The sequence below is a fragment of the Aquila chrysaetos genome, chromosome W (assembly GCF_900496995.4).
Source record: "Aquila chrysaetos chrysaetos chromosome W, bAquChr1.4, whole genome shotgun sequence".
Classification (NCBI taxonomy): domain Eukaryota; kingdom Metazoa; phylum Chordata; class Aves; order Accipitriformes; family Accipitridae; genus Aquila; species Aquila chrysaetos.
This window is the reverse complement of record NC_054457.1, coordinates 11,406,459-11,694,816: the sequence shown is the minus strand read 5'-3', so window position 1 is coordinate 11,694,816 and position 288,358 is coordinate 11,406,459. Positions and strand designations below refer to the sequence as shown.

At 45.3% G+C, this 288,358-nt stretch overlaps 1 protein-coding gene across 8 annotated transcripts; it reads right to left on the bottom strand.

The window, feature by feature from the left end:
* Positions 1 to 105,413: 105,413 nt before the first annotated feature.
* Positions 105,414 to 232,662, bottom strand: LOC121232836 (zinc finger protein 462-like). Of its 8 annotated transcripts, none has more exons than XM_041121281.1 (15): positions 232,087 to 232,235; positions 220,951 to 221,067; positions 205,837 to 206,038; positions 175,154 to 175,405; positions 169,192 to 174,656; positions 167,497 to 167,661; positions 165,979 to 166,250; positions 157,619 to 157,737; positions 146,375 to 146,566; positions 135,180 to 135,441; positions 131,827 to 131,963; positions 122,679 to 122,902; positions 118,841 to 118,967; positions 108,719 to 108,833; positions 105,414 to 107,568 (listed from the first exon to the last, which is right to left on the bottom strand). In XM_041121281.1, exons 4-15 carry the CDS (start codon positions 175,371 to 175,373, stop codon positions 107,364 to 107,366), a joined length of 7,503 nt encoding a protein of 2,500 aa, XP_040977215.1. In that variant the 5' UTR covers positions 175,374 to 175,405; positions 205,837 to 206,038; positions 220,951 to 221,067; positions 232,087 to 232,235; the 3' UTR covers positions 105,414 to 107,363. The 8 variants fall into 8 exon arrangements, with proteins under 8 accessions (XP_040977215.1, XP_040977216.1, XP_040977217.1 ...); XM_041121282.1 differs by having other exon boundaries at positions 205,837 to 205,898; XM_041121283.1 differs by lacking the exon at positions 205,837 to 206,038.
* Positions 232,663 to 288,358: the final 55,696 nt, after the last annotated feature.

Below are 288,358 nucleotides of genomic sequence, written 5' to 3'. Positions count from 1 at the left end.
GGGTGTGGTTACAGGGGTGGCTTCTGTGAGAAGCTGCTAGAAGCTTCCCCTATGTCTGACAGAGCTAATGCCAGCCAGCCCCAAGACGGACCCGCCGCTGGCCAAGGCCGAGCCAATCAGCGACAGTGGTAGCGCCTCTGTGATAACATATTTAAGAAGGGAAAAAAAGTTGCTGCGACACAGAAAATGCAGCCGGAGAGAGGAGTGAGAATATGTGAGAGAAACAACCCTGCAGACACCAAGGTCAGTGAAGAAGGAGGGGGAGGAGGTGCTCCAGGCGCCGGGGCAGAGATTCCCCTGCAGCCTGTGCTGAAGACCATGGCAAGGCAGGCTGTGCCCCTGCAGCCCATGGAGGTCCACGGTGGAGCAGATATCCACCTGCAGCCCATGGAGGACCCCACGCCGGAGCAGGTGGATGCCTGAAGGAGGCTGTGACCCCGTGGGAAGCCCGCGCTGGAGCAGGTTTGCTGGCAGGACTTCTGACCCCGCGGGGGACCCATGCTGGAGCAGTGTGCTCCTGAAGGACTGCACGCTGTGGAAGGGACCCATGATGGAGCAGTTCGTGATGAACTGCAGCCCATGGGAAGGACCCACGTTGGAGAAGTTCGTGGAGGACTGTCTCCCATGGGAGGGACCCCACGCTGGAGCAGGGGAAGAGTGTGAGGAGTCCTGCCCCTGAAGAGGAAGGAGCGGCAGAGATAACGTGTGATGAACTGACCGTAAACCCCATTCCCCATCCCCCTGCGCCGCTGGAAGGGGTAGGTAGAGAATCCGGGAGTGAAGCTGTGCCTGGGAAGAAGGGAGGGGTGGAGGGAAGGTGTTTTAAGATTTGGTTTTATTTCTCATTACCCTACTCTGGTTTGATTGGCAATAAATTAAGTTAATTTTCCCCAAGTCGAGTGTGTTTTGCCCGTGATGGTAATTAGTTGAGTGATCTCTCCCTGTCCTTATCTCGACCCATGAGCCTTTCATTATATTTTCTCTCCCCTGTCCAGCTGAGGAGGGGGAGTGATAGAGCGGCTTCGGTGGGCACCTGGCATCCAGCCAGGGTCAACCCACCACAAGGTGCTAAAGAACTGAACAGAATTATGCCACATATATGTGGGAGGAAGAATGCTGATTTCAGGAGTGATGGAGAAAGCAAGCTGTTATCAAAATGGAAATACAGGTGCCAGAGAAGCAGGGAAAAAGTAGAAGCAGAGCAAGCCCCTAGCAGAGTGTGTAGTAGAGGCGATTTCCATAATTTTCATGGTGGAAATTACGTTCTGCAGAGAAGTGAAAGGGGGCACAGTGTGAAGTCCCTCATCCCTTCACTTTGGATCACTCAAGTTCCTGACCTCCTCTGAGGAGTGTCTTCTAATTCTAAAACAGTGAAGGTAACTGGAAAGGCAGGATTTGTTTCAGCAAGAGGATTTCAGTTGAGATGAAATTTTATTTACTGAAAATGTCTAAGTGCCCTAGGTCCCATAAAGACAAATAAAATACAGTGTGGTCCTTGCCCCAGAAATCTTATCACCCCCCTCAGCAAGACAGTTCATATGGAGGATGAAAGAAGGCAGTAGGGCAGCCTGTCATAGACAGTTATATCAATTTAAAGGCATACATTTCTTGGACTTTAATAGTTAGAACACCTCTAGTGGGGAGGACAATACCCATTACACTGCATTTCCTGTTTCTTTTGCCAGGTACTGTATAAAGTTAGATGCAAATTCTCAATCCACTGAAATTACTGGGTGTCTGTCTCAGGTGGCCTGAGATGGATAAAAAGGCTGCTCCAAAGCAACCCAAACTGTTTCAAGGGATGCTTATTGTTTTGTTGCTTTTTCTTCCTTTTGTGTTCCAATTTTACCTTGGATACAGAGAGATGTTTTCCTCTGTATTCAGTGTACTTTAGATATACTGCAGGGAATACCTAGAATGCTGAAATTATGAAGGTTTATTATTTGTAGCCAATCTAGCTTGTGCTGAGTGGTTGGCAGACACCAAGTTCAACGTGACTGTGGTTAAAGGTTCTACATAAGAGTGGCAAAAACAGCCCTTTGGTTATCTAATTGGCAGTAATTTCACAAATATATCCATGTCAATACATTAGTCTTTCCCACTTATGTCAAAATAGCAGCTCAGTTCACTGGAATCCTTTTTTTTTGTGGCATGTGTCTCTCATCCACATAATTCCAGGTTCCAAGAAATGAAACTTGAAGCGGGGAGGGGAGCAGTAAAATACTTGGGGACCACCAGACATCCAGCTGTTCCACTGAGTCCACTACAAAGAAGAACAACAAAGTAATCTGACATACAGATAGGTCATTTCCTGTGAAGTCAATTACTCTATCTTCTCAAAAAGGTTTAGATTTTAAGATTAGGTTTAGATTTTTAAGATAAAAACCAGATTCTTCATATATATACATAGCCCCCAATTCCTTTCTGTCAAGGGTAGCCTGATGTTAATAGAAGAACACCAGTTCTTTCTTACAGAAAGACAATTTGGTGACAGACATGCCTCTGTTCCTTCAATTATTTCTTTTTTGTCTATGAATCTAGATATTCAGACTACAACACATGAAATATTTTTACATGATGTTCTTTATCGTAACAATCACAAGTAGATTTTCTCTTCTGCTCTATAAATCACCTCTGTAACTTTCAGACAACAAAACCTGGTTTATAGTTAGATTTTATTACCCCTGCTGAATAACCATTTGGCTCTGCTTTTGTAAATATTTTTTAAAAGTTACTGCAGTCTTCAAAGATCACACTGTATCCCTTCTTCCCTTCTTTTATGATGCCTGCAAACTTGAAGGGCAGCACTTTTAATTGGTGGTTAATGAGACAGCAAGGACTAGGTGAGCTGAGAGTATTCATCCTGGAACTCCACCTACACTAGTGCCAGGCTGATTTAAACCAGCTGAAAACTCTGCTTAGCACATTCACTACTTAAAAGAGGACTAAAAGTAGCATATTTTAGAGAGATTTTGGCAGAGCTCACTTTGTTTCTTTGATCGATGATATGTTTTCACATTTTCAGGGATTCATTTCCCCTTAGAAATTAATTCTTTGCATTATCACCAGGTGGAAATTGCGAAGTAGCTTGAGTCACTGGTAAATACATCTGAATTTTCTTTCTGGAACGTACGGTACTTGGACACAGAGAAAACTGTCTAGACTGATTCATTGTAAATATAAGTTTAGTATTGTCGTGGTTTAACCCCAGCCAGCAACTAAGCACCACACAGCCGCTCACTCACTCCCCCCACCCACCCAGTGGGATGGGGGAGAAAATCGGGAAAAGAAGTAAAACTCGTGGGTTGAGATAAGAACGGTTTAATAGAACAGAAAGGAAGAAACGAATAATGATAATGATAACACTAATAAAATGACAACAGCAATAATGAAAGGATTGGAATGTACAAATGATGCGCAGCGCAATTGCTCACCACCCGCCGATCGACACCCAGCAAGTCCCCGAGCGGCGATCCCCCCGCCCCCACTCCCCCCAGTTCCTATACTAGATGGGACGTCACATGGTATGGAATACCCCGTTGGCCACTTTGGGTCAGCTGCCCTGGCTGTGTCCTGTGCCAACTTCTTGTGCCCCTCCAGCTTTCTCGCTGGCTGGGCATGAGAAGCTGAAAGATCCTTGACTTTAGACTAAACACTACTTAGCGACAACTGAAAACATCAGTGTTATCAACATTCTTCGCATACTGAACTCAAAACATAGCACCGTACCAGGTACTAGGAAGACAATTAACTCTATCCCAGCTGAAACCAGGACAAGTATACTCATTAAAATGTAATTTATAATGAGCATTTTAACACCAATTTAACACCAAAAATGTTTTGTTGTGTAGAAAAATGAGAACTAAGAGAAGTATTTGCTTTTCTTAGCTGCTCCGTTAAAATAAGCATTACTCTCAGCAGTCCTTCCAAAATAATTTCTAAATAAAATACAACCAATCCCAGCCTCATTTCAAGCACTTGGAACCATGGATGAAGCTGTTTTGGAAGACAGGGAACAGCATAACTTATCGCAATGAGGAACTACACTAGCTGAGGACCCATGTTTCATCTTGTAAGATAACATCACTCAAAACATCCCATTTATTACAGTTTATGGTGATTCCCTTCCAAACATTTTTGTCCTATAGGAATAATAATAATGATAGCACTTCAAAGAAGCTATCAATATCTGCTATATTTCTTGGCAAGAAACACAGACCAAAATTGCTCTCTTTCTAGAGAAGAAACAAAACCAAGTGTTAGCTATTTACATGGTGCATAACATTCCAAGGTCAAACTTGCTCTAAACCCAGCCCCCAAAGAGCTTGCCATTGATTTCAAGGGAAACAGGATCTGCCCCCATATTTCTTTTCAAGCATCACTGGTCCAGATTTACACCAATGGAAATAAAGTTGGAATTGACATAATCCCTGTAATTTTAAGGAAATATTTCTTCCCTAGGATCCCTGTCAATAAAAACTTTTAAATATTTCTGAAGTGTTGTCACGTTAGGGGCATGAGTCTGATGCGTGGCTGGGGGGGGGACCCTCCCATTGAGTCATGAGGTTCAGAAAGGACCCCCTTGCTTTCTAAACTTCTTCTCAGAGAGAAGTCTAGGTGCGGCTAGGTCCAGTCTTAGTCTCAGACTTGGTCAACGGTTTATGTCTAAAGGATTGTGTGTATAGCCACTTATCAGAGTCAATGTTTGCCTGTCAGAGCCTTCTCAAAGACTTTCACTGAAACAGCTTCGCAAAGTTGAAAAGATAGATAATTTATTAAGGCAACAGATATAACAAGTTTGGAATTGCCGTTGATAAATACACTTACTGCAAAAAATCAAGCTCGAGTTAATAGTTCAGCGCTTTTGTTAGAGATACTTTCCCGGGTAACATCCGACATAGTTGGAGGCGCAAATCTTGCCAAAGAGGCGTCCCTGCTTGGGGGGGAGAGAGGTCCAGGCCCGTCGACCTGTCTGATAGTTGGAGTTCTCGTCCTCAAAATGAACGATTCTAAAGGCCAAATTTATGCTCTTACGAGGTGGGACTAAGTCAATTATGGTGTGCCGATTGGCCCTTAGCAAGGCTTGCAGCTTGCAAGGTTGGTGGGGCCCGGTGAGTCACTATGGGGGCCAGGGAATTCGGTGCAGATTTACGAGAGTCTTCCTAGCTTTACTAAAGCAACATCGGGCTGTGAGACCTTCGATTCACCCCAGGTGTCACTCAGCAGCTTTAGACCGTGCCATCTTATCTTGCAGGATAAGCAAACCCCGCTACTCCCTGCTGACTCACAGTGATTTCTGCATTCGGCAGCAACAAGTCCGGGGTCCCACAAGTGTGCATAGGTCTGTATTCATAATAATGATCTACAAAGAAATAAACTGTCTGTGTGTCCTTTTTTGTTTCTTTCTTTCTTTTATAATGCCTGAAGAAGGCCCGAGAGCTTGTTTTTGTTTTTTGAAATGGACAAGGGAGGAAGATTTACTGATGACGAGGAGACGAGGAGGGGATGTCGCCCTCTGTGTCAGTGACCAGCTGGAGTGCATGGAGCTCCGCCTGGGGATGGGTGAGGAGCTGACCGAGAGCCTATGGGTCAGGATTAAAGGGAGGGCAGGGACAGGTGACATTATAGTGGGGGTCTGTTACAGGCCACCTGACCAGGAAGACCGAGCAGATGAGGCCCTCTATAGACAGATAGGAGCAGCCTCACATTCACAAGCCCTGGTCCTCATGGGGGACTTCAACCACCCCGATATCTGCTGGAAGGACAACACAGCAGGGCATAAGCAATCCAGGAGGTTCCTGGAATGCGTTGACGATAGCTTCCTTCTCCAAGTGACAGAGGAGCCAACGAGGAGAAGTGCTGTGCTGGACCTTGTTCTCACCACCAAGGAGGGGCTGGTGGGGAACGTGAAGCTCAAGGGCAGCCTTGGCTGCAGTGACCATGAAATGGTGGAGTTCAAGATCCTTAGGGCAGCGAGGAGGGCACACACAGCAAGCTCGCTACCCTGGACTTCAGGAGAGCAGACTTTGGCCTCTTCAGGGATCTGCTTGGTAGAGTACCATGGGATAAAGCCCTGGAGGGAAGAGGGGCCCAAGAAAGCTGGTTAATATTCAAGGATCACCTCCTCCAAGCTCAGGAGTGATGCATCCCAACAAAGAGGAAGTCAGGCAAAAATGCCAGGAGGCCTGCGTGGATGAACAAGCAGCTCCTGGACAAACTCAAACACAAAAAGGAAGCCTACAGAGGGTGGAAGCAAATACAGGCAGCCTGGGAGGAATACAGAGAAATTGTCCGAGCAGCCAGGGATCAGGTTAGGAAAGCTAAAGCCCTGATAGAATTAAATCTGGCCAGGGACATCAAGGGCAACAAGAAAAGCTTCTATAGGTATGTCGGTGATAAAAGGAAGACTAGGGAAAATGTGGGCCCTCTCCGGAAGGAAATGGGAGACCTGGTTACCCGGGACATGGAGAAGGCTGAGGTACTCAATGACTTTTTTGCCTCGGTCTTCACCGGCAAGTGCTCGAGCCACACTGCCCAAGTCGCAGAAGGCAAAGGCAGGGACTGGGAGAATGAAGAACCGCCCACGGTAGGAGAAGATGAGGTTCGAGACCATCTAAGGAACCTGAAGGTGCACGAGTCCGTGGGACCTGATGAGATGCATCCGTGGATCCTGAGGGAACTGGCGGATGAAGTGGCTAAGCCACTATGCATCATATTTGAGAAGTCGTGGCAGTCCAGGGAAGTTCCCACTGACTGGAAAAGGGGAAACATAACCCCCATTTTTAAAAAGGGAAAAAAGGAAGACCCGGGGAACTACAGGCCAGTCAGTCTCACCTCTGTGCCTGGCAAGATCTTGGAGCGGCTCCTCCTGGAAATTATGCTAGGGTACAGGGAAAATAAGGAGGTGATTGGTGACAGCCAGCATGACTTCACTAAGGGCAAATCGTGCCTGACAAATTTGGTGGCCTTCTATGATGGGGTTACAGCATTGGTGGACAAGGGAAGAGCAACGGACGTAATCTACCTGGGCTCATGCAAAGCATTTGACGCTGTCCCGCACGGCATCCTTGTCTCTAAATTGGAGAGACATGGATTTGACAGGTGGACCACTCAATGGATAAGGAATTGGCTGGATGGTCGCACTCAAAGAGTTGCTCGATGTCCAAGTGGAGACCAGTGCCGAGTGGCGTTCCTCAGGGGTCGGTATTGGGGCTGGCGCTGTTTAACATCTTTGTCGGCGACATGGACAGTGGGATTGAGTGCACCCTCAGCAAATTTGCTGACGACACCAAGCTGTGTGGTGCGGTCGACACACTGGAGGGAAGGGATGCCATCCAGAGGGACCTTGACAGGCTTGAGAGGTGGGCCCGTGCGAACCTCATGAAGTTCAACAAGGCCAAGAGCAAGGTCCTGCACCTGGGTCGGGGCAATTCCAAGCACAAATACAGGCTGGGCGATGAGTGGATTGAGAGCAGCCCTGCGGCAAAGGACTTGGGGGTATTAGTGGATGAAAAACTCAATATGAGCCAGCAATGTGCGCTCGCAGCCCACAAAGCCAATAGCATTCTGGGCTGCATAAAAAGAAGCATGACCAACAGGTCTAGGAATGTGATTCTCCCCCTCTAGTCCACTCTCGTGAGACCCCACCTGGAATACTGCATTCAGCTCTGGGGCCCTCAACATAAGAAGGACATAGACCTGTTGCAGTAAATCCAGAGGAGGGCCATGAAGATGATCAGGGGGCTGGAGCACCTCCCCTATGAGGACAGGCTGAGAGAGTTGGGGTTGTTTAGCCAAGAGAAGAGAAGGCTCTGGGGAGGCCTTATAGTGGCCTTCCAGTACTTAAAGGGGGCCTACGGGAAAGATGAGGAGGGACTCTTTATCAGGGAGTGTAGTGATAGGATGAGGGGTAATGGTTTTAAACTGAAAGAGGATAGATTTAGATTAGATATTAGGAAGAAATTCTTTACTGTGAGGGTGGTGAGGCACTGGAACAGGTTGCCCAGAGAGGTTGTGGACGCCCCCTCCCTGGCAGTGTTCAAGGCCAGGTTGGATGGGGCTTTGAGCAACCTGGTCTAGTGGAAGGTGTCCCTGCCCATGGCAGGGGGGGGGGGTTGGAACTTGATGATCTTTAAGGTCCCTTCCAACCCAAACCATTCTATGATTCTATGATTTTTATACATTGTCCTAGTTTCAGCTGGGATAGAGTTAACTGTCTTCCTAGTAGCTGGTACAGTGCTATGTTTTGAGTTCAGTATGTGAAGAATGTTGATAACACTGATGTTTTCAGTTGTTGCTAAGTAGTGTTTAGACTAATGTCAAGGATTTCTCAGCTTCTCATGCCTAGCCAGCGAGAAAGCTGGAGGGGCACAAGAAGTTGGCACAGGACACAGCCAGGGCACCCGACCCAAACTGGCCAACGGGGTATTCCATACCATGTGACGTCCCACCTAGTATAGGAACTGGGAAGGGGGGGGGGCAGGGAATCGCCGCTCGGGGACTAGCTGGGTGCCGGTCGGCGGGTGGTGAGCAATTGCACTGCGCATCATTTGTACATTCCAATCCTTTCATTATTGCTGTTGTCATTTTATTAGTGTTATCATTATCATTATTCGTTTCTTCTTTTCTGTTCTATTAAACCGTTCTTATCTCAACCCGTGGGTTTTGCTTCTTTTTCCCGATTTTCTCCCCCGTCCCACTGGGTGGGGGAGGAGCGAGTGAGCGGCTGCGTGGTGCTTAGTTGCTGGCTGGGGTTAAACCACGACATGCATTAACTCTTGGAAACTGAAATGTAAGAAATCAAAAACTGAAGTCACAAGAAAAGTCTCTGCTTTGCGACTATCAGGTATTTTTCAGTTGTCTACTTATCGACAACTGAAAACATCAGCGTTATCATCATTCTTTGCATACTGAACTCAAAACATAGCACTGTACCAGCTACTAGGAAGACAATTAACTCTATCCCAGCTGAAACCAGGACATTGGTATATAGTGTCCTCGTCTTCATTTAAAGGTGTAGCATCTTTTAATTTTACTGCGCAAGCTCAGTGGGTGAGGGTCTTCAGGTGGAGGCGGGTATCCTAACTTCTAGAGGTGTGGTTTTCATATTATAATTAGTTAAGTTCACCTAAAGGGCGTGGTTTTAACTGATTCATGCGGTATAGACAAGCTTCTTGGGCAACCAGCCCACTAAAGTTTCTGGTTCCTAGTTTTAGGTCAATTTGTTCCTTCTATTCCATTGTCTTGTCAAGAGTTACTTAAGTGACTTACATCAATTACTTATCTTTTGATCCCTAAGTTTGTAAATAATTACAACCATAAAGATTTCGATATCACCATCAGCAAACCTTCATTGAAATATCTCCCATCTGTCACGACCCAGACTGGACAGACCAGGGAGTCGTGCTGAATTCGGAATTCCCTCGGGCTAAATTAAGGTGAAACGACACCAAACGATCAGTTAAAAATTTTATTCACGGCAGAAGCAAACTGAACTTGGGAGGCATAACAGTAGGTGGCGGGGTTTCTCACAACAGGAATTGGGGAACTACCTCAGTGACCCGTGTAACCCATGGTAACTATATACATCAATCCAGAGAAGAAGGAGAGCCCTCCCGTTGAGTCACGAGGTTCAGAGTGGACCCCCTTGCTTTCTAGACTCCTTCTCAGAGAGGAGCCTAGGGGCAGCTGTATCCACTCCTAGTCCCAGACTTGGTCAATGGGTTTATGCCTTAAAGGGATGAGGTGTAGGGATTATGGAAAAGGAAAGAGAGAACAAGACAGAGAGAGAAAAAGGAAGAGAAAAGAGAAAGATTACAGTGATCGTGGGTCCAGTCAGCCGAGGGGTCCAGTCAGCCGAGGGGTCCAGTTCCGGTGGGCTTGCGCCCCTGGGGCTTCAGTTTGTGCCCTTTTATTATCCTTGCCCCTCCTTTGGGCTGGCACTCGAACTTATTAGGCGTCATGGTCAGTTTGTGAGCCTTTGGGACTTGGGGGGGGGTCGTTTGGGGAGTAACTTCCCCTTCCCTGCAGATGTGATCTTTTGTCATGCATGGTGAGTTGTCCTGCTCAGCATATCAAAACAACATATCAGAACAGCATGGTGAGCTGTCCTGCTTAGCATATCAGAACAGGGAGCTGCACACCCTCCAGCACATCCGCCTGGGCCTGTTGCTGATGTCTGTGCTGATGGGTGCTCAGCAACTTGCTTTTCACCTTGGTTCCTTGCTGGGCAGGGTTTGTTGTTATGCAGAGTTCATCTTTAAGCAGAACTTGCCCCACCACAATGTTTGAGACATTAACTCTTTCAGTCTCTCACACCATCTCGAAATCATCCACCCTTTGTCATTATTTTATGCTTGTGACCTAGTTTGTTACTAAAAATTTAGCTTTGGATTTTCAAGTTATTAAAGATGTTGATGCCTTGAATAAAGGCATGAGAAGGAAAACTTCACTGTAGTGCTGTAGTGATTAACTTTTGCTTGCTTGAGCAACTTCGAAACTTTGGTATGTACAAATAAGATAAGAAAACCTTGAGCTTTTTCAATGGTATGCGCCAAGGGCCAACAGACAAGAGGCCTTGGGCCCTGATGATAAGCCTTGGGTCCTGCTGAGTTTTTGTAATTAAAACCTGCCAAGGCCAGCTGACTAGGAAAAAGAGATGAACCACCTGGGATGACCCACACTGCGCATGCCCAAAGGGCAGACACTATGTAAATGATTTCTGAGAAATAGCATGAATATGTATGACAGTTTCGAGAACTGTAATGAATATGTATATGATTAGAACAATATAATCTTTGTTCGCTGTAGGTAACAGTATGCACGCTAGGAGGAATTATCCCCCGTGCATCCAGCGCTGCAATAAAGAACGCCTGCTTTCTAAAACTCCAAAATCGAGTCTTAGAGAGTTTCTTCGACTGGCTGTTTTGGTAACAATGTGATGATTTGGGTTTTCCAAAGCATTCTTTTATAATACAATAATATTACCACTACTACCTTTGCACATACAGTACATGACACCTATCATCCTAGCATTTTATAAATACTTTCTAAACCTTAAGTAAATGTCATAATGCTTCCACAGGTGGGGAAGCATACACTCTGACATAGTGACTTTGCCCTCAAGAAAGGTATTGTAACATATATAATTTCTGTTCTGCTACTAGACAGATTTTACCTGTCAAGCTGAACTTTCTGTGAGTGAAATTTGAAGGAATTTAGGTTTAAACTTGTATCAAAGCAAGGGGTTAGTCAGCAATGTTTAATTATTGAAAGGCAACCAAAAAATCCCCCCCCAAAGGGCACTTTTTTTTTCCTTTTTGTTTTTTGAGGAGAATTTGATAACTCCTCGTCAGAACACAGTACAATGAGAAAACAAGCGAAAGTGGCATTCCTATGCATTTTGTCTAACATTTTAAAATCAGAAACTTGATCTATTTTTTCCCCTGAGAATTCTGACTCCTTTTTCCACGTGTTTTCATGTAGTATGATGGCTGAGGCACTGGTTTGGGAAGGAATCCAGGTCAGGCGAAACTGTAGAACAAAGTGGAGATCCTACAATAGTCACCATTGTCTGCTAGTCACACACTCCCTTGCTGTCATTTATCGTGTACTCTATTAATAAACAGTACAGTAGAAAATGGCCAGCTAAAAACAGAAGGGCATTTACCAAAGCCCTGAACATTCACAGCTCCTTCTGGTTTGTATGCGCAAAAAAAGGCATTTGACACACCTTGAAGACTTATAGCCTGATAGAAGAACTTCTTTTTTAAGGCATTTTAAAAGAGTTTTCCTCCTAATTGGAAGTCACACATATATGCAGTTATATACACTTAAAGACAATGCTAGCTTTAGCTTTTAGATATTTTTTTTCTATTTAATTGTGTTTAAACACCAGGAAGGACCTTTAAAAACTAACAAATGAACAATCTGGTTTTTGTTTGCTTATTTATTTTTCCTGACCCACTATCTACTTTTACATTCAGTATGTCATATTTCACTTTCTGTTGAACCTAACTTAGAGCTTTTAAACTGAAGTTTAATTAATTAATTGTTTTTTTCACCATTAAAACATTTAAACTTGGCTCCTTTTTTTTTTTTTTTTTTTCTTTCCAGTGAATCCTATTTGGGAGTGTCGTGGTTTAACCCCAGCCAGCAACTAAGCACCACGCAGCCGCTCACTCACTCCCCCCCCACCCAGTGGGATGGGGGAGAAAATCGGGAAAAAGAAGCAAAACCCACGGGTTGAGATAAGAACAGTTTAATAGAACAGAAAAGAAGAAACGGATAATGATAATGATAACACTAATAAAATGACAACAGCAATAATGAAAGGATTGGAATGTACAAATGATGCGCAGTGCAATTGCTCACCACCCGCCGACCGGCACCCAGCTAGTCCCCGAGCGGCGATTCCCTGCCCCCCCCCCTTCCCAGTTCCTATACTAGATGGGACGTCACATGGTATGGAATACCCTGTTGGCCAGTTTGGGTCAGGTGCCCTGGCTGTGTCCTGTGCCAACTTCTTGTGCCCCTCCAGCTTTCTCACTGGCTGGGCATGAGAAGCTGAAAAATCCTTGACATTAGTCTAAACACTACTAGCAGCAACTGAAAACATCAGTGTTATCAACATTCTTCTCATACTGAACTCAAAACATAGCACCGTACCAGCTACTAGGAAGACAGTTAACTCTATCCCAGCTGAAACTAGGACAGGGAGTTATACAAGAAATCAGTTTTTCCCCAAATTGGCAAATTAGCTTTCTCTTAAATATGCATAGTAACCAGAAAGACCAAGGATTGCTCTTGATATGCCTGCAGAACTCTGGGTGACATCAAGCAATAGGGATGCAGGGTAACAGGACTGAGCTTGCAATTCCATTCTTTTATTAGTATATAATCCTGCTCTGGCTGACACATTGATGCAAAACCAGGGATATTGTTACCTGATGTACTCTGTGCAAAGGACTCTATAAGGATCAATGCAGGATTGCTGGTTGTCTCCTTTAGCATGAATGAGCCCGTTATGTGTCTGTTAACATTTGTTTCTAATAAGACTGATCAAACCCATTAACGACCTTTACAATTAGACATGCTTCGCAACCAAGACAACAAGTCTTCAATGGATAAAAAATGGTGTAATGAAATTATTCATCCCAGACAACAGACTCAGCCACTAAAGCACATCTCCCTGCAGAGGTGAACCTGCAGTGGAGCTATTGCATAAGGGCCAGCTGACACCACTTCATAGTACCTCTGCAAACTGGAGCTAGGAATTTATCATGCACCTGTTTCAGAGACCTCAGCCATTACAGCAGGTCTATTTTCATCACTGCCGCTGCATTAATGTATGAATCGCTTCAGATCACTCGTGTCTGCATGTTATTTTTAGGGCATGGAATGAAAGGTGAAAAAGTATTTTTTCAACCAATTTCTTAATGAGTAAATCTCCATTCTCAAAACATACCTGCAATTCATGGCTCATAATTAAGGCATATATGTGTAAATATTCTTAGAAAGTGATGGATACATACCATGAGGCTTGGAACGGGCACTGACATGGTGATACCAGGATGTTCCAGCCAGGTGTTCTGTTAACCAGGGGAGGCACCCTGCCACCACCATTGCCCCCCTCCCCTTCCCCCTCCACGGGTCCTCCTGACCTTAGAAGCAGGTTTGACTTGTGTGGCATGGTCAGAACAAAAGGTTTAGTTTACTGTCCTCATTTAAGCTGCAGAGATCAAGTGCAGGGCTGCCCAGCAGGTACCCCCTCCACAGCCCCAATCCCATCATTTGCATACCTTATTATTCCTTTTCCTGTTTCTTGTCCTTCCTTTTCATTACCTTTGTACCTCCTTTTCTGTGCTCCAGTCCCCTCCCAAAAAAATAACCTGCCCCTAATTGCTTCTTCCCCATTGGTCCCAGGTTTGCTACATCCGTACCCAAATTTGGTATATCTGATAATGGTCCATAGGCATTCACAGCCTTATATGCTATTACTGATATGGCTACCCAGGCACTGATGGCCTTGCAAGGTTCCACTCCCCAAAAGGCCCCCAATGCTCCCCGTCAGTTGTCTGTGAAGTTTGGTCGTCCCTCATATAGCTTCCTGTCCTGGTTTCAGCTGGAATAGAGTTAATTGTCTTCCTAGTACCTGGTACGGTGCTATGTTTTGAGTTCAGTATGCGAAGAATGTTGATAACACAGTGATGTTTTCAGTTGTCGCTAAGTAGCGTTTAGTCTACAGTCAAGGATTTTTCAGCTTCTCATGCCCAGCCAGCGAGAAAGCTGGAGGGGCACAAGAAGTTGGCACAGGACACAGCCAGGGCAGCTGACCCAAAGTGGCCAACGGGGTATTCCATACCATGTGACGTCCCATCTAGTATAGGAACTGGGGGGAGTGGGGGCGGGGGGATCGCCGCTCGGGGACTTGCTGGGTGTCGATCGGCGGGTGGTGAGCAATTGCGCTGCGCATCATTTGTACATTCCAATCCTTTCATTATTGCTGTTGTCATTTTATTAGTGTTATCATTATCATTATTCGTTTCTTCCTTTCTGTTCTATTAAACCGTTCTTATCTCAACCCACGAGTTTTACTTTTCCCGATTTTCTCCCCCATCCCACTGGGTGGGTGGGGGGAGTGAGTGAGCGGCTGCGTGGTGCTTAGTTGCTGTCTGGGGTTAAACCAGGACACTTCCCCTTAACTACCTGTGAAATACAGCCATCCCTCACAGTGCTGCCTTTAACAGCTGGCAGTTTTTTCACTCTGTTATGTCACGTCCAATGATTTCTCATGTTACAAACAGTAGTTTCTCATGTCCTGTTAAGATAGCTGAACTTCAGGCCAGGGCCTAGTCTACCACCTAGTCATTTGCCTGCTATCCTAACAACTATCTAATCAAGGCACACAATTATGGCATTATACAGTTCCATAAACATATGTTTCTGTGTAGTTGAAGCAGCACATGTAATTATGTAGTAAGACAAATATCTGTTTACACAGTAAAATGTATAAAGAAATATTATTTGTGGGAAGAGGTCTGTCTTTGCCAGGGACTAGGAACTGGGACAATAGAAGAGGGTTTTTTTCAGCAAGGGAAAGAAGTCAGTGAAGATGAAGGAAGAAGAAAAAATTGTTGGTTATGTGATAAAAACCTCCTCTGTACACACACAAAGGAGCACATAGGAACAACGTCAGGTGGGGGAATCTGAAAAATACCCTGCCCTGTCTTGTCTCAGGCCAATCCCAAGAAAGTCATCAGCCCATCAAAGGCTCATCTCCACAAGCCCAGAGGAGCACAGAGGAGCACAGTGGCAGGCAGGGGAACCCCAATAACCCAGTGAGAGGAACAAGCCGCTGCCCCAACCCCTCCCAGGGCAGGCCTAGGAAAGCCTCAGCCCCATGGTCCAGGTGTGAAACCCATCAAGCTGAGTCAACTGGAGAGTCTCTCCAGAGCACCTTTTGGGCTGAAGGTAGTCACTACCTAAGGGTATGGGACACTTTATGGGATGCAAGGGAAGAGTATTTTGGAATTGCACAAGACTTATTATGTGGAGGACCTCGGCTGGACCGAGGGGCCTGGGGAGGATATTGACCTTGACAAGATTACAGTGTTCCCGTGAGAGAACAAGAAAGGATGAGAAGCATGCCTGGGAAACTAAGTTTAAGGAATGTGTTGACCGTTTGCAGTTGTGATAAGGAACCTGAAAAAGTCACCCAATGAGGGGTGAGAAAAACAACTTCTGACAACTTTTTGACCAATAAGGGACAGACATATGTACAAGGTAACAAGTATAATGGGTATAAATTTGCTGGCTTGTAGTAATAAAAAAACCTTCTTTGCTTGTACTATAAGAATGCGTACTTGTCGTTTGTCCGTCTCGACCACGACATTATTATAGGATGTTCAGGGGAGGAACCAAAGGCGGGGAAAGGGATGGACCTAGGTGATTTGGGGAGGAACAAGCATGGGAAAATAGAGGGATAAGGGGATAAACGGGGCCTGTCGTGTAAAAGGGTGGCTGGTCAGTATGCTTGTCTGGCCATGCCCTGCATGTGATCAGCACAGTCTGTCCTATCTTCTTATTAAGCTCCATTTCTAACTAATTTCCTGGGTGAGGGACTTTATTTGAAGTGCATGTATGTGTATGCAGGTCTTAGCGCTAGCAACTGGAGTCAGACCATAGGACACGTGTCTGTGGCACCAGCACCTGGAGAGACCAGAGTGAGTTAACTTAAGTGCCAGCAACTGGAGTGGGACCTCAGGTCATAGGGGCCCGTGCATCCATTGTGCCAGCAACTGGAGCAAGTTTGCACTAGCGAATATCAAGCCAGACTATCTGGCAAGCAGGCTCAGTGGCCTGGGAGCCAGGTGTGTGTGTGTCTGTGCATGTGTCTCTAACGGCAAGACCACAGCAGAGCTGGCTATTGGAGGGGCCAGGGAACTCCTGGCCGGATTTGTGTGTGTGTGTGTGCATGCGCGTGCACAGGTGCATGTGTGTGTGAGTGAGATAGTCTGTACCAGAAGCTGGAGTGAGTCTGCAGGCCTCAGGGGCTCATATGTCCAGGTGCCAGCAACTGGGGAGACTGGGGTGCAGGGGCCAGCTGCTGGGCAGAGTGTCTGAGCCCAGCTGCTGGAGGGATCCACCTTGTACATATGTATATATGTATTCCCACTAGCTGACCTCCAACCTGAACAGCTAGAGAGGGGAGCAGGATGAGGCAGTAGGTGCTGTTTGTGTTTGTGTGAGTGCTGAGTGTGCCTGCTGGTGTTCATCGCTGTGGCCAACAGCTGTGTATATGTGAATGTATGTGTTGTATATGTGTGTTTGTGTGCACGTGCCTACTGGGAATACATTCTTAGCCTTGCTACTGGTTGGACCTGGTGGCATGGAACTGCAGCAGCCTTACCTCTGTTGGGCTACCAGTTTTGGCGCCCCCAACAAGCATGGGTTCTGACTAGCTGTAAAAGTGTCTTTGTCTCTGCCAGAAGGCCACATGTAAGCAAAAGTGTATTGGGTTTGTGTGGCAAGGTTTTGGTAGCGGGGGGGGTTACAGGGGTGGCTTCTGTGAGAAGCTGCTAGAAGCTTCCCCTATGTCCGACAGAGCCAATACCAGCCGGCTCTAAGATGGACCCGCCGCCGGCCAAGGCTGAGCCAATCAGCGATAGTGGTAGCGCCCCTGTGATAACATTTTTAAGAAGGAAAAAAAAGGTGCTGGGACAGACAGAAACGGCAGCCGGAGAGAGGAGTGAGAACATGTAAGAGAAACAACCCTGCAGACACCAAGGTCAGTGAAGAAGGAGGGGGAGGAGATGCTCCAGGCGCCGGGGCAGAGATTCCCCTGCAGCCCGTGCTGAAGACCATGGCAAGGCAGGCTGTGCCCCTGCAGCCCATGGAGGTCCACGGTGGAGCAGATATCCACCTGCAGCCCATGGAGCAGGTGGGTGCCCGAAGGAGGCTGTTACCCCGTGGGAAGCCCGCGCTGGAGCAGGCTCCTGGCAGGACCTGCGGACCTGTGGAGAGAGGACCCTGCGCTGGAGCAGGTTTTCTGGCAGGACTTCTGACCCCGCGGGGGACCCACGCTGGAGCAGCGTGCTCCTGAAGGACTGCACGCCGTGGAAGGGACCCACGCTGGAGCAGTTCGTGAAGAACTGCAGCCCATGGGGAATGACCCACGTTGGAGAAGTTCGTGGAGGACTGTCTCCCGTGGGAGGGACCCCATGCTGGAGCAGGGGAAGAGTGTGAGGAGTCCTGCCCCTGAAGAGGAAGGAGCGGCAGAGATAACGTGTGATGAACTGACCGTAAACCCCATTCCCCATCCCCCTGCGCCGCTGGAAGGGGTAGGTAGAGAATCCGGGAGTGAAGCTGTGCCTGGGAAGAAGGGAGGGGTGGAGGGAAGGTGTTTTGAGATTTGGGTTTATTTCTCATTACCCTACTCTGGTTTGATTGGCCATAAATTAAGTTAATTTTCCCCAAGTCGAGTGTGTTTTGCCCGTGATGGTAATTAGTTGAGTGATCTCTCCCTGTCCTTATCTCGACCCACAAGCCCTTTGTTATATTTTCTCTCCCCTGTCCAGCTGAGGAGGGGGGAGTGATAGAGCGGCTTTGGTGGGCACCTGGCGTCCAGCCAGGGTTAACCCACCACAAGAGGAAACATATAAGCAAGAGCACAACTTATCTAGGAAAAAGATTTGGCAGTGTTTAAAATTTTTAAGCGTTTTTGCCCATGTGAAGTATTTTTTGAGTAATGGCATTTTTCCTGTATTCCACGTTTTTGGGACCCTACTGATGTTTTGGAATTTTTTTGGTGTGTTTGGTTTTGTTTTATCTTATGGCATTTTTGCACATTACTGGCATCTTTTGGTGTTCTGGGGCATTTCCTGAATTTTTTGGCATTCTATGCGTTTATTTCAGTTTTATACTTATGAAAGCATTGTTGGGGTTTTGTCAGTTGAACATGCTTTTATGTGTTTTGGAGGCTTTCAAGAGATTTTTGATGGGGTTTTGAGCATTTTTCATTCTTGCTGGACGCTTCTAAGGTTAGTGGGCGTTTATTGTCATGTTTTGACATTTACTAGATTTTAAGCGCATTTCGAAGGTTCCAAGCATGTTTTGACTTTTGAGGTTTTTTGGAGGTGGTTAATTTTGGCATTTTTGTTGTTTGAAACCATTTGGGGGCATTTGGGGGTAGGCATTTTTGGCATGTATTCTGTTTTTAAGAGATTTTTCCATTTTAAAACATTTTGGAGTATGGCATTTTGTGTGTATCCCTTCTTTTCCTGACATTTCTTAGGTTTTAAAGTATTTTGTTGGCTTTTTTTTCCATTGTGTGGCTGTTTCTGGAAGTTATTGGTGTGTTTGGGTGTTTTAGGGCATTTCACCTGTTTTTGACATTTTCTGCATTTGTTTGCATTTTAACCGCTTTAAAGCATTGCTGTAGTTTTGGTGATTTCAGGTGCTTTTATGTGTTTTGGAGGTTTTCAAGGGGATTTTTTTACACCTTTTGGCATTTTCAATCCATTTTTGGCACTTCTAAGATTGGCAGGAGTTTATTGATGTAGTTGGGCATTTATTGGCTTTTAGAGGCATTTCAGAGTTTTAAAGGTGGGGTTTGGCTTTGGGTTTTTTGGGGGGAGTTGTTTTTGTTGTTTCTTGCAGTTTGAAAGTGTTTGGGGGTGGTTTTGTCACGGGTAATGTTTTTAGGCATTTTTACCATTGTAAAACAGTTTTGCAGTAATGTTTTTTTTTTTGTGTATTCCATCGTTTTGAGGCGGTTCAGATGTTTTAAGGTTTTTTTTTTCTTTTCTGGTGTCTTATGGCATTTTTGGAAATTATTGGAATGTTTTTGCATTTTGGGACATTTCCTGATTTTTTACATTAGCTGCATTTGTTTGCGTTCTAGCGATTGTAAAACATTGATGGAGCTTTGGCGATTTGTGGCACTTTTGTGTGTTTTGGAGCTTTTGAAAAGTTATTTTAGCTTTGGGTTTTAATTTTCTTTGAGAATTGTGTTTCAACATTTTTGACATTTGAAACCATTTTTGTAGGCATTTTGGGCACATTTTATGGTTTTAAGCATTTGTGCCAGTTTAAAGCATTTTTGGAGTGATAGTGTTGTCAATTAATATGTGTAACATGATTGAAATAACCAGGGAGCTGCTAAAGTCCTGTGTACAGCCCCCGGCCCCCCCCCCCCCCCATCAGTTAATACTTAAAATAGGGAAACAATAACTAGACATGATTTTGTTACCGAAAAAGCCGGTCAAAGAAACTCTCTAAGACTCGATTTTGGAGTTTTAGAAAGCAGGCATTCTTTATTGCAGCGCTGGGTGCACGGGGGATCGCTCCACCTATCGTGCACCCCGTTACCTACAACAAGCAGAAATTTATATTATTCCAGTCATACACATTCATATTATCATTTACATAGTGTCCACCCTTTGGTCACGCGCAGTGTGGGTCATCTCTTTCTCCTAGTTAACTGGCCTTGGCAATTTTTAATTGCAAAAACTCAGCAGAACTCAAAGCTTATCATCCAGGCCCAAGGCTTCTTGTCTGTTGACGCACATCAGGCCCGAGGCCTCCTGTCTGTTGGCGCCTCCAACACATACCATTGACAAAGCTCAAGGTTTTTCTTATCTAATTAGTACATACCAAAATTTTGAAGTTTTCAAGCAAGCAAAAGTTCGTTAGTACAGCGATACAGTAAAAATTTCTTTCTCCTGCCTTTGTTCAAGGCATCAACTCCCCCCTTTTATTGAGACTTTGGACTTACAAATCCAAAGCCTCGATACCCAAACTTAATTTTCATGCACATTCGACTACAACAGCTACAGCATTGAATCATTACACAGGCTATGATGCACACACAGATTACAATTATTACAATAATGAATAGATTTTTCAACCAAGTCCAATTAGGTAGCCATGAGGTAAGTTTGTGCCATAACTCCTCAAATCCCCAGGACGTATTGTCCTTAAGAATTTTGTTTGTTTCCAAATCTCTGCTAGATCAGTAGAAATTCTGCCACTTTGATCTACGTATGTACAGCAGCTCGTATTAACAATTGTACAAACACCTTGTGAAGCCAGTAGTAAGTCAAGAGCCATTCGATTTTGCATCACTAGATGAGACAAACTAGATATTTAAATTATTTGTAACGCCTGTATGGCATCAGTGGTTCTGTTTTCAGTGTATGTCCTCTATTACAGCTGATATATTCACTATTGCCTTTTCCAATTCACTAACTCCAAGCCAAGGGATAAACCATCTGGCAAAACTATGGAATCCTGTGGGACGATCTATAAGGGGGTTATGAACTCTCCTGGTTCATTTGAGAAGAGTTTTCACCCATCCCCTCTGTTCATGCAATTTGTCAATTATTGTTATACTGGGGACTACAGCTCCTAATGTGCATGCTCCTTGCCAATTGGGAGGTAGTACTTTTTGAGCATGTGTTCCGCATAACCAATACCAACCGCTTCCTTCTGGGACTTGGAGGCCAAAGTGATTTGATGTGTCTATATGACTTAGTGTGGGCCTCCAATATGATCCGGTCCTGTTACATCCTGGGAAACATCCTACAAAAGTTTTGTCATTTCGTCTAGCAGTGTAACTATCACACCCATCATCCCCAGACTTAAGGGTGTGGGTGCTCAGAGAGTCATTACCTGGCCCATAAAAACATACAGTGGAATTCAGAATATCTTTTATCATGGTAACTTGTAACTTTCCTTCTTGTCTTTTTCTGGAGAGGCTTGGCCACCATGCATTGTCTGGATGTCCCTTACCGTATTGTGGATTGTTAAATAATGATACATTTATTGGCAGTGGCACTCCTATTAAGGGTAGTAACGTGCGGAAACAGACTCCACAATCAGTGAGATTGTAAAGTAGGCATGTTTATCCAGCGCTGGGCAGAACAGGGGGTAGTCCCACCAAAGTCGTGCGCGCCTGACTCGGCAGTTTGCTTCAAATTTATACAGTCAAGTGTTACATATACATGGAGTTTCACAATACGCCTATACATAGGCATGACCTATCCCCGCTTCATATTAAAATTAGTTCCAAAAAGTCACAAGGCCGGTCTTGGCTGGTTTTTGGGGTCGACTGCTGCTTCTTATCAGGGACTATCTCCTGCCCCAGTGTCGCGTCCCAGAGTTGGAGCGACTCAGGTTCGTGGATTTCCTTTGTCAGAATTAAGGTGAAACGACACCAGGGGAGTTCAAACAACAATCAACATTTATTCAACCTAGATAACCTTGCCCAAGTACAAGTGAACTTATCAATATGAACCTTGCAACATGTCGTTAAGCCGCTGTTTGAGAAGAGAAGGGAAGTATAGAAAAATGAAATGGAAAAGGGAACATGAAACTGTGTCAGAAGGAGAGCCCTCCCGTTGAGTCACGAGGTTCAGAGCAGACCCCCTTGCTTTCTGGACTCCTTCTCAGAGAGGAGCCCAGGGGCGGCTAGATCCACTCCTAGTCTCAGACTTGGTCAACGGTTTATGTTTAAAAGGATGAGGTGTAGGGACTGTGGAAAAGAGAGAAGAAAAAGAGGGAGGGAGAGAAAGAGAGAAAGAAAGAAAGAAAGAGAGAAGGAAAGGGTTTCACCAGTCCTGGGTCCAGCGTTGGTCCAGCCAGCGTAGAGATCCAGTTCCGGAGGGCGCGCGCTGAGAACTCGTTCTCCCTTCTTTTATAGCGTGTTAGTCGATGGTCTCGACATGCGCAGTCCCATTCCCGGGGTTCTCTGGAATCGGTCGGAGAGCTTTGGGGGGGGGGGTTCATCGCAGAGTTGCCTCTCTTTTTCTGCTGGCATGACCGCTTAAGATAGAAGCACAGTCCCATCCTCCGTGGGGCCTCCTCCTCCAGGCGCATATGCTGTGCTCCTTCTCCTGGTCACTTAAGATAAGGAATTGCGGCTTTGGAGAAGCGCGGTCCCACCCTCCGGGGGGCCCTCTCCTCCGGCCACATTGTCCTGTTCACAAAACTCCAGCATTTTTACAGAGGCCGTTTTCTCCACCAAAGTTCTTTAACGAATGTTTGAGACATTGACTATAATTTGTCCGACCGTCACACCCAGCCAGCCTCAACAATGCAAACATTAAGCATCACTTCTCATCCTCTTGGGCCATGTCTACCTCTATTGAAATTTCTTTAACTTCATTATAAGCTAGATAATTATTAAACAGTTCTTATCTACATCCATATATCTACTATATCTACTAAGGTTCCTTTGGCTCCCCGTTTCGGTAGGTCTTGGCTTTGTCCAGAGGTTGGCATTTGGGTACAAATCCAACAATCGCTTTTGCAGAGTATTTGAGTTATATTCTGTGTTAAGATTAAATGGAAGTTCTGATGCTAAGATGATATCTGGCACACTTGACTCATTGCTACCATAATTGTTACAAACAAAACATAAAAATCAGTCATCACTTTTTTCAATTTCAGTTTAAGGGGAGACTCTTGTTCAACTGTCCATGAGGTTGGAGCCCTCTTAATCCTGGAATAATGAATCCACAGACCTTTCCCTTGGACCTTGACAGCTGTATAAGTAGTCAGGAGTACCTGGAATGGTCCCTTCCACTTCTCAGTCAGCGGCTCCGAATTCCACGACTTGATGTAGACCCAGTCTCCAGGTTGAAATGGATGGGCTGGTGTATCCAGTTCCAAGGGCCTGCTTGTGTTCGCATACTTTTGCAATTCCTGTAAAGTCTTTCCCAAGGACATTAAGTAATTATTCAAGTCCATTTCCCCTTTTATATGGATTGTTCCTGGTATATGTGGGGCCTGGTAAGGCCTTCCATAAAGTAACTCGTAAGGGCTCAAACTGTTTTTAACCACGAGGTTGTATTCTGATTCTTAACAGGGCTAAAGGTAGCACTTGTATCCAAGTCATTGATGTTTCCTGATATATTTTTCCAATCTGAAATTTAAGTGTATAGTTCATTCTTTCTACCTTTCCACTTGACTGTGGCCTATAAAGAGTATGGAGATCCCACGTTATGGCTAAGTTTTTACTCAATTGTTTTATAACTTCAGCAACAAAATGTGGTCCTCTGTCTGAGGACATTCCTAAAGGAACACCGAACCTCGGGATAATTTCTTTTAACAAGATCTTAGTTACTCCTCTGGCTTTATTGGTGCGACAGGGAAAAGCTTCTGGCCATCCAGTAAAAGTATCAACTAGAACAAGGATGTATCTATATCCCCCTTTTCTAGGTAATTCAGTAAAATCAATTTGCCAGTAGTGTCCTGGGGAATTTCCTCCTTTTGTAACCCCAAAAATCAATTTATTGCTGGTATTTGGGTTATTTTTTTACAACAAATTTCACATTTTTCTGTGATGGATCGGATAATTTCTGTCATTGCTTGGCTTATAACTATCTTTTGAAGATGTTTTACTAGATTTTCAGTTCCCCAATGTACTTTATTATGTTCTTGTTTAGCAATTTCTCTCATTAATGAGGGTGGGATCACTATTTGTCCTGTGGGTGTAACAGCCCACCCATCTGTTTGTTCCTGTGCCTGTAAGGTTTTTATTAATTTAACATCTTTACTATCATTTTTAGGTGGTGTTTCTGGTAAAGTTATTTCTTTTTCTGGTAATAATGCCATGATACCTGTTTCTGCAGCCTCTTTGGCAGCTTCATCTGCCAATTGATTACCTATTTCTGGTGGGGTTTTTCCTGTTTGGTGGGCTTTGCAATGCATTATTGCTACCACTGTCGGTTTTTGAATACTTTCTAATAGTTCTTGTATCTGTGCAACATGCTTGATTTCAGTTCCTTGTGCTGATAGTAGTCCTCTCTCTTTCCAGATGGCTCCATGGGCGTGTACAACTCCAAAAGCATACTTAGAATCTGTCCAAATATTAACCTTTTTTCTTTCACTCAGTTCCAATGCTTGGGTTAAGGCTATTAGTTCTGCCTGTTGGGCTAATGTTTTGGGAGATAAGGCTTGTGCCTCTATTATGCCATCTAAGGTTATCACAGCATATCCTGACAGTCTCTTCCCATCACAAACAAAACTGCTGCCATCAGTGTATAACTCCCAGTCTGAATTTTCTAACGGAATGTCTTTAAGATCTGGACGGCTAGCATATATTTCCTCTACTGTTTGTAAGCAATCATGTTCTGGTGAACTCTCCACTCGATCAGTGGAAAAGAATACTGCTGGATTTACAACTGAAGTGGTCTTGAGATCAATGTAATCTTGTTCTAATAGTACCATTTGGTATTTCAGCATACGGCTGGGGAACAACCAATGCCCCCCTTTTTGTTCCAAAACCGTGGCTACCATATGCGGTATATACACAGTAATTTCCTGAGTTTCTGTTGCAATTAAGATGTCATCTACATATTGTAATACAGTTCCTTGTCCATTTTCTTTTCTCCAAATCTCTAATTCCTTTGCCAGCTGATTTCCAAAAATAGTTGGGCTGTTCTTGAAGCCTTGTGGTACAACTGTCCAAGTATATTGTGTCTTTCGCCCTGTTTCAGGATTTTCCCACTCAAAAGCAAAAAGCTCCTGACTTTTAGAGTCCAAAGGGATGCAGAAAAAGGCATCTTTCAGATCTAAAACTGTAAACCAGCTTTGTTCACTGGTGAAGGTAGTTAGTAATGTATATGGGTTTGCAACTACTGGATGTATATCTTGTACTATCTGATTTATTGTTCTAAGATCCTGGACTAAACAGTAATCTTTTCCATTAGCTTTCTTTACTGGTAAGATAGGTGTATTGTATTTTGACTCACATGCTATTAGCAATTTATATTTCAAGAATTTTTGAACTGTTGGTACCAAGCCAGTTTTCGCTTCTAATTTTAAAGGGTATTGTTTAATTCTTACCGGTGACGATCCTGGTTTTAGATCAATTCTTACTGGTTCTGCTCTCTTAGACCTTCCTGGAACTTCTCCTGCCCAAGCGATGGGAATCACTGCATCTTCTATTTCTCGAGGTATCTTGTCCCTTTTGGGATTTGTATCCTGTAACAACAAGGCTATAGCTTTGACATATTTAGATTCTGGGATTAAAATTTCAACTTCCCCATTCTTGAATCTGATTTCAGCTTCTACCTTTTCAAGTAAATCTCTACCCAGTAAAGTTTTCAGAGAATTTGGCAAAACTAAAAACTGGTGAGTAACCCATTGTTTTCCAAGTTTAAATTTCAGGGACTTGAAAAATGGCCAGGTCTCATGAGTCCCTGTCGCACCAATGACATTTATGCTTTTGTTATTTAAATTTCCTTCTAGTGTATTTAAGACCGAATATGTAGCCCCAGTGTCGACTGAAAATTCTATTTCCTCATCTCCCAGCTTTGCTTTAACCAGAGGTTCCGCTGGGGGAGAGGTTCCTCTGGTCCCCATCAGTCCTTGCTCACTGCTTACTTCAAACGCTTCTCTCAGCACAGCCACAAACACACTTGATTCCTTTTTCTTTTAACATTCCTAATCCTTATCTCACTTGTAAATTCCTTGCAAAAGCGGCTGCCGGTAGGTAAATCAGCATCTTGTTGCTTTGCTCCTTTTTTTTTTTTTTTTTTTTTTTTCTCAGTTTTCTGCTTCGTGCTCATCGTATACAAACACAGCAACACTCAAACTATTTCTCTAAATCAGGGGCCATTTGACCCACAAGGACACTAATTGCGAGTGCATCATTAAAATTTTGTTAGCAGAGCTTGTCTGAGTCCCCCAAAATCACTGAGATGCTCGTCAGGTCTCTGCCTGCATTCTTGCAACTTTTAGTCCAATTTACCAATTTACCCCTAGTTCTCCACATGCCCTAATGGCTTCTATTAAATTTCAGAGCCCTGTCTGACAAACGGCTCAGTCTCCTACATTGTTTTAGTCTCAGTTTCGATCTTTTCTTTTTTTTTTTTCCTTCTTTTTTTCCTAGCCTGTTGTGCTAGTTCTGCACAGGGAAATTTAACACTCACCCTTCTCCTTTTCCAAAGCTAAAACGAGGGGATCACTAGGTGCAAGATTTATACTGCATTCCTTTTGCCACTCCGGATGTCTCCTCAAAGTAAAGAACATAGCTGCATACAACACTTCATCCCACTTTCCTTCTCTCCTCAAGAATAAGGCCACTTTCCCCATCATCCAGTTTATACAGTGGCCACCACTGATTACAATACTTAATCAAATTTTCCCTTGTCTGGACGCCACCCGGGGGTCTGGCAATCTGTTTCCAATGTCCCGAAATACATCCCAAAGGTGACTTTTTCAAAATATCTGCCTTAGACGATTCCCCACCCATATTAAATATGAATAACAGAACAATTAAATGATCCAAGCAAACAAAACAAATTCATATTTCCAATAACCAAATTCCGATAACCAGGCACAATTATATCATTCACAACCAAAGCTTATTACCGGTCCAACCGGCCGGGGACTCTAACCCAGTAGTCAGGGGACTCTAACCCCCGCAGGCACCTAGTCCAACCTCTGCGGTCTTTATGCGCCCTCTGATGGCTGACGAGGCAGACAGTCCAGGGACTCTAACCCCAGACAGTCAGGAGACTCTAACCCCTGACACTTGGGGACTCTAACCCCAAGGGAAAAGAAAGAATGCCTTCTCACCTTTTCCAGGGGACTTGCCTTGAAATCTTCGGGTCCAGGGATCAGAGGTTCTCCCCGAGAAATCCTCGGTGCTGGCTGGAGGTCCAGAGATCCCACGGAGCCGTCGATGTTCAAAGGCAGTGTCCCTTCGTGGTCGCCAAATTGTTACCGAAAAAGCCGGTCAAAGAAACTCTCTAAGACTCGATTTTGGAGTTTTAGAAAGCAGGCATTCTTTATTGCAGCGCTGGGTGCACGGGGGATCGCTCCACCTATCGTGCACCCCGTTACCTACAACAAGCAGAAATTTATATTATTCCAGTCATACACATTCATATTATCATTTACATAGTGTCCACCCTTTGGTCACGCGCAGTGTGGGTCATCTCTTTCTCCTAGTTAACTGGCCTTGGCAATTTTTAATTGCAAAAACTCAGCAGAACTCAAAGCTTATCATCCAGGCCCAAGGCTTCTTGTCTGTTGACGCACATCAGGCCCGAGGCCTCCTGTCTGTTGGCGCCTCCAACACATACCATTGACAAAGCTCAAGGTTTTTCTTATCTAATTAGTACATACCAAAATTTTGAAGTTTTCAAGCAAGCAAAAGTTCGTTAGTACAGCGATACAGTAAAATTTTCCTTCTCCTGCCTTTGTTCAAGGCATCAATTTAGGGTTTAGGAATAAACTATTAGACAATGGGGCTTTGTAGAATGCTTATGTCAGAAAAGATAATGGATTGTGGTCTGATCAACAAACCTTGAAGAACCGCTTGGAACTGCCAAGACAGAGTAAGAAGTAGGTAAAAGGTAATTCCTACAGGGGGAGATCACGACCACCGACTCATTGACCACCTACTCAAATGATACCACCTACTCAAAAGAAGGCAATGAAGGAAGAAGACAGAGTCTGCGCAATAATTTACATGGGAGAAAAGAAGAAAGAACTAATCATTAAAGGAAATAATAATGAATATGTATTACTTCGGTATATAAATGCGGGAATTTTTGAGACAAAGGTGTGCTGTCTTGAGACAGGCACCCATTCATGTGCATCAATGAAATTAATTTGAAAATACCTTGACTCTGTGTGTTATTGGCTTGCACACCGGGTAAATGAATCTACTTTTAGGACAACAATAGCATTTAAGGTGCGTTTCATCTTTTAGGGGTGTTTTTTGAAAGCGTTTTTTTTGCCTTTTTATTTTATGGATTTTTTTAGATGTTATTGGGATGTTTTGGCATTTTGGGGAAATCCCGGTATTTCTGGCGTTTTCTGTGCTGGTTTGCATTTTAGGAGTTTTAAAGTATTATTGAGTTTTTGTGATTTGGGGTGCTTTTATGTTTTTCAAAGCTTTTCTAGCAATTTTTTTCTGTTTATTGGAGTTTACCATCCTTTTTGGGCACTTCACAGTGTCAGAGAATATCAGGACTCCAAGTGAATAATAACACAAGTACAATTTTAGACAGGTCGGAGAGAAGCTTTGTTAACTATGATCATAGGGAGAGAACATTCAGGCAGCATTTCCCCCTCTGCTTCCCCCCCCCACCCCGTGAGATACTGAAAGAGTTAATGTCTCAAACATTGTGGTGGGGCAAGTTCTGCTTAACAAGGAACCCTGCCTAGCAAGGAACCACAGGTGAAAAGAAGCCGATCAGCACCCATCATCAACAGGACAGGGAGGGCATGCCGGAGGGTGCACAGCTCCGTGTTCTGTTCTGACATGCCGAGCAGGGCAGCTCACCATGTATGGCCAAAGATCAAACAATGGTCACGTCTGCAGGGAAGGGGAAGTTACTCCCCAAACGACCCCAAAGCCCACTGACCCATTTCCCAAAGGCTCACAAACCAATCATGACACTTAATTAGCCTAATGAGTTCGAGTGCCCGCCCAAAGGAGGGGCAAGGATGATAAAAGGGCACAAATTGAAGCCCCACGTGCGCAAGCCCACCAGAACTGGACCCCTAGGCTGACTGGACCCCTCGGCTGACTGGACCAACGCTGGACCCAGGATCGCTGAAATCTTTCTCTTTTCCTTTTTCTCTCTCTGTCTTGTTCTCTCTTTCTCTTTCCTTTTCCATAATCCCTACACCTTATCCCTTTAGACATAAAACCATTGACCAAAACTGGGACTAAGAGTGGATCCAGCTGCCCCTAGGCCCTTCTCTGAGAAGGAGTCTAGAAAGCAAGGGGGTCTGCTCTGAACCTCGTGACTCAACGGGAGGGCTCTCCTTCTTCCCTGAATTGATGTATATGGTTACCACAGGTTACACTGTTCCCTGAGGTAGTTCCATGCCAATTTCTGTTGAGAGAAACCACGCCACCTATTGTTAACGCCTGCCAAGTTCAGTTTGCTTCTGCCATGAATAAAATGTTTAACTGATTGTTTGGTGTCGTTTCACCTTATTTTAGCCCGAGGGAATTCGGAATTCACCACCACTCCTCCCTGGTCTGTCCAGCTTGGGTCGTGACACCCCCCCCCCCCCCCTTCTTTGCCAAGTGTTTGCAGAGACCCCCCTTTATATACTGTTTCAAAGAAAGGAAAGAGATAAGGAAAATCATTCTAATGTTAACAAAGCCATTTGTGCATTCTTGGGAAGAATGCACTCCAGACAATCATACATATGTTAATTAAGGCCAAGTACACATGCCTAGGAGGGATGGACTCCTTAAGTAGCTTGCTAACTGCCACAATTGACACTCTGGAGAGATGGGTCTTGGTGGAGCCTGTAGGAGTGGCAGATCCAGTATTATCTTAGCTCAGAAGTGGGGTTTGGAAACAATCACACACTGCTAGCTTTCAGACAAAAGGACTTTTCCTTTTGTTAGCATAAACTTCTTAGCCAGACTTCTGAAATCTTAAATATTAATAATTTTCCACCACACTAGCATAGCAAGCCTTTTATGGCCTGTTTACGGCATTTTTTTTTGGCATTTTAAGGCATTTTGGAGGTTTCCTGGTGCTTTTTGGCTGTGGGGGTTTGGGAGGGGAGGTGTTTTTGGCATTTCTTGCTGTCTGAAACCATTGGGGGGGGCGTTTTGTGGTGTTTATAGGTGGTTTTGGCATGTTTTACTTATTTAAGCATTTTTGCCATTTTTAAGCATTTTGTAGCAAGAGCGTTTGCTGTCTTCCATCTTTTTGGGGCATTTCAGAGATTTGAAGCACTGTCTTCCTTTTTGAGATCTTTGGCTTGTTTTGTTTTGGGGCATTTTTGGACAATATTTGATGTTTTCTGTATTGGTTTACACTGAAGCCGTTGTGGGAGCAGCTCGGAACACCTGGCATTTGTTTTCATGAGTGAACGTTAGAATTTGTTGTGCTGCATTGACGTGCGGAAACAGACTCCACAATCAGTGAGATTGTAAAGTAGGTATGTTTATTCAGCGCTGGGCAGCACGGGGGGGGGGTAGTCCCACCAAAGTCGTGCGCGCCTGACTCAGCAGTTCGCTTCAAATTTATACAGTCAAGTGTTACATATACATGGAGTTTCGCAATACGCCTATACATAGGCATGACCTATCCCCGCTTCATATTAAAATTAGATCCAAAAGTCACAAGGCCGGTCTTGGCTGGTTTTTGGGGTCCACTGCTGCTTCTTATCAGGGACGATCTCCTGCCCCAGCCAGCCTCAACAATGCAAACATTAAGCATCACTTCTCATCCTCTTGGGCCAACAATGCAAACATTAAGCATCACTTCTCATCCCCTTGTGCGGAGACTCAATTAAGCGCTCAAACTCTCTGTGCAAGATTCCCTTTATTTCACAAAAGAATCCAACTTATATATGTTTTAACAAAGATCCAGAAAGTACTAATGGCACACAGCCAATACTACTAGCACAGGAGGGCATATCTGGCCCAGCTGGGATGTTTGCCAGTCCTCAGAACAGTTAAAGATAAAAACATTCCATAGACATACTTGTGACTGTCTTCAGCCACATCTTCCCAGGCCTACACAAGGCCATCCTCCAACCTGACCTTGTGAAACTAGTTCTTCAAAGGCTTGGCAAACATGCAGCACAGCAAATTCTAATGGTCACTCTTGGAAACAAATGCCAGGTGTTCCGAGCTGCTCCCACATCTCCCCCTTTTTTGTTTACGAACATCAGATTCACGAGGAAGGCAGCGAGGACTCTAGCTTCGAACTGACGCAATCCTCGTACTGCTCCTCAGGTGATTCTGATTGCTGCAAACACACAAATGATTAATAACCCTCCAATAGCAATATAAATTCAGATACACAAATTTGAGCCTTCAAACCATGTTTTTGGATTTAAGCATTTAACACTATTACACAATTCTTTGAAAAAACACCTTATTCTGCTAATTTCGTATATTTGCCATTTGATCTTGTAATATCTGTGCAAGGTCTTAGGTCTCTCCTGCAATATTAGTAGCAAATGCACCTTGCAAATGTGCCTTCACCTAATTCCAATCACATACACTTTCATTCCCTTGTAAAGGAGTTACACAGAGCCCTTGTTTTTGAAATTCCCAATTGCAATGTAATTTCATTCTATTTTATAATGCATTTTGTCTATGTGATGAGTTGATCCTGGCTGGACACCATTCACCTACCATAGCTATCCTATCACTCTCTCCTCCACAGCTGGACAGGGGAACGGGAAATGAGGTTTTGTGGTTAGTTCATCACACATTATCTCTGTCACTTCATCCTCCTCAGTGGCAGCACTCATCACACTCTTCCCCTGTTCCAGCGTGGGATCTCTCCCACGGGAGACAGTCCTCCACGAAGATCTTCAGCATGGGTCCTTTCCACGGCGTGCAATCCTTCAGGAGCACACTGCTCCAGTGTGGTTCCCCCACAGGGTCATAGGTCCTGCCAGAAAACCTGCTCCGTGGGCTTCTCTCTCCACAGATCTGCAGGTCCTGCCAGGAGCCTGCTCCAGCACGGGCTTCCCACGGGGTCACAGCCTCCTTGAGGCACCCACCTGCTCCGGCGTGGGGTCCTCCCCGGGCTGCAGGTGGATATCTGCTCCACCGTGGAGCTCCATAGACCTCAGGGGAACGACCTGTCTCACCATGGTCTTCACCACGGGCTGCAGCGGAATCTCTGCTCTGGCGCCTGGAGCATTTCCTCCCCCTCCTTCTTCACTGACCTTGGTGTCTGCAGGGTTATTTCTCTTACATGTTCTCACTCTTCAGCTGCCATTTCTGTGTGTTCCGCAACTGCATCTCTCTCTTCCCCCTCTCCAGCCATTTGTTTTCATTAATTTTTTTTTTCTTCTGTCTCTTCCTCTCTCTCTCTCCCTTTTTTTTTTTTTTTTTTTTTTCTGTGCAGAGGTGCTACCACTATCACTGACTGGCTCGGCTTTGGCCAGCAGCAGGTCCGTCTTAGAGCCAGCCAGCGCTGGCTCTATCAGACACAGGGGAAAACCTCCAGCAGCCCCCACAGAAGCCACCCCTGTAACCCCCCACTACCAAAACCTTGCCACACAAACCCAATACAGCCCAAGCCAAATTACCACTGCTTCCAAAGCATCCAATCATTCTAGTATTGTTGATCAATTTGTACCTGGGTATTTATTTCAGCCGTAACATTTTTTAATACATTAGCTACTGTGTGAGCAGTCTGAACGGATTTCACAAGCGCCGTGGTAGCAATGGCGGCAGTAGCTGCAATAATGATAGCTGATATTATAAAGGCAATGAGCCATCCTATAAATTGTTTTGGGTGACTAATTGTCTGCTTTAAAAGCCTTGATAATTGACTTAATCCTTATTCCCTTTCCCACGATTTGGTCATATTCACGGGGATCCACAATTCAGCACGACATCATATTGGCATGATTACTTAGTTCAGATATATTCTTATGAGTAAAACAGCTAAAATACCAAGGTTAATTCAGATTAGTTTCAAAAGCATGGTTACATAAAGCGACATCTAGAAATTGAGTTCCTACAAAAACATAAGGATGTGAAGTACATATCATCACCAAATCTTTGTGATTCTATACATTCTTGTGCCGTCTTACGCCGCGAGCTCAGCCCGGCAATCGGTAGGTGCCAGCTTTACGTGGGCGTCTCCACGGAGGCAACGGTGGCCTCGCCGTACACCAGCCCGATGCTCTTCGGAAAAATACCCGGTATTTATACATTTGCAAAGGAACGGGTTTCAGCACACGTGGCCAGCGGGTGCCAAAGACGCCTCGATTGTAACATAGGGAGCCTATGACGCATGCACTCGCTGGCCCAGGCGCGCTGCATGAGCCATAGCCACCCTGTCTGTTGGTTCATGGGCTTTGTACGTGCGGCATATTGTCATCATCCAGCAGTCTGCGTTTTCCTTGGCTATCTACCTCTCCCCCAGTGTTCATCCACGGACCCAAAAATCCCATTTTTTAACCCATCCGCAAAGAAAAAAGATCAGAATTCTTACAATACTGTTGCTGGCCACTATTGCCAGGTATGCTAAAAAAGGTATTCTTTGGAGTAGGATACACGTTGCATCATCTTGCTAGCTTGTTGTTGCATTCTCTTCAAATGTCCCTATGGTGATAGCTTTTTCATTCTCGATGTGCTGCTTCCTCCTCATTTGTCTCTTCTCCTTCAAATTCAGAGTCTTCATCTGCAGGATAGGGTTGTCCGGGTAGTTTCGCCAGCTCATGATATGGCTTCACGTGTTTAGCTGGAATCCACTTGGTTCCTGTGGGAAGAAGAACACAAGCATACCCTCGCCCCCAAGTGATTAGTTCCACAGGTCCGTTCCAACCAGGTCCACTAAAAGGATCTTTATACAGTACTTTATGTCTGTGTGAAATAGAATCAGGAGTTTTAAAATGTCGATCTATCGCTGTGCTGGCCATTAAGTCTGGTGAGCGATTTAAAAAATTCAAAGTAAACATAGCATTATCTAGCTGTTCTTGTGGTGGCATATTCCCCCTTTTTTGTTTATGCAACATGGACTTTAAAGCATGATGCGCACGCTCAATTATTGCTTGTCCAGTAGGTGAATGTGGAATTCCTGTCACATGGGATACCTGCCACTGCTGCAAAAATGATTGAGTAGATTTAGCTACATATCCCGGACCGTTGTCAGTTTTAATGGTTTGAGGAACCCCCATAATTGCAAAGCATCGTGACCAATGTCATTGTACATCACGTGCCCTTTCTCCAGAATGAGCAGTAGCACAAATATAAGAGGAAAAGGTATCAATAGAAACATGCACAAATTTCAAGGAGCCAAAGGCAGATACATGTGTAACATCACTTTGCCAAATGGCATTAGAGTGTAAACCATGTGGGTTAACTCCAATGCTCACTGCATCAGAAGAAACTCTTGACAATCTGGACAAGAACGAATATATCTTTAGCCTGTGCTTTTGTCAATTAAAAATCTTTTGCAATGCTGCAGCATTTTGGTGAAAAAAAGGAATGAGAGGCCACAGCAGAGTGGAATTGCACTGTGCCAACAGTTAAAAGAGTCAGCCACGGCATTGCCTTAGTCAAAGGTCCTGGCAGCACAGTGTGCGACCTAATGTGACAAATAAACAAAGGATAAGCTCTTTTATTTAAAAGAGTTTGCAATTCCCAAAAATTTGTTGAATAAGTCTTCATCATTTATCTCCTTTAAGTAAGATCTGGGTAATGCGCTGTACAATACGTACGACATATTCTGAATCAGAAATAAATTGAGTGGTTGCAATGGAAATAAAGTTAAAGCGTGTAAAACAGCCTGTAATTCCCACACGCTGTGTGGAACCTTGTAACAGAACAACAGATGTGTGCCATACTCCATCATCTAGCCAAGCAACTACCACCTCGTCCAGTTTTTCCAGAGCCATCCACAAAAACTGTATGAGCATTAACAATAGGAGTATCTGATACTATCGTCTGTGGTTTGATGTTTAATGTGTGAAGGTTTTGCAGTAACTTACATTTAGGCAGTGAGAAAGAAATTTTGTTCGTGAAGTCGGCCAATGTGATTTGCAGTGATTGTGATTGGACAAAAAGGTAATCAAAATCTTGTTTTGAAAAAGGAAGATACAAGGTATCGGGATCAAAACCAATGAGACACTGAGTACGTGACCGTGCTTTTTGTACCACAGTCACAATCATTTCTAAAGGCTGTGTAACAGTTTTCTTCAAAGTGTGAGAGAGAAACACCCATTCCAAATATAAAATTTTCTGAATGACTTTATCATGTTGCCCTATAATAGCAAAAGGTTGTTTTGGACCTTGTATAACATATACATCAACAGGTAAAGTTAGTCCCTTCTATAGGGCCTGTAATGTAGATATCTTTGTGAACTAAAATTAACTCTTCCTTGGCAGCTGGAGTTAAGATCCGTGGTGATGTTAATCAGGATCACCTCTCAGAATGTTAAGAGATTACTTAATTCCTCTGTGGTTATACCATACATGGGTCGTACCCAGTTTATTGTTCCTAATAATTTCTGAGCATCGTTCAGAGTTCGTATATCTGTGTGCAACTTTAATGATTGAGGCTGTACTGTTCTTCTGTAAGAATCCACCCTAATATTTCCAGGGCGGCATCGTTTGAATTTTTTCTGTAGCAATTTGAAGTCCAAAGGTTGTGCAAAGAATTTACAAGATGTTGCACAACAACTTTCCAAATACTGTGTTGTTTCTGTTGCAATTAAAATATCATCCATATAATGATATATTATAGCATTTGGAAATGCGTCATGGCTCGGTTGAATAGCTGCAGCAACTACTATCTGACAGATAGTAGGACTGCCCTGAGGTAGCACTGTCCACTGGTAACGCTGCATAGGCTTGGCGTTATTTACACTAGGCACTGAAAAGGCAAAATGTGCACAATCATCAGGATGTAAAGGAATCGTGAAGAAGCAGTCTTTTAAATCAATGACTTGTAATTCCCACTCTTTAGGGATCATTGCAGGATTTGGCGTTCCCAGCTGGGTAATCCCCATTGGTTGTAACACTGCATTTATCGCTCGTAAATCCTGCAATAATCGCCATTTTCCCGACTTTTTGGGAATAACAAAAATCGGTGTATTCCATGGACTAGTTGAAGTGACAATGTGTCCTTGCTGCAACTGCTCTTGAATTAATTTATGTGCTTGTATCAATTTGTCCCCTTTTAACGGCCACTGATACGACCCAAACAGGCGCAGAAGTTAGCCACGTAAGTTTGAGCAGGGGGTTTTAATCAGTGACCCTTAGGATAAATTTGAATTGACTGTGGTTAGGGTAATGTGCCATTGTTTCAATAATCTCTGCCCCACAAATTTACAGATGAGTCAAGTACATAAGGCTGAATCCATGCGTCATGGTTCTCAGGCCCTTTTACTGACAAAAGTTTGGCACTTCGCATGGGCTGTCGAGTGCCCTCCTATACCAACAATTGTAGAAAGAGCTATTTGCCAATGGCCACGAAGTTGGCCAGTCCCTTTTTTTGATATTATAGAAACGTCTGCTCCGGTATCTAGCAATCCGAAAACCATCTACCCTCAATTTGCAATTTTAAAATTGGCTGTTGCTGTGTAATTTCCTGTGACCACAATACAAAAGGACTCCTGGTGCTATCAAAGCTACCGTCGCCTCGATTATTTTGCATGTTTTGAGGTACCCAACAAGGAAGCAATATTAATTGAGCTATTTTTGTGTTTACCGGAATTGTACATGGAATTTGCGTTGAAGCTAGCATGATTTTAATTTCCCCTTGATAATCTCAATCAATAACTCCAGGGTATACAATTATTCCCTGTGTCGTAGCACTAGATCGTCCAATTATTAATCCTAACATGCCATCAGGCAAAGGTCCAAATATTGCAGTCCCCACAATATAAATTCTCTGTTCTTTTATTAAGAGGTCGGCTGCTGTTGCCAAATCCCAGCCCGGCACTCCCTGTAGTTGGGGCTGGAGGTCATAGATGGTTTTTGTGTGATGCCTGTTTGTGTAGCAGTCCCATCGGTTAGTGGTGCCTCCACTGAATTCCAGACCCTGTTGGTTTGCGGGGCACCGGGTCTCGCGCCCCTCCTGTAGCTTCCCTGGAAGAGATTACCTTCTTTATCAAATTTCGATTTGTGTTGATTCACCCAATGATAGCCTTTACTACAATGAGGGCAGAAGTGACTTACAGGTTTATCACTTTTGGATTTTTGTCGTTTAGGACAGTGCTTAGCCATATGTCCCAATTTTCCACACTCAAAACATTTCACAGTAACTTGATGAACATTTAGTTGCTGTGACAGTGCAGCAGCTAACGTGTTAGCTCTATGATTTTCTATCCCTATATTTTGACATATCTTAATATACTGCCCAATGTCAGTAGCTCTTCCTTTAACTGACTTCAGTGCAGCCTGACAGTCCGTATTTGCATTCTCATAAGCCAATTGAAATAATATGCTTTGCAGCTTCCTGATTTTCTACCTGGCCGTGTTATTCGCAGCTTGAAGGCGATCAATAAAAGACTACATACGGTTCCTGAGAGGCCCTAGTCGTATAGAGGCAAATGAAGTGGATACCTTGCCCAGTTTCAGGCACTCATCGTATAGCCATGAGTGCAATATGAGTGGCTTGATCGAAAACTTGCTTTGGCAAAGCTGCTTGTGCCTGAGGTGTAATGTAAGGGCCTGTTCCTTGTAACATGTTTTGATCTATAGCTATCCCTGATGACAAGTTGTCCATAATTTGTTCCACTGACAAATCATTATATTCTAACTGCCATACAGAATACTGAGCAGCAGTCAACACCGTTTTCATAAGCAATTTCCAGTCCCCAAGGAGTCATAGTATAAGTTTCCTCCGAATTCTTCCACTAGTCCCATTGTAAATGAATTGTGTAACCCATTTTCACGAATCGATTTCCGTAATTCTTTTATCATTTCATAAGGTAAACTGTCATGCTGTGGTGGAGTATGGGGTTTGTATATAACAGGAAAAGTGAACATGGTATCACCTTGCTGTAGAGCTTTTTCTCGACAGCGTTGCATCAAGCTATGTGTATTTTTTCCCAAATCATTAAGTGAATTGTCACATTTAGTATCAAAGTCTGGTAAGGGCGGAGCTGAAGGCACTATAATGTTTTCTCCGCACTGCTGTAAAGCAGGAGCCACAGGATTAGACAGAGGCACAGAGTTAGAGGGATTAGTAGGAGAAGGAGATACAGGCAGCGCAGCAAAGCCAGGTTCTGTTTTAACTTCTGCAAACCCTGGAGAGGGAGTACCAGGCAATTGGGGTGGGTGGGGGACGGTGGTGGCATGGCGGCGGCTGTGGCGGACGCAGAGGCTGCGGGAGGCAGCAGCGGCAAAGGGGGTGTGAAAGCGGCAGGGAGGCAGCGCCGGGGCAGCGGGGACCTATATGCGGTGGTGAGGGTCAGTGAGCCCGCGGAGCCTGTACTGCCCGCCCGCTGCCTGCCTGCCTGCCTGCCGGCGGGGTGGGTGCATTAACGGTGTTAGTGCAGGCGGTGGTGGAGATAATGACGGATATAAATCCGGCTCTTTTTCAGAGTCCACCTTGCCTGATACAAAAGAATTATTATCAGAATCAGAATCCTGCTCATTAGCAGTCTGCTTACAGACTGTCTCCTCAAAAGCAGTATCAGGCTGTATTGGTATGATTTTCACTGCCGGCTGTAAATGCACCAGCGCAGCATAAATAAATCTCCATGTCATAATTAAATTTTCTGATACACCAAAGGCCAAAGTTTTTCGTGTTTGTAAATGTTCCCCGACTCTTTCCCAAACCTCGCTATCAAAAGTTCCCTCTGTGGGAAACCAGTTACAATTATCCTTTACCCATATTAAAAGCAAAGCAATTTGTCCCTCTGTTATTTTACACCCAGAGGCCCGTAAAATCTGCTGCAAAACGTTTAAGTAGAGCATATGCTCCTGGGAACCTGATTGCCCCATGCTACCGCAATCTTGCAACTCACCCGTTCCGCAGGGGTTGCTGTTACCTATTTTCTCGGAGTCGTGGCCACTTCTTCAAAACTCTCCCCATTAGATTACATGGTCTCTGCAGTGAAGGGGAATCACCTCTTCTTTTCTCAATCATGTCGTCTTCTTCTCTTGATCACGTCGGGGTCACCATCTGCGGAGACTCAATTAAATGCTCAAACTCTCTGTGCAAGATTCCCTTTATTTCACAAAAGAATCCAACTTACATATGATTCAACAAAGATCCAGAAAGTATTAACGGCACACAGCCAATACTACTAGCACAGGAGGGCATATCTAGCCCAGCTGGGATGTTTGCCAGTCCTCAGAACAGTTAAAGATAAAAACATTCCATAGACATACTTGTGACTGTCTTCAGCCACATCTTCCCAGGCCTACACAAGGCCATCCTCCAACCCAACCTTGTGAAACTAGCTCTTCGAAGGCTTGGCAAACATGCAGCACAACAAATTCTAATGGTCACTCTTGAAAACAAATGCCAGGTGTTCTGAGCTGCTCCCACACCTTGGGCCAACAATGCAAACGTTAAGCATCACTTCTCATCCTCTTGGGCCATGTCTACCTCTATTGAAATTTCTTTAACTTCATTATAAGCTAGATAATTATTAAACAGTTCTTATCTACATCCATTTATCTACTATATCTACTAAGGCTCCTTTGGCTCCCCGTTTCAGCATGTTTGCCAAGCCTTTGAAGAACTAGTTCATCACCTTGTGTAGGCCGGGGAAGATGTGGCTGAAGACAGTCACGAGTATGTCTATGGAATGTTTTTATCTTTAAGTGTTCTGAGGACTGGCAAACATCCCAGCCAAGCCAGATATGCGCTCCTGTTTTAGTAATATATAAGTATGCTGTAAGAGACAATAAAGAGCTCTTTTTTGCCATTGCTTCGGAACTATCTCATTGTCATCCCGAGTGCCTCTTTCATTGCCGCAAGCCGTTTTAAAGCACTGTTGGAGTTCTAGTGATTTGGGATGTTTTTACATGTTTTGAAATTAGTTTCTTTTCAGGTTTTTTCGGCATTTTTTTTAGTGCTTCAAGAGCGAGCAAGTATTTACTGACATTTTGGCATTTAGTGATGTTTTGGGCTATTTTGGAGATTTTTGGGGTTTTGGTTTTTTTTTTGCAGGGGTTGGTTTTGTGGCATTTCCCATTCGAAACTGTTTCGGAGCGTTTGGGGGCATTTGTAGGCCTTTTGGCCATGTTTTACATATTTAAGTGGTTTTGCCATTGCAAAGCAGTTTTGGAGTGTTATAGACGCTCGTGACAAATTGGAGGAGCCAATTTGTATTAAATAAAAGATCAAATTTATTAGCAAGCGATAAAAGAGCAAAACAGCGCTGGGCGGCCGGGGAGACAGTGCTCTGCCACAAGCTCGCACCCAAACAGGGGAAGAGCCTCTTTATTTATACAGTCTTTTTAGTCCCTGATACCTGACAGCTGGCTGGTATCTTCGGTATCTTGTGCCATCAGGTGTTAAGTGGTCGTAATTTGCCTTTAGGTGGTTGTTGGGATGAAGGCCGAAAAGTCTTCCTCAGCTGTTCTTTAGGTGACTCAAGTCCCATTCATGCTCTGTAAACGTCTCTCTACATATGCTAATCATCAGTACTCATGGTCTTAGATAAGTGAAGAATATTCCTTCCTCCACATGCGATTTCATGAACAAAGTTAACCCGTTCATTACAATCCCCCCTTTTCTATTTTATCCTGATTTTGTTCATTAAATTGATCTAATACTTCTTTTGCCCGCCCGAGGATAGGATTAATTCCTTCATCCTCTATTTGTTCATATTGTTTTCGTAACAGCATTAAGTGTGCAGCTTCTAAGCGCCCTTTAACAATAGCGATCAACTTATTAAAAATGCATGGCCCGAAAGTCAAAAATAAGATCAACAAGATAAGGGGTCCTGTAATAGTTGACAATAGGGTGGTTAACCAGGGTGAATAATTAAACATAGACTCATACCAGCTCTGTTGTGCTTCCCTGTCTTTCTTCGTTTTTCTAACCCCTCCCGTAGCTTGGCCATTGTATCTCTAACTACTCCAGTATGGTCAACATATACACAACACTCCTCCCGTAGGGCTGCACATAACCCCCCCTGCTGCATGAACATTAGGTCTAAGCCCTGTCTGTTTTGTAATACTACTTCTGATAAAGACCTAACAGACTGTTCTAGGGCTGTCATGGCTTTTTCTATCCTAGCCAAATCCTCGTCGACTGCTATTCTTAAGGATTGAAATTTTTTTTTGTTGTACGAGGGAGGTTATTCCTGTACCAGCTCCAGCAGCTCCGACTGCTATGAGGGTTGCTACCGTGAGGGCTGTCAAGGGCTCACGTTTTTGTATGTGATGGGCCTGAGTAGTTTGATAGTCATAAACAAAATCTTCGGGATGGTAAATAAGCCTAGGTATTACAGCTACTTGTATACAATATTCAGTTATCCAATTAAAAACCTTTAGGGATATACAAGGTGTAACCCCAGTTTGGGAACAATCCACTTAGTATTATCTGCAGGAATTAACCACTCAGCTGTTATTTCTCTTGATTTGTGAATTGTGTTACACAGGTGTCGTTTGTCTTTTGGGACATTCCCTATACATCTTCCTTTTCCTGATACTTGGGACATTGTTATCCCTTGCTTACGTCCAGATTCTTATTCCATAAGCACTGAGCTGGGTTTGTTCCGTTGGCCTTTTAAATCTAATGTCCACCCCAATAGCTTCATAAAAGGGTGGACGAATGCTGTAACATAACCAACAATGCTCAGTTATATTAGGGTAGGTGGCATTCAGTACCTGATAACTGGCTTGGAGCATATCCCACAATGGGCTGACTTCGGGTGTAAGAGTCGAGGGTTTGATTTTTGTTGATACGCCTGGGGTGTTTTTCAGTGATGTTTATATTAGGAGAGATTGTAACATTATGTACAATACTGTTACTATCATCTTCCTTTGCTATGACTGGATTTGGTCCTACACCAGAGGGTTCATTGGGCACCGGCTCCTTTTTTATTAAAATTATTCCCCCTGTATCAGTGCCTGGTTCCCAAAACCTGATTCCCCAAGTTCTCCCTATAGTCCATCCTAGATCTTCAGGTTTCGAAACGTTAAGATAAATATGCCAACATGTGCCTCTCGAACCGTACCCTGAGGTCCATAGGTGGGTTTTTGACATCCTGGCGGTCCCCATCCTACAGTTAAAAATTGGTCTTTCCCTCCCCTGGTGTCCATTCTGATGCTATTGTTTCACAGCCCCAATATGCACAGTAATATTCAGTTGGGTGATTGCAATATCCTTTTCCTGGATTGTTAGCTGGACACATATAAAAGGCTTTACGCTGAACTGTATACTTGCGAGTATTCTCATCAATGGGGGCCCATCCATGGTATGACCTTACTAGGGAACTTAAGTGGGCCGTGAAAGAGGGAGCGCCTGGGGTAATTCTGTTTTGTATGATAACTGAGTGTTCTAGTTGTATTAGTGACCACTTGAAGGGTTGATGGCTGACATTACCAGATACCATAGGCCCAACAAGTAAATACCCCAGTAACATCATCCAAACACGGATTGCTGGTGGGGTTTCCCAAGGAACACCAATGGGTGTGATGTCAATTCCCGATTATCTCTTTGCCAGGGCATACCTGGTCGGGCTCCCAGAGTCCATTCCTCCTCTCGAAGTGTCTGTTTTTCGCCATTACCCGCCGATGATCTCATGGTGTACTCACACTCCCTTTTCCGTACGCCTCTGCCTACTTCGCCTACTCCGGTGCCTGGAGCAGCGAGGTTTCTCATCTTCTCGGCAGCAGTCGTACTTCTTAAGGGCGTGTTTTCCACTTGCAAAGCCCTTACGGGACTTAGCTCCTCCCCGGGAACTGTGTAGAATATTTTATATTACCTGGGAAATGACAAGACACTCGCAGGATTCAGGGTTATAGGAGCTTCGGGTTGGTTAGGGATTTCCTGTAGCTACCCCCCCCCCGTAAGGTGGATGCGTTTAGTCCCCTTCTCCTTTGGGTACACTGTGTACAGCCGTCCCTAAATGGGTGGCTGTTCCTGCAGTGTGTCCACCAGCATTCCTTATACAAATTTTATTTAAGAGTAGACGCTATTCTAGTGATAACGTCTAGCTCGCTTCCACGTGAATCTGATAGTACACCGCCTTATAGTTTCAGGTACTAATAATTCCTACCCACAAATTAGTCTATTAATTTCCACTCTATTCAATTGGTCTCCACGGGAATTGGTACTCTCGACACTTCATACAATAATAATGTCCCCTTCTAGAACTACAATACCATTTCTGACCGTACAGTTACAAAACACCAACTCCAATGGTTATGGTTACGATGCTTTAAACACGGAATCCCACTAAATATTCCGGTGGTCTAGGGACCTTAGTCCCCACTTCACAATAAAAAAGTAAGTACATAAAAAGGTGAGAGGAGTTCCTGCTAATTTATGTATATATACCAGCTCCGCTGGTTTGATGAGGTATCTGTTCTGTAAGCCAAGGAGTAAAGTTTACCACTGTAAATTCTCTCCAGGTGACACCTGGAACCACTGGTATAACTAGGTTTTACCGTTCTTCCAAAAGGATTTATTCATTCATGCAGTTCCTTTTTCTTCCTTATCACTAGTTTTAAGTCCTCTGAAGTCTTTGTTACTTCCCACTGATCTCTGGGTAAAGGTCCTTTAATTCGCGAGGCGTGCGTCCATCCTCGTTCTGTAGTCCGGACAGCAGTTTCTGTGGTAAGTAAAACAAGAAAGGGCCCCTCCCACCTAGGAGTGAGAGAGGATTCTTTCCAGGCTCTGATTAATACCATATCACCTGGCTTTACTGAATGTATGGATATATCCAGGGGCGGCCTCTGTACTACCATTCCTTTCTTTCGCAATTTCTCTCCTTTTCATCAGCTGAACAATATAAGGGTTAATACTATCTTCATCTAAAGTAGGGTAATTGGCTGGGCATTCCATATCATAGGGCATGCCATATAACATTTCAAATGGGGAAATTCCAGTATCCGTTCGGGGCTGAGTCCGAATATTTAATAAAGCAATTGGCAAACATTTTACCCATGACATTTTGGTTTCTATCATTAACTTAGTTAATTGTTTCTTTATTTCTCCATTCATCCGTTCTACTTTCCCGGAGCTTTGGGGGTGCCAAGGTGTATGGAACTCCCATTTAGTTCCAAAGGGGGCTAGAGCTTCTTTTATTACTTTGGAAACGAAATGTGGGCCTCTATCTGAATCAATAGTTTCAATATTTCCATATCGCGGTATGATATGTTCCAAAAGTACTTTTACCACTGTATTGGCAGTTGTCCTAGCAGTAGGGAACGCTTCGTATAGTGAGTGAGGTGGTCCACCAATACAAGTAAGTGTTTATATCGCCCTACTTTAGGGAGATCAGTAAAATCAATCTGTATTTTGGCGAATGGTCGGTGTGCCAATTCCCGTCCCCCTTGTACTTTTTCTCTAAGATGCTGCTTATTGATCCTCTGACACGTTAGGCACCCCTGTACGATTCCCTTGGCTACATTATAAACCCCAATACACATGTATTTTATTGCGAATTGATCAACCAGCGCTTGGACACCCCAATGAGTCTTTGAGTGCATACCTCTCATTATTTTCCATGTTAGTGCTTTTGGTAATACTTGTCTCCCATCGGGTAGTTCCCAATTACCCTCTTTTTCCACTACTCCCATTTCCTTCAATTTATCCATTTCTGGTTTACTAAACTGTGGGCTAAGGATTTTTGCTGGCGTTTCACCTGCCAGCGGGATGGTCACAGCAAGTAGTGCTGCCGCCTTGGCTTCCTGGTCAGCAAGATTATTCCCTCGAATTTCGGGGGTTGTTCCTCTTTGGTGTCCCTTAACATGTATTACAGCTATTCGCTTGGGCCCTCTTATTGCTTGTAGAATTTTGACAATTTTCTCATGAACCAAACCCCTTCCTTGAGAATTAATAAGTCCCCGTTCCTCCCAAATTTTTCCAAAAGTGTGTACCACTCCATACGCATATTTTGAATCAGTGTACACGGTTCCCTCTTTGTCCTTCAAAAGTTCCAATGCCCTAAGTACTGCATATAACTCACATGCCTGCGCCGACCAACTAGGACTGAGGGGTCCAGATTCCTTTACTTTTAGGCTCCCCCCGTCCACAATTGCATATCCTGACTTCCTTTTCCCTGCTATTACTCGAGATGACCATCAGCAAATAGCTTTTCTCCCTCCCCCAATTCTACCTCTCTAGATCTGGCCTAATTTTTGTTTGTTGTTCTATGGTTTGGAGGCAATTATGTGTTAACTCTTCTTCAGGACCTCCATACAAAAATTGCGCCGGGTTCTGTAAGCTCGTTGTTCCGATCTCTAATTTAGGGGAATGGATCAGGATCCCCTCATATTTTAAAAGCCTAGCATCGGTGATCCATTTTTCAGCCTTTTGTTGGAGAACCCCTCGAATATTATGGGGGGAGAACACTTTTAATTCACTTCCAAATGTTACTTATTTGCTTCTTCCACTATCAGGGCTACAGCAACACTGCCTGTAAACAGGTGGGCCACCCTCTGCTGACGGGGTCTAATAATTTGGAAATATACCCTACAGGTTTCTTTTTCCCTGCCCACTCCTGGGTTAAAACTCCATGCTGTCCCCTCTCAGTGGCCACAAATAAATAAAAGGGTCTCCTCACATCAGGCAGACTCAAGACAGGGCGTTAACTAGATCAGCCTTGAGACTCTCTAATCTCTCTTCATCCTCCGGGGTCCATTTAAGCAACCCATCCATAGTTAACTTTTGATACAAAAATCGTGCTTTCGCACTAAAGTTTTCAATCCACTGCCTACAATACCCAAATAGCCCAACAATTGTCTAATCTGTCGTTTACTCCTCGGGGCTTTCAGTGATAAAATTCCATTTACTCGTTCGGGGTCCAACTTTTAGTCCCCTTGCTTATCCAGTGTCCTAAATATTTCACCTCCTTTTCCACAAACTGTAGTTTTGGCCGTGATACCTTGAGGCCTTGAAGGCCCAAGAAATTTAACAACCGTATGCTTTCTTTTCTGACTGTTTCTTGATTTTCTCCTGCTAACAATAAGTCATCCACATACTGTATTAGTACGACCCCATCCTGCAGTTGGTATTCCCGTAGAACCCGTTCTAGGGCTTGTCCAAATAAGTTTGGGGATTCTGTAAACCCCTGGGGGAGTACAGTCCACCTTAACTGCTGTCTCCTATGAGTGTCTGGGTCTTCCCACTCGAAGGCAAAATAATCTCTACATTCCTCCTTTAGAGGGCATGACCAGAATGCATCCTTAAGATCTATTACGCTATACCATTGGTTCTCGGGTCCCAATTGACTCAGCAGGGTGTGTGGGTTTGCCACTACCGGGAACCGGCTGACAGTCCGTTTATTGATTTCCCTTAGGTCATGCACCAACCGATAGCTACCATCGGATTTTTTTACTGGTAAAATCGGGGTATTAAAAGGGGACATGCAGGGTTCGAGTACCCCCTTTTCTATTAGTCTCTCGATCTCAGGTTTTAGTCCCCCTTTCCCTTCATTAGATATGGGATATTGTTTAATTCTCACTGGAATCTCGGGGTTCTTAATAACCACCTCAAATGGTTCAATATCCAGTTTTCCAACCGTTTCGGGAGTATACCACACTTTGGGGTTAATTTGTTTCTCGTCTACCTCTGTAAGGGACAAAGCCTAATTTTTAACTCTTCCTCTTCCACGTCTACTCGAATCCCCATTCCTATGATTAAATCCCTACCTAATAGGTTATATTCCGCTTCAGGTACTAACAAGAGCATTCCGATTCCGCATCTGCAACTTGATTCCACCGCCACATCTTTTATCACGGGGACCCTGAAAGGTTCCCCTTTTGCTCCAATTACATTAACTTTATCCCCGGATATTTTACATCCCGGAGGTAATGATTGTACGTAGACCTTTCGGCTCCGGTATCTACAAGAAAGGTCACCTCCTGGCGCTGAGGACCCACTTTTAAAGTTATCAAGGGCTCCTTCTTACCGGGGGTCCTCAGCACATAGAGCCCCTGACCCCGCTAATCCTCCTGGAACATTTTTTCATCCTGAATCCTTTTTCTACATTCTCTCTTCATGTGCCCTTTTTTCCCACAATAGAAACATTCCACGGCTTTATCTCCTCTCCTCTCCATTCTTCCCTTATCTCCCCCATCGGGCCTACAGGTCTCCTTATCACACCCTTTTGTCCTTCCCTTACTGCTGCAACCAGCAGTCTAGTCTGCCGCTTTTCAGTTTCTTCTTCTCGCCTCACATACACTTCTGAGCTTCTCTAAGTAATTCATCCAACCCCCGCTCCTGCCAGTCCTCAATTTTCTCCAACTTCTTCCTAATATCTTCCCATGATTTGGCCACGAACTGAGTTTTCAGCAACGCTTGTCCCACAGGAGTGGCAGGATCTACCCCAGAGTATAACTGGAAGCTTTTCCTTAACCTTTCAAGCCATTCTGTCGGGGTCTCATCTTTTTTCTGCCTTTCACTAAAGGCTTTATTAATATTCTGTCCTCGGGGAACAGATTCCCGTATCCCCTGTATTATAATTGTTCTCAAGTCTGACATATTATTCCTATGAGCCGGATCCTGATTATTCCAGTTTGGCCGATTTAAGGGCCATTTTTGATCCGCCGCCGGGCCAGCCTGATGTTGCTGGTCCCACAGCCTTATCCCAGCCCCTCTAATCATGTCCCTTTCTTCTACGGTAAATAATATGCCCAGGATAGACTGTAATTCATCCCACGTGTACAAATTCGGTCCCAAGAATTGATCTAACCTCTCGGCTACCCCCAGGGGATCATCTAACAAACTCCCCATTTCTTTCTTAAATTCCCTTACATCCCCTGTATTAAGGGGGACTGCCACATACCCCGTTCCCGGTCCCCCCTGTCCATCCCCGCCAGGTACTAACATTTCTCGAAGAGGAAACAATCTTTCCTCTCCTCTCCTTATTTTATTGCGTGCAGACCTTCTGGGAGGGGGTGTCGGGGTCGAGGAATTAGTTCCGAATCTGACCCTTCCTGGGCCTGGACTATTTCCTGGCCTTGGAGTGGGTCCTGAGGAGGAGGGGCATAGGGAGGGGGCCAAAGGGGGTCCTCAGCATCTTTTCGAGGTTTATCTGGTCTGTTTTCCCTTAAGGCAAAGAGGAATGACAGTTCCCGGGATTGGGAAATCCATAAGGCAGCATATTCACTTTCCTCTGGGCTGGCTGGTGGTCTCTTATTGTTTACCCATATATTTAATTGTTGACACACCCAATCCTCAGAGGACCCAAACACAGGCCAGAGTACATGAGGATTGCTGAGAGGTTTTCCACCCCAAACCTCAATACAATAACTAATCATCTTTTCCTTAGACCTATCCTTTCTCCTTGGTGAACTGTCCCAATATCTTAACATCAGGCCTAGGGGACTATCTGGGGGTATGTCTGGTAACTTACTTCCCTTCCCTTCCCATCCCCATGGGTCCAGAGGGCTTGCTTTTCCTCTGTCCCATCTTCCGAGGTGCCTTTATCCACACACACACTCACTTCCCCTCGGTCGTGACTCGCTCCCTCGCGGGCTACGAGAACTGCACTACTGGAGGGTCCGCACTCGCGTGATCTCAGAGAGACCTCACACACAATCACACCTCGGGATAACCACCCCAACCAAACGGCTCACGCTTTATATACTCACCCGCTCCCGGGGTCTTCGTTTGGTCTTCGTGCACAAAATTTAAGGGGTCCTGCAGGTTCTTTTGCTCAGTTATCGTAATTTAGAGGGGTTCGTGGATCCAGGGTATGGCGGCACCTCTCAAGACGGGGCTATCCGGGGATAGGGCGCCTCCCCGCTTGAAAGGGTCCGCACCAAAGAACCTGGATCCGAGTCACGGCACCAAGTTTGTTATAGACGCTCGTGACAAATTGGAGGAGCCAATTTGTATTAAATAAAAGATCAATTTATTAGCAAGATAAAAGAGCAAAACAGCGCTGGGCGGCCGGGGAGACAGTGCTCCGCCACAAGCTCACGCCCAAACAGGGGAAGAGCCTCTTTATTTATACAGTCTTTTTAGTCCCTGATACCTGACAGCTGGCTGGTATCTTCGGTATCTTGTGCCATCAGGTGTTAAGTGGTCGTAATTTGCCTTTAGGTGGTTGTTGGGATGAAGGCCGAAGTCTTCCTCAGCTGTTCTTTAGGTGACTCAAGTCCCATTCATGCTCTGTAAACGTCTCTCTACATATGCTAATCATCGGTACTCATGGTCTTAGATAAGTGAAGAATATTCCTTCCTCCATATGCGATTTCATGAACAAAGTTAACCCGTTCATTACATGGAGTAATGGTGTTTTGTGTGTATTCCATCTTCTCGGGATATTTAGGAGGTTTAAATCTTGCTTTTATTAGTCTCTCATACACTTTTTGCACATTAATGAAATGTTTTTCCCTTTTCAGGCATTTCCTAACTTGTTTAGCCTTCTCTGTTTTCATTTTATCTGTTTAAAAGCATTGTTGGAGCTTTTGTGATTTGGAGCACTTCTACGTGTTTCAAAGCATTTTAAGTTTTGGGTTTTTGAGTTGGTTTTTTTTTTCATTTTTTTGGACCTTTTCCCTCCTTTTGAAGTACTTCTAAGTTTACCAAGCGCTTATTGGCATTTTGGCATTTACTGGCATTTTGAGGAGTTTACAAGGTTTCCCTGCATTTTTGAGCTTTGGGATTTCTTGGGGGATTGCATTGTCATTTCTTGACATTTGAAACCATTCGGGGTGGGTTTTTTCATTGGCATTTCTGCCTTTGTAAACCTCTTTTGAGGTAATGGTATTTTTTGGTGTATTCCATCTTTTTAGGGTGTTTCTGAGGTTGAAAGGTTGTTTTACTTTTATTGGTGTCTTATGGTGTTTTTTAGACATCATTGGCATGCATTTGCATTTCTTTGGCATTTTCTGCGTCTGTATGCATGCTTCTTGTTCTAATGCATTGTTAGTGTTTTGGTGTTTTCAGGGGCGTTTTTATGTGTTTCATAGTTTTCCAAGTATTTTTTGTATTGTGGGGTAGTTTGGGGGTGGCATTTCTTGCTGTTTGAAACCATTTGTGGGCGCTTGGGGGTGATTGTAGGCTTTTTTGTAATGTTTTACCTTTTTAAGCATTTTTGCCATTGTAAAGCATTTTCAGACTAATAGTGGTTTTGATTTATTCCATCTTTTGGGAGTGTTTTGGGGGTTTTAAATTGTTTTTGGCTTTTTGGCATCTTTGGTGGTTTTGCATTATTGGTGTGCTTCGGCAATTTGGGGCACTTTCATGTATTCTGAGTTTTTTTCGATTGATTTTTTCCACTTTTTTTTGGTGAATGGGCATGTGTGTGTGTGATTTTTCTGTCCTTTTTGTGTCTTTCTAAGAATGGCAAGCATTTATTGGCATGTATTTGTGTTTTGGGGCATTTCCTATTTTTTTTGTTATTTGCTGTTTTGGTTTGCATTCTAGGCATTTGTGGTGGGTTGACCCTGGCTGGCAGCTAAGCCCCCACCTAGTTGGTTGCTCACTCCCCCCCAGCAGAATGGGGGAGAGAATCAGAAGGGCAAAAGTAAAAAAAAAAAACCTCATGGGTTGAGATAAAGATAGTTTAATAAGTGAAGAAAAAAAACTCAACTGGATGCAAATTGTCGTGGTTTAACCCCTGCCAGCAACTAAGCACCACGCAGCCGCTCACTCACTCCCCCCCCCCCCACCCAGTGGGATGGGGGAGAGAATCGGGAAAAGAGATAAAACTCGTGGGTTGAGATAAGAACGGTTTAATAGAACAGAAAGGAAGAAACTAATAATGGTAATGATAACACTAATAAAATGACAACAGCAATAATGAAAGGATTGGAATGTACGAATGATGCGCAGCGCAATTGCTCACCACCCGCCGATCGACACCCAGCAAGTCCCTGAGCGGCGATCCCCCCGCCCCCACCCCCCCCAGTTTATACACTAGATGTGGCGTCACATGGTGTGGAATACCCCGTTGGCCACTTTGGGTCAGGTGCCCTGGTTGTGTCCCGTGCCAACTTCTTGTGCCCCTCCAGCTTTCTCGCTGGCTGGGCATGAGAAGCTGAGAAATCCTTGACTTCAGACTAAACACTACTGAGCAACAACTGAAAACATCACTGTGTTATCAACATTCTTCTCATACTGAACTCAAAACATAGCACCGTACCAGCTACTAGGAGGACAATTAACTCTATCCCAGCTGAAACCGGGACACAAATGCAATCACTCACCACTTCCTACCAGCAGACTGATGCCAAGCCAGTCTCCAAGTAACGGCCACCTTGGAAACAAAAAACCCCCTGCTGCTTCCTCTATCTCCATTTTTATTGCTGAGCATGACATTATATGGTATGGAACATCCATATTCAGATCGGTCCATGGCAAATGGCTGGACTGTGCTTGCACCCCTGGGGCAGTCAATTCCAGGTGTATTGGACACCCCTCCACGTGAAAGCAAATTGTGGTCTGCATTCTTCTGCCAAAGGATTTCAGAAAAACGCATTGACAATATCAGCTGAGGCTTACCACTTGGCTGTCTGACTCCAGCTTGTACTGGAGTTCTAGCATGTCCTGTACTGTAGCACTCACTGTCAGCATGAATTTATTTAGGCCACGATAGTCTATTGGTAATCTCCACCCTCCATCAGGCTTTCACACTGGTCATATGGGACTATTAAAGGCTGAGCAAGCCTTGCTGATCACTCCTTGGCTTTCCAATTGATGAATCAACTGGCCGTTTGGCTATTCAGCAATAACAAAAACATGGGTATGCTATGAACATTGTTTTAGCCTGAAATCCAAAACACAGCACCACAGAGGCTGCTATGAAGAAAGTTAACTCCATCTCAGCTAGACTCAATGCAGCAACTTACCTCCAAGTATAGTTTCCAATTCATCGGCCATTCTTTGGGTTTTCATGGTCTTTTTTGGATATCCCTTTGGAGCTTTTCTTATTGTCCCAATGCACATATTCTTCTGAAGTTGATGATTTGTTCTGCCAGCCAGTCACAGGGCAGTATGAAAACACGTGGGTGTCCTGGTTTCAGCTGGGATAGAGTTAATTGTCTTCCTAGTAGCTGGTATAGTGCTATGGTTTTGAGTTAGGTATGAGAAGAATGTTGATAACACAGTGATGTTTTCAGTTGTTGCTAAGTAATGTTTAGATTAAGTCAAGGATTTTTCAGCTTCTCAGCTGCGTGGTGCTTAGTTGCTGGCTGGGGTTAAACCATGACAGTGGGTCACGATGTGGTAAAAAATGGTGAACCTTTCTTCTGAAGTTGACTTTTTTTTCTAGTTTTCAATTTTCATAGACAGTGTTGTCTGTGTCTTGCAGTACCATTCAAAGCTCAAAAGCTGCCCCAGTAATACTGCATGGTCATCCTGGCAGTTTGGGGCTGGATGCAGGGTCCTCTTGATGCAATTCACAGGGTTGGTCTTTTCTTTGCATGTGTCAGGGATTGCACAGGGGGGCCCCTGATGGGCCTCCTAGGACAGGTCCATAGCCCTCAGGCATGTTCTAACTTGTTTGTGCCCCCCTCTTTTTGGTGCCCCTGCCCTCTTGACCTTCCTCACGCTGCAAAAATGTTAGGATTTGTTCAACAGTCTTGTAAGGCAGGGGGAGGAATACTTTCCTTTTAATTTGTTTAATTACTTTCTATTCACATTTAAACTTTAATTATTCACCTAATTAGCTCTTATTAAAGAATGTTTTATTCATTTCACTTTTCTGTATAGATATATTTCACTTATAGATCTTTATATAAATATAAAATATATACACATAAATATATACATAAAGTTTTCCATGTAAAATACATAAAATATATGTTTATACAGATTTGTACACTCCTATACATTTTATTTATTTATGTATGTATTCATTTATATATTTATATATGAGCACTTCATGGTCCAAATGAAATGGGCAGCCAATCAGAGGGTACTTTGAGATGACATGGGTATGATGGTTTCTAAAAATGCAAACCAGATAATCCCAGAGTACTATGAAAGTTAGTGAGATATGATGTAAAAAATGGTGGCCTCCATGTATGTAGTAGGCAGGGGCTTCTTGTTCTGATGCCCTTCTGGAGTAGATAGGAAAGGGTCTTGCCAGCCAGTCACAGGGCTGCCTGATAACATGTGGAGTATGAAGGTGTCAAGAAATGGAGTCAGGCAATCACAGTGAAGTATGAAAACACATGGGCTATGACCATTTACAAAATGGGGGCACCCTGCTATAAAATGGCAGCTTTTGGTAGGTTGATCTTGGCTAGCTGCCAGCTGCCCACTCAGCCACTCTCTTACCCCCCCACCCCCCAAACAGGGCACAGGGGAAAAAAAAAAAGATGGATAAACTTGTGGGTCAAGATAAAGACAGGAAGATCACTTAGGAATTACCATTACAGGTAAACCAGACTCGACTTGGGGAAAATTAATTTATTTTATTGCCAATTAAAATAGGTTTGGATAGTGAGAAACAAAGAAAAATTAAAACAACACCTTCCCCCCACCTGCACCCCTTCTTCCGAGGCTAAACTTCACTCCTTCATTCTGGACTCTTCTATATCCCCCCGCCAAGCAGCGCAGGGGGGGAAGGGGAATGGGGGGGTTGTGGTCAGTTCATAACAGTTCCTCTCTGCTGCTCCTTCCTCCTCACATGTTTCCCCTGCTCCAGAGTGGTTCTTCTCCACGGGCCACAGTTCCTGTCAGGAAAACTTGCTCCAGCATGGTTCTCTCCACAGGTTGCAGGGAAATACCTGCTCCATCGCGGTCTCTTCCACAGGCTGCAGAGGAATCTCTGCTCCAGTGCCTGGAGTACCTCCTCCCCCTCCTTCTTTACTGACCTTGGTGTTCGTGGGCTTGTTTTTCACACTTTTTTCCTCAATCCTCACTGCCTATGCAGCATTTTGTAGTTGCCAAGCCTCCCTCCATCAAAGTGCCCAGTGACTGGAGAAAAGGGAAACATCACACCCATTTTTTAAAAGGGTAAAAAGGAGGACCTTGGGGACTACCAACAAGTCAGCCTCAACTTCATGACTGGTAAGCTCATGGAGGAGATCCTCCTGGAAGACATATTGAAACATATGGAAGACAGGGAGGTGATTAGAGACAGCCAACATGGCTTCATCAAGGGAAAATTGTGCCTGACCAACCTAGTGGCCTTCTATGATGGAGTGACTGCATGAGTGGACAAGGGAAGAGCTATCAATGTCATCCAGCTAGACTTCTGTAAGGCATTTGATACGGTCTCCCGTAAGAGGTAAGAGGTTCTTACCTCTAAATTGGAGAGAGGTGGGTTTGAGGAATGGACTGTTAGATGGATAAAGAACTGTCTGGATGGCCACATCCAAAGAGTTACAGTCAATGGCTCAATGTCTAAGTAGAAACCAGTAACAAGTGGTGTCCCTCAAGGGTCCATACTGGGACCAATATTATTTAATATCTTCTTCAGTGACATAGTGGGATTGAGCGCACCCCCAGCAAGTTTGCAGATGACACTGAGTGGTGCAGTTGATTCGCTGGAGGGAAGGGATGCCATCCAAAGGGACCTTGACAAGGTTGAGGAATTGTCACCTGACACTAAAGGGACTGACAGGTTCTTTTAGGGATCCTTGGCAGAATGATGACGGCACTAAATCGTAGTTACAATTAAAGCTTTATTTTCTTAACAGGATTTTATGATTAGTATAGCACAGAATTTAAGATTAGAATGGCACAGGATTTCTACAAGCAGAATCGATGTAGTACAGTTTATAAGTAGCGCAATACAGAATTTATAATACAACTTACGATTTCTAATCACCTGGACTCTCTGCAAATTGGGTTGGATCTTAATATATGGTTTGCTGTATCAATATAAAAATCATAATCTAGACTTGAAAATCATATAAAAGAATATGTGTCACTCACTCAATCCTTGGAGGAAGCAGACAATGGTGGAGGTGTCCCTGGCCACTGGGGGGTAACGGGTCTCACTGTCCAGCAGCAGTTCCAGTCCAAGTTCCCCACTTAGGACTTGTAACTGCTTGATTTTATAGACAGTGCTCTGTGTGCTGTTATGCTTCCCTGTTCTGTGATGGGGTCATCAGCAACACCTGGCTGGCTGGGTGCCTGGGACCTTTAAGGCTGGTAAGGAGGGGAGTAATTGGCCTGGTGCCCAGGTATCTTGAGGGCAGCAGGGAGGGGAAGAAGAAATCTGTTTGGTTTGTCTACTTGGTTCACAGGACCTTCAGGACCTGATAATGAGAAAGGGAACGAATATGTGACCTGCTCGGTTACAGAGAATGGCTGCTTGCCTCATAAAATGGCGTTAGTTACGTTAACCACATTACCAGGGGTCGGGAGCAGGGGGTACCAGTCACAGGAATGGGCCTGTGCGAACCTCATGAAGTTCAACAAGGCCAAGTGCAAGATCTTGCACCTGGGTTGGGGAAATCCCCAATATAAATACAGGCTGGGGATGAAGGGATTGAGAGCAGCCCTGCGGAGAAGGACTTGGGGATACTGGTAGATGAAAAATTGGACACGAGCCGGCAATGCGCACTCGCAGCCCAGAAGGCCAATCATCCTGGGCTGCATAAAAAGAAGCATGTCCAGTAGGTTGAGGGAGGTGATTCTCCTCCTCTAGTCCACTCTCGTGAGACCCCACCTGCAGTACTGCATCCACCTCTGGGGCCCACAGGGCAAGAAAGACATGGACCTGTTGGAGCAGGTCCAGAGGAGGGCCACAAAAATGATCAGAGGGCTGGAACACCTCTCCTATGAGGAAAGGCTGAGAGAGTTGGGGTTGTTCAGCCTGGAGAAGGGAAGGCTCCGGGGAGACCTTATTGCAGCCTTTCATTATATAAAGGGGACTAAGAAAGATGGAGAGAGACTTTTTACCAAGGCCTGCAGTGGCAGGACAAGGGGCAACAGTTTTAAACTGATAGAGGGTAGGTTTAGATTGGACATAAGGAAGAAATTTTTTATGATGAGGGTGGTGAAACACTGGAACAGATTGCCCAGAGAGTCTGTAGATGCCCCATCATTGGAAGTGTTCAAGGTCAGGTTGGACGGGGCTCTGAGCAACCTGATCTAGTCGAAGATGTCCCTGCTCACTGCAGGGGGGTTGAACTAGATGATCTTTAAAGGTCCCTTCAAACCCAAACCCTTCTATGATTCTATGATTTTGCCCTTTCTTAAATATGCTTTCACAGGGGCACCACCAGCTTCATTGATTGGCTTAGCTGTAGCTTGCAGTGGGTTGGTTGCTGAGTTGACTCAAAGCGGCTGTGTCCATCTTGGGGCGGCCCCTGGCCTCTTCTCACAGACACCCCCCTGCAGCTTGCCCACTACCAAAACCTTGCCATGTAAACCCAATACACAGCTGAAACAAAATGGCAGCCCTTGTGTATGTAATGGAAAAGGACTTCTAGTTCTGCCATTTTCTGGGTAATGTAGCTGTAAGGAACAGCTATTCAAGCTAGCCAATCACAGTGCAGTCTGTGAATACACGGGGTATGACGCTTTAGAAAGTGGTGACACCCCTCCCACCAGGGGAAAATGGTGAAGTAAAGAAATCACACGACTGGAAGAGGGGAGGGGCTTCCAAGGCAACTGGGACATGTGACCCCAGTAGGGTCAGGGCTTCTGCTACTGAGGTAGATGCATTGAGTACCTGAAATCTGCTTGCCTGAAATCCAGTCTGTACTCTGCTCCTTTCCTTCCTCACTCCCGTCAGCATCTTGAGTTCCACTTTTTCATGGTCACTACAGCCAAAGCTTCAATGAATTACCACATCCCCAGCCAGTTCTTTTTTTGTTAATAGCAGATCCAGCTGTATGCCACTCCTAGTTGGCGTATCCAGTCCTTCTGTTGAGAAGTTTTCCCCAACATCCTCCATATATCTTCTTGACTGCTTGTATCCTTGCCATGTTGCCCTTCCAACACATATCAGGGAGGTTAAAGTCCCCAGTGAGAACCAGGGTCTAAAACCTATACACTTCCTTGATTTTTTTCAAAGAATCACAGAATCATGGAGGTTGAGATTGCAAGGGGCCCCTTGAGATCACGTAGTCCAACCCCAACACTCAAGCAGGGTCAGCTAGAGCAGGTTTCCCAGGGCTGTGTCCAGACATGTTTTGAATATCTTCATCGATGGACACCCCACAACCTCCCTGGGCAACCTGTTCCAGTGTTCAACAACTCTCACAGTAAAAAAATGTTTTCTTATGTTCAGACAGAACCTCCTGTGTTTCAATTTGTGCCCATCGCCTCTTGTCCTGCCACTGAACACCACTGAAGAGAGTCTGGATCCCTCTTTTTCATTCCCTCCCATCATGTATTTATACAAATTGATAAGATTCCCCCTGAACTTTCTCTTCTCCAGGCTAAACAGTCCCATCTCGCTCAGCCTTTCCTCGTATGAGAGATGCTCCAGTACCTTAATCATCTTTGTGGCCCTTCATTGGACTTTCTCCAGTATGTCCCTCTCTCTCTCGTACTGGGGAGCCCAGAACTGGATATGGTACTCCAGGTGTGGCCTCACCAGTGCTGAGTAGAGGAGAAGGATCACCTCCCTTGACCCGCTGGCAACACTCTTCCTAATGCAGCCCAGGATACCATTTGCCTTATTTGCTACGAGTGTGCGTTGTTCAATTTGGTGTCCACCAGGACCCCCAGGTCCTTTGCTGCAAAGCTGCTTTCTAGACTGTCAGGCCCCAGCATGTACAGCTTCATGGGGTTATTCCTTCCCAGGTGCTGGACTTGGCATTTCCCTTTGTTGAACTGCATGAGGTTCCTCTGCCCGTTTCTCCAGCCTGTCGAGGTCCCTCTGAACGGCAGTGCAACCCTCTGACGTATCAGCCATTCCTCCCAGTTTTGTATCGTCAGCAAGCTTGCTGAGGGTGCATTCTGTCCCATCATCCAGATCATTAATGAAGATGTTAAAAATTTTCATAAACATAAAGAAGACTTCAACATAAAGAAGGCTTCGTCCACTTCCTTACCCTGCTTGACTGGTCTGTAACAAACTCCCACCACAATGTCACCTTTCCTGGCCTCTCCTCTGATCCTGACACATGAGGTTGTAAGGGTATGTGGAAGGAGAGTGTCTGCTCCTTTAAGGGTATCTGGTCAAGGACCTTTTTCAATGCAGCAAGGGAAAATAAGAAAAGGAGGAAGCCATAAACAAGAACATCCAGGGACACAAACCTGGCCAACAAATGACACAGTCACACTAATTGATGAGGACCTCTGAGTGTGAAAATGTTTATTTCAGCAAGGTTATCTGATCGAGGACCCTGTCAATTAGGAAACTAAGGGAAAAAAGGGGGAAACCAGAAACAAAATACACAGAGACACAGACCTGTCAAAACAAACACGGAGACAATGACAAGAAACAAACCTCTCCAGTCACACTAATTGATGGGCTACCAAGAATCCAGCTACTGGCTGGATGGACGAGCCCAAAGGGTTGTGGTGAATGGAGTTAAATCCAGTTGGCGGCGGGTCACAAGTGGTGTTCTCCAGGGCTCAGTTTTGGGGCCAGTTCTCTTTAATATCGTTATCAATGATCTGGATGAGGGGATCGAGTGCACCCTCAGCAAGTTTGCAGATGACACCAAGTTGGGAGGGAGGGTTGATCTGCTCGAGGGTAGGAAGGCCCTACAGAGGGATCTGGACAGGCTGGATCGATGGGCCGAGGCCAACTGTATGAGGTTCAACAAGGCCAAGTGCCAGGTCCTGCACTTTGGTCATAACAACCCCATGCAGCGCTACAGGCTTGGGGAAGAGTGGCTGGAATGCTGCCCAGCAGAGAAAGACCTGGGGGTGCTGGTTGACAGCCGGCTGAACATGAGCCAGCAGTGTGCCCAGGTGGCCAAGAAGGCCAACGGCATCCTGGCCTGCATCAGAAATAGTGTGGCCAGCAGGAGCAGGGAGGTGATTGTCCCCCTGTATTCGGCACTGGTGAGGCCGCACCTCGAGTACTGTGTTCAGTTTTGGGCCCCTCACTACAGGAAACACATTGAGGTGTTGGAGCGTGTCCAGAGAAGGGCAACCAAGTTGGTGAGGGGCCTGGGGCACAAGTCTTATGAGGAGCGGCTGAGGGAACTGGGGTTGTTGAGTCTGGAGAAAAGGAGGCTGAGGAGAGACATTATCGCTCTCTACAGCTACCTGAAAGGGGGTTGTAGCGAGGTGGGTGCTGGTCTCTTCTGTCAGGTGGCTGGAGATAGGACAAGAGGAAATGGCCTCAAGTTGCATCAGGGGAGGTTTAGGTTGGATATTAGGAAAAATTTCTTTACTGAAAGGGTTGTCAGGCATTGGAACAGGCTGCCCAGGGAAGTGGTTGAGTCACCATCCCTGGAGGTATTAAAAAAAGCGCATTAGACAAGATACTTCAGAACATGGTTTAGTGGGCATGGATGATGGTTGGACTCGATGATCTTAAAGGTCTTTTCCAACCTAAATGATTCTATGATTCTAAGAAACCACAGGCTCCTGTGGAATGATTGCTGGAGGTGACTTATCGATATGACAACCCTCCCCCCACAAGAGAAGGTGAACCTCCAGGGTGGAATACAGTGGACACGTAAAGAATCGGTTCCATGGTAGTTCCCTAAGCAACATAACCTGCAACTTTTAGATGCTGGCAACACCAGGGGAACTTGGTGTGCTAACTCTGAAAAGTAACACGGAGGGTGGAGCGGAGTGGAGACGCCACAGCCAGGCTCTGTGATTACAGGGTTAGGGAACTGGGATGATAGGAACAAGAACGGTTGGTCCCTGCATTGAATCCACTGAAGCAAGGAGGTAAAATAATGGGGGTTCTGTCGACGTACTGCCCTACTTTTGATTTACATCACACGTGCCCCGTTCTGGGGTACTGACATGTAACATCATGTCCTTTGGGTGAACTTTACTCATTATAATCTCATTATAATACCAAAACACACCTCCATCCCAAAAGTTACCCACCTGCGAGGTGCAACCACTCCCCCACGGAGCATGCGCTCTGAATTTTTTCTAGTATATACCTTTAAAAGCAAAGCGAGAGAACTAAAATCTAAGCAGGAGTCGAGTGAACAGTCACACTCTACCCCTTGGTATAGACCAAACATTTAGCAAACCTATTGCCTCAGTGAATGGAGGTACTGTTACTCCTCTTGCCTCGCTGGGGGTGAGGGTAGGGGAATTTTGAGCACTTTCACTGAAGTCTGGCTTCACAGTTTGTAATCAGGTAGCAATTGATGGTAGATGCTTTCAACACGGTGAGATAAGTGATAAATATGGATATACAAGCATACTAATAACAAAGCTAATAAAATAGAACATAATAATACAATAATCATAGGATGTAACGTAAGATGCAATATGTCAGTTGCATCTCGTGCATATCCCATTAAAATGTCATACCAGTGATGTCCAGCAGTTTGTTCAATTTCTGTTGCGATTCTGACAATTGGGCCGGTATCGAGTTTGATAGCAATAATCACTTGGTTTTGGTATGTAGTAGATTTTTCATAGCTGATGATTTAAGGATTCCAGTTCTTCAGTTTGAGAGTATACTGTGTCCCATATTGGTCCTAAGGATACAGACCAAGTTGTAGGCCAAAATTCCACCAGCATTGATGTGAGGTTTGCTTTATGGTTTCTGTAAAGTCGTCCACAGGTTTCTAGTGCTGTAACATTGCACGGACATTCTCAGGCAGGAGCAATCTTTTTTTTCCCATCATTCCATAGAACATCACAAAGTGACATCACACATATACAACCTGTTTTCCCCTTAAGTACAACTGTGCGATTGTCATACACTGAGTCTAAATAACAAGGACCTGAGGATATATTACTGGAACATGGGTCTTGTATTACTAAACACTCAGGGCAGTACCATTCATGCTTTCCCCATTGTTCACATCCACGGGTATAAATTAGATTGCCTTGGTTATCTATCCATTTTCTTCCTTGAACTGGTGCCCATATTCTATTAGCTACAATGATGGTGTCGTGGTTTAAACCCAGCCAGCAACTAAGCACCATGCAGCCGCTCACTCGCTGCCCCCTGTCACGACCTCGGCTGGACAGACCAGGGAGTTGTGTTGAATTCGGAATTCCCTCAGGCTAAATTGAGGTGTGTGGTGGGTTAACCCTGGCTGGACGCCAGGTGCCCACCAAAGCCACTCTATCACTCCCCCTCCTCAGCTGGACAGGGGAGAGAAAATATAACAAAGGGCTTGTGGGTCGAGATAAGGACAGGGAGAGATCACTCAACTAATTACCATCACGGGCAAAACACACTCGACTTGGGGAAAATTAACTTAATTTATTGCCAATCAAACCAGAGTAGGGTAATGAGAAATAAACCCAAATCTCAAAACACCTTCCCTCCACCCCTCCCTTCTTCCCGGGCACAGCTTCACTCCCGGATTCTCTACCTACCCCTTCCAGCGGCGCAGGGGGAGGGGGAACGGGGGTTACGGTCAGTTCATTACATGTTATCTCTGCCGCTTCATCCTCTTCAGGGGCAGGACTCCTCACACTCTTCCCTGCTCCAGCGTGGGGTCCCTCCCACGGGAGACAGTCCTCCACAAACTTCTCCAACATGGGTCCTTCCCATGGGCTGCAGTTCTTCACGAACTGCTCCAGCATGGGTCCCTTCCACGGCATGCAGTCCTTCAGGAGCACACTGCTCCAGCATGGGTCCCCCACAGGGTCAGAAGTCCTGCCAGAAAACCTGCTCCAATGGGGGATCCTCTCTCCACAGATCCACAGGTCCTGCCAGGAGCCTGCTCCAGCGCGGGCTTCCCACGGGGTCACAGCCTCCTTCGGGCACCCACCTGCTCTGGCGTGGGGTCCTCCATGGGCTGCAGGTGGATATCTGCTCCACCGTGGACCTCCATGGGCTGCAGGGGGACAGCCTGCCTCACCATGGTCTTCAGCACAGGCTGCAGGGGAATCTCTGCCCTGGTGCCTGGAGCACCTCCTCCCCCTCCTTCTTCACTGACCTTGGTGTCTGCAGGGTTGTTTCTCTTACATGTTCTCACTCCTCTCTCCAGCTGCATTTTCTGTGTCGCAGCAACTTTTTTCCCTTCTTAAATATGTTATCACAGAGGCGCTACCACTATCACTGATTGGCTCGGCCTTGGCCGGTGGCGGGTCCGTCTTAGAGCCGGCTGGTATTGGCTCTGTCGGACATAGGGGAAGCTTCCAGCAGCTTCTCACAGAAGCCACCCCTGTAGCCCCCCTGCTACCGAAAAAGCCGGTCAAAGCGGACATAGCCTTCTGCCAGGTGGATACCATTGCTCCCTGGTTGAGCTGGCAGAGCTATAGTGCCCTTCCCGAAGGCCCTTCTGCGAACTGCCATGCCACACCCTTGCTGACCCATCATGCCCTGTTTGCCCACCCTGGTCACTGCGCTTCTGGTTGCTAGCACTCCCTAGGGGCTTCTTTTATATGGAGGGGGGCGGGGCTTGGCTGCTGCTGCTCCTGGCCCCTCCCAGGTCTTGTCAGACACTGTTGTTCGAGCTGGGGGCTCCTGGCGGCTCTCTCGGCTTCCCCTGAGGTTTCCCCGGTTCAGGAAACGCACCTATGCACTGTGATAGAGCACTCTGCTGTGGATAGTGCCGGCACCGGAGCTGCTCGCCTTGGTGACTGAGAGCTGGGCTGCAGCTTCTGGTAGGAAAAATCTGCTCCAGCATAGGTCCTCCACAGTCTGCAGGGAGTATCTGCTCCACCTTGGAGCACCTCTTCCTCCTCCTCTTTTCTCTGACATAAGTCTTTCCTTTGCTGTTTCTCACTTTTTGTTCCCTCCTCCTCTCTCCATCCAGCATTGTCTCCCCTTTCTTCAATGTATTTTCACAGAGGCACCTCAGACTTCTCTACTTGGCTCAACTTTGGCCTGTAGTGGGTCTGTCACCACACCAGCTGGAACTGGCTGTGTCTGGCACAGAGCAGCCCCTTACATCTCCCCACAAAGGCCACCCCTGCAGCTCCCCCTCCCCCACTACCAAAGCCTTGCCACATACCCAAAACATAAGGTGAGAAGGCATGTGCTAAAGTCACTGGAGCAAAGAGGAGCTGATGTTATCATAGAATCATAGAATGGTTTGGGTTGGAAGGGACCATTAAAGGTCATCTAGTCCGATCCCCCCTGCAATAAGCAGGGACATCTTCAACTAGATCAGGTTACTCAGAGCCCCGTCCAACCTGACCTTGAATGTTTCCAGGGATGGGGCATCTACAGACTCTCTGGGCAATCTGTTCCAGTGTTTCACCACCCTCATCATAAAAAATTTCTTCCTTGTATCTAGTCTGAATCTACCTTCATTTAGTTTAAAACTCATCCTTCCCTATTTTCTAGTTTCTGTTTCATAGGAAATGCAGGGGCTCCTACACACATGAATACCTGAGGAGTTGGTTACTGTGATATCTGAAATGGATAAACAAAACTGAATGTGTCTTACTGTGCACCACCAAGGCTGTAAAGTAAAAATGACGGATTGCAAACAAATCAGACCTGAACTGATTGTCACTGAAACTACCTTTTAAGAACTAAATTGGGCTTTTTTTTTTTTGTTCATTTGAAAGTTTTCCTCACAAGTAACTGTCCTGAATTGAATGTTAAACAACTTAATTTCCTTTTATGACATTGTCACCCATCTAGTTGACCAAGGGAAGCCAGTAGATGTGTGGCTTTTTTTTTTTTTTTTTATTTTAGCAAAGCGTTTGATACTGTCTCTCACAGTATCCTTCTGGATAAAATGTCCAGCACACAGCTAGACAAATCCATAATACGTTGGGTGAGCAATTGGCTGATGGGTCAGGCTACAAGGGTTATAGTAAATGGGGTTACATCAGGCTGGCGGCCAGTCACCAGTGATTGTCCCACTCTACACTGCACTGGTGCGGCCCCACCTCGAGTACTGTGTGCAGTTTTGGGTGCATCAATATAAGAAGGACATAAAACTATTAGAGTGTGTCGAGAGGAGGGTGACCAAGATGGTGAAAGGTCTTGAGGGCAAGACTTATGAGGAGCGGCTGAGGTCACTTGGCTTGTTCATCTTAGAGAAGAGAAGGCTGAGGGGTGACATCATGTTACGGATGCACGACTAACCAAATCCAATAGGTGTTAAAACTCAGATTTATTCTTCAGCAAAAGTTAGAAGTCCGGTAACATTTTATAAAACCACAGGCTCAATGATGTAAAGAGAATTAATACTACACGGCTGTTTTAGGGTGGTTTCGAGGATTCCCGAGAAGGCAAACACGCACACACTGACTATAAGGGAAAAAAGAAGCATTTATTAACTACAGAGATGCGTTATGCTAAGGGTATCTTGTAAAGCAAATTAACATACCGACCCGAGGACCGTGAGGAAGATGGACCATCCGTACATTCTTGTGCCGTCTTGCGCCGCGAGCTCAGCCCAGCAATCGGTAGGTGCCAGCTTTACGTGGGCGTCCCCACAGAGGCAACGGTGGCCTTGCCGTACACCAGCCCAATGCTCTTCGGGAAATCCCGGTATTTATACATTTACAGAGGAACGGGTTTCGGCACACGTGGCCAGCGGGTGCCAAAACACGCCTCGGTTGAAACATGGGGAGCCTATGACGCATGCGCTCGCTGGCCAGGCGCGCTGCACGAGCCATAGCCATCCTGTCTATTGGTTCATGGGCTTTGTACACGCGGCATATTGTCATAATCCAGCAGTCACGCGCCAACCATGCTCACAGCTGTACCGTGCAACAGCCCGCTGCACCTCCTCCCCCAGTATTGCTCAGCTTTCTTATCTCCGTGGTCAGCATTCCAAGCAACGGGCAACAAACCATCCGTTTTCTGTGCCGACTGCGTTTTTCTCGGCTATCTACTTCTCCCCCAGTGTTCATCCACGGACCAAAATTCCATCTTTTAACCCCTCCGTATACAACGGCCGACTTACTTAAGAATCCCCAAGATTTAAAGTGATGGCTCCAAAATGTGCGTATCACTCACCTAAAAGCGGAGGGCTCTCTCCCTCGAGGAGTTACCTCGGGCGGTGCCCCGATCTGAGGGGGAGTCCCCGACTGCAGACCCGCTGCTCCGAGGAGGACTGCCAACATGTCCTCCGGCAGGACCTCGTTTATACCCCTGTCGAATCTGACCTCTGGTCATTTAATCCCTATTGGCCAGGAGGGTCACCTCAGTGTACCTGGCACATCTCGATTGACCAGTTCAAATTTCAACCTGCAGCCTCCAGGATTTCCTTCCCCTTCTCCCTTCCTGGAGAAGTTTCGTTTCCTGCTGGCAGGATGGGGGGTGGGGTGGTGTACTGCCACACATCATCGCAGTCTGCAACTTCCTTAAGGGGGGCAGTGGAGAGGGAGGTGTTGATCTCCTCTCCCTGGTATCCAGTGATAGGACATGTGGGAATGGTTCACAGCTGCGCCGGGGGAGGTTTAGAATGGACATTAGGAAGCATTTCTTTACCGAGAGAGTGGTCAAACACTGGAACAGGCTTCCTAGAGGGGTGGTCGATGCCCCAAGCCTGTCAGTGTTTGAGAGGCATTTGGACAATGCCCTTAACAACATGCTTTAACTTTTGGATCAGCAATAGGACATGAGGAAATGGAATGAAGCTGCATCAGGGGAAGATCAGATTGGACATTAGGAAAATGTTGGGGCTGTTTAGTCTGGAGAGAAGGAGGCTGAGGGGAGACCTTATTGCTCTCTACAGCTACCTGAAAGGAGGTTGTAGTGAGGTGGTAGTGGTCTCTTCTATCAAGTAACTAGTGATAGGACAAGAGGAAATGGCCTCAAGTTGCGCCAGGGGAGGTTTAGATTGGATATTAGAAAAAAAAAATTCTTTACTGAAAGGGTTGTCAGGCATTGGAACAGGCTGCCCAGGGAAGTGGTGGAGTCACCATCCCTGGAGGTGTTCAAAAACTGTGTAGGTGTGACACGTCAGGATATGGTTTAGTGGGCATGGTGGTGTTGGGTTGATGGTTGGACTTGATGATCTTAGAGGTCTTTTCCAAAATTAATGATTCTATTCTATTCTATTCTATTCTATTCTATTCTATTCTTAAAAGGTTCTTCACTGAGAGGGTGGTCGGTCACTGGAACAGGCTCCCCGGGGAAGTGGTCATGGCACCAAGCCTGTCAGAGTTCAAGGAGCGTCTGGATGATGCTCTTAGTCATATGGTTTAGTTTTAGGTATTCCTGCGAGGAGCAGGGAGTTGGACTCGATGATCCTTATGGGTCCCTTCCAACTTGAGATATTCTATGATTCTCTGATTCTATGAAATCAAACAAGTAAAATTCTCGGCACATTCACAGCTTCAAGGGAGATCTGATATTTGATTCTCTAAACCCAATCATCATTTAAAATTATTATTTTTACAATGATACTTCCTCCAGATTATAAAATATCAAGCTGTAAGAGATGGCTTGTAACTCCCCGAAACAAAGATTGAGAGAAGCAGCCTGAGGGAAGCATGAACAATGGCGAGAGACAAAACTCGGTAAAGATTGGGGGAGGGCGGAGGCCCTCCGAGCCTTTCTGAGGAATGTCTCAAACACTCACAAGTACCCTGAACTGAATAAGACAGGCCTGGTGCTCAATGAACTGATAAGGCTGACACTTGACCCATGTGGAAGGAATAGCAAAGGATGTGGCTAGGGGAAGAAGCCCTGTGGAGGCAGGACGGTTCTGCCCTGTTGCAACTTGTGAAGCTTGTTAACTCTCTGTTTTCAGGGCCGTCATGTCCGATGAATGACCTTTGCCTCATTATCTGTGAAATGCATATTAAAGTTGACACCCCTGCATATGCTAATGAAGATTACAGAGATCATGCTAAACATACGTGACTACAGCATCCCTCTCTCAACCCAAATCATGCTACACGTCACCTGGGGGAAGGGGGGAGAACCTGAAACAAAGCTGCCACTGTAGCAGGAGGGCAGGTCATACTGATACGGCAAACATAAAGGGGGAACATAAGTGCCACTGAAATAAGGAGAAGAAAAGAAGAAGAGAAGAAAAGAAGAGAAGAAAAAAGGAAAGTGTGTGGAATTCCAAAGAAGAGCACTCTTACGAACCAGAAACCCCCTGTTGGCTGGACCAACGCTGGAACCAGGACTGGTGATCTCTTTATCTCTCTCTCTCTCTCCCCCTCTCTCTCTCCCCCGCTCTGTTTCTCTTTTCTCTTAGAGTTGTTAAGTAACGCAAGGCGTACCTTACCACTTGCCATAATTTGTTATATACCTAACTAATTATCGGAAAACCTAGTTTAAGACATATATTAATCACTGTGGGAATGTAATAGATGTTTGTATACGGAACTTGAGAGTTGTCTCACCTTAGTCCACACTGCTGGGGATTTGCGAATCTGAGTCACTCACCCTCCTCTTCTGAGTGTGTCGTCACACAAGCATATGAGAATGTTAACATTTCCATGACCTCAATGAATAATTAAGAAATGGACAAATGATAAAGCTGCTTGTAAAAGCCGCTCTTATGAAAAGAGTGTTTCACAAAAATAATGAAGCATTAAATCCCTGTTTCTTTTCTTTGATTTTGGCTGCTTATTTTTTTATATATATATAAAAAAAGCAAACAAAGTCATATAGTACAGTCTTAGACAAATGCCAAAAGACAAGGAGAAACTGAGTCAAAAAAGGTCACTGGAAATTGTAAAGTAAAAAATGTGAAAAGCTTTTTTTCTTGCCTCTTGACAGTTTCTTTGGAGATGGAAGGTCCTAAACATTTCCTCATCACTGCTACTAATACCTATTTTAAATATTATTGTATTTAGGGCATTTCACTTTTAGAACTGTCACTCCTAATAAATATCCTTGTTTTGAGAAAATTGATGCAAAACTGTAAAGGCTCACTTTCTTTTTAAAGAAAAAAAGTTTCTTCTAATTTTAAGACAGTCAATTTTGGGACTATAGGCACTACTATTACAGAACAGACTTACAGATGATCCTGTCTTGGATGTAACAGAAGCCTTGACCAATGCTTCAGGGAAAGGGATCCAAAATTTCACAAAGGTAATACCTACTACTACCTATATTGTGTCCAGTTCTTTTCAGAAAGCAAGGTCCCAATGTTTTGGACCCTATGAAGTTGAACACTTCAAAATTGAAGACCACTTGAAGAAACAAGGCCTAATGGGTTCCAAACAGAACAATCAAATGAGCATCAGAACTGGGAGTAATTCAACATGTGACATTCTGTCTGAGAGACCTAAATTGCTCAGCATCACTCCAACAGTCCTAGGAGAGTTACCCACTTCCAGTCATTACCAACCTCAACTGCCTAGTGTTACATTTCTAAAAAAACACCTAAAACCAAAGAACCCACCCCCCTAACCAAAAAAAACCCCCTATCTTTCAAATGCTTGGTTTGACTTTTCGCAAGTTGGGTGACGATCCAAGCTTTAGGCAGTGTATTGGGTCTGGCTGAGATGGAGTTAATTCTCCCCATAGCAGCCCTCGTAGCGCTGTGCTCTGCATCGGTAGCTAGAAAGGTGTTGATAACACACCAGTGTTTTGGCTACTGCTGAGCAGCGCGGGCACAGCATCAAGGCTGTGTCTCCAACATTTCCCCCCGCCCCCAACAGCAGGCTGGGGCTGGGCAAGATCTTGGGAAGGAACATAGCCAGGACAGCTGACCTAAACTAACCAGATATTCCATACCATATGACGTCAGCTCAGATATAAAAGCTAAGTAAAGGGAGATGGAAGGGGGGGCATTCATCTTCTGGAGCAACCACTACACATACTGAAGCCCTGCTTCCCAGGAAGTGGCCAGACATCGCCTGCTGATGGGAAGTAGAGAATAACATCATTTGTTTTCCTTTGCTTTCGTGCATGACCTTTGCTTTCACTTTATTACACTGTCCTTATCTTGACCCACGAGCCTTTTGTTATATTTTCTCCCCCCTGTCCAGCTGAGGAGGGGGAGTGATAGAGTGGCTTTGGTGGGCACCTGGCACTCAGCCAGGGTCAACCTACCACAGGCAGTCAAGTATTAAAGTGTTGGGCCAGCAGTCTGTGCTAGCACTGAAGAGATCATGAGTGAGAAATTACTTCAGGTAAATCAAAAGTTTGAATTAGGGGTGTCACGACCCAGACTGGACAGACCAGGGAGTTGTGTTGAATTCAGAATTCCCTTGGGCTAAATTAAGGTGAAATGACACCAAACGATCAGTTAAACATTTTATTCATGACAGAAGCAAACTGAACTGGGGAGGCATTGTGGCAGTACATACCCCCCCTGTATTGGTTTTGTGTGGCAAGGTTTTGGTAGCGGGGGGGGGTTACAGGGGTGGCTTCTGTAAGAAGTTGCTGGAAGCTTCCCCTGTGTTCGAGAGAGAGCCAATACCAGCCGGCTCTAAGACGGACCCGCCGGCCAAGGCCGAGCCAATCAGTGATAGTGGTAACGCCTCTGTGATAACATTTTTAAGAAGGAAAAAAAAGGTGCTGGGACAGACAGAAACGGCAGCCGGAGAGAGGAGTGAGAACATGTAAGAGAAACAACCCTGCAGACACCAAGGTCAGTGAAGAAGGAGGGGGAGGAGGTGCTCCAGGCACCAGGGCAGAGATTCCCCTGCAGCCCGTGCTGAAGACCATGGCAAGGCAGGCTGTGCCCCTGCAGTCCATGGAGGTCCACGGTGGAGCAGATATCCACCTGCAGCCCGTGGAGGACCCCACGCCGGAGCAGGTGGGTTCCCGAAGGAGGCTGTGACCCCGTGGGAAGCCCGCGCTGGAGCAGGCTCCTGGCAGGACCTGCGGATCTGTGGAGAGAGGATCCCCCATTGGAGCAGGTTTTCTGGCAGGACTTGTGACCCCGTGGGGGACCCACGCTGGAGCAGTGTGCTCCTGAAGGACTGCACACCGTGGAAAGGACCCATGATGGAGCAGTTCGTGAAGAAACGCAGCCCGTGGGAAGGGCCCACGTTGGAGAAGTTCGTGGAGGACTGTCTCCCGTGGGTGGGACCCCACGCTGGAGCAGGGAAGAGTGTGATGAGTCCTCCCCCTGAGGAGGATGAAGCGGCAGAAAACAACGTGTGATGAACTGACCGTAAACCCCATTCCCCGTCCCCCTGTGCCGCTGGGGGGGTTGGTAGAGAAGCCGGGAGTGAAGTTGTGCCCGGGAAGAAGGGAGGGGTGGAGGGAAGGTGTTCTGAGATTTGGTTTTATTTCTCATTACCCTACTCTGGTTGATTTGTAATAAAGTGAGTTAATTGTTCCCCAAGTTGAGTCTGTTTTGCCCGTGACGGTAAGTGGTGAGTGATCTCTCCCTGTCCTTATCTCGACCCACAAGCCCTTTGTTATATTTTCTCTCCCCTGTCCAGCTGAGGAGGGGGAGTGATAGAACGGCTTTGGTGGGCACCTGGCAACCAGCCAGGGTCAACCCATCACACCCCCCCACCACCACCTCCCCCCCCATCCTGCCAGCAGGAAACGAAACTTCTCCAGGCAGGGAGAAGGGGAAGGAAACCCTGGAGGCTGCAGGTTGAAATTCGAACTGGCCAATCAAGATGTGCCAGGTACACCGAGGTGACCCTCCTAGCCAATAGAATTAAATGACCACAGGTCAGATTCGACAGGGGTATAAACGGGGTCCCGCCGGAGGACATGTTGGCAGTCCTCCTCAGAGCAGCGGGTCTGCAGTTGGGGACTCCACCTTGGGTCGGGGTACTGCCCGAGGTAACTCCTCGAGGGAGAGAGCCCTCAGCTTTTAGGTGAGTGATACGCATGTTTTGAGCCATCACTTTAAATCTTGGGGATTCTTAAGTCGGCCATGTAGTATTAATTCTCTTTACATCATTGAGCCTGTGGTTTTATAAAATGTTACCGGACTTCTAACTAACTTTTGCTGAAGAATAAAACTGAGTTTTAACACCTGTTGGTTTTGGTTAGTCGTGCATCCGTAACAGGCATAAAAGTAGGTGGCGGGGTTTCTCACAACAGGAATTGGCTTGGAACTACCTCAGGGAACCGTGTAACCCGTGGTAACCATATACATCAATTCAGGGAAGAAGGAGAGCCCTACCATCAAGTCACGAGGTTCAGAGCAGACCCCCTTGCTTTCTAGACTCCTTCTCAGAGAAGGCCCTAGGGGCGGCTGGATCCACTCTTAGTCCCAGACTTGGTCAATGGTTTTATGTCTTAAAGGGATGAGATGTAGCGATTGTGGAAAAGGAAAAGGAAAGAGAGAACAAGACAGAGAGCGAAAAAGGGAGAAAGATTTCACCGGCTCTGGATCCAGCATTGGTTCAGTCAGCCGAGGGGTCCAGTCAGCAGAGGAGTCCAGTTCTGGTGGGCTTGCGCACGTGTGGCTTCAGTTTGTGTCCTTTTATTATCCTTGCCGCTTGTGTGGCGGAAAAAGACTTAACTGCAAGGTTCAAGCAAACAACTTATTTGAACTTCACTTACAGACTTAACACACCACTATTGCAGGTTTTACAGATGAAAGGGGGATCCAAAGGAACCTTAGTAGATATAGTAGATATATGGATGTAGATAAGAACTGTTTAACAATTATCTAGCTTATAATGAAGTTAAAGAAATTTCAATAGAGATAGACATGGCCCAAGAGGATGAGAAGTGGTGCTTAATGTTTGCGTTGTTGAGGCTGGCTGGCTGGGGCAGGAGATAGTCCCTGATAAGAAGCAGCAGTCGACCCCAAAAACCAGCCAAGACCGGCCTTGTGACTTTTTGGAACTAATTTTAATATGAAGCGGGGATAGGTCATGCCTATGTATAAGCGTATTGCGAAACTCCATGTATATGTAACACTTGACTGTATAAATTTGAAGCGAACTGCCGAGTCAGGCACACACGACTTTGGTGGGACTACCCCCCCCCGTGCTGCCCAGCGCTGAATAAACATACCTACTTTACAATCTCACTGATTGCGGAGTCTGTTTCCGCACGTCAGTTTGGCGAGCCAGCCAGGAGACTCTCTGCTCGGCTGCGGGACCGACTGTGGAGCGGATGCCCCTCGGAGCGCCCCGAGCACTTTCCTTGGAGGAGCCTCCGCTGCCAGCCGCTCACCGCGGGAGCAGACAAAGACCTCCTGAAGCCGCGGACCAAACCGTATGTTTCACAAAGGGAGCCTGTAAAACTACAAGCCGGGGCAGCTGGTAAATCGCGCAGAGACGTCTGGCGTGCAGCGTAGTCCCCGTATGGGAGGAGGGTACCCTGTATGGTAACAAGGGGGGATTTGCTGACCGATAGAGCAGCCACCAGCGATCTTGGGGGTAGATCGAGCAAATCGGGGGTGACCGCTGCATCCCAGTATCGGGAGCCAGGACGGACCTGTCGATGACTGGTATATAAGAGGCAGGAGAAGGGTAAGCGCACCCCCTCGCAATTGCGCTTGGTACATTTTTGCAGCTGCTGAAAGGTTGTCAACTGGAGCGATGATTGTATGATGTGAATGTTTGGAAATTTAATGTTAAAGATTTTGTGTGAGTATGTGAAAATGTTATGTTGAAATTTATATGTGTATATATATTTGTTAATGTGCAAATGTCTAAAACTGTGAATTGAATGTTTGAGTAAAAGAGACGCAGCTCAGCTGCGGAGCGTGTGTGGAGTTCTGATCCACAGTTTCGTAACTCCACAAGGGGTACGGCCGGAGACGAAAAAAAGTGTGACTCCCTGATGATTTGGAACTTGAATTTATATGTTAGCATTATAGTTGTAAGTTTGAGTTTGATTATCTTAATCATTTTGTGGTGTTGGTATAAGAAAGTCCCTGTATGGTGCATTGCATAAATGTGGGTATTTGAATGGTGTCTTTTACATCCAGGAAATGAGTGTATGCCTTCATATGTCCTGGAATGTGTGTGGTGTAAACAGAGGTTGCAAATAGATTGTGGAGGGGATATTGAATTCCCTGAGTGTCGGGTTTGGACTCCCTGGGATAAGAGGGGAAGGGCTACGTACACAGTTGAGATTGTTTGTGGTTGGAAAGGTAGCCGAAATAGTGAAATTGGTGTATGGAAAGGAAAATTTAATCCTGGAAATTCGGGACGTGTGGGAGGAAAACTGGGAGAAGACTATAAAGAGGTGTAAGAAACGATTTGCATGGAAGCTTCTTAAAAGGAGAAGTTATAAAATGGGAAACAATCAAGGGGGAATATTGAGGAAGAGTCCTCTGGGTTGTGTAATTGCCCACTGGAAAGATATTGTTGGGACCGGAGGTACGGAAAGTAAAAAGAACCTTATTAAATACTGCAATCAATGGTGGACGTTGTATAAGTTAGAAGGTGACGCTAAGTGGCCACTTAATGGGTCAATAGATTATAATACTCTATTACAATTAATGCTGTTATTAAGGAGAGAAGGAAAATGGGATGAGGTTTCGTATGCAGACATGTTTTTCACCCTCCGAAACCATCCGGAGTGGCAAAGGGACTGTGGAATGGTACCCCCACAGGACCCCATGGTGCTTGCACTTGAGCGAGAGAACAACAAGGAGCTTAGAGGTAAACTGAGGCGGTGCTGTTCGGCATGTAGTATTGGACAAAGATGTACAAAGACAAATAAAATCCATCAGGCACCAGAACAAGATCTAATTGGTTTGTTTAAGCCTCCCCCTCGACCACAGGAACAGGATGCAGACTCGGATAGAACTCCGACCCCCCCCCCAGACAGCCCTGTATCTTCCCGTACTAGGAAGAAAACTACCTCAACAGCTTTACAAGCAGCTCTCCGAGAGGCGGTGAGGCCGGATGGTGGGACGATGTTAATCAAAGTACCCTTTTCTACTGCTGACCTAGGGGAATGGAAAAAGGTTGCAAAAGATTATAGGAGTGATCCGGTAAGTGTAACTAAGCATTTCCAATTTATTGTAAAACAGCATAACCCTGATTGGAAGGATATACAGCTATTATTGGAATATATGACTGAGACAGAGAAACAGATGATTGTAAAAACAGCAGGGAACCTAGCTGAAGATCATTATAAGATCACAGGAGGGGACATTAAGGAATATTTCCCTCTCCAAGACCCAAAGTGGGATGTTAATAGATCTGCACATATGGAAAGATTGCAGGCGTATCAGGATTGGATTACAAAAGGAATGGAGAGGGCAATCCCCAAAACTATAAATTGGTCAGCTTTATATGCAGTCAAACAGAGTCCTTCCGAGTCTCCATCTGAATTCCTGGATCGACTGAGGGATGTAATGTGCCGCAGCACACCGCTGGATCCTGGGTCAGAGGTAGGAGTACAACAATTGGTCTCCCTGTTTTTGGGTCAATCTACAGGGGATATAAGGCACAAACTTCAGAAATTACGCCCTACAGAGGGTAGGAATTTAGAAATATTATTGGATGAAGCATGGAGAGTATTTAGTAACTGTCCTAGTTTCAGCTGGGATAGAGTTAACTGTCTTCCTAGTAGCTGGTACGGTGCTATGTTTTGAGTTCAGTATGAGAAGAATGTTGATAACACTGATGTTTTCAGTTGCTGCTAGTAGTGTTTAGACTAATGTCAAGGATTTTTCAGCTTCTCATGCCCAGCCAGCGAGAAAGCTGGAGGGGCACAAGAAGTTGGCACAGGACACAGCCAGGGCACCTGACCCAAACTGGCCAACAGGGTATTCCATACCATATGACGTCCCATCTAGTATAGGAACTGGGAAGTGGGGGCGGGGAATCGCCGCTGGGGGGACTAGCTGGGTGCCGGTCAGCGGGTGGTGAGCAATTGCACTGCGCATCATTTGTACATTCCAATCCTTTCATTATTGCTGTTGTCATTTTATTAGTGTTATCATTATCATTATCCGTTTCTTCTTTTCTGTTCTATTAAACTGTTCTTATCTCAACCCGTGGGTTTTGCTTCTTTTTTCCCGATTTTCTCCCCCATCCCACTGGGTGGGGGGGGAGTGAGTGAGCGGCTGCGTGGTGCTTAGTTGCTGGCTGGGGTTAAACCACGACAGTAACAGAGAAGAAGGATATAGGCAAGGGCAAAGGAAATTAATGGCTGTTATCCAGGAAGAAAGAGGAAGAGGGCCTAGACGAGACTTGCCCCGACTGGGCAAGGATCAATGTGCTTTGTGTAAGAAATTTGGTCATTGGGAAAAGGAATGCCCAAAGAACAAGAAGGAGAATCAGAGAGCTCAAACAGGTAGAACGGTAGCCCATGTGAAAGGAGATTGACAGGAACCTGGGGAATCTACCCTAGCGGATTCACTGGTTATAATTAAGCTAGGGAAAACACAACAAGAGGTAGAATTTTTGGTAGATACGGGGGCAACATACTCGGTTCTGAATCAAGCTTTGATGCCCCTGGGAGATGATTATGTCATGGTGAAAGGAGCGACTGGTCAAAGTGAAAAGGCATATTTTTGTAAACCTTTAGAATATAAATTAGGAAAACAGTGGGGCATTCATAAATTTTTATATATGCCCAACTCCCCAAAGGCACTTTTGGGAAGGGACTTGTTGGAAAAATTGGGAGCAAAAATTGTATATGAAAAGGGAGAAATTACTCTGGAGGTAAAAGATCGGCAATATATTCAAATATTGAGCCTAACCTTAACCAGTCTCCCCCTAGAAGGAAGCATTAACGAGGACATCTTAAACCAAGTATACGCGGGGGTATGGGCTACCGATACACCTGGAAGAGCGAAAAGTGCTCCACCTGTTGAAGTTAGGATCAAGGAAGGCCGAAAGCTGGTAAGAATTAAACAATATCCCCTAAAGAAGGAATACAGAGAAGGAATCCGGCCGGTGATAGAAAAATTTTTACAGTTGGGATTATTAAAAGAGTGTGAGTCTGAATTCAATATAGACAAATCTCCCTAAAAGGTAAGCCAGAATATACCAGGGAAGATCAGAAGCTTATTACAGATTTAGAAGGGTCATATAATGAAGAGGGGTGGGCTCATACCCCACAGGGAAAACTAATCATTCCCTCTTGCTTACTGTGGCATTTGATACGGGAGGAGCATAGGAAAAGACATTGGGGGACAGAGGCTCTGTATAAACATTTGATAAGAGAAATTGTGGCTAGAAATCTATATACCACGGTGAGACAGGTGACTCAACAATGCGATCTTTGCCTTCAGACTAATCCTAAGAATACCCCCAAGCCAGAAATGGGCCAGATTGGAAAAGGCAATGGGCCTGGACAACAATGGCAAATTAATTTTACAGACCTTCCAAGAAAAGGGGGGTATCGATATTTACTAGTATTAACTGATACCTTCTCAGGTTGGCCAGAAGCATTCCCAACAAGAACAGCTAAAGCTCGGGAGGTAACTAAAATATTAGTGCAAGAGATAGTACCATGCTTTGGGGTTCCAGCAACCATGTCCTCTGACAGAGGACCACATTTTGTCTCAAAAATAGTACAACAAATTAGCTGCCATTTGGGTATCGATTGGCAGCTTCATACTCCATATCACCCCCCAGTCGAGTGGCCAAGTGGAAAAAATGAACCACTTAATCAAACAGTAAATTGTGAAATTGGGACAAGAAGCAAATCTGACATGGCCTCAGTCTCTCCCTCTAGCCCTCTTGCGTATACGAACAAGACCTAGGGCAAGGGCGAGGGAAGGACTGAGCCCCTTTGAAATGTTGTATGGATGACCCTATGAAATACAGAAAGGGGTGTCTGTGCAAGCTGGGGATGAAATTGTGACCTCTTACATGGTAGCATTGAGTAAGCAGCTCAATAAAATCAGGAAGCATGTGGCTGGGACTCGAGGGAGAGGTTTGGATGGACCTGTACATAATATACAACCTGGGGATTATGTATATGTAAAGTCTCTTACAGAAAAAACCCTGGAGCCACAGTGGGAAGGACCATTCCAAGTACTACTCACCTCCTTTACTGCAATCAGAATCAAGGAACAGAATGCTTGGATTCATCACACCAGAGTGAAAAAGACACCCAAAACTCCATGGAAAGTCACCACAAAACCCGATGGACATTTAGTTTTTACGCGGTAATATGGGGAGTTGTGGGGACTCTGTGTAAGGCGTGGGATGAAAACCTGTTTGTCAGATATAACCAGGAGCTAGCAAAGGATATTAATGTATCAAGCTGTTGGTTGTGTACCTTAATACCCAAACAAGGAGAAACCTTCCTGTTTATTGGTGTCCCCCTCAGAACAAACAGCACTAAAACACTATTGAATAGAACTGCCAACTATACTTGTTGATATGGAAATGGTTCCAGAACTATAGTGAAGTATAAACTTGATCTGGATAGCAGAGACCCACATGATAATGATCGATACAATTAGTCTTGGAGATTAAAAGACATGGAAAGAGGCAGAGGGGGAGACCCCGTAATGATACGCCCCCATTATGCCAACACTTCTAGTTTTCTTGGGACACTGAATGGAACTTGCTTTCGATGTAATGAATCACACTCTACAGGGATAGCTAATACAGGATGGGGAAATCTAACAGGGAGTTGTTATCTTCCTCCTCCTCGGGAGCCGTCCAATTGTAATCTCCCTGACGGGCGTTGGTACCTTTGTGCAAACGGGAAGGCACATAAGAGTTTACCTATCGATTGGCGGGGAGAATGCACAGAGGGAATAATAATCCCACAAACACTCCCTGTCTTAGGAAAATTACAGGGAATATTCCAATCCCCATGGCACCACACGAGGACTAAAAGAACCTCTAACCCTCTTATAGAACGAGGCACCACATCCCACAGTGTGGTACGATGGCTTTTCCCAATGCTTGGAGTATCTGAATTGGAAAAAGCCATAGTCAATGTATCAGCGGTGGTCGAGACTTTAGCCAATACTACTGCTGACGCTCTAGGAAAATTACAAGCCGAAATTGATTCCTTGGCAAAGATAACGATACAAAATCGCCTTGCATTAGATACGTTAACCGCAAAGGAAGGGGGGGTGTGCATACTTATAAATCAAAGCTGTTGTGCTTATTTAAATGAAAGACAGCAAGTAGAGACAGATATTGGAAAGATTTGGGAAATTTCTAAGGAGTTACATCTTATCACTATGGATGACACATCATGGGGATTTTCTGAGATATGGGAAAAACTAACCTCCTGGTTGCCAAATTTAACATGGCCAAAACAACTGTTTGTGACAGCAATAGTAATCATTTTTCTGCTCATAATCCTTTGTACAACAATTCGATGCAGCTTATGGTGTTTCCAAAGCACAGGAGATTCCTACAGCGAATGGAAAAAGAATCAGTTGCGACGAAAACTCGAGTCCAATAAATAATTTGAGAGAATGCTAGATAGGGAAACAATGCATTAGAAGTACTAGAGTTGGATACAGTAAAAGAGTTTACTATTTTCTAGAAAAGGGGGGACTGAAACGGGGAGCCAAAGGAACCTTAGTAGATATAGTAGATATACGGATGTAGATAAGAACTGTTTAATAATTATCTCACTTATAATGAAGTTAAAGAAATTTCAATAGAGGTAGACATGGCCCAAGAGGATGAGAAGTGATGCTTAACGTTTGCATTGTTGGCCCAAGGGGATGAGAAGTGATGCTTAACGTTTGCATTGTTGAGGCTGGCTGGGGCAGGAGATAGTCCCTGATAAGAAGCAGCAGTGGACCCCAAAAACCAGCCAAGACCGGCCTTGTGACTTTTTGGAACTAATTTTAATATGAAGCGGGGATAGGTCATGCCTATGTGTTGTGGAACATTTTTAGCTAATGGTCACAAGAGCATTCCAGACGCCTTTAGAAGGCCTTGAACAGAATAAACAGAAGACAAAAATAAGAAAGATACCAATTAGAAAAACACAGGTGCGCATTCCACGATAAAGAGAACTTGGCACAAACCACCTCACTTCGGCAGTTTATCTTGACCAGTTAGACTGAGACAAGTCTTGTATGTTTTAGTTAGTCTAGCCAATTATGTTTTATGTTTATGCGCGTGTACAGTGTTGATATAACCAATCATTAAGTGTAACTAGACGCGTGGACAGTGCGTGAATAATGTGTGCAACCAATAGTAAAATAGCTAAACGCATGTACAGATGTAACTAATGTATAAAATGATGTCTGATGCTCTAGTAAAGTGGACTTCACCTGATCACATTGGTCTGTGTGTGCTGTCCTGTGCCTCCGCACCTATGTATAGGCGTATTGCGAAACTCCATGTATATGTAACACTTGACTGTATAAATTTGAAGCGAACTGCCGAGTCAGGCGCGCACGACTTTGGCGGGACTACCCCCTGTTCTGCCCAGCGCTGGATAAACATGCCTACTTTACAATCTCACTGATTGTGGAGTCTGTTTCCGCACGTTACTACCCTTAATAGGAGTGCCACTGCCAATAAATGTATCATTATTTAACAATCCACAATACGGTAAGGGACATCCAGACAATGCATGGTGGCCAAGCCTCTCCAGAAAAAGACAAGAAGGAAAGTTACAAGTTACCATGATAAAAGATATTCTGAATTCCACTGTATGTTTTTATGGGCCAGGTAATGACTCTCTGAGCACCCACACCCTTAAGTCTGGGGTTGATGGGTGTGATAGTTACACTGCTAGACGAAATGACAAAACTTTTGTAGGATGTTTCCCAGGATGTAACAGGACCGGATCATATTGGAGGCCCACACTAAGTCATATAGACACATCAAATCACTTTGGCCTCCAAGTCCCAGAAGGAAGCGGTTGGTATTGGTTATGCGGAACACATGCTCAAAAAGTACTACCTCCCAATTGGCAAGGAGCATGCACATTAGGAGCTGTAGTCCCCAGTATAACAATAATTGACAAATTGCATGAACAGAGGGGATGGGTGAAAACTCTTCTCAAATGAACCAGGAGAGTTCATAACCCCCTTATAGATCGTCCCACAGGATTCCATAGTTTTGCCAGATGGTTTATCCCTTGGCTTGGAGTTAGTGAATTGGAAAAGGCAATAGTGAATATATCAGCTGTAATAGAGGACATACACTGAAAACAGAACCACTGATGCCATACAGGCGTTACAAATAATTTAAATATCTAGTTTGTCTCATCTAGTGATGCAAAATCGAATGGCTCTTGACTTACTACTGGCTTCACAAGGTGTTTGTACAATTGTTAATACGAGCTGCTGTACATACGTAGATCAAAGTGGCAGAATTTCTACTGATCTAGCAGAGATTTGGAAACAAACAAAATTCTTAAGGACAATACGTCCTGGGGATTTGAGGAGTTATGGCACAAACTTACCTCATGGCTACCTAATTGGACTTGGTTGAAAAATCTATTCATTATTGTAATAATTGTAATCTGTGTGTGCATCATAGCCTGTGTAATGATTCAATGCTGTAGCTGTTGTAGTCGAATGTGCATGAAAATTAAGTTTGGGTATCGAGGCTTTGGATTTGTAAGTCCAAAGTCTCAATAAAAGGGGGGAGTTGATGCCTTGAACAAAGGCAGGAGAAAGAAATTTTTACTGTATCGCTGTACTAACGAACTTTTGCTTGCTTGAAAACTTCAAAATTTTGGTATGTACTAATTAGATAAGAAAAACCTTGAGCTTTGTCAATGGTATGTGTTGGAGGCGCCAACAGACAGGAGGCCTCGGGCCTGATGTGCGTCAACAGACAAGAAGCCTTGGGCCTGGATGATAAGCTTTGAGTTCTGCTGAGTTTTTTGCAATTAAAAATTGCCAAGGCCAGTTAACTAGGAGAAAGAGATGACCCACACTGCGCGTGACCAAAGGGTGGACACTATGTAAATGATAATATGAATGTGTATGACTGGAATAATATAAATTTCTGCTTGTTGTAGGTAACGGGGTGCACGATAGGTGGAGCAATCCCCCGTGCACCCAGCGCTGCAATAAAGAATGCCTGCTTTCTAAAACTCCAAAATCGAGTCTTAGAGAGTTTCTTTGACCGGCTTTTTCGGTAACAAAATCATGTCTAGTTATTGTTTCCCTATTTTAAGTATTAACTGATGGGGGGGGGGGGGGCCGGGGGCTGTACACAGGACTTTAGCAGCTCCCTGGTTATTTCAATCATGTTACACATATTAATTGACAACACTATCACTCCAAAAATGCTTTAAACTGGCACAAATGCTTAAAACCATAAAATGTGCCCAAAATGCCTACAAAAATGGTTTCAAATGTCAAAAATGTTGAAACACAATTCTCAAAGAAAATTAAAACCCAAAGCTAAAATAACTTTTCAAAAGCTCCAAAACACACAAAAGTGCCACAAATCGCCAAAGCTCCATCAATGTTTTACAATCGCTAGAACGCAAACAAATGCAGCTAATGTAAAAAAATCAGGAAATGTCCCAAAATGCAAAAACATTCCAATAATTTCCAAAAATGCCATAAGACACCAGAAAAGAAAAAAAAAACCTTAAAACATCTGAACCGCCTCAAAACGATGGAATACACAAAAAAAAAACATTACTGCAAAACTGTTTTACAATGGTAAAAATGCCTAAAAACATTACCCGTGACAAAACCACCCCCAAACACTTTCAAACTGCAAGAAACAACAAAAACAACTCCCCCCAAAAAACCCAAAGCCAAACCCCACCTTTAAAACTCTGAAATGCCTCTAAAAGCCAATAAATGCCCAACTACATCAATAAACTCCTGCCAATCTTAGAAGTGCCAAAAATGGATTGAAAATGCCAAAAGGTGTAAAAAAATCCCCTTGAAAACCTCCAAAACACATAAAAGCACCTGAAATCACCAAAACTACAGCAATGCTTTAAAGCGGTTAAAATGCAAACAAATGCAGAAAATGTCAAAAACAGGTGAAATGCCCTAAAACACCCAAACACACCAATAACTTCCAGAAACAGCCACACAATGGAAAAAAAAAGCCAACAAAATACTTTAAAACCTAAGAAATGTCAGGAAAAGAAGGGATACACACAAAATGCCATACTCCAAAATGTTTTAAAATGGAAAAATCTCTTAAAAACAGAATACATGCCAAAAATGCCTACCCCCAAATGCCCCCAAATGGTTTCAAACAACAAAAATGCCAAAATTAACCACCTCCAAAAAAACCTCAAAAGTCAAAACATGCTTGGAACCTTCGAAATGCGCTTAAAATCTAGTAAATGTCAAAACATGACAATAAACGCCCACTAACCTTAGAAGCGTCCAGCAAGAATGAAAAATGCTCAAAACCCCATCAAAAATCTCTTGAAAGCCTCCAAAACACATAAAAGCATGTTCAACTGACAAAACCCCAACAATGCTTTCATAAGTATAAAACTGAAATAAACGCATAGAATGCCAAAAAATTCAGGAAATGCCCCAGAACACCAAAAGATGCCAGTAATGTGCAAAAATGCCATAAGATAAAACAAAACCAAACACACCAAAAAAATTCCAAAACATCAGTAGGGTCCCAAAAACGTGGAATACAGGAAAAATGCCATTACTCAAAAAATACTTCACATGGGCAAAAACGCTTAAAAATTTTAAACACTGCCAAATCTTTTTCCTAGATAAGTTGTGCTCTTGCTTATATGTTTCCTCTTGTGGTGGGTTAACCCTGGCTGGACGCCAGGTGCCCACCAAAGCCGCTCTATCACTCCCCCCTCCTCAGCTGGACAGGGGAGAGAAAATATAACAAAGGGCTTGTGGGTCGAGATAAGGACAGGGAGAGATCACTCAACTAATTACCATCACGGGCAAAACACACTCGACTTGGGGAAAATTAACTTAATTTATTGCCAATCAAACCAGAGTAGGGTAATGAGAAATAAACCCAAATCTCAAAACACCTTCCCTCCACCCCTCCCTTCTTCCCGGGCACAGCTTCACTCCCGGATTCTCTACCTACCCCTTCCAGCGGCGCAGGGGGATGGGGAATGGGGTTTACGGTCAGTTCATCACACGTTATCTCTGCCGCTCCTTCCTCTTCAGGGGCAGGACTCCTCACACTCTTCCCTGCTCCAGCGTGGGGTCCCTCCCATGGGAGACAGTCCTCCACAAACTTCTCCAACGTGGGTCATTCCCCATGGGCTGCAGTTCTTCACGAACTGCTCCATCATGGGTCCCTTCCACGGCGTGCAGTCCTTCAGGAGCACACTGCTCCAGCGTGGGTCCCCCGCGGGGTCAGAAGTCCTGCCAGAAAACCTGCTCCAGCGCAGGGTCCTCTCTCCACAGGTCCGCAGGTCCTGCCAGGAGCCTGCTCCAGCGCGGGCTTCCCACGGGGTAACAGCCTCCTTCGGGCACCCACCTGCTCCATGGGCTGCAGGTGGATATCTGCTCCACCGTGGACCTCCATGGGCTGCAGGGGCACAGCCTGCCTTGCCATGGTCTTCAGCACGGGCTGCAGGGGAATCTCTGCCCCGGCGCCTGGAGCACCTCCTCCCCCTCCTTCTTCACTGACCTTGGTGTCTGCAGGGTTGTTTCTCTTACATGTTCTCACTCCTCTCTCCGGCTGCCGTTTCTGTCTGTCCCAGCACCTTTTTTTTCCTTCTTAAAAATGTTATCACAGAGGCGCTGTAACCCCCCCCGCTACCAAAACCTTGCCACACAAACCCAATACACTTTTGCTTACATGTGGCCTTCTGGCAGAGACAAAGACACTTTTACAGCTAGTCAGAACCCATGCTTGTTGGGGGCGCCAAAACTGGTAGCCCAACAGAGGTAAGGCTGCTGCAGTTCCATGCCACCAGGTCCAACCAGTAGCAAGGCTAAGAATGTATTCCCAGTAGGCACGTGCACACAAACACACATATACAACACATACATTCACATATACACAGCTGTTGGCCACAGCGATGAACACCAGCAGGCACACTCAGCACTCACACAAACACAAACAGCACCTACTGCCTCATCCTGCTCCCCTCTCTAGCTGTTCAGGTTGGAGGTCAGCTAGTGGGAATACATATATACATATGTACAAGGTGGATCCCTCCAGCAGCTGGGCTCAGACACTCTGCCCAGCAGCTGGCCCCTGCACCCCAGTCTCCCCAGTTGCTGGCACCTGGACATATGAGCCCCTGAGGCCTGCAGACTCACTCCAGCTTCTGGTACAGACTATCTCACTCACACACACATGCACCTGTGCACGCGCATGCACACACACACACACAAATCCGGCCAGGAGTTCCCTGGCCCCTCCAATAGCCAGCTCTGCTGTGGTCTTGCCGTTAGAGACACATGCACAGACACACACACACCTGGCTCCCAGGCCACTGAGCCTGCTTGCCAGATAGTCTGGCTTGATATTCGCTAGTGCAAACTTGCTCCAGTTGCTGGCACAATGGATGCACGGGCCCCTATGACCTGAGGTCCCACTCCAGTTGCTGGCACTTAAGTTAACTCACTCTGGTCTCTCCAGGTGCTGGTGCCACAGACACGTGTCCTATGGTCTGACTCCAGTTGCTAGCGCTAAGACCTGCATACACATACATGCACTTCAAATAAAGTCCCTCACCCAGGAAATTAGTTAGAAATGGAGCTTAATAAGAAGATAGGACAGACTGTGCTGATCACATGCAGGGCATGGCCAGACAAGCATACTGACCAGCCACCCTTTTACACGACAGGCCCCGTTTATCCCCTTATCCCTCTATTTTCCCATGCTTGTTCCTCCCCAAATCACCTAGGTCCATCCCTTTCCCCGCCTTTGGTTCCTCCCCTGAACATCCTATAATAATGTCGTGGTCGAGACGGACAAACGACAAGTACGCATTCTTATAGTACAAGCAAAGAAGGTTTTTTTATTACTACAAGCCAGCAAATTTATACCCATTATACTTGTTACCTTGTACATATGTCTGTCCCTTATTGGTCAAAAAGTTGTCAGAAGTTGTTTTTCTCACCCCTCATTGGGTGACTTTTTCAGGTTCCTTATCACAACTGCAAACGGTCAACACATTCCTTAAACTTAGTTTCCCAGGCATGCTTCTCATCCTTTCTTGTTCTCTCACGGGAACACTGTAATCTTGTCAAGGTCAATATCCTCCCCAGGCCCCTCGGTCCAGCCGAGGTCCTCCACATAATAAGTCTTGTGCAATTCCAAAATACTCTTCCCTTGCATCCCATAAAGTGTCCCATACCCTTAGGTAGTGACTACCTTCAGCCCAAAAGGTGCTCTGGAGAGACTCTCCAGTTGACTCAGCTTGATGGGTTTCACACCTGGACCATGGGGCTGAGGCTTTCCTAGGCCTGCCCTGGGAGGGGTTGGGGCAGCGGCTTGTTCCTCTCACTGGGTTATTGGGGTTCCCCTGCCTGCCACTGTGCTCCTCTGTGCTCCTCTGGGCTTGTGGAGATGAGCCTTTGATGGGCTGATGACTTTCTTGGGATTGGCCTGAGACAAGACAGGGCAGGGTATTTTTCAGATTCCCCCACCTGACGTTGTTCCTATGTGCTCCTTTGTGTGTGTACAGAGGAGGGTTTTTATCACATAACCAACAATTTTTTCTTCTTCCTTCATCTTCACTGACTTCTTTCCCTTGCTGAAAAAAACCCTCTTCTATTGTCCCAGTTCCTAGTCCCTGGCAAAGACAGACCTCTTCCCACAAATAATATTTCTTTATACATTTTACTGTGTAAACAGATATTTGTCTTACTACATAATTACATGTGCTGCTTCAACTACACAGAAACATATGTTTATGGAACTGTATAATGCCATAATTGTGTGCCTTGATTAGATAGTTGTTAGGATAGCAGGCAAATGACTAGGTGGTAGACTAGGCCCTGGCCTGGAGTTCAGCTATCTTAACAGGACATGAGAAACTACTGTTTGTAACATGAGAAATCATTGGACGTGACATAACAGAGTGAAAAAACTGCCAGCTGTTAAAGGCAGCACTGTGAGGGATGGCTGTATTTCACAGGTAGTTAAGGGGAAGTGTCCTGGTTTAACCCCAGCCAGCAACTAAGCACCACGCAGCCGCTCACTCACTCCCCCCACCCACCCAGTGGGATGGGGGAGAAAATCGGGAAAAGTAAAACTCGTGGGTTGAGATAAGAACGGTTTAATAGAACAGAAAGGAAGAAACTAATAATGATAATGATAACACTAATAAAATGACAACAGCAATAATGTGGACCCCAAAAACCAGCCAAGACCGGCCTTGTGACTTTTGGAACTAATTTTAATATGAAGCGGGGATAGGTCATGCCTATGTATAGGCGTATTGCGAAACGCCATGTATATGTAACACTTGACTGTATAAATTTGAAGAGAACTGCCGAGTCAGGCGCGCACGACTTTGATGGGACTACCCCCTGTGCTGCCCAGCGCTGGATAAACATACCTACTTTACAATCTCACTGATTGTGGAGTCTGTTTTCCGCACGTCACCCCCATATGTGCTTGTTCCCTCCCTCCCCCTTTTACTCAGGATATGCATTGTTTTCTTTTTGCATTTCTTATGGAAGTTTTCTTGGAGGATCGGAATAGTGCTTTTCCTGGTGATCAGGTTAGCTTTCTTTGGGGGCCAAGGCCTTGCAGTGGGCTCAGTCTTTGCATGTTCGAGGAGATGGGGTTTTGGATGATTCTATCTCCTTGCTTTTGAGGTCGCTGGATTTCTTTGGGGGAACTCATGTTACAGTCCTGTTTTTTACCCCCCATGCACAGTCTGTGCCAGAGGGGACAGAGTGTGGCAGAGTACACTGTGGATTTCCTGCATGTGTAGACAGAGCTGAATTGGGTGGATGACCTTTTGTTACCCCTCTATATTCATGGCTTGGCCAGCAATGTCCATAGAGAGGTAGCCTGGGGATTGGTGCCAGCAGACTGGCAGACTGCCATTAAACATGCTTCTGAAGTGGAGCAGCTTCTGCAGTTGCCTGGTTCTGAAATGGCTTCGGGCCCCTGCTCCCCCCCAGCTTGGCGTGGGGGCAGCTGCCATGCTGGTGGTATCGGGGGTGGGGCACGTGTGGCCAGGACCAGATATCAGATGGCACAGCTCCTCCCCACGTTCACCTTGCCCACCCCCGCCCTGCTGCTCATGGCAGTGGGAAATGATGCAAATCGGGGTGGGGTTGGCCCAGTCCTCCTTTCCCCCTGTGGAGGACTCTGCAGAGGAGATGGTTGGTTTGGCTACCTTTGGGAGCAGTTGGGATTTTCCACTGTTTTCTGAATTGTCCCTTTCAGCACCTGCCATTGTGGAGTCAGGAAATGGCTTTGGCCAGCACGTGAAGAAAGTCTGCTGCTGGTGTTAGATGAGGTGAGCCCTGCGCCCCTTCTCCCTCCCTGCTCTTCGCTGTGTCAGTCTCACTGCTGCTCCTGGACAGCAGAACGGTCACTGCTGAGGCACCAGTGGACTCTGGCTCTTGTAAAAATTTGATTTCTACAGAGTCTGTAAAAAAGACTTGTGTGCCAATAAAGTGCCAATCTGTCCCTGGTCCTATTTTTGCCATTCATGGAAATCTGCCAGGTCCCCCCAAGTGGCAGATCCCACTTATGCAGCTCTTTGTCGCCCCGGGATGTTGGGAGTTTATTTCTTCCCCCCACCCCGCCCCTCTCCCTCTACAGCCAGGGTTACAGTGGGGGTATTTTTTGTAAAGAAGAAAGATGGAGGCTTGAGGACGTGTGGACTATTGGGGACTGAATAGTGTTGCCATCAAGAACCGGTACCCCTGCCTCTAGTTCCTGAGTTGTTGGAGCATTTGCAGGGGGTGCACTGGTTTACTAAACTGGATCTGAGAGGGGCTTATATTCTGCTTCATGTTTGTCGGGGTGATGAGTGGAAAACTGCCTTTGTTTGCAAGTATAGCCATTTTGAGTAGCATGATGCCCTTTGGCCTGTGTAATGCCCCTGCCACCTCCCAGCACTTTATAAACAATGTCTTCCATGACTTGTTGGATAATTATGTCATCGCATATCTGGATGATATTTTAGTTTACTTGACCACGCAGGAGGAACATGCTGTTCGTGTTTGGGAGATTCTTTCCTGTCCTCACCATCATTGCCTTTATGCAAAGCTGGAGAAGTGTGCTTTCCTCCAACAGCATATGCTCCCTCAACGGTGCATGGCATGCAGTGCTTTTTGGGCTTTGCTAATTTTTATCAGCGGTTTATTCGGAATTTTGCTCAAAAGATTGATCTACTTACAGCACTGACTTGTAAGGGTATCCCTTTTTGGTGGATTTCTGAGGTTCAAGGGGTCTTTGATGACTTGAAACAGGTGTTTATGACAGCCCCAGTTTTGGCCCACCAGATAGCAGTTGCCCTTTTGTGTTGGAGGCGGATGCTTCTGCCTGTGCCACTGGGGCGGTACTTTCTCAGCATGGTCCACTGGATGGACAGCTTCATCCTTGTGCCTATTTGACTGTTGCAGAGAGGAATTACATCTGGGATTGAGAGTTTTGGGCTATCTATCTGGGAGGTGTTTGCTGAGTGGAGGCACCTTCTTGTGGGTCCTGCTAAGCCCACTTTGGTTCTGACTGGCCATCGAAATCCAGAATATTTTAGGAAACTGAAGTGTCTATCTCCCCAGTTGGCTCGTTGGGGCAACTTTTCTCTCTCAGTTTCCATTTACTATCACCTACAGGCCAGGCAAACAGAATGGCAGGGTGGATGTCCTGTCACATCAGGAAGCCCCCGCAGGCACTGCTGAGGTGGATCCGCCCCCCTGTAATTTTTTCACTCCACAAAATTTTGTTGCAGCTGTGCTAGCCAATGCCTTTTTAAGTGCTGTGAGTCAGGCGATGGCCAGTGATCTGGCGATGGGGCGATGGCCGTGCAGTTTCAGGCAGGAGATACTTCTCAGAATCTGCAGCAGAAGGATGGTTGTCGGTATCATGATGAGCGGCTGCACATCCCTGCCAGCCTGCTGCGCACATAGGTTCTTCAGTGCCGTCATGACACGCTGACAGCTGAGCTGTCATTGGATGACTGCATCAAGTCACGTAGAGCTACTGATGGTCTACAGTGCATACTGATGTTGCGAGCTATCTTCAGGCTTGTGATGTCTGTGCCTGGGCCAAGAGATTGACACAGAGGCTGCAGAGTCTAGTACAACCCTTACCAACTCCTGAGTGGCCATGGCAAATTATTTCAATGCATTTCACCATGGACTTGCCTGCATTCCAAGGGCATAGAATGGTTCTTGTGGTGGTGGACTTGTTTATGAAGGTGGTTATTTTTAATCTACTCATGAAGCTGCCCACAGCCCTCAGACCGCATGTTTGTTTTTTTCAGCATGTGTTTCTCTACCAGGGTCTGCCAGATAGTGTGGTGATGGATAGAGTTCTGGAGGTGGCTTATGGGTTTGCTGGGGGTGCAACTATGTCTTTCCATAGTCTAATGGTCAGACAGAGCAGGTGAACCAGATTCTGGAGCAGTATCTCTGTCACTGGGATAACTGGGTCTCTCTGTTACCATTGGCAGAATTTGCATTTAACAGCAATATCCACTCTTCCATGCAGCAGACTCCCTTTTATGTGCAAAATGGTTTTCATCCCTGTGATGCTACTCTGGTGGCTGTCCAGTTTTTCCCTAAGGATTCCCTTGAGCAGTTGTAGCATATACATTTGCTTCTGTCCCGTCCCACTCAGTGGGCTCAGGGGAGGTGATCTTTTAGATAGTCCAGTGCCGCACACAGAAGTCACAACAATGACTCAGGAGGGACAGGGAAAATTTCAACACCCTGTTTCGCTCGGCGAATCCCAGGGCAGGAGTCACAACAATGGCTCCTAAATGCTCGAAATATGTTTTATTTAACGTTGACTTATAACACGAGCGTGGCTAAATTTGGCGTAGCAGATATTTCGAATAAAAAACTTGACACCTAACAGCCGTAGCATCTATTCCAGAATATCACACTCTTTTTTTTCTTCTATTCCAGCTGCTTTACCTGCGGTGATTTTTTTTTTTTTTTTTATTTGAGGGAATAGAGCGTGGGAGAAGAATTCCATTGAAACTTAACGGGAGGCCATGTAGCCTCGGACGACTTATGTTACTAACACCCGATATCAATATGATTCACAGTAAAAGGCTCACAATAATTGACACAGGGTTAAGTGGATAGCTAACAAGTTTTGGAATTATGGGATGGTTGAAAGATTTGCTTATGCATGGCTTAGTTATTTTAATTGTAATATTAGCAGTTGTAATGATTGTACCACATATCATAAAATAGTTGAACGTATGATTGCAAAAGCATTTCGTGTAACTTGGCTTGCACAAAAAACAAAAAAGGGGGGAACTGTAGGAGATTTCATGGAAAATGGGGAACATTTCTTTGAGCCTGATTATTTAGAGTTAGCATAAGTAGGCCGCAGTTAGCATGAGTGGACCGGAGTACGTGACAGCTGCAGTATGAATGGACTTTGAACCACCAGAGAAACAACGGACATGAGGAACTTGGACAGTGGAGCAATTAATAAACAAGATAACAGAACTGCAGAGGCAAGAAGGAGCTGCAAGAGTTTTATCGCAATTAAGAAAGCTGCCATTTCGGCTTAGAGCATTTAGCTGCGGGATGGGGACTTAGGAGTTGGTTTGTATCTTTGTTAAAAATCGGGGTTTCTTTTATTCTTGTGTATTTTATTAGGTATAATGTTGCTTTTACTGTGTTTAATTAATTGTGTTCATAGATCTTGTAGGTCACCTTGGCCAACATAACAGGTCAAGATTCTCTGTGCATTGCAACCTCATCACAAAGCCCATGAACCAACAGACAGGATGGCTATGGCTCGTGCAGCGCGCCTGGCCAGCGAGCGCATGCGTCATAGGCTCCCCATGTTGCAACCGAGGCGAATTTTGGCACCCACTGGCCACGTGTGCTGAAATCCATTCCTCTGCAAATGTACAAATACCCGGGATTTTCCGAAGAGCATCGGGCTGGTGTACGGCAAGGCCATCGTTGCCTCTGTGGGGACGCCCACGTAAAGCTGGCACCTACCGATTGCTGGGCTGAGTTTGCGGAACAAGACAACACAAGAATGTACGGATGGTCCATCTTCTTCACAGTCCTCGGAGGGACGTAGTCATGGATACCGCCGCAAGCCAAAGAAAACATCTGGATGACCCAGGCTGACATGACCGGACAAGATTGCTTATGCCTCCGTACAGCAACACTAAGCAATCCCTTTTTCACAGGTTTAATAGGGGGTTCCACTGGCATCAACAAAGTTTAAGAACTTATTGATGGAGACCCCTGTGCAGCAGGTCATGGACTCAATGGATGGGAATGCCTGGTTTCCACGGATCGGGCACTCACCCTCATTGCCACCCCAGGAATCACAAATTCTGGGATCCCTGAATACAGATTGGTGTAGTATTATCTGATTTACTGTTAGATGTAGATAGTATTAGACACACAACCTTGCAAAATAGAGCTGCTCTTAAATCATTGGTTAAGATAGTTTTAATTTATCTCGTAGTGGGTTTTTTTGTGTTTTAATTTGTGTGCCTTGTATGTTGCAATGTATTTAGGAATTAATTGATGGATCAAGTAAGGCTGTGTTGATTAACAAAAAACAAAAAAGGGGGAATTGTGGGAACATATTTAGCTAACGGTCGCAAGAGCATTCCAGATGCCTTTAGAAGGCCTTGAACAGAATAAACAAGAAGACAAAAATGAAAGATACCAATTAGAAGAACACAGGTGCGCATTCCACGATAAAGGGAACTTGGCACAAAGAACCTCAATTCGGCAGTTTATCTTGACCAATTAGACTGAGACAAGTTTCGCATGTTTTAATTGGTATAACCAATTATGTCCTATGTTTATGCGTGTGTACAGAGTTAGTATAACCAATTATATCTTATGTTTGTGCGCGTGTACAGTGTTGATATAACCAATCATATTTTATGCTTGTGTGCGTGTACAGTGACTTTGCAGAATATGTGACTATAAGTATGTGTGTGTTTTAGCAATAAAGGGTCGTCTGTTGTCTGCTCTCAAGATTACAGGCGTCCGTCTACTTCAATCTCCTCAAGGTAGCAGGAAGAGAAGGGATAAGAAAGAGAGAGAAGAAAGAGAAAAAGGAGAGGTAAGTATCACCACCCTTGGATCCAGCGAGGAAAGAGTCTCGGTAGTAACTGTCTGGATTCCTCAGGTGGCAGGTGCACGCCTGGGGCTTGGTCTCCCCCCCTTTTTATACCCTCATCCGAGAGCCCTTCGCGCATGCTGTCCCATTCTGAAGGTACGGAAGGGGGAGTGAGAGTCGAATGCACCCAAATCAAGATTAAGACACTGTCCCGATCCAATGTCGGGGAAGGTTTCTATATGATCCCAAGAGCGAGATTAAGACACAAACGAGGTCAAATGCCATATACCCAAAACAGCTTTTATTATCAAAAGTATCAAAAGTAGAAAATAGTAGCGATAGGATAGAATGGAAGAAAAAGGCAGAAATCAAGCAAGCAGTCGGGATAGAGTTGCAAGGATAATCACCACCATGGATCCAGCGGCGTCCCGTTGGTCCTCAGTCTTCAATTCTTGGGTGCACACCACGGCTTGTCTCCACAGTTTTTTTATAGGGCATAGTCCAATGATACATGCACATATGTACAGTTCACACACTGTTCACACGCTGCAGGTTTCGTCTATCACACGTGATCAACACCAGAAACCAGCACATTATCTCAAAGAGTACAGTTTCCATGACAATGGTAGTCTCCACATTCCTGCATGCTTCGCTGGCTCCAGCCTGTCTCCTCCCCTGGATGCCTCAGTGGCCTGGCAATCGTCCTTATTGGACAGGGGAGTGTCCTGCTTAAACAAGCCTTCCCGGAGACAAATGGCTTGAGATAAATAGTTCACAGTTCAGTCTCTCACAGCAAACGATCTTTGAGACAAGTGGCTCGAGATAACAATTCAGTCTCTCACACCACCCCGTGGCTCAAAGATTGCTTCAGGACCCATGGTGGTTTTGAGAAAAGATAGTTATGTAGAAAAGGCCAGAAAAGAGCATTTCATACAATCCCTACTACCGATGGCGTGGTTCAACACACAGCGTGAACTTGTTTAACACCATCAGGTGAAACAGTAGTTACAAATTGCATATTAGTTACAACATGTTGAATCAATTGTATAAAACGTGGAATGATATATGGTAAAAACAACAACATGGCAAAACCACACAACAAGTAAAATAGGATTCGCTTAACCCATGGACCACCAGGGAGCCAGGAAAACATATCAATGTCCCAGCCTTTCCATGTCTGGACAGGAACATGGGCCAGGTTTCGTATTCCCGCAGTAATTTGTTTAACAATTTTCCTGCTGTCATCAATTTTTAAGCAACAGTTAGAATCATTTAGTTTACCACAAACACCTCCTTCTTCAGCTAGCAGGTAATCAAGAACCATGTGATGTTGTAATATTGCTGTTCACATTTGTATGCCCTGGTCTGCCAATAGATCAAGGGCATGGGCTGTCTCATTAGTAATGATCTCTAGGACAGCTTGTAACCGGATGATGCGATTTAGATTATAGATAGGTTCTCGAGCACCGCTAACCCACTCGTTGGGGTTCCAGGTGGCAGGTCCATAATGTTGTATGATACCTTGAGGGGTCCACTTATCTTTGCCCCATGTCTGTGTGCTACCTGCAGCCAATGCAACATCGATGGATCGTTTGGTTCTTTGTAAGTCATCATATACTTTAATTCCCAAACCATCTCCACTTTGATTTGGTAACAGGAAGAAGAAGGGACGTATATAACCTACATAACATGTTCCACTCCAATTATTTGGTAATTTTCAATAAGCGTGATGTCCACAAATCCAATAATGACCTTTTAGAGCCCAAGTTCCATTTACAAAGGATCCGTTCCCTTTGCGTCTTAAATCGAAATTGCAAGGAGTTTCAAAATAAGTGGTATTTTTTAAGCCCAAAGGGTGCTTAATTCGATTATTTGACTTCTTTCCTTTAATCCAAAGATCACATTTCCATGTCCCTACCAGATTACTATAGTTACACTGAACGGTTACTATCTGGTTGGCTATACCACTTATGGCATAAGCCAAAGGGTTGGATTCCCTTAGTATCTCAGCTCCCGTGAGATCAGTACTAGACCAGAAGCTATCAAATCATTTTTTATCTCCGGTTTCATTGACCCATGCCCAACTTAGCCTGCGAGGGATGAGTTTTTCGTCAGTGGTGTTGCTCAACATACACCATAACATGTCGCCCTCGACGGGAAAAAGAGTGATTATAAGTTGAACAACTAATGGGTCGACACCATGGGACTATACAATGATTTCCATACATGAACGTCCAATTACACACACTAAGTCCCACAAAAACTCCATTGCTGTCGTTCTGATTAAGGCAATATTCCCCCTTTTCTGGAACTTGGATTTTCCATGGTCTTATCTCCTCATTCCAGTATAACGAATTGTTACCAATGGTTATGTCACTTAGGGTTACTCACGAGCCACTTCGGGGATATTGGTTTTGATGTCCGTAGCAAATCTTCGAATCCTAAAGGGCCCCCACATACCCAACAATTAGTCAGGTTAAAAGCGTTGGCCACTCGCTGGCCTAGAGCCATAAATTCATTTTGCCACCCCAAGCCAAAGAGGGGGGGCACAAGAGTTTCCCCAAATATTAAAGGCAGCAACAATGGTCATCCAAACAATGTCTGCGGTAGTATGCCAAACATCCTATAAATATTAACAAAGCAGTCACTGACAAAAGCACACAGACAATCAACAGTTTCATGTATTCCTTCAGGCAGGCTCCAGAGTCTTCACCTGGAAAAGAAAAGAAAAACAGACTCAGTTCATTCTAAGGAACCAGAAACAAATTGTTATTAGAAGGATGGAATAATCCACCTGGTGTTGATTTTACGTTCTTTTCCATGAGCATCGTTTGCTTTCCAAGCATATTTATTCATCGGGGTTTCCAGTACCAGAGGTACGGCTCCCACCGTGGGGAGTTCAACTAAGACTGGTTGGCCCGGAAAATGTGATGGATTTCTGGGATGATCCGGGCCATCTGGGGCTGGCATAATGGTTGGGCCTTCGGGCAAAATGCTTGTAATTTTCGGGCACCCATTTACTCCCCAACGACTGTTAACACTAGTCACCGCATCCCATAGCCATTCGGCCCATCCGGGCTTATGCGGTTTGAGGAAGCATTTCAGTAGGCCATTCGTTCTTTCCACAATTCCATTTGCCTGCAGATAATACGGAGTATGGCGTACCCACGAGATTCCTCCTGGGTCACCCAATCTTGGACTATTTTAGCAGTAAAGTGGGAACCATTATCCGACTGAATTGACTGTGGTTTGGGGAAGGTGCCAAACCACTCTTTCGAAGCTTTCACTGTGTTTTCCCCAGTAGCTCTGGCAAAGGCCTTCGGCCTGGACTAACCCTGACACTATCTCTACTCCAACTAACACTTAATGCTTTCCTTCTGATTTTCAGAAGAGGACAATGTAGTCCACTTGCCAAGCCTCCCACAACCCTTTCCCCTCCCTTAGGTGTAGGGGGTCACCTTCCATGGGGTGTCTTTCCAAGCAGGTACGACATTGTTCACAGGCAGACACACAAGTTTTACATTCTTCCCTAGTAACTGGCCAACCTCGAGCTTGGGCCTCACAATAGAGATCTTTGATCCCGAATGTTTCCTCTTTACATGCAGCCATTCTAACAATCGCTCCCAGTCTTCTGCTATTGGGGTGTTCTGGAGGGGAGCTAATCGGGCCAATTCATCAGCTTTGCCATTCCACTGGCTAACAGGGGTGCTATCCTGTTGATGGGAAGCCACCCAGGCTACTGCAAATTTTCCTTGTCTAGCAATGGTTAGAATATCTTGCCACTTTCTTTCTGCCATACAGGTATCCTATTGACCTCCCACTCATTCTGTTCCTAGAATGGAAGCCATTCAGTACAGCCTTTAAATACGGCATAGGAGTCAGTATAGATATAGACAGGAGAGGCAGTTTGGGCTTCATGCTGGAAAACACTCCATACTGCAACTAATTCCCCTCCTTGAGCACTACCCTCCCCTTCGGTGATTATTTGTTCCTCTGCGTCTATGCAGAGCGCTACAGCTCAATATTTCCAAGTTTTTCCTTCTCGCTTAGAGGAAGCATCGGTAAACCAAACATTCTGCAACTGTTCAGAAAACGGAGCGGCCACTTGTATTACAGGAGGGAGTTCAGGCGTTTCTCTGTCTGGGCTTGTTTCCTCTTGAATGGTTAACATCTTTGCTGCCCCCTCAGACACAGTAAAAATGTCACAATAATGCTCTATCTGGGCATACCATTTCCACACAGAGGCTCTCTGAGCCACCCTGTCATGGGGCAGAGTTCCTGCTAAAACTGTTTTGGTTACCTTAAATGGGCCTCTAAGCACTATTGGCTGTTGTTGAACAGTCTGTTCAGCCTCTCTCAAGGCTAAACTGACTACAAACAAACCTTTCTCCCAAGCAGTATATCTTTTTTTCTGCATCCTTAAAACTGCGAGAATAGAACCCAATAGGTCGAGTGGGTCCTTTGGGGCCCTTTTGAATAAGTGTATTGATAGCCCGCTCTTGGCAAATCCCCATTCAATATGGACAGGGTCTGTGGGGTGAATGGGACCAAGAGCTTGATGGGCAGTCACTTCAAACTCCAGCAACTGCAATGCCTCTTCATGGGGTTTAGTCCATTCCCACTGAGCTCCTTTTTCGCAACAAGTCATACAGGGGTCTTGCAATAATTGAAAAATCAGGGATATGTTTCCTCCAAAACACAAGTAATCTAGTACGTGCTGCAATCCTTTTTGACTCTGGCATTTTAATCTGATCCAATGAGGAAGGGTATCGGGGGGATACATGTCATTCCCTCCCTTCCACCAAATTCCTAAAAACTTTACTTCGCTTGAGGGTGTTTGTATCTTCTCTGGTGGAATTTTCAGCCCCAAGCTTTCCAAGTGAGAAATTATATTATCCTGAGTTTTCTGAACTTTTTCTGTTTCATCCCCTCCCACAAGAATGTCGTCAATATACTGGTGAATTGTCTGAATTACTTCTAGCTCCTGCGCTAACTCATGATGGGCTAGAGTGGGGGAATGCTTGTATCCTTGTGGGAGTTGGGTAAAAGTAAATTGCTGACCCTCCCAAGTAAATGCAAAGCGGTCTTGATCCTCTGTTTGCAGGGGGACCATAAAAAACATATCTTTAACATCCACTGTTGCCATAATCGGGTGGGCTCGTTCCTGGATTGTAGCTATAAACTCAGCAATATTCGGTACCGCAGCTGTCAATGGACCTGTATTTGCATTAAGTCTGCGATAATCTACAGTCAATCTCCACTTGCCATTAGGTTTTCATACTGGCCACACCAGGGAATTAAAAGGAGAGTGGGTTGGAATCACGATGCCTTGTCCCTTTAAGTCCTCTAATACAGGTGCTATTCCCTCTCTGGCCCCCAAGGGTATCGGGTAGGGCTTAACATTTGTAAGCTTTGAAGGGGGAAGCAGCGGTGTGGCTTGTAACAGCCGAATATCTATTGTGAGAGAGCCAAATGACCACTGTCTCCCTTTATTATCAATCCAGGTCTTTCCCTTTAAAACATCGAGTCCTAAAAGGTTAAGTGGAAACTCCCCCACAACCATTGTCACTGTAGTGGCACTATCTTCTCCTGGCAAACGCAGGCTGACCATTGCTAATGCCTGTGGGCTGAACAATGCTGAATGCATCTGCCACAAAAAGCTGCTGTTTGGAGGGTGTAATTCCACAGTTAGTGGCGTCTGGTTTCAATAGCTGAAATTTGAGCTCCGGTATCTACCAAAAATGTGACCGGGACTTGTCTTGGCCCCACAATGCCTGTAATTAGTAAATCACCGCGGCCGTTTTCAGTGTGCTGTCTGATACATATCCAACCTTCGCCCCGCCGCTCACCATCGAAGGGCGAAGGATCTGGTTTCCCGCCAGCTTTTGGGTGGCATTTGGTTCTGATAAATCAATCAGGGAGGGTGCGCTGGGAGTAGTATTCTCAAAATCCACTTTTCTATTTGCTGATTTATCAGGCCACCCTGTTACCAACTTTTCTAATTTGTCTGTTGGCAGCCTATCCATTAAGTCACACGGAATCCCCTTCTGGCATCCCTCTGCCCACAGTCTATTACATTTGTTCAGGATGTCTCTCCCCCCCCCCCCGGCAGTTTAGCAAGGCATGTTCTCTTATCACTCCCAGGGCGCAGAACTATATTTACTTCCACCCGCCTCAAGCCCCTGGAGTCCGTTTTGGTGGCTGGAAGGTTAACCGGACCATACTTGCACCCATAATTAATCAATTCCTGGGCCACTTCTCCCCAAGTCCACATTTTCCTATCCGGGGGTTGGCAGTGCTGATCAGGCATGAATCCTCCTAAAGCAGCCGCAACACTCTTGCCCTGGGACATCGCCTGTATCTTTCCTTGTAATTGTATACCAATCAGCTTCAGAGAATCAGGGAGTCCCCATATAAGGGGAGTCATTTGCTCAGGATCCACCAACATCATCATCGGGGACTCCTGCCTAGGCTCCAATTTTCGATCATACATCATCTGCAGACAAGCTGCCTTCTGCACACTCTCTACTAATTGATCAACAGTCCCCGTAATCACGAGGGGATCCCCCCTCTCCAAGGGGTTCAAACCCCCCGCCCAATAGGCTGCCCGTTGGGTTAAAGACCAGGGGGCACAGTAATCCCCAGTAGTTCAAAAAATTTCCGGTCCCCAATACCCTTCCGCCTCCTTTTCACTTAACAGAATCTGCTGTCCCCCCCCAACAACAATACTCTCCACACATACTCCGTTTCTGACTCCTTAGGGGTTCGGCCAAATTCCTTTTTTAGTCTTGCCAACTCGGTGGCAGTATAGGGGACCTCTTCAGTTGTAACTTGGTGGAACTGGTCCTGCTCATCATTGTAAATACGTTCAGTTTTGACTAAGGGTCGCAATGAAGGCAGCTCCAACTTCTCCACTCTCTCTTTCGCTGCCTGCAGGTTGTTAAAGGGGTAGCCAATTTCTGATCTTGGAGGAATTTCCTCGCAGACAGTATCCGCAAGGAGCTGCTCCTTAAGACCAATCTGCAAATGTTTCACTTGGTTCTTTTCTGCTTCAAGTTGTTCTTTTAATCCCGCCACTTGTCCCAGAAGGGACCAAACATGGTTTTGGAGGGATTCAATAATTTGAGATTCTGCAGTGAGGTGGCAATCCCTAGCCTCCACTGCTGCGGCCAGACTAGCACCGAGAATGGCACAGACAATTGCTTTTCCTTTTCCTGACCGCACTCTAGCATCTTCCTGTAAAGCGACCATCCAATCAACAATGCTCTGCAGATTATACCAATTTCCCTGAGCCCAGTCTACCCCGGGCACAGAGGGTCGCGCTTTATGTTTTTCTAAAAAATCAAACAAAACTTCTTTCCCCAAAGGGGCAATTTTACTGAGACGGGGAGCCAAAGGAACCTTAGTAGATATAGTAGATATATGGATGTAGATAGGAACTGTTTAATAATTATCTAGCTTGTAATGAAGTTAAAGGAATTTCAATAGAGGTAGACATGGCCCAAGGGGATGAGAGGTGATGTTTAATGTTTGCATTGTTGAGGCTGGCTGGGGCAGGAGATAGTCCCTGATAAGAAGCAGCAGTCCACCCCAAAAAACAGCCAAGACCGGCCTTGTGATTTGGATAAATGCCAAGGAGCAACTGAGTCTGCGCAGGGACAGAAGGTTAAGAGTTCACCACAAAGAAGACATACAGCCTTCATCTTCACGACCCTCAACGACCACCACAAGGAGGCACTGCGCAGGCGCAGTTGGGAAGAACTTAGGGAAATGACTTCTTGGAACTAATTTTAATATGAAGCAGGGATAGGTCATGCCTATGTATAGGCGTATTGCGAAACTCCATGTATATGTAACACTTGACTGTATAAATTTGAAGCGAACTGCCGAGTCAGGCACACACGACTTTGGTGGGACTACCCCCCGTGCTGCCCAGCGCTGAATAAACATACCTACTTTACAATCTCACTGATTGTGGAGTCTGTTTCTGCACGTCAGTTTGGCGAGCCAGCCAGGAGACTCTCTGCTCGGCTGCGGGACCGACTGCGGAGCGGACGCCCCTCGGCGCGCCCCGAGCACTTTCCTCGGAGGAGCCTCCGCTGCCAGCCGCTCACCGCGGGAGCAGACAAAGACCTCCTGAAGCCGCGGACCAAACGGTATGTTTCACAAAGGGAGCCTGTAAAAGTATGGGCCGGGGCAGCTGGTAAATCGCGCAGAGACGTCTGGCACGCAGCAGAGTCCCCGTACGGGAGGAGGGTACCCTGTATGGTAACAAGGGGGGATTTGCTGACCGATAGAGCAGCCACCAGCGATCTTGGGGGTAGATCGAGCAAATCCGGGGTGACCGCTGCATGCCAGTATCGGGAGCCAGGACGGACCTGTCGATGACTGGTATATAAGAGGCAGGAGAAGGGTAAGCGCACCCCCTCGCAATTGCGCTTGGTACATTTTTGCAGCTGCTGAAAGGTTGTATGATAAGAATATTTGGAAATTTTATGTTAAAGATTTTGTGTGAGTATGTGGAAATGTTATGTTGAGATTTATATGTGTATATATGCTTGTTAATGTGTAAATGTCTTTACGTATTAATGGGGGAACAGAGCGAAGGGAATCACTTCTTCGGTGGTTTGGGCTTGAACCTTGTGAATATTTAAATGACGGAGGGCATTGGATAAGAAGGGAAAACGGACAATTTTATTTAAAAGGAGCATATGTGACTCCCGCAGGCTGGCAAATAGCTTTGGATTGGGAACAACCTGCTTTAAACATATCTCAAAATCCCACAGTTGGTGGGCAAATAGGGGTGATTCTCTGCTTTGTATGTGGGCTTGCAACTAGATTGTATAATAATTGGCATCCGGCTTGGGTTTTGTTGAAGTGTAAATCTTGTGGGAGAAGGTGGTATTGTACATCTAGCAGACAGAAACCAGACTGCCCTAAGTGTTTTCCCCAAATTTCATCTGGATCTGTGGGTGACTGCGCATTTTCTGGATCATTATAAATCACCTCCAGCACGGCTAATTCCCTCAGGTACTGGATACCTCTCTCCATGGTGGTCCACTTGCCTTGGTGACATGTAACTTCATCCTTGAAGGGGTATCTTTCCTTTACACCTGACAGAAGTCACCTCCAGAGGCTGAGGACTTGTGGTTTTCTCCCAATCGCCTTGTCAATGCCCCCTTCCCTAGACCTTACCCTCTAATTCCACACTACTAGCCCCATTATCCCAGCATTGGAGCAGCCAGGTAACAATGTGCTCACCTGGGTGGCAGCTAAAATCTTTTTGCATGTCACGCAACTCACTCAGGGATAGAGATCGGGTAATTATTTCAGGTTCTGCCTCTTCCTCCTGTTCTCGCAATGACCCCGGTTCATCTTCATCTCTCACTAAGCGAACTGATTTCTTTGTGTGTTTCTTTTTCTGTACAGGGGCGACTGATACTGGCACAGGTTGGTTCTCTGGTTTAGCTGCAGTACCTGTCACTGGGGTAGGGGTAGCCATGGTACCTGTTGTCAGGGTTGGGGTAGCCACGGTGCCTGTTGCCCTGTTTTCCATCTTTTCCCCCTTTTCCCCCTGAGGGTGCTGCCTAATATCAAGCAAGTGGATACTGGCCAGGGCCCAGCACAGTGCAGTGAGTTGTGCGTCTCTGGAATAGCCACAGCATTTTCCTTTCAAATATTCTACCACTTCATGAGGGTTCTGTAGTTGTTCGGGAGTGAACTTCCAAGCCACTGGGGGTGAGAAGTTCTCTAGATACCTGCCCATATCCTCCCACATGCCGTGCCACCCATGAATATCCAGCTTTGGGGCAGATCTCTGGGTGGTACTCTTAAAGAGCCTTTTTGTAGCCCTAAACAAGACCTGAAACATATTCAGGAGGCATAGCACTAACAGCACACTGGCTTGCTTATCTCAAGGATATTCAAAATTCTCAAAAGCTGTTGTAATTAGTCGGAAGGAGAGAAGGGAGGTGAACGGACGGGGGGAAGTATCCCCCCGACTTCCCCATGGATTTGGTGTAATTACCAATAAAATCCGGTAGAAGGTGCCCAAAGTATGGAAATGATATCACTGCCTCATACAGATACCAGCTTAACCTCATGACCAGTGATGTAATCATTTCACAAGTCGACATTGCCCAGTACAGCACAATGATAATCCCAATCACTCTCCCAGAGGTGAGAAACGTAACTACAGGCAATACATAGAGCATATAAGGACTTACAAAACGCCACCATGTAAACAAATTAATCAACATTGTGACTAACATCTATTTATCTAATATAAGGAATGCGTATGACAAATTTGTTTCAACACGCTCTGGCCAGATCTGTCGTTATCTCAACCCTTCGTGCCCCACGTTGGGCGCCAAAAAGGACTGTCGTGGTTTCAGCCCAGCCGGTAACAAAGGACCACGCAGCCGCTCACTCCTCCCGCCCCCTCCGGTGGGATAGGGGGGAGACGGAGGAGAGAAAAGAAAAAAAACTGGAACCTCGAAGGTTGAGATAAGGGCAGTTTACTGGGACAACACACACACAAAAAAAGAGAAGTTACAACAACAACGACGGTACTAATGAAAGAGTATACAAAAAGAGTGATGCACAGTGCAACTGCTCACCACCCGGGACCCGACGCTCCGCCACTTCCCCCACCGAAAGTTGAAAGCCCCCTCCCCCTACCCCGCTCCCCATTTATATACTGGGCATGATGTCACATGGTATGGAATAGCTCCTTGGCTAGTTCAGGTCAGCTGCCCCGGCTGTGCCCCCCCCACCTCCCAGGTTCCTGTAAAAATTAACTCTATCCCAGCTGAACCCAGGACAACAGGTGAGGTGGAAGTGAGGACAAGCTACAAAGGAGGATTATAGAAACATTGCTTCAGGCATGAAGGGATGATGTTAGGAAATCCAAAGCCCAACTAGAGTTGAAGCTGGCAAGGGATATAAAGGGCAACAAGAAGAGCTTCTACCACTAGGTCAGCAATAAAAGAATAAACAAGGAAATGTGGGCCCACTTCTGATTGGGGCAGGTGATTTAGTGATGGGTACAGATAATGCTGAAGTACTCAATGCCTTCTTTGCCTTGGTCTTCAGCCACAAGTTCTCCCAGCCCCCTGTGCTTAGAGATAGGGTTCAAGGAGGAGAGGAACTACCAGTAGTGGTGAAAGATCAATTCAGGGATCTTTTGAGACAATGCAATCCATACAAGTCCATGGGATGAGATGAGCTGCATCTCAGGGTGCTAAGAAAATTGGCTGATATTATTACAAGGCCACTCCCTACCACCTTTGAAAGATTGTGGAGATTAGGGGAGGTCCCTGGTGACTGGAGAAAGGCAAATGTTGCACCTATCTCCATAAAGGGCAGGAAGGGGGATCTGGGGAACTATAGGCCAGATAGCCTCACTTTGGGCCCTGAGAAAATCACGGAGCAAGTCTTCTAGGAAGCTATTCCTGGCCACGTGAAGGAGAAGGTGAATCAGAATAGTCATCCATACTTGACCAACCCAATGTCATTTTGTTGTGGAAAGTATAGATCTGTGCATGAGGAGAGAGCAATGGATGCTGTATACCTTGACTTTAGGAAGGCTTTTGATATTGTCTCCCATAGCATCCTGTCGTGGTTTAACCCCAGCCAGCAACTAAGCACCGCGCAGCCGCTCACTCACTCCCCCCCCACCCAGTGGGATGGGGGAGAAAATCGGGAAAAGAAGCAAATCCACGGGTTGAGATAAGAACAGTTTAATAGAACAGAAAAGAAGAAACGAATAATGATAATGATAACACTAATAAAATGACAACAGCAATAATGAAAGGATTGGAATGTACAAATGATGCGCAGTGTAATTGCTCACCACCCACTGACCGGCACCCCGCTAGTCCCCGAGCGGCGATTCCCCGCCCCCACTTCCCAGTTCCTATACTGGATGGGACGTCACATGGTATGGAATACCCCGTTGGCCACTTTGGGTCAGCTGCCCTGGCTGTGTCCTGTGCCAACTTCTTGTGCCCCTCCAGCTTTCTCGCTGGCTGGGCATGAGAAGCTGAAAAATCCTTGACATTAGTCTAAACACTACTAGCAGCAACTGAAAACATCAGTGTTATCAACATTCTTCACATACTGAACTCAAAACATAGCACTGTACCAGCTACTAGGAAGACAGTTAACTCTATTCCAGCTGAAACTAGGACACATCCTTGTATCCATATTGGAATGTTATGGTCTAGATGGGTGGACTAGTAAATGGATGAAAAATTGAGTGGATGATCAGGCTCAAAGGGTATTGTTTAATGGGTCATACTCTACCTGGAGGCCAGTTATAGGTGGAGTACTGCAGGGGTCTATCCTAGGACCTGGCCTGTGTAATGCCTCTATCAGTGATCTGGTGGAGGTGACAGAATGCACCTCATCAAATTTGTGGATGACACCAAACTCAGGGGCTGCAGTCAATATGCTCAAGGGTAGGGCTGCCATTCAGAGGGACCTAGACAGACTGGAGGAATGGGCTACCAGGAGCCTTATGAAATTTAACAAGGACAACTGCCAAGTCCTGCACCTGGGAAGGAAGAGCCCCTCGCAATGATACAGGCTATGGACTGAGTGACTGGCTGGGGAGTAGCTCTGCTGAAGAGGACCTGGAAGACAGTAAGCTAAACATGGGTCAGCAGTATGTCCTGGCAGTGATGAAGGCTAACAGTATCCTGGTCTGTATCAAGAGGAGCATAGCCAGTAGACTGAGGGAAGTGATTATCCCCCCTCAGCACTTGTTAAGACTGCATCCAGTTTTGGCCCCCCCAATACAAGGAAGATGTTACTAAATTGGAGCGAGTTCAGTGGACATTCCCAAGCTGGTCAGGGAGGTGGAGCACTTGCCCTATGAGTGGATGCCAAGGGAATTAGGCTTATCACTTAGTGTGACTGACCATGGTCCATTCTCATCATTGCCTCCCTTATCATGTCAGTCAGGTTTGTGTCCCTGTATGTTCTTGTTTATGGCTTCCTCCTTGTCTTATTATTCCTTTTTGCATTGAAAAGGTCCTTGACCAGATACCTCTAATGGAGCAGATGCTCTCTCCTTCCACATACCTTTACAGGTTTTTTTTTTAATTTCCTTTTTTTAAAAAAAGAACAAACCTTTCAGCACAATACTTCAGCATTCCCCATCAGAAAGCAGTAATTTAAGAGTCAGGAAATACCAAGTGCTGAAGCCAATGGGTTAGCACTTTGCTATTTATTTCCTTCTGCCAAACTCTGAAAAATTCCTTTGTATAAATTAAACAATGAAAAAAATGTTATTTTCAATTCTATATCATTACAGTCAACATAACAATGCATCTAAAATGCGTGTCTACAATATATCAGATATACATTTTTAGAAAAAGGAAAAAAAAACCCCAAACTTTCAAGGCTTCTTAAAAGGATAATGGTCCCATATTTTTATTAACAGGTTAGCAAAACAAAATCCAATGGATTACAATATTTACATGTTATTTGAAAAATAAAGTAGCGATAAAAGCATGTCACAATTGTTTCTTTTTTTTTTTTCATTTTTGGTAACTATTACAAACACTCAATCCAGGTATGAAACTTTTTAAAGACATTTGAAATGAGGCCAATTAAAAAGCAAATGCAGGCACAAAATTTATATTTTCTCTCCAGTGTGTTTTCTACATGATGCTCCCTCCCTCCTCCTCCAAAAAAAAAAAAAGCAACCCCCCCACCCCCCCCCAAAATCCTGCAAACCCACAACTGACGAATCTTTAAAAGCAAAACACCATGCTTCTCAAATATCACTAATTCAACAAATGCAATTTTTGCCATCAATTTTATTTGAAGCTGCCTAGGGCAACATTTCCTCAGCAGCTTCTTTATTCTTTATTCCTCCCCCCCCCCAAATTAAACCCCCCCGAAGACGAAGACACATGCATTTCTAAACCTAGGTTTTAGTCAAGTATTTCCTACTTTTTGGAAAGAAATTCTTTGTTCAAAATTAGAACATACCATGGGTACCAGATCCTGTATTCCTTATTCGGGCAAAATTGCTGTTTCCACCAAAGAAAAAGTGCAGGATCAGCCACACGGTATGTAGATTCCTATTCATTCTATACTGCTCCCCTCATGCTAAAAGCTAAGGAGTAGGGGGAAAAATTAGCAACTCCCATCAGCTCTCCAAACTCAATGTAGTATGTAACTATTTCACTTCTTGCAAAAAGATGCAAGAACTGACATCATTCTCTCCCACTATACCAAAACAAAAAAAGCACACACCCCCACCCTACAGACTGGGGGGGGGAGAGAGATGATGACACCAATCTTGACAGAAAGTACTGGTGCGAGATGAATAGATGCTCATTTGAAAATTGACAGAATAATTATGAGGACCGATGTGTGGCCCATAAGCTGCATATAGCTGTGCTGTTAGTTTGGTTCTTCAGTTAAAAAAAAATATTTTTGTAAAATGCTAAACACAGAAATAACAAGTTTTATATTCACAGAAATTCTTTTCCCTGTCCCCTTCCCCTTTGGAAAAAAATAACACCACCACTCATTTTGCATGAGAAAGTTAATTATGTAATTTTTGCAGCAGTTCAAGCTGATAGGAAATAAACATATGGCAAACAAAACCACACATCAGTCACATGAAATGTATCAAATACTAAAATTATAGTTGAATACTAACAAACAGCTTACCTGGAATAAAGGATGGCAATTCACAAACCATTATCTAGAAATTAAAGACTCTCTCTCTCTTTTTTATTTACTAAAATAATAAAAAAAAAAATCACAGTATTTTAAGAAATAAAATCCACAGTGGGATTTTAAGCACAATTTGTTTTCCTTTCTTTAAAACTTTGTTCCTTCCTCCTTTCACCACCTTGCCCAGCAGTCTCTCTACTTTAATCATAATGACAACAGGCAGTACTAACAAATGCAGAGATGTCCCTTTGTTAATTTTGAGGTATTAGGAAACAGGTGGCTGTTTTAAGCAAAGCAGTTTCTATCTTGTTTTTTTTTTCTTTTCTAAAGCAGTTGCATTCAGTCTGGAAAATCTTAATGCATTGAAATTAGAAAAATGCACCAAAATTTGTGTGTTGAAAAGTTACATCACCCCCCCCAACCATGCTTCTGTTTGCAAACAATACAAGTCTCCACTGCAAAGCACACTGTGTAATGTAGACACACAGGGAGTTGTTTCATTAGTCCGATATGAATGTAACTTCCCATTGTCAACATCCAGAAGAAAAGATGCAGCGATATAATGGAACCACTTATTCCATCATTTAAATAACTTTAATATACACACACTCACATAGGTACCAGTGCTTTGAAAATAAATCATTCATTCCTAAAAGCAGCTTTGTTTCTTCCTTCTGCCCACCCCACCTGCCCATCCCTTCCCATTCACCACTGTTCAAGTAAGTTCATTAAAATCACACCAAATTTTTATTCATTTTTGGCCTCTGAGGTCTCTTGGAGAGGTTTGTCAGCAGCTACAACACTGACTGTAGTTTCACTGTTGTGGGACAAGTCCAGCACCATTTTCTCAGTGCTTTCCTTTTCTTCTACTGTCAGTGTATTAACAGTCTTTTCTGTGTTCTCCTTCAGTTTGCTGTCCTCTCTGGTCCCTTGCTTACTTTCATTCAGAGCCCTGAAAATCCAAGCAGCAGAAAATGGAAACCTTTACAATCCAAACATGCTTTGGATACAAGGAAATAGGGAGAGTACTTCTCCCAAAGTTAACAAACCAATAAATCTTATTAAAATTTGCAACATTTCAAGTACTTTTATTTAAACAGACAAGAAATAATACTTTCTCTAACCCTTTATCCCTCCACAGCCTAGCTACAATATTACGTTCAAATGTCTTCCACATGCCAGTAATCCTGGCTGAGATCTCCTGTTTGAAGAAACTCTAGTCAGCAAAGACATCTGTTCTATTGAACAGATCTTTGTCAAGGGAAGGAAAATTAAATGTTCCAGAGATGCCTATTATTTCACGGCATGGACTGATATTTATGAGCATGAAAGGAAAAGCTCTTTGCTATTAATTTTACCGTGTGATTTTTGGGGAGAGAGCACACTTATTGAGATTTTCCTTCATTTGAAGCCCTTAACACTTCTCTGTACATAATTCTTTGCACTGGAACTCCAAGTTTAGTTGCAAACATGCTAAAGAGAAATAATAAGGAAGAGAAAAAGCCAAAAGAAACCCAGATTCCATATAATTTGCTGCCATTTCCATGTTGTTCTACTGGCAAGCTAACATCAACAATAGACTCAAGTAATGTTAATTTTGGACCAACAAACTGGTATTCAACTTGAAATGAAGTTTAAACTTTAGGATCATAGTAAAGAACATTTATGTGCTACATTTGGATTTGATAACACTAGATTTTAACTCCCAAACAGAGGGAATTTCTGAAACGATCTGTATTGCGGAAACCCTTGGCCATCTGTAGATAAAAGTTTCTTTCAGTTTGAGGTCTGAAACTGGAAGGGTGTTTGGACGTATGGAGATATTCAGGTACAGGTTTAAAAACAACAGTTACCTTGGATTTCTGGGTTCCTGGGTCAAACAAGATGGACAGAAGCATCTAGTTGAGTAAATACATCTGATAATTGCTTCCAACAATGTTTGTGTTAGACAGAATTCTTCCCTTGTTAGAATAATGTCATATCCCTGTGTTTGCTTTCATTACAGTTTTTTTGGGGGGGGAAGGGAGGAATGGGTGGGGAGATGCACAAAGATCAACTGTTACATTTGGCTGTTACACAAAACAGTCTGCAAACCAACTTACATGCCATGCCTGAGCACATGTCGTTCCCACTCAGAGCCCTCTGTAAATGATCGGCCACAGAACTCACATGGAAAGCGCTTCTCTGAAGCTCCACTGTCAGGATACATCATGGACTCTGGGAGATAACAAAATTATCTGCACATTCATGAGCATCAGGGCAAGAAGGGACCTTTATGATTATACTCTGATCTTCCCTGCTGCCTTTTAGGGAGGAAAAAATATCCTGAAGAAGCAAAAGATTTTCCTTTAAAAAAAGTAGGTATTTCTGAAATTGTCCTCCCTATCCTAAAAATGCAAGGTGTGAAAATTCTATACTCGCCACTATGAGAAAAGGTCAATTAACTACAATATGAAAATTGGGGGGGGGGGGGGGAAACGACACTTTCAAAATAATGGAGTGCTTCCCACTTACCCACTTAGACACCTACATGAACAGCCAAGGTTTTGTATTAATACCTGTCGTGGTTTAAGCCCAGCTGGTAACAAAGCACCACGCAGCCGCTCGCTCACTCCTCCCCAACCCCTCCGGTGGGATGGGGAGGACAATCAGAAAGGAGGAAGAAAAAAAAAAAAAAAGGTAAAACCTCGTGGGTTGAGATAAGGACAGTTTACTGGGACAACACAAGGAGAGAAGTTACAACAACAACGGTACTAATAAAAGAATATACAAAAGGAGTGATGCACAGTGCAACTGCTCACCACCCAGAACCTGACGCTCCGCCACTTCCCACACCGAGAGAGAAAGCACCCCCGAGCCCACTCCCCATTTATATACTGAGCATGATGTCTGTGGTGGGTTGACCCTGGCTGGACGCCAGGTGCCCACCAAAGCTGTTCTATCACTCCCCCCTCCTCAGCTGGACAGGGGAGAGAAAATATAACAAAGGGCTTGTGGGTCGAGATAAGGATAGGAGAGATCACTCACCAATTACCGTCACGGGCAAAACAGACTCAGCTTGGGGAAAATTAACTCAATTTATTACAAATCAACCAGAGTAGGGTAATGAGAAATAAAACCAAATCTCAGAACACCTTCCCTCCACCCCTCCCTTCTTCCCGGGCACAACTTCACCTCTGGATTTTCTACCAACCCCCCCAGCAGCGCAGGGGGACGGGGAATGGGGTTTACGGTCAGTTCATCACATGTTGTTTTCTGCCGCTTCATCCTCCTCAGGGGGAGGACTCATCACACTCTTCCCTGCTCCAGCGTGGGGTCCCTCCCACGGGAGACAGTCCTCCACAAACTTCTCCAACGTGGGTCCGTCCCACGGGCTGCAGTTCTTCACGAACTGCTCCAGCATGGGTCGCTTCCACGGTGTGCAGTCCTTCAGGAGCACACTGCTCCAGCGTGGGTCCCCCATGGGGTCACAAGTCCTGCCAGAAAACCTGCTCCAGCGTGGGGTCTTCTCTCCACAGGTCCGCAGGTCCTGCCAGGAGCCTGCTCCAGCGCGGGCTTCCCACAGGGTCACAGCCTCCTTCGGGCACCCACCTGCTCCGGCGTGGGGTCCTCCACGGGCTGCAGGTGGAGATCTGCTCCACCGTGGACCTCCATGGACTGCAGGGGGACAGCCTGCCTCACCATGGTCTTCACCACGGGCTGCAGGGGAATCTCTGCTCTGGCGCCTGGAGCATCTCCTCCCCCTCCTTCTGCACTGACCTTGGTGTCTGCAGGGTTGTTTCTCTTACATGTTCTCACTCCTCTCTCCGGCTGCCATTTCCATCTGTCCCAACTTTTTTCCTTCTTAAAAATGTTATCACAGAGGCGTTACCACTATCGCTGATTGGCTCAGCCTCGGCCTGCAGCGGGTCCGTCTTAGAGCCGGCTGGTATTGGCTCTGTTGGACACAGGGGAAGCTTCCAGCAGCTTCTTACAGAAGCCACCCCTGTAACCCCCCTGCTACCAAAAGCTTGCCACACAAAGCCAATACAATGTCACATGGTATGTAATAGCCCCTTGGCTAGTTCAGATCAGCTGTCCTGGCTGTGCCCCCTCCCAGCTTCCTGTGAAAATTAACTTTATCCCAACCAAACCCAGGACAATACCTAAAAGCGAACTGAGGTTCTGTGAAGTGACCAGGTTTTCAAGAAGCTACAGAGCCATCCTGAAAAGTCACAACACACATTGCAGCTGAAAAATCCCATCCTCCATCTTCAATCTGTTATATCTATTTGCAGAGATGCTTTATTGCTCCCTGTATTTGAACAAGTGAAGAGATTGTGGGGTTTTACATCAAAACCAGCACTGAGAGTTTAGTGTAGAAATAGCTTGAAAGCAAAACCAAAAGAGAACACATGAGTCAATATCTAATTTTCAAATCAGTGGTGCAAATCTTAGGAAATGGAGACTTGGTATACTTGGCATCTGATACTCATAAGAAATTGTCATCCCCTCAGCATGAAGTCTCATGAATAAGAGAATATCACTGAAAGGATGGTATCTTAACTGCACAGGTGTTTCATCTGATCCTAATTTATACAAAACATTTAGGGCCTCATTTGCAGAAGTGTCAGGCACCTAGCTTTACATCCAAAGTCACTGGCAGCTGAGGGGACAGCATTTCTGAAAGCCAATCCCCATGTGAAAAGAGCCAGCTTCAACAAAAGATGAAACACTTTCTTAATAAATTAAGATCACCACATAAGCCTTTAAAAATAATTGCATGGACCATCTCGCTTCATTCTTTTCACTGGAAATGAGACAGCATATACTCAGAGCATTAATTCCTTAGGAATGATCTTAAGAAAGAAATCAACAGAATGTCTTTCTGACTCCTCCCAAGTTACATAATGAAAGAAAAGGGATTTTGCTTCATTTCAGTTCTTATATCTGCTCACTTGGTTTCTTCACTCTCAAATTTACTTCATTAGAGATCAACCTATAAACTCAGAACCTCCCATGTGCTCACTTTTCTTTTCCATATGTTAAATTTTGTAAAGGTATTTTTGCTACATGTTTCCCACTGGTTGCCCTTTAATAAAGTTCTAGATGGAATGGTTCTTTACACTTTTTTTTTATAAATCCCTTCCATCTAGAAGAAAAAAACTTATTTCATATTTCTTAGCATCAGTGATTTACTATGTGGTCAAACAACAACAAAGCAAGGTCCCCTCCTGATATGAGCAACAGGAAGTAAGTCAGTACCATGGGCTCCATTTACATCTGGATCTGACTCCTACAGTTAATACTATATACATGGTCTAAATTTATAAATACCACTGAAACACATTGCCCCTGTACCATGACTAATCCAACACCTACGGGGGGTAGAAGTTTTGGAGGCAACAGCTGCTCTTCTGTACAAGAACAAATCCAGAGTAGAGTAGACAATAGGAAATTTATTCTAGGACTGTGCAGACATAATAGAGCCTATTTTGTTCAAATGAATAGGGACAATTTATACTTATAATTCCCATTAACAAGCACTACCCTAATAATTCTGGTGTCCCTTCTGAATACATTATATGTTCCCACCTACTTCCCCATGAGTCCCTGATTAGTTTGGTTTCTTGGACTGTGAATTCAGACTGCCTCCCAGAAAGAGTAAGCAGTCCATGCACTTACCTGGGGTCTACAAAATAGGGGTAACATATTGCATAGACACCTGACTTGCATTTGATTTTCCTGCATCACACACAAAAACACGCACTTATTTTTATATACTGAAGAAAAAAAAAAAGAAAGACAAAGATTCAGGTTTCTTTTAAAAGTAAGATATAAAGGTCAGTAAAGACAGACAGTCTCTCTGGCATGCAATTTCGAGCAAGAACAGCTACTCTTTCCCTAGAGTATCTCAGATGAATAATTTAATCCTTTTCCACATGCATCTTCTTGCTTCTAGGTTCAAATATTTTATTTTGTCCCTTACCAGTGTCGTGGTTTAACCCCAGCCAGCAACTAAGCACCACGCAGCCGCTCTATCACTCCCCCTCCTCAACTGGACAGGGGAGAGAAAATATAACAAAGGGCTCATGGGTCAAGATAAGGACAGGGAGAGATCACTCAACCAATTACCATCACGGGCAAAACAGACTCAACTTGGGGAAAATTAACTCAATTTATTACCAATCAACCAGATTAGGGTAATGAGAAATAAAACCAAATCTCAAAACACCTTCCCCCCACCCCTCCCTTCTTCCCAGGCACAGGTTCACTCCCAAATTCTCTACCTACCCCCGCCAGCGACGCAGGGGGACGGGGAACAGGGGTTACAGTCAGTTCATCACACGTTGTCTCTGCCGCTCCTTCCTCCTCAGGGGCAGGACTTCTCACACTCTTCCCCTGCTCCAGCGTGGGGTCCTCTCTCCACTGGTCCGCAGGTCCTGCCAGGAGCCTGCTACAGCACGGGCTTCCCACGGGGTCACAGCCTCCTTCGGGCATCCCCCTGCTCCGGCGTGGGGTCCTCCCCGGGCTGCAGGTGGAGATCTGCTCCACCGTGGACCTGCATGGGCTGCAGGGGGACAGCCTGCCTCACCATGGTCTTCCCCACGGGCTGCAGGGGAATCTCTGCTCTGGTGCCTGGAGCATCTCCTCCCCCTCCTTCTTCACTGACCTTGGTGTCTGCAGGGTTGTTTCTCTCACATATTCTCACTCCTCTCTCCGGCTGCAGTTTCTGTGCCCACCACAACTTTTTTTCCTCTTCTTAAATATGTTATCACAGAGGTGCTACCGCTGTCACTGATTGGCTTGTCCTTGGCCAGCGGCGTGTCTGTCTTGGAGCCGGCTGGCATTGGCTCTGTTGGACATAGGGGAAGCTTCTGGCATCTTCTCACAGAAGCCACACCTGTAGCTCCCCCGCTACCAAAACCTTGCCACACAAACTCAATACAACCAGCAACCAACCATTCCTTTCCTTTCTGTACTGATTTTGGCTGGAATAAAGTTTTCTTCATAGTATTCTGTATGGTGCTGTGTTTTGGATTTGTGACCAAAAGAGTGTTGATAACACAGGGATGTTTTAGTTATTGCTGAGCAATGCTTACACAGAGTCAAGGCCTTCTCTGCTTCTCACGCTGCCCTGCCAGCAAGCAGGCTGGGGGTGCACAAGAAGTTGGGAGGGGACACAGCTGGGACAGATGACCCCAGCTGACCAAAGGGATATCCCACACCATATGAGGTCATGCTTAGCAATAAAAGCTTTGGGAAGAAGAAGAAGGGGGGGATGTTCGGAGTGATGGTGTTTGTCTTCCCAAGATACTGTTATGCGTCATGGAGCCCTGCTTTCTGGGAGATTGCTGAACATCTGTCTGCTGATGGGAAGTAGTGAATGAATTCCTTATTTGACTTTGCTTGCACATGTGGCTTTTGCTTTCCCTATTAAACTGTTTTTATCTCAACCCACAATTTTTCTCACTTTTGCCCTTCTGATTCTCTCCCCCATCCCACTGCAGAGGGAGCAAGTGAGCAGCTGTGTGGGGTTTAGCTGCCCACTGGGGTTAACCCACAACACCTTCCCAACTGACACAGCAGTTCAGCTCTGCTAAGATGGTATGCCCAACTCCTCCTTCTCCAAGGAGGAATAATGATTCTTTGGTCCAGCGTCCCAACAGCCCATTCTTTGAAAGACGTACCCAAGTATAGCAGACATCAGTCTTAAGCTGTCAGTCTAGGCCACAGCTTGACTCACAGGAATAAATCCTGGCTCTGCTGAAGTCATGGACTTCAGAGGTGTCATGGTTTAACCCCAGTCAGCAACTAAGCACCACGCAGCCACTTACTCACTTCCCCCCCACCCAGTGGGATGGGGGAGAAAATCAGGAAAAGAAGTAAAACTCGTGGGTTGAGATAAGAACAGTTTAATAGAACAGAAAGGAAGAAACTAATAATGATAATGATAACACTAATAAAATGACAATAGTAATAATAAAAGGATTGGAATATGCAAGTGATGCACAATGCAATTGCTCACCACCCGCTGACTGACGCCCAGTTAGTCCCCAAGCAGCGATCCCCCCCACCCCCACTCCCCCCAGTTTATATATTAGACGTGACATCACATCGTATGGAATATCCCTTTGGCCACTTTGGGTCAGCTGCCCTGGCTGTGTCCCCTCCCAACTTCTTGTGCCCCTCCAGCTTTCTTGCTGGCTGGGCATGAGAAGCTGAAAAATCCTTGACTTTAGTCTAAACATTACTTAGCAACAGCTGAAAACATCAGTGTTTTCAACATTCTTCCCATACTTAGCTCAAAAACATAACACTATACCAGCTACTAGGAAGACAATTAACTCTATCCCAGCTGAAAACAGGACAAGAGAGTTGAGCCAGCATTTCCTGCCAGATACTCAGAGACTGAAGATACACTCTAGGCAAATCCTACCTTCTGGTAACACCATGAAGACTAAAATCAGCAAAAGCATTCAAGTGGTATAAGACATTACAGCTTGGTGCAGTTTGAAAGCTGTGACAACATTAGCTACTGTTACAGGCAATATTTATGAGCATGGGTATCATCCTGTCCTAATAGGCTGAAAATTTTTTTGAATTGGAAGCAGCTTGTGAATATCAACTAGAAGATGATGTTAACATATGACACTGCACCCAAGACAGATAGCCATGTCTTCAGCACCTGTGTCAGACACTTGAAGACCACCACTATAAGGTGCAAGATACCATTTTGCAAAAGATAAAGTCAGTAGAACTTGGACTTTTATAAATGTAGATAGCATAAGGACTTTCCATATTTTTATCCACTCTAGTAAAAAAAATATTAAAAATTAGAACTGATATTACCTGAAAAGGAGAAAAATTAACAGCTGTCACTTCTAAAGGGAAACTGGGAAAGAACAGCAGTGAAATACAATTTGGGAAATAAGCATGATTTTTAGATCACTCATTTGAACAGTCAAATACAGATTTTTTTCAGCCAATCACAGATATTAAAGAAGAGTGCAGGTGAAAAAATAAAATATAAACAAAATTGCTAAAACATCATACCTAGCTTAATTACTGATCACACAAAGCACAGTTATGTCTGTTTCTTCCTGCAAATTGAAATCTCCAACCTAGAAGGTGGTATTCTTACATTTTCATAATAAGTGTCAAGAATCTCAAGTATCTTGAAGTCAATTTAAATTATGATCTTAATTTTATTTTTTTTTCTCCCATGGTAGAGTTTATAAGGATTTATGAGGCTCAGCTGATAGTACCTTCTTTTTCTCTGTCTGGATACCATGGTTTCCAGGGGCATTTCAGCACATGTGCTTGTGTGTAGTGCTGATGTAATCTTCACAAAGACAGCATGACTCTTCATCCCTTTCTAGCTGCTGATCTACACAAAACATTAATGTCTGCTACAGCTGCAAGTTAGGGGAAGTTTCTCCTTTAGTCAAAGCATTAGACTCATTCTTTCAGCTCTGAAGCTCTTAGGGTCACATCCCCCACTGAACAGACACTTGAACAAACTTCCATATGAGGGTGCAGAGTTAATAATGTCAAACTTTGGAACATGCGTGAAACCAACATCCCTCCTGCTCCTCTCCCGATTTCTTTTAGAGCTGCTAATACAGACCTCATGGAGGATATTTTTCAATAAAAGTTCTTTCTTATCTAACTCACTCTTTTCCTCATTAAATAAAGATATCACCAGTCACACTCAAAGTGAAGTGTTAATGGCCCCTTCATGTTCTACAAACTGCTTGTGAATCTAGCAACATTAACTTTTACAGTTTTGAAAATACCTGGGGAGACATGTTTTCTTTTGTGAATGTCGTGGTTTAACCCCAGCCAGCAACTAAGCACCACGCAGCTGCTCACTCACTTCCCCCCCACCCAGTGGGATGGGGGAGAGAATCGGGAAAAAAAAGTAAAACTCATGGGTTGAGATAAGAACAGTTTAATAGGACAGAAAGGAAGAAACTAATAATGATAATGATAACACTAATAAAATTACAATAATAATAATAATAATAATAAAAGAATTGGAATATACAAAACAAGTGATGCACAATGCAATTGCTCACCACCCACCAACCGATGCCCAGTTAGTTCACGAGCAACGATCACCCCCAGGCTAACTCCCCGCAGTTTATATACTAGATGTGACATCACACGGTATGGAATACCCCATTGGCCACTTTGGGTCAGCTGCCCTGGCTGTGTCCCTTCCCAACTTCTTGTGCCCCTCCAGCCTTCTTGCTGGCTGGGCATGAGAAGCTGAACAATCCTTGCCTTAGTATAAGCATTACTTAGCAACAACTGAAAACATCAGTGTGTTCTGAACATTATTCTCATACTAAATCCAAAACATAACACTATACCAGCTACTAGAAAGAAAATTAACTCTATCCCAGCCGAAACTAGGACAGTGAACAACTCTTGAATGAACCTGAAATGAGTTTTCAATTGAAAACTGAAATTTCAGAAGGAAAAAGGTAAACATGGCAGCATGCTTTTAGTTATAAGTACATAGAAACTTGGCAGAATGCAGTCAGCATCAGGAGGTTGGATGACTCCTGGAACCTGATGATTAGGCATGACAAGGCTCACTGCAGTTATTAGTTCAAATCAAGCTCCTTTTACTGTTGAACAAGAATTGCAAACATATTGCATTCGATTGATGAAGTCATGCACTATAGAGCAGATTGTGAGAATACTTGGAGCATTCCAATCAGGACCAGATATTTGCACTAAAATGATTTTAATATTAAAGGCAAAAAAACCCCAAACAAACACTAAAACACACAACCCCCCCTCACAGTCCAATTCACCAAGAACTACCTTTCTTTATCCCTACTCAGCTAACCATCTGAACAATAAACACATGAATAAGACTTACTGAACTCAGTGGGATTATTCATAGATGTGAATTTAGGCACAAATGTAAAGTGCACAGTTGGAACAGTGATTTGAAGATAAGGAATGGAACTACCCTGGCTTCAGAGTTGCTGACCAAAGTGATGGCAAAAGGGTAAGCTCTCACAGAGAGGAGGGAAGGAATGCTTTGTAAGCACTGGGCAGACAATAGCCCCAAAATAAGCTTGGCCACTGAACTATATCCCTCACTGGTATAACGTGGAGCAGCAAAGCTGAACATGGGTTACCAACACAGAATAATCTGACAGCCCACTAAAATACTCCACTTATGTATTTTTCTAAGCCCTCATAGATGTCATCTGCACAGTCACAGATGTTGCCAGTATTTTCTCATAACATTTTTTTTGGAGCATGATTTGGTTTTCTTAAACAGAAATCTTGTTATAAGCATTAGAAACACAAAATTCCTCCAGGAAGTGTCTTGACAAAAGCTCCATTTTGCCCATACTGACAAGCTTCCACGACTTAAGGAATCTGATGTTGAGTCAACGGCTGATCTTGCTTGATGGAAATGTCAGGGTTCATGTGGCGGTGTGCTCCCCCCCCACCCCCAACCTGACCTGTATTTCCCGTAACCCTGCTCAAGTGATGATAACCACCAGTGGTGGTCCTAATGGATGCGTCTGGTCATGTGGATTCAGGGGAGACAGATAACAACACAGTAGCCAAGGGCTAATTTGAACAATGCGCCCACCTAACCACAGTGCTGGTCAATGTCCAACTCAAGCCAAATGCGGAAGAAACTAACATCTGTAGTCGGTATGTAAATATGACTATGAGTCAATTATCTTACTCCATAAGTAGTGGACAGCCCAAGGCCCGTTGAGCTCTGAAGGTTACTCCTCGAGGTTGAGAGATTCCTTATCACAACAGTTTCTCGGTAAGTGATTAATAGCATGACAAACTTTGAAATCCTAACTAAGTGATATAAAGGATTGATTGTGCATATATAATGCTTTAGGCATAAACCATTGACCAAGTCTGGGACTAAGTCTGGATCCAGTCACACCTTAAACTCCTCTCTGAGAAGGAGTTTAGAACTCAAGGGGGTCCTTTCTGAACCTCATGACTCAATGGGAGGGTCTCCCTGACAGTTTTGTCTGACCCTGTCCTCTATGCAGTAAATTATCAAGTGAACTTTGCCATCAAATCTTGTTAAACCACTGTTGCATTTAATATCAAACTTTGTTAAATTGCTGTTTTATATCAGTAAACATATTGCTACTTCTCTCTTATGAGTGAAGCGCATCACTCCATCCGTGACAGTCCATTACAGTATCCAGCATAAAAGAAAAAGCAACTATACTGACCTCTCTCTTCAGTCTTGTGGCTTAACTCTTTTTCTTCATCATCGCTGCTGGAGCCCTCTCTTTTCCCCTTCATTTGTTCCAGCTGATCCAAGTTAACCCGTCCAACCAGCTCAAAATTACGACTCACCTTAAAAGAAATGGTTTTGTCAACAATAAACACCATCATCAACTATTGAAAAAAACAACCCACCAACAAGGCTATAGGCTGAAATGGGAAATTTATCAGGCACCTAGTCAAATTAATACTCGTTTCCCTTCAAACACAATTGCATTCACTGTTAATGATTCTTCTTTCCTTTTTTATACTGAATTTCTCCATTTTGCTTCTCAAAATGATCCTATTATTTGAGAAGCTTCCCTCATTTTGAGGTATTGAAAGTAAAAAATCAAAGCAATGCTAAGCACTCTGTTGTATCCCCCCTCTCATGGGAGTGCAAAACTGATAGGGTCAAGCATCACTATTGCACACCATCACTGCAGAAAAATCCTTTGTGAATGCTTTATTCAGCTTCATGTGTGTAAAGATGGGACCTGAATGACCACTTCGACAGGCAGAGCCCATCAACTGTTCTTATGGATATTTGGGGGTGGGGGGCATGGAATGGGGGAGTAGCTGCCCTGGTGTTGGTTTTCCATGGACTGGAGTCCCTTTGAGAGTATCTGTTCCACTACGGAGCACCTCCTACTCCTCTGTTGTTTCCCCCGATTCCCTCCTCGTCTCAGTTTCCTTGTTCTCTCTGCATTCCCACCTACCGTCTCTGTCATTTACTGCCCTTTTTTAAATATGTTTTCACAGAGGCACCACCAGCTTCACTCATGGGCTCAGCTTTGGCCAGTGGTGGGTCCATTACTGAGCTGGCTGGAACCATCTCTGTCGGACACAGGGCAGCCCGTGAACCCCCTCCACAGAGGCCTCCCCTGCAGCCCCCCCCTCCCTGCTACAAAAACCTTGCCACGTCCACCCAATACAAGCATATAACTGCTGGTTTTGGCTGGGATAAACCATGACAATAACTTACGACAGTACACATTGTGAGAAGAGATCAGGAGCTGCCCTGTGCCAGACAGAGCCAATTCTAGCCAGCTCCACAATGGACCCATGGCTAGCTAAAGCTGAGCCAATCAGTGAAGCCAGTGGTGCCTCTATGATAACACATTTAAGGGTAAAACACTACATGGCAGTGTGAGGAGTGAGGAAAAAAGTGTGAGAAACAACCCTGCAGACACCAAGGCCAGAGAAGGAGGGGGAGGAGGTGCTCCAGGGACCAGAGCAGAGATTTCCCTGCAGCCTGTGGAGAGGACCACACCGGAGCAGGTAGATATTCCCTGAAGGAACTGCGGCCCATGGAGAGCCCACGCAGAAGCAGGTTCTCCTGACAGGAACTGCAACCTGTGGAGAGGATCCATGCTGGAGCAGTTTGTGAAGGACTGTGTGCCCTGTGGGAAGGACCTTATACTGGAGCTGAGGAAAAGTGTGAGGAGGAAGGAGTGGCAGAGAGGAACTGTTATGAAATGACTGCAACCCCCATTCCCGATATCCCTTCCGCCACTCGGGGTGGAGGGAGAAGGTAGAGGAGTTGGGAAAGAAGGAGTGAAGTTGAGCTTGGGAAAAATTGGCTGGGGTGGGGGGGAAGTTGTTGAAGGTTGTCTTTGTTTCTCACCATCCAACTCTATTTTAATTGTCAATAAATTAACTTAATTTTCCCCAAGTCAAGTCTGTTTTGCCCCTGACTAATTGGTAAGTGATCTCCATGTCTTTATCTTGACCCATGAACTTTTTCATCATATTTTCTCCCTGTACTAGTTTTGCCTGGGACAGAAATAATTTTCTTCATAGTAGCTAGTATGGGGCTATGTTTTGGATTTGTGCTGAAAACAGTGTTGATAACACAGGGATGTTTTAGTTATTGCTGAGCAGTGCTTACACAGAGTCAAGGCCTTTTCTGCTTTTCACACTGCCCCACCAGTGAGTAGGCTGGGGGTGCACAAGAAGTTGGGAGGGGACACAGCTAGGACAACTGACCCCAGCTGACCAAAGGGATATCCCACACTATATGAGGTCATGCTTAGCAATAAAAGCTTTGGGAAGAAGAAGGAAGGGGGGGATGTTTGGAGTGATGGCAATTCTCTTTCCAAGCAACCATTACGCATGATGGAGCCCTGCTTTCCTGGAGATGGCTGAACACCTGCCTGCTGATGGGAAGTAGTGAATGAATTCCTTATTTTGCTTTGCTTGAGTGCACAGCTTTTGCTTTACCTATTAAACTGTCTTTATCTCAACTCACAAATTTTCTCACTTTTACCCTTCTGATTCTCCCCCGCATCCCACTGTGGGGAGAGTGAGCAAGAGGCTGTGTGGGGTTTAGCTGCCCACTGGGGTTCACCCACAACACTCCCCCTGTCCTGTTTGAGGAGTGGGAGTGAGAGAGTGACTGGGTGGGCCTCTCCCTGCCAGCCCAGATCAACCCACCACACAATGGCATATCAGCAAATAGCAAGCTACCCTAAATACAGCAGTGTGTTAGTATCATGTTCCTAGAGCTGACAGCTGTGTTGAGGTGCTCTGACTTAACAAGTTACCTACTAGATTTAAGCAAAGGCAGCCACATGCATGGCACTTACTGTGACTCAGCTCATACACAGAAACTCTTTTTAAGATGCAGCAAGCCAATCATGCACCTGAGCCCAGAGAGTGGGCACAAATTAGCCAGCTAACATTTAGAAATTATTAAGGAAAGATGGGGGAAAATAAGCCTTACTACTGGCAGTAATCACTTCAGGTTTTTATTGGAGAGAAGGGAGACCCAAGTAGAGGGAAAATCTTCCCAGCCTGATGCACTCAGTCAGAGGGGTGGGGAATAGTGCTGCTTTGATCTCCTAGGACCCTTGCTGTGGTCACCGGGAGATGTGCAACAGCTTAGATACCAGTTAAAATGTAGAAAGATTCTCAAATTGCACTAAGGAGCAATAAAGGGACACAAGCATACCAAGCCAACATAAGTTCACAGTGTTAATTTTTAAAATGCAAAAAATTTTGCTGGTACTTTTGACATTCATTTTGTCAATTTTTTTTTTTGGGGGGGGGGGGGGCCCAAAATGTTGTTCAGTCAACAAAGTGTGAACAAGTTTTTAGTGAGAATCAGGCAGCTCAGCTCCTGATAGTTGGATTCAATGAGTTCCCTCCCCACAAACTGACAAAAAAAATACTCTGTAAATATGCTTCAGTTCTAGAATTTTGCTACTCTCACAGCAACACAGCTGAGAACTACAGAAACCAAAGCAGACAGAAGTCTGTGGAAAGCTTTCTAGTGACTTCTCCAAGCATGGATCAGGTCTTCACTCAGAAGGTTCCACACAAACACCAAAGCAGCCTTAACTTAAGCTGTAAGTATAACAAGCTTCTATCTTTCCCTCGTTAAATGTAAACTGGAATGTACTGACTTGTGTTATTAAAATATGTATGGCATGTCACTTTGCCCAAGTTGCCAGAGCACTTTGGAAGCTCCTGTGTCTTAGAGTGTCTGAATCACACAGCCTTAATGTTTCATAACTTAAAAAAAAAAAAATCTCACTATATATACAAATGCTTTTTCCAGATAGTTATTGTCTACATTCACTAGTCAGTGAATTCTGGTCAATCTCAACAGCTTTAGAAACCCACAATATTGAATTTCTGAAAAAATACAGAACTTGAGAGAAATTAAAGTCCAGCACAGGAGCCTTCTCCAAGTTTTGGAAAAAAAATGCGGGTTGGCTATTCAGAGTGGACATGCAAATAAACTAGATATAGCAGTTGCAAGAAGTAGATTGTTACAAATTAAATCCCTTTGGATGTTACCTTGTGCTCATCTCGAAGATGAGTGTCCAGTTCCTCTGTGTGTTTGGTCTCATAGTAGCAGAGTTGACATTTGTAAGGTTTAAGTTCATTGTGCTTCTCTATGTGTTGCTGCAAACTCTCATCACTGGAGCAGGTAAAGGTACACTTATCACAGCGGAAAACAACTCCCTGCAAGTATTTTGACAGTTTGGAACGGCAAACTTCAATGGGAACAACCCGCTCTTCTGTGGGGAGAGGGGAATGTTTATTAAGTTTTAAGAAATAAAAACCATCAGGCAATGTGTCAACAGCTTGTAACATACCACCCACACAAGAAACAGGATCTGCTATTTGTGTATGCAATCCATCTACCGAGCTAAAACTGGACCAACAAAGAAATACAAGAAAATTCCCTTTCTACACAGAGTTAATCCTACATGACTACAAATGCAGATGTCTTTGCAAATGCAACCACTCATTAGGTGAACAGGATAGGAAGGAGAGATTTGGGGCAGATAAGAGTGTTGGGGCAGATTTGTGAGACAGAGTAGCAGAGCCTAGGAATATAAAAGCAGACATAAATCAGTCAGACCAAACTCCATTCTGGTTCAATACATGACAGAAGCCAGTAAAATGTGCTAGAACTGTAATAAACAGGGAGCACGTAAGGTGATTCCCAATACATCACCGTCCCAGCTTCTGATTATCAGAGCCGGTATTCTCACCATCACATTTAATGCTACTCACTGTGGGAGTGAGAGGTTGTGTGCAGCAGTATCTTCTCCTGAAGGTGGTTGTGCAGAGATCAGCCAGGGGCAGAAACTTTCAATACACCCTTAGCTTTTTAATAGTTAAGATTAAAAATCCACACATACTTAATTTCATGCTTCCCACAATTCTGAATATGCTACAAGCACATATTGAAAATGCTCTCACTGAGTTCTTAAACTCTCTACTTCCTTCCTCTCATGCAAAACACACACTTTTAATAGGGCAGCACAATTAATTTCAGTCTTTCTATAGAGCCAGAATCCTGATGTGTGCAACATTCATCCACTGTGGTGGATGCAGGGGAAATTCCAAATTTGACCTTTCAGCAGAGGGTCACCAGAAGATCTTCACTACAGCTTTTGTTACTCAACTGTCCTTTTGAAGTAGACCACTGAAATGTAGTACTATTATTCCTTATGGACTGCAGATTAAAGGAAGAGTTTGATCTTCCTCATGAAGATCATCATTAATGCTATCTTCAAACAAACAAAAATAATCCCAGGCCTGATACTTAGAGGGTAAACATGAAGGGTAGGGGACTTGTGTGCATTGACACATCTCTTATAATTTATAGGGAGGCAAGAGCTACAGAATTCATCCATTTGTCTTTGGCCAATGCATAACCCCCACTGCTCATGAGCCTAATTTTCCACAGCCCATCTAAATATTCCACCCTCCTCAGTTTGTTCTCCCCTTTTTTTTGAACATGGAATTTTTCCTACCTCAGAACTTTCTCTTTGTGCACTTTAAAAAGTGAAAGTTTCCCCCAAAGCTATATCTGGGTGAGACCCTGAAAACTTGTGGTTCCTTGCCAGCTAAAGAAGTTACTGCAAAAAAATGCTAAATTGTGTCCATTCAGGGTCCAGTGGGAAAAGGGACAGGGGTGCACATGCTCTAAGAGATAACAGGAATTAAAGCTGTGATTTTGAATGCATAACAAGAATATTTTACAAGGTATTTACAGCTCTGTGCAATTTAATTCACTGAAATAAGGTAACATGTTTTTAAAAGTGAAAAAAATTCCAACAAAAAGTTTTTAAAAGAGAAACACTATTTAAAGGATTTAAAAATTAGATTTTTCTCTAGCACATGACACATATTTTAAAAAACACTAAAGCAGGGGATGGTATAAAAGGTTTTATCCACCACTTTGGAGTAATGCACCATCCTAATTAATAACAGTAAAACCCATCATCTCACTGACAATCACACACACACACACACCTGCCAAATCACAGGCAACACAACATAGACTGACTTCCCATCCTGATCTTGGACTTGCCTTATCACCATGGACCTGCTTGGCAATCACTGGATCTGGTTCTGACCTGTGGTTTAACTTCCTGGCTTGTTCTTGGATCTGTATCATTGCTGCAAATTTGCCTGATGATCTGGACTCTTGGTAGAACCTGGCCATCACCTCTGGATCTGTCCTGCTTGCCTTGCTCAGGTACTGTGGGGCTGGGCTCTGGCCAGCAAGGCTCCACCCCTACTGTCCATGTTATCCTCCTCTACTCCCTGGACCCTGGGGAGCAGCTGGCCCTTGCTGCTTCATGACAGTAATGACTTAAAACTTAAATGTGCATGTATTCATGTCAGTGAGCTTTATCCAAACAATTAACTTCAAAATTGCAAAGTGATTTGAATTTAAAACATCATATTTAGCAAGGTGATGCTCTAATAATCTCTGGCCACTTTAATAGCTGTCTCTCATCACCCCCCCCGCCCCATATTTGGCTACTCATTTATACACTTATTGTATCTGAGCAACTGGCAAAATTGCAACAAATGGTAAGTCCTACGCAGAAACTGTGAAACTCAGTGTGGGAGAATTTGTGGGAGAAATTGTGGGAGGACGAAGGAAACTGCACAAGGCACAACTGTTGTTGTAAGTTTGCTAACTGCACAAAGGCACAATTATTATGAGCTTGCTGAAGAATGCACAAAAAGTAGAACAAGGTTGGGCGTACGTGACTGATAACAGGAGGGCGATGTGACTGAAGACAGAGTGCAAGACAGCATGCAGGCGGAGGAAACTATTCGCATGATTAGAGGACTTTATCCAATTAGACTATTGTTTAAGCGCGTGAACGGCACATGTTAACCAATCAACAAATGGCTTATGCGTGAGTAGATACTAGAAACATATATAACCGAGTGTTGCGCAGTTAATAAACGGAGAAATCGTTTGATCCACAGTATCTGTGTTGGTCCGTTTCCTCCCCAGGGCGAGTCCCTGGCGATGTGTCGTTTTCCCTAGATTGTTGCAGCGGAGAAAGTGCGACACTTAGCTTTGGCTTCTGTACACAAATTTCATTAAAGTTCAGCAGTGCCCACAAAGGCTACCATGTATGCACTGTAAAAACATGACATGCTGTGGAACAGTTTAGCAAAATGACTAAAGGGACCTCTGCTGCCCCCCCCCCCCCCCCCATCATCTCTGAAGAAATTTAATCACTGCTTTAGACTGAAACATTTGGGCTATTTGTAATACACATCTGAGATTAAATAGAAAAGCAATTAACGTACTAAATATTTATAGTATGTAAAGTCAAAGCAGGCATATGTTTTGCTCACAACATGGAAAAAAAAAAGCGTTAACACTCTAAAGCCCTTATATATGAAAGTCTATTCCGGAGAAAGAGATGACAATTCTATGAAATGGAAGGACAAAACAATTATTTATACCAAGAAAAAAAAAATTACTAAAAAACAAATGCTTTGGGGATTATAAACAAGGAGCCCTATTATTGATCTTGGTGGGTTACGTTCAGTGCTGGAAAAATATTAAGGCACTTCATGATGGGAAAATTTGCTGGAAAGGATAATAAAAACTAATTGCACTTCCTGGACTAAATGAAAGGCCAACAGCTCTGCTGGGCATGGAGCAGGAGTTCAGTCTCCATTATGGAACTTTCAAGAGCTCACAAGATTTGCCTGTTATGAAAGCCAAGAGGAACTCAAGAGCCAAATCTCTACTTGTTGTTTGCCTGTAAAGTAGCTACTGACTTTGTAATTTTCATACTCACTCCTTGCTTCAGCCCACAAAGGATGAATTGTGCTTGACCAACTGGACTGCCTTCTATGATGAAATAACTTGCTCAGTGGAAGAGAGGAAAACTGTGGACATCATCTACCTTGATTTTTAGCATGGTCCTTGACACGGTCTCCAACAACACCCTTGTTGACAAGTGTCATGGATTAACCCCAGCCAGCAACTAAGCACCACGCAGCTGCTCACTCACTTCCCCCCCCCAGTGGGATGGGGGAGAAAATCAGGAAAAAAAGTAAAACTCGTGGGTTGAGATAAGAACAGTTTAATAGGACAGAAAGGAAGAAACTAATGATAATAATAACAATAATAAAATGACAATAATAATAAAAGAATTGGAATATACAAAACAAGCGATGCACAATGCAATTGCTCACCACTCGCCGACTGATGCCCAGTTCGTTCCTGAGCAGCGATCCCCCCCAGGCCAACTCCCCCCAGTTTATATACTAGGCATGACATCACATGGTATGGAATACCCTTTTGGCCAGTTTGGGTCAGCTGTCCTGGCTGTGTCCCCTCCCAACTTCTTGTGCCCCTCCAGCCTTCTTGCTGGAGAATGTTGATAATGCTGATGTTTTCAGCTGTTGCTAAGTAATGCTTATACTAAGTCAAGGATTTTTCAGCTTCTCCTGCCCAGCCAACAAGAAGGCTGGAGGGGCACAAGAAGTTGGGAGGGGACACAGCCAGGGCAGCTGACCCAAAGTGGCCAACGGGGTATTCCATACCATGTGATGTCACGCCTAGTATATAAACTGGGGGGAGTTGGACTGGGGGGATTGATGCTCGGGAACTAACTGGGCATCAGTCAGCGAGTGGTGAGCAATTGCACTGTGCATCACTTGTTTTGTATATTCCAATCTTTTTTTTATTGTTGTTATTATTATCATTATTAGTTCCTTCCTTTCTATTCTATTAAACTGTTCTTATCTCAACCCATGAGTTTTACCTTTTTCCTTCCGATTCTCTCCCCCATCCCACTGGGTGGGGGGGCAGCGAGTGAGCGGCTGCGTGGCGCTTAGTTGCTGGCTGGGGTTAAACCACAACACTTAGTTTAAACGCTACTTAGCAACAACTGAAAACATCAGTGTGTTCTCAACATTCTTCTTATACTGAACCCAAAACATAACACTATACCAGATACTAGAAAGAAAATTAACTCTATCCCAGCCAAAACCAGGACAACAAGCTGGCAAGATTTGGACTGGAAAGATGGACCACAAGATGGGTAGAAAACTGGCTAAACTGAGCCATTAACTACCACCTTTTGAAGTAAGAAAAGTCAGACTGGCAGCTAGTCATGAGTGGAGTTGTTGCAGTAAACTCCCCATCCCCCCAGCTGGAAACGAAACTTCTCCAGGCAGGGAGAAGAGGAAAAAAAACCTAAACCCTGGAGGCCACAGGTTGAAAGTTGAACTGGCCAATCAAGACGTGCCAGGTACACTGAGGTGACCTTCTTGGCCAATAGGGATTAAAATGACCACAGATCAGATTCAACAAGGGTATAAACAGGGTCCCGCCAGAGGACATGTTGGAATCAGTCCTCCTCAGAGCAGCGGGTCTGCAGTCCGGGACTCCCCCTTGGGTTGGGGCACCGCCCGAGGTAACTCCTCCAGGGAGAGAGCCCTCAGCTTTTAGGTGAGTGATATGTGCATTTTGAGTCATCACTTTTAAATTTCAAGGATTCTTAAGTCACCTGTGTAGTACTAATTCTCCTTACACCATTGAGCCTGTAGTTCACTACTGTTACTGGAGTTCTAACTAACTTTTACTGAAGAATAAATCTGAGCTTTAACACCTGTTGGATTTGAGTGTGCGTGCATCCATAACATCCTCAGAGGTTGATTCTAGGTCCAGTACAATTCAATATCTTTATAAATTATCTGTATGACAGTATTGAATACACCCTCACCAAACTTGCAGATGACACCAAACTGGGGGGAGAGGTAGATACACCAGAAGGAAGAGCAACCTTACAGAGACTTCGATTGGCTGGAAGACTGGGTCAACAAGAATTGATTGAGGTTTAACAAAGATAAATGTCAAGTCCTGCACCTTGAACAGAATAATCCCAAGCAGTACAGGCTGGGCTCTAACTGGCTGGGGTGGAACTCTGCTGTAAAGTACTTGGGGATCCTGTTGTGCAGCAAGCTGAATATGAGACAGCAGTGTGCCTTCATAACAATGAAGGCAAATGAATCCCTAAAAGGTAGTTATAGAGAAGATGGAGGTACTCCATTCATAAGGATGTGTGGTGACAGGACAAGAGGCAATGGGCACAAGTTGCTTCAGGGGCAATTCCATCTGATGTAAGAAAATTCTTCACCATGAAAAAAAACATTTGAATAGGTTATCCAGAGAAGAAATGGAATCTCCCTTGCTGGAAATATTCAAGACTTGGCTTGATAGGGCCCTGGATAACCTAATCTAAGGTCCTGCTTCCAAGAGATGGTTGGACCAGATGATCTCTAGAAGCCCCTTCTAATGTAGACTTTTCTATGATTCTATGAATCAAAGTTAAATCACTCTGAGGAACTGATTGAGCAGAGTAGGTGACACATGACAGAAGGCTCTCAGTGGCAAGCTGGCAACATCCTGCGGGCCATAACACTTAATAATGTTTTAGGTCAGTAAGAATCAACTTATTCACTAAGAGGCAAATAGTCTTCATTTCAACTGCATGCTGCCAAATCAGGGACTTGGGATGCCACCATTTTGAAAGCTATAATGCAAGTTAGAGATCTATAACTGTTTTCTCACTTTGCTGGAGGGATTTTTGCATAGGAGAGAAGATAATACAGAAAATGGATCAAAACCTTCAATCTTCTGACTTTATACAATGTACTGCTTCCTCTACCTAGAGAACAAATGTGCTTAGACCACAGCTTGAGACTGTCCTTGTTTTATCAATCCAAACGGCTACAAGTAAGGAAGGCTATCTGAGACTGTGCAACATCCCTCAGTCCTGTCCGCACAGCAGCACCTTCTTCCTGTGTACATTAAACCCCATCAAAATCCTCTGCTTTAGCTGCCCCAATTAGATACAACAATAGGTTTTAATCTGGATATATACACCAGAAAGAAAAATTTTAGGAAAGGACCTTAATTCCTTTAGTCTGGGTGCTGCATGCCTAAGAAAAATCCTTGCCCTTCCCTCAGGAGCCTATAAAACTCTTTAAAGGCTAAATTTTCATTTGCATTAAAGCCTTTATTCTGTTTTCCCTCCCCCAACACCCTAGTGAATGCATAATCACATCCCTTCCTACTACAGTTTTGTTTCAGCAGCACAAGGGCTCAAGGGTGCTTTGTGCAACTGAAGCTACAGCTATAAAAAAGAACAGATCCGGTGTCACATATTCAGCAGGTAACCACCCCTGCTTCCTAAGATTTGGTCAGAAACAGCTCTGTAAAGCCAGCATAACTGCTTGAACCCATGAAGTGCTACTCCACTATTGCATCTCAAAATTCTTAGCATTGTCTACTTTTGCTGCAAGTTTGCCTAACTAGGCCCAGCAAGATCTCCCTCTCTCTGTTTTCATTTGAACTGTCAGACCTTCTCCGCTTGATCTTGGGCACAACCACAAACCAGAGAACACTATCTCACAAGATGTGCCTAAGCCAGTATTTGGAGCCCGAGTTTGTGTTCCCTGCCCTGCCCCCCCCCACCACCTTCCAAACCCACCTTTTCTCCAGAGGAGTAATCCTGCAGCATGCCCTAAAGCTGGACAAAATACAATACTATGATACCTTCAAGGACAAGCTTGCACCTAAGTAAAAGCAACTCTTGAACCCTTACACTTACTAAGACAGCTTTGTTATACGCCTTTTGGGTCCTTGAACAGTCCTTAGCCTTTTTCTCAAATGCTCCTTCAAAATAGCCTTTACAGCAGAAAGAAGTTTGAATGATATACATCTACTTCACTGCTTTGGTATAGGAAGGTCCTTAAATAACCAGCATTGAAAAGTGGTTTGCTACAAGGGATTATGACACTGGTTGCAACACCAGAAGCTCCTCCAAGAAAAAGATGGCATGTGGAACGTGCTTGCTTACCAGCAATACAATACTCAAAAACTCTGCCCAACCTGCAAGCAGGCAGAATGCTATCCCAACACACAGGTTTGAATTTTGACAGCCAACAGACCTACAAGCATTAAGTGTGATAACTGTGGGCAGGTGTACTGGGTCTGGCTGGGATGGAGTTAATTTTCTTCATAGTAGGTTATATGGGGCTATGTTTTGGATTTGTGCTGAAAACAGTGTTGACAATACAGGGATGTTTTAGCTATTGCTGAGCAGTGCTTACACAGAGTCAAGGCCTTTTCTGCCTCTCAAACCACCCCACCAGCGAGTAGACTGGGGGTGCACAAGAAGTTGGGAGGGGACACAGCTGGGACAGCTGACCCCAACTGACCAAAGGGATATTCCAGACCATATGACGTCATGCTCAGCTTTGGGAAGAAGAAGGAAGGGGGGGACGTTTGGAGTGATGGTGTTTGTCTTCCCAAGTATCCATTATGCAAGATGAAGCCCTGCTTTCCTGGAGATGGCTCTAAACATCTGCCTGTCGATGGGAAGTAGTGAATGAATTCCTTATTTTGCTTTGCTTGCATGCATGGCTTTTGCTTTACCTATTAAACTGTCTTTATCTCAACCCACAAGTTTTCTCACTGTTACCCTTCTGATTCTCCCCCCCATCCCACTGGAGGGAGGGTGAGCGAGTGGCTGTGTGGGACTTAGCTGCCCACTGGGGTTCACCCACAACAGCAGGAATCTCAGCCCAGAGCACCACAAAAGATGTCTCTTCTGAGCTTGCCTGTAGTTAATAAGAATCCCTAATCCTGCTTTTAGCTGGATTAAAAGAAAAAAAAAAAAAAACGGGGGGGGGGAACATTATAATTTTTGTCTTGTTCCTAAAAACGGGTGAGGAAGATGTTAGGAAGAAAGAAATTTCAATCAAGCAGTCAAGGGATATTTTTAAGCTTCGAGAGTTAATTGATACATCCTACCACAGTATTTATGATAGCAAGCACTTTAGAAACACATACATAGGAAACAACCTTGGTCTAGGTCTGAGTTGTAAATTAGTCTAACTCTTTCTAAATACGCACTTGACGACTGTTGACCTCTCTAGAGGAAAAGCTTAAAAAGAATGTTAAATCTGTCCCACTTCTACATTGGTAAATTTTATATTTCACAGAAAAGAAGTAAGATGTACTTAGGCCTGATCTATACAACATATCTGAGCTGACATACAGAGAAAAAAACTTAATGGATCAATCTGAAAGAGTGGTGTTCTGTTCAGCATTCTCTTTGTGAGATGTAGATATATACAGGGACATCTTTACCTCTGTGCAGAACTATATGATCAATCATGTTATGTTTATATTTGGTGTGATATAGGCAAAGAGGACAACGAAGGTCTTTGGGTCCTTCCTCAGGAACTGCCGAATGTCCAGCTTCCACGTGCATAGTAAAAGCAGATCTGTGAAATGGGAAGGAGACATGGAAGCAGTCAGAAGAGGTGTGTATGGAATGCTGAAGTGTCACAGCTCTATTACAGAAGTGTTGTATAAAATGGTACAGATACCACTCAGCCTTCTCTTCATAAAGCCACATGGCATTTCAGCAGGACTACTCACATGGATATCACATGAGCATAGGTATTTGCAGGCTCATATCCCTAAGTAACTGAACACACATTTTGCACAAGATATTCTTTTGCAGTGATTGCTCTATAGTCATGTTGCTATTGTTAAGATGGCAAAAGTATTTCCAACTTTTGTGCTCATTATTTGCTTGCCTTTGACAAAGAGAGATATTTTAGCAAGTTGAGTAAAATCCTTTCAATTGTCCTTAGACTTTGAAGGGTGAAAAAAAACTTATTTCTGATGGGGAAAAAAAAAAATCCTCAACAACCTCTCTCTTTGTAGGACTAGCCCCACAACAGCTGAAATGTTCAGATTCGAGATATGAAATAGACTTGCACTTACATTAAGTTTGACACCAAGTTGATAAGTTTGAAAGCCTCAATTATGAGGACCTGACAATGCAAGACTGAGAATACTCCACAAATGAACAGTACTTTTACACAACAAATCTCATACCATTAGCTGCATACTTAAAAGATACAAGAGACATACATGCAGAGGAAATTAACTATGCACCTATCAAGCCACAAGGTCAAGTACTAAAATGAGAGGCGTTTGTAAACTTGGGGGAATTAGGTCATTTTTTTTCCTGGGATAGTGCTAAAGCTTGCAAGAGCGAAGCTGCTGGCTGCATTAAATTACAGAATTTAAAGCCCCTTTGAAAGTTCTCCAAGTCTGTTAGCTTGAATGCAAAACAACTTACTAACACAACTGGCTTTGGGCCTGATCCAATGGTCATTGAAGCCAATAGGTGAGTTTTTATCAACTTCAGTGGATGCTTTTGTGTGTTTAATTCTCTATGGTGGCTGGATGTTGTTTTTTTTAAAGAGAGCTCGTGTATACGTTGTACATTTAAAGAAGAAAGACTTAATCCCAGAAAGTTTGAGACACCACAATAAAGAACACAACTCTCTATGTAACTATGAACATATGTAATTACAGCTTGATTTAAGGCAATTTTGTTTAATCCTGGTAGGAGAAAAGGGCAATAGGAAAATGTGAAAAGATACATTGGACCTGTCAAGAGTTGGAAACGCTTAAAACAAATAATAATCTGTAGCAGCAATAGTAATAGTAATCTGGAATTAAACAGCAAGTTATGCCATGTAACCAGCAAGGAGCTGAAGCAACAAAGCCTGATCCCTTATGGATGTATAACTTGAGGCTGCTCTTGTATGAGGTCTCTCGTGTCTAATGTCCAGCATACAGCTAGACATGTACACAATACAATGGGTGAACAATTGGCTGAAGGGTCAGGCTCAAAGAATTGTAGTAAATGGGGTAACATCTGGCTGGTAGCCAGTTACTAGTGGAGTTCCCCAGGGCTCAATTTTAGGGCCAGTTCTCCTCAGTGTTTTTATCAATGACCTGGACACAGGAGTTGAGTGCACACTAAGTAAATTTGCCAATGATACTAAATTAGGAGCAACTGTTGATTCCCTCTGGGCAATCACCAAACGTATGAAATTTAAAAAGGACAAATGCCAGATTCTGCACCTGGGACGGTGTAATCTTGCATGTATGTATAGACTGGAGGACAAGAGGCTGGAGTGCAGCCCTGCAGAAAGGGATCTGGGGGTTTTGGTTGATGGTTATCTCAATGTGAGTCAACAATGTGCCCTGGCAGCCAAAAAGGCCAACTGTATCCTGGGGTGCTTTAAGCACAGTATAGCTAACTGGTCAAAAGAAGTGATTGTCCCAATATACTCAGCACTGGTGCAGCCTCACCTTGAGTACTCTGTGCAATTTTGGGGTCCACAATATAAGAATAATATAAAAATATTAGAATGTGTCCAAAGGAGGGCAACAAAGATGGTGAAAGGACTAGAGGTCATGATTTATGAGAGGCTGAGCATACTAGGTTTGTTCAGCTTAAAGAAGTGGAGACTGAGAGGTGACCTCATTGCTGTCTATAACTTCCTCATGAGGGGGAACGGAGAGGGAGGTGCTGATCTCTTCTCACTAGTGTCCAGTGATAGGATGCAAGGGAATAGCTTAAAGCTGCGTCAGGGGAAGTTCAGATTGGATATTAGGAAGAAGTTCTTCACTGAGAGGGTGATCAAACACTGGAACAAGCTCCCCAGGGAAGTGGTCATGGCCCCAAGCCCATTGGTGTTCAAGAAGTGTTTGAACAATGCTCTTAGATATATGGTTTAACTTTTAGGTTGCCCTGTGTGGAGTCAGGAGTTGGATTCGATGATCCTCATGGGTCCCTTCCAACTCAGGATATTCTATGATTCTAATAGGAAAGGTTGAGCACAATTCTTCAACAGAACCTCTCTCCTTTACCCAACCACGCTATCTATTTTTATAAATCTCCTAAGGACATAATAGCTTTGAGACCTTGAATGTCAGCTAAGGGGGCTATGACTGAGGGTTCAAAATATCAGAAGGAAACTGAGAAACAGCACAACTGCATAAACCTTTTTTTCCTTAGGGAACATAGCTAAACACACACACCCACATCCCCTGAAACTTTAAATTTTGCAATGTTTAATTGGATTTGCTGAAATGTTTCTATATGCTATCAGTCACTTTGGAGTATGCTTTATATTTCAGCCAGGTAAATTGCGGGGGGGGTGGGGGGTAGGGATTATGAGAGCTTTCTTCATAGAGGGAATAGAAATTCTATAACCTACCTAGAACATTTAACTGCCCCATGCTTCATGCTAATTGTTCGAAAAATATGCCTTATTTTTGGAGAGAAAACTCATACTTGATGGTGAGGACTAGCATCTAATTACAAATTGTGAGGGGGGGGGGAAAAAACCCACTCCTTGTACTATTTATTGTAGTGAGTACAGCCTACTGCAAGTGTTTCTCATGCTTTTCTCTTCAGCAGATGGTACAGGCTGTTGTAGGAATGAAGAAAAATAATTACATGGATGCTGCTGTGATCTGGTATGGCATTTCCTATGTTTCACTCCCTGGTCACCATCGGGCATGTGTCTCTTAGCTACAGCCAGTTCTCACAAAGATTTCAGAAGTCTTTTGAAGTGCTAAAAAAATCCCATTAGAAGTTCAGTTTATTTGTTTTGCACAATACTTACTTAAAGCCTGTATAAAAGGAACAATCTTTGCACTTGAAGAGTTTCTTCCCTCCGTGCTTGTCACGGTAATGACGTCGAATGCTCTGTATGTAACCCGAGGAGAATTCACAAAATTCACAGTTAAGGATAGCTTCTGTTTTTTCCACTCCTGCAGCGCTCCCAGAAAGTGGGATTTGGCTGATGTTATTGTTCCAGGCCAGAGCTGCAGACTGGTAGTGGTTCAACTGTTGCTGAACATCAGGAGGTTCCGAGTATGAAGAGTCTATAAAGAAAGAGAGAAAGAAGTTCTCATTCCAGGCAGGTCAATGAAATTTAAAAAGATTCCAGACCTGCTCCAGCAGGCAGCTTTCTGAAGAGATAAAAGGATTACCATTTCTTCATCTAACCTGATTTGTATTCTACAATATAAAAGGTGGTCAGTTGAGATTAGGCTTTTTAAATCTGATCTGGGGAGGGATAAATATATAAGAGTAACCTATTAAAGACAGAAAGAAAAAGGAAATGGATACAATATTTCCCTCCCCCTTATAAAACACAACAGAAGGCTGTCACACCATTTTAATGATATTTAAAAAACCCACAGACTAGATATGTTTCAGCACACAAACTGAAAACTAGAATACTTTATTAAAAAAAAGGGGAGGGGAGTCTTGGAAGTTTCCCAATACATTGATTTGAATGTGGAAGTTAGGAATTCAGCTACTTTGTCCTATGTAATTCACAACTGCCCATGAATGGTACAAATGAAAGCAGACAAAGCACAGATGAATTTCAGTGTGACATTCCTGAAAAGATAACAAAAGGCTCTTTTCTTAAGCTTTTTGAAAAGGAAAACAAAAGATGGTTAAAAAAAAAAAAGTCAGAATACAAAGTGTACCAGCCACCTTGTGTTTTGATGGGTGCTTCATTTCCAAAGTATAATTCCCTGAGGCTGCATACGTATGAATTCTCTAAAACACATACTTGTTGGAAATTAATACCATCCATTCTAACCAATTAGTAAAGAGAAACAAAAGGCAAACAGGCCTGTACAGCACTCAGTGTGTGGACTTCATCTGTCTTCAAAAGAGTAAAATGGTTGCTTTCTTTTCTCACTGCCATAGAGGTAGTTATATATGCTTTAGAAATGAAAACCAAACAAACAGCAACAACAAAAAGTACCAAACAAAAACAAAACATAGGGAGGAAAATGTCTCCAGGCTCCCCAGCTTCATCATCAGGGTACAGCAGAGACATGAAAGCTTCTGGTAAAATGATTCAAGTTTTTTTTTGTTTCTTCTGAGTCACATCAGCAGAGACTGGATCACAATATATTTATCCTCCTTGTTCTCATTACTTCTACAGCAGGTTTGCTCACAATGAGTTCTACCCGTTCAAATCTTAAGGCCTTGTGTCACTCACAGCTGCTTCCAGCCTGCCATGAGGCAAATGAAAGCAACTGTGGGAAAGAAACAAAACACGCTTCACACCAAAATTTTATTCAATAAAAGAAGTACGTGGCGCTCCTGCTCAAACATATTTAAGAAATACACAGGCAGCCAGTAGTGGCTGGAGAGGCACTTTGTGTGTGTGTGGTGGTACATACACCTCTAAAGGGAATGCAGCCTGTGGGCAACCCATGCTGGAGCAGGCACACGAGGCAGAAACTATTACACATATCACCTCAATCTTCTATACCACCAATTTCCTTATTAGAGGAATTTTGACAGACTGAGCGTAACTTGTGAACGTAAGGGAAGATGAGACTGGGAAGGGGAGAGGATAGGTGTTCATGTGTTTGTCTAATTGTCTTTTTTTCTCAATGTCCAAATCAGTGATGGGAGGTTTGTGCTAGTTGGCAATAAATTAACACACACAAGCAAAATTCCCCAACTTTAAACTGTTTTGCCCACGACAGTAATTAGCAGAGAATGTGGGCAACACCAGGAACTGTCATGGACTGGATCTGGAATAATTGGAATGATTTTGAGTCTCCAGAAGGAGCCTTGATTCTGCTATTGGGACTTTGTGGTGGTGTATTGTGGTGTGAATGGTGGGCCCGTTATGTGTTTGGGGGTGAGTGTGAACACCGAATAGTTGGGAAAAGAAGGGTCCAAAGGGACCCAAGAGAATGGTACTGGGATGGGAAGATGATTGAGAGAAGATGGGATGGTGCTTGCTTCAAGCCCGTGTTCTAGTTGCCTGGAACCTGGACCATCTCCCAGTACAGACTCCAAGAAAATTAGCCTGGGCCTTGCAGGGAGGAGAGGATACATATAAAACACTAGGAGAGAGATGTGCTGCTTTCTGTGAAGGTATGCCAGCACATGTTGTAGGTAGGCTTCAAGTGGAGCTCCAAAAATATTTGCAACAGAGGTTGCAAATCAAGCTGACATTCTCTCCCAGAGTAATGGTTTGCTAAACGAAGCAGTAATAAATGCTCAGTGCGAAAGGGAGAGTCTTAATCAGACTTTAGTAGCTAGTGGCACTAATTAGCCAGATTAAAGACTATGCACTGAGCCACTACAGGAACAGTCAGTGAGCACAAAATGTCTGGTGTGACTGCCATTGACGGGACTGGGATCCTGAAACCTGGGATGATGATATTTGGGACTCTAATGATGAATTAATAACAGAAGCCTATCAGGCAGTCCCTAGTTACTGTAATTAAGTAGACCTATGCAAACAGGGGCATTGTTCCCCAGAATGTGATCACTCAACAGGCCCTTTACTCAGAGCAAGATTAAGGCTGTGTGGGAAACTTACAGCCAACACCCTCAGGAAACTGCCTTGCAGTGGCTATGGAGGTGCTGGGAAACCAGAGGAGGTGGGATACAGCTGATAGCTCAACAGAGCAAAGTTCTTGGGGGTTTGGGTCCTATGCCACTTGTAAACACTGCCCTATGTAATGGGGGTGGATTTGGGGATCAGCTGATGGAGGGATATGTTAAGAAATGGTCTGATCTTGCTGATCTCAAAAATAAATATCCCCATGGAGGGACTGGGAAGAAGGAGGTAATCGACTGCAGTTGCTTGGGTTGATGGAATGTGTTCACAGGCAAGGGGGGGAGGGACCCCAATAAGGCTGTGGCCACTGATACCATTGCCCAATAACTCTGATGGTTAGACAGAGTTATTAATGCCCTTCTGGTATCACCTGACAGCTCGGTAGGATGCCCTGTTGATCAATGAGTGACCTATATGTACTGTACTAGGAAGTGCATTGTTGGTAATGTCTAAAGTCCAATGGTCTGGTTGACCTTGGAAAAAACATCAGGAAGATATGGTAATTCTCCACACTACTGCCCTACACACTAGGACTCATGGATGGTCCTGAAGGAAAAGGGGGAGAATATGACTGAGTGGGATGAAAAAAACCCATTAGATATCTAGCACTGTGAGTCAAGGAATTGCAAGTGCAAGGCAAAGGTCAGAGCTCAGTTAAACCATTTGTTCCGCCTGCTCTGACCTCCAGGCAACATACTGTTTGGGTAGCTGAAATGAATTTACTGCATTATAGGAACCTCACCACTGGCTTGGCAGCAAATGGGGATAACTGAATCTATTGGGCTATCTGGGTACCTCAACAGTATTATGCCCTAGCACACACTGCCCTCATCATGCAAAAAAACCCTGAGTTTTGATGTATGCACATCCCTGGTTATAGCCAATTGACTAAATCTTTATATCAAGTAACCTGGAAAGAGTCAGTTTGAACAGGCAGAGGAACAGCAGCAAGATTTTGAGCAGATCAATGAGGAAATAGCCCATGTGACGGCATTAGGACTTATCTGGGAAGGTAGTGATGTAAAACATTTGTTATATACCAGTGAAGGAAAAAACAGCATCATATAGAACTTGTGGCAATGAGCCCCTTGAGGTGGGATGGTGGCCATTGGGATTCTGGAGCCAGAGTTACAAAGGGGTAGAAAATAATTATATCCCTCCAGAATAAGAAGTCCTGGCTACATACGGAGGTGTTCTGAGTGCCACTGAAGTATTAGGCACAGAGCAGGCACTGTGGTTATGCCCCAGACTGCTGGTCCTGAATTTTATGTTCAGGGATTTAAAACCCACAGGGGGAAGAGCAACCACTGCTATGTGGCAAAAATGGGTCCTGGCTCTTACCCAGTAGGCACATACTGGTTCAGGCTCCAGACCAGGATTAGTTCAGCTTGTTAGTCAGTGGCCAGCAAATCAATAGTAGAAGGAACACTGAACTCCTTGGACAGTTGATGCCCCAGCGTATGATGAATTAAGAGCAAAAAATAAATGATGGAGTTCATTTACTGACAGATCCTGTAACATCACAGCAAAAAGTAGGAGATAAGCTACTTCTCAGAATCCCTCCACAGGAGAAGCTGCAACTTGCAAAGAGACTGGATGCTCCAATCAGTTTGCAGTGGTAATGGCCTTGAGGATGACCTTGGAACATGCTCGAAGTGTGTGTGTGACTGACCAATAAACCTCTAGAATGGAAGAAGGCTCAGAGGAGTTGGGCAAGGGTGATGTGCCCATGAAGCTCAGAGAATAATGCAAAGAAGCTGACTTTATCTCAATATAAAGGGGACAGGAGGGTGGCCTTTGTTTTAGATAAACAGCTATGTCAGTTGAGTGGAACAACTGGTGGTGTAAATGTTTATCCCCAGTATATTAAAAGGGTTTAAATGTCTCTCTTAGTTAGCCAGACTGACATGGGGGGAGTGAATACATGGCTAATCCCAACATAAAATATAAAAATTAAACAACTAGCAAAAGACTGTTGAAGAGAGCAACAGCCTTGAGCTAGCTTCAACCCATATATTCCTTCCTGGCGATTGGGGACGCCCATTGTCATGACAGTGGTCATATTATAGAGACCGGTAATGGGAATCACATTGGTACTGTGACTGAACTGTGTACTGCAATTGCTATATTTTGCTAAGTGTAAATTATGTTTGTATTGTGTTTTCAGTTTTTGGAAGAAGGATGCAGGGAACTACAGGCCTGTCAGTTGGACCCCAGTGCCAGGGAAGGTTATGGAGCAGATCATCTTGAGCACCATCACACAGCATGTACAGGACAACCAGGCTATCAGGCCCAGTCAGCATGGGTTTATGAAAGGCAGGTCCTGCTTGACTAACCTGATCTCCTTCTATGCCAAGGTGACCTGCTTAGCGGATGAAGGAAAGGCTGTGGATTTTGCTTCCCTGGACTTCAGTAAAACCTTTGACACCATTTCCTAAAGCATGGTCCTGGACAAACTGGCTGCTCATGGCTTGGATGGGAGTACTCTTCGCTGGGTAAAATCTGGCTGGATGGGCAGGCCCAAAGAGTGGTGGTGAATGGAGTTAATTCCAGTTGCTGGCCAGTCACAAGTGGTGTTCCCCAGGGCTCAGTATTTGGACCAGTTCTGTTTAGTATCTTTATCAATGCTCTTGATGAGGGGATCGAGTGCACCCTCAGTAAGTTTTCAGATAACACCAAGTTGGGAGGGAGGGTTGATCTGCTTGAGGGTACAAAGGCTCTACAGAGGGATCTGTACAGGCTGGATCCTTCTCCAAGTGATATAGGAGCCAACGAGGAGAAGTGCTGTGCTGGACCTTGATCTCACCACCAAGGAGGGGCTGGTGGGGAACGTGAAGCTCAAGGGCATCCTTGGCTGCAGTGACCATGAAATGGTGGAGTTCAAGATCCTTAGGGCAGCGAGGAGGGCACACACAGCAAGCTCGCTACCCTGGACTTCAGGAGAGCAGACTTTGGCCTCTTCAGGGATCTGCTTGGTAGAGTACCATGGGATAAAGCCCTGGAGGGAAGAGGGGCCCAAGAAAGCTGGTTAATATTCAAGGATCACCTCCTCCAAGCTCAGGAGTGATGCATCCCAACAAAGAGGAAGTCAGGCAAAAATGCCAGGAGGCCTGCGTGGATGAACAAGCAGCTCCTGGACAAACTCAAACACAAAAAGGAAGCCTACAGAGGGTGGAAGCAAATACAGGCAGCCTGGGAGGAATACAGAGAAATTGTCTAAGCAGCCAGGGATCAGGTTAGGAAAGCTAAAGCCCTGATAGAATTAAATCTGGCCAGGGACATCAAGGGCAACAAGAAAAGCTTCTATAGGTACGTCGGTGATAAAAGGAAGACTAGGGAAAATGTGGGCCCTCTCCGGAAGGAAACGGGAGACCTGGTTACCCGGGACATGGAGAAGGCTGAGGTACTCAATGACTTTTTTGCCTCGGTCTTCACCAGCAAGTGCTCCAGCCACACTGCCCAAGTCGCAGAAGGCAAAGGCAGGGACTAGGAGAATGAAGAACAGCAAGAGAAGATGAGGTTCGAGACCATCTAAGGAACCTGAAGGTGCACGAGTCTGTGGGACCTGATGAGATGCATCCGTGGATCCTGAGGGAACTGGCAGATGAAGTGGCTAAGCCACTATGCATCATATTTGAGAAGTCATGGCAGTCCGGGGCAGTTCCCACTGACTGGAAAAGGGGAAACATAACCCCCATTTTTAAAAAGGGAAAAAAGGAAGACCCGGGGAACTACAGGCCAGTCAGTCTCACCTCTGTGCCCGGCAAGATCATGGAGCAGATCCTCCTGGAAATTACGCTAAGGCACATGGAAAATAAGGTGATTGGTGACAACCAGCATGACTTCACTAAGGGCAAATCGTGCCTGAACAAATTTGGTGGCCTTCTATGATGGGGTTACAGCATTGGTGGACAAGGGAAGAGCAACAGACATCATCTACCTGGACTCGTGCAAAGCATTTGACACTGTCCCGCATGACATCCTTGTCTCTAAATTGGAGAGACATGGATTTGACAGATGGACCAATTGGTGGATAAGTGGCTGGATGGTTGCACTCAAAGAGTTGTGGTCAACGGCTCGATGTCCAAGTGGAGACCAGTGATGAGTGGCCTTTCCCCAGGGGTCGGTATTGGGACTGGCGCTGTTTAACATCTTTGTCGGCGACATGGACAGTGGGATTGAGTGCACCCTCAGCAAGTTTGCTGATGACACCAAGATGTGTGGTGCAGTCAACATGCTGGAGGGAAGGGATGCCATCCAGAGAGACCTTGACAGGCTTGAGAGGTGGGCCCATGTGAACCCCATGAAGTTCAACAAGGCCAAGTGCAAGGTCCTGCACCTGGGTCGGGGCAATCCCAAGCACAAATACAGGCTGGGCGGAGAATGGATTGAAAGCAGCCCCGAGGAGAAGGACTTGGATGTGTTGGTTGACAAGAAGCTGAACATGACCTAGCAATGTGTGCTTGCAGCCCAGAAAGCCAATCACATCCTGGGCTGCATCAAAAGCAGTGTGACCAGCAGGTCGAGGAAGGTGATTCTCCCCCTCTACTCTGTTCTCGTGAGACACCACCTGGAGTACTGCATTCAGCTCTGGGGCCCTGAACATAAGAAGGACGTGACCTGTTGGAGTGGGTCCAGAGGAGGGCTACGAAGATGATCAGGGGGCTGGAGCACCTCTCCTATGAAAACAGGCTGAGAGAGTTGGGGTTGTTCAACCTGGAGAAGAGAAGGCTCTGGGGAGACCTTATAGCAGCCTTCCAGTACCTAAAGGGGGCGTACGAGAAAGCTGGAGAAGGACTTTTTACAAGGGAGTGTAGTGATAGGATGAGGGGGTAACAATTTTAAACTGAAAGAGGGTAGATTTACATTAGATGTAAGGAAAACGTTCTTCACTGTGAGGGTAGTGAGGCACTAGAACAGGCTGACCAGAGAGGTTGTGGATGCCTCCGCCCTGGAAGTGTTCAAGGCCAGGTTGGATGGGGCTTTGAGCAACCTGGTCTACTGGAAGCTGTCCCTGCCCATTAGAGATGGATGGGAGCTAGATGATCTTTAAGGTCCCTTCCAACCCAAATCGTTCTATGGTTCTATGAACACTCCCACCGAACTTGGTGTTATCTGAAAACTTACTGAGGGTGCACTCGATCCCCTCATCCAGATCATTGATAAAGATACTAAACAGAACTGGTCCAAATACTGAGCCCTGGGGAACACCACTTGTGACCGGCCGGCAACTAGAATTAACTCCATTCACCACCACTCTTTGGGCCTGCCCATCCAGCCAGTTTTTTACCCAGCGAAGCGTATGTCCATCCAAGCCATGAGCAGCCAGTTTGTCCAGGACCATGCTTTAGGAAATGGTGTCAAAGGTTTTACTGAAGTCCAGGGAAGCAAAATCCACAGCCTTTCCTTCATCCGCTAAGCAGGTCACCTTGGCATAGAAGGAGATCAGGTTAGTCAAGCAGGACCTGCCTTTCATAAACCCATGCTGACTGGGCCTGATAGCCTGGTTGTCCTGTACATGCTGTGTGATGGTGCTCAAGATGATCTGCTCCATAACCTTCCCTGGCACTGGGGTCCAACTGACAGGCCTGTAGTTCCCCAGATCCTCCTTCCGGCCCTTCTTGTAGATGAGCGTCACATTTGCTAACCTCCAGTCAACCGAGACCTCCCTGGTTAGCCAGGACTGCTGATAAATGATGGAAAGTGGCTTGGTGAGCTCTTACACCAGCTCCCTCAGTACCCTTGGGTGGATCCCATCTGGCCCCATAGACTTGTGTGTGTCTAAGTGGTATAGCAGGTCGCTAACCATTTCCCCTTGGATTATGGGGGCTTCATTCTGCTCCCCATCCCTGTCTTCCAGCTCAGGGGGCTGGGTACCTGGAGAACAGCTGGTCTTACTATGAAAGACTGAGGCAAAGAAGGCATTAAGTACCTCAGCCTTTTCCCCATCCTTTGTCACTATGTTTTCCCCCCCGCATCCAATAAAGGATTAAGGTTCTCCTTAGCCCTCCTTTTGTTGCTAATGTAGTTACAGAAACATTTTTTATTGTCCTTTACCACAGTAGGCACATTAAGTGCTAGTTGGGCTTTGGCCCTTCTAATTTTCTCCCTGCTTAACCTCACAACATCCTTGTAGTCCTCCAGAGTGGCCTGCCCCTTCTTCCAAAGGTCATAAACTCTCTTTTTTTTCCTGAGTTCCAGCCAAAGCTCTCTGTTCAGCGAGGCTGGTCTTCTTCCCTGCCGGCTCATCTTTCATCACATGGGGATGGCCTGCTCCTGTGCTTTTTCAGATTTCCTTCCTGAAGAATGTCCAGCCTTCCTGGACTCCTTTGCCCTTCAGGACTGCCTCCCAAGGGACTCTGTCAACCAGGCCCCTAAACGGGCCAAAGTCTGCCCTCCAGAAGTCCAAGGTAGCAGTTCTGCTGACCCCCCTCCTTACTTCTCTGAGAATCAAAACCACTATCATTTCATGATCGCTGTCCCCAAGACGGCCTCCAACCAGCACATCACCCACAAGTCCTTCTCTGTTTGCAAACAACAGGTCCAGTGTTGTGCCTTCCCTAGTTGGCTCACTCACCAACTGTGTCAGGAAGTTATCTTCCACACACTCCAGGAACCTCCTAGACTGTTTCCTCTCTGCTGTATTGTATTTCCAGCTGATATCTGGTAAGTTGAAGTCCCCCATGAGAACAAGGGCTAGCGATTGTGAGACTTCTCCCAGCTGCTTATAGAATATTTCATCTGCCTCTTCATCCTGGTTGGGTGGTCTATAACAGACTCCCACCATGATATTGGCCTTGTTGGCCTTCCCCCTGATTCTTACCCATAAACACTCGACCCTTTCATCACCATCATCAAGCTCTAGACAGTCAAAACACTCCCCAACATACAGGGGCTATCCCACTGCCTCTTCTTCCTTGCCTATCCCTTCTGAAGAGTTTATAGCCATCCATTGCAGCACTCCAGATGTGTGAGTCATCCCACCATGTTTCCATGGTTGCAAATATATCATAGTTTTCCAGCTGCACAATGGCTTCCAACTCCTCCTGTTTGTTGCCCATGCTGCGTGCATTGGTGTAGATGCACTTCAGTTGGCTTCCTTCAGGGCATATTCACCTGTTGCAGTGTGGTCCTCTCCACGGGCTGCAGGTTGGATATCTGCTCCACCTTGGACCTCCATGTGCTGCAGGGGGGCATCCTGCTTCACCATGGTCTTCACCACAGGCTGCAGGGGAATCTCTGCTCTGGTGCCTGGAGCACCTCCTCCCCCTCCTTCTTCACTGACCTTGGTGTCTGCAGGGTTGTTTCTCTCACATTTTTCACGCTTCTCTCTCTCACAGCTGCTGCACAGTGTTTTTTACCTTTTCTTAAATATGTTATCACAGAGGCACCACCAGTGTCGCTGATGGGCTCAGCTTTGGGTCCGTTTTGAAGCCAGCTGGAACTGGCTCTGTCTGGCACAGGGTCAGCCCCTGGTTTCTTCTCACAGACACTACTCCTGCAGCATCCCTCTACCAAAACCTTGCCACGTAATCCCAATACATTTTCCTACAATTCTTCAGCTAATTTGCCCCAAATATAGTTACTTTTATGCTGAGCATAATACTCTTTTTCAAAGCCAAAGCTGTTCTGCCATTTGCTTCCTTTGTAACAGCAACTCCAGGCCAGTATGGCATTCTTTCCTACAGCCTGCTTTGTCCACTGCTGCTTTTCCTCACAACACAGATGATCCATGTGGAGTGCAGTATGTTCCCCTTCTCTTGGCATTTGCAGTATCTGTATTCACTGTCATCCATTTAAAGTATGAACATTGCATGCTAAGTCTGCTGCCACGCATGTAACTGGATGACCAGTTTCTATCAGTCAAGTTTCAATCCTGTATCCTCATCATTTGTTGCACAAGCAATAAAACTCCGTAGCCTAAATACAAGGCAAAACTTAAAAATAAGCCATCTGTCCGTATTTCAAACATCAGGATCTGTGTACACACCCATTTCCATAAAAAGCATAAAATAGAAAGTTGCCTAGCTATTCCCTCTACATTTTACGCTTAATCTTTAGTGGCTTCACTAAACTGCTCTGCTAACAAGATAAAGGGGTGTTTTTCAGAAATGCAAATGGAATTAGATGCTCTCTTTTCCACTGACTTTTAATGGAAGCTCTGCCACTGAAAATTTCCTATGCTGTAAATCTTTGTTGAAAAGTAAGGTCAGCTTGACTTATTCCAAAGGCCAACCATTGGCAGTATAATTTAGTAAAGAATAAAATGGTGAGATTCGACTGCAGGTCAAGTACTAGAACACCACCTTTATTCTTGCTTTTCATGCAACTTTGGATTTTTCTTAGTTGCTGCCTTAATTATTTTTTTTAAATAAAAATATTAAAAAGTATTTTAGACAATTAAATTCTTGCTCTGAGGCACCTCTTACCATTAGAGTCCTCCACCTCTTCAGCAGAAGTGTGTTTCTTGGAGGTGTGGTAGCCAAGTGAGGCTGAGAGGCTGACAACACGGGGTCTTGGTAGTGTCAGTGCTTTCCCATGCACTCTCAAGGAATGCTCTTTCAGCTGGCTGATTGTCATGGTGGAAAATGTGCAGGAAGAACATTTGTAGGCATGTTCACCTGGGTGAGCAAAATACAGGCAAGTCATCAGCTCACAAAAGAAACAAAATAGGATCCCCATTCTTTTCCTGCTGAACTCAGCAGTAAAATTCCTATGGCCTCCTTCAGTGTGAGACTTATTCCAAAGAGAACAAACTATGTGCATCTTCCTGTTTAAACAGTCTGGAGTCTGCAGGTACAGATACCCGCTTTGGGACCAAAGTTTTGTTTTCTGACAACTCTAGATCCTTGTTAAATGACTGATGACAGAAAACAAAGACCAGACTCTTAGCATGCCTGTGTTGCATGGTATAAGAAGAAAACAGAATCTTGGATGAAAATAGAGCTGCTTGACTAGAGCATTTCCAAATTTCTTTGGGAGGAAAGCAAGGGTGAAGTCCTCCGTGTTTTTCCATGCAACACACCCAGAATCATTATTAAAGAAACCAGAAGGAGACTACAAAATGTTAACTAAGGTTCTTAAAAAAAACCCAACCCAAAATAAAAAAAACCAAACAAACCACCCACTGCCCCCCCCCCGCACTTAATTCGAGGAGGATCCCATTTTCCCTATATGAAACCTGCCTCCAGGCAGGAATGAGCTCCACAGAACTAGTAACCAAGTCAAGGTTGGTTTACTACAAGAAGTGGACGTGGCAATACCAAGAGCAGTACATATTTATAGGGCTATGGGAAAGCATATTATGGAAAAATTTTAAAAGAAGTGAAAGAAGAGAAATAATGAACAGTAGTGAATTTGGTTCCAAATACATTCCAAGTCATAAAGATAGAATACAATAGGAAACAAATTCCCAAGACGACTCATTCTGTGTTAAGCATGAAGGCACCTGAAAGAAAAAGTGAAATGTCCAGTGTAAGTGATGTGATGTTATATGTGTGGCAAGTAATTGTTCTGGAAGTGCTGCTTCCAGGTTAAAGGGCTACACTGACTACATGCAAGTTGTACATAAAATGACAAAACTAATACAAGAGTGAAATATTCATGAGCATTAATGGAAGGATAAGATCTCTGGTTATGAAAGAGGCAGAAAAATGTTTTCCATTTCTCAACAAATTTAACAAACAAGGTTCTAGAACAGAATGTTTTCAAACATCAGAAATAAGTGAACAAAAAGACAAGAGGAAAAAAAAGTATCACAGCCAGTCATAACAAGCACATAAAGAGATTAGCAATCATTCTACATTAAAATACCCCCCCCCACACACACACACCCCACAAAACTCCTACGCTAATCACATGAGAATAATGTTGATAACACACTGATGTTTTAGTTGTTGCTAAGTAGTGCTTATCCTAAGTCAAGGATTTTTCAGTTTCCCATGCTCTGCCATCGAGGAGGTGCACAAGAAGCTGGGAGGGAGCATAGCCAGGACAGCTGACCCAAACTAGCCAAAGGGATATTCCATACCATAGGATGTCATGATCAGTATATAAACTGGGGGGAGTTGGCTGGGAGGTGCTGATCGCTGCTTGGGGACTGGCTGGGCATCGGTCAGCAGGTGGTGAGCAATTGCATTGTGCATCACTTGTTTTTCTTGGGTTTTATTTCTCTCTCTTTTTGTTATCTTCCTTTTCATTACAATTATTATTATTACTATTATTATTTTATTTTATTTCAATTATTAAACTGTTCTTATCTCAACCCACGAGTTTTACTTTTTTTTCCTGATTCTCCTCCCCATCCCACTGGGAGGGGGGAGGAGTGAGCAAGCAGGCTGCATGGTGCTTAGTTGCTGGCTGGGGTTAAACCACGACAATGGGAAAGGATGAACTAAAGAAAAAAAGATATAAACCCCCACAATTTGCTAAATATAAGCAATTCCTGGCAGGCACCAGTTGACTTTTAACATAAAATCACAATAAGAAATTAAAGAAAATTGAAGACTACTACAAATTAAGAAATTAGAAGACAGCTAGTAACTATATTCCCTATTTATCTATAACAGTTCAGGTGGACGGTACTATGTGAAAATGTGTTTGGTTTCAGAGGCAAAACTATAGTTTTCATTAGTGTGACTCCACAGAAAAGTTAGGAAATTTTCTACTGCTAGTTTTGCATCTCATAATTATTATTTTGAAATATATAAATAAGTGTATCTTCATAATTTTTCCATGGGACTGTCTCAACACCTGAGATGTATCCAAAGCATCGTGTCCCAGATGATTTAGACTCTGGGCAAAAACTCTAGGTTACAGTCTGATTCAAAGTGAAAACAAATTACAGCACATTCAGAGATACTACATACAGTTCTGCTCTATGCCAAAAGAAGCAGCACATACTGAATGAGAACAAATGCTAGGTGCGTACAAGAACCAAATGGTTCTTGTAAGGGTATGTGGAAGGAAAGCGTCTGTTCCTTTAAGGGTATCTGGTCAAGGGCCTTCTTCAACACAAAAAAGGATAATAAGAAAAGGAGGAAGCCATAAACAAGAACATTCAGGGACACAAAACTGGCCGACAAATTATAAGGGAGTCAGTAATAAGAACCATACCTTGTCACACTAATTGATGAGGATGCGTAAGAGTGTGAGAATGTTTATTCCAGCAAGGTTATCTGATCAGGGACCTTGTCAGTTGGGAAACCAAGGGAAAAAGGGGGAAACCAGAAACAAAAATATACAGAAACAGACCTGACAGAACAAACATGGAGACAATGACAAGAAACAAACCTCACCAGTCACACTAATTGATGGGCTACCAAGAAACCACAGGCTCCACTTCCAGGAAGATCAACCTGGACTTTGCAACTGAAAAGACTGCAAACCAGGGGGGATCCTGGATACTGGACTGGGAGGGGTGCAGGAATCCATAGAACTATACAAACTCATGAGGTGACGTACAGGGGGAAGGGGGAGCAGGGAGGAACAAAAAGGGTGGCAGACAGAAAGGGGTATAAAAGGGACCAGTCGCATGTAAAACGGGGCCAGTCAGTACGCTTGCCTGACTGAGCCCTGCGCCTGATAACCACAGAAAGGGGTATAAAAGGGACCAGTCGCATGTAAAACGGGGCCAGTCAGTACGCTTGCCTGACTGAGCCCTGCGCCTGATAACCACAGAAAGGGGTATAAAAGGGACCAGTCGCATGTAAAACGGGGCCAGTCAGTACGCTTGCCTGACTGAGCCCTGCGCCTGATAACCACAGTCTGTCCTGTCTCCTTATATCTTCTTAAATCTTTTCTTAACTATCTCTCTGCGTAATCTCACTCTATCCTGTGCGTATGTGTACTGCAAGGACTAAATGCCAGCTACTGGTGAGACGTGTGAGTGGAATCTGGTGCCAGCTACTGGAGTCAGACAGAGGGTGTAGGTGTCCCTGGCCTGTGGTGTCATATACTGTCACGAGTGGGGGTCTTTAACTTCCAGCTACTGGGGCAGGAACGGTGTGTGTCTCAACAACCAGCTACTGGGAGGGACTGGTTTGAGTGAGGCAAGTGAGAAGCTCTGTGCCAGTGGCTGGAGCAGGACTGTGGGTCACAGCCCATGTGCCTGGTGCCAGGCTTCCCCAAACTGAGTGTGCATGGGGGGGGTGGGGGGTGTATTCACTAGCAAACTTCAAGCTGGACTAGCCACAGGTCCCAGTAGCCTGGCAGGAGGAAGTCCTAGGCTGGAACTGCTGGAGGAGGCAGCTGCTCCTAACATCCCTTAACAGTTCGAGCTATTATGCAAGAATGCATTTTATAATAAATGGAGTTTGACCACTCCCCAAAAGATAATGGACATGAGGAGACTAAGTGAAAGACACTTGGATTTTTACAACCGCCAAGGCACTTTAAACAAATGTGTGGGTATGAGACCCAGAGAGAGTGCTACAAAGAGGGGGAGAGAGTGTTCTGAACTCAGAGAGCAAGCAAGCATCTGACCAAGACACAGCATGAGCCCAATGCAGAGTGTATGTGTGACACAGATAGAGAGCACATGCTCTGAAAGAGTGCATGACAAAGAAACCACGAAGAAGCATGTGACTGACCCAGAAAGACCACGCGTGACCCAGGGAAAGAGAGCATGCACAAGCCAGAGAGAGAGAGACACCCAGAGAGGGAGAAAGAAAGAACATGTGATCCAAAGAGGCAGATAAAACACGTGACGCAAAGAGAGAGAGAGTGTGTCCCCAAGAGACAGTGTGACACAGACAGAGAAAGTGAGTGTGACCAAGAGAGATAGAGAGCAAGCGTGACCCAGAGAGAATGTAAGCATGGCCCAGAGAGAGATATAGCGTGAATCAGATAGAGTGCAACCCAAAGAAAGATATAAAGTGAGTGCGACCCAGAGACAGAGACCCAGAAAGAGTCTGAGACAGAGAGAAACCCAGAGAGAGTGAGACCGAGAGAAAGAGACAGAGTGTGTGTGACCCAGGAAGACATAGAGCATGACCCAGAGAGAAAGTGACCCAGAGACAGAGAATTTGAACAAGAGCGTCACCCACAGAGACTGAGACAGAGAGAACATGGGGGGGGGGGGGCTGACCTAGAGGGGGGAAGACAGCATGACCGGGGGGGGGGGGAGCGGGACGTGACCCAGAGAGAGTGTGTGTGTGGCCAACAGAGAGAGAATGGCCTACAGAGAAAGAATGTGTGAGTCGGGGGGGGGGGGGGGGGGGGGCGACGACACACTCAGAGAGCACTAGTGTGACTGAGAGAGAGCATGACCCACAGAGAGAGAGACAGTGTGAACTAGAGAAGGAGAACACACATGACTAAGAGAGAAAGAGAGCTTGACCCAGAGACAGAGAGATGGCGAGGATGGCCCAGTGAGAGAGCAAGCGTAGCCCAGAAAGAGAAAGTGATCTAGCAAGGTGGGGTGGAACCCGCTGCCTGGAGCAGGCGACCACCCATACATAGGGGGTGACTCAAAGAGAGAATGAGTGTGCATGACTCAGAAAGAGAGAGGGGGCAGCTCAACCCAGAATAAGAGAGAGAGAGCAACCCACAAGGGGGGGAGAGATCCAGAGGAAAAGAGAGCTTGCAGGACAGAGGGGGGGGAGAGGTCGGGGGGGGGGCGTGAACCAAAGTGAGGGAGATTGCGCACGACACAGGGGTGGTGATGTGGCAAGCCACAGAGAGAGGAAGCAAGAGACCCACAGAGAGATGGGGGGGGGGGAGAGGGGGGAGAGGGGGGGAAGGGGGGGGAGATGTCAGCCGGGGGGGGGGGGCAACCAAGAGAGAAAGACAGACAGAGGGCAACCCAGAGAGAAAAAGAGAGGGCCGGGTGGACCCAGAATGAGACCCAGAGAAAGAAGGTATCTAAGAGAGAGAGACGCAAAGAGCACATGAGAGAGGTTGACCCAGAGGGAAAGGGATGACCCAAAGGAGGATGACTGAAAGGAGAGGTACAGCAACCCATAGAGAGAGGGTAACCCATAGAAAGGGAGAGAAAGAGAGATATAAGCGAGAGCAAGAGGTCGGCAGGGGGGGGGGGGAGGCATAGGGGATGGGGGGAGAGAGAAGGCAAGCCAAAAAGGGGGGGGGGAATCAAAGGGAGACACAGTGGGCACGATAGAAGTCAACCCAGAAAGAGAGAGATACTCAGAGGGGAGGGGGGGGAGGGAGAGGGGGTGGGGGAGTGACCAAGAAGTAAATACAGATAAAGGTCAACCCAAGGAGAAAAAGAGACAGAGAGAGATTAACCTAAAGGGGGGGGGGGACACACACACAGAGAGGATGATCCAGAATGAGAGAAAAAGGGCATCCCAGAAAGAGGGAGAGGGCAACCCAGAGAGAGAGAGAGAGAGGTAGGCAACCAAGAAAGGAAGATAGAGGTCAACCCAGACAGAAAGAGACAGGTCGACAGGAGGGAGAGGGGTACCCACAGAGAGGGTGGATGACCCATAGGGAGCGAGCAAGAGGGGAGGCAGCAACCCAAAGACAGAGAGAGCGCAGTCCACAGCGAAAGAGAGAGAGATTACATGACCCAGAGAGAGAAAGCCTGACTCAGAGAGCATGGCTCAGAGAGAGAGATACTGAGCATAACCCACTGAGAGAGCAGGTGTGACTGGGGGAGGGGGGTGAACCCAGAGAACCTGAGAGAGGTTGGCCCAGAGAGAAAGAGAAGGCAACCCAAAGGGGGTGGCAGTGATGCAGAGAGGGCCACCCACAGATAGAGAGTGAGTGAGCGCGCCCCAGAAAGAGACAGATTGAGAGCACGAGAGCGGGTGGCAGGGAGAGAGATTGGGGGGGGGTGAATGAGAGAGGGTGAGGTCAGGGGGGCAGTGGGGGAGGAGGCGGTATGGACCCAGAGAGAGAGAAAGACAGAGTGCGGGTGTGAGAGAAGGTGACCCAGAGAGAGCACGTGGTACCCGGGGAGGGTGTCAATGGAGCGAGAGAGACACCCAAACTGTGTGCAAGAGGCAGAGAAAGATAGATGAATCGAGAGTGAGAGAGAGGTTGGCCAAGAATACGATACAGACAGACAGACAGACTGATGGGGGGGGGGGGGGGGGGAGGTGAGTCAAAAAGGCAGTGGGGAACCAAAGGGGGAGAGAGGTGACGATCCAGAGGGAGAGAGAGTGGGTGTGACAGAAGTCAACCCAGAGAGAGATACCGGGGGGGGGGGGGGGGGCAACTAAGAGGGAAATACAGATAAAGGTTGACCCAAGGAGAAAAAGGGGGGGGGGAAATGACACACACAACCGGGGGGGGGGGGGGGGGCATGGGAGGGGGTGTGAACCCAGAGAGAGGGAATGCATAACTGAGAGAAAGAGACAGAGTGCACGTAACCCAGTGAGAGGGAAGGATGGAGGGAGAGATGCAGAGAAACAGCTAGTTTGAGCAAAGACAGAGAGAGCGTGACCAACGGGTGGGGGGTGACACACGACACACCCAGCGAGAGAGAAAGAGAGGGGCCAGTCTAGAGAAAGCGAGAGAAGTTGGCCTGGAGAATAAGAGCAAGAGGACAGCCCAGAGGAGGTGGCAGCAACCCATAGAGGGCGACTCAGAGAGGGAATGAACAAGCACAACCCAGAAAAGGAAAGAGAGACAGTCTGGAGGGGTGGGGGTGGGGGGAGAGAGCAAGAGTGCCAAAAATGAGAACGGGGGGGAGGAGGAGAGAGAGGGAGAGACTGGCCAAGAATTACAGAGAAAGATAGGACGACCCAATGGGGGGGGAGAGATATACATATATACCCTGAGAGAGAGATGGGGAGCAACAAAGAAATACAGATAAAAGTTGACCCCAGGAGAAAAATAGACAGGTCACGTAACCCAGAAAAAGAGAGAGAGTGTGACCCCAATGGGGAGGGGAGAGAGGGAGAGGAGGGAGGAAAGAGACCCAGAAAGAAAAAAACGGTGAGAGACCCAGAAAAAGGGTGACGGGGGGGGGGGGGTGACCCAGAAAGAGAAAATGAGAGAGACCGTGTTGCCCTGAGAAAGAGAATGACCAGGGGAGGGGAGGCAGGGGGAGACAGAGACACTGACCCATAGGGAGAGCGCATGACCCCGAGAGAAAGAGAGCACAACTCCGTGAGGGAGAGGGAGGAAGGGAGAGAAAGAGCACACTTGAACCAGAGATACAAATAGAACGCTTAACCCAGAGAAAGAGAGCATAACCGGGAGGGCGGGGGGAGAGAGCATGTGTGGCCCAGAGACAGAGAGAGAGCGCGTACATGACCCAAAGAGCAAGAGATCGCACAAGTCCCAAAGAATGTGACCCAGAGAGCAAGAGTGTGTGCATGCAACCCAAAGCTTCTGACCCAGAGAGCAAAAGTGCACTCTTAGCTCCTCCTAGAAGCTATGCTAAGGCACATGGAGGACAGGGAGGTGATTCGAGACAGCCAGCATGGCTTCACCAAGGGCAAGTCTTGCCTGACCAACCTAGTGGCCTTTTATGATGGAGTGACTACATCAGTGGACAAGGGAAGAGATACGGATGTCATCTAGCTGGACTTCTGTAAGGCCTTTCACACGGTTCCCCACAACATCCTTCTCTCTAAATTGGAGAGAGATGGATTTGATGGATGGACTGTTCAGTGGATGAGGAACTGGTTGGATGGTCGCATCCAGAGGGTAGTGGTCAACAGCTCAATTTCCAGATGGAGATCAGCGACAAGTGGTGTCCCTCAGGGGTCTGTATTGGGACCAGTACTGTTTAATATCTTCATCGATGACATAGTGGGATCGAGTGCACCTTCAGCAAGTTTGCAGACAACACCAAGCTGAGTGGTGTGGTTGACACGCCTGAGGGACAGGATGCCATCCAGAGAGACCTTGACAGGCTTGAGAGGTGGGCCCATGTGAACCTCATGAAGTTCAACAAGGCCAAGTGCAAGGTCCTGCACCTGGGTCAGGGCAATTCCAAGCACAAATACAGGCTGGGCGATGAGTGGATTGAGAGCAGCCCTGCGGCAAAGGACTTGGGGGTATTAGTGGATGAAAAACTCAATATGAGCCAGCAATGTGCGCTCGCAGCCCACAAAGCCAATCGCATTCTGGGCTGCATCAAGTGTGGCTAGGAGATCGAGGGAGGTGATTTTCCCCCTCTACTCTGCTTTTGTGAGACCCCACCTGGAATACTGCATCAATCTCTGGAGTCCTCAGTACAGGAAAGACATGGACCTGTTGGAGCGGGTCCAGAGGAGGGCCACAAAAATGATCAGAGGGCTGGAACACCTCTCCTATGAAGAAAGGCTGAGAGAGTTGGGGTTGTTCAGCCTGGAGAAGAGAAGGATCCGGGGAGACCTTGTTGTGGCCTTTCAATACTTAAAGGGGGCTTATAAGAAAGATGGGGACAAACTTTTTAGTAGGGCCTGTTGTGATAGGACGAGGGGTAATGGTTTTAAACTTGAAAGAGGGTAGATTTAGATTGAACATAAGGAAGAAATTCTTTATGATGAGGGTGGTGAGACACTGGAACAGGTTGTCCAGAGAGGTGGTAGATGCCCCATCCCTGGAAACATTCAAGGTCAGGCTGGATGGGGCTCTGAGCAACCTGATCTAGTTGAAGATGTCCCTGCTCATTGCAGGGTGGTTGGACTAGATGACCTTGAAAGGTCCCTTCCAACCAAAACTATTCTATGATTCTATGATTCTATGATAAAGAAAGATAAAGACAGAATGCATGCCCCAGAGAGCGAAAGAGGAGGCGTGCCCCAGAGTGTGACCCTGAGAAAAGCATGCATGACAAAATGAGTGAGCGTGCATATGATCCAGATAGATAGACCAAGCAGGCACCTGCCACCCAGAGAGAGTGAGCATGATTGCGCACAACCCAGAGCAAGAGAAAGATCGCAGCCTAGACCGAGAACATGCACGAGCATATGTGTGTGACCGGGGGGAGAGAGAGAGAGCACATGTGACCCAGAGTGAGAATGCACATGCACAGCCAAAAGCAAGTGCATGTGCACATCCCAGAGAGAACTCACATGGCCCACAGAACAAGCACATAACCCAGAGAGATCACGCAAGAGTGCACATACAACCCCAGGAGACAAGAGTGCGTGCCCAAAGGGAGCAGGGCCAAAGGAGCGCACAATGCAGAGAGAGTGCACAACCAAGAGTGTACCAAGAGACAGAGAGAGCATACACCCCAGAGAGAGCATGTGCGAGACAGATCGAGAGAGGATCGCACAAGGCAGAGAGTACAAGACCCAGAGAGAGTGTGTGAGAGCATGCAACCCACAGAGCAAATGTACAATCCAGAGAGAGCATGAATTACCAAGAGAGCACAACCCAGAGAGAGAATGCAAGACCCAGAGAGAGAGAGCGAGTGTGCAACCGGGGGGGTGCAAAATGCAGCGAGAGAGAGCATGCAATGCAGGGAGAGAGCACGCATGTGCGCACACTCCAGGGAGAGAGAACACATGCAACATGCGTGCCCCAGGGTGGGGGGAAGGGGGCAGGGAAGAGAGAGAGGGAGCAAGGATGCAACTCACTGAGAGTGAGAGCGCATGCATGCAAGAGTGCACAACCCAAAGAAAGAACAAGAGTGTGTGTGACCCAGAGTGGGAAAGCACGAGAGCATGACCCAGAAAGCACGATGCAGTGTATACAACACAGAATGAGCCAGTGCACACGACAGTCCCAGACTGAGAGCAACAGGAAGAAAGACCAACGCAGACTGAGACACTGTGTTCCAAAGAGAGAAAGAGTGCATGACCATGCCAGAGACAGAGAGAGGAAGAAGATGTGACTGATAGAGAGCATGTGCCTGCAAGAAACAGAGTGCATGACCGAGAAAGAGAGCACAAGACTTTGACCAAGAGAGGAAGAGAAAGCTAGCAACAGCAAACATGACCGCTAGAGAGAGCACGTGAGAGGGAGAAACCACAAGCAAGAGAAACCTAGCCCTACTTGGAGAGAGATGTAGAGCAGGTGACCAGGTGCAAGGGAGTGCAGGAGGGAGCAACAGAGAGGGAGAACAAGCATGTCCCCTGAGCAAGTGCGACAGAGAGAGAGGAAGGGAGCATACACAGTCACACATGAGATACAGGGAGAATGTGACCCAGAGAGGGAGAGCAAACATGACTGTGTGTGAGGGAGAGCATGCAATGGTCTGCGAGAGGCACATGTCTGTGAGAGAGGGAGCCACAGACATAAAGAATTTGTGACCGAGTGAGGGAGAGTAAGAGGAAGCAAGCAAGAAGCAGCTCATGAGAGCGCAGCCACACATGAAGAGGGAGCGCAAGCACAATCACAAGAGTGAGCAAGCAAGAGAGAAGGATAACACATGGCAGACAGACACCACACATGACCACATGTGAGAGAAGAAGATCACAATCTAGGTAGAGAGGGAGAGCGAGTGTGACTGCATGTGAGGGAGAGGGAAAGCAAGAGAGCAAGTGTGACCATGCACATGGTTGGTTGAGAGAGGACACACAAAAGTGAGAGGGAGCACATGACCACATGTGAGAGAGGAAGAGTGCACAACCGCACAAGAAGAGCTTGTGACCATGCAAGAGAGCGTGGAGAGCACGTGACCCACAAGGGAGAGAGAGAATGAGCATGACTGTGTGTGAGGTTGAGCAAGAGGGAACACACAAGAGCAAGTACATGTGCCTGACAGCAAGAGAAGGATTGAGAGAAGACAAGGGAGAGCGCAAGCAAGGAACTGACTGACTTACCAGCATGAGCTTTGAGTATATGGGTTTTCAAGCGGCTATTGTAAGAGGACTTGAATGGACAGAGCTTGCAACGGAATGGTTTATGGTGTCCATGATGAGTCTGCATATGGCGATCCAGACTGATCAAAAGACAAACAAAAAAAAGGAAACAAAATAGTAAATCATTTTAGCTATTCCTTCAGATGCAAGCCAAAAACCTAGTAACAAAAATAAATTTTAAATAAGAGCAGGCCAGGCTCAGCTATCCTTCTCATGCTGGTTCTTTATATCCAACAGGTCTGCTTATAGTACAAGGCAGAATCTAATCTGAGGAAGAGAGAGATCTGTGACCAATTTTATCACACAGAATGCAAGCCACTTAAACTCAATCGGGCAAAAATACTATTAATTAAATTATACCTGATCCAGACTAACAAGAGAGTCACTTATAGGATAAAGGCTATTTGAGGAAAAACCAAAAACAAACAAGAAAAACCCCAAACAGAAAAATAAAAATATTAGTAAAGGATTTTTCTGTGAAGTGTTTTTGTGAAAATATGCCCCCTTTTCTCCTCCTAAGGAAAGGAAAATATTTTTCTAGCTCTACTAAAGAAACCTTCCTTTGGTTATAACAGCAAAAGCAGATTACACAGCCTACTCTGGGGGGAAGATACCAGCAAGCTGTCTATAGTCAATGCCTTTTAGGAGTAAAAGGTGGCAGTTTCAGATGTAATGGACTGGGAGACCTTGCACGAAGCTCAACAGCAGGAGAAGGGGTAGAAAAGACCAGATGCTATTTTTCTGCAGGGGAAATCAGAGCAACAGAAAGCCTGACATTGAAGGGGGGAGAATTCATCACCCATCTCCATGGCTTCAGATCAGGATGGAGACATTTCCAATACAGCCTCTTCTTTGGGAACATTAAAGCTTTGTGATATAAGAGTAGTCTGAGCCTGTTTATGTGCAGCAGTGAAACAACAAGAAGGTATAGACAAGTTTGAAGACGGTTGATTTATTTATCATCCTACCAAACCACCATCCTAATAGTTCCATGCGTACTTTAGCTTTATTTCCTATTAATTGATCTAAATTGCCCTGTTTTTTTCTACTGAATATCAAGATCTAGATCAAATGGAGTCTACTCCAGCCCCTCACACTACAGAGGGTCTCACAGGATCTTTAGTCTCACGCTGACAGAGCCTGAGCCAAGAAAATCCCTATTTACCAGTGCTAACACCAAAGTCTGTGTATTCAAAATCTAATGATAGCAAAACCAAAAACCAGACCATATATCCAATTTCAGGGCTACTTCATAGAAACATAATATTATCATAAATCTAACAGGGAGTCTGTGGTAAGATAATTTTTTCCCCATTTCTCTGGAGTACAAATATGTCTCCTAAATAAGAGAGGCTGAACATTTGTGGTCAGTATTTCATTAAAAAAACCCACATTTTAAATAGATGATAGAAAATGAGCTGGTCTAAAACTAAAACAATTACCGAAGATGTATACAATGCATATCTCAAGCTCAGCACTGACTGGCACAACTACCGCTGGCACATTAGAAGCTTGTACTCAAAGAGCTCCTGAGGAAGGATGCAGCTTTCCATGTTACAAGCAAGTTACTGCATGGAGCTGTAAGAGGAACTCCTCCTTACCCTCTCAGCTACCTTTACAAAATAGGTATGAGGCTCTGGGTATGTTAGATGAAGGACATGATGAGCTAGAAGAGGAGGAATCTGTGCAAGTACTCTCATTAAGGTCAGATCAACCAACCCCTGACATCAAGACCTGCATTAAGACCAGTGCCAAGAAGAAACAACAGCGAGTTATGGTCATCGGTGACTCTCTCCTGAGTGGAATGGAGGCACCCATTTGCAGACTGGATCATCTTTTCAGGGAAGTTAGCTGCCTCCCTGGGGCCTGAATCAGGGATGGAACCAGATGACTGACAAGCTTAGTAAAGCCTTCAGACTATTACCTACTCCTGCTCTTTCACGTGGATATTAATGACATCACAACAATAAGGCCAATGTAAATAAAAGAGATTTCAGGGCCCTGGGAAGAATGCTAAAAGATTCAAGAGCACAGGTAGTGTTTTCCTCAATCCTCCCAGTAATGGGGAGAGTCAATGGAAGAAACAGGTGTGCCCAAGACATCTATACCTGGCTCCAGGACCAGTGCCTCCACCAGAACTTTGTTTTTTATAACCATGGAAGAATCTGCAAGACACAAGGTACGCTGGGGCCTGACGGAATCCACCTGTCCTGATGGGGGAAACGCTTCTTTGCTCATAAGCTGGCAGGACCAATTGAGAGGGCTTTTAACTAGAATTGATGGGGGAAGGGGATACCAACAGAATTGCAGTAGGTAAGCCAAGGGTTGGCATGGCACCGCCTGAGGGTGACAATGCTAGTGGGAACATTTACACTGCTCCCGGGAGCACAGAGGGCTCAGGAGCGTATCTGAAATGCGTGTACACCAACACACGCAGTATGAGAAACAAACAGGATGAACTGGAAGCGTTGGTCAGCTCCCAGAGCTATGATATCATCAGTATTAGTGAGACTTGGTGGAATGAGTCCCGCGATTGGAGTGCTAGGATGGAGGGCTACAGGCTGTTCAGGAGGGATAGGCAGGGCAGGCGAGGTGGAGGTGTCGCACTATATGTAAGGGAGAGGTTTGATTTTACAGCCCTTATAGTTAGTGATGATGTGGTTGAGAGCTTCTGGGTCAGGATTAGGGGGATGGAAAACAAAGGAGATGTTGTAGTGGGTGTCTACTACCGATCGCCAAGCCAGGATGTAAGCACTAATGAGTTATTCTATAGGCAATTAGGAGAAATCTCTGGATCAGTAGCCTCCTTATGGGAGATTTCAACTTCCCAGACATCAGCTGGGAATACCATACTGCTGTGATGAGCAGGTCTGGGAAATTCCTGAAGTTTGTGGAAGATAACTTCTTGTGACAGGTACTCAGTGAGCCAACTAGGAAAGATCCCCTCCTAGACTTGCTATTTGTGAATAGAGAAGGACTTGTGGGAGATGTGATGGTAGGTGGCTGTCTTGGCCCGAGTGATCATGAAATGGTTGAGTTTAAAATTATCAGTGTAATGAGAAAAAAGGACAGCAGAGTTGCTACCCTGGACTTCCAGAGAGCAAACTTTAAGCTATTCAGGGAGCTACTTAGCAGAGTACCCTGGGAATCTGCTTTTGAGGCCTTAAGGAGTCCATGAGCGCCAGTCAGTCTTTAAGAACCACCTTTTAGAAGCACAGGAGCAGGCAATTCTACTGTGTCGTAAGTCAAGCAAGCAGGGCAGAAGACCAGCTTGGCTGAACAGGGAACTCCTCATGGAGCTCAAGAGGAAAAAGAAATGGTATGATCTCTGGAAGCGAGGTCAGGCTTTGTAGGAAGATTACAGAGCTGTGGTTCGTATATGTAGGGAGAAGACACAAAAGGCCAAAGCTCAACTAGTGTTGAAACTGGCCAGTGTTGTTTCAGACGACAAGAAGGGCTTTTTAAAGTATGTTAATGGCAAGAGGAGGTCTAAAGAAAACATTGGACTGATGCTTGTTGAAGATGGTCATCTGACTAATAGGGATGAAGAAAAAGCAAAGGCATTCAATGCATTTTTTGCCTCAGTCTTTAAGAATACTGATAGACCTTGGGCTGCCCGGTCCCCTGAGGCGGAGAACTACGAGTGTGGGAACAGTGACTTTCCATTTGTGGACACTGAAATTGTAAGGGACCAGCTGTATCAGCTGAATGTTCACAAGTCCATGGGGCCTGATGGGATTCATCCCAGAGTACTGAAGGAGCTAGCAAATGTTATGGCAGGACCCCTCTCGATCATCTACCAAAGTTCTTGGGAGTCTGGGAAGGTCCCTGCTGACTGGAAGCTAGCCAATGTTATTCCAATTTACAAGAAGGGTGCGAGGGAAGACCCAGGGAACTACAGACCTGTTAGTCTAACCTCAGTTCCTGGAAAAATTATGAAGAAGGTTATACTGGGTACTATTGAAAGGCATTTAAAGAATGATGCAATCATCAGGTGCAGTCAACATGGGTTCACAAAGGGAAAGTCCTGTTTAACTAATTTGATATCCTTCTATGATAAGGTCACCTGCCTAGTGGATGAAGGGAAGGTGGGGGATGTAGTCTTTCTTGATTTTAGTAAGGCTTTTGATACTGTTCCTCACAGCATCCTTCTGGACAGGTTGTCCAACTGTGGGATGAGCAGGTTCACGGTGCGGTGGGTGAAGAACTGGCTGAAGGGCAGGGCTCAACGGGTTGTAGTGAATGGGACTACATCTGGCTGGCGACTGGTCACCAGCGGTGTTCCTCAGGGTTCAATTCTAGGGCTAGTTCTGTTCAATATATTTATCAATGATCTGGATGCAGGAGTTGAATGCACCATTAGCAAGTTTGCTGATGATCCTAAACTGGGAGGTGCTGTTGACTCTCTCGAGGGACAGGAGGCCTTGCAGAGGGATCTAGATAGATTAGAGCATTGAGCTATGATTAATGGGATGAAATTAAACAAGTCAAAATGCCAGATTCTGCACCTGGGACAGAGAAATGCCAGGCACAAGTATAAAATTGGGAGAGGAGTGACTGAAGAGCAGCCCTGAAGACAGGGATCTGGGGGTGCCGGTTGACAGCAGGCTCAATATGAGTCAGCAGTGTGCCCTGGCAGTCAAGAGGGCAAACCGCATCCTGGGGTGCATTACACACAGCATAACCAGCCAGTCAAAAGAGGTGATTATCCTGCTGTATTCAGCGTTGGTGTGGCCTCACCTTGAGTACTGTGTGCAGTTCTGGGCACCACAATTTAAGAAGAATGAGAAGGTCCCTGAATGCATCCAGAGGAGGGCAACAAAGCTGGTGAAAGGGCTGGAAGGCATGTCCTATGAGGAGCGGCTAAGGACTTTGGGCTTGTCTAGTTTGGAGAAAAGGAGGCTGAGGGGTGACCCCATTGCTCTCTACAGCTTCCTGAGGAGGGGAAGTGGAGAGGAAGAGGCTGATCTCTTCTCCCTGGTATCCTGTGATAGGACATGTGGGAATGGTTCAAAGCTGTGCCAGGGGAGGTTTAGACTGGACATTAGGAAGCATTTCTTTACCGAGAGGGTGGTCAAACACTGGAACAGGCTTTCCAGAGAGGTGGTCGATGCCCCAAGCCTGTCAGTGTTTAAGAGGCATTTGGACAATGCCCTTAACAACATGCTTTAACTTGGTCAGCCCTGAATTGGTCAGGCAGTTGGACTAGATGATCGTTGTAGGTCCCTTCCAACTGAAATAGTCTAGTCTAGTCTATTCTTTGTGGTGAGTTGACCTTGGCTGGCCGCCAGGTGCCCACACATCTGTTCTCTCACTCTCCCTTTCTCCAACTTCTAAGAAAAAAGGATTGACTCCTGATTTGAATGGTTTATCATAGTCACTAAAGCTCAGTGTTCTGTATCCATGTGTGGCTAGTAGTTTTAATCGCCTAAACCCAATGTAAGCTTACAGAGGAGCCTTGGTTCTGTAGGCCTTCCTTCGCTAGGTAGTGGCAACCTGGTGCGACAAGCACTCCATTTCATGTAATTGTTTCAAAACCGCAACACTTTGCTGCTCTTTCATGAATGTCACAGATCTACTTTTATTAAAACTTTGAAATTCTGTGCAAAGGATTAGCCTGGGAGGGACTGATGAAGTCACTTTAAAAGTATTTAATTTAAAATTTGAGAGGGATGGGAGAGGAAGACAGAGGGCAGTAGACTAAATTGGAGAGAAAGAGCAAAGACACTGAAAACCAAGGTAAAAGAGGTCAGCTGAAGAATGAAGTGAAATCAGGAAACACAACTTATTTTGCAAATGGATGACAGCCTTTACTTGGGTTGAAATGCTGGACTTTATAGTATGCAGTGAACATTTACCATTTAGCATCTGGAAGTTATTATTGCAGTACACTTACTATTTGAGCAGCCCTAATAGTGAGCTGCTGCTTTTAAAATTAACTAAAATGACATTACTATGGCTGCATGTGACATATGTAGTTGTCAGTCCAATTAGGCTGTCAAGATAAAAATATTTTTATATGCTTAGCTGGTTTAATAGGTATGTGCTTTTCAAACAAAATAGGTAGGTTTCACAAAGTAAGCTCATGAATTTTCAAGCCTTGTCTGAAAAAAAATCTCTAGAAGATGAGTTAGTTTGGATGCACGAGTGACTTCTGGGTTGGTTGCCCATATTTCAAACATATTGGGAGTGTCTGTGAATTGTCAAGGAGTAAGAAGAATATATGTGAAATGTTTTGTCACGGTTTTTGTCACAGTTTTTCTTTAAAATGTGATTTCAAATACATCAGTATAAAAACACTTCTACAGTGATATCCTTTGTCTGCTCAGAATATTGTTATGCAGTGTTACTTGAGAATATAGATTCATGGCAACTAACACAGTGACATTTGAACTATTGTTGGCGGTCCTCTGGAAGCATGGGCTACTTCTAAATTGTCTGTGATAGGCAATTAAGTAAAGCAAAATGTTCCCATGTGTAGGCTTGAACTTCCTATGCAGGCTCCACAAATTAGGGAGGAGGAAGAGTTGAAAACCACCAATCTAAAATGAACTGAATAATTTGCCTTTTGTCAGTGTTTAAGAGGCATTTGGACAATGCCCTTAATAATATGCTTTAAGTTTTGGTCAGCCCTGAATTGGTCAGGCAGTTGGACTAGATGATCGTTGTAGGTCCCTTCCAACTGAGCTATTCTATTCTATTCTATTCTATTCTATTCTATTCTATTCTATTCTATGTCTGAGGCTTCTCACTGAGGATGGGGCAGAGGAAAACTTTCTCCTTGCCTACAGGAGGTATGCGCTGGTTGAGAAGCTGTGTTACCAGGTTAAAGATGCTGCAGGAGGTCAGACAACTGCACAGCATCAGAGATAATGAGAAAAAGATTAACCGGATCTTCTCAGTGATCCTGCAGAGACAAGAGCCCAAACTCCCGATTGTACTGAAGGAGGGGCAGCCTTTGTGTTTATCAGGTTGGGAAATGGAGACTACCAAGATGGCAAAGGCTGGAAGCTTGTGATATCTGGCACTGGAAGGACGGCTCCTGCTTCACCAGCAGATCTGCAACTACAGAATAGGTTCTATAGTTCTGCATCTAGTTTCAGATGAGGGGCTGGGAGCTCTGTCCAATGAAGCATCAGAGCTGGCTGCACCTTAACCATTCAACAGCACCAGGGGGAAGTGGTGAGTGATAGTAGTGGGAGACTCCCTTCTGCAGGGGAGATGCTGACCTGACCTGCTGTACAGGGAGGTTTGCTGCTTGCCAGGAGCTCAGCTCCAGGATGTTAATGAGAGACTGCCAAGGCCTGCCCAGTCCTTGGACTATTATCCCCTGCTGCTCATCCATATAGGAACCATGCTGTGATACTGACAGAAATGCTGCTTTTCTAACATAAGGGTTTATAAATATTTCTTATATCATGCTTTCTTTCCCACATACTTTTAATTACAGAACAGTAACAACTTCACCCAATTTAAGGATGTCACTGACAGTGCTATCAATGCCTATGTTAAACAAGCACCTGGATCTTTCTTCTTTGTGGGGGAAGGGGGATGGAGACGTGATGGGGGGATGGGACAGTTCTCCCCCCAGAAGCTACAGAAAACGTGTACATGTGTTTGTCAGTCTAGGATGCCAGTAAAAAAAAAAATTCCAATAAACCTCATGTCTTTGTGGCAAGCCATGAATAAATATGATTAAAAGAATTCTAAAGCTTCCTAGCTGTAGGCAAAGAAATAAGTCATGAGGAACTTGATTATTTATTATGACCATGCATTTTTCATGGGTCACATCAGATAAGGGGTGATTTCCTCAACCCATTTCAAGTATACCACACTGATGTGAAGACTATGTTCATAGACTGAAATTGCATAACTCAAATAAGAAAAAAAAAATTAACTTTAAGATTGGTTTGTGATAACTGTTCAACACTAGAAATGAAATCTCAATCAAATAAGAGTCACAGTACTATTTAAAAAAAAGGTAGTTACATGGAAGGCTAGTGAAAAATACTTTTTCCTCTTTATGGCATTTTAATTTCATGCATTTGACAGGACTGCATAATTGGTGGGCATCTTTTGCTTGGTGTGCATTTCCCCTACACACAACAAAAAGAGAACTTGCATTCAAGAAGATATAAAAATGGGACTTTTTATAGTCACAGGCAATGGCAAAAAGTTTGGGGGCATAGAAAATACCTAAATCCTGAGAAAGAGAAAAACGTGGCTTGAAATCAAATTGAGTGTGCTCTCCTTCAATGTCAACCAACATAAAAAACAGTCATGCTAGTCTGTGCTTCTGTCGAAAACAAACCATAACTTACTTGTGCCTGAAAGCAGAGACAAAGGAGCAATACTGGCAGCTGTACTTGTCTTCCCGGGTAAACATGGCCAGAGCCAAGTGACTCCTCTCATGAGATCGCAGACCCTGCATAGACATCAAAACCCGGTCACACTGGCTGCAGTGGTAGCCCCCAGGCCTGGTTTCATCTTCCAAGGATGCTCCAGATTCAGCTTCTGTAAATTCCACAGTGCCAGGGTCATTGGCTCCCTCAAAACCCTCCAAAGTTGTGTTTGAAGAATCTTCAGCTTCCTGCTAAAAAACACATACCCCCCCCAAAGCCATCAATTCTCTCTCCCTTCTGTCCCTTAGTCTCTCCTATGTATTCATTTTAATATCTAGGTTTCCCACTGCATTCACTTTCTAAAGGTATCCCTACCATAGTACACTAATGACTTTCTGTATAGAGAGCCTAGTCTAATTATATATATATACACGTATATACATTAAAAAAACAAACAACCCATCTCTTGGTCCCTTTCCTAAGTGTTAATTAGCATAGCACGCATTTTGCAGCAACATTAAAACTGAAAAGTATATTTATATCATTTTTTTGGAGTCTTGGATTTTAGGTTTTGTTCCCTGCTGTTTAGTAACTACTTGCTCAAAAGATGGTATTGACCCCACATAAACTTTACTTGAGAAGCAGGGAAAGAGCAGGAATCATTCGATAGAAGGGAAGCATCCCATTCTGTCAGTAGTATTGGATAAGCTAAAGGAAAGTCGGTGGAAGGACAATGAAAGCTTTTAGGTAGAACCGTTTAGACCCTGAAGGACTCAGCTACTTTACACAGCACACAATTGATGTCATGAAATAGGCACGCTTTAGGTCACATTCTGAGGACTGCAGAATGAGATTTTGCTGAATATTCACTGCAGCGAGAAAAGGAGAAGAACTGCATAACCAGTTCCTGCAACCTTACCGCACCTGAACTCCCCCTGCTGATATCCTGTAAAGCTGGCTGTGGAGCACTGCCTGTCCTCAGAGACATTCTAGGTGGTCTCCACTTGCATAGGGAGGAAACAGCAGCACATTTACAATTAACCACTTGAATTGGACCCCGGCTCAGCTGGCTATTTGAATATGTGTTTGCAGCATTATAATTTCACTTTTGCATATGGGTTGGAGAAAAAAAAATAATAAAAGAAATCCACACTTAAACGGTCTAAGAAAGCAGAAAAGTAGCCCAGAACAGCTGAGGGAGAAGCTACTGCTCATAAATCAAGCCTTTCAGTCATCCATTACATCAATTCCTTTGTGGCAAATAAGAAATGAGAATGAAATAGTTTTTGTGCCTCAGATGAAGAGCAGAAGAAAGTCAAAACATCTTAAAGTAAACAAAATGTGCTGCAGAAACCTGAAGAATTAGATTAGAATGTCATGTTTAACTGTTCAGAATATCCAATCCAAAACCCATTTGACTCCATGGGAGCCCTCTATGGGCTTTCAGTTAGGCCTTAATATCAAACAAAAAATGCTGTCAGTTCACAGAATGCTCACCTTTACTGTAGCTGACACAGAAGAAACATTCCCATACTGGACATGCTTACGGAGATGATTACAGATGGCTCGAAGTGTTGGATGAACTTCCACACAAAATTTGCATTTGTAGCCAACTACTTTCCTCTCCTTAAGTTTTGAAGCATCTTCCAAGTGTCCAAAAGCCTATTGAAGCACATGAGTATTAATCAGTTATACTAATGTAATACTGAAACATGCTTCTGATATCTCACTTTTAGGAATATACCCAGACCAGATTTTGCACCTTAAGGGAAATTGCACTTAGTGTACACATGTGTATTGGGTCTGGCTGAGATAGAGTTAATTCTCCCCATAGCAGCCCTCATAGTGCTGTGCTTTGTATTGGTAGCTAGAAAGGTGTTGGTAACACCGGAGTGTTTTGGCTACTGCTGAGCAGTGCTCCCACAGCATCAAGGCTGTCTCTCCAACATTCCCCTCCTCACCCCCAAAGGCCAGTAGGCTGGGGGTGGGTAAGATCTTGGGAGGGGACATAGCCAGGACAGCTGACCCAAATTGATCAAAGGGATATTCCATACCATATAATGTCTGCTCAGAAATAAAAGCTAAGAGAAAGGAGGGGGGGGGGAATTTGTTATTACGATGTTTGTCTTCCAGAGCAACCGCCACATGTACTGAAGCCCTACTTCCTGGGAAGTGGCTGGATATCTCCTGCTGATGGGAAATAGCAAATAAATCTTTTGTTTTCCTTTGCTTCTGCACGCGGCCTTTGCTTTTGCTTTATTAAACTGCCTTTATCTTGACCCATGAGTTTTTTCCATCTTATTTTCTTCCCCCCCCCGTCCTGCTGAGGAGGGGGAGTGATAGACTGGCTTGGTGGGCACCTGGCGTCCAGCCAAGGTCAACCCACTACAACATGCTATTGTGCAAAACTTCAACCTCAATTTGCGCTGACTTCTATTAAAGCCCTCAAAATAGGTGGACAGGACATGCACAGGAAAAACCTTGAGTTTCTGCATAATAGTAGTCCCCTATAAGAGTGTTCATTTTTAACTTACAAGACTAAGCCATGCTCTTTCACGGTTCCCCCCTGCCCTATTGTATGCTTTTCTACAGCAAGTAGAGTTACTCCAGATGGGGAGAAGAGTACAGAAAAGAGTAGCAGAATTTGGTCTCTGTTCACAGGAACACTTGCCCAAAGCTTGAAGTTATTGGATAGATGCACATAAACAGGTTCTTTAGCAGAAAATGTACTGAAATAGATTTAGCTTGAGAAGGAAATTGATGTGTTATTTCAAGGTACATTGATGAGCAGTAGAATGGGACATTTGCTAAAGAATCTATGAGAAAGCAAACAGCAGCCTTGCAATAGAAGAATAAATAACTGTCAGATACAGATAGCCATCCATAAGGGTGGGAGGAAGGAAGAAAGATAGGGAAAATCCTGAAGGAAACAGTTGGAAGGAGCAGAGCTTCCCATGGAGCCTAGGAATAGGTGGAGAATGAAGGAAATTAAAGCAGAATATGTAACTGACTTATAGAGCCCATTGACATGCTGAGTCACTCATTAACCTGCATTCATTAGGCTGTCAAAGAGACCGTGCAAGTGGGTATTAGTAATAAGGAGCCTCTTGGGGTACAGAAGAACAGCTTTTGGTTTGTTTTTCTCCCTGGGGAGAAGCAGCAGAGAAGGAGACCAGACACACAGATTCTTACCCTCTCTTGTTTGAAATCTGTAAAAGCACCATCTGCATATTTCTGCTTGCTCAAAAGCTGTTTCCTCCTCTCCTGACGTTTGGCACGCTTCTGGAATTCCTCATTGTGACTATTCAAGTGTAAGGTCAGCTCTGCCATGCTATGCAATTTAGTATCACAGTGCTTGCACTGGTAGACAGCATTATGAGAGCGGGTGCCACTTCCCAGTATGGTAAAGTCTCTCTTCAAATCCTTGCTGTGGTGATCAGTGTAATGCATGCACAGCAGCTCTGCTGTGCTGAAGGATAGCTTGAAACATTTTATGCATCTGAAGGGAAGCCACTCAGTTTCCTGAGCCTTGTTCTCCACCTCAGGCTTTTCAAAGTCATTCCTTTCCTCAGTTGGAGTTGACTTTTCATGTTCATCAGCATACACGGCAGTGAAGTAACCCCCCAGCTTGCTCGCATGCTGCTTCTTAGGGAAAACACCAGGGTGACGCTTCATGTAGTGGGACACAATACCTTTTTTGCTAAAAGACTGAAAGGAACAAAGCGAGCATTTCTTCTTTTCCACAGCCCTCCTCAGCTCCTCACTTAACTGAGGAGTGTCATCTTTGGGAGGAGATGGAATGATCACTTTATTGGGTTTGTCGCTTACTGTCCTGGAGGCTGCTAAACAATGAGTGTAGTAAGCATCAATGTCATGCCTTTTCTGGTAGTGTGCTGCAAGCCCTTTGCGGATAGGGTTGGTGTAGGAACACAAAGCACACTTGAAGAGGTTGTTCTTGCCTTCTGGTTGTGCCCGAACATTATTATGTTTGATGCGGTAGTGCCTGGCTATCCCCTTCCGGGTAGAACAGAAATATTTGCAGAGCTGACACCGGAACACTGTATGAGACACTAAGTGAGAACTGGAGAAACAAGGTGCTGAGACAGAGACTTCTCCAACACCATCAGTGGCAATTTCTGGGGAGGCCTTGATTTCAGTTACCATGTCTGGCTCCACTGAGGCAGACACCTTTGGCGGTGACTGAGCAAAAACATCAAATTCAGGCTGATTATGGTATTTCTCATAGTGAATTTTGAGCTTCTCCAGTGTGCCATGGGTGTAAGAGCATAGTTTGCACCGGTATGCACCATAGCCTTGCTTGAAAATCCTACTCGTCTCTTCTATGTCATTTTGGGCAATGTCATTCGACTGTTCCACATCATGCACAAAGTCTTCAGCAGTGACCTTTACTGATGGGTGCCGTTTCTGGTAATGTGTGAGGACACCATGAATGCGTGTGTTAATGTATGGGCAATGTCTGCACTTGTACACAGCCCCTGAGTTAATGTCTATGTCCTGTGCAAAGTCAGCAGCTTTCACTTTCATGCCAGGATGCTTTTTGCCATAATGTGTCAGGAGGCCATGCAAGTTATTGTACTCAGACTGGCAAACTGTACACTGATATGGAGTGGAGGAGATGGCAGGGTTTGCAGAAGCCAGCTGAATAGTTTTTTCCTGGGAAAGGCTGGGGTCCTCCACATCCTGGTCCATCTGTGATGTTACCTGGTTTTCAGAATTAATCCTGGCCCTAACTTCATCAAGCTGTGTGACAATTTTCTCAGCAGCATCTTTCTCCTTAATAATATCTAACAATACAGATTCATCCCCATTCATAGCCCAAGGGTGAAAAGCCTGGTAGTGATTAGTAATATCCCAAATGGAAGATGCTTCAAAAATGCAGTCTCTGCATTTATAGGTCTTTGCCTCTGTTGGCATCACTAGGGTAGGAGGGGAAGGATCCGGACCTGCCCAGAGTTTAGTTGCCATATATGTATAGTCAACATAATGTTCAGGATGTCTCCTTTGGTAATGCACAAGCAAACCACTTGGTTCTGTATGTGAATAAATGCACCATTCACAGTGATAACCAGCTTCTATCAAGCCATCCAAAAATGCCCATCTCATAATGGACATGACCGTGGCCTTCAGATTCGGGTGGTCTTTCTTAATATGCTTCCTCAACGCATAGAAGTAAGGTGATGTGTAGCTACACTGCCTGCATTTGAGGGCTCTCAGCTTTGTTTTGTCCTGTTCAGTGCTGGAGGTGTGAGCAGGCAGGCTGCCAGATGATTTCTTCTGGTTATGATCACAAAGGCTTCTAATGGTGGCTGTATGCTGCCTAATCACATCTGCATTGGCTTTGAAATCACGATGCTTCTTTTGATAATGAATGAGCACACCTTTCACAGTCCGGTTTCCATAATCGCAGTGCTGGCAGAAGAACATTTCGTTCTCAGGGGGATTCACAGAGCTCTCAGAACTGCCCCGGCTCAACTGCTGCACTGACACTGGCAGTTTCTGAATCCCAGGTGGCAGCTCACCAGCCTTCATCATTGCCGCAGTAGGGGGTGCCTGCCTGATGTACTTGGCAGTGACCTTTATTTCCGGATGCCTTTTCTGGTAGTGGACAAGCACTCCCACAACTGAACGGTTGCTGTATGAACAATGTTTGCAATAGTAGAGTTCAGGAGCAAGGTCTGGGGGCAGTGGTGGGAGAGGTGGAGGTTGAGAAGCCAAGGTGGACAGTTCTGAGGAGACAGACACCCCCATCTCAAAAGACATTTGAGCCAGGGCAGAGCCCCTGTCAACAAAAGCTATATGCATGGTCTTCTGAATTCTGAAATATGATGCTTTTTCTTCAGGGTGTTTTTTCTGGTAATGCACCAGAACTGAATGCATGTTAGGGCTTGCAAATGAGCACACATCACAGTCATAAACAACCACAGAATTGACCGAAGGTGCCTTCTGATTTTCACATTCAGGACTAAAACTCTTTGCAGCACTTTTGTTAAAACTTGCTGGCACAGTAGTTCCATGAGCCACGGAGGTGGAGGTTGCCATAGTTTTTGGAGCAGAATTCAAGATCTCTCTCAGTGTCTGAGACTCTGTGTTTAGCCCCTCTTGCTGCTCAACAACATAGCTTGAAAATATCATTGCATTGTTAATTTTCACTGTTGGATGCATTCTTTGGTAATGCGGCATCAGGCTTCTAACATTTGGGCTAGTGTAAGAACAGAAGCGACAGCGGTAGATCAGATCAGAGTGATCAGAGTTCAATACATTCATAGCTTCAGGGTGATGCTCTCCATAGTGTTGCTGCAGGTCTTCAAAATTCGTATAGTCAATATAACACTCAAGGCATCTGTATACTGCACTGTGATCATTGGGATCCAAGATATACCTAAAGCTGAATTTTATGTAGGGATGCATCCGTTGGTAGTGGGTGCTAACACTCCTGGCAGATTTGTTGCTAAAATCACAGTGTTTACAATAGTAAAGCCTGCCAGAGTCGTTAATCTCCACATTTTCGTTGTTCTGACCAGGGCCATACATATTTGGCTGGCTTCCCAGACCAGAGGCGTTAGGGCTCTGTTGATCTTTCACGTTAATGGAAGAAAAATAATCTTCCTCATCTTCAGATAAAGTGAGCTCGATCTCTGCTCCATTGGTGGAATTATAATCATGATGCATATTTCTGAAGTTTGCATCCTTCTGGGAAACATTAGTCTCTCTCCCCCACATTTGCTGGGGTGCATAAGAACTAGAAACCTCCACCATTGGTTCTGTTTGTTCTTCTCTGTCTAATTCCACTTCTATCTCCACCTCATCTTCCTCCTCTTCCTCATCATCCTCTACATTAATCACAGCATTTTCTTGCTGTTTGTTTTGGTTTATTTTGCTCTGCAGGTTGCTTGCTATTTCATCAATTCTAGTTCTTTTCTTCACTGGTGAGAGATCCAAAGGGCAGTCATTTGACACCTTCCGAGCGACCTTAGCAACAAAGTTATTTTTAGATGAGAGACCAAGAATTGAGGTCTGGCTTTTCTTCACTGTGCTGACAGAGGTGAGAGCATCTGCCTCGCTCTCTTGTGGCATGTTGGATGGCAGTCCATCATATTTTGGTAAGTTGTCACAAAATGAGTGCTTGTGCTGCTGATGAACTCTGAGGCCTTTCAAAGTAGTGGTAGAATAGTTACACATTGTGCACTTATAAGGATGCTGTGAATGGGGTTGAGGCAACTGCTGCTGTTGCTGCTGCTGCTGCACTGTTTCCGTCATCCCAGCTGACTTCCTTCCGTTTATATTTCCACTTTCATAAGAAACCATGTTGTCATTCAAAGAGGAGACAATGTTTTCACTCTGAGAATTCACAGTGTCCCAATCTGATGTTGTACCTGCATGACATTGTCTATGAGCTCCAAGCTTTAATGAACTCTTACAGGTGAAAGGGCATTCATCGCATTTGTATACAGTTGTCTTCCCAGACAGGTGGATATTCTCAATGTGACGGGAGATGCTTCGGCGGTGCATTGTGAGGAAAGGGCAAAAAGGACATTGGAACCTGTTCATGTATCTTCTAAAGGGAATCCCTTTCGTTTCCAACAGCTTGTTGCCATCAGATCGCATCAGTTGCTCTGCAGATATTCCTGAAGACTGGTGGTCCAAAGAGTTCAAGCCATTCTCGCTGTCCACTTCATTTAGCTCTTCGTCTGAGCTGGAGTCATTTAGCATACTGTTTGTTTCCAAGTCAGCAGAAGAATTTGTCATGTCAGCAACTCCATAGTGGGATCTGTCAGGCAAATTAACTATGCCCGAGTTGTGACGTAATTTAGACTTCATTTGAGGATAAGACACAGAAGAAAACTTAGAGGATATAGAAGAGTTGGGCCTGATAAGGGAATTGCCCGTAGAGCTTCTGAAGTTTGAGACATCAGCATTCAACATATCATGTCCTGTCATATTCATAGAGATATAATTAGAGTTTGGGGAGGCATTCTGGGCACTCTTACTCTGCACATCAGGTGCACTGGTTCTGTCTTGTTCCTGCCTCAAACTTGACAGTATTTTTACCATGCTGCGGTGCTTCTTCATCATATGGTCACACCAGCGTTCCCTCCGAGGTGTCTGGTAACTGCACCATTCACAGCAAAAGTTCCCTCTGGACTTTGTTAGAGGTTTGACCATGGACTCCAAAATGCTCCGTTCTACCACCTCTGCAGGCAATTCCTTGCAGGGTTCCTGCACTGGTACAGAGGCAGATGTCAGTTCAGATACAGCAGAGGTAGCAGTAGGAGTTAAAGACTCCTTCAGATTGTTTTTGTGATACATTTTCTGGTGCTTAATAATCCTTGCGCGCCTTGGTGATTTGTAGGTGCAGAACTGGCAAGAGAAAACTTTGCCAAACCCCTCGTGCATCGTGATGTTGTAATTTAAGGATCCAGCAGTGTGTGACCCTACTGAGCTCCCCCCAACTTGCGCTCCATGAACCTTGCGAGTGTGCTCTATGAGGAGGTTTTTAGATCGGAAGTAACGCACACAGAATTTGCACTGGAAAAACTTGTTGGTTGGTTTAGGATTTGGAGCCATATGTTGACCATAAAAACTTTGGCTCTGGCTATAATAACTTCCAGTCCCCATCTGAGTTGTTGTAGTTTGCCCTAAAATAAAAATTAAAAAGTAAATATGTAAATGAGTAAAATTAGACAGTTTCCCCCCCATGTACTCTGTATGCATATGAATACACGCACACCTTGAACACGTTAATCACACCAGGATTCCCTCACTTATTTATGATTAGACCTGTGCACACGAGAATGGTCAGAAAACTAACAGATGGTACATAATTTGGGATAGACTATTATCAAAATAAGCTGCTTGAAATAAAAAGGTACACTGATAAAGTTCAAAACTCTTCTAGAGCTCATGGTGGTGTAAAGCAAGGAAAAGAAGCAATATGAAGAAGCATGTGAAAAACAGAAAGATGACAAATCCACACATTTGCATTTACAAAAAAAATATGGCTGTAACTAAACATCATCCACTTCACTACCATAGTGATAAAGATAAGAGTTTTTAAAAACCACACTGAAACGTACCAATTAAAATGCACTAAAATAAGTCACATGTATGATAGGGACTTAGGGTTGAGGTTTACCTGCTATTTCATCTGCAATTGTAAATTCATCCTTTACAGAAGAAAATTCAATCTCAGTCTGGTTGCTAGCATTCATGGAGCCAGACCTTGGCTGGCTAGGATTTTCCTCAGAGACATCTGTTGGCTGCAGAAAAGCAGTATGAACATCCTGAATGTGAGCTTTTAGGTCTTCATAGGATGGAGCTCGGAAATCACAGCCATCACACTGCAGCACCTCCATGGTTCAGAAATGATCTTTTGCATTAGAAAATTCTGCAAGAAAAACAAGGAAAGGAGAAGGAAAGAGGCAGGGGTTTGTTTTGTTTTGTTTTTCCCTGTTTGGTTGCTTTGGGGAGTTTTTTTGTTTTGTTTTTACAGAAATGCCATTCAGTGAATTCTGAAAATATATTAACACCAAGCTTCCTATCACATGACTTAATGATTTCCAGAAATTCCATAATTACTGCAGCCTAAAATTCAACATTTAAGAGGCATCAAGGCAATTTTGATTCAAAGAAAGCCCTATCTAGGTGTCCTGGTTTCAGCTGGGATAGAGTTAATTGTCTTCCTAGTAGCTGGTACAGTGCTATGTTTTTGACTTTAGGTATGAGAAGAATGTTGATAACACACTGATGTTTTCAGTTGTTGCTAAGTAATGTTTAGTCTAAAGTCAAGGATTTTTCAGCTTCTCATGCCCAGCCAGCAAAAAGGCTGGAGGGGCACAAGAAGTTGGGAGGGGACACAGCCAGGGCAGCTGACCCAAAGTGGCCAACGGGGTATTCCATACCATGTGATGTCACGTCTAGTATATAAACTGGGGGGGGGAGTTAGCCTGGCGGGCAGATCGCTACTTGGGAACTAACTGGGCATCAGTCGGCGAGTGGTGAGCAATTGCATTCTGCATCACTTGTTTTGTATATTCCAATTATTTATTTTATTATTGTTATTATTATCATTATTAGTTTCTTCCTTACTGTCCTATTAAACGATTCTTATCTCAACCCACGAGTTTTACCTTTTTTTTTTTCCCGATTCTCTCCCCCATCCCACTGGGTGGGGGGGAAGTGAGTGAGCGGCTGCATGGTGCTTAGTTGCTGGCTGGGGTTAAACCATGACACTAAGACCCACCCAATCAGCGATGGTGGTATCGCCTCTGGGATAACATATTTAAGAAGGGGAACCTACAGTGGGGGAGGAGATTGGAATGTGAGAGGAACACCTATGCAGATACCGAGGTCAGTGAAGAAGGATGGGGAGGAGGTGGGCCTGAGGAGGTGATGCCCCTGCAGCCCGTGGTGAGACGGCAGGCTGTCCCCCTGCAGCCCATGGAGGTGAGCAGGGGAGCAGATGCCCACCTGCAGCCCATGGAGGACCCCACACCAGAGCAGTTGGATGCCCCCGAAGATGGCCGTGACTCCATGGGAAACCCCACGCTGGAGCAGTCTGTGCCTGAAGATCGGCCCACAGAAAGGACCCATACCAGGGAAGTTCGCGAAGGACTGTCTCCCATGGGAGGGACCCCACGGTGGAGCAGGGGAAGAGTGAGTCCTCCTCCCCCTGAGGAGGAAGGAGCAGCAGAGACAATGTGTGGTGAGCTGACCCCAACCCCCGCCCCCTGTTCCCCTGCGCCGCCGGGGGGGAGGAGGGAGAGAAAACCAGGAGTGGAGTTGAGCTGGGAAGGAAGGAGGGGTGGGGGAAGGTGTTTTAAGATTTGGGTTTTACTTCTCAGTATCCTTGTTTTGATTTTATTTTTAGTAAATTAAATTGGTTTGCTTTTTCCCCAAGTTGAGTCTGTCTTTTGCCTGTAACCATAAGTGGTGAGTGATCCCTCCCTGTCCTTGTCTCGACCCACGAGCATTTCTTTATATTTTCTCCTCATCATCCCGCGGGGGGGGGGGGAGAAGGAGTGAGCGAGTGGCTTCGGGGTGCTTTGTTGCCGGCTGGGATTAAACCATGACAAGTAATAACTCATTTATTAAGTTTACCACACATTGCACTGGGCCAAGATAACCTTGGAGTTCCAGAGGTCCAAGATGCAATAGCAGACAAAAACATTTTACTATGAAAACTCCATGTATTTACTGTAGAATGTAAAACTCCTTCTATAGCAAGATGAAAACCTGCCTCAGGCAAAACAGTCTTGACTCAGGGAATTTTACTTGATTTAGTTTATTGTCAACTAACATGAACTTTTAGTTACTGTCCTAGTTTCAGCTGGGATAGAGTTAACTGTCTTCCTAGTAGCTGGTAGGGTGCTATGTTTTGAGTTCAGTATGAGAAGAATGTTGATAACACTGATGTTTTCAGTTGCTGCTAGTAGTGTTTAGACTAATGTCAAGGATTTTTCAGCTTCTCATGCCCAGCCAGTGAGAAAGCTGGAGGGGCACAAGAAGTTAGCACAGGACACAGCCAGGGCACCTGACCCAAAGTGGCCAACGGGGTATTCCATACCATATGACGTCCCATCTAGTATAGGAACTGGGAAGGGGGGGCAGGGAATCGCCGCTCGGGGACTAGCTGGGTGCCGGTCGGCGGGTGGTGAGCAATTGCACTGCGCATCATTTGTACATTCCAATCCTTTCATTATTGCTGTTGTCATTTTATTAGTGTTATCATTATCATTATTCGTTTCTTCTTTTCTGTTCTATTAAACTGTTCTTATCTCAACCCAAGAGTTTTACTTCTTTTCCCGATTTTCTCCCCCATCCCACTGGGTGGGTGGGGGGAGTGAGTGAGCGGCTGCGTGGTGCTTAGTTGCTGGCTGGGGTTAAACCACGACAGTCCATTTTGGCGCCCAACATGGGGCACGAAGGGTTGAGATAACGACAAACCTGACCAGAGCTCGTTAAAACAAATTTGTTATAAGCATTCATTATATTGGTCTAATAGTCGCTGGTCATTATGTTGATTTATGTGTTCTTAGAGTTGTTGCTCTGGTTTTTAAAGTTCTGTTATGTATCACCTCGCTTGCTGCATGTAGTCCCTCTTCTGCTGCTTATCATCCGTGGGAGGTGGATTAAGGTTTTTGCTTTGATGTATTGTATAACACTGGTTTATGGTATGATAAAGTCATCAGTTGTGGAATTAATCCGGTATTTGCACTCAGCATTGTCACCTTTATACTGCGGGAGCCATCTGTGGGAAACTATTAATAATTATACCATTTACCTTTCCTCCTTGGAAAACCAGTCTATGAGTGGGATACCTTTTTTCCCCTCTCCTTTCTCCTTCAGTCCAGTTACAATGGTGTTTGGGAATTTTGAAAAATTTGAATACTCTTGGGATGTTGAGACCAGCACGGTCCTAGCCCTACTGCTGGGAATTAGCATGCTCCTGAATGTGGTTCAGCTCTTGTTTAAGGTTAAACAACTATTTAAGAAGATCACCCAGAGGTCTGCCCCGAGGCTGGATAATTATGAGTGGCAGGGTGTGTGGGGTAGTATGGGCAAGTACCTAGAAAAGTGGGCACCTCCAGTGTTTTGGAAATTCACCCCTGAACAAATGCAGAATCCAGAAGAACTAGTAAAATATTTGGAAAAGGTATGCTGTCACCCCGGCAGCTCCAGAGAGATACAAATCACTGCAACGTGCTGGGGCCTGGCCCACGCCTATCAAGCCCTGTTCGACACAACTCAGCACCCCCAAGGGGAAGAGAAGGTCTCTGGACCTAACAACAAAGCGATGAGCACTGCGGTCACCCAAAGCCCGGCAATGGGCGCTGCGGCCCCTCCAGCCCCGGCGACGAGCATTGCGGCCACCCAGACCTTGGTGACAGGTACCGTGACCCCTCCAGCCCCGGCAATGAGAACTGTGGCTACCCAAACCTCAGCAACAGGCACTGCAGCCCCTCCAGCCGTGGCAACGAGCACAGCAGCTACCCAAACCCTGGCAACGGGCACTGCGGTCCCTCCAGCCCCAGCGACGAGCACTGCTGCTACCCAAACCTTGGCGACAGACGCTGCTACCCAAACCTTGGTGACAGACGCTGCGGTTATCCAAAACCCGGCGAGCGATACTGCAACTGAACCAGCGGATCAACCTGCACCAGTATCAGTTGCCCCCGTACAGAAAAAGAAATATGCAAAAAAATCAGCTCGCTTAGCAAAGGATGAAGGTGAACCAGGGACATCACGGGAACAGGAGGAAGAGGCAGAACCAGAGGTAATAACCCGGTCCCTATCCTTGAGTGAGCTGCGGGATATGCGAAAAGATTTTGGCCGCCATATAGGTGAGCATATTATCACCTGGCTTCTCCGATGCTGGGACAATGGGGCTAATAGCTTGGAATTAGAAGGTAGGGAAGCCAAGCAGCTGGGACCGCTTGCCAGGGAAGATGGCATTGACAAAGCAATAGGAAGAGGAACACAAGCCATCAGCCTCTGGAGGCGACTCTTGTCAAGTGTGAAGGAAAGGTACCCCTTTAAGGAAGATGTTATATGTCAATCAAGCAAGTGGACAACCATGGAAAAAGGTATCCAATATCTGAGGGAATTAGCTGTGTTAGAGACGATTCATCATGACCCGGACAACCCACAATTACCCAAAGATCCAGATGAAGTCCAATGCACACGACCCATGTGGCAGAAATTTGTACGGAGCACACCATCGTCCTATGCCAACTCACTGGCAATAATGACCTGGAAAGATGAAGAGGCACCGACAGTGGATGAAGTGGCTCGCCAACTCCGTCAATACGAAGAAAATCTCTCCTCCTCCCTACAAGCCTGCATTTCGGCTGTGGAGAAGCTGTCCGAGGATTTCCAGCAATTCAAAGAGGATATGTCCTATTGCCCACCTGTAAGGACCAATGTCTCAGCTATTAGGAGTGAGCGTTCCTCTGCCCAAGAGAGAGAATATAGAAGGTACACACCGCCAGGTGCCCTGTGGTTTTACCTATGTGATCATGGAGAGGACATGAGGAAATGGGATGGAAAACCTACCTCGGTCCTAAATGCACGGGTACGTGAGCTGCGAGGAAAAAACACCACAAAAGGGGATTCTACCAGGAAAAATGCCGCTCCAGTTTCCAAACAGAGTAGAAGGGCTGATCTTATTTCTGATCCTCTTGAAGGGACTTCTGAGACAATTTTACGAGAAGTGAATACCGGATACTCTGGCCAGAATTAGAGGGGCCCTGCCTCCAGCCAGGTGGAGGAAAGGGATAACCGGGTCTATTGGACTGTGTGGATTCAATGGCCTGGCACGTTAGACCCACAGGAGTATAAGGCTCTAGTAGACACCGGCGCACAGTGCACTCTAATGCCATCAAGTTATAAAGGGGCAGAACCCATCTGTATTTCTGGTGTGAGTGGGGGATCCCAAGAGTTAACTGTATTGGAAGCTGAAGTAAGCCTAACTGGGAATGAATGGCAGAAACACCCCATTGTGACTGGTCCGGAGGCTCCGTGTATCCTTGGCATAGACTATCTCAGGAGAGGATATTTCAAGGACCCGAAGGGGTATCGATGGGCTTTTGGTATAGCTGCCTTGGAGACGGAGGGCACTGAACAGCTGTCTACCCTGCCTGGTCTCTCTCAAGACCCTTCGATTGTGGGGTTGCTGAGGGTTGAAGAACAACAAGTGCCAATTGCTACCACGACGGTGCACTGGCGGCAATATCGCACCAACCGAGACTCTCTGATTCCCATCCACAAGTTGATTCGTCAACTGGAGAGCCAAGGAGTGATCAGCAAAACTCACTCACCCTTTAATAGTCCCATATGGCCAGTGCGAAAGTCTAATGGGGAGTGGAGACTAACAGTTGACTATCGTGGCCTGAATGAAGTTACGCCACCGCTGAGTGCTGCCGTTCCAGATATGCTAGAACTTCAATACGAACTAGAGTCAAAGGCAGCCAAGTGGTATGCTACAATTGACATTGCTAATGTGTTTTTCTCAATCCCTCTAGCAGCAGAGTGTCGTCCACAGTTTGCCTTTACTTGGAGGGGTGTCCAGTACACTTGGAATCGATTGCCCCAGGGGTGGAAACACAGCCCCACCATTTGCCATGGACTAATCCAGGCTGCACTGGAAAAAGGTGAAGCTCCGGAACACCTGCAATACATTGATGACATCATTGTATGGGGCAACACGGCAGAAGAAGTCTTTGAGAAAGGGAAGAAAATAATCCAAATCCTTTTGAAAGCCGGTTTTGCCATAAAAGAAAGTAAGGTCAAGGGACCTGCACAGGAGATCCAGTTTTTAGGAATAAAATGGCAAGATGGACGTCGTCAGATCCCATTGGATGTGATCAACAAAATAGCAGCTATGTCTCCACCGACTAATAAAAAGGAAACACAGGCTTTCTTAGGTGTTGTGGGTTTTTGGAGAATGCATATTCCAAATTACAGTCTGATTGTAAGCCCTCTCTATCAAGTGACCCGGAAGAAGAACGATTTTAAATGGGGCCCTGAGCAACAGCAAGCCTTTGAACAAATTAAACGGGAGATTGTTCATGCAGTAGCCCTTGGACCAGTTCGGGCAGGACAAGATGTTAAAAATGTGCTCTCCACTGCAGCTGGGGAGAATGGCCCTACCTGGAGCCTCTGGCAGAAAGCACCTGGGGAGACCCGAGGCCGACCCCTGGGGTTTTGGAGTCGAGGATATCGAGGATCCGAGGCTCGCTATACTCCAACTGAAAAAGAGATATTGGCAGCATATGAAGGAGTTCGAGCCGCCTCAGAAGTGGTTGGTACTGAAACACAGCTCCTCTTAGCACCCCTACTGCCAGTGCTGGGCTGGATGTTCAAAGGAAGGGTCTCCTCTACACATCACGCGACTGATGCCACGTGGAGTAAGTGGATTGCACTGATCACACAACGGGCTCGCATAGGAAACCCCAGTCGCCCAGGAATTGTGGAAGTGATCACGGACTGGCCAGAAGGCAAAGATTTTGGAATGTCGCCAGAGGAGGAGGTAACGCGTGCTGAAGAAGCCCCGCTGTATAATAAACTGCCAGAAAATGAGAGGCAATATGCTCTGTTCACTGATGGGTCCTGTCGCATTGTGGGAAAGCATCGGAGGTGGAAGGCTGCTGTATGGAGTCCTACACGACAAGTCGCAGAAACTGCTGAAGGAGAAGGTGAATCGAGCCAGTTTGCAGAGGTGAAAGCCATCCAGCTAGCGTTAGACATTGCTGAAAGAGAGAAGTGGCCAGTGCTCTATCTCTATACTGACTCATGGATGGTGGCAAATGCCCTGTGGGGGTGGCTACAGCAATGGAAGCAGAGCAACTGGCAGCGCAGAGGTAAACCCATTTGGGCTGCCGCACTGTGGCAAGATATCGCATCCCGGCTAGAGAATCTGGTTGTAAAAGTACGTCATGTAGATGCTCACATACCCAAGAGTCGGGCCACTGAAGAACATCAAAATAACCAACAGGTGGATCAGGCTGCCAAGATTGAAGTGGCTCAGGTGGACCTGGACTGGCAACATAAGGGTGAGCTATTTATGGCTCGATGGGCCCATGATGCTTCAGGCCATCAGGGAAGAGATGCAACATATAGATGGGCTCGTGACCGAGGGGTGGACTTGACCATGGACACTATCGCACAGGTTATCCATGAATGTGAAACATGTGCTGCAATTAAACAAGCCAAACGGTTAAAACCCCTGTGGTATGGAGGACGATGGCTGAAATATAAATTTGGGGAAGCCTGGCAGATTGACTATATCACACTCCCACAAACTCGCCAAGGCAAGCGCTATGTGCTCACAATGGTGGAAACAACCACCGGATGGCTGGAAACATATTCTGTACCCCATGCCACTGCCCGGAACACTATCCTGGGCCTTGAAAAGCAGGTCTTGTGGCGACATGGCACCCCAGAGAGAATTGAGTCAGACAACGGGACTCATTTCCGAAACAACCTCATAGACACCTGGGCCAAAGAGCATGGCATTGAGTGGGTGTATCACATCCCCTATCATGCACCAGCCTCCGGGAAAATCGAACAATACAATGGACTGTTAAAGACTACATTGAGAGCAATGGGGGGTGGGACTTTCAAACATTGGGATACACATTTAGCAAAAGCCACCTGGTTAGTCAACACCAGAGGATCTGCCAATCGGGGTGGCCCTGCCCAGTCAGAATTTTTACGTACTGTAGAAGGGGATAAAGTCCCTGTAGTGCACACAAAAAATATGTTAGGGAAGACAGTTTGGGTTACTCCTGCCTCAGGAAAAGGTAAACCCATTCGTGGGATTGCTTTTGCTCAAGGGCCTGGGTGCACTTGGTGGGTGATGCGAAAAGATGGGGAAGTCTGATGTGTGCCTCAAGGGGATTTAATTTTAGGTGAGAATAGCCAGAATTAACCTGTATGATATTAGTTGCTATATAACCCTGCTACTGTATGTTATCATTACTATAATTGTTATATGCTATATCCATAGTACTATAGTAAGAATCACTTAGATCAAGCAAGAAAGAACTGTGATAAAACTGAGCGAAGCGCAGTAGTGATGGAACCAGAACTGACTCCAGCATGCAACAATCTAACGGTGCACACCATCCTCCTGCTGCGTCCAATGTCAACTGCTCGTCATACTGCACTGAAGCCCAACTCTGCTCTACCGACTGAGAAGACTTTGCACCATCCCTCCTGCCCAGAAAGACTGGTATGACGGATGGAGCCCAGAGTCAGGAACTAAATGAACTCAATGAACATTTAATGAACATAACCCATAAACTAAAAGAATGATATCTCTGTGTATGTGTATATATATATATATATATAATTGTTCATATGTCTCAAAGGGATGGAAAAGCTGATGATGATTGACCAGGATGTAACTAAAGGTATGGGAACTGAGCATGACGTCAATGGTATAGAATAAGGGGTGGATACTGTCCTAGTTTCAGCTGGGATAGAGTTAACTGTCTTCCTAGTAGCTGGTACGGTGCTATGTTTTTGAGTTAGGTATGAGAAGAATGTTGATAACACTGATGTTTTCAGTTGCTGCTAGTAGTGTTTAGACTAATGTCAAGGATTTTTCAGCTTCTCATGCCCAGCCAGTGAGAAAGCTGGAGGGGCACAAGAAGTTAGCACAGGACACAGCCAAGGCACCTGACCCAAACTGGCCAACAGGGTATTCCATACCATATGACGTCCCATCTAGTATAGGAACTGGGAAGGGGAGGCGGGGAATCGCCGCTCAGGGACTAGCTGGGTGCTGGTCGGCGGGTGGTGAGCAATTGCACTGCGCATCATTTGTACATTCCAATCCTTTCATTATTGCTGTTGTCATTTTATTAGTGCCATCATTATCATTATTCGTTTCTTCTTTTCTGTTCTATTAAACTGTTCTTATCTCAACCCGTGGGTTTTGCTTCTTTTTCCCGATTTTCTCCCCCATCCCACTGGGTGGGGGGGGAGTGAGTGACCGGCTGCGTGGTGCTTAGTTGCTGGCTGGGGTTAAACCACGACAGTTACTGATTTGGATATTGAGAAAGAAAGAGAACAAACAGTGAAACAAACAGTTAGGGAAACACCTTTCGTCCCCCTTCCCCAGGGTCAATTATAAGCCAGACACTTATCCACCAGCACTCCCTTAGTCTCAACTTCCCTTTGTTTTTGCCACGTTACACCCAATCAGTTCCAATTCCTTCAGCAAGGTGACAGGCAGCACAAGAGGTTGGGGTCAGCACATAATGTTTTCTTTCTGCCCCTCCTTATTTCTTACTCATCTTCCTCTACTGCTCCTTGCTTCTTACTGCTCTGCTCAAGTGTGGGTTCCACCATGGGCCACAGTCCCTTTTGAGGGTGTCACCACTCCTGTGTGGAGCACCTCCTTCCAAGAGTGCGCCTCCTACCCCTACTGGCAATCACCCTTTCTTAAATATGTTTGAGCAGAGGCACCATATGCTCCTCTGATTCTTTGAAAGTTTGGCTCACAATGGGTTCTTTCCATTTGTTTCAGAACTGGCTGGAACTGGCTGTTCATGGCCTCCTCCCACACTGCAGCCCCTTGCTACCAAAACCCAGCCATTTATGCCCAATATAAAGCCCAAAAACACTAGGGCACAAAGAGAGGACACTGCATAAAATAATGCTTTGTCTTATAGCCTGCTAAAATAAACTTCTGGCAAGTCTATTTCTGGACAGCGAGCACACAGACACTACATGTTTAATCTACATTACTGTGCTCACTGCAATATGTGTCCCCCACCACCTCCAACAACAAAAAAAACACCAATCAAAAAAAAGCACAAACAGTGCACCAGCTTCTTTTCAGCTAGCAAAGCTGCAATGATTAAGATACTCGAGCTTTTATTTGCAAGCACCAGATCAAACACTGTGGAAGAGGTGTGGCAGTACAACCCCCCCATCCCACCAGCAGGAAACGAAACTTCTCCAGGCAGGGAGAAGGGGAAGGGAACCCTGGTGGCTGCAGGTTGAAATTCGAACTGGCCAATCGAGATGTGCCAGGTACACCGAGGTGACCCTCCTGGCCAATAGGATTAAATGACCACAGGTCAGATTCAACAAGGGTATAAACAGGGTCCAGCCAGAGGACATGTTGGCAGTCCTCCTCGGAGCAGTGGGTCTGCAGTCGAGGACTCCCCCTCGGGTCGGGGCACCGCCCGAGGTAACCCCTCGAGGGAGAGAGCCCTCAGCTTTTAGGTGAGTGATATACGCATTTTGAGCCATCACTTTAAATCTTGGGGATTCTTAAGTCAGCCATGTAGTATTAATTCTCTTTACATCATTGAGCCTGTGGTTTTATAAAATGTTACCAGACTTCTAACTAACTTTTGCTGAAGAATTAATCTGAGTTTTAACACCTATTGGATTTGGTTAGTCATGCATCCGTAACAAGAGGTTACTATCTGTTCTGAGACCAAATTACAGTAGTGAGTGAAGCCCTACTCCATGTCTCCTTTAGCACAGTCCGTTAGATCTGAAAACATTTTTTTTTCCATGGAGCAAATGACTCCTGCATTTAGAGCACTTCACAGAAAAGCATATCATCCATTTTTCACTATCTGTTCCCCAAGCTTAGTCTTCTCATCTCAACCAAACAAGCCACAGCTCTGCTGAATGTATTTATTGCACTTTCAAGAGGTATGAGCCCCTGCACCACTGAAGCTTTAAGACTCACTAAGCTGCCCTACTCCTCTGAGCTTTGGGAGCAGCCATTTTAGCTCAGACAACTGCACTCAGTGGCTCATAGCTTCTTGCCTGTGCACAACATGGCCTCACTTATCTCTCAGATTCATCTTGGGTATACAAGATTTTTTTTTTTCCCTTGCATGATACAAAAAACCATGCCAAAACAAAACCACCATCATCTAAGAACAGGACTTTCCCTCTTCTGTATGATTTACCTCACACACACACACACAAATAGTATCTGTTCTCATGTGCTGTCAAAACAGCACCTTTTCTTCCTGAACAATCATTTGCAAAGATCTCCAAAAGTTCTTTTAACTCATGAATGATAAATGTGTTTATTAATTCCAGCAACACAGTCTTACACAGTTCTACAAACAATCAAAGCACAGTAACCTCCCAGCAGGAGGATGGGGAGGGAAGCAGAAAGGAGGTCCCTCTCCAGACCGCCCTGTCCTTGTCCCTTGGGAGTCGTCTTTCTTCACACAGAAGACACCCCACTCCCCTGACAGATTCCAACGTCTAATGACCTTTGTTAATCACCAGCCAGCCTGTCTGCATCAGCAAACCCCGGCAGCAGATATACCTTTCAATACAAAGGCTGTAACCATGCCTTTTAAAATAGGTTCCCTGAAAGCTCCATTATGTAGAAGAGGGGTGGAATCTCTCCTCTTTAAACTTCGGCCCCTTTAGAAACAACACAAAAACCTTTCTGTGTGTCTTTAGGGAAACTTTAAGCCAGTTTACAAAATAAGAACCAGAAGGAGGGAGGAACAAAAAAGAAACTGAGGTTTTTAAAATAATAAACATAACAGCTTCAGCCTGGCACAATAAGAGTTAAAAAACAACAACCAGCGCTAGTGTATACTGTTAACATTCTTTAATATTCTGACACAGTTGAGACAACAGCCAGCAACCTCGAGGATAACTTCAGAAAAATCTCTAACCCTTCTGCTACAAAGTAAAATAGAGTTGAGAGATCAGTAATAGCTACTGATTATAAAAAAAAAAACTTTCTAATGATTTCTAGTTTTAATGTCACAACAATCTCTCCCACAAAAGCAGCACAGAATCATAGAAGAGGTTAATCTTACAGCAGCTAAGAGCAATGAATATTAGATGCAGCTGAATAGCCTTCAATTTCATGGTTTTATCAAGCACCATGTTGAAGTCACGATGAAGCATTTTGTAAGGAATTCTACTTTAATATTTGCACATTTTTCTGTAACATTCAGATATTGCTCAAAGGAGAAACAAAGAAACTGTTAGTTCAAGCTACACTATCAAAAGAAACACGTGTGCCTTTTTTTTTTCTCCCCTCCTTTTTGTCTAGGTGGCATATAGAACTGAGAATGGTGACATATTTTCAGATAAGATGTTAATCTGAACTATCATCTAGAGAGGTTTGCTGCCTGCTGGGGGGCCTGGATCCAGCCCTCTGAATACTACCCCCTCCTGTTCTTCCCTATGGGCACCAATGATACTGCTAGGAGCAACCTGGACAGTATCAGAAACGACTACAGAGCTCTGGGGACAGTAGTTAAGGGCATGGGGGCCCTGGTGTTCCCCACAATCCTGCTGGTGAGGGGCAAGGGTGTGAGGAGGCAGACACTGATAATGCATGTCAATAACTGGCTGCAGAACTGGTGTTGGTAACAGGGTTTTGGGTTCTATGGCCATGGGACCCTGTTTGCAGATCAACGTCTGCTTGGGAGAGATGGGATCTACCTCACTAAACAAGGCAAAGCTATTTTTGTCAAGAAAAAGGCTGACCTCATAAGGAGGGTGTATTGGGTTTGCATAGCAAGGTTTTGGTAGCGGGGGGGGGGGCTACAGGAGTGGCTTCTATAAGATGCTAGAAGCTTCCCCTATGTCCAACAGAGCTAATGCCAGCCAGCTCCAAGATGGACCTGCCGCTGGCCAAGGCCAAGACAATCAGCGACAGTGGTAGCACCTCTGTGATAACATATTTAAGAAGGGAAAAAAAGTTGCTGTGCAACAGAAACGGCAGCCGGAGAGAGGAGTGAGAACATGTAAGAGAAACAACCCTGCAGACACCAAGGTCAGTGAAGAAGGAGGGGGAGGAGATGCTCCAGGCACCAGAGCAGAGATTCCCCTGCAGCCCATGGTGAAGACCATGGTGAGGCAGGCTATCCCCCTGCAGGCCATGGAGGTCCACAGTGGAGCAGATATACACCTGCAGCCCGTGGAGGACCCCACGCCAGAGTAGGTGGGTGCCCAAAGGAGGCTGTGACCCTGTGGGAAGACCACGCTGGAGCAGGCTCCTGGCAGGACCTGCGGACCCATGGAGAGAGGAGTCCACGTTGGAGCAGGTTTTCTGGCAGGACTTGTGACCCCGTGGGGGACCCACGCTGGACCAGTTCCTGAAGAACTGCAGCCCATGGGAAGGAACCACATTGGAGAAGTTCATGGAGGACTGTCTCCCGTGGGAGGGACCCCACACTGGAGCAGGGGAAGAGCATGAGGAGTCCTGCCCCTGAAGAGGATGAAGCGGCAGAGACAACATGTGATGAACTGACCGTAACCCCCATTCCCCATCCCCATGCGCCACTGGAGGGGATAGGTAGAGAATCCGGGAGTGAAGCTGTGCCCGGGAAGAAGGGAGGGGTGGGGGGAAGGTATTTTAAGATTTGGTTTTATTTCTCATTACCCTACTCTGGTTTGATTGGCAATAAATTAAGTTAATTTTCCCCAAGTCGAGTGTGTTTTGCCCGTGACGGTAATTAGTTGAGTGATCTCTCCCCCTGTCCTTATCTTGACCCATGAGCCTTTCATTATATTTTCTCTCCCCTGTCCAGTTGAGAAGGGGGAGTGATAGAGCGGCTGCATGGTGCTTAGTTGCTGGCTGGGATTAAACCATGACACTGGGGTGATGTGACAAGAATGGAACGCAAAATCAACAAAACGGGACTTTAGCGGGATTACCTCCAGCACTTGCATGTAAGCGAGGAAGTGCCTACAAGGCACCCTTATAGACAAGTCCCCCAAACCCTTTCTAGGAAGTCAACATGCCTCTCTGAAGTGCCTGTACACTAATGCATGCAATATGGGGGATAAACGTGACATCTGTGTGCAGTTGCAGACCTATGATCTTGTTGGGATTATGGAGATGTGGTAGGATGGTTCCCATGACTGGAGTGTTCCAATGGAGGGATACAGGTTCTTTAGGAAGGACAGGGTGGGAAAATGAGGAGGGGGAGTTGCCCTTTATGTGAGAGAGTGGCTGGAGTGCATGCAGCTCTGCCTGGGGATGGATGAGGAGCCAAGTGAGAGTTTATGGTTTAGGATTAAAGAGAGGACAAGTAAGGGTGACATTATAGAATCATAGAATCATTTAGGTTGGAAAAGACTTTTAAGATCATAGAGTCCAACCATTAACCTAACACTGCCAAGTCTACCACTAAACCATGTCCTTAAGCACCATGTCTACACGTCTTTTAAATACCTCCTCCTGTCCAGCTGAGGAGGGGGAGTGATAGAGCAGCTTTGGTAGGTACCTGTCATCCAGCCTGGGTCAACCCACCACACCAACTGTGTCAAGAAGTTATCTTCCACACACTCCAGGAACCTCCTAGACTGTTTCCTTTCCGCTGTATTGTATTTCCAGCTGATATCTGGTAAGTTGAAGTCCCCCATGAGAACAAGGGCTAGTGATCGTGAGACTTCTCCCAGCTGTTTATAGAATATTTCATCTGCCTCTTCATCCTGGTTGGGTGGTCTATAACGGACTCCCACCATGATATTGGCCTTGTTGGCCTTCCCCCTGATTTTTACCCATAAACACTCAACCCTTTCATCACCATCATCAAGCTCTAGACAGTCAAAACACTCCCCAACATACAGGGGCTATCCCACTGCCTCTTCTTCCTCACCTATCCCTTCTGAAGAGTTTATAGCCATCCATTGCAGCACTCCAGATGTGTGAGTCATCCCACCATGTTTCCATGATTGCAACTATATCATAGTTTTCCAGCTGCACAATGGCTTCCAACTCCTCCTGTTTGTTGCTCGTGCTATGTGCATTGGTGTAGATGCACTTCAGTTGGGCTATTGATCCCACCACCTTTTTCTGGGGAGAAGCCCTAATTCCTATGTGACTGTTCTCAGCTGCTTCCATGGTTTCTAACACATCAATAAACCTTGTGTCTTTGCTGCTGCGTGGATCTCCATCCCCTACCTCCACTGAGATGGCAGACCAAAGGACCTCACTAGCACATAGTGGGGGTCTGCTACAGGTTGCCTGACCAGGAAGAACAAGTGGATGAGGCCTTATACAGACAGCTAGGAGCAGCCTCACGTTCACAGGCCCTGGTCCTCATGGGGGACTCAACCACCCCAATGTCTGCTAGAGGGATAACACAGCAGGGCATAAGCAATCCAGGAGGTTCCCGGAGTGCATTGATGATAACTGCCTCCTCCATGTGACAGAGGAGCCAATGAGGAGAGGTGCTCTGCTGGACCTCATGCTCACCACCAAGGAGGGGCTTGTTGGGGATGTGAAGGTCAAAGGCAGCCTTGGCCGCAGTGACCATGAGATGGTGGAGTTCAGGATCCTGAGGGCAGGGAGGAGGGTGAAAAGCAAGCTCACAACCCTGGACTTGAGGAGAGCAGACTTAGGCCTCTTCAAGGTTCTGCTTGGAAGAGTCCTGTGGGATAAGGCCCTGGAGGGAAGAGGGGTCCAAGAAAGCTGGTTAATATTCAAGGATCACCTCCTCCAAGCTCAAGAGAGCTCCATCCCAAGGAGTAGGAAGTCAGGCAAAAATGCCAGGAGGCCTGTGTGGATGAACAAGGAGCTCCTGGCCAAACTCAAAACACAATAAGGAAGCGTACAGAGGGTGGAAGCAAGAATGGGTAACCGGGGAAGAATACAGAAACACTATCCGAGCATCCAGGGATGAAGTTAGGAAAGCTAAAATTCAAATCTGGCCAGGGATGTCAAAGACAACAAGAAGGGCTCCTCTAAGAACACAGGTGACAAAAGGAAGGCTAGGGAAAATGTGGGCCCCTTACTGAATGAGACAGGGGACCTGGTGACACAGGACATGGAAAAAGCTGAGGTACTGAATGCCGCCTTTGCCTCAGGCTTTACTAGCAAAACCAACCTTCAGGAATCCCAGGTCCCAGAGACCAAGGGGAAAATGTGGAGAAAGGAATACGTACACTTGGTGGAAGAGGATCAGGTCAGAGAATACTTAAGCAAACCGAACATATATAAGTCAATGGGCCCTGATGGGATGCACTTGTGAGTGCTGAGGGGGCTGGCTGATGTCATTGCAAGGCCACTCTCAATAGTATTTGATCGATGATGGCGATTGGGAGAAGTACCTGAAGACTGGAGGAAAGCAAATGTCACTCCTGTCTTCAAGAAGGGCAAGAAGGAGGATCCAAGGAACTACAGGACAGTCAGCCTCACCTTGATCCCTGAGAAGGTGATGGAGCAGCTAATCCTATGCACATCAAGGGCAAGGGAAGTTATGCTTGACCAACTTGATAACCTTCTACAATGAAGGGACTGGCCTGGTAGATGAACGTCCCCGCCTTCGTTCTTCCCTGGCGTAGTTGTCTACCTGGACTTCAGGAAGGCCTTTGACACTGTCTCCCATAAGATCCTCATACAGAAGCTGATGAAGCATGGGCTGGATGAGCAGACAGCGAGCGGGACTGAAAACTGGCTGAATGGCCAGGCCCAGAGGGTGGTGATCAGTGGCACGAAGTTTAGTTGGAGGCCAGTCACTAGCAGTGTACCCCAGGGGTCAATACTGGGTCCAGTCCTGTTCAACATCTTCATTAATGATCTGGATGATGGGGCAGAGTGTACACTCAGAGAGTTTGCTGATGGCAGAAAAATGTGACGAGTGCTTGATACTGTGAGAGACTGAAAGAGTTAATGTCTCAAACATTGTGGTGGGGCAAGTTCTGCTTAAAGACGAACTCTGCATAACAACATAACAAGGAACCCTGCACAGCAAGGAACCACAGGTGAAAAGCCCATCAGCACAGACATCAGCAATAGGGCAGGGAGGGCGTACTGGAGGGTGCGGCGCTGGAGGGTGCACAGCTCCCTGTTCTGATAAACTGTTCTGATACAAAGATCAAACAATGGCCACATCTGCAGGGAAGGGGAAGTTATTCCCCAAACGCTCCCCAAGCCCACCACCCGAAGGTTACACCTAATTGGCCTAATAAGTTTGAGTGCCCACCCAAAGGAGGGGCAAGGATGATAAAAAGACAAACTGAAGCCCCACACGTGCAAGCCCACTGGAACCGGACCCCTCGGCTGAGTGGACCCCTTGGCTGACTGAACCAACGCTGGACCCAGGGCCGGTGAAATCTTTCTCTCTTCCTTTTTCTCTCTCTGTCTTCTTCTCTCCTTTTCCTTTTCCATAATCCCTACACCTCATCCCTTTAAGACATAAAACCGTTAGACCAAGTCTGAGACTAAGAGTGGATCCAGCTGCCCCTAGGCCCTTCTCTGAGGAGGAGTCTAGAAAGCAAGGGGGTCTGCTCTGAACCTCGTGACTCAACGGGAGGGAGCTCCTTCTTCCCTGAATTGATGTATATGGTTACCACGGGTTACACAGTTTACTGAGATAGTTCCATACCAATTCCTGTTGTGAGAAACCACACCACCTACTGTTATGCCTCCCAAGTTCAGTTTGCTTCTTCCATGAAAAAAAATGTTTAACTGATCATTTGGTGTCGTTTCACCTTCATTTAGCCCAAGGGAATTCCGAATTCAACACGACTTCCTGGTCTGTCCAGTCCGGGTCATGACAGATACAACAGTTGTGCTGCCATCCAGAGGGACCTCGACAGGCTGGACAAATGGGCTGACAGCAACCTCATGCAGCTCAACAAGGTGAAGTGTCAAGTCCTGCACCTGGGGAGGATCAACCCCAGGCACCAATATATGCTGGGGGGCCACCCAGCTGGGTAGCAGTTTTGCAGAAAAGGCCCTGAGGGTCCTGGTGAACACCAAGTTGAACATGAGCCAGCAATATGCCCTTGCCGCAAACAGGGCTAATGATATGCTGGGCTGCATCAGGAGAAGTGTTGCCAGCAGGTCAAGGGAGATGATCCTTCCCCTCTACTCAGCACTGGTGAGGCCACACATGAAGTACTGTGTCCAGTTCTGGGCTCCCCATTACAAGAAAGAGATGGAACTACTAGAGACAGTCCAGCGAAGGGCCACAAAGATGATTAAGGGACTGGAGCATCTCTCCTATGAGGAAAGGCTGAGAGAGCTGGGACTGTTCAGCCTAGAGAAGGCTCAGGGAGGATCTTATCAATGTATGTAAATACCTGAAGGGAGGTATATATTCAAAAGCCATTTGGACATAGTCCTGGGCAACTGGCTCTAGGTGGCTCCACTTGAGCAGGGGGTTTTGTGATGAGAATAGTTGATTACTGCTTGTGATTGATTACTGCTTTTATAATTACCCACCTCTGTAAATAGCAAGCCGAACATCTGGATGGTATTACCTCTGATTAATTACCACTTTTATCCTTGTCCACCTCTGTAAATAGTAACATGAACATCTGGACAATATTTTATTGTGTGCCGACTGGACATCGTTCGTTTCTCGGTCACACGCGGAACACCTGGCCAGTGTTCCGGATGGGATTGATAAGGGGAGCATAACAGTCTGCACGTTCACACTGCCAAAAAGACTTATGTAAGATGTTTGTTACTTACTATAAAGAGTGGGAAACTCTCGGGATGACTCCTGAAGCCTCACCTATGGGTGGACGGACTGCATAGGACCTTCCCAATTACCGAGGATCTCCAGGGGCCAGCTGCCGAGGGGCTTCCCAGCCAAAGTGTGAACCCGGATGATGGTTTTGAAGTGGTGTTGTGGTTTAACCCCAGCCAGCAACTAAGCACCATGCAGCCACTCACTCACTCCCCCTCCACCCAGTGGGATGGGGAAGAAAATCAGGAAAAGAAGTAAAACTTGTGGGTTGAGATAAGAACAGTTTAATAGAACAGAAAAGAAGAAACTAATAATGATAACACTAATAAAATGACAGCAGTAATAATAAAAGGATTGGAATGTACAAATGATGCGCAGTGCAATTGCTCACCACCTGCCAATCAATGCCCAGTTAGTCCCTGAGCGGTGATCCCCCCCACCCCCACTCCCCCCAGTTTATATACTAGACGTGACATCACATGGTATGGAATACCCCGTTGGCCACTTTGGGTCAGCTGCCCTGGCTGTGTCCCCTCCCAACTTCTTGTGCCCCTCCAGCCTTCTTGCTGGCTGGGCATGAGAAGCTGAAAGATCCTTGACTTAGTCTAAACATTACTTAGCAACAGCTGAAAACATCAGTGTTATCAACATTCTTCTCATACCTAACTCAAAAACATAGCACTGTACCAGCTACTAGGAAGACAATTAACTCTATCCCAGCTGAAACCAGGACAAGTGGTAATTGGTGATGTATCCTTTTCTTAATCACTGCCTTGCTTTACAGTAACGAACTGGTGCATCACTACTCTGCTTATCTTTCCTTTTTGATTATTACTATATGTATATATATTAAAGCATATTAATTTTTATATATTAGACTGGAGTCTGTGTTTTTACTTGGAATCCTGCCATTCAGCAAAACAGGTTTGGAACACATGACTTCCAGAGATCCCTTCCACTCCCAATCATTCCGTGATTCTGTGTCAAGACACAGCAAATAAAGGAGACAAAGAGCAAGATTTGCACATTTGTGCGCTGAGATGTGCTAAGGTCATGCTGTCTTTGCATTTCAGTTACTTAAATAAAACTTGCACTCCCTAATCAATGTCATTTCCAAATAGCACTAACAGCAAAATTTTGGGGAAGACTGGAAGTGGCATGGGGTGGTGAGACACTGGAACACGTTGTCCAGAAAAGTTGTGGATGCCCCATCTTTGGAAGTGTTCAAGGTCAGGCTGGATGGGGCTTTGAGCAACCTGATCTACTGAAAGATGTCCCTGCCCATGGCAGGGTGGTTGGACTAGATGATCTTTAAAGGTCCCTTCCAACCCAAAACATTCTATTATTCTATTATTTGCCCACTGACTCACTGGAGGAACAGCAGCCAGCATCTCTGCCCCAGGTATGAGAATATACACTTCTGCAGTATTTGACAAATTGCCTTTAACAGTTATCTCACACCAGTGATTATCACTAGATTGCAAAAAAAAACCTCACTCCCAAAAGATTCTCTCCCTCTGTGCAAGTGCAAGGCCTCTGTCCATTTGGGACAGTGATAGCAATCTGCTAGTCACAGCTTTGCTGAACAATGACATCCCTGAATGGAAGGAAAAGCACTTTGACATTAGCATTTACACATTGTCCAAAACATTTTACTTTGTCCCAAATATTAATTTCATATATACACACACTGAAATACAATACATTGGGAAGAAATGAGAACCTTTCTCCTCCCCCTCAACTTCTGTCTACACCCACTTGCTCCTTTCAAGAAACACTATTTTGTGTAGTTTTTAACAAGCCTAGATATAAAATATTTAAAATAAGGCAAGTATATTGGCTCAAGTGTCATAATTTATGAAATACACAGATATTCATATCTAGCAGAAACTAAATGGAACATCCATACTGCACTTCAAGAAAAAGTCCTGTCTATAAAAGAAGCATGGTTGTTGTTTGTTTTTTTTTAATGCAGAAAACAAACAAACCCTCTGTTAACCTTGCATCTCATCTCTCAAATAGCATACTAAACTTGTGGCTGCTGCTCTTTCCCCTATTCCAGCATTCAAATTAAGGAGAGATCTATTATTAAAGCCAAGTTGTATCAAAAGTGGCAAGATGTTAAAGCTTCTAATGGTGTTCTTCCATCCCACTTCATTACTTCTTGCCTTAAATAAGCTCTTTGAGGGTTAATCACCAAGATAAAATTTCTTTTTCTTCCTCCTGAGAAATACCAAACAGGAAATGGATCACAAAGAAGGAAGAAAAAAAAAAGACAACTAAGATTTTCTTAATGTAAATGAGGCCCATAACTAGGGGGACAGAAATTATAACCAATTGTGTCTTTAAAAGAGCTACAGTCCCTACATGTATACACTAGAAGTATATTGTGGCTATTTTCCCCTTTTTAAAAATTCATTGTATAACATCTTATATTTCCTGCCATTATAAATACTTCAGAATTTCAAGCATTTGAACCAAAGTAGTAAGCAAAAATAAATTTAAAATTAAGAAATGGCTTTCTACTGCCTTAGGCTTACTTTCACTTTGAGAATAGCAGGACTACATTGGTTTCATCCTCAAAACATGGGGAAATAGAAAATTAAAGGCAGGTGTATTGGCTTTGTGTGGCAAGGTTTTGGTAGCGGGGGGGGTGTTACAGGGGTGGCTTCTGTAAGAAGTTGCTGGAAGCTTCCCCTGTGTTCGAGAGAGAGCCAATACCAGCCGGCTCTAAGAAGGACCCGCCGCCGGCCAAGGCCGAGCCAATCAGTGATAGTGGTAACGCCTCTGTGATAACATTTTTAAGAAGGAAAAAGTTGGGACAGGCGGTATACGGCAGCCGGAGAGAGGAGTGAGAACATGTAAAAGAAACAACCCTGCAGACACCAAGGTCAGTGAAGAAGGAGGGGGAGGAGATGCTCCAGGCGCCGGAGCAGAGATTCCCCTGCAGCCTGTGGGGAAGACCATGGTGAGGCAGGCTGTCCCCCTGCAGTCCATGGAGGTCCACGGTGGAGCAGATATCCACCTGCAGCCTGTGGAGGACCCCACGCCGGAGCAGGTGGGTTCCCGAAGGAAGGCTGTGACCCCGTGGGAAGCCCACGCTGGAGCAGGCTCCTGGCAGGACCTGCGGATCTGTGGAGAGAGGAGCCCACGGAGCAGGTTTTCTGGCAGGACTTGTGACCCCGTGGGGGACCCACGCTGGAGCAGTGTGCTCCTGAAGGACTGCACACCGTGGAAAGGACCCATGCTGGAGCAGTTCGTGAAGAACTGCAGCCCGTGGGAAGGACCCACGTTGGAGAAGTTTGTGGAGGACTGTCTCCCGTGGGAGGGACCCCACGCTGGAGCAGGGGAAGTGTGTGATGAGTCCTCCCCCTGAGGAGGATGAAGCGGCAGAAAACAACGTGTGATGAACTGACCGTAAACCCCATTCCCCGTCCCCCTGTGCCGCTGGGGGGGTTGGTAGAGAAGCCGGGAGTGAAGTTGTGCCCGGGAAGAAGGGAGGGGTGGAGGGAAGGTGTTCTGAGATTCAGTTTTCTTTCTCATTACCCTACTCTGGTTGATTTGTAATAAAGTGAGTTAATTTTCCCCAAGTTGAGTCTGTTTTGCCCGTGACGGTAAGTGGTGAGTGATCTCTCCTGTCCTTATCTCGACCCACAAGCTCTTTCTTATATTTTCTCTCCCCTGTCCAGCTGAGGAGGAGGAGTGATAGAACGGCTTTGGTGGGCACCTGGCAACCAGCCAGGGTCAACCCATCACAGCAGGTTCCCAAAAAAACTTTATTCCTGGTAATATGTATAAATAATCAAACTACATATGAGGAAAATTACCTTTCTTGTCACAAGGAGGGTTAAGATCAAGACTAGTTCATCAAGAGAGAAGGACCCTCCCCCTCCAATTCAGAATATATTGTTCTTACTTTCTACTTAACCCTATGAACTAAACAAATAGCTTCTTGTAATTTAGAAATGGATCATTAATGATCTTAGTCACCTCAGGCCATGTCGTGGTTTAACCCTAGCCAGCAACTAAGCACCACGCAGCTGCTCGCTCACTCCTCCCCTCTCCCAGTGGAGAGGAGGAATTTTAGGAGAATTGGGGAAAAGAAAGTAAAACTCGTGGGATGAGATAAGAACAGTTTGATAACTAAAATAAAAAAGAAATAAAATATAATAATAACAATACTACAAATATAATAACAATAATAATAATTGTAATGAAAAGGAATATGACAAAAAGAGATAAATTAGACCCAAGAAAATACGAGTGATGCACAATGCAATTGCTCACCACCTGCTGACCAATGCCCGAGCAGCAATCTGCCCCTCCCGGCCAACTCCCCCCCAATTTATATACTGAGCATGATGTTCTGTGGTATGGAATATCCCTTTTGCTAGTTCAGGGTCAGCTGTCCTGGCTATGCTCCCTCCCAGCTTCTTGTGCACCTCCTTGCTGGCAGAGCATGGGAAACTGAACAATCCTTAACTTAGGATAAGCGCTACTTAGAAACAACTAAAACATCAGTGTGTTATCAACATTATTCTCACACTAAATCCAAAACACACTGTACCAGTTATTAGGTAGAAAATTAACTCTATCCCAGCCGAAACCAAGACAGGCCATCACCAACTTCAAACCTGGCCCTCATGTTTTATTTAAATTCTCTGAAGGAGAAAGGCACATCATTATTGAAAAAGAAAATCATGGGACAGTGAACTTCAGAGAAAGGCCTTGTATTAAGTTTCCTAAACTTTAGGAAATGTGTAATCTGGAGACTAACCCCAAAACCTTGATATTTTTAAGGCAGAAAAAGTAAGAAATTCAACACAGTTCCCCAGAGAGCACTTAGTCTTAAAGCAAGGTAAATACAGGAAGAGATTTTCAGTTTTCCAGACCTAAGAAAAGAGGCTGAAAGAATGAGTCCCAGGAAGAAGGGCTTTTTGGAAAGCTCACATGAATATGCTTACTTGACAATGGGAACTTCTCAAAAGAAGGAAAAAAAAAATGCCCCAAAAATACATGAAGGTATTTAGATAAATTCAAGAAAAGGCAAAGGGTCCAAAGGCAGGAAAACCCTAAACTTGACCAGGATTTTGGTTTTATATATATTTATGAAGAAGCAATGTAATGAAGTCTAAAGAGAAGGACTATATAAAATGTCAAGAAAAAGCCTTCTTAAGGTTTGGCTTCAGAAAGTCCCTTATTTTACTACAACTCCAAACATGTAGTAGAAGATACAGTGCTGCTGGACATAAACTCTTTGCTGTCAATGCTGTTCACCACCACCAGAGGTTTATCAATACTTGGAAAGCAGACTAAGCAGTAGTTCTCAATCTCCACTGCCATGTTAGAGTCATGGCTTTATTTGGATTGACAGAAACAGAGGGAGGGGTGGGGGAAGCCAGAGGAAGAGAGCAAGAGCATGTGTGAGCTAGGGTGTGCATGCAAGAGGGAGGGAGGGGGAGGGAGAAAGGGAGCCCACAGGGGACAGAAAGAAGGAGAGAGGAAGGAAGAGTGAGTTGTTTATGGAAAACCAAAGGGAAACAAGACAATATGATGCAACTCAGGTTTCTGCTCATGTACTACAAATAAACCATTTAAAATACAGTAAAACAACAGAAAGTACTATCTCGCAGAGAAAAAAGACAAAAGCTGGTTTTCATAGAATCATAGAATTGTTTAGGTTGGAAAAGACCTTTAAGATCATCGAGTCCAACCATCATCCATGCCCACTAAACCATGTCCTGAAGTGCCACATCTACACGTTTTTTGAACACCTCCAGGAATAGTGACACTACCACTTCCCTGGGCAGCCTGTTCCAATGCCTGACAACCCTCTCAGTAAAGAAATTTTTTTTAATATCCAATCCAACCTCCCCTGGCACAACTTGAGGCCATTTCCTCTCATCCTATATCTAGTTACTTGATAGAAGAGACCAGTACCCACCTTGCTACAACCTCCTTTCAGGTAGTTGTAGAGAGCAATAAGGTGTCCCCTCAGCCTCATTTTCTCCAGACTGAACAGCCCCAGCTCCCTCAGCCGCTCCTCATAAGACTTGTGCTCCAGGCCCTTCACTAGCTTTGTTGCCCTTCTCTGGACACGCTCCAGCAACTCAATGTCTTTCCTGTAGTGAGGGGCCCAAAACAGAACACAGTACTCAAGGTGCAGCCTCACCAGTGCTGAGTACAGGGGAACGATCACTTCCCTGCTCCTGCTGGCCACACTATTTCTGATACAGGCCAGGATGCCATTGGCCTTCTTGGCCACCTGGGCACACTGCTGGCTCATATTCAGCTGGCTGTCAACCAGCACCCCCAGGTCTTTCTCTGCTGGGCAGCTTTCCAGCCACTCTTCCCCAAGCCTGTAGCGCTGCATGGGGTCGTTGTGACCGAAGTGCAGGACCCGGCACTTGGCTTTGTTGAACCTCATACGATTGGCCTCGGCCCATCGATCCAGCCTGTCCGGATCCCTCTGTAGAGCCTTCCTACCCTCAAGCAGATAACAGCTTCAAATTATTGAACATAATCTGAAGACCCATAACCTGTTGATAGTATGTGAGAAACAAAAAGACCGAATTATATATTCTAAGTAGCACATCTGTCGTGGTTTCAGCCCAGCCGGTAACAAAGGACCACGCAGCCGCTCGCTCACTCCTCCCGCCCCCTCCGGTGGGATAGGGGGGAGACGGAGGAGAGAAAAGAAAAAAAAACTGGAACCTCGAGAGTTTAGATAAGGGCAGTTTACTGGGACAACGCAAAAAAAAGTTACAACAACAACGACGGTACTAATGAAAGAGTATACAAAAAGAGTGATGCACAGTGCAACTGCTCACCACCCGGGACCCGACGCTCCGCCACTTCCCCCACCCAAAGTCGAGAGCAGGAGAGCCCTCCCCCTGCCCACTCCCCATTTATATACTGAGCATGATGGCACATGGTATGGAATAGCTCCTTGGCTAGTTCAGGTCAGCTGCCCCGGCTATGCCCCCCCCACCTCCCAGGTTCCTGTAAAAATTAACTCTATCCCAGCTGAACCCAGGACATTATCCACCCCTTATTCTATACCATCTACATCATGCCCAGATCTTACATTTTCCAATCAACCACTACCACTTTCCTTGTCTTATATATATATATATGTATATGGACCCCCCCACACACACACACACACATACAAATAGTATTCCCTTAGTCAATGGGCTATCCCTCCAATGTGTCCATCAATTTTATTTAGTCCATGACTTTGGGGCTCCATCTGTTGTAACACTTCTTCAGGATAAGAGAGATGATGTGAGGTGTTGGGTTGTTGTATGCTGCCTCTGGAACTTGTGGCTGGTACATTTGATGCAACCCACACCCTTGGCCTGCAGGTCGAAGATGTTGATCTTGAGGAAATTGCTGGGCACCAGTTCAAGTTCTATCACTGTTGTTCTTGGCTCAGTTTCAAAGTCCATTCTTCAGTCATTTGGGTAATTCTTACAGTAATACCCTTGATATGGCATATAGACACTATAGATACAATGACATACATTGGCAGGTTATTTAGCAGTTAAATATCATACAGCCTAGTTCACTGGCTATTCTCTCCCAAAATCAAATCTCCCTGAGGTACACATCGAACTTCCCCATCCTTCTGCATCACCCACCAGGTGTACCCAGGTCCCTGAGCAAAAACCACCCCTTGGATGGGTTTGTCTCTGCGTGAGGGAGGACTAACCCAGACTGTCTTTCCTAACATACTCCTCATGTGCACTACAGGGACTTTATCCCCTTCTACAGTATGCGGAAGTCTTGGTTGGGCGGGGCCCGCCCGATTGGCGGATCCTCTAGTATTAACTAACCAGGTGGCTTTTGTTAAATGTGTATCCCAATGTTTGAAAGTTCCAACCCCCATTGCTCTCAATGTAGTTTTCAGCAGTCCATTGTATCGTTCGATTTTTCCAGAGGCCGGTGCGTGATAAGGGATGTGATATACCCACTCAATGCCATGTTCTTTGGCCCAGGTGTCTATGAGGTTGTTTCGGAAGTGAGTCCTGTTGTCCGACTCGATTCTTTCTGGGGTACCGTGTTGCCATAAGACTTTCTCTTCAAGGCCCAGGATAGTGTTCCAGGCAGTGGCGTGGGACACAGGATATGTTTCCAGCCATCCAGTGGTTGCTTCCACCATTGTAAGCACATGGCACTTGCCTTGGCGGGTTCGTGGGAGTGTGATATAGTCAATCTGCCAGGCCTCCCACTGTTTATATTTCAGCCATCGCCCTCCATACGACAGGGGTTTCAGTCGCTTGGCTTGCTTAATTGCAGCACATGTTTCACATTCATGGATAACCTGTGCGATAGTGTCCATGGTTAAGTCCACCCCTCGATCACGAGCCCATCTATATGTTGCATCTCTTCCCTGATGGCCCGAGGTGTCATGGGCCCACTGAGCCATACACAGCTCACCCCTACGTTGCCAGTCCAGGTCCACCTGAGACACTTCAATCTTGGCGGCCTGATCTGCCTGCTGGTTGTTTTGATGTTCTTCAGTGGCCCGACTCTTGGGTACATGAGCATCTACGTGGCGTACTTTTACCACTAGCTTCTCTATCCGAACAGCAATATCTTGCCACAGTGCGGCAGCCCAGATGAGTTTACCTCTGCGCTGCCAATTGCTCTTCTTCCATTGCTGTAGCCACCCCCATAGGGCATTTGCCACCATCCATGAGTCAGTATAGAGATAGAGCACTGGCCATTTCTCTCTTTCAGCAATGTCTAACGCTAGCTGGATGGCTTTCACCTCTGCAAACTGGCTCGATTCACCTTCTCCTTCAGCAGTTTCTGCGACTAGTCGTGTAGGACTCCATACAGCAGCCTTCCACCTCCGATGTTTTCCCACAATGCGACAGGACCCATCAGTGAACAGAGCATATTGCCTCTCATTTTCTGGCAGTTTATTATACAGCGGGGCCTCTTCAGCCCGTGTCACCCATGAATATCCAGCTTTGAGGCAGATCTCTGGGTGGTACTCTTAAAGAGCCTTTTTGTAGCCCTAAACAAGACCTGAAACATATTCAGGAGGCATAGCACTAACAGCACACTGGCTTGTGCATCCCAAGGATATTCAAAGTTCTCAAAAGCTGTTGTAATTAGTCGGAAGGAGAAAAGGGAGGCGAACGGACGGGGGGAAGTATCCCCCCCTAACTTCCCCATGGATTGGCTGTAATTACCAATAAAATCCGATAGAAGGTGCCCAAAGTATGGAAATGATATCACTGCCTCATACAGATACCAGCTTAACCTCATGACCAGTGATGTAATCATTTCACAAGTCGACATTGCCCAGTACAGCAAAATGATAATCCCAATCACTCTCCCAGAGGTGAGAAACGTAACTACAGGCAATACATAGAGCATATAAGGACTTACAAAACGCCACCATTTAAACAAATTAATCAACATTGTGACTAACATCTATTTATCTAATATAAGGAATGCGTATGACAAATTTGTTTCAACACGCTCTAGCCAGATCTGTCGTTATCTCAACCCTTCGTGCCCCACGTTGGGCGCCAAAAAGGACTGTCGTGGTTTCAGCCCAGCCGGTAACAAAGGACCACGCAGCCGCTCGCTCACTCCTCCCGCCCCCTCCGGTGGGATAGGGGGGAGACGGAGGAGAGAAAAGAAAAAAAAACTGGAACCTCGAGAGTTTAGATAAGGGCAGTTTACTGGGACAACGCAAAAAAAAGTTACAACAACAACGACGGTACTAATGAAAGAGTATACAAAAAGAGTGATGCACAGTGCAACTGCTCACCACCCGGGACCCGACGCTCCGCCACTTCCCCCACCCAAAGTCGAGAGCAGGAGAGCCCTCCCCCCGGCCCACTCCCCATGTATATACTGAGCATGATGGCACATGGTATGGAATAGCTCCTTGGCTAGTTCAGGTCAGCTGCCCCGGCTATGCCCCCCCACCTCCCAGGTTCCTGTAAAAATTAACTCTATCCCAGCTGAACCCAGGACAACATCTAATATTCCATTTATATTCTGTGCAGTTGATACCCACTTATTTGAATGATATAGGTTGAGCCCACACTTGTGTTAGGCTCTGTGTGAAAAACAAGCTAAGTGAGCATCTTTACCATGACAAGTCTTACTCCTTCAACTAATCAGACAGAAGCACAGACTGATGGACTGGACTGGCTCCAGATCACACAGCTGGTCTCTGGCAGAGCCAGAAACTGAATTTGGGTTTCCAGCTTCCAGCCCCTCCCTGTTACACCACTTAACCTTTCTGTGCCTGAATCTCCAAAATCCCAACATTAACTTACTGCAACAGTTACAAATAGAAGCTTCTGTAGCACATTGGAAGTTTACAGTTTGGCAGCAGGTAGATAAATCATACACCACACACAAGGTAACAATTTTTGTTCTTTGTGGGTTTTTGTTTGGTTTGGTTGGAGTTGTTTTGTTTTCTTTTTTTAAAGCAGTTGCCATTTTCAGTGTGCTGTACAGAATCCAGGCCTTTTGCTAAAGAATTTAGGCCAAGTCAACCAAATGTCTGCAGAGCCTAGAATTAGAGCCCATGGGGGAGGAGGAAGATGGAAAAGGAATAGACAATTTTAAAAGAGGGTTTTATAATGGGGATGGGGGGGAAAGAGTTTTCTTACCAAGGATTGACAACTAGTAACAAACCCAAAACATTGTAGGCTCTGGGAGGCTTTTCTCTCAAAACCATTGTACCCAAACTGCTTATACTCTGTTCTCAAACTTCTAACAATTGGACAACTTACTCATTTTTCTACTGTCCAGCAGAGTTCCAGGGGAAAAAAAAAATTCAAGATTTATTAGAAATTGTGAAGGGGGTACCTTGTTTGTAGTTCCCCCCCTTTTGTTCTTCTTTGGGGGTTGGGTTTTGGTGCTTTTTGTTTTTGATTTGGGGGGGGTGTTGGTGGGGTTGTTTGTGCCTTTTTTTTCTTTTCTTTTTTTTTTTAATTCCTAAGAATACCCTAGATATCCTGGGAAAGTTATGAAGCAAATTCTCCTGGACGCTATGCCCATGCATATGGAAGATGAACAAGGTGATTGGAAACAGTTATGCCTGACTAACCTGATTGCCTTCTATGATAAAATGACTGGCTTGGTGGAGGAAGGGAGAGCAGTGGATGTTGTTATCTTGATTACAGCACCTACATCAGGAGCTGCAGAAAACAGCATGAAGAATGCCCGAGTCATGTGGCTTTACTGCTTTTCAGTCCTCTTGCTGAGGAGGGGTTTCTCACACTCTTTACAAACTAGTACCCAGTGGTGCAGAAACATTACATTTCTTCCTCTTTTGTTCTGAGGAACAAGACTCTTTATTTTTCATTGTCCACTGCTCTGAACTCAGTAATGGATATAACTGTGTTCAGTCAAGATATCATGTCTCTGTGTGTATGCTATTGTCTGGATCTTCAGAAAGGCAGCCTGATATTTTATTTTTAAACTTAAGCTCCTGTTGCAAAGCTCCACATGCAATAGCTCCACTCCTGAAGGTTGAAAAATGGCAGAAGAGTATCCAGCGGAAAAAGAAAGCCACACAAGCCAACACCACCAAGCAGATCAAGAATAAAATTCTCTCCTAAATATTTCTTCCCCTCAAAAATAAGAGGTCACCTAAAGATTAAGCCATGAGTATCATTCCACTCTCTTGCTCCTCTACCTTATTAGCTGCAGAATTATTACAAGTCTTGGTAACTGATATGCTTTTAGAGATTTCTCCAATTTTTATTTCTAGAAATTTAATGGAGCTCTGCTAGTTAAGGTCAGATCCTCAGCTGGGGTAAAGTGGCACAGTACTTATTAGAGCCTTTTATTATCAAGTGGAGGATTAAAATAGGAAAAAGTTGTTCCTTACCTCAAAGTAGAATCTGCAACGGATCTCTAAGGTCTCAGAAGCTGAAGGAGGCAGAACCAGACCTGTTAATCATAGTATTGATGCCAAGTTCACCCTCTTTGAAGAACCTGCCTTTCAAATGTGTTCCAAAGCTGACAAACTAACTTGTATCATATACCTGTAGCCATCTGCAGCACAAGAACATTTTGGCAATGAAGCTTTGCTGTCAAAAAAAGGAAAGGGTTTCCTTTTCAGCTGAGCACATGGAGCTATGTTTGTAGACTTGCTCTCTGAAAGTAGAGATTTTATAAGAAGTATAGGAGAGAAGCAGGGAGACAATAGGTTGAAAAGTAGCTTTTACTTCCTTACCTTAACCTTATTCTGCATTTCACAATGGAAGACAGTCATTGATCCAAGCATTACTCATGGATTAAAATAATCACTCATTCAAACCGACAGACAAAGGAAACAACTCAGACCTCTTCCCCCTTCTTCACTCCTGAATTCCTTTGTTCTCCCATTTCCTTCTAACTCCTCCAATTAGACTACTGCAATACAATATTCCAAATCCTGAAAACAATCCCCCAAAATAGAAACTACAAGTTAAAACCCCAAATTATTTTGTCAATTTGAGAATCATAACCCTCTTTCCTCCTGTTGAGGTAATTGCTTTATAAAAAGGAAAATATAGATATACACACACACATACATATGCAAATACACACACTGAGTGAAGCTTTTACTACCGCATGACCTCCAGAACCAGGCTAATGTATCGTTTTTCTCAGTAACAGACTTGATTGCACAACAGCTGCTAAAAAACCAAAAACACCACAGAAAAAAACCAAACTAAATAAAAAATACAGAGAGGATCTGAAGACTCAACTCACATTCAAAGCCCATGATTAGTAGGAACAGCAGACAAAAGGTAGTTCCTACATTTCCTAGATATCTTTCATAACAGACAAAAGTCTCAGATTTTGAGCGATGTCTGACAGAAAACTGAAACACATTAGAACTGACAGGTCTTTTAGATATGTGTAAAATGTTCTGATAATAGAAGTGATTTCTAATATACATATATATTTTTTTTTAAAGTTTGGTCTCTCCAGGAAACTGACATGTTGTTGAATTCTACTTGGGTTTTTAATGCAACAATTACCTATGATAACTGAAGGACCAAAATCTCTAGTTCAGAAGAGAACTACCCAAGTAGTTCTAATGGGGGAAAAGGGAGGGGTGGGGGGAAGGTGGTTTAAGATTTGGGGTTTATTTTCTCATTTCCCTACAATGATTTGATTGGCAAGAAATTAAATTAATTTTCCTCAAGTCGAGTCTGTTTTGCCCGTGACAGTAATTGCTGAGTGATCTCCCTGTCCTTATCTTGACCCACGAGCCTTTCGACACTCCCCTGTACAGCTGAGGTGGGGTGTGATAGAGTGGCTTTGGTGGGCACCTGGCATCCAGCCAGGGTCAACCCACCACAAGTTCCTAGCTGTCAAAGCAAGACTGAAGTTTGGGATAACCAAAGTGCTCGATTGCAGACTCCTGAAGTCTCTTCCATTTGGGGGATTACTGTCCTTGGAAACAACAATCTGAAAGGCTACAGTAGTGCTGCTAGGACTACCAATACCCTGTTCTATTTCTTATTTCCACTATGAAAATGAGAAAACAGAAAAGCACATAAACCCATGAGGAAGGCAGCTTTCGCTAACCATGCTAACAGATTCCACTTTGAGACCAAAATGCAAATCATTTCTATAGGTTTGAGCCTACATGGGGAAGTAGAGAAATAATCAGAATTCATAAAACAGATACCACAAACCTGCAGTTAGCCTTATTATTTCACTCAACTTTGATATAGAATTATAGAATGGTTTGAGTTGGAAGGGACCTTTAAAGGTCATCTAGTCCAACCACCCTGCAATGAGCAGGGACATCTTCAACTAGATCAGGTTGCTCAGAGCCCCATCCAGCCTGACCTTGAATGTTTCCAGGGATGGGGCATCTACCACCTCTCTGGACAACCTGTTCCAGTGTCTCACCACCCTCATCATAAAGAATTTCTTCCTTATGTTCAATCTAAATCTACCCTCTTTCAAGTTTAAAACCATTACCCCTCGTCCTATCACAACAGGCCCTACTAAAAAGTTTGTCCCCATCTTTCTTATAAGCCCCCTTTAAGTATTGAAAGGCCACAACAAGGTCTCCCCGGATCCTTCTCTTCTCCAGGCTGAACAACCCCAACTCTCTCAGCCTTTCTTCATAGGAGAGGTGTTCCAGCCCTCTGATCATTTTTGTGGCCCTCCTCTGGACCCGCTCCAACAGGTCCATGTCTTTCCTGTACTGAGGACTCCAGAGATTGATGCAGTATTCCAGGTGGGGTCTCACAAAAGCAGAGTAGAGGGGGAAAATCACCTCCCTCGACCTGCTGGCCATGCTTGGCTTTCTGGGCTGCGAGCACACAGTGCCAGCTAATGTCCAATGTTTCATCCACCAGTAACCCCAAGTCCTTTGCCGCAGGGCTGCTCTCAATCCATTCATCCCCCAGTCTGTACTGATACTGGTGATTGCCCTGACCAGGGTGCAGGACCTTGCACTTGGCCTTGTTGAACTTCAAGAAGTTCACGTGCCCACTTCTCAAGCCTGTCAAGGCATCCCTTCCCTTAAGAGTATCAACTGCACCACTCTGCTTGGTGCCATCTGCAAATTTGCTGAGGGTGCACTCAATCCCACTATGTCGTTGATGAAGATATTAAATAGTATTGGTCCAGGTACGGACCCCTGAGGGAAACCACTTGTCACTGGTTTCCACTTGGACATTGAGGCATTGACTGTAACTCTTTGGACACAGCCATCCAGCCAATTTCTCTGGGTAGGAAAAACTTGTTACATTAGGCTACTAGACAGCATTTAGAATGTGTTTTTGGTAAACGTCAATTGCCTCTTGCCCACCCCCAGCTTACTGGCCTTTGTGGGGGGGGGGGGGTTGGAAAGACAGCCTTGATGCTGTGTATATTGGGTTTACGTGGTGTATTGGGTCTGGCTGAGATGGAGTTAATACTCCCCAGTACCTGAGAGAGTTAGCAGTGGTGGAAGTCATCTACAGTGATCTAGATGATGAGGAAGTCTCAAAAGATCCAGAGGATGTCCTGTGCACACGGGCCATGTGGAGAAAGGTGATTCAAGGTGCCCCAGCGTTGTATTCTAACAGCTTGGCAGCAATGTATTGCCCAGATATGGAAACACCAACTGTGGAGAAAGTGTCATCTTGGCTCCAAAACTTTGAAGAAAATCTCTGTGTCTCCTCATCCCTACAGGACAGTGCCTTGGCTGTTAGGGATGCTCCAAGAAATCAGTCCTCTCCTGCCCTGGTCAGAGGGAAAGGGAGCCCAAGGCGTATGCCACGTGGTACGCTCTGGTTCTTCCTGCGTGACCAAGGGGAGGACATGAGGAAGTGGGATGGTGAACCCACCTTTAAGCTGGAAGCCCGCGTACGTGAACTGAGAGGGAAGACAGCTGTTAAGAAGGGGTCACCCAAGAAGAAGGCTGTCAGCGTCATTGCTGTAGAGGCCCAAGAAAGCAATCAGCGATCCTCCAGGCATAGAAGAACTGAAACCACCTCCCTTGATTCTGGTGAGGGGACTTCTGGTCTGGCACCGCAAGGGTCAGACAGTGAATACTCTGATGAGGAACAGCAATAGAGGGTCCCTGCCTTCGGCCAGGAGGAGGAAAGGGATGACCGGATATACTGGACTGTGTGGATTCGATGGCCTGGCACATCAGACCCACAGAAGTATAAGGCTTTGGTAGACACTGGTGCACAGTGTACGCTGGTGCCATCAGGGTACAGGGGCACAGAACCCATCTGGATCTCTGGAGTGACAGGGGGATGCCAAGAATTGACTGTATTGGAGGCTGAAGTGAGCTTGACAGGGGACAAGTGGGAAAAGCACCCCATTGTGACCGGCCCAGAGGCCCCTTGTATCCTTGGCATAGACTACCTCAACAGAGGGTACTTCAAGGACCCAAAGGGGTACCGATGGGCTTTTGGTGTAGCCACTGTAAACGCAGAGAAGATCAAACGGCTATCTACCCTGCCTGGCCTCTCGGAAGATCCCTTCATTGTGGGATTGCTGCAAGTTGAAGAACAGCAGGTGCCAATCGCTACCAGGACGGTGCACCGCCGGCAATATCGGACAAACCGAGACTCCCTGGCTTCCATCCATGAGCTGATTCATCAACTAGAGAGCCAAGGAGTCATCAGCAAGACTCATTCACCTTTTAATAGTCCCATATGGCCAGTGCAAAAGTCTGATGGAGGGTGGAGGTTAACAGTAGATTATCACGGCCTGAATGAAGTGACACCGCCACTGAGTGCTGCTGTACCAGGCATGTTAGAGCTCCAATATGAACTGGCATCAAAGGCAGCCACGTGGTATGCTACAATTGATATTGCCAATGCGTTTTTCTCCATTCCTTTGGCAGCAGAGTGCAGGCCACAGTTTGCTTTCACGTGGAGAGGTGTCCAATACACCTGGAATCGACTGCCCCAGGGGTGGAAGCACAGCCCTACCATTTGTCACGGACTAATCCAAACGGCACTGGAACAAGGCGATGCCCCTGAACATCTACAATACATAGATGACATCATCGTGTGGGGCAACAAGGCAGAAGAAGTGTTTGAGAAGGGAAAAAGAATAATTCAGATTCTTCTGAAAGCTGGTTTCGCCATAAAGAAAAGCAAGGTCAAGGGACCTGCACAGGAGATTCAGTTCTTGGGAATAAAATGGCAGGGTGGACGCCGTCATGTCCCTATGGATGTGGTTAACAAGATAGCAACTATGTCTCCACCAGCTAACAAGAAAGAAACACAAGCTTTCCTAGGCCTCGTGGGGTTCTGGAGAATGCATATTCCAGGTTATAGTCAGCTTGTAAGCCCTCTCTATCGAGTAACGCGGAAAAAGAACTATTTTGAATGGGGCCCTGAACAACAACAAGCCTTTGAGCATATCAGACAGGAAATAGCTCGTGCAGTAGCTCTTGGGCCTGTCCGGACAGAACCAGATGTACAAAATGTACTCTACACTGCAGCTGGGAGCATGGTCTCAACTGAGGCCTCTGGCAGAAAACACCAGGAGAAACCCGAGGTCGACCATTAGGGTTTTGGAGCCGGGGGTACCGAGGATCAGAAGCCCACTACACCCCGACTGAAAAAGAAATACTAGCAGCATACGAGGGGGTTCGAGCCGCTTCCAAAGTTGTTGGTACAGAAGCGTATCTCATCTTGGCACCACGATTGCCCGTGCTACACTGGATGTTCAAAGGAAACATCCCCTCTACACATCATGCAACCAGCGCTACATGGAGTAAGTGGATAGCATTGATCACGCAACGGGCTCGACTAACCGCCCAGGAATTCTGGAAGAGATCATGGACTGGCCAGAAGGCAGAGATTTTGGAGCAACGCCTGAGGAGGTTCCTCGTGCCCAAGAGGCACCACCATATAATGAGTTATCAGAAGACGAAAGGCGTTATGCTTTGTTTACTGATGGATCCTGTCGTGTGGTAGGGAACCATTGGAAGCAGAAAGCTGCTGTGTGGAGTCCCACACAACAAGTCGTTGAGGCCACTGAAGGAGAAGGCGAGTCAAGTCAGTTTGCAGAAGTGAAAGCCATCCAGCTAGCCCTAGGGATTGTTGAATGAGAAAAGTGGCCGGTATTCTATCTCTATACTGACTCCTGGATGGTGGCTAATGCCCTATGGGGGTGGCTACAGCAGTGGAAGAAGACCAATTGGCAATGCAGGGGTAAACCCATCTGGGCAGCAGCATTGTGGCAGGACATTGCTGCCCGTGTAGAACACATGACTCTAAAGGTACGTCATGTAGATGCTCACATGCCCAAAAGCCGTGCCACTGAAGAACATCGAAATAATGAACAGGTAGACAAGGCTGCCAAAACTGAAGTAGCTCAGGTGGACCTGGACTGGGAGCGTAAGGGTGAGCTATTTCTAGCTCGATGGGCCCATGAGACATCGGGACATCTAGGGAGAGATGCAACATATAGGTGGGCTCGTGATCGAGGGGTGGACCTGACCATGGAAGCCATCACACAGGTCACTCATGAATGTGAAACATGTGCTGCAATCAAACGAGCCACCAGAGTAAAGTCTCCCTGGAACAGAGGGCGCTGGCTGGGCTTTCAATATGGCGAGGCCTGGCAAATTGACTACATTGGACCACTGCCACGAACACGCCAAGGCAAGCGCTACATACTCACCATGGTGGAAGCAACTACTGGTTGGCTAGAAACATACCCTGTAAACCATGCCACTGCCCGAAACACCATCTTAGGCCTCGAAAGGCAAATTTTATGGCGACGTGGTACCCCAGAAAGAATTGAATCAGACAATGGGACTCATTTCCGAAATAACCTCATAAGCTCCTGGGCAAAGAAACATGGCATTGAGTGGGTGTACCACATCCCCTATCACCCGCAAGCATCTGGAAAAATTGAGAGATATAATGGACTGTTGAAGACTATGTTGAGAGCGCTAGGCAATGGGACATGGAAGCATTGGGATACAAATTTAGCAGAAGCCACTTGGCTAGTTAACACCAGAGGATCTGCTAACCGTCCTGGTCCTGCCCAAACAAAACCCCTACATACTGTGGGAGGAGATAAGGTCCCCGTAGTGCACATGGGGAAGTGGCTGGGGAAGGCAGTGTGGATTTCTCCTCCCATGGGAAAAGGCAAACCCATTCGTGGGATCGTCTTTGCTCAGGGACCTGGGTGTACTTGGTGGGTAATGCGGAAGGATGGGGAAACCCAGTGTGTGCCTCAAGGACATTTAACCTTGGGGGAAAAATAACCTGTGATGTGAGTTGTATGTTGTAGGAAGTAATGTAGCAGGAATGACCTGAACTGCAGAAGAGTGAACTTCGCAAGGAACCAGACAAGTGCATCGGTGACCCAAACCAAGCCGGTGTTGGTGCCCAACAATCGAACATACTGCTTCTCCTGCCCTGACCACTCATCTTGACAGATGGGGCCCAAGTCATAACCTGTGTGTGAACATCTGGAGGAGTGGAAGAAGCCCATGGAATATCTATCTCTTAAAGGACAGGAGATAGTAATTAATAAGAATGTATAAATCTGTATGTTGGGTATAAAAGTGGTTTAAGTATGTAGTTACAGTTGTAAGTGTTGGTAAGAAGGGATTTCAGTAATGAGAATTAAATACAATGGCGTGGTTAGAAGACATCTGTATTAAATTATGTGGGACCTGAGCATGACACAAATGGTATGGAATAAGGGGTGGAGATTGTATTGGGTCTGGCTAAGATGGAGTTAATACTCCCCATAGCAGCCCTCATAGAGCTGTGCTCTGCATTAGTAGCTAGAAAGGTGTTGATAACACACCAGTGTTTTGGCTACTGCTGAGCAGTGCTGGCACAGCATCAAGGCTGTCTCCCCAACATTTTTGCCCCCCCCCCTCAATGGCAGGCTGGGGCAGGGCAAGATCTTGGGAGGGGACATAGCCAGGACAGCTGACCTAAACTAACCAAATATATTCCATACCATATGACGTCAGCTCAGATATAAAAGCTAAGTAAAGGGAGACAGAAGGGGGAGGCATTTTTGTCTTCCGAAGCAACCACTACGCGTACTGAAGCCCTGCTTCCCAGGAAGTGGCTAGACGTCGCCTGCTGATGGGAAGTAGAGAATAATATCATTTGTTTTTCTTTGCTTTCGCGTACAACCTTTGCTTTCACTTTATTAAACTATCCTTATCTTGACCCATGAGCCTTTTGTTATATTTTCTCCCCCCTGTCCAGCTGAGAAGGGGGAGTGATAGAGCGGCTTTGGTGGGCACCTGGCACCCAGCCAGGGTCAACCCATCACACGTGGCAAGGTTTTGGTATCAGGGAGGGCTGCAGGGGTGGCTTCTGTGAGAAGATGCCAGGAGCTTCCCCCATGTCTGATAGAACCAGTTCCAACTGGCTCCAAGACAGACCTGTTGCTGCTCAAAGCTGAGCCCATCAGCGATGGTGGTAGCGCCTCTGTGATAACATATTTAAGGAGGAGGGAAAAACTACTGTGCACCAGCAGCTGGGAGAGAGGAGTGAGAACATGTAAGAGAAACAACTCTGCAGACACCAAGGTCAGTGAAGAAGGAGGGGGAGGAGGTGCTCCAGGTGTCAGAGCAGAGATTCCCCTGCAGCCTGTGGTGTAGACCATGGTGAAATATGTTGTCCCCCTGCAGCCCATGGAGGTTAACGGTGGAGCAGATATCCACCTGCAGCTTGTGGAGGACCCCATGCCAGAGTAGGTGGATGTGCCCTGAAGGAACCTTTGACCCCATGGGAAGTCCACGCTGGAGCAGGCTCCTGGCAGGACCTGTGGACACGTGGAGAGAGGAGCCCATGCTGAAGCAGGTTTGCTGGCAGGACTTGTGACCCTGCAGGGGACCCATGCTGGAGCAGTCTGTTCCTGAAGGACTGCACCCCGTGGAAAGGACCCACGCTGGAGCAGTTTGTGAAAAACTGTCTCCCATGGGTGGGACCCCACACTGGAGCAGGGGAAGACTGTGAGGAGGAAGGAGCAGCAGAGACAAAGTGTAATGAACTGACCACAACCCCCATTCCCCATCCCCCTGCACTGCCTGGGGGAAGGAGGTAGAGAAAATCGGGAGTGAAGTTGAGCTGAGCCCAGGAAGAAGAGAGGGGTGGGAGGAAGGTCGTTTTAGATTTGTTTTTATTTCTTATTATCCTATTCCATTGTTAATTGGCAATAAATTAAATTAATTTCCCCGAGTCTGTTTTGCCCATGATGGCAATTGCTGAGTGATCTCCCTGTCCTTATCTCAACCCAGGAGCCTTTTGTCATATTTTTTCTCCCCTGTCCAGTTGAGGAGGGGGAGTCATAGAGCACCTTAGTGGGCACCTGGTGGCCAGCCAAGGTCAAACCCACCACACTGTGGGAGCACTGCTCAGCAGTAGCCAAAACATTGGTGTGTTATCAACACCTTTCTAGCTACAAATACAAACCACAGCACTATGAGGGCTACTATGGGGAAAGTTAACTCCATTCCAGACAGACTCAATACAGGCATCTAGATTAGGGTGGTATGAATCACCTTCTAGAAGTGTCTGTCTCCCACTATGATATCTAGAGAGAGCCTAGAGTCATCTTTGACTTGATGCCTTACTTTTCTGACTCTATAAATTATTCCAGTGGTTCATACTTTTCTTCCACTATTAAATAAGAACTATTTATATAGTAACCATTTTCTAGTATTACATTCCACCTACTGCATCTTGTTATAGCTTAGTACAGATTCCTATAGTATCAGGCACAGACTGGCAAAGTAACTACATGAGCCCTCTAAATGTCACTTCTAAAAAAATATTTGAAAAGCTAAGGAGACTGAATTTGCTGAAGGCTCTTACTCTGAAGCATGATTTTTCAGACTTCATACCATTGCATTCCCCTGAACCACAACATTTCCACCCTCTGCTTAAGGAAATGCTGACTTCACAAATATATTTAGCATCTCAGGAAGAACACATATACAGATAGGTAAGCTAGATGATAATATCTCCTTCTGTTGAACATATTGACATTATTCCATTTATCCATTCCAGCCATTTTGAATGACATCTATTACTACTCAGTATCACTGATTTATGAAGTCAGAACATAAGAAATAAAGTGAAATAATTTCTTAAGCAAGTCAGAGAATGGTTTGATCTACATTTTCTATCCATTAAAGATATAAACTTAATGGGACAGAGTTAATTTTCTTTCTAGTAGCTGGTATAGTGTTATGTTTTGGATTTAGTATGAGAATAATGTTGATAACACTGATGTTTTCAGCTGTTGCTAAGTAATGTTTAGACTAAGTCAAGGATCTTTCAGCTTCTCATGCCCAGCCAGCAAGAAGGCTGGAGGGGCACAAGAAGTTGGGAGGGGACACAGCCAGGGCAGCTGACCCAAAGTGGCCAAAGGGATATTCCATACCATATGACATCATGTCTAGTATATAAACTGGGGGAAGTTAGCCTAGGGGGCGGATCACTGCTCGGGAACTAACTGGGCATCAGTGAGCGAGTGGTAAGCAATTGCATTGTACATCACTTGTTTTGTATATTCCAATCCTTTTATTATTATTGTCATTTTATTATTGTTATTATAATTTTTATTTTCTTCCTTTCTGTCCTATTAAACTGTTCTTATCTCAACCCATGAGGTTTATTTTCTTTCCTGATTCTCTCCCCCATCCCACTGGGTGGGGGGGAAGGGAAGTGAGTGAGCAGTTGCGTGGTGCTTAGTTGCTGGCTGGGGTTAAACCATGACACCTTGAATGCATGTGATCCATTCTATCTGATATAAGGTAAAAGTCTGAATCCACAATTCACAATTTTGGCTTCCAGCTTTTGTCTCCTGCCTTTAACTAAACCTTATCTCATCTAATCTTTCCCCACAGCTATAACTTCACTCCAATTTTACTAACTTTAGCTTTATACACAGCACAGAGAATTACAGATACAAACGTTTTTTACAAGGCAACTGTGAAAAAAATTAAATATATGGGTCTAAAAAATACTCCTGGGTTTGCAACTATAATCAGTAAGTAGTTCCATGAAGATATTGAAATTTTTAGTTAAAAAGCCCTCCAAAATGCAATAGTATTATATGGTTTCTATTTCATAAAGGCTTTGACTTTCCTGCTACAATCCCTGTCTTGTTTTTATTAGAATGTGTTCCAGGAAGCATATGGCAATAGAACTAGGTCAACCATTAGCCAACTAACAGGAAGCTGCTCTGCAGAGCACACCCTTCAAAAGCTTGCTTAAGGAGCTAACTCCTCAGAATGTGTCCTTCAGTAAGGTTGAAGCTAACAGTTTCAAATTATTTTCTTTAAAGCTACAAGATCACCCACATTAGAAGGCCTCTGGTACAAACCAGTACCACGCTTTTCAAACTTGAAATAAGCTATTATCAAGCCATGAGACTATAATCAAATCTTGAAGTTGAATGTGCAACAACATTAACATTGGTCTTCTGATGCCCTCAAAGGTGGATATGGACTCTTATCTTTTTATATAATTCTTTCTTTTTGGGTAATACTTTTATTTTAAAATCCCACAGATTTTGAAGTCATTGTTTTATTTATTCAAAGAAAGCAAACAAAAAATTCTCTATACTTTTTTTTTTTTAATTGCAGGTAGCAGATCTGTGTTTCCTCATCATTTCTAACAGGAAACCATGTTGGGATTGGGTATAAATCACAGTTTCATCAGGAGTTTACATGGCCATTCATAAAGATATCCATTGACAAACATTACTGGTTTGGAGTACCTGATGACAGAAACACACAAAACATGCCCAATGTTCTCACTTACAGGATTACTGCACAAAACCTACCAGGGTCTCCAAACCCAAAACCTTCCCTAGCTTCTAATACTTATGAGATGAGAAGTCAGGTCCATCTCTCTGGTATTAGATCCTGCTAGTCTCCCAAATAATAATTCCAGTTCCTAATCATCAGACAGGAAATGATGATGCATCTATGAACAGAGAAAACACAGAGCATGTGTGTTTGTCTATGTGTGTATGCACACAATCATATTTTCCTGTAGATTGCTTTGTACCTTAAGCAACAGCTCCTTGCTGAGACAGGCTAACTCAATGGAAGGCTGCCAAGCCTCCTGTGATAAGATTATCATCTTAGTAGTTATTTGCTGAAGATAGTTTATTACAAATAGCACCTTTTTGGTATGGAAAAATCAAGAACAATGCATTTTCTTTGCACTACAGAGATGTTCTGGTTTGGCTAAGGAAAGGTGCAGACAAGTCCTGGAAGCATTACTCATTTACATATGAAGAAACACTTCTGATGAAAGTTCAACCCAGTGCCCTCTAAAAATTGTCCAACACTGCTATTGAAAAAAAAACCACACAAAAAAAGCCCAAGCCAAAACCAAAAAACAAACTAAAACCACCAAACAAAAAAAAAACCCTCAAGGTTACCAACTACTAGAAAATGAAACCTGCAAGGAAAATTATATAGACAGAACAGAGCAACCATACATTAAAAAAAGTTATAGATCTTGATGGTACCCTTGATACTTTCTAATGCTGAAATAGATAACTCCATGTTCTTGCAGCTATGTAACCAAGAAAAAATCCTACCTTGGGAAATGGTGTGCAAATTCCACACAATTCTTCAGTGCTATTTCTTTGCAAGTTTCAAAACCAACTGCAAGTGCATCATATGCACAAGTGCTAGACTTAGAAAGCTTCAACCAAAAATCTCCTGAATGGGGCCAGTGGAAGAAGTAGGAAAGTGTAGGGATGAAGTTACTGCTGATCTGAACAGTCTTCATAGACAAAACATGGTTTATATGCATTCCCTCTTCCCATCACCAAATTGTTACGGGGAAAAACCACCTGTGGGTTGCTTAATCCAGTCATTCAGCTCTTAAGAGCATATGAAGACAGTCATACTTTTGCAGAGCTATCACAGAATAGCATTTAAGATGAGGATTCATTCAAGGGGAACTATAATATTATTCTTTTATAATCCTGCCAAACAGGCAAATTGCAAGAGTTCTGGTTAGGAAGTCCAGCTCTGGATGCCTGTCACAGAGTAAGTTCTAGTATACTAGAGCTTCCCAAGCTTCAAGTATAAGAAGATGTCCCTGAACTTGGGGGAAAAGCAACCGCACCCATCACCACCGTCTCCCACCAAGTTGACAAAAGACCAATCACTGGATTTTTAAGACTTAAAGAGTTCACAGAACACCTGGGAAGTTTATTTATGAACTCTTCCTCTGCAGATTTGGACATTCCAGTAACAGTATTTGGTTCATAAAAACTGGTGCCATGGTTAAATTAGCTTTAACCAAATATGAAAAAAAAGAAATTCTAAATAATAGGACATTCCTGCTAAGAAGAAAGCAGAAGCAACCACAACATGTTTATATGGTTTCTTAGTAGTTACATAATTATAAAGTCTGTGCAGTATCACTTGCGGAATTTCATACTATTCTTTGTTTCACAACTGCAGTGCAATGCTCTTAAATGATCACAGCTTTTGAGCAAACTATTTCTATGCTAAAGCCAAAAGGCTCTACAATGAAACTTCATCCAAAGCTTGAGACTTCCACATGACTGAACACTTATTTCTCCAGATTTGGAGAGCGAAAGATTTGGAAGTGAAAGAATTATTTAGTGCATTAGCACCCGTTGCCTCTTACAAATGAACTACAACCATGCCCTCACACAACCACAAACTAGCACCTCACTTACATCAAGTGGTAGTTGTTAAAAACCAAGGACATCTCATACATAAGATTATTTCCAAATGCCTCACTGAAAATTTCAAGATAATCAATCCATGTAGCTAAGAACCTGATCCTCTGAATGTTTACTCACATGATTGATTGCAGTAAAACTCAAAATTAAATCACAGGGACTATTCACAGAAATAATTTTTTGCAGGATAAGGGCTTCAGGCCCCTATCTTTATTATCTGCCAAATGTACTATGGTAACAAGAGTATACAATGGTAGCTGAGATCTGACCTAATAAAAAGTCTTTGTTTATGATCCTAACAGTGGCAGTAAGAATTTAATAAAGCATATGCACTTGCACACAAAACAAAATCCCAGAAATGCAAGAAGAGTCCTGTAGAAGTTGCAGTTTCACTGCCTTCCAAAGAAAATAGGAAGCCAATTCATACAAAATCTAATAATAATAAAAATCATAAAAATCTGTTCCTCATGGCTACCGCTACCCTGCAGCGTCTCCAAAGCAGTGCTGGATTCACTGTTCTGTTTGTTGCAAGCACACATTTGTTAAACGAGGTTTCCTCATCCTAAAGCTCCTAATCTCTGCAGAGCTGGGATCTCAAACATGTTCAAACAAGCATTAAAGCACTACTACTATCCAGTTTCCTCTGCTGTGTTGGCCTACTGAGCTGACATCCCTCAAATAGGCCAATGTCAGAGGCTCACAGTTTGACCTTTGGTATGTTTCTCTCTAGTTGGTAGAGATGTAATTAAGCACAATTAGATAGGTTATGAAAAAGAAAAAAAAAAAGCATAATTGGCAGAAATAGGAAAATTAAACTTATACAAGAATATTTGCCCAATGACTTGTTACACCAATCAACAAGCAACAGCTCAGAGTGGACCACCAACCAATAAAAATCAGATGATCTGGAAGATGCTGTCTACCTCATAAAACTCATCTACCTCAACCTGAAGGGGAGCAGCACATCTCTACCTTCAGGGATGCCTGACTGTGGAGGCCCTCCAGTGACACTTGGGAACAAGCTCATACGGCCATAACCAACATGCTCAGCACTCTGCTCTTTCCACCTACTGACAATTGCTGCTCCTGTCAGCAAGGAAAGGGGAAGTAGAGAGAACCACTTTTCTGTAGCTCTGAAGTGTTCTTTGCATTATTAATCATTCTTTCACAAAGGCAATAAATATCCAAACTCCTTCACACAGACCCAATTGTTGAGTGGAAATTAATGCATGCATTTAGTCTGTCCTGACCTAAACCACAACACCCACACGGCTAAGTTCTGACATGAAAAGAGGTCACAAATCAACCTCTTGGCATCCCTTAGGCAATTTCAAGAAAAAAATATATCCTTTTTTAATTTAACCATTATTAGAAACATCACTTGGACATGAATTTCTGTCCCATTTGGATGTGAACAGATCAGCAGGCATTGTCGTTAGCCCATAAGCAGGCTGCTTATTTCACCTGTAAAGAGGATTAGTCTGCTCCATGTCGAGGTAGCAAGTATAGAAATAGACAGCGTGGCATTTTACCTCCATCCATCTTAAAAAACATACCCTACTCTAAGAAAACGTTAACATCCCATCTAAGTTACTACCTCATCATATGACTGGACTTCACTGCCAAGAGACAGAAAAAAATCACTATATGTAACATCATCTATCCTTCAAACACATTAAAAATAGATTGTTCACCCCCTTGAGATCTTAACAGCTCATCTGATCTTACAGTACAGTAGCAAACCTAAGTAGACATGAATTCTTAAAATAAACAGATACAACCAGAACACCAGCAAGTAAATTATACTCACATAAACCACTGCAGTGATATTGGTGAACTTATGGAAGCACTGAAGAATCACGGAGGACAACCAGCATTTCATATTCATTTGCAAGAAAACACCACGTGCAAGGTTTGGTCAATCTACCTGTCATAGAATCATAGAATGGTTGAGGTTGGAAGTGATCTCTGGAGATCATCTAGTCCAACCCCTCTATTCAAAGCAGGGTCAGCTAAAGCAGGTTGCTCAGGGCCATGTCCAGTCAGATTTTGAATATCTCCAAAGATGAAGACTCCACAACCTCTCTGGGCAACCTCTTCCAATGTTTGACCAACATCCTACACCAAGCAACTTCTGACTCAAAGCTTTTCTTGAATGACATTTTTCTGGTTATGACATCAACAGTTTTAACATGATTCCTTGGAAGCATAGCACATGGAAAATTTTGTATCTGCCCTCCAGGGTGGAAGTGATGCAGAAAATTTACAGAGAGGGTGTGAAATGGAAAATTCATTGTAGTACATTATCACCTCTGTAATCTGATTATTTTAAAATAATTGAGGTTTATTCATGCAGCTGGGAGACTCAAATATATTGGTTCACACTTTCAGCATCTCTACTGAGTAATAAGGTTATGCCCTTAGAGTAAGAGAATCCAAAGTGTCTTATGTGAGAGCAGTGGCTCTGATGGCAGAACCCTCGTGCTCTTGAGAAACAACAGCTTCTTCTTGACCTAACATAATGAGGCCCAGGAAACTAATAGCTTATGTAGATAGCTACCACTTTTGAAGGGTTAAATACACGATTCCAACAATCCATGAGCTAAGAGGCATCAGATTCACAAAATGGCTTTCCCTTACGTTTACTTCCTCAAGGTCTGATAAAGTCCTACTCTCCTTAGGTCACTGTACTATTGGACATAGATGTTTTACACCCTATGCTTGATCACAGGCAAAGAAACTTAACCGCTATATCACCTGAAAGGCAACATTCTGTCTCCCTACTCTACTTCTCCCACCAAAGATAAAAGGTCAATAGATCAAAAGGAATTGATCCATACTGACTTCAAATTACATTAATTTAACTTCTGAGATGCACTTCTGGCCAAGAACTCAAACCTTTTCTTGCACTGTTGCAAGTTCTGGCTTTTACAACTGTATGAGAGGATAGTAACACTTCAGCAGTTGAAAGCTAATTAACTAGACTGAGAGCTGTCTGGCTACTCTCAATTTTCTGTCAGCCCTTCATTAACATTTTTACACTTGTCAAGTTCTTTAACTGGATATAATAGAAGAATGGATTTCAGAGCACATCAGAACTCAAAGTTATATACCCTATAGCCAAAGCCACCCAAATGTAGAAAAGCAAGGAAAAAACTAGAATGCGAGACAGGAGTTTCTAATTAGTTTGTCTTGCCTAGGTTCTCTCTTATGTATTTATATTGCCATTTATTTATTTTCCAACTATTGCTCATCATACAACACACATGAAAATAGATCCCAGTAGGATGAGACACTCTTTATGGTTATTTCCCTCCTAGACTTTACTGCATTACCAACTAAACTATGTGGATATTGTGACAGTTTTCTCCATTCCCAGATCTCCAGGTACTCTGCAAACAATGGACCAGATCTGCCACTCTCACTAACCAGAACCACACTCTGAAGGGTTGGGGTTTCCCCCCCACCTTCTTTTATATTTCAACACACAAAGCAGTAGAATCCAGCACCATGGCCTTAATTGCCAATATCACTCTGAAATCCTATAATATGCCTATTTTACTGCTGGGGAGCACAGGGAATGCAACAAATTAAGAGCAAGATTTCCGAAGGTGACCACTACCTCTTTAGTCTCTTAGGTGGTTGGTCAGAGACCCTTAAAACCCAATTATGAACAGAGCCACAATTCCAGCTGAATCTGAAAGGACCTGAAGAATTCAAATTTAAGTTTAAATAAATATTCAGAGGTCACTCTAAGTTCTGGAGAGAAGCAATCTGCCCAACACAACACAAGTCATCTTTGGAAACGATAGAGAAACATCCATATCTGATACAGCATAGACCACAAGATCATCACTCTAAGCAGTCTCACAAGTCTAGCCTGGACTGGAACATCCACTTTGTTTAAATAAATAAAGAAGGAAGAAACTGTTAGCCAACCACCAAGTGAGTTAATCAACTTTACCAGTCACTCTAGAACTTCTGCCTAATCTGAGTTAGAAAATATGGAATTAAATTAACAAGAGGAAGAAGGCAGAAAAGAAAACACACTTGCTTTTTCTTTAGCTTCATTGACAGACTGAAATGGCATCCAGACTGCAGTGAGCCTGTTATTAATGATTCCTTTCCCAGCTTGACATTAAATTAAAATCTTCAACAGACCAACCATCTTTCAAGTAATTAAAAGGTAAATACACCACCCTGCATGTCAAACAGCACTCACTCTTGACCTGAATCTACAAGCACATAATACAGCCTTCCCTCAGCATTTTCATTTATTTAATAAGCTACAGAAAAAACATGTACTTGCTGCTGTAATATACATTTTCACTATCTCCTTCCCCCATCCTCCTCTTTCTTTTGCCAACAATCAGAGATCAGGGAACAATTTGCAGAAGAAACATAGTTGTTACTTATCACAGGAGGCCCAAATACACATTTTTAATCATGGCAACTGATTTATTGTGTGATTTATTGTGTTCCAGCAGTATGACCCATCTACTTCCCAGCAAGCACTACTACCCTATTATGCTTTCTTCCCATGATTACTGGTATCATCCCAAAGTAAAACTACTTGAACCCTAAGAACTATTATCATCAGTAAAGACCTTGCTCATTGAACCAGTGCAATGAAGCCCCTACCCTATTGTCCACAAGACCATGGAAACAATTAACACGAGATTCCATTTTCAGTATCTTTCAATACAAAAATCTTCTCTTTCATATTATCAGGAGTACATTGAATTCTGTCTGTCTTTATCATTCTTTGTAATATCTGCTTTGTTTTCTCTTGCAAAATCGTTCTCCTGCCTCTCTATCCCATGCAATCACTCTATTAACAGCAAGTTTCCACTACATGTAATTATGGCATGCCTTATCCTAAGTCTTCTTTTTGCTGAAGAGTTTGGCCTATTTTCTATTTCTACTAATGGTGACACAAACTGCTTGTTTTCCTGGAAAGACGTTTCCCTCCTCTTCACAGAATAAACTTTTAGCCCCAGTCCATCACTTAATATATTTCTTCTAGAAACCAACTGTCCATGATTACATCATGAAGACTACTCAAGAATGAAGAGGTTTCTAGATCAAAGGGAAACAGAAGGCATGGCTTTTATTGCTGTATCTTGGACTGATGTTCAGTTAACCATCACATCTCAAAAATGTCTACAGAGAAAACATGACCTCCCATGGTGGGAGGAAACTTTTTTTTTTTTTTCCCAAAACATTACTTAAAGTTTCTTCAATAAGTGATTAGGTATCCTGGTTTCAGCTGGGATAGAGTTAATTGTCTTCCTAGTAGCTGGTACAGTGCTATGTTTTTGAGTTAGGTATGAGAAGAATGTTGATAACACTGATGTTTTCAGCTGTTGCTAAGTAATGTTTAGACTAAGTCAAGGATCTTTCAGCTTCTCATGCCCAGCCAGCAAGAAGGCTGGAGGGGCACAAGAAGTTGGGAGGGGACACAGCCAGGGCAGCTGACCCAAAGTGGCCAACGGGGTATTCCATACCATGTGATGTCACGTCTAGTATATAAACTGGGGGGAGTGGGGGTGGGGGGGATCGCTGCTCGGGGACTAACTGGGGGGACTAACTGGGTGTCGGTCAGCGGGTGGTGAGCAATTGCATTGTGCATCACTTGCATATTCCAATCCTTTTATTGTTACTATTGTCATTTTATTAGTGTTATCATTATTAGTTTCTTCCTTTCTGTTCTATTAAACCATTCTTATCTCAACCCACAAGTTTTACTTCTTTTCCCGATTCTCTCCCCCATCCCACTGGGTGTGGGAGGAGTGAGTGAGTGACTGCGTGGTGCTTAGTTGCTGGCTGGGGTTAAACCATGGCATTAGGCAAGAATATTTTAAAGGATACTGCAATAATTAGACACTACTATCTCAAGTTGAACAAGCTACTGTACAAACAATAAAGCATTCTTGATAAAGATAACACAAAAAAAATAATATCACTTATAAGCCTAAGTGTTTCAAATAGATTAAACTGGAAACAAAGATTCTCCTTTCTCCATCTCAAAACCCCTCTTTCAAACCCCTTCAGAGTTGAGTTTGTACTGCGACATCTGGGATAGGTTCATAAAACTAAGGACACGAGTAGCAGACTTGGTGTCTTTGCTACTGCTTCTAAAGTTAAAAAAACAAAAACAGTACAAAACCCAAAATAATCTCAGTTGACTCTATTTACTCATGTATTCAGCTTCTTAAACACAAGCTTAACAGGCAGAATAATACTTCCAAAGCTCAGGACATAAATGAAGACTGAATTATTCTTATAAATCAAATCCCCTCATTCAGAAACTTCTATTAAAGCCTTTTCACTACAACTAACAAGATAGCTCAACTTATGATAATCATCTCACTTCCTCCCCCTTTTCTTCTTTCAGTGCTTGCATAAAACCGTGCTATTTTATCTCTTTTCTTGTTCTCCTAGGTCTTTTGGAACATTTTATTTTCAACAGTCAACAAGCTTGGAGGAGTACTATGCTGACATTCAACTGTTTATAATGTTAACTGCATCTGCCAGCAGCATCACACCACATTCTTGATTAAAGAATTTGTAGCACCTCTGTGTGAGAAGGAAGAGGAGTCATCTCCCTGGCACTAGAGCAGATATTCACTGCAGCCCATGGAGGATCCATGCCAGAACAGATAGATACTTTGTGAAGGAACTGCAGCCCATGGAGAACCCACACTGGAGCAGGAGAAAAGTGCAAAAGGGAAGGAACAGCAGAGAGGAAATGTTATGTACTGACCATGCTCCCCCTTGCGCTGCATTGCTCACGGGGAGTAGAGGAGTCTGGAGTGAAGGAGTGAAGCTAGGCAAGGGAAAGGGGGGGAGGAAAGGTGTTGTTTTAATGTATGTCTTTTTGTTTCTCACTACCCAAATCTATTTTAATTGGCAATAACTTAATTTTCCCCAAGTGGATTCTGTTTTGCCCATGACAGTAATTGGTAAGCAATCTCCTTGTCTTTATCTTGACTCACAAGCCTTCTCATCCTATTCTCCCCCTGTACCTGTCCCACTGAGGAGGGGGAGTGAGTGAGCAGTTGGGTGGGTGTTTGGCCCTTAGCCAAGGCCAACCCACAACTGATGCCTTGAGTAAAGGCTGGAGTTAGAAGACTCCATTGTATTTTAATTTGTGCTTGCTTAAGCAACTTTGAAACTTGTGACATATAAGAAAACCTTGAAGTTTGTTAACAGTATGCACAAATAGATAAGAAGCCTCAAGTTCTGCTGAGCTTTGTGATTAAAACCTACCAGGGCCAGCTAACTAGGAAGAAGAGATAAACAGCGGGGATGACCTGCACTGCACATGCCTTAAAGGAGAGTTCAGTTAGCGGACACCAAGAAAATGACCACCAGAGGGTTTTGAAGACCCCAAAAGACCACCGACCCATTTAGTAGCGCATGCCCAAAAGGGCACTATGTAAATAATTTCTGGGAAATAACATGAATATGTATGACAATTCTGGGAAATGTAATGAATATGTATATATTAGAACAATATAAGCTTTGCTTGCTGTAGGTAACGGTATGCATGCTAGGAGGAACTATATCCCCCGTGCATCCAGCGCTGCAATAAAGAATGACTGCTTTCTAAAACTCCAAAATTGAGTCTTAGAGAGTTTCTTCGACTGGCTTTTCTGGTAACACAACAGTGTTAAACAAACCATTCAGTTCTGTCATTAGCAGAACAGTTTTTATCTGGAACAAGTTTACAAAGTGGACTATTTCAGTCCAATAGAGAGAATCTTCCGTTAAAATATTTATATGACTTCCCACTATGATGCACTGTAAGTACAAAACAACATCTAGAACAACCAAATAAGACACAAAAACATTTTACAACTTAACATTCTTTGTAGACTGTTCCTGATCTGTCAGAAGAGGATCTCCTTCCTCTACAATATTTCAAATGATTCTTTTCAATATTTCAGTGGGTAGGGTTTTTTTAAATTATACATCTATATTTTTTGTCTGTAATTTTGGTTAGTGATGGTTTCATAATAGCACAAAGCTAGCTAATGAATATTACATAGCTATTCACCAATTTCACAGATTTGTCCTTTTCCCCCACAGTTTCATACTATAAAGCAGTGTTTTGCTTATTTGAGGTTATCTGCCAAGAACACGCAGAGAATGTTACTGCAAATTAGAACAATCTCAACTAATATTGTAATCCTACAAGTTTTATTTGTAAACCTGTCATAGTTTAACCCCAGCCAGCAACTAAGCACCATGCAGCCACTCACTCACTCCTCCCACACCCAGTGGGATGGGGGAGAGAATCGGAAAAAAAAAGTAAAACTCATGGGTTGAGATAAGAACAGTTTAACAGAAGAGAAAAGAAGCTGCTAATAATGATAATGATAACACTAATAAAATGACAATAGTAACAATAAAAGGATTGGAATATGCAAGTGATGCACAATGCAATTGCTCACCACCCGCTGACCGACACCCAGTTAGTCCCTGAGCAGCGATCCCCCCCCCCCCCACTCCCCCCAGTTTATATACTAGATGTGACATCACATGGTATGGAATACCCCGTTGGCCACTTTGGGTCAGCTGCCCTGGCTGTGTCCCCTCCCAACTTCTTGTGCCCCTCCAGCCTTCTTGCTGGCTGGGCATGAGAAGCTGAAAGATCCTTGACTTAGTCTAAACATTACTTAGCAACAGCTGAAAACATCAGTGTTATCAACATTCTTCTCATACCTAACTCAAAAACATAGCACTGTACCAGCTACTAGGAAGACAATTAACTCTATCCCAGCTGAAACCAGGACAAAACCAAAAACCATCAGAGGAATAGAGTATTTATACTTGTTCCTGGGAGTTCCAAACTTTAAGAAATATCTGGGGTTTTTTTTAAGTAACCTTCCTCAAACTGTATCTTGTACTAAAATAAAATTGTAGTGCTTCCAGTTTCCTTTGTAAGCCTAAAAATTCAACTTTTCCATTCTTTACAGCCAAATGTACTCTACATAAATGTTTGGACATCTGACAGATGTTAAAATTCGCATCCAATGTTTCTTAGCTAGCTCTTTTACAATCCACTCATGGCTTCCAACCATCAATCTTCCTTTAAGTCAAAGGCCACAACACTGTTAAATTTAGTTCTATCTTTAGTGAATTATAATAATCATTCAAAAAAACCCCAAACAACCCCCAATACTTCTGCTTGCAGTAGCTCTACTTTCCATCCATCATCCAATTATGTACTCGCATTCTTCATATCCTAATCGCCCATACACAACATTTTTTACTTTCCCCCATATATCAAAACATAATTTCAAATTGATAGAAGAAATAAACGCTAAGTGCGTCCTTTTCAGGACATGGTTTAGTGGGGATGGTGGTGTTGGGTTGATGGTTGGACTTGATGATCTCAGAGGTCTTTTCCAAACTTAATGATTCTATTCTATTCTATTTTTAAATCCAACATTTCTCAACAATGTAATTAATTACAAGTCTAATGATAACATATAAGAAAATCAGTTGTTTAAAATACTGTTTTTAAGTGGTGATCTGTGGACTATTTCTAATGGGCCTAAAAAAGGTAATCAAGAAATTCAAGTTCATATACTATAGAATAAATTATGAATGCAGAGTTTCTAAAAGGGCTAGCACTGTGGAAAGCTTCTGAATGTCCACAAATCAAAAGCTATTACAAACCATTGGTTTGAACCAAAAAAATTAATGTCCAATTGCAAAATTCATGAGCTAATGGTGACTAGCATTTTTCAATACCATCTTTCCAAAGTTCCTTTAGCTCACTGGTTTGTAAAATTAAAAAAAAAAAAAAAAAAAGTCTCTTAGCTAGTCTTCTGACAGCAAGGTAAACTTCAATTTCAGTCATGATATAATTACAGCAAGCAACATCATTAGCAGAAATTATGAGACTGAGACTGAAATCTCTTTAGAGAACAATGAGGAATACCCTCATGGAAATGAAACCACATTCACCACAACTCAAACATTATATCTGTTGTGATGACCTTTGGTTTTCTAGGGTGTCTGTCACCAGGTGCAAGGAATATATAGGCCCTCCCATAAAGATCTTAATCTTAAATCTCATTTGCTCTTGGATAGCACATTTCAGGTTCAAGTGCAATGCATCTGTACATCACGTTATAGCGCTAGCACTGAGTTGATCTCTCAAAATATGAGGCAATTAACAATAAATAAATATCTAAGAATACTCTATACATAACAGAGAGGATGGGCATTTAGAAACTGACCCAAACCAACACAGTTCAGTGAGGAACTTTTAATTTCCTTCAATGGGTGCTGATTTAGGCCCATACTAAGATTGGCAAATCGCATCCATCACCATCACATCAGGAAAAAACAGTTAATTTTTCCCCTCTTCACTCAGTCACAGTGTAACATTAAATATATATGAAATTGTATGTTCCACGGCCCACCTCACAAAGGACTTTATTTCAAAGTATGTTATATTATATACAGAACAATTTCTTCCTAGACAAAATAAAAATAGCATTAATTTCACCTTGCAGCAGCTGGAATTCTAAAGTTCATCACTAACCACTACCAACTTTCTATTCTTGGTGCATGCATGGAAGCATGTTTACTTGTATTCATTCGCTGGTCTCTCATCCTATCATTTCTACCATACATACAATCTATATTTCACATTTCCTCTTGAGCTCTTCTGAGTATTCCATCTGATACTTTCCCCATGGAGTTGCACTTTAAGATACTCAGACAGTAACTCATTTAATTTGAAATTTTGAGGAACCGTATCTACTATGAAACCAATGTGCAAATTGATGTTGGTGAGAAAAAAAGTAAAGCCACATGTGAGACCACCCTAAACTATTCCAGATGAAAAGGTAGGTTTAAAAAAAAAAAAAAAAAAAAAAAGACTTCCTGTTCAAATGCCATGACATAAAAGCTTCCAGCAACATCCTTGTTATGCTTTTCAAAAAAGCATATTGTAAGACACCAAAAAAGAGCACCATGAAAGTTCCCATCCCCCACCCCCAAGGAACTGGGCATTTTATGGTACTGAGAAGCTTCCTGAAAGCTTTCCAGTATTATAAATATGCAACCTAGTGAGTGAAAGAAAACGTTCCATATTAAAGTACATCCAGAAAAACAGAATGCTTTTAAGCATCAGAAGGTAAAATGCCAAAACTCAGGCCATCGTCACCACATAGAAAGAATGAGATTTCATTATGTTCTCTGGAAGAACCTGAGCAGCCTCAGGCTACAAGCACTTGCCTCCTAATATTATATGTACTACACACACATGCTATTTCTTTAGCTAACTGATCAAACCCTTAAATCCTATTGACTTTAACCAAAGAAAAATATATAGAAAAGTGACCTCAACGTGAAAGCATAAGAGTTAAAAACAACAAAATAAAAGTTTTTCCTCTATGTGAAGGACAATCCAGGCAATTTCCTCCAGTTCTCATTTCCTGATAGCATGAAATCAGAAAGAATACCCATCACAGTCTTGTACATTGAAAAACTTTAGAAATCCGGGGGGGGGGGGGGGGGGGGGGGGGGGGGGGGGGAGTGCCAGAAAAGCTTAAAAAAAATATTTAAAAATTGAGAGATCCATAACATTAGGAGCACTTCCCACCTCAGCTTTGTCTACTGGAAGCCCGCTTGCTCTCCTCCATTTTCTGGTGGAGCTAGAGAACATGACATGGCTTACCTGACTCAGATCACAGCTCTCTGCCAAATTAGTCACTTCCTCTTATACATGCAAGCAGCTTCATGACACACACACACAGAGTCACACAAAAGTAGCAGTAGAAAGCACTCAAACTTGAAGGTCTTTCTTTTTCCAAACATTTAGAAAACGAATGCAAAGCCCCCCCGCCCCTTGGCGGCGGCCGGGGGGGGGGGGAATCTTAACAGATCACATCTATAGAACTCCAGGATGATCTGTGTGTAGGATAGAAACCACAATGTTAAGAAGGGGGGGGGGGGAGGAGTGAGTTTACTCCAAAAGACATAAAAAGACCGTAGAATGCATGCGTGTATGGGAGAGAAGCTTTGTGTTGTGGAGTCTAAACCGAAACCAAAGCAAACAGCTTACAAATGGAGGACAGGGAGATAAAAAAATTGAAAGAGGGAGAGAGACAGAGACAAAGCTGCTCCGGGTGATGGAGAAAGGCGCGGGAGAATACTCTTTCCTTGGATTACTTAGAGACATCAGGGGACCGAACGAGAAGTGGGCTTCTTCCTTTCTTCCCTTCCTTTCTTTCACGAAAAGGGAGCAAAAGCGTGTGTAATGGCTTCTGCTCCCCAGCTGAACGGTGTCGTCCTCCTCCAAACAACGTCCTTCAAAGAAACCACTGCCCCCCCCCCGCACACCCAAGACGGAGCTAGAAGCCCTCACATCCCAATGTCAGGAGAGCGGGGGGGGGGAGCATAAATATCTGTGTGAGGGACCAGCTTTGCAAAAGGGGAAGGTGGGGGGGAACGGGACAAAAACAGAAAGAAGGTCACCCGATTGCCTGAGTCGTGCCATCACGGAGCTTTTCTCTCCTCTGTGGCTCTCCCATGATCCAAGTTCACACACACAGCACCATCCAGACGCGCGCGCGCACACGCGCGCACACACACAGGAGCGCGCCCAAACACCCCCTCCCCAAAAGCTCTGCTCGTATCTTACTTATCTCTCCATATCCCCCTACAAAAATTAATTAACCGCTTTCCTCCTCCCACTACCAGCACCTCCTCCTTCATGCAAGAGACTTCTCTCTTAAAACACGCCACTTTTTTTTTTGCCTTTTTTTTTTTTTTCCACTTTCTTCCTCTTTCCTCCCCTGGCCGAATGAATGGATTTCACAGAAACATGGTGGAAAAAACGGCATACACACACGCACACGCGAATGAAAGAATCTCTCTCATGCCAAACCAGAGATGGGTTTTGCTTGCAAAAACTTACAGGAGCGTCCCGACGCCACTGCCACCTCCTTCTCTCTGCCTAGCTCTTCTTGTTATTGCTGTGGAAGTTGCTTTGTGAGTCTCGTGCTCCTTGGCAGGCAATGGAGGATCGCCATCTTTTCCCTGATTCCCCCCCCCCCCCCCCCCCCGCTTCTTTCACTGGTTTGCTGCGGATGACCTGAGATATCCGTGTCTCTCTCACATTCTGTTTTTCTGAATAATGATCTACCAGGGGAAGAGAAATAAGACAATCTCCTCTCCTACCACACAAAATGCAAGAGCACCAGGGGGTGCAAAGATCCTTTCTAACAACAACAACGTGTAGGGGAAGAGGAGGAAAAAGAAAGAAAACAGAAGAGGAAAGAGCAAGAATAAAAAGGAGGAAAGAGATGGGAAAGGAGGGAAGAAAGAAGAAAACAAGGAAGAGATCGATGAGGCAGAACAGATGTAAGAGAAGATGGTGGAGATGGGAGGTGTTGAAAATGAAGGAGATTAAAAGGAGGAAGATGGTAACAAAAAGTTAAGGTTTGGGGCACTGAGTCACTCACAGGCCAGGAAGGAGAAGAAAGGGGGAAAGATCTAAAGAACCTTTTCCAAGCTGTTGCATTCTCAAAGCTTCCTGTACAGGGGCGCTCAGCAGCTCCTGCAGTGCTGGGGGAGCTGCTCTGGAGGAGCACTATGCTAGGTCATAGCTCTTCCAGCCATGGCAAAAAATGGTTTCTGCTTGCAGATCTGCCCCTGAGGTGATCCCTCAGACACATCCATATAGAAGCTAATCTTCCATAAGCAAGTTTTTTTACCCTATAAAATGGGGTGGAGGCATAATGGGTGCTGGAGGTTGCAAAATATAAAACCAGATCCACCATGTGGCCAGTTTCAAATTCCCCTTCCAACTTACATTTGATGCAGAGAAAAGAAACTCAAAGTGTCCATTTCTGGCATGTATTTTGAAGTCTTCTCCCAGAAATAAAGACAGGGTCATCTCTAATTTTTTGTCTCATAAGCATGTAGAAGAATACTACCAAGCACCAAAAATATTTCCTAGATTTGTGAAATGTTTTGGCTGCAAAATACAATAAGTAATCCTATTTAAAACAACAGGCCTTCCAACCCCAAGTTTCTGCACTTTTGTGACTGATCATTTAAAACCGTGGAAAGTAACAATCAAGGTTCATAATGAAATGGTGCCATTGTGATGGAGGTAAAAAAGCAAAGACAAAGCTGCTGTAGTCTGAATTCTTATTGTGTTGCTTGCATTAATAATAATCATTGTCCTGAGGTACCTCTTTTGCACATCTTCACACACACACACACACACACACACACTTCTTCCTACAGCAGCATCAAATTCTTTCCAATTTTACATCTAGCACTGGAGAGCATGTGTGTGGGGGGAGGAGATTAGGGGTTATATGCATACTCACCAAAACAATGTATGGGAGTGAGGAAAAAAACAATTTGAGCACAAGGGCATGACTAGTATTGGAATATTGCTGGGATTTCTTGAGCCCTCAAGCACTGCAATTTATATCGATGGAAGAGAGATTAGAACCATAAAGCTTCTGTCACAGTGAAGGGGAAGATCCCTCCTCTGGTCTGAGGAAGTTTTATCTGAGTGGTGAAGCTGAGATAATCTTAAAGGAGCCCAGATTTTATTGGCCACAGAAGAGATCGGGTACATTAAAACTATCCCAGCTCAGTTACAGACCAAATTGTAGCGAGTACAAAGCACATAAACAGGGTCTCTCCCATTAAATCTTTCTTTGAGCCATACAAGTTGATTACTAAACAGGAACAAATTCTTATCCCTCCTTCCCTTTCTGTCCTTCCCCTCTCCCTTCAACAAAGGGTTGTAAGAAATAGGAGGAAGAATAATTTCTGGGCAGAAGGAGCACTGTTGGATTTAACGAATTTAAGGAGGGATTGTCTTTACAGCTGCCGGAACATGCACATGTTCTGCCTGCAATTTTCTATAAATCATCCTCTTCACAGTAAGAGAGCGCCTGGGCTTTGCAATCTTTGATGTACCATCAGCACCAAGGCAGATAATTTGCTTCTTTGTCTTTTAATATTACATTTTAAATTAAAAAACAAACAAAACCCCACAACCACAAACCCAAAACACCCGACTTCTATCAAGCTACCCTCCAGGGAAACAATCCCATTTCAAAATGAAGGCTCTTGTGAGAACCTGGCATCAAGCGTAGGAAAAAAGGTCTTCATGGAGGTAGTCTGGAAATGTTTCAATACTCTCTCTCCCCTTCCTCCCACTAGTTCCAGGGAATCAAATGCACTCGTGATCTTCCCATTAGCTCTCCTTTAACACATGGTCAAGTTTTGCAAGGAGTTTTCTCTCACAGAAACCAAGCGCTTCCTCATGGATATTGGGAGGAAATTTTTTCAACATGGGTAAATTAATCCATAATTTCCTTCTGGGGAGTTTCTTCCATCTCACGCTAGTTCTGAAGACTGTTAGCCCATGCTCCACCAAAGAGCAGTCACAGTAGAAAAAAAGGAAAGAAAAGTTAAAAGAACTCTACAGGACTGTGCATGGCACTGATTTTATATGGAAACCTGTATTTCTAATACTTGCTCTGTTCACCTAAATTCTTGCAGAGGTATTAACAGTTTCAAGAGAGCTACTGCTCCCAGATTAAACAACTACAGAGTAAATGCAGGGGTTTCCCTAGATTGCAGCTTGAAGTCCCACTGTTTTAGCTGCTGAACTTGCAAGTATGGCCAAATAGAGGAAGCTCAGAGTAATGCTGGTGCAACAACAATGCCAGTATGCCAGAGCACACAGCCTGCCTGCTGAGCAAAAGTGCCAAAAGGTGTCAAAGTTCATGCTCCATGCAGTATTAGTGCTACTAATGGTAGCTCCACCCTCCATGTTACTTCTCTTAGGTTCAGCACACCAAGCTTCCTTGATGTTGCTAACATCTAAGGTTGCAGGCTATGTTGCTTAGGGAATTATTATGGAACCAATTCCTTACATGTCCACTGCATTCCACCCTGGAGGTTTACCTTCCCTCGGGGGGGGGGGGGGGGGGGCAACATGTCAATAAGTCACTTCTAGCAATCACTCCACAGATGTAGAATAAAAGAACACTGTACCTTTAATTTGAAGTGGGGAAAACTTTAGCCCAATAGAAATTATGGTAGATAAGCAACTACCAATAATAGTTTGGGGGAAGAACTTTGGAAACTAAATATGTAACTCTAAACTGTATAAATTGCTTTCCTGTTTAGGTATAAGGTGTGCTAGCTTTGTGGAATACCACCTAGCCCTCATCTTTGCGCAAACATGAATTGGAATAAAATACCTCTGCTCTGTGTGTATATTGGTGTCTCGCACACCAGGTAAACAATCCCACTTTTGGGACAACAATACCAGCTACTAGAAAGAAAACTACCTCTATCCCACCCGAAACCAGGACACCTGATATAATTACACTTAATTACACTTCATATAATTTGGATACTATGCATCCCTTCAGGATTGCTTCTATATGATCCAACTACCTTTTTCCAATTTAATAAATCAGAGGTGGCAAATGGTACATGTAGATATACTGGTGTTCCTTCTGGTCCCACTGCTTGTCTAAGGGGAGCCTGCACTATAGGTTTCTGTTGTCTTGTTCTTCCTGAGACTGGACTCGTATTATCACTTTCTTCATCACTCGAACTATTTGCCTCTGAATTCCTAGGGGGACATACTAGTAATTGTACATCTTCTTCATTTTCTCCAGTGTCATGGTTTAACCCCAGCCAGCAACTAAGCACCATGCAGCCACTCACTCACTTCCCTTCCCCCCCACCCAGTGGGATGGGGGAGAGAATCGAGAAATGAAGTAAAACTCGTGGGCTGAGATAAGAACAGTTTAATAGAACAGAAAAGAAGAAACTAATAATGATAATGATAACACTAATAAAATGACAATAGTAACAATAAAAGGATTGGAATATGCAAGTGATGCACAATGCAATTGCTCACCACCCGCTGACTGACGCCCAGTTAGTCCCTGAGCAGCGATCCCCCCCGCCCCCACTCCCCCCAGTTTATATACTAGATGTGACATCACATGGTATGGAATACCCCGTTGGCCACTTTGGGTCAGCTGCCCTGGCTGTGTCCCCTCCCAACTTCTTGTGCCCCTCCAGCCTTCTTGCTGGCTGGGCATGAGAAGCTGAAAAATCCTTGACTTAGTCTAAACATTACTTAGCAACAGCTGAAAACATCAGTGTTATCAACATTCTTCTCATACCTAACTCAAAAACATAGCACTGTACCAGCTACTAGGAAGACAATTAACTCTATCCCAGCTGAAACCAGGACATCCAGTCTCAGATTTTCCACTCCCACGTTCAGTACAACAAGATTTAGTTCCTTTTCCTCTTTTTTTTTTTTTTAATGCATATATACCAATTTGACATTTAGAATCTACTAAGTCACATTTTTTTTTGAACATTCCAATGATTCCTCAAAGTAAAGAATAAATGAACATAAGGTACCTCATCCCATTTTTCAGTCCTATGACAAAAAAACATTAATTGTAATATGGTATTATATTTCAAAGTTCCATTTTCTGGCCACTTCTCACCATCCTCTAATCGGTATTGTGGCCACCACTGATTACAATAACGTTTTATCTTTTGTCAGGGGATCCCCACTAAATTTATTTCAATTCTTTAGGATGCATCCGTGTCCTAGTTTCAGCTGGGATAGAGTTAGCTGTCTTCCTAGTAGCTGGTATGGTGCCAAGTTTTCAGTTCACTATGTGAAGAATGTTGATAACACTGATGTTTTCAGTTGTTGCTAAGTAGTGTTTAGACTAATGTCAAGGATTTTTCAGCTTCTCATGCCCAGCCAGCGAGAAAGCTGGAGGGGCACAAGAAGTTGGCACAGGACACAGCCAGGGCACCTGACCCAAACTGGCCAACAGGGTATTCCATACCATGTGACGTCCCATCTAGTATAGGAACTGGGAAGTGGGGGCGGGGAATCGCCGCTCAGGGACTAGCGGGGTGCCGGTCGGCGGGTGGTGAGCAATTGCACTGCGCATCATTTGTACATTCCAATCCTTTCATTATTGCTGTTGTCATTTTATTAGTGTTATCATTATCATTATTAGTTTCTTCCTTTCTGTTCTATTAAACCGTTCTTATCTCAACCCAAGAGTTTTACTTCTTTTCCCGATTTTCTCCCCCATCCCACTGGGTGGGTGGGGGGAGTGAGTGAGCGGCTGCGTGGTGCTTAGTTGCTGGCTGGGGTTAAACCACGACAGTCCATTTTGGTGCCCAACGTGGGGCACGAAGGGTTGAGATAATGACAAACCTGACCAGAGCTCGTTAAAACAAATTTGTTATAAGCATTCATTATATTGGTCTAATAGTCGCTGGTCATTATGTTGATTTATGTGTTCTTAGAGTTGTTGCTCTGGTTTTTAAAGTTCTGTTATGTATCACCTCGCTTGCTGCATGTAGTCCCTCTTCTGCTGCTTATCATCCGTGGGAGGTGGATTAAGGTTTTTGCTTTGATTTATTGTATAACACTGGTTTATGGTATGATAAAGTCATCAGTTGTGGAATTAATCCGGTATTTGCACTCAGCATTGTCACCTTTATACTGCGGGAGCCATCTGTGGGAAACTATTAATAATTATACCATTTACCTTTCCTCCTTGGAAAACCAGTCTATGGGTGGGGTACTTCCCCTCTCCTTTCTCCTTCAGTCCAGTTACAATGGTGTTTGAGAATTTTGAAAAATTTGAATACTCTTGGGATGTTGAGACCAGCACGGTCCTAGCCCTACTGCTGGGAATTAGCATGCTCCTGAATGTGGTTCAGCTCTTGTTTAAGGTTAAACAACTATTTAAGAAGATCACCCAGAGGCCTGCCCCGAGGCTGGATAATTATGAGTGGCAGGGTGTGTGGGGTAGTATGGGCAAGTACCTAGAAAAGTGGGCACCTCCAATGTTTTGGAAAATCACCCCTGAACAAGTGCAGAATCCAGAAGAACTAGTAAAATATTTGGAAAAGGTATGCTGTCACCCCAGCAGCTCCAGAGAGATACAAATCACTGCAACGTGCTGGGGCCTGGCCCATGCCTATCAAGCCCTGTTCGACACAACTCAGCACCCTCAAGGGGAAGAGAAGGTCTCTGGACCTAACAACAAAACGATGAGCACTGCGGTCACCCAAAGCCCGGCAATGGGCGCTGCGGCCCCTCCAGCCCCGGCGACGAGCATTGCGGCCACCCAGACCTTGGTGACAGGCACCGCGACCCCTCCAGCCCCGGCAACGAGAACTGTGGCTACCCAAACCTCAGCAACAGGCACTGCAGCCCCTCCAGCCACAGCAACGAGCACAGCTGCTACCCAAACCTTGGCGACAGAAGCTGCAGTTATCCAAAACCCGGCGAGCGATACTGCAACTGAACCAGCGGATCAACCTGCACCAGTATCAGTTGCCCCCGTACAGAAAAAGAAATATGCAAAAAAATCAGCTCGCTTAGCAAAGGATGAAGGTGAACCAGGATCTTCACGGGAACAGGAGGAAGCAGAACCAGAGGTAATAACCCGGTCCCTATCCTTGAGTGAGCTGCGGGATATGCGAAAAGATTTTGGCCGCCATATAGGTGAGCATATTATCACCTGGCTGCTCCGATGCTGGGACAATGGGGCTAATAGCTTGGAATTAGAAGGTAGGGAAGCCAAGCAGTTGGGATTGCTTGCCAGGGAAGGTGGCATTGACAAAGCAATAGGAAGAGGAACACAAGCCATCAGCCTCTGGAGGCGACTCCTGTCAAGTGTGAAGGAAAGGTACCCCTTTAAGGAAGATGTTATATGTCAATCAAGCAAGTGGACAACCATGGAAAAAGGTGAAGCTCTGGAACACCTGCAATACATTGATGACATCATTGTATGGGGCAACACAGCAGAAGAAGTCTTTGAGAAAGGGAAGAAAATAATCCAAATCCTTTTGAAAGCCGGTTTTGCCATAAAAGAAAGTAAGGTCAAGGGACCTGCACAGGAGATCCAGTTCTTAGGAGTAAAATGGCAAGATGGACGTCGTCAGATCCCAATGGATGTGATCAACAAAATAGCAGCTATGTCTCCACCAACTAATAAAAAGGAAACACAGGCTTTCTTAGGTGTTGTGGGTTTTTGGAGAATGCATATTCCAAATTACAGTCTGATTGTAAGCCCTCTCTATCAAGTGACCCGGAAGAAGAATGGTTTTAAATGGGGCCCTGAGCAACAACAAGCCTTTGAACAAATTAAACGGGAGATTGCTCATGCAGTAGCCCTTGGGCCAGTCCGGGCAGGACAAGATGTTAAAAATGTGCTCTATACTGCAGCTGGGGAGAATGGCCCTACCTGGAGCCTCTGGCAGAAAGCACCTGGGGAGACCCGAGGTCGACCCCTGGGGTTTTGGAGTCGAGGATATCGAGGATCCGAGGCTCGCTATACTCCAACTGAAAAAGAGATATTGGCAGCATATGAAGGAGTTCGAGCTGCCTCAGAAGTGGTTGGTACTGAAACACAGCTCCTCTTAGCACCCCGACTGCCAGTGCTGGGCTGGATGTTCAAAGGGAGGGTCTCCTCTACATATCACGCGACTGATGCCACGTGGAGTAAGTGGATTGCACTGATCACACAATGGGCTCGCATAGGAAACCCCAGTTGCCCAGGAATTTTGGAAGTGATCATGGACTGGCCAGAAGGCAAAGATTTTGGAATGTCGCCAGAGGAGGAGGTAACATGCGCTGAAGAGGCCCCGCTGTATAATAAACTGCCAGAAAATGAGGCAATATGCTCTGTTCACTGATGGGTCCTGTCGCATTGTGGGAAAGCATCGGAGGTGGAAGGCTGCTGTATGGAGTCCTACACGACAAGTCGCAGAAACTGCTGAAGGAGAAGGTGAATCGAGTCAGTTTGCAGAGGTGAAAGCCATCCAGCTAGCGTTAGACATTGCTGAAAGAGAGAAGTGGCCAGTGCTCTATCTCTATACTGACTCATGGATGGTGGCAAATGCCCTGTGGGGGTGGCTACAGCAATGGAAGCAGAGCAACTGGCAGCGCAGAGGTAAACCCATTTGGGCTGCCGCACTGTGGCAAGATATCGCATCCCGGCTAGAGAATCTGGTTGTAAGAGTACGTCATGTAGATGCTCACATACCCAAGAGTCGGGCCACTGAAGAACATCAAAATAACCAACAGGTGGATCAGGCTGCCAAGATTGAAGTGGCTCAGGTGGACCTGGACTGGCAACATAAGGGTGAGCTATTTATGGCTCGATGGGCCCATGATGCTTCAGGCCATCAGGGAAGAGATGCAACATACAGATGGGCTCGTGACCGAGGGGTGGACTTGACCATGGACACTATCGCACAGGTTATCCATGAATGTGAAACATGTGCTGCAATTAAGCAAGCCAAGCGGTTAAAGCCCCTGTGGTATGGAGGGTGATGGCTGAAATATAAATATGGGGAAGCCTGGCAGATTGACTATATCACACTCCCACAAACTCGCCAAGGCAAGCGCTATGTGCTCACAATGGTGGAAACAACCACCGGATGGCTGGAAACATATTCTGTACCCCATGCCACTGCCCGGAACACTATCCTGGGCCTTGAAAAGCAGGTCTTGTGGCGACATGGCACCCCAGAGAGAATTGAGTCAGACAATGGGACTCATTTCCAAAACAACCTCATAGACACCTGGGCCAAAGAGCATGGCATTGAGTGGGTGTATCACATCCCCTATCATGCACCAGCCTCTGGGAAAATCGAACAATACAATGGACTGTTAAAGACTACATTGAGAGCAATGGGGGGTGGGACTTTCAAACATTGGGATACACATTTAGCAAAAGCCACCTGGTTAGTCAACACCAGAGGATCTGCCAATTGGGGTGGCCTTGCCCAGTCAGAATTTTTATGTACTGTTGCATGGGATAAAGTCCCTGTAGTGCACATAAAAAATATGTTAGGGAAGACAGTTTGGGTTACTCCTGCCTCAGGCAAAGGCAAATCCATTCGTGGGATTGCTTTTGCTCAAGGACCTGGGTGCACTTGGTGGGTGATGCGAAAAGATGGGGAAGTCTGATGTGTGCCTCAAGGGGATTTAATTTTAGGTGAGAATAGCCAGAATTAACCTGTATGGTATTAGTTGCTATATAACCCTGCTACTGTATGTTATCATTACTATAATTGTTATATGCTATATCCATAGTACTATAGTAAGAATCACTTAGATCAAGCAAGAAAGAACTGTGATAAAACTGAGCAAAGCGCAGTAGTGATGGAACCAGAACTGATTCCAGCATGCAACAATCCAACAGTGCACACCATCCTCCTGCTGCGTCCAATGTCACCTGCTCGTCACACTGCACTGAAGCCCAGTTCTGCTCTACCGACTGAGAGGACTTTGCACCATCCCTCCTGCCCAGAAAGACTGGTATGACAGATGGAGCCCAGAGTCAGGAACTAAATGAACTCAATGAACATTTAATGAACATAACCCATAAACTAAAGGAATGATATCTCTCTGTGTGTATACATATATATATATACATATATCTTATTGTTCATATGTCTCAAAGGGATGGAAAAGGTGATGATGATTGACCAGGATGTAACTAAAGGTATGGGAACTGAGCATGACGTCAATGGTATAGAATAAGGGGTGAATACTGTCCTAGTTTCAGCTGGGATAGAGTTAACTGTCTTCCTAGTAGCTGGTACAGTGCTATGTTTTGAGTTCAGTATGAGAAGAATGTTGATAACACTGATGTTTTCAGTTGTTGCTAAGTAGTGTTTAGACTAATGTCAAGGATTTTTCAGCTTCTCATGCCCAGCCAGCGAGAAAGCTGGAGGGGCACAAGAAGTTGGCACAGGACACAGCCAGGGCACCTGACCCAAACTGGCCAACAGGGTATTCCATACCATGTGACGTCCCATCTAGTATAGGAACTGGGAAGTGGGGGCGGGGAATCGCCGCTCAGGGACTAGCGGGGTGCCGGTCGGCGGGTGGTGAGCAATTGCACTGTGCATCATTTGTACATTCCAATCCTTTCATTATTGCTGTTGTCATTTTATTAGTGTTATCATTATCATTATTAGTTTCTTCCTTTCTGTTCTATTAAACCGTTCTTATCTCAACCCAAGAGTTTTACTTCTTTTCCCGATTTTCTCCCCCATCCCACTGGGTGGGTGGGGGGAGTGAGTGAGCGGCTGCGTGGTGCTTAGTTGCTGGCTGGGGTTAAACCACAACAATCCTAAGGGAGAGCAGGAGGGTACTTCCTAGGAAGCAGTAGTGCCCATTTCAGTACCAAAAAGAATTTATGAGGGACATCTCCCTTCGTCTTCTGATGTGTATCCTCCTTGATATGTCTTAGGCAGGATCCAAATGCTCACTGCTTTTCAGTAGTCTTCCTCTCCCCCCTTTTTCTAAAAAAAACCAAACCTCTTTTAAATAGTGTTGCACTACTGTGTCACTTACCACCCGACCGCAGGAGAGGAGCTAATGTAATCCCTGATCAGCAGGTCGGCGCGTGCCGGAGTCCACTCAGTTCTTTTCTCCCTGTTGGGTGCAGCAAGACGATCCAGGCAAGGCTGTCAGTGTGGTCCCATCTGGGTCACCAGAAAACTGTTGTCCCACAAACGAAGTTAATTTATCTGGTGTGCAAGCCAATAACACACAGAGTCAAGGTATTTTCAAATTAATTTCATTGATGCGCATGAATGGGTGCCTGTCTCAAGACAGGACACTCTTGTCTTAAAATTCTCACATTTATACTCTTAACTAATACATATTCATTGCTATCTTCCTTAATCATTGGTTCTTTCTTCTTCGCCCCTCATGTAAATTAGGGCACAGACTCTGTCTTCTTCCTTCATTGTCTTCTTTTGAGTAAGTGGTATCATTTGAGTAGGTGGTCAATGAGTCAGTGGTTGCGATCTCCCCCTGTAGGAATTACCTTTTACCTACTTCTTCCCTAATCTTGGCAGTTCCAAGCGGTTCTTTAAGGTTTATTGACCAGACCACAATCCTTTACCTTTTCTGACATAAGCATTCTACCTATTTACAAAGCCCCATTGTCTAGTAGTTAGTTCCTAAACCCTAAATCATGTCTAGCTATTGATTCCGTATTTTAAATATTAACTGATGGGGGCTGTACACAGGACTTCAGTAGCTCCCTGGTTATTTCAATCATGTTATACATATTAATTGATAACAACCCGGTATTTCAGTGTGCCAGGCAAAACCCTGCTGTGTCAGGCACAGAGCCCCCAAAACACACCTTCCCCCTGCACAGGGCTCCTGGCCCAGCCCTGAGTGCACACAGCCTTGGGGCAGATGCAGCACTCAGGGGACCCTCCCCAGGGCCCAGGCAGGTGCCACCATCCAGGACATCCCCAGCTGTCATTCACACACTGTCGCCAGCACGGGCTGGGGACAATTTCAGACATTCAATTTCAGATGCCAGTGCAGATGGAGATGCTATTGAAGATGCAGGTACCTTTGCAGACACCATTGCAGACTCAGACACCATTGCAGGTGCAGGTGCTGTTGAAGATTCCTTTGAAGATACCGGCATCAATGCCACTGGGGATAGTGTTGCAGATGCAGATACCACTGCAGATGGCATTGCAGATGCAAGTATAATTGCAGATGCAATTGCCTTTGGAGTTGCTGTTGAAGATGCTGATGCCATTGCTGACACTGATGCAGATACTCCCTGTACCTTCAGTGGTATGTGTAGCACTACCTGTATGTGTAATGGCACCTCTATCTGTAATGGTACCCCTCTCAGGAATGATATCAGGGTCTGTATATGTATCTATAGGTGTAATTGAATGTGTACTCCTGTCAGTGGCTTGTCTTGCTTCTGTCATTGTATGTGTAATTCTGTCTGTATCTGTAATTGTACCTGCAATTGTATGAGTGATGGTGTCTGTGACTGTACTTGTATCTCTAATGATGGGTGTATTGTGTCTGTATCTGCCATTGTATCTGCAATTGAATCAGTATCTTTCTCATGGTATTGGTATCTGTGGGTGCATCTGAAAGGGCATTGTCAATGATATCTGCAATGGCATCTGCATCTCCTGTTGTATCTGCACCTGATGTTGCATCGGCAGTGGTGTCTGCAGTGTTTTCTACAATGGTCTCTGTATCTGCAGCAGTATCTGCATCTGGAATGGCATCTGCACCTGCAATGGTATTGGCTTTGGTGTCTGCATCTGCAACATTATCAGGAATGGTATGTGCATCTGCAAAGGTTTATGCAATAGTTTCTGCAATGTTATTTGAATCTGCAATAACATTTGCAATGGAATCTGCATCTGAAATGGTATCTACATCCACAATGGTATCTGCATCTGCTGTGGCTTCAGTAATGCTCTCTGCATCATCAATAGCCTGGGCAATGATAACTTCTGCTGCAATGGTGTCTGCAGCAGCATTGATACATGCACCTGCAATGGTATTTGCATCTGCAATGGAGTCTGCATCTGCAATGGGATCTTCAATGACATCTGCAAGGGTGGCTGCAGTGGTATCCTTATCTGCAATGGTACCGGCTTCTTCAAAGGCATTTACATCTACAATGGTACCTGCATCAGCAACGTTATGACCAATGGATTGTTCATCTGCAAAGGTATATGCAATGCTAATTCATTCTGCAGCACCATCTGCAATGGTATTTGTATCTCCAATGGAAGCTGCAATGATATCTTCATCTGTAAATGCATTCTGCATCTGCAATGGCATGGGCATCTGCAAAGGTACCTGCACCTCCAATGGTATCTCTATCTGCCATTGTATGTTCACCTGCAATGCTATTCCTATTGGTATTTGCAGCTGAAATGGCATCTGCAATGACATCTGCATCTACAAGGGTGCCTGAAGCTGCAATGGCACCTGCAGTGGTATCTGTATCTGCAATTGAAGTGACTTCTTCAAAGATATCTGCAGTTGCTTTGGCATCTGCAATGGTATCTGCATCAGCTGTGGTATCTCCATCTGCAATGCCACTAGCTTTGGTTTCAGCAGCTGCAATGTTATGAGGAATGGATTGTTTATCTGCAAAGGTATCTGCAGTGGTGTCTGCAATGGTATTTCATTCTGCAGTGCCATCTTCAGCGGTATTTGCATCTGCAGTGGTATCTTCAGTGGCACCTTATCTACGTTTATGGATATGTGTAGTGCTATCTGTAGGTGTAATGGTAGCTGTATGTGTGATTGTATCCATACCTCCAACTGTATCTGTATCGGCAATTGTATCTGTGTGCGTTCTGGTGTCTGTACCTGTAGTTCTTTCTCTACCTGTATCTCTATGTGTAACTGGGTCTTTCTCTGTAACAGTACCTGTGTCTGTCATTGTATTTGTATCCATATCAGCAGCATCATCCATAGCCCTATCGGTGACTATCTGTGTAGTTATCTGTATCCCTACCTGTAATAGCACATCTGTGTGTAACGGTAGCTGTATTTGTATCAGTGCCTTTATGTGTAATGGTTTGTCTGGCTATCACGGTACCTCAGTTGGTAATGGTGTCACTTGCTGTATCTGCTGTTGGTGGTGTAATTGAATGTGTACTTGTATTCTTAATTCTATGTGCAATTGTACCTGTATCTGGAATTGTATCTATTTTGTGCCTGCATCTGCAATGGCATGGGCAATTCAATGTGAATATGCATCTGTAATGATATTAGTCTCTGTGATGGTAGCGGTACCTGTATTTCTGATGGTGCCAGGATCTCTGTCTCTAATGGTATCTTTACCTGTAATTGTACCTGTAACTGTATCTGCCTTGCTAATGTATCTGCAATGGTGTCTGCAATGCTAACTCATTCTGCAGTGCCATCTAGAATAGTATTTGCATCTGCAATGGTATCCGCATCTCTGATGGCATCTGCATCTGGAATATCATCTACACTGCATTTGTATCTGAAATTGTACATGCATCTGCAATGGCATCTGTTGTAGGAGTTATGCAGCCACCACCTAGACCATGGTAGGAATTATGCGGATGCCACTTCAACAGGGCTTGTCCCTAGGTTCCTGCTTGAAGAAGATGAGTCGCCAATCCACTGAGTAAATAAAAGCTGTTTATTTATCTGACATGCACAGCAGCTCAAGCTGGATGCCTCCAAGGAGGGACCCTTCCTGCAGATCACGCACCCCAATTATACCCCTACCACCCATTACCCTATCCCCAAGTCCAATCACTTAATTCTGGTTGGTGGTCTCTTGATTTCTCATTGGTTTTCTTGGTCGCTGGGCTCTGATGTTACTTCATTCTCTTGGAATTGTTTCCTTGGTCCTTCTCTTCTTCATGCTGCTCACATCTGCCCATTTTATCAGCTAGTTCTGTGGTTGCAACATTGGCTTTATCAAAAAGTTTACTCTCTGTCAGCACTTGCAGCCTGAGGCTTCAACTACTTTAGCTTCTAGTGCTAAGCAAGGCTATTAATCCTATCAATTCTCAATAGGGATTAAGGGTTCATGGTTTAGGGAATGGGGTTCGGCACTCAGGTTTAGGGATTAGGATTTAGGGTTAAAGTTTAGGGTTTAGGGATTTGGGGTTTGGGGGTTTATTGATTAGGGTTTGGGGTTAGGGATTAGGGCTTAGTGAAGAAGTGGTTGGTGAAGTTCATCTCTTGCCAATGGAAGCCGGCTTTGCCCGTTCCCTGTGCTGTGATGTCTGAGGCACTCGGGACAGGATCACCAGAACCAAGGGTGTAGGCAGGTGCTGAACCCCCAGGGACGGGTTCGGAAACTGAAACGAGGGGACTGAGGGGAGGATTCACAGGCAATAGGTCGGAGCTTCCCAGAGAGGTGAGCTTAGGGCAAATGAAAGCAGACAGGGTCAGGGTTAGGTCTTACAGTTAGGGGTTAGGATTAGGGTCAGGGTTAGGATCAGAGTCAGGGGTAGAGTTAGGTTAGGGTACGGATAGGATTAGGGTTTTGGTTACAGTTAGGGGTTAGGATTAGGGCTGAGGTTAGGGTTAGCTTTAGGATTAGGGGATTGGCTCATGGTTATTTTTACTTTTAGGGCTAGGGGTTTGGGTTAGGGTTGCAGCCATTGAGAACTCAAATTCTGGAACACCCACCTTTCCCAGCTTGGACAGTTTGCCAATGGACCCAAATCATCAATCTCAAATATTTTAGTACCTACTCCACCCTAAATATTGGAAAAGGGGGGGGGGGGAGCAGCATACAAGTGTACTTCAGGATCACTTGTAAGTTCTTATACCTAGAAAAATACAACACAGAATTCAGCATTCATGACAAACTATGGTTATTTACAGGAACCACAACCAAGTAGGGGGCAATGAGACAGCTCAATGAGCATAAACCCATGGCTGCTCCAACAGGAACTCTTTACACCCAGTGCAGGGTCCCTGCCGGATTGACCAGGACCCTCCAGCTCCATTTGTAAGACCCCCCAGGCACTGCTCCTGCCCAAGGTCCTGCAGCTCCCGCCCGCGAAGGCTCTTCCTGCCACCGCCGTGTGGGGTGGGGGTAGGGTTAGGGTTAAGGTTAGTTTTAGGACCATTAGGGTCAAGTCATTAGGCAGGTGCCTGTGCAGTGCATCCTGCGCATACCCACAGCAATGCCGCCGTGTCTGGAGCAGTGCTTCCCCCTGCTGGCCACTGCCCAGCACTGCATACACAGTGCCACACACGCAGAGCCGCACTCCCGGCTCTCTGCTGTTCTCTGCTGACGACAGCGCAGCACTGCAACCCCCGAGGGTGAGCTTGCGCATGCGCAGGGTGACCCTGCCCGCTCTGCTGCCTATGCTGATGGCACCGCAGCGGTGCAGGCACGTCACTCCCTTATGGGGCGAACTTTGGCTCTGACATTCCTGCTTCCAGACGGGTTAGGGTTAGGGGTTGGGGTTAGGGTTACCGAAAGGGGTTAGACCAATTGCAGCAGTGGCTCAGGGTTTTCAGCAAATGCAGGGAGATCGGTGGTTGTGGTCGTGGCTGGGATCCCTCTGAGGCTGGGCTGCACATTTAGTGCAGGGTGGTTTGCTTTAATTCTGGGATGTGTTGCACTGTACTTTGGTATTACCTGTGGAATCAAGTTGTGTTTTTTAGGAATCCACTGAACTCAGCAAGAGCTACGCTCTGCAGACTCAGACAATATCTCATAACTTGTCATGGAGGTGGTGCAGGGAGGGGTGTTAGTGTGAGAGACTGAAAGAGTTAATGTCTCATTGTGGTGGGGCAAGTTCTGCTTAAAGACAAACCCTGCACAGCAAGGAACCAGGGTGAAAAGCCCATCAGCTCAGCCATCAGCAACAGGAGGGGGAGGGCGTGCTGGAGGGTGCACAGCTCCCTTTTCTGATAAGCTGTTCTGATACAAAGATCAAACAATGGCAGTGTCTGCAGGGAAGGAGAAGTTACTCCCCAAAGGCTCACAAACTGCTCATTAGCCTGACTAGTTCGGGTGCCCGCCCAAAGGAGGGGCAAGGATGATAAAGGGACACAAACTGAAGCCCCAGGTGCACAAGCCCACTGGAACTAGACCCCTTGGCTGACTGAACCAACGCTGGACCCAGGACTGGCGAAATTTTTCTCTGTCTTGTTCTCTCTTTCCTTTTCCACAATCCCTACACCTCATCTGTTTCAAGACATAAACCATTGACCAAGTCTGAGACTGAGTGGATCCAGCTGCCCCTGGGTCCTTCTCTGAGGAGGAGTCTAGAAAGCAAGGGGGTCTGCTCTGAACCTCGTGACTCAACGGGAGGGATCTCATTCCCTTGATAGCATATGTCCATACATTTCGTGTGGTTTGTTCAAACTTTTATGGTTTTAATATTTTGTACCTTCTATGAAAACTGGTTTGCTGCTAGGTGACTGTGCAAGTGAGATTTGATAAATGATCATATATTATTCTTGGTGAGGCAAAGAAGGTGGTCAGCAAAACCACCACTATGGACTTCCAGAGGGCTAACTTTGGCCTCTTCAAGGCATTGGTTGAGAGAGTCCCTTGGGAGACGGTCCTGAAGGGCAGAGGGGTCCAGGAGGGATGGACATTCTTTAAGAAGGAAATCTTAATGGCTCAGGACCAGGCTATTCCCATGTGCCGCAAGTCAAACCGCCGAGGAAAATGACCGGCCTGGCTGAATGGGGAGCTTTTGCTAGGACTCAAGAAAAAAAGGAGAGTTTATCATCTCTGGAGGAAAGGGCGGGCAACTTGGGAGGAGTACAGGGATCTGGTTAGATCATACAGAAAATTAGAAAGGCAAAAGCTCAGCTAGAACTAAACCTGGCCACTATTGTAAGGGACAACAAAAAAATGTTTTTACAAATATGTTAACAGTAAAAAGAATCCCAAGGAGAATATCTTTCCTTTAATGGATACAGAAGGGAACGTAGCAACCAGTGATGAGGAAAAGGCCGAGGTACTTGATGCCTTCTTTGCCTCAGTCTTTAATAGTGAGTCCAGTCATCCTCAGGGTACTCCACCCCTTGAGCTGGAAGGTAAGGATGAAGAGCAGAACATACCCCCCCCTTAATCCAGGAGGAATTAGTTAGGGACCTACTTCACCATCTGGACACTCAGAAATCTATGGGACCTGATGGGATCCATCCAAGAGTACTGAGGGAACTGGCAGAGGTCCTTGCCAAGCCACTCTCTATCATCTATCAGCGATCCTGGTCAACAGGGGAGGTTCCAGAGGACTGGAGGCTTGCCAATGTGACTCCCATTTATAAGAAGGGTCGGAGGGAGGATCCAGGGAACTACAGGCCTGTCAGCCTGACCTCGGTACCGGGGAAGATTATGGAACAGTTTGTCTTGAGAGCACTCACATGGCAAGTCCAGGATAAGAAGGGGATCAGGCCCAGTCAGCATGGGTTTACGAAAGGCAACCTGATCTCCTTCTATGCCAAGGTGACCTGCTTAGCGGATGAGGGAAAGGCTGTGGATGTTATTTTCCTGGACTTCAGCAAGGCCTTTGACACTGTCTCTCATGGCATACTCCTTGAGAAACTGGTGTCTTGTGGCCTGGATAAGTGCACTCTTCACTGGGTGAAAAACTGGCTGGATGGCCGAGCCCAGAGGGTAGTGGTGAATGGAGTTAAATCCAGTTGGCGGCGGGTCACAAGTGGTGTTCCCCAGGGCTCGGTGTTGGGCCCTGTTCTGTTTAATATCTTTATCCATGATTTGGATGAGGGGATTGAGTGTACCTTCAGCAAGTTTGCAGACGACACCAAGTTGGGAGGCAGGGTCAATCTGCTTGAGGGTAGGGAGGCTCTACAAAGAGATCTGGACAGGCTGGATCGATGGGCTGAGGCCAATCATATGAAGTTCAACAAGGCCAAGTGCCGGGTCCTGCACTTTGGTCACGGCAACTCCATGCAGCGCTACAGGCTTGGGGAAGAGTGGCTGGAAAGCTGCCCAGCAGAAAAAGACCTGGGGGTGCTGGTTGACAGCCGGCTGAACATGAGCCAGCAGTGTGCCCAGGTGGCCAAGAAGGCCAATCGCATCCTGGCCTGTATCAGAAATAGTGTGGCCAGCAGGAACAGGGAGGTGGTTGTTCCCCTGTACTCAGCACTGGTGAGGCCACACCTCGAGTCCTGTGTTCAGTTTTGGGCCCCTCACTCCAGGAAAGACATTGAGTTGCTGGAATGTGTCCAGAGGAGGGCAACCAAGTTGGTGAGGGGCCTGGAGCATAAGTCTTATGAGGAGCGGCTGAGGGAACTGGGGCTGTTCAGTCTGGAAAAGAGGAGGCTGAGGGGAGACCTTATCGCTCTCTACAACTACCGGAAAGGGGGTTGTAGTGAGGTGGGTGCTGGTCTCTTCTGTCAGGTGGCTGGAGACAGGACAAGAGGAAATGGCCTCAAGTTGTGGCAAGGGAGATTTAGGTTAGATATTAGGAAAAATTTCTTTACTGAGAGGGTTGTTAAACATTGGAATGGGCTGCCCAGGGAAGTGGTTGAGTCACCATCCCTGGAGATATTCAAAAAGCGAGTGGACAGGGTACTTAAGGACATGGTTTATTGGGCATGGTTAATGGTTGGACTCGATGATCTTGAAGGTCTTTTCCAACCTAAATGATTCTATGATTCTATTAACATTATGGTTGAAACAATAGACAAAGGGTAACCGGGGAGATAATTACAAAGTCTAGTCAAGTGATTAACTAGTAATTATTCATAAGTTTTGCAGTTCTTTGCTCTTCTGACTAGATGTTCCTGTACGCTAGATGAGACCAATGTTGAAACTGACCACATGTGATTCAAACTGCGTTAAGCTTCAAGATCAAAGAACAAGGACAAGAATAAAGACTTCAAGGACAGCCAGCAAGAACTTCAAATGGGTCGGTGGTCGCAAAAGCAGCCCTTCAACTCAAATGGCTCCTTCATTGTGCATGTTCGGATATAGGCAGTACTATGATAATCAGTTACAATCATTTTTATGTATATGTATACTAATCTGATTAATATGCAATTAGTTATTCTATATAACCTGTTTGTGCTAAAGCTGTGGTATGCACGCTAGGTGGAATTATCCCCCGTGCATCCAGCGCTGCAATAAAGAATGCCTGCTTTCTAAAACTCCAAAATTAGTCTTAGAGAGAGTTTCTTCGACCAGCTTTTCGGTATCACTGCCATGGGCAGGGACATCTTTCACTAGACCAGGTTGCTCAAAGGCCCATCCAACCTGACCTTGAACACCTCTAGGATGGGGCATCCACAGCTTCTCTGGGCAAAATGTTCCACTGTCTCACCACTCACATTGTAATGAATTTTTTCCTTATCTCTAATCTAAATCTGCCCTCTTTTAGTTTAAAACCATTTCCCCGTGTCTGTCACTACAGATCCTGGTAAAAGGTCTATCCCCCAGCTTTCTTATGAGCCTTGTTTAATTATTGAAGGACCGCAATAAGGTCTCCCTGGAGCCTTCTCTTCTCCAGGCTGAACAACCCCAACTCTCTCAGCCTTTCTTCATAGGAGAGGTGTTCCAGCCCTTGGATCATTTCTGTGGCCTCCTCTGGACCCACTCTAACAGGTCCATGTCTTTCTTCTGCTGGGGGCCCCAGAGCTGGATGCAGTACTCCAGGTGGGATCTACACAAGAGTGAAGTAGGGAGGGAGAATCACATCCCTCAACCTGCTGGCCACATTTCTTGTTATGCCCGCTCCTCAAGCCTGTCAAGGTCCCTCTGGATGGCATCCCTTGGTGTCAGCTTGGTGTCATCTGCAACTTTGCTGGGGGTGCACCCAATCCCACTATGTCATTACTAAAGATATTGAACAGTACCGGTCCCAATATGGACCCTGGAGGACACCACTCATTACTGATCTCCATTTGGACATTGAGCCCTTGACTGCAACTGTTTGGATGTGGCCATCTAGCAAATTCCTTATACGCTGAACTGTCCATCCATCAAATCCATATCCAATTTAGAGAGAAGGATGTTGGGGGGGGATGACTGTGTCAAAGACCTTACAGAAGTCCAGATAGATGACATCAGTAGCTCTTCCATTGTCCACTGATGCAGTCACTCCATCATAGAAGGCCACTAGGTTGGTCAGGCAAGACTGGCCCTTGGTGAATCCATGCTGGCTGTCTCAAATCACCTCCATGTGCCTCAACATAGCTTCTAGGAGGACCTGCTCCATGATCTTCCCAGGCACAGAGGTGAAGCTGACAGGTCGGTAGTTCCCAGGGTCCTCTAGATCAGTCAGGTGACGATTCTACAATTTAACCTCAGCCTGGCAGTAGTTTTTCTCCAGAACCTTTTTAGGGGTGGGGGCTATGAAAGGAGGGTGCTTTTCGTAGCCTCTTTCTCCCCCTCTGGGCAGTCAGATGTGGTAAAAGTCCTTCCATTCTCAAAGAGAAATTTCAGTATGAGGCATCACAAGAGTTTGAGACTTTTCTCCAGTCTCACCATAATCTCTCTTTAACTAGGATGCTGGAGCATCTTTAATGGGACAGAAAAGGAGATTTCTGCCCCTGAAGGTTTTATGCTAATCAGTCAAACTTCCTGACCTCTTCCTGTCAAAGAGGATTTCTGAGTTGTCAGAACTCAGCAGAAATCTTCTGGAGGCATCCATGGTTCTAGTCAGGCATTCCCAGGATGGAGTTGATTTAGATTTAGTTTTCTACTTCTTCCTTCTTCTACTTTCCAAAAAAAACCCCAACTCCTCCTATTCCAAGTGCACTGTGCAAGTCATTAAGGAACACGCTCTACTGCGTGAAGAGAGAAACTTTAACAAGTACTTGTTAAAGTAACTTTATTGAATGTTATTATTAAAGTAACTTTTTCAGCTCGTAGTGGTGGCTGCTCAGGAGCTGTCTCCTCTTTCTAATTGCTGATGCTCCCCCCTGTTGATGCAGATCCATGCTGTCTCTCTATCCTTCTCTCTGTTTTGGATGTACAAGAATGCTTCAGAAGCTAGAGGGGATAAAACGACATTGTGATGGCGGCAGCACATGTATTTGCTAAATGTTACTAACAATTGCATGTATTTACAGATCCTTTATTTCTTCTTTATGAAGAAATAAGCAGGGTTCCTAAGCTTGCTTTTCATGGTTCTGCCGCTGTGAGCCAGCAGAGCAGAGGTTCCCCAGGGACCCCAAGGGGATGGCCTGGGCTTGGTCCCAGAGTGGAGAGCTGCTGGCCAGGGGTGGTGAGGAGCTCTCAGCTGCTGGGATTTGATGTCCTCCCTCCTCCCCACCCTTGGGAAGGTGGCTGTGGGGAGCCTGGCGCACGCTGGCCCCATTGCCTAGCTGATGGCACCGGCCACGGCCAGAGCAGCCCAGCTGCCCAGAGGGCTGGGAGCCCAGCCCCAACAGCGCAGAGGAGGTGGGGCAGGGTGTGGGGGCACAGCTCTTCCCTCTTCCACAGGGGTGGACAAGCATGGCTTCTTTTGGGGGAAAGCCCAAAGACAGGGTAAACTTGTAAAACATGACTGGGGCCAGGGTGTGCTGAGGGATGAGCTGTCCTGCAGGCAGCGGGAGAGGCCAGGAATGACGCTGCCTGCTCAGCATGCTCAGGGTGCTCCCCGTGTGAAGGACACCATGGGAGTGGGCTTGTTGTTCCAGCTCTACTCACATGCAGCCATTTTCCTAAGGAGAGCTTTACCTCTTTCAGGCTCTGCAGGGCCAGCAGAACAGTGTTCACAGGCACAGTTGCCAAGTTGGATGCTTCCTTCTGGATCTCAGGACAAGCATGGTCTGAGCTTCCAGGGAATGGACTGAGAGTTTGGTGTCATTCACCAAGGGCTGGAGGGCTGTGACAGAAAAAACAGAGCCAAGATGAAATCCCAAGATGAAACCCTGCTGTCTGCAGAGACCCCTGGCATCCCCTCCAGATCATGCTAGCCCCACCTGTCTCTTTTCCTGGCCAGGAGGGGCAGGTGGGACCAACAGATCAGCTGGAAGCTGCTGCTCAAATGCCCCTGACATGTTCCTCTGCCCCTAAAGCATTTCCCTGGAGCAGGGCCAGGCATGGCAGCACCCTGCCCAGGCTCTGTCCCCTGCCCCACCAGCCCAGCACTGCCCCTACTCATCATTGCAGATATCCCACAGCTCCTCCTCATGTAGGTCCTTCAGCTTCTGCACAGTAAGTCCTAGGAGGAGAGCTCCCGTCAGACCTCCTGCTCCCCAGTATGCTCTCAGCAGCATGGCCCCTGGCCCTGCCAGCTCGGCTGCACACCCTCCTCCCCCTCAGCAGGGACTGAACAAGGCTGCTTCCAAGCCCACCTGCATGGGCAGGGGTGGAGAGTGGGTTTAACCCCAGCTGGCAACTAAGCACCACGCAGCTGCTCACTCAACTCCCCACCCCACGGTGGGATGGGGGAGAGAATCAGAAGGGTAAAAGTGATAAAACTCGTGGGTTGAGATAAAGACAGTTTAATAGGTAAAGCAAAAGCCACGCATGCAAGCAAAGCAAAACAAGGAACTCATTCACCACTTCCCATCAGCAGGCAGTTGTTCAGCCATCTCCAGGAAAGCAGGGCTCCATCACATGTAACAGTTACTTGGGAAGACAAATGCCATAATTCTGAACATCTCCCCCCCCCCCCCCCCGCCTCCTTCTTCTTCCCCCAGCTTTATATGCTGAGCATGATGTCATATGGTGCGGAATATCCCTTTGGCCAGCTAGGGTCAGCTGTCCCAGCTGTATCCCCTCCCAACTTCTTGTGTGCTCCCGGCCTACTCGTTGGCAGGGTGGTTTGAAAAGCAGAAAAGGCCTTGACTCTGTGTAAGCACTGCTCAGCAATAATGAAAACATCCCTGTTTTATCAACACTGTTTCTAGCACAAATCCAAAACATAGTCCCATACTAGCTACTATGAAGAAAATTAACTCTATCCCAACCAAAACCAGCACAGACAGGAAGGCACAGAGCCCCTGGGTGGCCAGTCAGGGCTCTGGCAGCCACAGGGCTGCCCCTTGCTGCCAGTACAATGGCAGGGACTGGGGCCAGGCTGTCAGAAGAGGGTCCACAGGTGCTGTGGCTCACTGATGAACCTGATGGCTGCCTCTTGCAAGGTGGACTGAGTGTCCTTCAGGTACTGCAGGCTCTGTTGCAGGTATTTTTCCACCCTAGTCTTGCCCTGCCCCACCTGGAGAGAGCACAAGGGCATGGGGCTGGTACAGACCCTCTCCAACCAGTCAAACCAGTCCCTCCTACCAGCATCCCCCTTCCCTCCCAGTGATGCCCATCTCCTAGCCAGGAGCCCTGTGGGGCTGAGGTTCAGAGAGAGCTGCAGGCAGTGGGGGGGCCCAGGGGTGATGAGACTCCTCTGTCCCACTGTCAGGGCCCACGTGGGCCATGGTCTCCTTCAGCACCCTGGGGGTGGGGAGAAGAGAGAGGCCTCAGAAGAGCCCTAGCCACGGTGCCCCCTGGCCAACTCCCCCCAGTTTATATACTGGGCATGATGTAATATGGTATGGAATATCACTTTGGCTCATTTTGGTCAGCTGTCCTTGCTGTGTCTCCTCACAGTTTCTTGTGTACTCCCAGATTCCGCTGGCAGGGCAGTATGAGAAGCTGAGAAGTCCTTGACTTAGTATAAATACTGCTTAGCAACATCAGTGTGTTATCAATATTATTCTCATCCTAAATCCAAAACACAGCACTATACCAGCTACTAGGAAGAAAATTAACTTTATTCCAGCCAAAACCAGGATACCGGCCTTGCACATGCTTATGATGTCACTGCTGGCAGATTAGCTGATAGGGCAGGTGCGCAAACCAGGCTTGTGCTGGTGTTTTGATGTCACTGCTGGCTGTGTAGCTCATATGGCATGCACAGGAACCTGGCTTGTGCAGGTGTTTATGTCACTGGTGGTGAGAATGTTGATCGGGCATTGAATGGAACTTGGTCATGCAGGTGGTTATGATGTCATGCCTGGCAGAGGAGCTGATAGGGCAGATGCGGGAACCTGCTTTGTTATGATGGATACACTTGACCCCTAGCTGTACTTTGATTCAGGCTGACTAAGGAGCAACAGGCCTCACATCCTCGCGGTGAACCAGCAAGCTGGAAAGCCCCTGGCTCACGTAGAAGGGAGTAAAGGTGCCTTGAAAAATATTTCGAAAGGTGGTTTCGAAACCCAAAAATGCAAGATAACCAAAGTACAGAGCAAGATACCAGAGCTAAAACAAAGACACCTATCTTGTCTATACTATTGACTAGCAGCCAACTACTTCAGTCTTTAAATATTACCATCAGGATGGGCCCAATTTGAGCTCTCCCTGAACTGCAGCTGGACTGCACGCCAGGTGACTCTCCCCTTGAGCAGTGACACCTCTCAAGGTTTGAGATTCCTTACCTGAGACTAAGAGATCCTTCCTTACCCAAGGCGGAGAGATCCTTTACTCGTGACAGATCCTCGGTAAGTGACTGATAGCATGCTGAATACTATGAAACATTACTAATCCAGGTAGCTACTCAATATTATTATAAACATTGTATGGATAATTCCATTAGGAATAAATTGTTGTCCAAGTCTGAGACTAAGATTGGACCTAGCCACACCTAGGCTCCATGTAGGGTACGGCGTTCGGAAGATCTCGCGATGTCACGGAAAGGTAGAAGGCTAGTCGTCGCCTCCCTATGACGTATCAGTAATCCCACCTACCGTTGTTAGTATAAAAGGAATTAACTGCGCAATAAAGGACGGAGTTGGCACTCACACCATGTGTGTTATCTGTCTCTTCCCTGGTCCGGGCCGACCAGTGATCTAATCGCGGCACCTTGATATGTAGCACTGCTACATAGTGGTGACCCCGACGTGATCGGCCGCACAGGCGATGATGGAGCTTGCGCAAGTGATTAAGGTATTAAAGGTGTTAGCTGATGAGGCGGGTGCCCGCGGTTCGATTAGGAGGGGCCCCACGGGCGAATGCATCCAATGGTTGCTGCGCCGGGGAGACATTGGGTCTCCTAGAGAAGCTTTGAGCCCCCCAAATTGGGGAGAGATTCGGGAGTCCTTGCTCCAATCCGCGCTCACGGGCGAGCGCGGAGCTGCTGAACGATCGCAGAGTTGGGGGAAGGTGGAGCAGGTGGTCGCGGCGGGACGGGAGGCTGAGGCGTGCTGGCTGGCGGCGCGAGCTGCTGCGTCTGCGGGTGCAGCGCCGCCTCGGGAGCAGCGGGGACAGCGCCCTCGGGGACAGCGGGGACAGTGCCCTCGGGGACAGCGGGTCGGACTCAGACGGAGCGGGCGGCCGTGGAGCGGGGTTCACAGAGTGGGCCGTCCTTAATTGCGGACATGGGCACGGAGGGTGCGGCGGAGACGGAGGTTTTTCCTGCAGAGGCGGCACCAGCGGCACCTGATGCGCCCCCCCCCCCCAGTATCCATGAGAGGAGTTGCGGCGGGTGGTTCGGCAGCTCATGGGGAGGGACGGTTTGCAACGCCTCAGGCACAGGCACGGGGCATGCGCGGGCGTGACTTTACGGCAGTCGCAACAACTGCCTTGGCCGCTCTTGGGCGTGTCGCGGCCATGGATAGAGCGGACCCCCCTTGCGTGAAAGTTCGGCAGGGGATTGCCGAGAGGTTTACTGCCTTTTTAGATCGGCTTCAGCTTGCTGTGCAGGCGGCAAACCTCCCGGAGGCGGCTAAAGAGGCGATTGTGCTTGAATGTGCTAGGGCTCAAGCTAACCCACAGAGCGCAGCGCTTGTCTCTCATTTGCCAGCGGGTTCGTCCCTAGGCAACATGATACGCCATGTACTGGAGAGAGAGCAACACCGGGAAGCGCGTCCGGTAGTGGCGGCCTTGCAACAAGTTTTGCAGGCGGGTACAGCCTGATACTGCTTTTGAGGAGGCAGTCTGTAAGCAGGCCGCTAACGAGCAGGATTCTGATTCTGATAATAATTCTTTTGTATCAGGCAGGGTGGACTCTGAAAAAGAGCCGGATTTATATCCCTCATTACCTCCACCGCTGCCTGCCGCGGCCGTCCCGCCGCTGCCTCCCGCGGCCTCTGCGCGGCCGGGACCGCTGCCGTCCCCCACCCCCCCCACCCCAATCCCCTGGTACTCCCTCTCCAGGGTTTGCAGAACTTAAAACAGAACCTGACTTTACTACACTACCTGTATCTCCTTCTCGCTACATTTAACCTGTTATGAATAACACACATAAGTGAAGAATGGATGATCCAAAAACCAAAACAGAATGTATGGGTAACTTTGACAAACATGATGCATCAAGAAGCTATATGTCTTTCTGTCACTACCCCTGAAAACCCTTTTTCTACCTGTTTGGTGGGGTTACCTCTAGACACCTGGCCAGATCCAATGCCTGAATTTTCCCTTTGTACTAACCCACAATCCTGTATCGATAATTGGGACAGTGTGTATGCACACCTGCCTCAAGAAATGCAAGAACCTCAAGAGTTAGAGTTGTTAGGATCAGTCATCATGAATGCCTGTGTGATGTTTAATTACACCTATAACACCACTCGAAAGGGTCAGAATGTAAATGCTATTTTGCCTGTATATAGAAATGCTACAGCTTGGTGTAACTATATCTATTCCAGAATATCACGCTCTTTTTTCTATTCCAGCTGCTTTACCTGCGGGGATATTTTTTAATTTGTGGAGATAGAGCGTGGGAGAGGAATTCCATTGAAACTTAACGGGAGGCCATGTAGCCTCGGACAACTTACGTTACTAACACCCGATATCAATATGATTTACAGTAAAAGGCTCACAATAACTGACACAGGGTTAAGTGGATGGCTAACAAGTTTTGGAATTACGGGATGGTTAAAAGATTTGCTTATGCATGGCTTAGTTATTTTAATTCTAATATTAGCAGTTGTAATGATTGTACCACGTATCATAAAAATAGTTGAACGTATGATTGCAAAAGCATTTCATGTAACTTGGCTTGCACAAAAATAATAATTAAAAAAAAAAAAGGGGGAAATTGTGGGAGATTTCATGGAAAATAGGGGAACATTTCTTTGAGCCTGATTATTTAGAGTTAGCATAAGTAGCCCGCAGTCAACATGAGTGGGCCGGAGTACGTGACAGCTGCAGCATGAATGGACCTTTGAACCACCAGAAAAACAACGGACATGAGGAACTTGGACAGTGGAGCAATTAATAAACAAGATAACAGAACTGCAGAGGCAAGAAGGAGCTGCAAGAGCTTTAACGCAATTAAGAAAGCTGTCATTTCGGCTTAGAGCATTTAGCTGCGGGATGGAGACTTAGGAGTTGGTTTGTATCTTTGTTAAAAATCAGGGTTTCTTTTATTCTTGTGTATTTTATTAGGTATAATGTTGCTTTTACTGTGTTTAATTAATTGTGTTCATAGATCTTGTAGGTCACCTTAGCCGACATAACAGGTCAAGATTCTCTGTGCACTGCAACCGCATCACAAAGCCCGTGAACCAATAGACAGGATGGCTATGACTCGTGCAGCACACCTGGCCAGCGAGTGCATGCGTCATAGGCTCCCCATGTTTCAACTGAGGTGAATTTCAGCACCCGCTGGCCACGTATGCTGAAATCCATTCCTCTGCAAATGTACAAATACCGGGATTTTCCAAAGAGCATCGGGTTGGTGTACGGCAAGACCATCATTGCCTCTGTGGGGACGCCCACGTAAAGCTGGCACCTACCGATTGCTGGGCTGAGTTCGCGGATGGTGGTGACTAAATCTGTTAATGCTCTTCTAATAGAAAAAGGGAGGGGGAATTGTTGTGGGAACATATTTAGCTAACAGTCACAAGAGCATTCCAGACGCCTTTAGAAGGCCTTGAACAGAATAAACAAGAAGACAAAAATAAGAAAGATACCAATTAGAAAAACACAGGTGCACATTCCACGATAAAGAGAACTTGGCACAAACAACCTCAATTCGGCAGTTTATCTTGACCAATTAGACTGAGATAAGTCTCGTATGTTTTAGTTAGTATAACCAATTATGTTTTATGTTTATGCGCGTGTACAGTGTTGATACAACCAATCATTAAGTGCAACTGGATGCGTGGACAGTGCATGAATAATGTGTGAATAGTGTGTGTAACCAATAGGAGCTAGTTGGTCATGAGGAGGGGGAGATGTAGGGTATGGCGTTCGGAAGATCTCGCGATGTCACGGAAAGGTAGAAGGCTAGTCGTCGCCTCCCTATGACGTATCAGTAATCCCACCTACTGTTGTTAGTATAAAAGGAATTAACTGCGCAATAAAAGATGGAGTTGACACTCACACCATGTGTGTTATCTGTCTCTTCCCTGGTCCGGGCCGACCAGTGATCTAATCGCGGCACCTTGATATGTAGCAATGCTACAGCTCCATAAGGAGTTGAGAAAGCAAGGGGGTCCACTCTGAACCTCATGACTTAATGGGAGGGTCCTCCTTACTCTTTGCATTTCCAGTCTCTATGTGAATCATTCTCTCGATTCTAACTCAATTTTTTTCTTTGTATGTTTCTTCCATGCAGTAATTAATAAGGTGAACCTTGCCATCAAACTTATTGAACCTTGTCAAACCACTGCTAAACGTCATTAAATTCCATCAAATTTATTGAACTCTGTCAAATTATTATTTTACTTCAATAAAGCATATTGCTACTCCTCTCTTTTGAGTGAGGTCCATTCCACTGCTCCGTGATAGTGCATGCTCCTGCCATAAGAGTTACAGAGCCACCGGTGAAACCACCAGCACTTAAACAATCCAGGGGCCTGTACCTGCCCTAACATGGAGCCATCACAAGTAGCTGCATAAGCCAGGTGACTTATACCCAATCATCCACACAGCCACCAGTGACATCACAAGCACTTGCACAAGCCAGGGTCCTCTTCCTGTCCTATCACCTACTTAGGATCATGTGACATCACAAGCACCTGCACCAGCCAGGTGCCTTCTCTAGCCCTATGTCATGGTTTAACCCCAGCCAGCAACTAAGCACCATGCAGCCGCTCACTCACTCCCCCCCACCCAGTGGGATGGGGGAGAAAATCGGGAAAAAGAAGCAAAACCCACGGGTTGAGATAAGAACAGTTTAATAGAACAGAAGAAACTAATAATGATAATGATAACACTAATAAAATGACAACAGCAATAATGAAAGGATTGGAATGTACAAATGATGCGCAGTGCAATTGCTCACCACCCGCCGACCGGCACCCCGCTAGTCCCCGAGCGGCGATTCCCCGCCCCCACTTCCCAGTTCCTATACTAGATGGGACGTCACATGGTATGGAATACCCTGTTGGCCACTTTGGGTCAGGTGCCCTGGCTGTGTCCTGTGCCAACTTCTTGTGTCCCTCCAGCTTTCTCGCTGGCTGGGCATGAGAAGCTGAAAAATCCTTGACATTAGTCTAAACACTACTTAGCAACAGCTGAAAACATCAGTGTTATCAACATTCTTCACATACTGAACTCAAAACATAGCACTTTACCAGCTACTAGGAAGACAGTTAACTCTATCCCAGCTGAAACTAGGACACCCTATCACTTACTCAGCCACAAGTGAAATCACAAGAAGGCTGTAAAAGCCAGGTGCCATTATCCAGTCCTATCAGTTGCTCAGCCACTCATGACCTCACAAATTCCTGCACGAACCAGGTAACTTGTCATACCCAGTCAGCTACTCAAGCAAAAGGAACATGAGAAGCAGGTGCACAAGCCCGGTGTCCGTTCATACCCAAACAGCTACTCAGCCACGAGTTACCTAACAAGTGCCCACACAAGCAAGGTGCCTGCTTCTGCCCTTTCACACACTAAGCCACCTATGACCTCACAAGTACCATCAAAAGCCAGGGGCCTGCTACTGCCCTATCACCTAATCAGACACCAGTGACATCACAAGCAGCTGCAGAAGTCAGGAGCCTGCTCCTGTCCTCTAAACTACTATTTCACCAGTGATATCACAAGCCACTGCAGAAGCCAGGGGCGTGCTCCTCGCCTACCACGTATGCAGGTACCAGAGCCATCAGGTACCTGCGCGAGTCAGGGGCCTGCTCCTGGTCTGAAACCTCCTCAGCCGCCAGTGACATCGCAAGCAGCTGCACAACTGAGGGCCTTCTCCAGCCCTATCACCTACCAAGGCACATGTGACCTCGCAAGCACATGAAGAAGCCAAGTGCCTCCTTCTAACCTTTCACCTACTCAAGCACATATGACATCACAAGCACCAGCGCAAGCCAGCTGCGTGCTCCTGCCCTAATAGCTACTCAGCCACCACTGACATCACAAGCACCTGCAGAAGCCAGCTGCATACTCTTGCCCAACTCATTACACTTTCCCAACATAACAAGACATGACTTTCTGAAATAGCTGTTTCCCTAGGAGCTGCATCTGAGCTAAGCCAGATGAAAGAGTCTGGCCTGCTGTCAGTCACAGAGGCTGATGACAAGTCACCCAGCAGTTTGGCAAGGACAGAACAGGATAGATATGTATGCGCCTGTGTGCTGATTGTCTTCAGGTTTTGCAGGTTGTAGGTTTGGCAGGACCTACTGTGCTGTTAACATGATGGCAATAGCAAAACCTATAGGCATCTGTGTAGAGCATTTTGGATTTTATATGATTTGCAAGAGTACTTGAACAGTTTAATGTTATGTTGAGGTATGGTAGTTATAGTGTCATCAGAAGAAAGTGAAGACAAAGAAGATGAGGTGCACACAACATCCATCAAGCAACAAACCTTGGTATTTATTTAGCAGCAGGAGATCATTATCCAGTAGAATCCCTTTTTGTGCCTTTAAACATTCTGCCTTAAATAAGGGTCAGCCATCCTGCTGACTGCATAAGACTTGCTTTACCCTAAGTATGAACACTGATTTTGAGCAAAACAAAGAAATGCAACTTCCCAAACTGATTTTAATTCTCAGGTGTGTTTTCCTTGTGTGTGTACACACGTGTGCTTCTGGAGACTTTCTTGCAATGACAGTTGCTCTGCTGGGAGTTATTATTGTTACATTCATTTGAGCTTGCTTATGCAGTCAAAAATCACTCAAGCAAAATCACTGCTGATCACTGTGCAAGTGGGAATCGTTCAGGTGACAGTTACATGGGCTTAGCTGCATGGATATAAACCATCTTCATTGGTTGGAAAAGCTGCCTCAGGTGGTGCTCAGTCTTTCCATGTTTGATTTCAAGTGCTTAGGAAGAAAGGCAGCACTTGTCTGCCATGAGAACGGGACCCAGTGGCCGCAGTGCCCTGGGGCCCCCCCCCTGCCTTCTGCAAATGTTTTCCTGAGGGTTTCTGCAGGGCAGCTGCTGTTCATGCTATGAGCATGTCCTGCGCTGGGCCAGTGTCTGTGGAGGCAAACCCCAGGTGTCCCATCAGTACATCATTTCCCAGGGCAGGACAGCCCATGTCCTCTCCTCTGGTCATCTGTGATCTTCCTGTGGACAGGTGGAGGCCTTCTCAGATGCATTTGCTGAATACAACCACTGGTCATCTCTGCTTCATGAGTTTTTCAGTCCCTGAGCAGCTCAAAGTCAGGCATCTGAGATGCGGAACCCTGGCTGTGCTGAGGGGCTGATGAGCTGGTCTGAATGCATTCAGGTGCTCGACCTATTTCTGTTCTCTGATTAAAGTGAGTGTGACATCTAAATGTTTTGTACTTCTAAAACCAATGAGTCGTTAACATCCTTAGTAGTTTGCCTATGCCTCAAGAATACAGTCCAGAGTTAGGAGGCAAATTTCTATAAATACCTCTTGTTGTGGAGGCAATACTTGGTTACAATTAAAATGTGGATGAAATTGAATCCATGCCATAGCTGACACTATCAGTAACATTTACAACCCGTGTGTTTTTATTTCATACACTTTTCCATCCTTACTATTTCAATTATTTGTATGTAAATGTTTTTATTTTAACCTGTAAGTTGTTATTTACAGGTGCAGATGATTTAAAAATGCTAATACTTTGCTAAAGGTGTAAGTTATGTTTACTCTCTCAGCTGACAGTTTAAAAAAGTGGATTTTTTTTCAGTGTTTGCTGTTTATCAAATTCTGAAAGGATCTGCAAAAAGCAGCGAGGGCCTAGTGTCATGACCCAGACTGGACAGACCAGGGAGTCCTGTTGAATTTGGAATTCCCTCAGGCTAAATTAAGGTGAAAGGACACCAAACGATCAGTTAAACATTGTATTCATGGCAGAAGCAAACTGAACTTGGGAGGCATAACAGTAGGTGGCAGGGTTTCTCACAACAGGAATTGGCATGGAACTACCTCAGTGAACCGTATAACCCCTGGTAACCACATATACATCAATTCAGGGAAGAAGGACATCCCTCCCATTGGGTCACAAGGTTCAGAGGGGACGCCCTTGCTTTCTAGACTCCTTCTCAGAGAGGAGTCTAGGGGTGGCTGGATCCACTCTAAGTCCCAGACTTGGTCAACAGTTTATGTCTAAAGGGATGAGGTGTAGGGATTATGGAAAAGGAAAAAGGAAGAGAGAAAGATATCACCGGTCCTGGGTCCAGCGTTGGTTCAGTCAGCCAAGGGGTCCAGTTCTGGTGGGCTTGTGTGCATGGGGATTCAGTTTGTGTCCTTTTATCATCCTTGCCCCTCCTTTGGGCGGGCACTCAAACTCATTAGGCTAATTAGGTGTCATGATCAGTTTGTGAGCCTTTGGGCTTGGGGGTTGTTTGAGGAGTAACTTCCCCTTCCCTGCAGACATGATCTTTCGCCATGCATGGTGAGCTGTCCTGCTCAGCATATCAGAACAGCATTATCAGAACAGGGAGCTGTGCACCCTCAGGCACACCCTCCCCATCCTGTTGCTGATGGGTGCTGATCTGCTTCTTTTCACCTGTGGTTCCTTGCTATGCAGGGCTAGTTGTTATGCAGAGTTCATCGTTAAGCAGAACTTGCCCCACCACAATGTTTGAGACATTAACTCTTTCAGTCCCTCACACTACTAGACAATGGGTCTTTGTAAATAGGTAGAATGCTTATGTCAGAAAAGGTAATGGATTGTGGTGTGATCAACAAACCTTGAAGAACCGCTTGGAACTGCCAAGATTAAGGAAGAAGTAGGTAAAAGGTAATTCCTACACGGGGAGATCCTGACCACCGACTCATTGACCAACTACTCAAATGAGAATAGTTCAGTTGGAAGGGACCTACAACGATCATCTAATCCAACTGCCTGACCCCTTCAGGGCTGACCAAAAGTTCAAGCATATTATTAAGGGCATTGTCCAAATGCCTCTTAAACACTGACAGGCATGGGGCATTGACCACCTCTGTAGGAAGCCTGTTCCAGTTTTTGACTACTCTCTCAGTAAAGAAATCTTTCCTAATGTCAAATCTGAACCTCCTCTGATGCAGCTTTGAGCTATTCCCATGTATGATGTCACTGGATATCAGGGAGAAGAGATCAGCGCCTCCGTCTCCACTTCCCCTCTCAGGAAGCTGTAGAGAGCAATGATGAGGACATTATAAAAAATAGACTGTATACCAGTTTCTGCTCACTTGCATTTTAAATGCTTCTTCAATACCTGCTCCTGAAAGTTTATAACTAGACCAGGCTGTTTTTTCAATAGCAAAACCTAAATTACCATTTGTCACCGTGCCAGAGAAAAACCTTGAGTAGCAACATTATAAGTGAGGCATCTTATGGCTAACTCATTAGCAGAACAGGCAGTTCCAATGTTGCAGTGGTCACCATCACAACCTGTGAGGGTTACCCAAACCACAGGTGTGCAAAGATCATGACCATGGCGTTCTCAGGATTCCTCAATATACAAGGACTTGGAGGTCTGGGTTTCTGAGAATTTCTTTATTACAAATTACTGCAAAACTACTATTGGTAAAACCAAATAAATATATATAAAAATATTTACTACAAGTCACTACAAAATTGCCACTGGGAAAGCAAGTATATATATTACAAGAGTAAAGCAAGTGTATACTTATGAACCTTTACCTGTACATGCACCTATAAATATATTTATGTGAGGTATTGCTGGTAGGACACTCACCAAATCGCACCCATAAATGGGACTAATTGATGACAGAAAAGTCTCACTGCAAAGATGATCTGTGTCACGTAGTCCGGAGTCAGCCAGGTGTCCCCAGAGAGGGTCTGGTCTGTCTGGGAGATCTCGTGCAGAGAGGCTCTTGTAGTGAAACTCTTATAGAGAAGCTCATTTTGGGTAGGTGTCATGGTTTAACCCCAGCTGGCAACTAAGCCCCACACAGCCACTCACTCACTCCCCTCCAGTGGAATAGGGGAGAGAATCAGAAGAGTAAAAGTAAGAAAACTCGTGGGTTGAGATAAAGACAGTTTAATAGGTAAAGCAAAAGCCACACATACAAGCAAAGCAAAACAAGGAATTCATTCACTACTTCCCACTGGCAAGCAGGTGTTTAGGGCCATCTCCAGGAAAGCAGGGCTCCATCATGCCTAACGGTTACTTGGGAAGACAAACGCTGTAACTCCGAACGTCCCCCCCTTCCTTCTTCTCCCCCCCAGCTTTTTATTGCTGAGCATGACATCATATGGTATGGAATATCCCTTTGGTCCATTGGGGTCAACTGTCCCAGCTGTATCCTCTCCCAACTGTTTTTGCACGTTGTCCTGGGTTCAGCTGGGATAGAGTTAATTTTTACAGGAACCTGGGAGGTGGGGGGGGCATAGCCGGGGCAGCTGACCTGAACTAGCCAAGGAGCTATTCCATACCATGTGACATCATGCTCAGTATATACATGGGGAGTGGGCCGGGGGGAGGGGGCTCCTGCTCTCGACTTTCGGTGGGGGAAGTGGCGGAGCGTCGGGTCCCGGGTGGTGAGCAGTTGCACTGTGCATCACTCTTTTCTGTATACTCTTTCATTAGTACCGTCGTTGTTGTTGTAACTTTTTTTGCGTTGTCCCAGTAAACTGCCCTTATCCCAACCCTCGAGGTTCCAGTTTTTTTTTCTTTTCTCTCCTCCGTCTCCCCCCTATCCCACCGGAGGGGGCGGGAGGAGTGAGCGAGCGGCTGCGTGGTCCTTTGTTACCGGCTGGGCTGAAACCACGACAGTCCTTTTTGGCGCCCAACGTGGGGCACGAAGGGTTGAGATAACGACAGATCTGGCCAGAGCGTGTTGAAACAAATTTGTCATACGCATTCCTTATATTAGATAAATAGATGTTAGTCACAATGTTGATTAATTTGTTTACATGGTGGCGTTTTGTAGGTCCTTATATGCTCTATGTATTGCCTGTAGTTACGTTTCTCACCTCTGGGAGAGTGATTGGGATTATCATTGTGCTGTACTGGGCAATGTCGACTTGTGAAATGATTACATCACTGGTCATGAGGTTAAGCTGGTATCTGTATGAGGCAGTGATATCCTTTCCATACTTTGGGCACCTTCTATCGGATTTTATTGGTAATTACAGCCAATCCATGGGGGAGTTAGGGGGGGATACTTCCCCCCGTCCGTTCGCCTCCCTTTTCTCCTTCCGACTAATTACAACAGCTTTTGAGAACTTTGAATATCCTTGGGATGCACAAGCCACTGTGCTGTTAGTGCTATGCCTCCTGAATATGTTTCAGGTCTTGTTTAGGGCTACAAAAAGGCTCTTTAAGAGTACCACCCAGAGATCTGCCCCAAAGCTGGATATTCATGGGTGGCACGGCATGTGGGAGGATATGGGCAGGTATCTAGAGAACTTCTCACCCCCAGTGGCTTGGAAGTTCACTCCTGAACAACTACAGAACCCTCATGAAGTGGTGGAATATTTGAAAGAAAAATGCTGTGGCTATTCCAAAGACGTACAACTCGCTGCACTGTGCTGGGCCCTGGCCAGTATCTACCAAACACTGCTTGATATTAGGCAGCACCCTCAGGGAGAAAAGGGGGAAAAGATGGAAAACAGGGCAGCAGGCACCGTGGCTACCCCTACCCCGGCAACAGGCAGCGTGGCTACCCCAACCGCAGTGACAGATACTGCAGCTAAACCAGAGAACCAACCTGTGCCAGTATCAGTCGCCCCTGTACAGAAAAAGAAACACACAAAGAAATCAGTTCGCTCAGTGAGAGATGAAGATGAACCAGGGTCATCACGAGAACAGGAGGAAGAGGCAGAACCTGAAATAATCACCCGATCTCTATCCCTGAGTGAGTTGCGTGACATGCGAAAAGATTTTAGCCGCCACCCAGGTGAGCACATTGTTACCTGGCTGCTCCGATGCTGGGATAATGGGGCTAGTAGTGTGGAATTAGAGGGTAAGGAAGCCAAGCAGTTGGGATCTCTGTCTAGGGAAGGGGGCATCGACAAGGCAATTGGGAGAAAAACACAAGTCCTCAGCCTCTGGAGGCGACTTCTGTTAGGTGTAAAGGAAAGATACCCCTTCAAGGATGAAGTTACATGTCACCAAGGCAAGTGGACCACCATGGAGAGAGGTATCCAGTACCTGAGGGAATTAGCCGTGCTGGAGGTGATTTATAATGATCCAGAAAATGCGCAGTCACCCATAGACCCAGATGATGTCCAATGCACACAACCCATGTGGCGGAAGTTTCTACGAAGTGCACCACCAACCTATGCCAACTCATTGGCAGTAATGTCCTGGAAAGAAGGCCATGGACAAACGGTGGATGAATTGGCTGTCCAACTCCGGCAATACGAAGGAAGTCTCTCTTCCTCCCTACGGGCCTGTGTCTCGGCTGTAGAGGAATTGTCCCGAGAGTTCCAGCAATTCAAAGTGGATATGTCCTCCTCCCCACCTGTACAGGCCCGCATCGCAGCTATTGGGAGTAAGCATTCCTCTGCCCAAGAGAGAGGAGAGAGAAAGTACACACGACGGGCTAACCTGTGGTTTTACCTGCGTGACCATGGAGAGGACATGAGGAAGTGGGATGGAAAACCTACCTCAGTCCTGGATGCACGGGTACGGGAGTTGCGAGAAAAAGCAACCAGGAAAGAGGATTCTTCTTGGAAAACTGCTGCTCCAGTTTCCTGTGAGGAGTCCCCCAGATGCAGTAGATGGGCTGATCTCATTTCTGATCCTCTTGAAGGGACTTCTGATTCACGTGTGCGAAAAAGTGAGTAACGAATATTCTAACCAGGATTAGAGGGGCCCTGCCTCCAGCCAGGTGGAGGAGAGGGACAACCGAGTCTACTGGACAGTGTGGATTCGATGGCCTGGCACATCAGACCCACAGGAATATAAGGCTCTAGTAGACACTGGTGCACAATGCACCCTAATGCCATGAAGCTATAAAGGGGCAGAACCCATCTGTATCTCTGGTGTGACAGGGGGATCCCAAGAGCTAACCGTATTAGAAGCTGAAATGAGTCTAACCGGGAATGACTGGCATAAACACCCCATTGCAACTGGCCCAGAGGCCCCATGCATCCTTGGTATAGATTATCTCAGGAGGGGATATTTCAAGGACCCAAAAGGGTACCGTTGGGCTTTTGGTATAGCTGCATTGGAGATGGAGGAGATTGAACAGCTGTCTACCCTGCCTGGTCTCTCTCAAGACCCTTCGATTGTGGGGTTGCTGAAGGTTGAAGAACAACAGGTGCCAATTGCTACCACGACGGTGCACCGGCGGCAATATCGCACCAACCGAGATTCCCTGATCCCCATCCATAAGCTGATTTGCCAATTGGAGAGTCAAGGAGTGATCAGCAAGACTCACTCACCCTTTAATAGTCCCATATGGCCCGTACGGAAATCTAATGGGGAATGGAGACTAACAGTAGATTATCGTGGGCTGAATGAAGTCACGCCCCCGCTGAGCGCTGCTGTGCCAGATATGTTAGAGCTTCAATATGAACTGGAATCAAAGGCAGCTAAGTGGTATGCCACAATTGACATTGCTAATGCATTTTTTTCCATCCCTTTGGCAGCGGAGTGCAGGCCACAGTTTGCCTTTACTTGGAGGGGTGTCCAGTACACCTGGAATCGACTGCCCCAGGGGTGGAAACACAGCCCCACTATTTGCCATGGACTGATCCAGGCTGCACTGGAAAAAGGTGAAGCTCCAGAGCACCTGCAATACATTGATGACATCATCATATGGGGCAACACGGCAGAAGAAGTTTTTGAAAAAGGGAAGAAAATAATCCAAATCCTTCTGAAAGCTGGTTTTGCCATAAAAGAAAGTAAGGTCAAGGGACCTGCACAGGAGATCCGGTTCTTAGGAGTAAAATGGCAAGATGGGCGTCGTCAGATACCCATGGATGTGATCAACAAAATAGCAGCTATGTCCCCACCAACTAATAAAAAGGAAACACAAGCTTTCTTAGGTGTTGTGGGCTTTTGGAGAATGCATATTCCAAATTACAGTCAAATTGTAAGTCCTCTCTACCAAGTTACCCGGAAGAAGAATGATTTTAAATGGGGGCCTGAGCAACGACAAGCTTTTGAACAAATTAAGCGGGAGATTGTTCATGCAGTAGCTCTTGGGCCAGTCCGGGCAGGACAAGATGTTATAAATGTGCTCTACACTGCAGCTGGGGAGAATGGCCCTACCTGGAGCCTCTGGCAGAAAGCACCTGGGGAGACCCGAGGTCGACCCCTGGGGTTTTGGAGTCGGGGATACAGAGGATCCGAGGCTCGTTATACTCCAACTGAAAAAGAGATATTGGCAGCATATGAAGGAGTTCGAGCCGCCTCAGAAGTGGTTGGTACTGAAACACAGCTCCTCTTAGCACCCCGACTGCCAGTGCTGGGCTGGATGTTCAAAGGGAAGGTCTCCTCTACACATCACGCGACTGATGCCACGTGGAGTAAGTGGGCCACACTGATCACACAACGGGCTCGCATAGGAAACCCCAGTCGCCCAGGAATTGTGGAAGTGATCATGGACTGGCCAGAAGGCAAAAATTTTGGAATGTCGCCAGAGGAGGAGGTGACACGTGCTGAAGAGGCCCCGCTGTATAATAAACTGCCAGAAAATGAGAGGCAATATGCTCTGTTCACTGATGGGTCCTGTCGCATTGTGGGAAAACATCGGAGGTGGAAGGCTGCTGTATGGAGTCCTACACGACTAGTCGCAGAAACTGCTGAAGGAGAAGGTGAATCGAGCCAGTTTGCAGAGGTGAAAGCCATCCAGCTAGCGTTAGACATTGCTGAAAGAGAGAAATGGCCAGTGCTCTATCTCTATACCAACTCATGGATGGTGGCAAATGCCCTATGGGGGTGGCTACAGCAATGGAAGAAGAGCAATTGGCAGCGCAGAGGTAAACTCATCTGGGCTGCCGCACTGTGGCAAGATATTGCTGTTCGGATAGAGAAGCTAGTGGTAAAAGTACGCCACGTAGATGCTCATGTACCCAAGAGTCGGGCCACTGAAGAACATCAAAACAACCAGCAGGCAGATCAGGCCGCCAAGATTGAAGTGTCTCAGGTGGACCTGGACTGGCAACGTAGGGGTGAGCTGTGTATGGCTCAGTGGGCCCATGACACCTCGGGCCATCAGGGAAGAGATGCAACATATAGGTGGGCTCGCGATCGAGGGGTGGACTTGACCATGGACACTATTGCACAGGTTATCCATGAATGTGAAACATGTGCTGCAATTAAGCAAGCCAAGCGACTGAAACCCCTGTCGTATGGAGGGCGATGGCTGAAATATAAACAGTGGGAGGCCTGGCAGATTGACTATATCACACTCCCACGAACCCGCCAAGGCAAGTGCCATGTGCTTACAATGGTGGAAGCAACCACTGGATGGCTGGAAACATATCCTGTGTCCCACGCCACTGCCCAGAACACTCTCCTGGGCCTTGAAGAGAAAGTCTTATGGCAACACGGTACCCCAGAAAGAATCGAGTCAGACAACGGGACTCACTTCCGAAACAACCTCCTAGACACCTGGGCCAAAGAACATGGCATTGAGTGGGTATATCACATCCCTTATCACGCACCAGCCTCCGGAAAAATCGAACGATACAATGGACTGCTGAAAACTACATTGAGAGCAATGGGGGGTGGAACTTTCAAACATTGGGATACACATTTAACAAAAGCCACCTGGTTAGTTAATACTAGAGGATCCACCAATCGGGCGGGCCCCGCCCAACCAAGACTTCCACATACTGTAGAAGGGGATAAAGTTCCTGTAGTGCGCATGAGGAATATGTTAGGAAAGACAGTCTGGGTTAGTCCTCCCTCACGCAGAGACAAACCCATCCAAGGGGTGGTTTTTGCTCAGGGACCTGGGTACAGCTGGTGGGTGATGCAGAAGGATGGGGAAGTTCGATGTGTACCTCAGGGAGATTTGATTTTGGGAGAGAATAGCCAGTGAATTAGGCTGTATGATATTTAACTGCTAAATAACCTGCCAATGTATGTCATTGTATCTATAGTGTCTATATGCCATATCAAGGGTATTACTGTAAGAATTACCCAAATGACTGAAGGCTGGACTTTGAAACTGAGCCAAGAACAACAGTGATAGAACTTGAACTGGCGCCCAGCAATTTCCTCAAGATCAACCTCTTCGACCTGCAGACCAAGGGTGTGGGTTGCATCAAATGTACCAGCCAGAAGTTCCAGAGACAGCATACAACAACCCAACACCTCACACCATCTCTCTTATCCTGAAGAAGTGTTACAACAGATGGAGCCTCAAAGTCATGGACTAAATAAAATTGATGGACACATTGGAGGGATAACCCATTGACTAAGGGAATACTATTTGTATGTGTGTGTGGGGGGGTCCATATACATATATATCTATATATATGACAAGGAAAGTGGTAGTGGTTGATTGGAAAATGTAGGATCTGGGCATGATGTAAATGGTATAGAATAAGGGGTGGATAATGTCCTGGGTTCAGCTGGGATAGAGTTAATTTTTACAGGAACCTGGGAGGTGGGGGGGGGCATAGCCGGGGCAGCTGACCTGAACTAGCCAAGGAGCTATTCCATACCATGTGCCATCATGCTCAGTATATACATGGGGAGTGGGCCGGGGGGAGGGGGCTCCTGCTCTCGACTTTCGGTGGGGGAAGTGGCGGAGCGTCGGGTCCCGGGTGGTGAGCAGTTGCACTGTGCATCACTCTTTTCTGTATACTCTTTCATTAGTACCGTCGTTGTTGTTGTAACTTTTTTTGCGTTGTCCCAGTAAACTGCCCTTATCCCAACCCTCGAGGTTCCAGTTTTTTTTTCTTTTCTCTCCTCCGTCTCCCCCCTATCCCACCGGAGGGGGCGGGAGGAGTGAGCGAGCGACTGCGTGGTCCTTTGTTACCGGCTGGGCTGAAACCACGACACACCTCTAACCTACTCACTGGGGGGGGGGGCGGTATGAGAAGCAGAAAAGGCCTTGACTCTGTGTAAACACTGCTCAGCAATAACTAAAACATCCCTGTGTTATCAACACTGTTTTCAGCACAAATCTAAAACATAGCCCCATACAAGCTACTATGAAGAAAATTAACTCTATCCCAGCCAAAACCAGCACATTCTCCACCCCTTATTCCATACCATTTACATCATGCTCAGGTCCCTCACTATCCAATACATCCTCATTAACCACCCCTTCCCCCATAAAATTTTGTGAAATATCCATAAAATGTTCATTGAATTAATTTACTCCTTGAGAAGCTGGCGTCTCATGGCTTGGACAAGTGTATTCTTCACTGGGTGAAAAACTGGCTAGATGGACGAGCCCAGAGGGTAGTGGTGAATGGAGTTAAATCCAGTTGGCGGCGGGTCACAAGTGGTGTTCCCCAGGGCTCAGTGTTGGGCCCCGTTCTGTTTAATATATTTATCAATGATTTAGATGAGGGGATTGAGTGCACCCTCAGCAAGTTTGCAGACGACACCAAGTTGGGAGGCAGGGTCGATCTGCTTGAGGGTAGGGAGGCCCTACAGAGAGATCTGGACAGGCTGGATCAATGGGCTGAGGCCAATCGTATGAAGTTCAAGAAGGCCAAGTGCCGGGTCCTGCACTTCGGTCACAGCAATCCCATGCACTGCTACAGGCTTGGGGAAGAGTGGCTGGAATGCTGCCTGGCAGAGAAAGACCTGGGGGTGCTGGTTGACAGCCAGCTGAATATGAGCCAGCAGTGTGCCCAGGTGGCCAAGGTGGCCAACAGCATCCTGGCCTGCATCAGAAATAGTGTGGCCAGCAGGAGCAGGGAGGTGATTGTTCCCCTGTACTTGGCACTGGTGAGGCCGCACCTCGAGTACTGTGTTCAGTTTTGGACCCCTCACTCCAGGAAAGACATTGAGTTGCTGGAGCGTGTCCAGAGAAGGGCAACCAAGCTGGTGAGGGGCCTGGAGCACAAGTCTTATGAGGAGCGGCTGAGGGAACTGGGGCTGTTCAGTCTGGAAAAGAGGAGGCTGAGGGGAGACCTTATTGCTCTCTACAACTACCTGAAGGGGGGTTGTAGTGAGGTGGGTGCTGGTCTCTTCTGTCAGGTGGCTGGAGATAGGACAAGAGGAAATGGCCTCAAGTTGCAGCAAGGGAGATTTAGGTTAGATATTAGGAAAAATTTCTTTACTGAGAGCGTTGTCAGACATTGCAATAGGCTGCCCAGGGAAGTGGTTGAGTCACCATCCCTGGAGGTATTAAAAAAAGCGCATTAGACAAGATACTTCAGAACATGGTTTAGCGGGCATGGTTAATGGTTGGACTCGATGATCTTGAAGGTCTTTTCCAACATAAATGGTTCTATGATTCTATTTGGTCTATGACTTTGGGCTCCAGCTGTTATGGTGATCACTCAGGATAGGAGAAGTGATGTGTTGCATGGGCACCAAAACCAGCTCAGGTTGGGTCACTGCTGCACTTGTGCTGCTTTTTTTGAGGCTTGTCCATCATTGGTTCAGGTGGTTTCTGCTGTAGTACTTCCTATAAAATGCAACACAAATCATGGGTTTGTGACGGAAAAGGACTTAACTGCAAGGTTCAAGAAAATGATTTATTTGAACTTCACTTACAGACTTAACATGCCACTATTGCAGGTTTTACAGATACAATGGAGGAATGCACTATTGCAATTTTTTAAGGCAAGAGTAGTACATTATTACAACCACAAGCTATTTACAGACAACCACAAGCACACATGCGTTTACAAACTTAAAACATAAACAGTATTCACTTACCCCTCCAGGTAAGGGCTCTCAATCCCAGGGAAGTTACCTCGACCGGCGTCCCGATCAAGGGGGGAAGGGTTTCCTTCACAAGCCAACTGTATAGTTGGAGAAGCAACTCCCCCATTTCCAACCTGAATCTTAGAGTTTTTATCCCCTGACTTGTGGAATGGGGTGTATGACTATGTCTGAGTGGATTATGATATATGCCTAAATGGATTATGTATATCTGAGTGGAGTTTCCCCTTATCTTTCCTTTGTTGGTCTGTGATTGTTTGAATACACAAGGTTGTCATTTGAAACTGAAGCTGAAACCCTCCAGGTTTTGGGGTTTTTGTTTTTTTTTTTACCTTGCTTCCTCAGGCAACTGAATAATGGTTGGATTGAGACTCAGGGCATACTATTTGTTAAGGGATTTCAAGGCTCAGTTCAGGTTTTGGTTCTTTGAATGGTGCAGCCACCACCCTGTTTACTTTAGGGCTTATCAGACAACCCAGGGCTAAGCTGTCTACACAGCTCCCCCTGAGTTGTCTCTGCAGAGAGACAGGGCCTCAAGGCAATCCAAGGCTGGGTCGCTTTTGTAACCCCCCATGAGTCGCCTGTGTGCACTAGACATGGTGAAACTCGTTTGTGAACTATGAGCTGGACAATCCACACACAAATAGCTTGAGATGACAATTCAGTCTCTCACATCACCCCGTGGCTCAAAGATTGCTTTGGGACCTATGGCAGTTTTGAGAAAAGATAGTTATGTAGAAAAGGCCAGAAAAGAGCATCTCATACAGTCCATACTACCGATGGCGTGGTTCGACGCACAGCTTGAACTTGTTTAACACCATCAGGTGAAACAGTAGTTAAAAATTGCATATTAGTTACAACATGTTGAATCAATTGTATAAAACATGGAATGATATATGGTAAAAACAACATGGCAAAGCTACACAACAAGTAAAATAGTATTTGCCTAACCCATGGACCACCAGGAAGCCAGGAAAACATATCAATGTCCCAGCCTTTCCATGTCTGGACAGGAACATGGGCCAGGTTTCGTATTCCCGCAGTAATTTGTTTAACAATTTTCCTGCTATCATCAATTTTTAAGCAACAGTTAGAATCATTTAGTTTAGTTTACCACAAACACCTCCTTCTTTGGCTAGCAGGTAATCAAGAACCATGTGATGTTGTAATATTGCTGTTCACATTTGTATGCCCTGGTCTGCCAATAGATCAAGGGCACGGGCTGTCTCATTAGTAATGATTTCTAGGACAGCTTGTAACCGGATGATGCAATTTAGATTATAGATAGGTTCTCGAGCACCGCTAACCCACTCGTTGGGGTTCCAGGTGGCAGGTCCATAATGTTGTATGATACCTTGAGGGGTCCACTTATCTTTGCCCCATGTCTGTGTGCTACCTGCAGCCAATGCAACATCGATGGATCGTTTGGTTCTTTGTAAGTCATCATATACTTTAATTCCCAAACCATCTCCACTTTGATTTGGTAACAGGAAGAAGAAGGGACGTATATAACCTACATAACATGTTCCACTCCAATTATTTGGTAATTTTCAATAAGCGTGATGTCCACAAATCCAATAATGACCTTTTAGAGCCCAAGTTCCATTTACAAAGGATCCGTTCCCTTTGCGTCTTAAATCGAAATTGCAAGGAGTTTCAAAATAAGTGGTATTTTTTAAGCCCAAAGGGTGCTTAATTCGATTATTTGACTTCTTTCCTTTAATCCAAAGATCACATTTCCATGTCCCTACCAGATTACTATAGTTACACTGAACGGTTACTATCTGGTTGGCTATACCACTTATGGCATAAGCCAAAGGGTTGGATTCCCTTAGTATCTCAGCTCCCGTGAGATCAGTACTAGACCAGAAGCTATCAAATCATTTTTTATCTCCGGTTTCATTGACCCATGCCCAACTTAGCCTGCGAGGGATGAGTTTTTCGTCAGTGGTGTTGCTCAACATACACCATAACATGTCGCCCTCGACGGGAAAAAAGAGTGATTATAAGTTGAACAACTAATGGGTCGACACCATGGGACTATACAATGATTTCCATACATGAACGTCCAATTACACACACTAAGTCCCACAAAAACTCCATTGCTGTCGTTCTGATTAAGGCAATATTCCCCCTTTTCTGGAACTTGGATTTTCCATGGTCTTATCTCCTCATTCCAGTATAACGAATTGTTACCAATGGTTATGTCACTTAGGTTACTCACGAGCCACTTCGGGGATATTGGTTTTGATGTCCGTAGCAAATCTTCGAATCCTAAAGGGCCCCCACATACCCAACAATTAGTCAGGTTAAAAGCGTTGGCCACTCGCTGGCCTAGAGCCATAAATTCATTTTGCCACCCCAAGCCAAAGAGGGGGGGCACAAGAGTTTCCCCAAATATTAAAGGCAGCAACAATGGTCATCCAAAACAATGTCTGCGGTAGTATGCCAAACATCCTATAAATATTAACAAAGCAGTCACTGACAAAAGCACACAGACAATCAACAGTTTCATGTATTCCTTCAGGCAGGCTCCAGAGTCTTCACCTGGAAAAGAAAAGAAAAACAGACTCAGTTCATTCTAAGGAACCAGAAACAAATTGTTATTAGAAGGATGGAATAATCCACCTGGTGTTGATTTTACGTTCTTTTCCATGAGCATCGTTTGCTTTCCAAGCATATTTATTCATCGGGGTTTCCAGTACCAGAGGTACGGCTCCCACCGTGGGGAGTTCAACTAAGACTGGTTGGCCCGGAAAATGTGATGGATTTCTGGGATGATCCGGGCCATCTGGGGCTGGCATAATGGTTGGGGCCTTCGGGCAAAATGCTGTAATTTTCGGGCACCCATTTACTCCCCAACGACTGTTAACACTAGTCACCGCATCCCATAGCCATTCGGCCCATCCGGGCTTATGCGGTTTGAGGAAGCATTTCAGTAGGCCATTCGTTCTTTCCACAATTCCATTTGCCTGCAGATAATACGGAGTATGGCGTACCCACGAGATTCCTTCCTGGGTCACCCAATCTTGGACTATTTTAGCAGTAAAGTGGGAACCATTATCCGACTGAATTGACTGTGGTTTGGGGAAGGTGCCAAACCACTCTTTCGAAGCTTTCACTGTGTTTTCCCCAGTAGCTCTGGCAAAGGCTTCGGCCTGGACTAACCCTGACACTATCTCTACTCCAACTAACACTTAATGCTTTCCTTCTGATTTTCAGAAGAGGACAATGTAGTCCACTTGCCAAGCCTCCCACAACCCTTTCCCCTCCCTTAGGTGTAGGGGGTCACCTTCCATGGGGTGTCTTTCCAAGCAGGTACGACATTGTTCACAGGCAGACACACAAGTTTTACATTCTTCCCTAGTAACTGGCCAACCTCGAGCTTGGGCCTCACAATAGAGATCTTTGATCCCCGAATGTTTCCTCTTTACATGCAGCCATTCTAACAATCGCTCCCAGTCTTCTGCTATTGGGGTGTTCTGGAGGGGAGCTAATCGGGCCAATTCATCAGCTTTGCCATTCCACTGGCTAACAGGGGTGCTATCCTGTTGATGGGAAGCCACCCAGGCTACTGCAAATTTTCCTTGTCTAGCAATGGTTAGAATATCTTGCCACTTTTCTTTCTGCCATACAGGTATCCTATTGACCTCCCACTCATTCTGTTCCTAGAATGGAAGCCATTCAGTACAGCCTTTAAATACGGCATAGGAGTCAGTATAGATATAGACAGGAGAGGCAGTTTGGGCTTCATGCTGGAAAACACTCCATACTGCAACTAATTCCCCTCCTTGAGCACTACCCTCCCCTTCGGTGATTATTTGTTCCTCTGCGTCTATGCAGAGCGCTACAGCTCAATATTTCCAAGTTTTTTCCTTCTCGCTTAGAGGAAGCATCGGTAAACCAAACATTCTGCAACTGTTCAGAAAACGGAGCGGCCACTTGTATTACAGGAGGGAGTTCAGGCGTTTCTCTGTCTGGGCTTGTTTCCTCTTGAATGGTTAACATCTTTGCTGCCCCCTCAGACACAGTAAAAATGTCACAATAATGCTCTATCTGGGCATACCATTTCCACACAGAGGCTCTCTGAGCCACCCTGTCATGGGGCAGAGTTCCTGCTAAAACTGTTTTGGTTACCTTAAATGGGCCTCTAAGCACTATTGGCTGTTGTTGAACAGTCTGTTCAGCCTCTCTCAAGGCTAAACTGACTACAAACAAACCTTTCTCCCAAGCAGTATATCTTTTTTCTGCATCCTTAAAACTGCGAGAATAGAACCCAATAGGTCGAGTGGGTCCTTTGGGGCCCTTTTGAATAAGTGTATTGATAGCCCGCTCTTGGCAAATCCCCATTCAATATGGACAGGGTCTGTGGGGTGAATGGGACCAAGAGCTTGATGGGCAGTCACTTCAAACTCCAGCAACTGCAATGCCTCTTCATGGGGTTTAGTCCATTCCCACTGAGCTCCTTTTTCGCAACAAGTCATACAGGGGTCTTGCAATAATTGAAAAATCAGGGATATGTTTCCTCCAAAACACAAGTAATCCTAGTACGTGCTGCAAATCCTTTTTTGACTCTGGCATTTTAATCTGATCCAATGAGGAAAGGGTATCGGGGGGATACATGTCATTCCTCCCTTCCACCAAATTCCTAAAAACTTTACTTCGCTTGAGGGTGTTTGTATCTTCTCTGGTGGAATTTTCAGCCCCAAGCTTTCCAAGTGAGAAATTATATTATCCTGAGTTTTCTGAACTTTTTCTGTTTCATCCCCTCCCACAAGAATGTCGTCAATATACTGGTGAATTGTCTGAATTACTTCTAGCTCCTGCGCTAACTCATGATGGGCTAGAGTGGGGGAATGCTTGTATCCTTGTGGGAGTTGGGTAAAAGTAAATTGCTGACCCTCCCAAGTAAATGCAAAGCAGTCTTGATCCTCTGTTTGCAGGGGGACCATAAAAAACATCTTTAACATCCACTGTTGCCATAATCGGGTGGGCTTGTTCCTGGATTGTAGCTATAAACTCAGCAATATTCAGTACCGCAGCTGTCAATGGACCTGTATTTGCATTAAGTCTGCGATAATCTACAGTCAATCTCCACTTGCCGTTAGGTTTTCGCACTGGCCACACCGGGGAGTTAAAAGGAGAGTGGGTTGGAATCACGATGCCTTGTCCCTTTAAGTCGTCTAACACAGGTGCTATTCCCTCTCTGGCCCCCAAGGGTATCGGGTAGGGCTTAACATTTGTAAGCTTTGAAGAGGGAAGCAGCGGTGTGGCTTGTAACAGCCGAATATCTATTGTGAGAGAGCCAAATGACCACTGTCTCCCTTTATTATCAATCCAGGTCTTTCCCTTTAAAACATCGAGTCCTAAAAGGTTAAGTGGAAACTCCCCCACAACCATTGTCACTGTAGTGGCACTATCTTCTCCTGGCAAACGCAGGCTGACCATTGCTAATGCCTGTGGCTGAACAATGCCGAATGCATCTGCCACAAAAAAACGCTTTTTGGAGGGTGTAATTCCGCAATTAGCAGCGTCTTTGGTTTTAATAGCTGAAATTTGAGCTCCGGTATCTACCAAAAAGATGACCGGGACTTGTCTTGGCCCCACAATGCCTGTAATTAGTAAATCACCGCGGCCCTTTTCAGTGAGCTGTCTAAAATACATCCAACCTTCGCCCCCCCGCCCACCACCGAAAGGTGAAGGATCTGGTTTCCCACCAGCTTTTGGGTGGCATTTGGTTTTGATAAATCAATCAGGGAGGGTGCGCTGGGAGTTGTTGTGGAGGTCCTCAGCTGGACCGAGCGGCCTGGGGAGGATATTGACCTTGACAAGATTACAGTGTTCCCGTGAGAGAACAAGAAAGGATGAGAAGCATGCCTGGGAAACTAAGTTTAAGGAATGTGTTGACTGTTTGCAGTTGTGATAAGGAACCTGAAAAAGTCACCCAATGAGGGGTGAGAAAAACAACTTCTGACAACTTTCTGACCAATAAGGGACAGACATATGTACAGGGTAACAAGTATAATAGGTATAAATTTGCTGGCTTGTAGTAATAAAAAAGCTTCTTTGCTTGTACTATAAGAATGCGTACTTGTCGCTTGTCCGTCTCGACCGCGACAATTGGTGACCCCGACGTGATGCTGTAAATTATGCTTGTGACTGCGAGGAGAGCAGTGGAGACGGAGCCCGGCATAGCTTGAGAGCGGCGGGAAGAGCTGCTAGTCCGGACCGATACTTGACACCTGCAGATAAACAGGTGAGCTGCCGGGAACATGGGCGGGACCCTCAGTAAAGAGGACGCCGGAATTGTAAATATGTGGAAAGTAATTTTGCAAAAGAGAGGACTTAAAGTAGAAGAGTTGATGTTGCGGAAAATGCTCTTATGGGGCAAGCAACACGGATATAAAGCAGACACAGTGACTGCATTTAGTGTGCCTGTGTGGCAAGGACTCGGGGACAAGCTGTTTGACAGTGCGTCCCGAGGGTCTAAGGAGGCAGCCAGCCTCCTGACGACGTGGTACCTGCTCCTTGAAACCGTCAAAGACATTAAAGAACAAAGGGATAGGATGAAGGAGCCAGACTTCCCCATCGTGGGGGGAGGGCAGTCCTCTCCCACAGAGGACGTGGGGTCTGTTGCCCAGTCCTCTGGCAAGCGCGCAGGGCAGCCAAAGCCACGGGGCCGACAAAAGAACCCTTTCGTTGATGACTCTGATGATGAGCAGCCCTCAGGACATCCTCGGACTATTAAAGATAGAACTTATAAGCGGCCCCGGGACTTGCTTCCTGGTAGTGACGTATGCCCCGCTGAAACGGCAGAGGCGCCGGTTAACCCGTCCGCCCTCCCCTTCCCGCCTGATTCAGAGGATCAAGAAGGGATGAAAAGCCCCCCCCCCGGGCGCGGGGAGGGGAACAGGGGACCTCATGCCTGTACCCCCCCTCTGCCAGCCAAAACATCAGAGGGTTGGGATGATCCCATGGGCAATGATATGGGGGATCCTGAACCTGGGGGGTCTGCGGGAACACCGAAGGAGGGACAGTTACAGGGAGGCTCGCGTTGCCGAGGACAGCCCTGGGTCCTCCCGCCGGCTCGAATTACTGTCAGTCCCCACAACCCCCTGAAATTCTGGCAGCAGGTGAAAGCTCGAGCTCTGCAAGAAGGAAATTGGGACCTGTCCGAGCAAATTAACGTTCCTGTAACAGCAGGCAACTCTGGTGAAACGAATTTAAGGGGGACTGGGGCGATGGCTTTCCCCGTGGTACGGGGTGATCCAGGACAAAGAATTATGGATGAACATAGACCATATTCATGGAAAGTTATACAGGATTTACAAAAGGCAACTGCGCAATATGGTCCCAACTCCCCCGCAGTTATGCAATTAATACGCCTGTTAACTATGGAAGAAATGACACCTTATGTTATTGCTCAAATTATTTTCCAACCTGTGCAATGCGCTGTTTTTTCATAGTATCTAGACTCAGAGAGCAGAGGCGCAAACAGTACACAATTTGCAGCTTTCACAAACCGATCCATGTTATGGTAACGGAGCTGATGTTCTGACTGGGACTGGTCAATTTAATAATCCTCAACATCAGGCTCAATGGCATCCGCTTGTATTGGAGCAAGTAAAGACTATTGGTGTAGAAGCTTTTCTCCGAATGGCAGAGCTGGCAGAGCCTAAGGCAAGATATACCATGATTAAACAGGGGGCTAAAGAGCCGTTTCTGTTGTTTGTAGAGAAATTGATGGGGGCTATAGAGTGGCAGGTATTTGATGCACATATATGAGAAATGCTGGTAAAACAGTTAGCCTGTGACAATGCTAACACAGATTGTCAAAAGGTGATTGAGATGCTCCCTGGGCATCCAACCCTAGAAGCTATGATTACGGCTTGCGAGAAGGTGGGCTCTGTTGAACACAAAATGTCTGCATTAGCTACAGCTATGACTGCAATGCGTATGTCTAATCAGAAATGTTACTGCTGCGGGCAGACTGGACATGTCAAGGCTAACTGTCCTGCTAAAAATAGAAAAGGAGGAGCCAGGCAGGTGGCCGTGGGAGCAGCTACATGTTTTAAAAGGAACTAGGCCTTAAGACTCATTTTTTTTCTGATTATTTGCCTCATTGCATAAGACTATTCATATTAGACATATAATTAATGATTAGAAATTGGTTTAGAAAAGATTAATAGAATGCAGGTGCATATAAAATAATATCTATGAGTTGCATAATTGTTTTATGAGACTTGCTTCATGGCTGGCTTAGAATCCAGCCAAGCTGAATCAACAGGGAAGGATCATAAATCTTAAGACCCAGGTCATGGGAGTAAGTGATTAACTTTAGAATAAGGTAAATTAATAACATAGCCTGAGTAGTTTTCTAGAGACCCATAGATAACTTTGAAATGTAAGAAGATAAGTGATGATGGTGACCGGAGACTTCATGCCCGTGACCACCAATCCCAGAAGAACTGAGACATGAGAATGGAGAATGGATGAGATAAGATGAAGGATGACAACGATATGAGAACAGAGAATCGACTGCAAAATTACAGAGACTTTGGATTGGGACAATGGGAGGCAAAAGGGTATAAAAGATTTGAAAACTTTTGGAAGGTTGCCATTCACTGCAGTGGTGGCCCAACACTGAGTTGTTATACCAAGCAAAACTAGATAAACCCAAGTTCGCAAATTCTTTAACACTCGTCAAAATTTTTTTCTTCAGCAGCCGAGCCTTCGTCGAAAAAAAGGCACCAGGCAGCCGAGCCCTTCTCGGAAAAAAGTTCACTGGCAGCTGAGCCCTTGTCAAAAATAATTTCCCGAACATCTGAAACCGCGTTGAAAATATTTTCCCTGGTGCTCAGCCTCGGCAGAGCCTCTTTCCGAAAAGGCAAACGTCTGGCTCCCTCTCCCGCAAGGAAGGGCCCATCCCTGAAAGCTGTTGCTGCTCTTCACCTTCCCTTGGCGCCCTATCTACAGGCACAACAGCACTGGGGATCTGTGCTTTCCCAGAGAGGGAACATCTCATGGCTCTCAGCCTCGGCAGAGCCTCTTTCCGAAAAGGCAAACGTCCGGCTCCTGCTCCCACAAGGAAGGGCCCAGCCCTGAAAGCTCTTGCTGCTCTTCACCTTCCCTTGGCCCCCTATCTGCAGGCACAACAGCACTGGGGATCTGTGCTTTCCCAGAGAGGGAACATCTCATGGCTCTCAGAGTCAGCAAAGCCGCTTTCTGAAAAGGCAAACGCCCGGCTCCTGCTCTCACAAGGAAAGGCCCAGCCCTGAAAGCTGTTGCTGCTCTTCACCTTCCCTTGGCACCCTATCTACAGGCAAAACAGCACTGGGGATATGCGCTTTCCCAAGGACGGACAATATCATGTCGTTCGGCCTCGGCAGAGACTCTTTCCGAAAAGGCAAACGTCCAGCTCATTCTCCCACTAGAAAGGACAGAGCCCTGAAAGCTGTTGCTGCTCTTCACCTTCCCCTGGAGCCCTATCTGCAGGCACAACAGCACTGGGGATCTGTGCTTTCCCAAGGAGGAACCGTCTCAGGGCGCTCGGCCTCGGCAGAGCAGCTCTCCGTAAAGGCAAACGTCCAGCTCCTTCCACCACAAGGAAGGGCCCAGCCCTGAAAGCTGTTGCTGCTCTTCACCTTCCCTTGGTGCCCTATCTACAGGCACAACAGCACTGGGGATCTGGGGTTTTCCAGTGACGGACCATCTCATGGCTCTCAGCCTCGGCAGAGCCGCTTTCCGAAAAGGCAAGAGTCCGGCTCCTTCTCCCACAAGGAAGGGCCCAGCCCTGAAAGCTCTTGCTGCTCTTCACCTTCCCTTGGCGCCCTATCTAGAGGCACAACAGCACTGGGGATCTGTGCTTTCCCAGAGACGGAACATCTCATGGCTCTCAGCCTCGGCAGAGCCGCTTTCCGAAAAGGCAAGCGTCCGGCTCCTTCTCCCACAAGGAAGGGCCCAGCCCTGAAAGCTCTTGCTGCTCTTCACCTTCCCTTGGCGCCCTATCTAGAGGCACAACAGCACTGGGGATCTGGGATTTCCCAGAGACGGACCATCTCATGGCTCTCAGCCTCGGCAGAGCCGCTTTCCGAAAGGCAAAAGTCCGGCTCCTTCTCCCTCAGGGAAGGGCCCAGCCCTGAAAGCTCTTGCTGCTCTTCACTTTCCCTTGGCGCCCTATCTAGAGGCACAACAGCACTGGGGATCTGGGCTTTCCCAAGTACGGACAATCTCATGGCTCTCGGCCTCGGCAGAGCTGTTTTCCGAAAAGGCAAACATCAGGCTTCTTCTCCCTCAAGGAAGGGCCCAGCCCTGATAGCTCTTGCTGCTCTTCACCTTCCCTTGGCGCCCTATCTAGAGGCACAACAGCACTGGGGATCTGTGCTTTCCCAGAGACGGAACATCTCATGGAGCTCGGCCTCGGCAGAGACTCTTTCCGAAAAGGCAAACATCCGGCTCCTTCTCCCACAAGGAAGGGCCCAGCCCTGAAAGCTCTTGCTGCTCTTCACCTTCCCTTGGCGCCCTATCTAGAGGCACAACAGCACTGGGGATCTGGGATTTCCCAGAGACGGACCATCTCATGGCTCTCAGCCTCGGCAGAGCCGCTTTCCGAAAAGGCAAACGTCCGTCTCCTTCTCCCACAAGGAAGGGCCTAACCCTGAAAGCTCTTTCTGCTCTTCACCTTCCCTTGGCACCCTATCTACAGGCACAACAGCACTGGAGATCTGTGCTTTCCCAAGTACGGACAATCTCATGGCTCTCGGCCTCGGCAGAGCCGTTTTCCGAAAAGGCAAACATCAGGCTTCTTCTCCCTCAAGGAAGGGCCCAGCCCTGAAAGCTCTTGCTGCTCTTCACCTTCCCTTGGCGCCCTATCTAGAGGCACAACAGCACTGGGGATCTGTGCTTTCCCAAGGACGGACCATCTCATGGTGCTCGTTGTTGGCACAGCACATTCTTTCAGGGAGAAGTAGGCAGATATTTGCAATTTCAGCGACAGGCTCTGTCGCGAACGATAGCGATGAGATTTTTGCCCTTCTGGGAAACCACAGATCCGCAGTGCTGATTCGCTTCTGTCTTTCGGTGGGGGAAGTGGCAGATCCTCGGGTTCCGGGTGGTGAGCATTTACACTGTTCATCACTCGTTCTGTATATTCTTTTGTTAGTACCATTGTTGTTGTAACTTCTCTTTTTGTGTTATCCCAGAAAACTGCCCTTATCTTAACCCTCGAGGTTCTGTTTGTTTTTTTTCTCCTCTCTGATTCTCCTCCCCATCCCACCGGAGTGGGGCGGGAGGAGTGAGTGAGCCGCTGCGTGGTCCTTTGTTTACCGGCTGGGCTGAAACCACAACACTAGTAATTATTCATAAGTTTTGCAGTTCTTTGCTCTTCTGACTAGATGTTCCTGTACGCTAGATGAGAACAATGTTGAGACTGACCACATGGGATTGAAGCTGCGTTAAGCTTCAAGATCAAAGAACAAGGACAAGAACAAAGACTTCAAGGACAACCAGCAAGAACTTCAAATGGGTCGGTGGTCGCAAAAGCAGCCCTTCGACTCAAATGGATCCTTCATTGCGCATGATCGGATGTAGGCAGTACTAAGATAATCAGTTGCAATTATTTTTATGTACATCTATACTAATCTGATTAATATGTAATTAGTTATTCTATATAACCTGTTTGTGCTAAAGCTGTGGCATGAACGCTAGGTGGAACTATCCCCCGTGCATCCAGTGCTGCAATACAGAATGCCTGCTTTCTAAATCTCCAAAATGAGTCTTAGAGTATTTCTTCAACCGGATTTTCGGTATCAGGAGGGTTTAATGTTTTAATACCAAATTTATTTATTTGAGCATATTTGATGTGATGTTGCCTTTTAAAATATCACCAGTAGCTTTTTATTACTTCAACTGTGACTAAAGCTAGCATCAGGTGATACCGGAAAGCCGAAAGCTCCTTGTAATTTTTTGTAATTTCCTTCTGATACCATCAGAGGATTGTCCTATAAATAAAGGAGCCAACTGACCTTTTCCTTCTTCAGACTCAGGATCCGTATTAGTATATTTCCTAGCAGCATCTTTTAATCTGAATTGCCTTAGGCATACCATTTCTGATTCCGAATAAAACCCGTTTTTGATATTGATCTAGCAGTCTGAGCCAAATTATTAGGATCTCATTTGGGATCAGTAGACGGAAAATTTTGTTCCACTCTTCCCTATAATACTCCAGAAGCCACTTGTGCTTTTACCTGGGTTTTAGCAACCCTCCGGATCATATCTCTTTCTGCACTATGAAAAAATACATTCATTATTACTTGTATATCTTTCTAATCAAGATCCCGAGTCTGAATCATTGTTTCAAAAGCATGGGCTGTTTGATCAGGGTTTTCCTGATAGCTCCCAGCTGCTATTTTCCAATTATTTAAATCCACAATAGAAACATCTTTGCCCAATACTGCATGCAGAACAACTCTTTGAGCTTATTGTCACCTTTTTTGTTTCCTTCTTTTTTCTAAAGGTAGCACAAAAGGATCACTGGGTGGCATATTAATTTTGTAATCCTTTTGTCACTCAGGATGATTTCTTTCAGGTAAAGAAGAAATCACAATACATAACTTCATCCCATTTCTGCTCACGTCTCAAAAATAACATAAGTTGTAACATGGTGTTATAATTTAGTGTCCCATTCACAGGCCGCTTTTCCCCTTCGTCAAGCTTATACAGAGGCCACCAATGATTACAATATTTAATCAAATCTTCTGT

Bases quoted from the DNA above. Each gene is read 5' to 3' on its own strand.
- LOC121232836 (XM_041121281.1), bottom strand. From the start codon at position 175,373: ATGGAGGTGCTGCAGTGTGATGGCTGTGATTTCCGAGCTCCATCCTAT. The intron at 167,662-169,191 runs GTAAGAATCTGT...GTGCTTCAATAG, and splicing joins CAGATTTCAAACAAGAGAGG to GCTTTTGGACACTTGGAAGA. The intron at 131,964-135,179 runs GTAAGTATTGTG...CCCATTTCACAG, and splicing joins TCCTTTTATACAGGCTTTAA to ATCTGCTTTTACTATGCACG.